Raw genomic sequence first — 288358 nt, forward strand, 5'->3', positions numbered from 1 at the left:
AAGGCGCTCATCCTCGACGCTATGAAAAAAGATGTGAGTGGTTCATTCAATTTCTTTATTTTTTTATTGTACAACTTACATTTTTATGACATCAGTGTGGGTAAAATTAAAGTTTTAAGACTTATTCATACTTATCGGTTTCGAAGCGTCAAATTCTTATTCATATATGAATTTTAATAAAATATCGTATATCAAGTTTACTGGCCCGATGCAAGAATCAATAATTTTAAAAAGAAAACTTTAATAATAAATATGTACATTTTGCCATGCTACGATTTGCTACGAAACTACGACAAGACTACGAGTGGCTACGGTCGCTACGATATTTAGTCGCTCACGAGACTTCTACGATATTCATCTACAACATTTTTTTTCTTTACAGCCGGCCAGACACTCGAAGTTAGAAAAGGCTGATATTCTAGAAATGACAGTAAAGCATCTCGAAGGTCTTCGTTCTGAGGCGGCTTCCCCAGATAGGTTCCGTGCTGGTTACCGTCAATGTGTGTCTGAAGTGGCCAAGTTCCCGGGCTTAGAAACCGGGTTGAGGAGGAGACTTGTGAGACATTTAGAGAGCTGTTCAGTCACCCCGGGAACTAGGCCGCTGGGAGCCCCGACGCCACCTTCAGACCCGGAAGATGCAGCTCCTACTCATTCTACTATACTCATATCAGGTATATGTTTACTCGATTTCTAGTTTAGTAACAAATATTTTTTTAAATCAACTTTAAGCTCTGTTACTTACCATACGCGCACATGCATATCCCGTCTTTATCCTTTATGGATTAGACACAGTAAATAGTCACGAGATTCGAAGGTCAAAATCATCTTGGAAGTGAGATTTAAAGATAACTACACTAATAGTAGTTTTTTTTTATTTTCGGGGTTAGAGTAGATAAAATTAGATAAAACTAATACTAACCTTTCTCCCACAGCGGGTCCCGGTTCAGGTGTGCGCGTGGTGCCAACGAGATTGTCCAACGGGGACATAGCACTAGTGTTGCCCGCCGGCGTTAGCGCAAGTACCCTAGGAAGCGTCCCCACTCTCGTGCCACTCTCCCCACGAGATGCCTCCTCATCCTCCTCTTCAGAACCCAGGTGTTTCTCCCCCGCCAGCTCCGGCTGGAGTACCCCCCCTCCTCCCACAGAAGAACCAGCCCCTTTAGCACTCGTCACCAGAAAACAACCCCCCGAAGACAAACCATGGAGACCGTGGTGACATCCCCCTCATTCCTTCACTCGATTCTGTGATATAGTCTTATTTCACTGTACATACTACAGAGTATTAAAGTTCCTAGTATAATACATAAACAATTAAATAGAAATATTTGTCGATTTTATAGAGTTACTGTGAGGTCAGTACGAGTGTGTGATACGTTAGTTTTGTTAATAACGAAAGTTCTGTTTTTAGAAGTTGATTTAAGTTATACTAAGTGTAGATTTTGTGGTTGACATCTGTGGCAGTATTTCATGTATGTAAAGGGGCACTGAACCCAAATTAAATTATTTACGTTACATAGAGATAAATTATTAGGACTTAGTGCCATGTACCTTTATAGTTTATTACAATAATTAAGACAGATTTAGTTACGTTTATCAGTACAGTATCAATAAAACGGCAGCATAGAATTCTACGTGCCTTACAGCAAAATCGTATAGTCTTCCATTATGTTTAAGTTGTTTCGATACTTCTTATGTAGCGAAAGGAAAGTATTCTTATTTTATATTTACTCGTCTAACATGTTGAACTAGAATATATGATTATATTTTCTATTTCCGCTATATATAGCTTAAATGTATAATTAAAAATATTCTAATTTTGTAATAAACGAGTGACATTAAGCCAGTTTATTTGCAGTCAATTTATTGTAAACATCTATTTTTATAGCGTTATACAGAAAGGGAGTATCGAATTAAGTTAGTGTATAATGATAGCAGTGTAAAAATCGTATTATTTAATAAAATAATAATGTGCTCAACAATATAATTTGTTACCGAATAAACCAGTAGTCGTATAGTCTTCCTCCGCCAGTTACCGCGCTCGGGCACTTATTAAACATTTATTATATATTATTTATAATAAAAACGCGGATTTTGTTCTATAAACTTGTGAAACAGGCTTTTAATTTTATAGAACGTATGATTTTATCGTATGGTAGGTTTTTATAATCGTTAATTTCTACGAACAACCTTAATTATAGACAATTTATTTTATTAATTTGATGCCTGTATCTATATTTTATATGGAAATAATAAAGTGATATTATTTAAGATGTGTAAATGTAAGCTGATGTACCTAAAAGAAAGTATACCTACGACATTAATGTAAAAATAAAATTATTCAGAAATAGCATCTTGTTAATTTTTTTTGTGTTTTAATCTAATTTTTATGTAGGGAAAAACATATTTAATAAGAAATCCTGAAGCTTTTTATAAGAATTGATTGGTTGACCCGGAAATAGCTGAGAATCATTTGGGGGAAAAAAACAAAAGACATTTAATCGCCTTAAAAGCTTGTTCATGACTTGTTTTAATGTTTAAACATGGACGATTCTACAGAAAGTATTACAATGCGCACAATTTTTTAAAATATATCTTTGTCTCCTATCTCGGGTCTGATGGAAGAGATTTCTTTTGAAATAGCAGAACCAATGTAATTGGTTTCTTTGTTTAATATTTTCGATGGTTTCTGTGAACATAAATTAGTAAATAAAATATAAAGATATAACTTACAAGTGCTCTGGGCAAGCATTAAGTATTGTTGGTATGATAAGTAGTGTAAAGTATGTATACGATCATTTGAAAAGGATTCCGGGCGCTTTATAGGATCATTTCATTTCTTTCCTATGGATGTCGTAAGGAAAAAATACAAACACCAAGTGCAGTTTTACCATGATCCAATATGGGTTAAGTTCCCCTGCATAGGATGCAGAGATCAGATGGTAGTCGCTTCGTGTAATAAACTATATATCATAGTCAGAAACTTGGTGCTCCTTTCTAGAGAGGTGACGATATAACCGGGGTTTACACCAGGAGGAAAAGTAGATATTAAATATACCCGGGGTCCGAAGCGAAGCCACCAAGATCGTAACACTATTTTAAATTAGGAACACGCTACCCTCATCCCTATCTTTCTATCAAACTTAATCACATTCTCTGAGATAAAGAGATGTGGTCTGGGCCTGCTGCTTCTCTTCCTATGTAGAGTGCAAAAGTCTATCAAGCGGAAGACTGTATGAACTTGGTATGAGGTATGGATGGCACGAGTTTGTTAGGTTGTTACCTGTCTTGGTATTCTACTAGAAGAGATGGGCTACCATACTGTTATTGATTCAATTACATAATTAATCCATGTAGCTAAACCTGACATTCTTCGCTTTGTCATACATTGATGTGTGTATGTATGAAAAATGCTGATTCGTTCATAATGTGTGAGATGGAACCGTAGGTGGTCGAACTACTCGTAACACAAGAAAATAATTTATAGTTAGACCTACACCTCAACGTTATATTTGTTTGCACATCCCGACATTGCCTAATAGCCAGTTATTGGTTGGTAATTATTATGCAGCTGCGATTGGCCACCATTGCTTTTTGCGACGCTTAATTATACTCTGAGATTTTTCAAACGAACGTGTATATTGAGACGTGAGAAGATTTCGAATGACTTTGAAATAAATTGTCTATCTCGTTTTAGAATTGCACTCGATTCAGATAAGTAGTTCTCAACATGGACAAATGTGAACAGGGTCGTTTATGTGAGTAAACCTTCTTATAATTGTGAAAAAAAGATTATGTGGCAAATCACATACCGGTATAATGGACGCAATTTGAATCAGTGTAAAATGAAGTTGATATAAACAAGTAACAGTGGGTTTACATTCCTGACTAGTCACGTATTCTATATGAACAAATTGACTCTCTTTACATAAATCCTTAATTTACCGGCCCCGTATTCTGGAATGTGAAGTAAATTACTATTTATCTGATACCGACGTCCAATCGAGATATGCTTGCAAATTTTTAATCGTTATTAACCTGAAACAAGACTCCGATGAAATCTGTTTATTTCTCGCATTGCGGGCTGCATTAAAATGCATGAGATGACGTCTCTTGTGCCGATATCAGACTCTAATGACCGAAAGTAATCGAAAAGTGATTTTTATTAATTTGGCCAGCATCTGCCGTGCCACCCAGGGCGCGCTCGGGACTAAGTAAACTACTGTTTTGCGAAAACTAAACTGTAATTTGCCATCTATGGCGGCTAATTTTTGGTTATTATTGAGCCCTCTGGCATACACGAGATTGAGAAATTTTGATTTGTTGTCTCAACACTGAAATAATGTTGCGACTAAGGTAAAACTAGGCAATACAAAGTTTGTTTTGCGTTTGTGTAAATTAATGCTTATAATAATTTATTATCAGATCATAGCACACGAGATATTTGTGTCTTGAAATAAATTACATCCAAACAAAGCGTCTTCTCCTCGCCTAGATGATGAAAACTGGACCGCATTTCCATATTTTGCTTCTTAGGCTGTACTATTTATAATATGCCTAATAGAAAAAGATAAGAGAAGGAAGACAAAATCATAATTTTTTAAAGCCGCTTGAATGCTTTATTAGTCATGAATACTTGTATTACGAGTATGTTACCATTGGCTTGCATATTAATTGATGTTCGATTCGTCCAATCTTCCATCTTATCATACATAGAGCGCGCTTAGATTGAATTCAATAAAACACCACGAGCAATTCAACAGTATTAAATATTGATTATTAATAATATTGATTGAAATAATAAGAATTGGAATTTAAGAGAAGATTTGAATTAGTTTGTTGTCATCCGCGCGAAAATCTGCAGATCAGAAAAACGTAGAATAGTAGAGTTTTACTGACATGAAGTTGTGCATGCTTACTTAGAAAAATCTATTTAAAAAAATATAAATAGACATTTCAGCAGAAGTTAATAAGAAGAAAACATGAATAGTAATATTTGTGTAATATGTAGGCTAAGTTGTTAATCACTGCCGCTGCATATTTATTACAGAGTGATTTTATTGTATACATGGCGTTGGTATCTTTTGACTTGCGCACTCTTAATGAAACAAGAGTCGGTTTATGCTAAGGATCCGTCCAATTCTGATTCTGAGTGACGGCCCCTCGTTACCGAAAGGTCGTTGCATGTACTCATGTTTTTACTCGTATTTTTTGGGTTCCTTGTAATGGAAATCTTTTGGGGTTATTGATTTATAAGATTATTTATATTCAAATGTTTAGTATGTAGTTAAGAGCTTTATTGTTTAAATTGCCTTGACGTCTAAGCTATTTTTTCTTGATCTTTTTGGAGCAAAGTCCGTATGTTCATTATGCAGAAGTTTTCAAAAATGAAACCATTGTTACTGCTTCTGACGAAGACTGTATATCTACTTATTTCTTGCACTTCAAAAGATACAGTTTATTTGTATAACTATAAATTAATAGGTTGATACCTACTTTAGTCTCGTACTTATTTTTCTTTTGTGCTTTAGAAGAGAAATATTATTATTTTGCAAGCAAATTTATACTATTATTCATACGGAACCAGTGAGAATTCTGGTAAAATGTAATAAATATCTTGCTAAGACTTTAGTTTTTTAGATGTATCAGTGTAATGCTGTCCAATTAATCAGTCATATGACATGACACGACGTAATGAGAGCCGGGTGAAGGGCGCTCGCGCATGCCAATATTTCCATGTTTTTAACTAGCTTTTGCCCGCGAATTTCCTACACTTGGAATTTCTTTTGTTAATATCTAAGGCTCAATATACCTAGCCTTGGTCATATTATATATTCAGTCTAGGTCAAATTTTTATAGTTACGGTGACCAAAGTAAGAAGAATTCAGGTGAATTAAGATAAGAGCTCCGGAGAAACAACACAAATTTTAGTTAACCGTAGATTTGTAAATTGACATCCTTGGTGTTAGATAAAAAACAAACTCAAATTCACATTTATAATATTAGTTAGGGTAAGGATTACATTTTTTGATAATACTTGAATTTTACATTTTTTTTTAATTTCCAGTCGTCGTACTATTTATAAAACCAATTACAAAGTGTGGGGAATTGGATTTACGCGATGAAAATAAATTAACAAATAATTTAACCACAATTCAGGAATCACATAATTTTTGTTTAAACTGATTTTTATGGATTATGTTTGGAGTACTACCTAATTTAATTAAGCAATCGAGGTGGTCCACTGGCCTGGGTATGGCAATTTAAACCAGACCAAAACGACCATCTTCTGGGCGTATAAGTACAGATAATTTTCTTGACAAACTCCATTATGAGTGCTTACTTAGCTCAACATGTTCATCAATGTTTTGGACCATATTATCATTACGTACTTATTGAAACTTTAGCAAGTACTGGCAGCAAAAATATGCGGATAAATTAATTTATAAAACGGTTTATGTAGCTTTTTTTTAATTTTGGTATAAAAAAATTTCTTAAGTACTTCCCGTATTTAAGAATATTTTTTAGGCAAGCCTGGTACCAATTAAGTACCTTTTAGGAGAAATTACATTTCCTTACGGTACTTAGGATGGTGTTGGGCGTAGAAATCGAACTAGGTACCTATATGATATATATATATGAATAGATTTTTTTACAGGATAATTTTATTTGGTCGTCTGCATGATTTGGACTGGTTGTGTGCTTAAAATGTAAACACATTGTAAAACTGGGGAGGGCTACTGGACTATTTTAGCTGAGTACGGCCCCTTCCTACCTCCATGTGAGAGCTATAGTATTGAAGTAACATTATTATTTTTAAAGTCGATTATTCGAAATTAGAACTCAGCGCCACAAAAATTATACGCATACATATCATGATACTCAAGAAGCGACTTTGTCACTTTCGATTTCATGATCAATTGCAGGCGGCTGCATCTATCATTTCTCAAAGCTAATGTACCGAGCGATTTGCGTGTCTGTTTTAGTACTCCATGGTGACTAAGAAAATAAATGGATGTTTATTTTACTCTGAAAAAATATGGTTGTAAACCACCCACGTTGGTGGCCTAAGCACGTGTGGTCACTGTGATTTGCAGATGCTTGGTGCCTCGCAAAACATCGGACTAATTCGAAACAGAAAAAAATGTGGCATTCACCATGACAACATAATTTAAGAAATTATGTTTCATCAAAATGTGTGATTGATTGTAAAGTATTATAGATCTGCCAAGGTATCTGTAAAATACTAACTTTAGATAATGCCCCCTTGCGTATGTGGATAAGCAGAAGAGGCTCTTTTAACAACTTTTATCTACTTACCCCAATCAATGTACTTATTTAAACATACTTACTCCTATAATAAAGATACATGCAGTAAACAGTTTTAGCAAATTACTTATAGCGATTAACAATGAATAATTAATTATAATTATTCGATAGGAAGATAAAGTTTAAATTGTCCATTGAAAAAGTACAGGAATCTTTAATTACATACACGCTTGTATGCTCAAAGCTCGCTTATATCGCTGTTATCTCGACTAACTGAGGTTAGTTTACCATTCGATTCATTTTGAACACGCCTTCATTATGTCTGATAGTTGTTTTGTTTTTTTAAGAAATGTATTACTTTTTATCGTAGTAAAGCAATGTGGTAAAAAAACGTAAAAAGCTTTGTTAAATACATATCTGTGTATATTCATAAATAAATATGTACGCGACATTGAGTTAGCCCAGAAGAAAGTTCGAAACTTGTGTTACGAGATTCTAACTCAACGATACTATAAATGTATTTTTGTATTGGTGCCGGGCACCACACGGCACACACTTATTTACCATAAATAGTTTTTATGCTTTTTAGTTTAACTAAAACTTAGATCTTTGATTGTTTTAGGATTTTATCGCACGAAACCGCACTAAACCATATTATTACACGAAACTGCCTCTTAAAGTATCCAATTACACCAGCGAAGAAGGTCGGTATCGCTTCAAATTAACTGAATTGATTAACCAATTGAGTTAAGCGTAATTCAGTTTTTGTTTGATTCGAGCCGCGCGACAACGATTACTACTCGTACGAGTATATTTTCGAAGACTTCACCAATGGCTAAATAAATTTATTCTGTTGTAAAATCCATGTACTGCGTGTCGGCATGTTTTAATCTCTTTGATCTTTTCTTTCGTATCCTTAATACATTTTAAACTAATTGAATGTGCAAGCATTAGTAAGTCACTTGTGTAAGCAAAAATATAAGGTAATGGCTTATGAATAAAAACAATATAATGAGTAAATTTACTTACAATACAAATTTGTGTTAAACGAATGAAGCGATCATCGGCAACAAAATCAAAAGTAGCAGTTGACATAAATATTCAAATTTTAGAAATGTGTATTTTAGAATTTGCCTTGTAAAAATCAAAATTATTTTTTATGGCACACATTTTATTGCGGTATCTAGTATCAATTTATCTATGAACTAAAAATCCGTTAAGACTCTACCCTTGGCATAAGACTTACTTTCTTTGTAAAATTAGATGTCAATTTTATTTTTCGATAAACTCAGGGATTGATAATTTCAGGACCCAGTTCGACATTTAAAAAAACACAATAAAAAGGAAGAGAGGTTCGCTTTAAACTTTGATCTCGACCTCGAAGACCACAACCTGAATTCGGTAATTACACGTTGTTTGTGCGTAGCTTTGTAATATATTGGTCGGTGTTCGCGTTAATCGCGTTCTGCCCAGGCCATTACTTAGGGCGACGCCTCACTGCGGATGGCGGCGACATTTCGATGCTTAATTACCATCGCTGTTAATGTGCGCCTTAAAATAAAACCGCCAGGAATTTTATCGTGCCGTCGAGTTCCATAGCCTTCAGGTATCTGTGCTGCTCAAACTTTATTCGGTTTCTTAAAGACTCTTATGTCTCGAACTTAGTCACCACCGCTCATCAGTCATCATTTCTCAAACTTCACAAGTCTTTCAGAATGTATTTACTTCAGCGTGTAAGGCGCTCTTTGTGTTCTCTCGTTTCATACGACTCAATCGTTTGTATGAAACGACTCGTACTTACGTGAGCGTACAAGCGTACTTGTGTTCAAGGCAAGCTCGCTTACTACTTTGTCTCGAGCAAGCGAAATCTTTGCCACTTTGTCTGCCTTTCCTCTTTCCCATTGATGATATTTTATTTGGATCTTGGTCTAAATTGATTGTTTTCTAATCCTTTTACTTCCCAAATTTCCATTCTGCGCTTTTGTAGGCTCACTTAGTTATATAAATTATATGAAAAAAAAACATGATCTGATTGAAGAATCACTAAAAATAAAAACATTTATTCTTTCAAAATTTTTTTTGTTTTATAGTTAATAAAATATCTACAGTTTATATAAATTATATGAAAAAAAAACATGATCTGATTGAAGAATCACTAAAAATAAAAACATTTATTCTTTCAAAAATTTTTTGTTTCATAGTTAATAAAATATCTACAGTTTGAGAATGAGGGCAGTCGTTTACGACAATATATAGACAAAAGCGAGTATACTTTGTAAGATTATTAATTGTAGCACTAAAATATAAAAATGTTGTAAATATAGATATTTCTCGCAAAATAAGCTTTAAAATAGAAACGATGTTTTGAAAGTAATGCAAGTTGTTAAGGTCAGTAGGATTGACTTTTATAGTAACGTAATGTTTAATAGCGATTTTACGAGTTAATAAAATTCTAAATTTATAACAGACCAATTATTGACAGGATACAACCAAATTGTTTGTTTATGTCTCATCGCATGAGATCCGCAGCGTTCATATTACTTACTTTGTTTTAATTAGCTGAAATTTATCTTATCCTTATCTTATAGGTACTTACAATTTGTAAGATAGTAATAAAGGAACACAAAATTCCTGGCAACTCGAAACTCATGTAAAAGCTTACATAAATTATAACAAACATATGACTTTACATTTGTTATCCATATACAATATCAATATAAAAAGAAAACAAATAATATAAAATATAATGTTATGGGGAATAATTAAGTAACTATGGCTATTACTTTAAACGCTATTTTCCAATTAGCGGTCATGGTAAAAGTAGTACGTGTTAAATCTACTTTTATCGCTTTTGGAAAGCTTTGTTTTTGGAAATAAGTTCTAAAGAGTAAATAACTTATTATGTGGTGAGCGGTAACTCTATGATTTCACAGTTTCATGCTTGCACTTCTTAACTACACAAAGTAACTAATTGAATATTTATAAATACCTCTATATACAGCTCTTATATTCTTTACTTTATTGGCTGACAGTTGTCTTGGGGATTTCAGTCCCTATTAAGTAATTTTGTCTTTTAGTCGCTAACGACTTGCGAAGGAAAAGACATATAGGTCGTGTTCTACTCTACTGAAAACCATATAGCTTTATACAGCTTGCAACAATATGTACGTCATGTAAAACATTCGTAAGTTACATTTTGACATGTAAATCGCTGCGATGGTTCATCAGTTTCTTTAAATTTTGAATAGTGGTTGTTCAAGTCCCATTTTCAAACGTAGCCTTTAAACTGATAATATTTTTAAGAAAAAAAAAAGCTGATAGCAACTTGCTATTAATTTATAGGTACGATCGCCTTAAACAAACTTGCATGTTACATTATCTCCCCAAAGATACGGTTTACGTGAGTGCCCTAAGCTATACCATACAATGTTACCAGCCGTCTGTTGGGACAGTTATTTTTAAATGTCTGGTTTTAATAACAGGGTATAAGACATGTTGACTTCCTCAATACTACCGTTCAGTATGACTCGAAGAAAAAATAGGTATACCATGGACATGTTTACCATTGATAGTTTGCGTTTTAGGTTTCAGTGCCTGAAAAGGAAACGGTCTATCCCACTAGTACCGTGGTGAGACGAGTGAGACAATATTGTCCCAGTCGTCCCATGGGACTGGTGACACTAACGAAACGTCTCAGTTCAGACCCTCAATTAGAGGGATACAAGGAATATTTTTTCTCCCAAAAGTTCCATTTTCACACGAACTTAATACCGTTGGTTGGTACTACTTATCAAGAAGAGGGAACAGAATAGAAATTAATGTAATACGTAGTAGTGCACTTTAATAAATAAAATTTTATATCCCAAGATGAGTCACGACGATACAAATCATTCTTCAATCATATAAAATGGCTGATCTGATCATTTATGACGATTCCTTTAGATTGCTAAGAGATTACATGCACGAACCGTCTGTTTAAGCCATTTTGCGGTCTATTTCAGACCAGTAGGCTGTAAATAAGTAGAGGTCGAGGCGGCGTAGGTGCTATTTAGCCCTCAAGGTGGTACGGGCCACTTCGTGACTTACCGCCGCGTGCGCCCGAACAAAAAGAACAAGATGGCGCGCGGCCGCCTTAAAAATGGTAAAATAAATAAAATGCACGCGTCTCGGCTTATCTGGGAGAGCGGTGAGGACAGCGAAGGCTGCTTGCTCAGTGGAAATAGCGAGGAATTACGGTAAAAAGTAAAGTCGAATTTCTTTAGCAACTCTTTAAAGTGCCCAATTATGATAGGAATTATAACATTTTTCCCAAAACGGGCGTACGGTAGACTAGACGAGGTATAGCCAACACAGCCATGGACAATAAATAACAAGGCGAAATTGCAATCCTTTTAGTCAGACAATTAGAAAATAACCCATAAGCTCAATCATTCATCATCTATTTAATAGGTATTATATATACAATCTATTACAAAATTTATAGTACAAGTAAATAAAAGTGTGAGTTTATCTAACGTGTGAAAATTTAGTAGGTACTTACTATGACAAATATACCAAACGTACATATGATATACTTGAATAACTCAGAATCATCACGCAGTCGAAAATCACACACATCAATCACAAAATCGGTTAAGTTTAATAATACTGATAAATTTAAAGTCAACCGGTGTAGTGCTCAGATTCAGATTCATTAGAAAGAACTCTTGAAAATTGCCTTCTATTTCTTCTGGCACGTACAACTACAACTATTAAACACGACAATTTATTGGACAGTGCCTTATTCTAAAAATACATTTTCTTACAAAGTGTAGCATTTTTACATTCATTGCAATAAGAAGTGAATAATTTTATTACAAACAAAAATCCTCAACAAACAAAATAATAAACAGTTTTCTATAAAATAATAAATGCAAAAAAGCCTTCAGTGCGGAGCATTCGTGGCGTGTGCCCCAGGCAGGTGCTCGACCGGTCTAAGCTGACTAGGGCTGTCACAGAATAATAAGTTCATATTACTCATTGATATCTCATTTCAAGTTATTTTACTGGCTAAATTTAGAGATAGTGACAAATTGCTACCCACCGCCAAAACAAGGACTTCCAAGTTTTTGAGCCTTTCTATCGATTGGCCTTTACATTCTGCACAGAAAGGGAAGTAGTATCTTTTCTCGTCCTTCTTGCAATTTGGACCGACGGCCTGGTGACGTCTGCGGGGAAACGTTATATGCAGGTTGTTTCCAATAGAGTGAGGTGGAACTCATTGCGGGAGGCCTACGTCCTACGGCTGATTTGATAATGATGACTATTTAGATACTTCAGATGACTCAGAGGTACCAACCCTAGTGTTCAGAATATTGCACACGGAGCAGTCTAGGAGTCCTGCGCAGCGCCGCCCTCGCCTGACAGTCGTAACCCGAAGCTCGCTTCAACTGAAATTATATGTCATAATTAAAATAATGGCTAGATAAAACCCATAACCCTGAGGTTACAGGAGGTCCTGTCATATTTACAGCAATTATTATTGATGTATGTAATAATTATATGGTTTTAACGAAATGTGTTTAATTTTACAAATTGTATGTAAGTTAATGACATATTATATCCTACTCGTAGATGAAAAATGATTTTTTTTATTTTCTTCAGAAACAATTTTGGTGTATAAACTAGTTGACGGAGGCTCCTTTTAAGCAATTTAAATGCCTGTGCCTCCGACTCCGTTCTCCTTAGCTCTAACAAACATTACATCGCGAAAATGCGACTTACAGTTAAATTTGATTTAAATAATTGTGTTATTCTTAAAAAAACTCACTCGCCGTTTGAATAGAAGTTCTATTTTATTACCGAAACGCATCTTTTTGTGTAGTACTCGTATAATTAAATTTTAAGATGACTAGAAAATGTCCAGTGGCAATCCTTTCACGTCCTTGTATTTTTGATATAAGCTGACTTGGAAACAGTGAAAAAAGTGTTGAATATACTTACTTGGGTCGACTATGCAATTGAGGACAAGATTTTCAAAAAAATCCTGTCTGATTTGACTCACTTATCATTGTTTTTACCTACTGGATGGATTTCCTTGAACAATTTCTTATAAAATATAGGATAAAATTCATTTTGGTAACTAGAACAACTGATGCAGTTATATAACATGATAGAATCTTTGCAAATTATCTGATAAATGAGTTAAGAGTTTAATTCGGATAAAAGACTTGAATCTAAACAATCCTTTCCTGACTTAATATGTCTGAGATATATGAGCTCGCTGTTGCCCGCAAATTCGTACCCGTGAATTTTATGAAAGTGCCGAAATAGATCGATAACTTCCATTTTTATACGTCAACATAGAAAATGCTTCTCACGCTAACTTTTGTTCCTTTAAGAAACATATTTCTGAGAGGAAACCTTAATACACCATTATTATACAGGACAAATACCTATCTATTATTATCTTCGAGTGACAGGTTCGCGTTTTTTTTTATCATAAAGGAACATAAAGTAATGCATGTGTACAATATATATTATATAATACCGATTCTTTTTGAGGACTTATAGACCGAGCTAAAAGTCCTCGAAAAGACTCGTAGGCCAAATTCAGTATAGTGCCACTGCGGCTGGCTAGTAAGTGGTATTCACAAATAATCTTTTTGAGGAAATAATCACACAAATAATCTGGCAAAATGGTTACCATGATCCGATGTGATGAAGATTCCCTGGTTCATCAAAATCAGAGTTTCAGATTGTCGCATCATCCCTTACGGGGTAGGCAGGCAGTCTCAATAAGACTGAAAGGCCACTTTCAGCTATATGGCTTAATGATATAATACTTTTTACGTTTCTGTATTGACTTTAATTCATCGTGTCAGCACAGGAATCCATTCGCGACTCATGACTGGCGTTTTGTGGTAATGCAGAAGGCAAATGCAGCGAATAAGAAGACAAGTACTCAACCGAACACAGATTACGTTATTTTAATAAGTTGTCAAGTGATGAAGATCCAATCCTATTTTATTTGTGCACAAAAAGTATTTTATGTAGGCCTGCTCAGGGCTTTGAATGACTGTAATCTAATGTACTTTTAGTTATAAATGCGTATGTATAAAATGTTCTTTTTAAAACCTATTGTCATAAATGTTATGTTTAAGAATTTTACTTCAGAATAATCTCTGTGATAAAATTTCAAGCATTTCATATAATATCATTTTAAGTCCTTATCGAACAAGATTAACCTTTTACATAAGTAATATTTTATGTTCAAATTTATATGTACATCAAGGAAAAAATACAACTAAAATTTGTATTGTATTGGTGCCGTGTGTTTCCCGGCACCAATATAAAAAGAGTAGTACAATTTCATCACTCCCATGGATGTCGTAAAAGACGACTAAGGAATAGGTTTATTAACTTGGGATTCTTCATTTAGGCAATGGGCTAGCAACCTACCACTATTTGAATCTCAATTCTACTATTTTATCAAACAGCTGAACGTGGCCTATTAGTATTTGCAAGACAGTTGGCTCTGACTACCCGCAAGGCATATAGACGTGATTATATGAATACGACTAGAACTAGGACTCAGAAGAAACATAGTGCAAGGCCACTACTTATTTCTAAAGAAATTTCTTCCAGTAGGCACATGAAAGGTAAATGTAAAAAAGGCAGTATTCTTATTAATATTTTATTCACAATTAACAGTCATCGAGAAAATAATAAATGGTAATTAAATTACGATTATTAGTGTCACTCTGTACGGGCTAATTAAAAATAAAAAGTGGCGTAAGCTAAGACGCCAGCGGAGGACGCTCGCTTGACTCCATAAATCCGGTTTTGCGAAACGTCGACCTTTCTACCGCTCCCCGTTTGTTTTTTCCTTCTCAAAACTGTCTTATTTAAGTTAATTAAGTGAAGTATAAGTTCGTGACTAGCACTGTGGGAGAGTCTGGCTGAGATCGAGAAACGTGACGTGAACTTGGCGCCCGCTGCTCTTTATGTCACACTTGCCACGATTTTTATACGAACATGTATTTATGGTTTGTGTTAATTGCTCTAATATTACCAACCATTTAGCAGCTGACTATATTTGCTTCATTATATTGGGCGGATACGAGCACTAGGTAAGAAGAAAATAGAGAAAAGCAATATGCATGCTTACTAAAGGGTTTTTTTTGCAACTTAAACAAGCACTTCTCCACTTTTTTAAACAAATGCGCCATTTATTCTTATTTCAAAATTTACAAAACTAAAAATCCAACTCAGTGACATGCAAATATACATCAGTCAAAGGAGTTTTTCCCAGAAGGGTACTACGTGGGCAGCGGGCACACCATTTTAATCTCTGCTGTTAATCCAGGGCCGTAATGAGGGCACAGTTTTACGGCGGGCCCAGTGACTTATGGCCATCGTAGTGTGTCTTATTACAGTTATTATCCGCCCGGGGCTTTTCGAATTATAGAATAACAGGTCTGAGAAATGTTTTTTATCGGCGCTCCAGCCCAAGGGGAGGCGCAAACGTGTAATACTGTACACGTTCGACATACTTAAAAAATTGTACAAAAGTGTACGATGCACATTGTCGATATCATTGTTATGACAAGCTGGCTGACCATTACGGGCCTGGCCTTTGTTGTATTCTTATAGGTACTATAATGAATCTAAAAATATCACAATATAGTTCCAGTCCGCTCGGTTTGAGATTTTTTGCAAAAAGTTATGACATTTTTAAGATTGATATATTATTGTTACGTTGAGAAAAATAACATCTCAATTAGTTTATATTCCTCTACTGTAGTAAAACTAGTATTTTTGTTCAATCAAAGAAATCTCACCAAAGAGTTGGTGAGTAGCTTTCGAAACTGGCTTTTCTATCCTTCATACGTAAAACAGCTGAACTTTTACAAGAACACATTAACTATATTATCTTAAAAACTTCTACTACTAATATTATCAATGCGAAAGTTTACACTGTAATTTTTTTTATTACTACTACTACAACATATATATATAATATATTTTTTATACATCAATGGCGCTAAATGTGCACTGTCATTGCAAATGGAACATTTTATTGCTACTATCAGCTTACTTGACATAAAGCCGCGTAGTTACCGCCTTGTCCTGATCCACTCACAATTTTTTTACGACAAATAAAATTGCTAAGGCCGGATTTATGAGTACTTACATTATCATTCTGTCATCTACGTTATTGAATATATTAAGTATTGTTCTGAGAATATAGACAGATCTCACTCTTCTCAAGATATATGTATACATATATAGTGTAGGTAGGATTTGAAACTGACCGTTATGCTTTTTAGTAAAACCTTTTTAGTTTTCACCACCGGCGCACATTAAAAGCAAGCTATGGAAGCTTGTACCAGATCAATACACTATTACCTTAATTGTCTTTTACGATGTCTATAGGAAAGTAATGAAGTGACCCTATATTCTAAAGTACTTACTGGATAGGTAATGGCACGGTACGAAATATAATATTCATTCGATGTTATAATGATAACTCTATTATTTAAACACTGTTAATAGCTTAAACCACGAATGAACCTTATACTCGTATGGCAGTCGTCGTCAGTCAGTCACGCTTCTCCGACCTTTCCTACCCTTTGGTCGCGCTCCCGAAACGAATCAATGTACGGGCATGATAGGCATAGGATTTTAATGAAATAAGGAAAGGTTTAATATTCAAAGAAATACGTCCATTTTGTGTGGAAGGATTTGCAATCGTAAAATGTCAGTCTTTGGAAAGACAGACCAGACGCCTTAGTCGCCTTTTACGATATCATAAAAAACAAATGTTATGTACAATATAGTATTTACAAACAAGAAAACAAACATAAAAGGAAATTATTAACTTTAGTTTTTTCGAATCGCTCCCACATTTCTCATACAATGAGATTCAATACAACAGCGTCACGGAAAATAACAAGGACCATGTCATTATATTGGATGAAGATAATTCTCATCTGGTCGCATGGCGCGCAATCAAACCGCTGCATAATCTGCGCATAATCAGCAGGTTCAGGCTTTGTTCCGATGTCCGTTGCATTTTCTGCATTTGCAACCGCAAACGCTACTGGAATTACCAGAGGATTTAATGGTAGAGTACCTCTTTGGAAATTGAACCTTTGTAAATGGATTTGATATTCTTACTTACCTATTATCTTAAAGCTATCAGCCAATGGTTTGAGATTAGAAAAGTTGATGGAAAACGCTTTCGATTATAAGAAGGTATTTATTAATTTTGGTTTCATGTTTCTGTGTGTGTATTTTTGTCTGTACCTAATTGAGAATTGAGAAGCTGTAGAAGCTTTCAATGAATGTCTGTAAGAGATGTTGATAACGTGATTATTATAAGATGTATTCTTGTAATATAAGTATATTTATGTCATATCAACGGGAGAGAGTCATATTTATTAACTAACATGGCGATGAAACACACCTACATACATTTAAAGTTATATAAAATCACACCCCTTTGGCTTTGGTTTTGCAGGTAGGGACATCATTCCACATGCCGTAATCCCTGCGTACTCCTACATTTCATCCAAATACATAATTCTTTTGATGAATCCTTGAACATAAAATTGTTATCTCTTTCACGAATAGCTGAATAGAGACGACTGATGTACCGACAAAAGCCAAGAAGCATACAAAAACAAATTTTAGTGAGCACAAACAAATCAATCAACGATGACGTACATGACTTAGACAATCTCCGTTTTATTTGCACTCCGTGACTGAAGACTCCTCACGCATCACACGTGTATTCAAAACGACCAGTTTATGTTAACCCATGACGCTGTAAGACTTGTCTCAAACCTCTGATTATGAGAAGGTCTATGCTGCGTGGTTGATCTTTGAATTGAGCCACGGTAAGATCTAATTCTCAGTTGGTTCAGTCTGTCACGACACGAAGCGGTCACAAATAGAAGGTATAGAGGTAAAACTTCACAATAGTAAGTATTGTATTGTTTTTCAGCTTCACCAAAATTTCAATTTTTTTTTAAATGCATACATAGCGAAAATAATCCTTTAACCTTAAGATGTATCTGTCTGTACCAAAACATAAGCTCTGCTGCAAAAGAGATGCCGATTGTTGATTTTTATTCTTATAATAATATTGTCGCGCCTGTATCTTCCGGTATTGTAGATAAGGAAAAGAAACTCAAAAATAAAATACAATAGCCGACTCATTCTAAAAAGCATGTTTTAAATATTTCTTTAAAATATATGTTCTTTTTCTTGGAATTAATGATGATTATAATTTGAATCACAGACAAGGGATAAGACGCTTTCACAAAATTGAAAAGCTACTTATCTTGCTGTTTTTGTAGCAAAGTAAGTTGTTGTGCAGATTCATGCTTCGGAATTTTGCAGAAAATCTTTTACGGTCTAGGTATAACGTCTGTGGAATGATATACCGCTCTTTATGCGCAAACCCTAAATAGCTTTACAAATCTTTACAAAACTTAATTTTCTTTCTTCATAACTTCTCGCTTATATCTCTCGGTCAGTGTACATCCTAGGTATTTTAATAGAATAGGCTATAAGTTATCTCAGCGCCACCTGCTAATCTTTTCTCTGGGTGAAGTTTTATACATCATTTAGGTTACCTGGAAGCGATCGCTTTTATTGATAAGGTCGCTATGTTTTTAATACATGATTATGAATTGGCTGTAATTTGCGGTACTGCCTAAATCAATTATTTGTTGCTACAAGACGTACATAAGTACAAACTTTATTACAACAATATAGACAAAAAAAATACGTATTAGGATTATTAGTTGCACGTCTGTTTACTGGTTCTTAGTGCTGTGTAGTTCCCGGCACTTTAGAAAAGGCCTCCTCTTTTTCTCATGGAGAGATAGGCTAATAAGCCAATTTATATAATACGTATAAAATTTCAATTCTTCTTTTAAACGATGGGTATTTGATTCTCAATTCTATCTATCCATCTGTGTCTGTGGTACGTCTGTACTCACATTATTCTGTGAGACGACCTGCGCGGTCTAGCCAGGAGACGGCGGTAGGCGCGGTAAACACGAGCGAGCGTAAATTATAATGACGCCTGTCGCCGCTTCAGAAACAGAAAGCAAATGATGGAACTACTTGAACGATGTTACGTGAACGGCTGTAGATAGTGTAGAATTATCCACTTTATACGGAAATGCTGAATTAGAATTTCACGATAAACAAACGTTCGAGCGTTCCTATGAGAACCACAACAGTGACGTAAATAGGTAGGTATATGGAGTAAAAGATCTCTCTCGTCTGAACATCTTGACACGTTGTAAAGGAACCTTACCAGTTTTTATTATGGTTAAAATTTCTGCGTCTGAATATGCATGCATGTTTTCTCTTATTCTTAGACCATCAATTATTGATAACTTAACGAAAGTTGTAATAGTAAGTTACATTAATGTGCTGTGTAAAAAAAAGGTTGACATTCCGTAACGAAAAGTAGTAAACTTTGTGTAAAGTGTGTTTAAATAAAACACAATACTTTGATAAAGTAAAACCAGGCCCAATAATTTTCATCTATTGTCACATGTTACAAAAGATCAAACGGACAATCTTTATTCACCTACGATCGTAAACCACGATGCTCTAACATTGCGAGGTCAAGCCAGAAAGCCTTCCGCCAGGTTGCGTACGCGGCGCGGTCGCGCGTTGGGCGCGGGCGGCGCGTGCCTGGGAACCGGCGGCGCGCGCGCATTCTCACGGCCCCGCTGACCCGACGCCTCGCCCCCCGTTCTCGGGCCCCTGACACAAAATAGCTAAATAACAAAGATAACTTCAAGAGATTCATGGTTGTGATATCCACTGCTTTATAAAATAGTCCACTTTGAACTTTCATATTGCTAGAAATTAATCAACGTAGGCCATAAGAAAGTAAGGCAGGTGCGCGTTGTAACCTGGATTGTCTGAAGGGTCAACAGATTAATTAAATGGAATCTTCAGGGCCTTACTTTACCTGTTTACTTTAAAGCCAGGTGTATAATTTAGAATTGACATATACTGAGAAAATGATTAGCGAATCTTCATCAAACCGTCTAAAATTTTTTAAAGAACTAGAATCGGCAGTATAAACCACATTACTGACGCTTCAAAAATAACACTAGAGGTAGAAACCTACCAAAAGGCTCGTTATGTATTAAATATCATAGGAAATATCTGTTTCTATTTCATTTGTATCCGTGTGCCGCATCGAAACCTCGCCTCGCGCCTCTCACGTCCGTATTGTTACACTCCTAATACTCCACCTCACAACAAGTAATTTAAAGAATAAAGTAATATTCTTTCTAATTGCCTAATGAATATAGTCATTAATTGGATGCAGGTGCAGCGTAATGATGGTAGTACAATTTGTGCTAATAACGTTCTTAATATTGGTGTGAACATCATAATATTCGAAGGGGTTTTGCATAAATATGCAACATTTAAACAATGTATCCCGTCTCTTTGTTATGGCCGTCATTACGGCTTAATGAGCGCCGCAGTTAAACAGTGATGGAACTTGAGAAATTCATACGCACTTCAACAAAGATACTTTCACATAATCAACCGCTATCAAGCGTACATGGCTTGCCCGTGTTCCTTAGTAATAACTCAGACATTTCATATTTTTTACACTTAAACACTGCAAGGCATCCTCCGCGGTCCAAAAAGAATTTGTACGAAGTCCGACGGTTTCCCACGAAGTTGCTCTTATATTACTCAGTTAATAACTACACGGCAATGCTGCTGATTTCAGCTTTTTGTAAGTCATTTCTATTGCAATTTTAAAGAAAAGGATCTCATGCTCATTAAATTTTAAATTGCTCAATAAGTGCAATAGTTTTAGCAGTAAACTAGTTTCTTTTTTTTAAAAGACTTATGGTGATTCTGTGAAGTATTTTTATTCTCTTTTTAGTGCAACATGAAAATAACAAAAACACAGCAAATTATTAATATGCTCTGAAATGATTTTTTCTAGGCAAATCTTAAATTTATTTGCCCAAAGTATATAATAATTGAGTAAATTTGTACTTTTTACGTGATGTAAAAATAAAAAGAAAACCCTTATCGTGCAGTTATTCGATGGAAAAGATAGGTTAGAAGAATAAAGCAAGCAAAGGAATATCTTCTATCTATTATAACTTCTATGCAATGCTCAGTAAACATACATACATACATAAAATCACGCCTCTTTTCCGGTAAAAGAGAAACAATGCCATTCATTTTAATTAATAAATAGTAGAACAGTACAAAACAATCGTATAGTGTGTTAGGTGATGTAAATAATTCTCCCTTGGCTTGCTAGAGTTGACCTCGGCTGCATCTTTATTTAAGTTGCATACACTTGCGCATGCGCACGTACCGCGGCCGCAAGACAAGATGCAATCTCTCTGCTTTATGCGCGAGCCGACGCAGTTTATTGCCAACCCTAATAGAATTATAAATATAAAGCCTTATCTCTGGATTCTCTTTGTTGTATAATTAGCTTGCACTTCGAATATTAAATTGACCTGAAAATGAATATTTTTTATGCGACCATATTACTCTTTTATTTATCCAACAGAACTTTTTTTATATTACAACTATTAGAACTTATTTTTAATAATTACGCTACGTATAGCTCAACTTGAGTAATAGTCCAATATTAAAGTTAAGCTCCCTTAAAAAAAGGGAAAGGAGGCTTTGATTTTTTTTAAATTGACATGGTCAGCAGACCATTAAATCCTAAAGAATTTCCTACAAAATACAAAAGGAGGCCTGCTATAAAATACATATTCACACGAAATCGAAATTAGCTGTCTTCGCGAATGGACAATCCAAGTCTTCGAGCACATTAAACGTTTCCATATTTGGCCCTGCCTTAACCATTACGGTTAAACGTCTGATCTTAAAAATGCTACATTAAGGACGATGCAGTCGACTGCATTTACATAAACAGCCGTCGTGACACCGCGAGACGTAGAAAACAATATCCAGACATCGAGGTCCTATTTACCATAGAGTGCACATTTGCCTTTAAGTCTTATAGCTAGAGGCGAGGTAAAGCTTTGGATTCGGTAAGTTTTGGAATGGATTGGATTAGTTACCTACTAATCCCAATAGCAGCAATAGGATCATGTTGGTAAGACGTAAATCGATAAGTGACTGACTTTCCCACAATTATAATTGCCCTGTATATGTATATACAATATATATTTATTAAATCATTGGCATAGTGTCACGAAGCGCCAGGTGAATGAAAGAAGCGTCACTCCAATTGATCATTCCTGACTACTGTATTCCACTAGGAAATGCGCACTCGCACAAAGACGGACGACCTAGCTCTGTGCAACACATACACTAGTGGCCAGTCGAGTCCGGGCACGTACCGAATCTCCATGTATATTGCACGGTACTGCATCTTGGTAAATTTAGCTGAACTGCGGTACCGCTGCACGAAAAAGTACACAAATACATAGATATTTATTTTTGATGGCAGACAATGTAAAGAAAAACATTAAAAAGAAAATTTATTAAAATTGCTTTATCTTACCGTATTTTATTTTATTTTTTTCTAAATTAGTTGACAATGGCTCTATTTGAGAATTTAGCACCGTTTTTTATTAAGCTCTAAATAAATAATACAGCATAACTTTTGTCAATGCACACGCATAGTTAGGAATTAGTTTAGTTAGCTTTTGCTTTGATAAATAACATAGAACACAGCTTTTAGTGCAGACTTAAAATATTCAACACACAAACAACGATAGTTATTTAAGACAAATGATAACAAATTATATTTATTAAAAAAAATAAACTTATGAGCTTTAAGCTGTACCACTACATTCTATCAAACACTCTTCATATCTCGCTTCACCTCGTACAGCCGTACAAAAGATCTCAACGATACATAAACAGTAAACAGCTTGTTATAGCGACCTCACGCATCCTGTAGGCCCCAGAGTCACGCGTGTCAGACTCGTGCGAGGTCATAATAACTCAGAAAATAAACAAAATAAAGCCGACACAAAATTAAGTGAGCGCTGTGGGCAAAAACACGCTACCTGCGACTGCGCATCGCGTCATTTTGGGACTGCAGCGTCATTGATCTATATTATTATTTAAGCTGGATAAAATGTGCATCACCTAATGAATATTGCTTTTGAATTACTAATTAGAATATTTATAACTGGTATTTTTTTTAAACATACATGTCCTTTAACGACTAACGAAAACATATCATAAGTATTTCTTACTACTTTTTCAATGAAATAAGTAATTTGAAACTAGACTCCTATATTCTCAACTCAAACAATATTTGGGCGGGACTCGGGAGAGCTTTTATCTTCTAATGTTCTATTGAAATTTAGTTCTAATGACTACTTGAAATAAAAAATATGATTAAGGTAAATTTAATAGGAAAATGTTTCCTGTGCTCACTTACTCTTATATTTTCTGACATAAAACATATAGATAAACTCATATTGCACCAAAGGAAAAAGAAATAGAAAAAAACACAGGTTATTAGGTACCAAGGCAGACTTATCGCTCAAACAATCTCTTCCCGTCCACCTTAGGGTTGGAGGAAACTACAAAATATAAAAGTGATTGGCATAAGTAAGCGAGTTGGGGTCTGCATAAGCGAAGAATAATCTTCAATGAATGCTCTAAAGTGATTTTAGTTTAACCACCTCATTATCTTTTCGAGTAAATTTTATTGTCTTGTCTATTTATAAATACTTGTCAGTAGCACACAATGTTAAGCTTTGCCGCCTACTTCGTCTAACCAAGAGCCGCCAAAGCGTCAACACGCCATGACAGAGATAAATTATACAGGCCTTGTGAGGAGAACAGAAAGGAAAAATCCCTTCTAAGCTAAGGGTTATGTCAAAGGCGGCTGGTAGCCCAAACAAGTTATTTAAATTCGGTGGTCGGGATCCTACGCCTACGTGCCTCCGACGCAATCTTCGAGTCTCATTTGATTTTTTGACTGAAAATAAACGGGTATTAGGTTGCACCTAATCGTTATAACTCGTTGCAACCGTGGCACATATTATATCAACTTAAAGTTCTTCCCATATGTTTAAACTGTTACTACAATATAGAATTTGAGCAAATGCAATTTTGAACGCATTGATCCGCGGCCACGGCTCTAGTGATCAATAAAGTAATCATCGGCAAAGAGTGACCAATTACGCGAGTGTCGACTCATTCGTGCGATCGAAAATTAAAATTTAATTGATGGCGCGCCGCGATCGTAACTCGCGGCCGGCGCGCGCCACCCGGTGGCATGCCATTTATGCAAAATAGATTGTAATTCAATTTGCGCCTTTGTAGTCCGTACTCGTATGAACTGAGGCAAAAAGCAATTCAGTTTTAGAAGGTTTTATTTCAGTCTGATGGATTTACCGCTCGCTTCGTATATTTCTCTTTTTGTTAAATGTTTTCTACAAGAGTTTGATTATCTTTCCTAGAATATGTCACCTTCTTAAAGTAAGCAAGTAATAAGTACTTATTTAGTTAAGTAATAGCTTTTGCGCGAAATTTCCAAAATAAAGTAGCCTTTGTTCATAAAATTTACCTGAATGTTTGGAGGAAGTATTCTAAATGTAAGTACAATGGAAGCAGTACCTTCAAAAGTACAGATCATAAAGATCAAATTTCTACATGCATTATTGAACATATACCAACTTATTAAATCCAGTCCAGCATTAAGTACCTTTGCAGACAGTAAGAGGCTTATTGACAGAGGCTCACATTGTTTACGCAGTCACTCGTAGCGCTGTACGTCGTGGCGCGGCAAGGGCACCCGTCGCGTCGCGGTTGTTTGTGGAACGCATAAAAGGTCTCCCATATAACGACACGCTAAGTGGCGGGAAACGTGCATCTCCTCTATATGGCTGCGTAAATGGATCTTTTCAAACGGACTGCTATACGACAATGATTGACTTTTAAATGGGCATAAACACCGGCAAATGGACGTTTACCTCGATGTTCTTTACCTTTGGCAGGCACGTACGCCTTTCCTCAATTAGTACTCATATGTCTTGAAAACTGAGCAGCTTTTTTGTCGAAAAGCGGTGGTCGGGCATGGGTTTCATTTCCACAAAGGATAGCGGGGAGCCTGGCGAAGGTAATTTGTTCGGGATTGTTTGGCGGCTCGCGTGAATGAATGGTCCAGTGACGCATGCACTTGCACAGCCTCTCTTGCATACGGATGAGATGAATACCGATTGTCCTTTGGTGCTTCAGATGTCTAAGCTGGGGATCCAATTATCTTATTCTTTTTGTTCAGGATTGAATTGACGTTTAATTCATTAATTGGCAATATTTCTGACATTTATGTAGACAACATAATATTATTACAAAAATAACAGAGATAGAAAATGTCAGTCTATAATACATTTTCACATAGGTAGGTAACCCTTGGTTAATTGCCTGAAATTAATGTTATTAAATAACAAATATCAATTTGTTCGTAGAATTATGTTCCATTTATCAATTTACCTTTAAAGGGGCAAACAATTATTCTCATTTTTACTGATTGCTATATTTAAAATTTTTAATCCATGTATGATCATATCATAAATTACATATTAAATCTTGAAAGTAATGATGTAAAAGTATGATTAAATTGTATGCAATTTACTCTCATTGCACGTGGTTATAATTTAATACCTACGGGCTTCTTGAGGTGAAAAATAAGAAGTGAATGGGCTTTTTCAAAAATCGATTAAGAGAGACATGATTAAAGAGCAAGTTTTTGTTCTCGTTCAGTGCTCCTACCAAATGCAGAGGCGTCCTGTTGAATGTTTGCATACCCAGTGCGCCAATAAAGAAATCCAACTGTAAATAATTATATTATGCAGTATCTTTTTGTGAACCGTGACGCTATAATCATTTCCATTCTGCTGTGTTGGCGAGTGGTGTGATACGACGAAATTTATCGATGCGATGCGCGGCTGTAGCTCCGGCGACAACACGCGGTGATATTAATGTATCGAATAATTTAAGTGTTAGGTAGTATACCTGCCTTTTATTGCTGCAAAACTTGAACATGCCATTTTGTATAACCCATTATACTTTAATGTTTATTTATACGACGGCGTATCATATTTGCCTTGGGCAAAACAAATTATTAAACTCTTTTCACAATTTTATTCGTTAAAATTGTTTAATAAAATACATTCTAGGCGTTTTAAAAATGTTGTCTTTCCAAGAATAAATGTGTTTGCACAAGTAGCATTGGAATGAATTATTGGTTCGATTAGTTTTAAAGCGATCTTATCTCGATCAACCTTTTCTGATCGCACGTGAGACGTCTTAATTGAAAGAATCGGCGAAATATTGCAGGAAACCAGACACGGACATAACTCAGGCAGTCGGTTGCATGGGCGCGCCCACCGACGCGATTTAATTACAAAATCAATAATCGGATTGCGCATTCGAGTTAATTGATTGTCTCTCGATACCACACCGTAATCGATGTGCGTGCATCTCTACCCTACCTTCGAATAAGCAGAGCAGAAACTTCAGACTTAAGAATAAACAGTTTATATCAAAGTTTACACAATAAATGAATGCAATGTTCGAATGTATAAATTTATAGGCATTAGCTATATATAATTATGGAAAATGTTGTAATCTCCTTTTGTGTTCTATAACGGGTGGATTGATTTATTTTTGATGCCTAAATAATTTCTTATAAGTAGAATCAATTTTACACAAAACACGAGCGTTGAATATCGCTTTAGCTATTAGCAATTTACATTTTTGTAATTTTTTACCCTACTTAGGTATATTCAGGTGATTTATTTCTTAAGAGTAGAGTACCATAGCAGCCTAAACTTGCTGCACGATATATAAACTCTGTATATGAAAAATTCATGTCCTAAAATTAAAATTTCTATTTGAGAGAAATTTGCTTATATATCAGGCTTTATTACAATTTATGTTTGAACGGATTCACGGCGCGATTACGAGCGCGTGCGCATCGTGCAATGTGTCCTGCGCTTTTTTGTTGTTATTTTTAAAGATGCGATGTGCGACGCCGATAGCTTTGTGCCTAGTGAATAAAAAATAACTCGATTGAAAATACTCGTATAAATATATAGATATTTTTGGAAATGTATTAAGTAAGCCTAGAAATTTACCAATTTGACCTGTCTTGTTCCCAATGTTCTCCTGATATAGAAATTCGATAGATAGATTTATGAGTTTTTTTCTAGTATTGCAAGAAATATGTAGTTTTCAATTGTCAAAATATGTTCCAAAATTATATTTTCTGTTATTTTTTAAAGTCTTTTCTCCTTAAACATACGTAATTAAGTTATGTAATAAAATACAACCTACCAAACAGAAACATTTTAAAAACAGTTTTTACTCTGTATAACTGTACAGGTTCTGGTAAGAAGTGGCCGTTGGAGCTCCGGGTCATTAAAATCACATCAACGGCAGATAAATTATTTTATTAAATGTCGATTCACACCTTTGGCCCTGGCCAGCGTGTCTAATCGTGGGCCTTGTATGCTTTATGACTTGGGCTATTTGGTTGCGGTAAAAAAAGATTAAGGTCCCGCAGACCAATACTGCCGCTTTGATATGGTGAGGATTAATTCGTAACCGACCACATACACTCTTTGACTAGGGATTTTTGGTACTTTCACGCATAATCTTACAATTTGTTTATATACCTATTGCGTGCAAAACATAACATTTTCAGATCGAAGTGTACACGTCTCATTTGCAGTAACAATTTTTTTGGATTTAAATACAGGCATATTACTTTGAGCTGCGACCTAGGTATACTCGTGTTTTACGACTGCTCAAAACTACGTAAGTACCTACTGGGTCTCTCTTTATTCAAACAAGTTCCTTAATTCGTGTTGTTTGGTTTCTTTATTGACTTACAAGCTTTTCAAGGACAAAATAAATTTATGTAACTCTTTAATTGAGAAAAATAGTACGATAAAGTTTAATTGACAACAGGATTTAGTAGACGTTTCATTTAAATTATACTAATTTGGCTGACGTACTTACTGTACTTAAGTTGGTAAATATCAAAGTCAAACTTTTATTTGCATCATCTGTAGGATGAGATTTGCTGTCTTATTCTATAACTTATTCTCCACTTTTCCAAGGTATTTAATTCATTGGCGACTAAGACATAGGCTTATAAACTAGGGATGCCTCTTGTAGGCGATGGGGTAGAAACTTGACACTATTTGAATCTCAATTTCATCATAAAGCCATACAGCTGAACCTGGCAGTTTTAATCTTTTCAAGACTGTTGGCTCTGTCTACCCCGCAAGGAATATAGACGTGACTATATGTATGTATTTTATTCAAAAAGGGAACCCGTTCTAAGTAATATAGGTAAGTTCTAATCCTGCTTCGGCCATGTAACGTTCGACGGGTTCTGTGATGCAGCGGTAGTGCGCTTGTCTGTGACACTGGAGGTCCCGGTTTCGAATCACGGACAGTGCATGATGTGAAACGAACTTTCTCTGATTGTCCTGGGTCTTGGATGTTTATTTGTATAAGTATTCATCATGAAATATAGAATCGTTGTTACTAATGTCGTACCACAAGCTACGAACTTACTTAGAAGCTTACTCAATATGTCCTGTATATAAAAAAGTACTAAAGTAGACGTAAATGGCAATAACGCCAGGAAAATAATAATGACTCAACAGTAAATGTCAATTTTCAAAATGTTTCCTATGTGTGCTTCGTCACGGACCTTATATTTAAGTTTATTTTTTGCAATCAAACCAATTGCATATTAAGACGGTGTAAACCTTATTATCGAATGCTGCATGATCGTATCGCCGTAACATGCACTCATTCTCGTAAATTTAGATTGCCTATCTTGTTAATTGAAAGCGTCATTCCATACGATAGGAATCTGGTATGAAGTCGATTTATTACTTTAATGATCCATAGATTTGCCTTGCCTCAGAAAAGTAGCAATTTTTTTGCAAGACAACACCTTCTTTTCTCTTCCTTCTTTGTTCTGCTCTAGCAGATATCTGGTGTTTATCCTTAAACTATTTTTTTAATTTTACAACAACATCTTTCTCAAGCTATTAGGGATGCACTCGAATGTATTAATCGGATAATTTTAGTCTAAGAGTCAAAAGGCATTTATTCATTTCCCGTTTGAAAGTCCAAAAGATAACATTTCTGCTTGAATTGACTTTAAGTACCTTCTTATGGTGACCGCCCACCGTCGGGTCCATGTTCGCAAGCTGATTACCGTTGTCTTGTTTTTTGTCCCTGCTGTTCACGGGAACGTAATTAGGTGCGAGGTGCCTGTCTTCCTGTAAATACATAATTATACTCAGCCATGACGAAATTTTAATGAGCGAAGACGTTTATTTCAAATTAATCTTGATCCATATCATATATATTGAATAGTGGCACATTCTGTGGCTTAAAAAATATTTTATAGTTACTAGTATTAGTTTTTATTCTAAGTTTGCCAATACATTAATAAAACAAGAACCATGTCTTACTTACATAACAATTTTTTCGTGAAAGCTAAGTGCTCACCTAGACCACATAAGAAATCTACTTGCCTAATTACAAGTCAGTCAATCAGTCAGCCAATGTCATCTTGAATAGGCATATTTAGATGCTTAAAAACGTATAAGTTCTTACTCAGTGATTTCTCACTAAACATTAAAAGTTACCTCATCAATAAATCAGTCATTTATTTGAAAAAAAAATAACTGGGAACTCTATTATCCCCCGTCGTAATAATATACATAACGGTGACTGTGTGGCCATCGCTTCTTAGACAGGGAGGTAGTAATGCAGTTTGAGGACTAGTTGGAAGATAAGACGATATTTGACACATAAGCTGATTAATGCCAGGATATATATCCTTCTATGAAAAATAATAATGAATACCCTTTCTCTTACATGGTATTTTTATTTATAATAACATAGCCATAGATACACCGTAGAAGTACTATCTATAGAGTTATGATTATGACTCACACTCCCGCTCAAAATGCGTCCAAATTACATGAAAACTACTTGAAGCATTTTTCTTGTAAGTTGTTTTATTTTAAAGTTACATTTGCGCATATTACGGGTTCTCATTTTTGTGATTAAAGACAATATAAGACATTATCGACCTTCTCGCTCGCCCCTTATTTGTCCTACGCAAGAAATTAATGGCGCCAAAGTGATTGAGTAACCAAAAGACTTTTGATCACATCAAGCTCTCAGACTAGCGAAATGAAAGTGCGAATGCGCTCGATACTTTATTACTCCATTTACGATGGGAGTAATTGCAAAGAGGAACCTACCTGTCTCATTTTGAAAGGCGAAGGCTTACGACACGTCTGATGACATGTTATTTTACACAAAATGCGCTTTGTACTCCGGTCCGCAATTTGCGTTATGACATTTTGTATTGAGTGGTGTTAGAACCTCGGTAATAATAACTAAATAACCCTATTATTTAGTTATTGAACTGTTTCTAAAAATAACTGTTTTGAAAATTTATCTTTTGAATAATAAGTGGGCTCGGATTTCAAGACGGTGTAATCCATCTACATATTGGCACTTGTGTGATTATCGCAACTTATTACTTACTTGGTAAAAAAAACTACTAAGGTAGTCAAGTTAGCTTGCACGTAACTCTATGGCGTTTGATAATAGAGGCTAGTTCACATTTATTTAAGGTAACTTGATATGCTATTGACTGTATAAAGAAAGAACTGTAACTAAAAAAGAATGAAAGACTAATGATATAATAAAATCAATGTTTTCTGTCTACTATTCATCATCAATTAAAAATGGATGTAATAATGTTCCTTTTTGTTAAATTGTTTTATAACAAACAAATAATTACTTCACATTACATCACTGTACTACATACTAATAACATCTTCATCGCTTACTATAATGGTTATAATTATTATTCTTCTCCACCATTATAATGGATGTATGAATAGTCTCAATAGTTAATTATGATGTTACCTTCGCGCAAATTAAGTTTTATCGTGAATGCAGTATAGGAACGGATAATTGTTGAAGTAATTAGTTTTGAAAATAATGTTATTAAGCTTAATGAATCGCCTATAGACGGCGCTTGAACACAATAACTATCTTGTAGTTTCAATTCACTGTCGATGATTACATTCTTAAGAATCTAACCTCTCTGGAGAGAACCCCGGGATGTGATAAGTTGGGTTTGAATACGAAGTGACTCCCGTTGGATCTTAACTTAACGAAAGAAACTTAATTGAAGAAAACTTATTGAATTATGGTTACACATTCAGCGTGCCTAAATGATTTTTCTCACGAAGTGTTATCCCTCGAGAATAAAACTTAACATACAGTGTTTCTTAACAGATGAATAAGTTTTTAGTGCTAAATTTTTACCCTTTCACCTCCCACAATTCGGATATTGTACTTACTCTAACAAACCACATAAATATACATCAAAATAGGCATCATCTTAACTTATATTTATAATTTACAACATAACTAAGTAATACAAATACTTAGTAAAAAGCGAACTAAAATTCTCAATTACAGAAGCGATGATCATATCAGCTCTCTTGGTAATAGTCCGTACTTGTTCTAAATTGATTTGATTGCTATCTCGAAATAGAAGCTGTTTGCATGAAATAGATAATCTGCGATAAAAGTACCAGTTGTTTTTCTCGCACTGCTGATCAAAGAGAATAAAAAAGGCTATAGACACATGATAGGATCATAAATTAAAATCACCTATTTGGTACATCTAGATATAACAGAAAGGGTTGATTTGTGTAGTTTTGTTTAGAGTACTTAGAACCATCCCAAATTTAACAAAATCATGGACATTTTATATCAAGTATAAGCTAAATTAGTAACAAATATTGTCGTATACACATACTTGCCTCATCCCGCAGTTTATATTAAGTATTATATAGTTTTATACTTACCTCGATCCTGCATTCTTTTTGTTAGCAAAATCGTCAATTGTTTTATGCAATTGGTTTATGGTTCGTTCGTCAACGTTTCAAACGTTAATTTTTTCAGTTGCTAATGATAATAAATCCTAATTTCTATTATGCGCGTAACATTGTTGGAAGTCGGGCACCGAATCGCAGTGCAATCTATCAGTGGCATCGATTCAATTAGCAGCGGCCGAACAATGGCTAATACCGATGGCCAACGCTTCGCTGGAAAAAAGATAAGCGTACAGAAGTAAGTACAATAAGGGGGCCATAGCAGAAATATAAACCTCTGTAGTTTGAGTAAGAGCCAGGGAGAGATGTTGTGAGTTCTTCTCACAATTTTCCCTGAATTGTTTGCCTAAAATCTGGGATGATATGGTATGATGGAATTCAAGTAACGTATGCTCGTAGGTATACTCTTCTTATCCGCAAGGGATTTGGTGATATGTTCTCCGTGGCACAACCTGAATTATTATTAAAATCTGTGATATTATAATATGGTGCAATGGAAATGTTTTCCTTGTTCAACCTTAAATTTCTGTTCAACTGAGCTTATTTTGATGATGATCACAACGTAAACTTCAACACAAAGTAAATTGTGCTTTTTCTGTGTGATCATGCTGTAGCTCCGTCGCTCACCCGTGACTTTCGAACAATGAACAAATGTGATCCAAACAATTTAATGTAGAACAATACACAAATTCAATAACGACCATGCCAATTACACCCTAACTGTAACCAGAAGCCACCTCAAACGAAACGGATTTTGTACGCGCATTGACCGCAGCATAATGTTCATTTGATTTACAATTTTAAGAAGATGATGACTCCTCAGGTAATTTTAAATTATTTACGTATCATTACCGGAATGTAAGTAATTTGCGATTACTAGGCTGTGTCATCGTACATAATTGCAGATAGAGACTACGAATAGGTCTGCATAACGATTAACTACAATATGAAAGTCTCAATCCCATTGATTTCTGGAAATAGTGTCTTTATAGCGTTTAGTTTCTAAGGCATTGCTGGAGCACGCCTATACCGCTGGACAAGTATGTAGGTATATCAAAATCAGACATTATCGAGGTTTAACTATCTTCAAAGCGGTCTTCTTTATACGTCGGGTATACCAGCGGCGCGGCGCAAGGTAAACAGAGCAATCCATAAAGGCGCGTCTGAATTTATCTCCGCCTCGGCAACTCGACGATTTAATCCTTGGATGAGGCAGCTGCGTCGGCGCGTGGGCGAAACACATTGACCTCTAATCTAAGTAGAGTACTAAACTTCATTTTCCTACATTAATGCCGTAGCTTTTCTTAGAATACTCGTATCCACCAGTATATATTTTTGTACCCTGAAGCAGTACTATGGCTAATGGGTTAGTGGCATCTTCAATTTCGGCTTCGGCCTAAATACATTTTATACAAGTAATTGCTGCGTTCCCTCTGACTAGAGAACTTGAGTCCAACAAAGCTTTATTTTTGCATAGACGTGTACAGTTTTTCTAGTTACATTATTTTAACTAATACATTTATCATCTACAAAATAACGTAGTCCGTGATCACCGCCTTTAAAGCGCGTATTAACTTATGTCAAGCACCGTCGCCTACATGCATCCATACTGATCGTTTTTCACAAAGATACAACCTTTTCACGGTTAACCAAGCCGGCGCAACTGAGTGGCTCTATATGACTTTGTCAGAACTCTGGCTTTGACAAAGTAATATCGGTCAGATTGTGTGAGGATTGAGATATTGTACTGTACAGGGTGCTATGCTAAGAATCTCATTGTGAAGCGTTTTTTACTTGATGCAAGGAATTGACGATGTTTCAAACAAATTTTGATGAATAAAGTAATAATATATGTTATAAATCAACTTGTTGCTTGAAGGATTTATATTTTAAATTAAATACAAGTTACTACCCAAGTAACAGTCCCTTCTAAGTTATGTATGTGCCGTGTGGTTCCCGGCAGTGCCATGTGGTTCCCGGCACCAATACAAAAAAGAATAGGACCACTCATATCTTTCCCATGGATTTCGTAAAAGGCGACTAAGGGATAGGCTTACAAACTTGGGATTCTTATTTAGGTGATGGGTTAGCAACCTGTCACTATTTGAATCTCTATAGGTACTATCTTATTGTGATTGCCAAATAGCTGAACGTGGCCATTCAGTCATTTCAAGACTGTTGGCTCTGTCTACCCAACAAGGGCCATAGACGTGACCATATGTATGTATCTAACTTATGTACTCATATACTATCGACAACTACAGAGAGGGTCATTATTTTAAGGTACCTTTGTATGACATCTGCTTGCGTAAATTATGCATCTCGGATTTCGAATGTGCCTTTTTTGTTTACCCCACCTTTAAATATAATTTGATTGATGATAAATGTTATTTTTTCCTCAATTATAAAATAATCAAGTTTTCTTTTGTTTGGCCTTATAAGGCCAAACGTTAAATAATGATTGCTTTATCGAAAGTCGGGTACATTTCAATTAAGTTAAGATTAAGAAATTAAGCGTAATGCGCCTGCAAACTGCATGCGTTGATTATGGTACGAATTGATTTATGATTCGAGGAGTGCAGTAATAGTGCATTTAGGCCAGGAACACACGTTGACTAGGCATAAGTCGTAAAACTTCCATTACGGGTCATTTGCATAGTAAACTTTATGTCTTGAATACTGTATTACCAATCCATAGATTTCACAATTTTTCCCAATTTTTCAGGGCTTATAGACCCGGCTGAATGCAAATATAAGTGCAATTGTTGGTTTATATCGCTCGGAGTACCTACTGAATACAATTCCGATTGAAAACTTGTTTGGAATGAATAAATTTTATTCCATTGTATATTTTAATTAAAATTCTATGGAAGCAAAAAGAGTATCAACCGTAAAATTTATCATGTGTTCGAAACGGGCAGCGTTCGGATCTCATTACATTGACACAAAGACGTTTACGGCAGCCGACAGGACCGCCAGTCCGGCACACGATGCCGTAATTGGAGAACCATATACAATTGACATTCGAAATAAAATGGTTATACATGCATCTAAAAATAAGCTACCTTACTGTGTACCCTCTTCATATTAATAAGAATATATCTGTAATAATAGCATACTGCAATATTTAATTATCCGCACTCTTGTATGTTCTTGTACCAATGGACCTGATTCATTCAATACAGGATCGTGCACAAAGGTGTACACCTCAGGAGCAGTAACTCAGAGCGGTGAGAGCGGAACCAAAATTGACGCCAGTAGAAAGATAACTTTTTATTCTTCTCTCATCAAATATATTATTGTGAAATGCTGACATGCCTTTAAAAAAACAATATTCATCATAATCTGACATTCAAATAACCATTCGACCGTTGGAGATTAAGAGAATGCTATTAATATCTCACTGTCTTAATAAGATGTGTATGTCTTCCAGTCAGGATAGCCCTGGCCTTACCATATCTAGATGACAGCTCGCTCGCGTTTCGAACAAAGAATGATACAAGAAATAATTACGCCCATTCATCGAGGCTCATTAAAATGGACCAATCGCGTTGTCGGATGCCCACAAAAGGAGAACGGGTAGGGCAATTTGCCGCGGCGCCGATGTTTGCCCTTTCTTAGGGATAGTCTACATTGGCTACGGGTTCTATGCGTTCTCTTGCTGTGTCATGTTCTAAATAATAAGCAGTTTGTCTTATCAATTATAAAAAGTTTATTATTTTCTTGCTGCTAGTATCTGTAATGTTTGCCTGTTTAGCCAACTCTCATCCATTGCTGAAAGCAGGCCTCCAGCAACGTATAGTTACTTATGTGTTATATACATAACATATATTATCACGTCTATATCTTTGGAGGGGAAGACATACTTATAAATGTAGACTTCAGTTTTCTAGTAATACAAATTAATAGCCTTCTATCTTTTTTATGATTTGCAGCTTAAGATGTTTCAGAAAAGTATCACGAAAGCCGTGCCATGTAAATTCACCCTATAAGAAATTGTTCAGGCAGCCGCTGAATTCAATTAGATGCAAGACCAAGTGATACCAATTATTTGCGATGGAACTATTGTAACAACATATTGCTTGTTAGTTGTTAGGCAGTGTAGTATTTATTTCAAACTAGCTTTTTCCCGATGGCGATTTTATCGGTGTTTCGTTCTTGGGGTTCGAATTGCATACTACCTTTCTGTCGTATTACCTTGATGCTGTCTTTTAAATCTTTCTTACTATATTCAAAGACAAAAAAAATATTTTTCAGTAGTAAAACTAAATGATTTTGGTAAGTGTTATACATACATACAAATAATCACGTCTATATCCCTTGCGTGGTAAACATAGCGAAACAGTCTCGAAGTCAGGCCATTTTCAGCTGTATGGCCACATATGGAATTGAGATTCAAATAGTGACAGGATGCTAGCCCGTCGCTTACAAGAGAAAATTTTGGTAAGTATTTTTGTCTTAGGTATAATGTCAACGTATACGAATATTGAAACAGGTGTGGATTATCAGCATCTAATAAATGAAATTGATGTGATTTTTACGAGTAATAAAATAACTTTGATCATCGTTAAAAGTTTTATTCTCATTCTTGCTGAATGTTTCTGTGTCGACAGTGGAATGCCAATAATCATTTAACTAATTAGCAAGCCGTTTTATTTCGATATATCTTTGAAAGAAAACGCATGTATATTTTATCCAAAAAGATTTAAGCATTCACCCAGAGGGATAGGTAGAGGCTTCATCTTTCTATAAGGCAAGCGCTCTGCACACTTATTTTGATCCAAATTGACTGAAGTTGTAGGTTCAAAATAATAAAAAAGACATAAACTAATATTAAATTTGGGCTTATAAGAGCAAGTCATTTTATGCATTTTATTAAAATTAGTTTAGTGGTTTGCCCATCATCGGTAAGATTGTCAGTTGTCAGTCCTAACCCCAATATCGCTTCGATCAATCAACTTTATGAGACTTGAAAACATTATCAGATGTATAAATTAAATTCTTCAAAGATTACTACTACTCCTTTTTTTTCCAAAGTTTACATTGAATTTCGTTGATTTTTTTAAATATAGAGAGATCACATACCTTACTTGGGTATATTGATTTATGTATTTAATTAATGAGTTACCACTTAGTTCAAACTTAGACTCGTTGATGTCTTTTCAAGGACATACATCACCCATTCGCTTTTTGTGCTTATTTTGTTGATTATTGTTGATAGAATAGTTTATTTCGAGTAAAGCAAAGGATTTATAAGTACAATTCAAACAGTTTGTGTTTGTTATAAACACAGTTTTGATTTTATCCTAACTTTGTGTTCCAATTAATTTTTTTTATTTATATCTATCACCATTTTTTCTTTTATCCAAACAAACAGTTCCTATTGAAGAGAGCAATTTCCAGTTCCTACCTTGAAGAGAGCAACCAACAGCAAGTACTTACATACCACGAAGTACTGCCGCAATATACCTACCATGGTTTAAATTAAGAACATTTTTGTTTTTCATGAGACAACAGGAACCGTCAAAGACAATGCCGGCGGCGGCTGTCACCCACTGAGAAAATTGACATTAACAACAGATGCAGCGATGTGCAGAAAATAAATAACTTAAATAACGTAACGAGGCGTACACCACCCTTTTTAGACAAATTTTAATTATCTTTCGAAATCGGCAGGTTTGAAAAATATAAAACCTGCATGGTTTGATCATTCTCTTATTCATCATCGTCCTGGTTGCGGTTTTACTATTTTGGAGAGTATAACCATAATCTATCAGGTTTTTTAGACGTGGCCTTTTAGACTTTTCAAGACTATTGACTCTGATTACCTCGCAAGGGATATAGGCGTGACTGTATGTGGATGTTATTAAAAAGCTCGTTAAAACTAAGTAAACTGCCGCTTCCAAAGCGTCAGTGCAGAAAAAGCGGTAACAAACTGCACTGCAGCATTTTCTTCAACAACGTCACACAACTATCCAAACTTAAAATAGAAATGTAGACGAGAGAAAACATTGTTCAAATTAATTGCCTTATATAAAGTTTAAATGCTTTAAAAAAAATTATGGATTGGCAATTTTAAATAGATGTATGTACAGAATGTACCTACTGGAGTTTGATTTAGGTTCAAATCAAACAAAATTTTTTACGAGGTTCCTGTGCCAAGCTCAAGCTATGTTTTTATCATTCAAGTAATTGTCAGTCCTATAATAAGCCTTCTCACAAAGTACATTCTCTACGTTTAAGTACCAAAAATGGAAAACAAGAAAAAATATGCATCAAATAATCCTTAATCAATCTTAACGATTAGGTAAGTTTTGTTTACAAACAAACCTAAATTTTATATAGTTTTAATTTAACTAGTTGTGCGTGCCTTGCATAAGTAGTATATAATATCATATTGCCTATTTAAAATATATATGTAGCGTGTCTTCATTTATGTAACATAGCTTGACAGCAGACATTATTTATCGACAGCATCATTTTAAGCGGCAGCCCCGTAATGGCCTCTTTCGTTATCCTTTTTATTACATATTTTGCCCATAATTTACCAACTGATCTGCGCTTAAACCGATAGCACGTTTTATACCTTACAACGTTTTCGGCTATAACACTAAACGATTTTTATAATGCACATACTCGTAAAGTACTAATTAGCAACATGCAGTAAATTACGCATTTAAAATGCCGTAATAGCTATAAATTTTGATAATATTTATAACGCTACTTAACGCATATAATATATTTTCTGTGCTTGTAATAATTCACGTCAAATAATTATGTAGTAAAGTGCAATCAACGAGTATCCTTGACTAAATGATCATAAAACTATCATTAGCTATATTACATACGTGAGTACACTATAATTATGATATCTTAAACAACTGTTAAGATTTGAAAGGGAATTTCTACACTCTTTGGGAGATTTTAGCTTCAAATATACCAATCGAAGGAGCAATTAAAAAGCATCACTTCGCCAATACAAAAACCGATCACGTCCTTGCAAAGAGCGAAGAAAAAGCGGCAATTTCGCTTGGTTGCACGTATAACATCGCCGACCAGTTTTTGTTTCCCGTATCAATGAAAAGCTGAATGACTGGGATCGGACAAAAAGCCGCCGCGTGTCGACATTAGTATGTGCGGTGGCGTTCGAATGTAAGCATTAATTTATTGATGATAACATATTGAATAATGCACGCTTTGGCATGCCGGCGTTTCGAGAGCACGCGCGCTCTTCCTGCGCGCACTCGCCGCTTGCGGTACACTGGAGGACATTGTAAATTAACGTGTTCAGTAATTTGCTCATTTTGTATATGGTATGGCAAACAGTGATCAGCTCGCAACTTTATTGATTATTAGTGAGTACGAGTACTATTCTACATGTAGCATTGATGGACGAATCAAAAAGATGCCCGATTAAAAATTTACCTCGCATCATACCTCGGCCATATGCCAAAAAGTAATAATTACTTATAATAAAATTAATAATAAAAGGAAGAACTGATGTGTATTAGTTTGAAAAGTAACCGGTGCTCTTACGGTGAGCGGAAACGTTGTTAGGAAGCCTGTAATACATTGAGGCAACTGGATGTGTCACAACGATTAGATTAGGCTCCCTTGCATAGGTTACAGGTTCAGATTTTACCTAACAAGCGTTTTATCTGTCATTCATGAAATTGAGATTCAGGAGCACTGTGTGCCATGTGGCTCCCGGCACCAATACAAAAAAGACTCCATCTCTTTCCCATGGATGTCGTAAAAGGCGACTAAGGGATAGGCTTACAAACTTGGGATTCTTTTTTAGGTGATAAGCTAGCAACCTGTCACTATTAGAATCTCAATTCTATCATTAAGCCAAAAAGGTAAACGTGGCCATTTAGTCTTTTCAAGACTGTTGACTCTGTCTACCCCGCAAGGGATATAGTCGTGATGATATGTATGTAAGTATGCGATTCAGGAGCACTAAAACAAATAGGTATATTTATGTCCACAATCTGTTAAAAGAATTTATTTTCTCGTATGAACCATTTTTTGCAACCCATAGGACTAATTTAGTAGTAATATAAAACGATAATAATAAAAGCCTTGAAAATGTACCTAACAACATAGATCGTGTTCGTTTTTCGCAAAGCATTAATTATATAAACTTACAGTACCTAACTATCATCAAAATTATTTGGGTAATGCATTCTCATACCGCAATCTATCCGGGGCACTTGTTAAAAGCAAGTAGCGATAATGTTTTCGATATTTATTTTTTTCCGAAATTAGTGTCCGTATCAGCATGTGTCTTCGCATACTGAGTGTACGCAATTTGGTGATGTGAATTAATTGCATTAAGGGTGTGTCACTTGTCAGTGTCCCGCAGTGTACTGATAAAGAAGCCTACATAATGTTATACGATTAATGAGAGTGAGGAGTATAAGTTTACTTTTACAGAAAAACCTGCACGGTAGGCATAGTAATTATATGTAGAGGTTCTTTTGAATATTTCGCTTTTGTTTGTTTATACTGATGATTATGAACTATTGATTAAGGACAAAGTATTTATTAAGCCTAGGCATATATTGCAGTTTAATAATAATAGAGTGGTAAGTTTACTTTATTTTATTTTTACTTGCATCTTTTCATAGATAATACAATTACCAAGATAACTCTGATTATTCCGAACTCGTAGTCTTGACTCGGCTGTTTAAACTAGTAACGACCAAAATATTCCAAACATTAACCTGTTAACAAATTACATATGTCAGATATCATTACAAAAAGAAATGGGATTCATAGGTACGAAGCTCAGAATACGAAAAGTCTATCAAAGAAACTAGTTAGCCAAGCCGTTTGCCTCCGCTGCTAGTATCGAATGTGATTCATCAAGTCTAACCATCGCATTAACATTACGACCATTCACAGTGACCAAATGAGACTATTCGATGGTAACAAACGGCGATCATCCAGCGAAACGACAATGATTTATGTTTTCATTCTGTTTTGTTCTCGAGTCGGTACTTTACGCGGTATGTTCTATAGAGGCGTGTTTGCGAGTGAAAAAAGATAGGGCGTAATGCCTTGTAGTCCTATAATAAACCGATTTCTTATTTTAAAAAAATAATCAAAACATCTGACTCAAAATATAGGTTAGTTGTTATGTAAAATACCAGGTACCGGAAAGCGCAATGTAGGACGGCCCTCCGCGAGATGGACCGATGATGAAGTACTTATAATAAAACATACTTAGTAGATAGTAATGAAAAACTATTTTGACCACGAGGCAATAGCGAAACCAACATGTAATTACCCATATAGGCGCTAGACCAAAAGGCGCACCCAGGGCTACAGAGTGAGGATATAATCGAAGTTAACGCAAGTAGAAAGAAAAAAGTAGTCAATAACGGTATCTTTTCGTAAATAAATGAATCAACTTTATTGCCAGTGATAAACGGACTATCGACATAGTTATCGATTATATAAGTATCGACTACGGCCGACTCGTATTCGTCCATCATTTGTATCTGTCTTAAACTTGTCTCCGTATATCGACTTTATCTGACCACTCATTATGAATGACTGTGCTGACTTTATAGAATTTTATATTATATTTCTTTTACTTAAATAAAGGTTAATTAAATCTTAATACATTTTTTGGACAATACATTCATAATATATAATAAAGATTAATTTAAATATAACAAAAGATTAATTTCTTAGAAGAAAAATCATATCAAAATAACAGATCAACTTATACTGATAACAAAATATATGAACTTACGTATGTAAATGTAAGTTTCAACAAAAGTATTATATTTTATTCAAGTAGTAGTACTTAAACAAATTTACCACATGTAGTTAACGGGTACCGTATCTACTCGAGATCCTAATAAAGACGTATACTATATACGGAAATCATTTATCACAGACAGCAGCTTGATAAATGATGATGTTTTGAAATTTTTGACTAACTCTTCACATTTTTATGTACTTACTTAAACATAAATCTAGTTTTTCCTATTAAGGGTGTTAGTCAAATTAATCGTTTATTATAATTCTCATATAAAAAAAAATATAATTGTTTTGGTTTAAGTACTTATGAAAATTCACAACAAATCCATGAACGGTAACAAATACACATGAATTTTAATTACTTTACGGATAATTATAGTTAAAAATAAACATCTCTTACACTTTTTCTATCAGACAATTACACACTGAAATGCCGCTTGCCCATATTGTTAAGGACAAAGCTGGACTCTCCGGAATCCGAGGCAGGCCTTTGCTATAGGGATGTAAGTAGGTACTACTATCGATGGTATTGTTGTCGCTATATACGTCTTTATAGATAACTAGCTTTTGCGCAGGGCTTCGCTTCAGTTGGAAATTCCAAAAAAATAGCCCATGTTACTCCCGACGGTCATTCTAATTTTAGTCCAGTAATTATTGAGTTTTTCGTTATAAACATACAAAAATACAAATCTTTTCTTTTTATTTTTGTATGTATATATATTATTTTTCTTTCTATTTTCTTATTATTTTCTTTATTATTAGTGTAGATGTGCTTAAACACAGAATTATGGATGATTTTTTGAGAGCTTTACTTCTGTCCTATGGTTAGTATATTTTCTCTGCATTTGCGATACCATGTCCAAAATGGTTTACCCAGACATCTATGAGCATCCACTGATAGAGTGAGATCCACTGTATCTCCTTCTTCAATTAGTTTAGAAAAGCGTCTGAGGAACAAATAAGAAATGCAACGAAAATTCCCAAGGTAACATTGTTTATCAAACTTCAAAGCCCAAACGTATGCACGTATGTATGTGGTTGATAATGCAACCGTCAATACGCTGTGACGAAGAGAGAAAGCATTCACAACATTGTTGTATCGATAATGGTATATCGATTATAAGGCGCATCACTACTTCGCAAAAACCTGCCGGCCCACCGCAACTGGCCAGTTATTTGTCAAAAATAAAATTATGTTCTGATTATTATTTCAAGGGGACGGCATCCGCCCGCCAGAGCGTTTTGAGATCGCTGATACAGGCGATAACGCGACAATAAAATATATAAATAATTCATACTACTTGAAGTGAGTATCGATTCGCAAGAACGTGTTTCAAATGTTATATCGACAACTGTTTTAATAAACGGGGGCAGATGTGATAGCGTCGTTTTTGCAACATGATTGCTTCGTTGGCAGGTTCAATTAATAAAAATCAAAGATATTGAAGAGACATTCTTCGTAGGTATATTTTTTTGATTCGCGCAAGATTGGTTGTGCTTAACGTACAGTTTACGAGTTTTGGCAAAACATTTAAATACTTTAATTTATTAACTTATTACCTTCATGCAAATAAATATGGTAACATAATGAACCAAAACATACATACCTATTATCACGTCTATATCCCTTGCGGGGTAGACAGAACCAACAGTCTTGTATAATGTAATGAACCAATATGGGTTGTTTGTTTGTCATATCTTTGAATAGAATTTTTACATTCTATATTATTAGGGAAATAGCTATGTAGAGTGGTCAATAAAAGAACCTCATCAAAAAAATAATTTTATCATTTTTTTATTATATAAGGAATTACTTTGGTAGGATGGGGTCCACAATATCTAAACGAATAAAATGTTTTCCAAAGTTCCCTCATGAACAAAAAATAAACAAAGAAAAGATCGATATACCTAGGTACCTTTAATGAGAAGTATAATGTGATCTGTTCAGTAATTTATTTTCAGAAAAATTACAGAAGTTACATTGCCCATAAGTTAAAAACAATCGGGCATACTTTTAAACAATCAGCTTTTTGCTTATTACTATTCGCATCTCTATAAATCATTCAACCAGCACATGAAAAGTCGTTCATGATCAATAATAACTTATTTTTCGTTCGTAAGAAACAGAAGTTCGTATCATTATTGATTCAGCATTGATCAAGTACCTACTACATACCACCAGATAACAATTACACCCACTTGGATGAAAAAATGTTGCGTTGTGTGTCTGTCAGCCAATGGAATGATGGAGACAAGGTCGGGATCGGAAGGCGGCGCTCGGTAGCTCAACTTGATCGTGTGGCGAAAAAAGTAGAAGTATCTATATTATTTATATTATTATTTTTCGAAGGCAATCTCCATCATTACAATCAATCAATTTCAAAAGAATTTTGGAGGCAATTGCAACTTTTAATTTGTTAAAATAAATATATACCTAGATTTCTTTTTTTTTAAGATACTTATGATAAGGCAAGAATGGTCCACTGGTTACGAAAATTTTATTAGTTTGGATTAAAACTAAAAGAAATAATAAATATTCGGGACAAATTATACAGATTGAGTTCGCCTTGAAGTAAGTTCGAAACTTGTGTTACGAGATACTAATTCAACAATACTTTATTTTATAACAAATTTTTATATAGATAAAAATACAAGACCCTGGACAATCAGAAAAAGTTCGTTTCTCATCATGCCAGGATTCGAACCCGACACTTACTGTGTCATAGACAAATGTTTTTATTTACACTGGAAGAATGACAAAGTTTGGGCATAAATAAATGTTGTGTGCACCAATTGATTAAAATATTTAAGTACGTTTAATTTTCCATATGTAGGTTAACAAAATAAAAATTTAATTAAAACCGAGTAATTTGTTATTTTAATAAAAGTGAGAACATTATATTCTTTTTGCGCTGATAACCTTGCGAAGCGGGCCAAGAAAAAGTTGCGCAAACCATAAAATAGTAGTCCAATTATTTTATTTGCGGAGTGTATGAGGCGTATATCAAAAATAATGTAATTGACATCAAAGAGGCCGCGGAATGAAGATTTGCTCCACAAAATGTCAACAAGGACTGGGGCCGACAAAGGGCCCGCGGCCGCCACGCTTGTTTCAGAGTAATCGGTTAATTGTACACCCTTAACGAGTCAGCTCGCCACAAAACATCTATCATTGCATTACCTTATTATAAAGGACTGAATTCTTTAATTTTTAAATTTTCTTTTAGGCCTTTGTTAATTAATGTTGACCTGCATATCAAATAAATACACCAAGTTTAACAACAAAAAAAATGAAATCGCTTAAATTAAAAACATGTTTTCATTGAACAAATTGAAACTTGATTGATTGGAAAAGTTAAAGACATCGTAAGACATCTCGTAACATCGTTTCGCATTCCAGTGATTCCCGATAACACAAACAGCCATCGGCTTTGAAACTTAAGGTTGTAAAAACAGTAGGAACACCAACAATGTAAATCATACTTTTCGCTATTATATTTCTCTCATTTTTCAGTGTTCCCAGTTGCACTCTCCGTCACTATGCTTCGGAGCCTGTCTCTTTCCACTTTGCCCGGTCTTATTTTTCAGTATGACATCATCTGTAAACAATTCTTAAAAATTATTTATTGTTTCTTACTTCGTTTAATTACTATATTTTATTACTGTTTTAATATTATTACTGTACCTAATTGTATATTTTCGAGGACTCTACAAGAAGTAGGTTGCTATAGTATTCTTATTTCCGTATTTAATTCAACTCTTAATTTAGGTAGGTACCTACTTATAACTCTGAATTAAATAATAAAATATAGTTAAGGTAGTTTCAAAAGATTTCGTTTTATTGGATTTGATCATAATTTACTTTAAAACTTTTCATCAAGACTTTTATAGAGTAAACACGGCATATAGCTGAGAGTCATTATTCCATAGATCTAGATATCAAGATACTTATTTCTTAGAGTTTATATTCAGTCGCTAATACACTAATGCACGATGAAATGAACATTCTGTATTTAGATATATTCTTATTACGTTATTAGTAACATTCTATAAAATCCAAACCACTCCTATGCAATGTAAAATTCAACTATAAATAAGGTAGCCTACTTGTTAAAATATTCAATGTAGTAATGCGATTTTCTCATAAACGCATATCTTGTGCACTCCCTGTTGATAAATATTAAAATTTGTGCTGATTTCCGTCAGACCACACACAGAGCGGCTTCTTATCTGCTTTAAGAGCGCTATATTTTAACAGCTTACTACACGAGCGACATGTGACGACGGCAGAATCCCCTTTATCTGTCCAACAAAGAATTCGATTAATTCCTGATTAAAATAATTAGCCATTCGCCACGGAGATCCGCAGAAACTACGGGTGGAGCTCACAGGGTGCGCATGCGCACAAGTCGTTGAGTCTTCACGGATATCAACAATTTGTCTTAGCAGTTTTTAACATTATATTTTTACATAATATTTTAAAGCCATAACATCGATTAAAAATTAATAAAAGTTTTGAGTAGGTAATACTTAGCAACAAATGTGTGATGAAATTATAAATTAAACAGACATTTGTATTCACCATTGCAAACTCTTAATGAAAATTATTGATAGGTATCAGAGGTGGAACATTTGGATAAAATCGAAAATTAAATATATCATACTACTTACCTACTGTGCCTATGTTTCTTAGTGAATAATTTGGACATTTCATTTCATTAAAACTTACTTTAAGTTTAAACGTTTCCCGCTTGCATACATAAATATTTAATGCTAATGCGACAATTAATTAATTATATTCGAAATGCGATCGAACTATATATGTCTAACTAAGTATACCTACGCTCATCGACATTCAACTACAAAATTTTAAAATATCATGCTTAGCTATATGTATCGCGCAGAAAATAAAATGCATATTTCAGATTACAACGATTTGTACAAGCTGCCTACTTCGGAATACCATTGAATTAAATTTAACAGCAATTTAAGATGAGCTGATAAAGGTTAAACACCACTAAAATTACATTTAAATGCTTGCAGTTAAAAATAAAGCATCATCCAGGGTACACTTTGCGCAGCATGATCGAGCGAATGACCAATTATTATTTTTTATTAGTATTTTTTTTTATATTTTGTAAATAAATACGCTTGACTCAGAATTACTACAATAACGGTTTTTAGTCGTATTGAATTTTATATTATCTTTGAAGAATTTTAAAATCTTGCCAGATAAGAGACCATAATGTAAAACACAAATAAACATCAACTATATTTACAAGTGCAGTAGTAAGAAGAGAAGCGAATTCATGTTTATTGTTAATAATTTCCCAATGCGATTGAATTTGTCAGTGTAGGTATCTTCGTTTTGTTGGTTCTTTTTATCAAAAGCACCATTCCTGAAATCTTCATAGTTACAAAACTAAATGGAAGAAAGTGGAAAAAATCTAATTGTGATTGTGACGGAAGGTTTGTAAGGTTACCTTTGACCACCAAAGCGGAGCAAACGGAGTTTCAACTTCTATAGGTAACAATATAGGTTAAAGTAAAATTTAAAATCAAGGTTTTATGACGGTAGCGTCCCGCAATAAAAATTAAGGTTTAAAAATTCAAACTAGGTATTAGGGTTACCTACTTATATGAGTAGGTATATAGATTGTGCGTATATTTACGATATTATCTACATATATTAATATTATAAAGCTGAAGAGTTTGTTTGTTTGTTTGAACGCGCTAATCTTAAGAACTACTGGTTCGAATTGAAAAAATATTTTTGCGTTGAATAGACTATTTATCGAGGAAGGCTTTAGGCTATATAACATCACCCTGCAACTATAAGAAGCAAAGAAATAATGAAATATATGAAAAAAAAACTGTGAATATTATTTATCCTTGAGGGCTTCAATGATGCCCAAAATAACTATCCCACGCGGACGAACTCGCGGGCACAGCTAGTGATAAAAAAAGTATATAAAAAATAAGAAACCGTTGTTTCCTCCCAGTCTGTTGAGGGAAGTCACATAGTCCAGAACTATAATATAGTTAGGTATATTGTATATTCAAAAGTAGGTAAATTCTTTTGTTTGGTATTCTCTAAAGTTTTTACTTCAGATTCCGTGAGAAAGCATCTTTAAATTTTTTTTAAGGATATTCATATCAATTGTAAGAATGCGAATCCGCAGGTGTAGGTATCGCAGGTTCTATTGTCGAAGGCTCGGGCGTGGTAGATTCCGTGGGAGAAAAAAAATAACTCTTTGCCGTGGGAATATTTACAAATACCCAAAAGGAGCTATAGAACCTTCTGAAACTATATATTTACACCATGACACTTTCTTTGAGGCTCTTCAGATTTATTCATTAAATTTTCAAATGATCCGCCCGGTTTTATTAATTTATTTAGGTAGATAGTATGTACTTTACTTGTAAGTACTTTTGAAAGCATTTTACTTATTATATTGGATTGGTAAAGTTGGATCAGAATTAATAAAATAATTGAAGGTCAACAAGCAAGCATACGGCCCACTTGATGAAAAGCGATTACAAAAATTTATTAGGCGCCTACAATACAACATCAAGACGGCAGGCGCGCTTTGCCCGAATTTAAAGATTCTATTCAAGCCATTTATAAGAATACTCGACTCGTGCCTCTTGATTAAACCATAATAACAGGATGATAATTCCATTGGGACAATTTTTTTTTTATACTTCAATCAGTACCCTCGAAGTAGCTATTGTATTGTGTCGTATTTTTTATAATCATAATCATTGTGCTCCTGCAATAACTTATTATTGCAGGAGCAAGCTACAAAAAGTCACTGGCATCATAGGTACCTAATTAATGGTAAACTCATGAATATGCAAAAAATATTAATACACGGGTGCCCTTCTTATTGTAGTTAACCCTTTCCTTTCTTGAATGAATTCTGAAATCGAGTTATTGTCTAATCCCCTATCGATAACTATTTCAACGGGTTATGAATATGCAAAAATAACAATTAGATAATCAATATTGCCAATATGTGCTTTGATCTTGATTTTATGATGAGTCATCATTCGATCATTATACCCGTTTATGGGACACATTGAGGAATCATTTTTCTTCGAGCACACCCTAGATATTCGAGGGTTAAAATAAATAGTATTGCACCTGGTAAGTAAACTGTTAATTTCGTCATGAGTTTGTTTGATCAATTTCAATGTATCCATTTTTTAGTACAATAGATATATACTATTGTACTAAAAAATGCCTCCCGTCGGAATTTCTAGAAATAAGCAGCCATTTTTGACCTTTCGCATTCATGATTGCACTTAAGTACTCAATCCAGTGTCCAGGATCATGGTCTAATCCAGGGTCACGGTCGAAAGGCGACTCCGATTTATTTCAAAAGAGGTTAGGAATCTTTAAATCTCAAAACTAAACTTGCTACCAGAACATACTAAATCTTGGTATGACCGTTTCCAAGGCTTTTCCTGTCCTGGCAAAAGCCGGGGCGAGAGTTCTTAAGCGGCAAGTTGCATGAAGGCAGTGATAATTGTGGATACTGGAAAGATATGGTCTTTGACGATCCTTTCGAAAAAGAGGCTTGATTTTGTATAGGTAGGTATAGGTATACCTACATGCATGTTTTACTAGAAAATTTCTTTAATGAGGTTCTAAATATCCCGTCCCTACAGCATATTCGTGACAGTTTGCAACAGAGAAAATATATTTTTTTAAATCCGTAATGAAATCAACGCATTTTCAATAAGCAACTATTTATTAATCAAAGATATTCTCCATACAATAATACTTTCATAGACAAACCACATATCATGCTATCAACATTTTTCTTATTATTATTCTTCTTTCTTATCACAATCAAATGGAAAGTTTCTTAGAATTTTTTGCAGTAAAAACAATGAAAATATTTGATATCTGCACTTATAAAAACACACACATTTTATTTTAAAATAAGAGTATTTCCGGAAGACCGGATTTAGAAATCGCTCTTTCAGTTTAAATTTTTAAATGAAACAACATCCAGAATGAAACGAAAATAGGGCAACACCATCTCGCCTGACTACAATCAAGAGCGTGAATATTGCACGGTTTATCCAAAATCCAGTCTTCATAAATGCATTAAAGTCTTGAGATCCAATCCTGCACAGACTTGATATTGGCCGGGTCGTCGTCGTCGCCTGTGGTGGCTGAACTCTCTGCGATATCGACGCGACAACTAAGATGAGAAAACTCGAAGTCTTTGCCTAGTTTCCCGAGATATGTGGAGTTGTTCGACTGCGCGGGGTCCACGGATTGAAGCTGGCTGGATTTCGTCACGCGTACAAGGTTCCTGTAAAAAAACTTCATTTATGTAAAAAAAAGATGTTTGCAATGAGCACATTTGATTAATTAAGTATTAGAATTTTATTTTACCCTACCAAGACTACTTTTATATCTAGAATTTCTAATTTAACGCGGGCGGTCATATTAATATTAATGTCACACTTACAGTTCTTTTTCAAGAAGGCTCTTTATAACTTGGCTGCCCTTAGCCAGCGGTTGATCTTGCTTATTACATAAGATCAGGACCGGAGGACAGTTACTCTGCACCACGGGGTCCACGAGAATCGTGTACAAGTACCTGAAAACAAGTTAAAGTGAATAATTACTTTGACCATATCATCATTTATTTTCTTTCATAAACTTAGTATATATTGGCAAATTAATGGGCCATTATATACTAACAACGCATTTATATGCCTCCTTAGATGCGTTTGTGATTAGAAGTGAAATATCTTAAATAAATGAAAGAGAAATAGGACATTCTCGTGAGCAAGGAATTCCCAGGCAGTTTGGTGGCAGCTGGAAAGAATAGTGAGTCCCAGCTACTCCTATTCCCATGCAGATTGTAAAAAGCAATCAAGGGAAAAACTTATAAAGTAAAGATTAATTTTTGACGATGCTGGAAGAAAATATTTAAAATAAAAGAATCCACCGACTTGAACCGCAGGTCCAGTTGATAGTGGTCCCAGATAAGGGATTATTTTTCAAGGCAAAGTGTCTGTCACTATTTTTAATATCAATTCTATCATTACGGCATCTAAGCTAAACATGGCCTATAAATCTCGTTAGTGTTGACTAGGGTAAGCCTATTAGGGAAAATATTTGTCATACTTACTCAGCAACATCTCGTATTTCCTTCTGAATGGTGACAGAGTCGATAACATAAACTATAGCTTTGGCGCCGTTCTTGTACTGATCAAAGAATTTGTTACGCAGCCTCTCCTGTCCAGGCAGATCAACTAGTTTTAGAGAGCTCTGGAACATTAAAATAAAAAATACCTTAGATTATACTCTTCTAGTGTTGTGTGGTTCCCAGCACTTTGGAATAGGACAACTCCATTTCTTTTCCATGGATGTGGTAAAATTGTGATTCTTTTTGTAGGCAATGGACTAGCAACATGTTAATATTTGAATCTCAATTCCAACATTAAGCCATCCAGCTGAACTGGCCTTTAAGTCTTTTCTAGACTATTTGCACTGCCCACCCTGGTATATGGACGTGACTATATGTATGTATAAATCTTTGAATAATATGAAACTCATAAGGAACAGAAAAATTAAGAAAGATCTAGAGGAGCACTTTGTGTCAGAATGACATGCTGATGGAGACTAATGTGTTTTTATTATAATAGTTGCAAATGTGTATTTGTAAAGCACCAATAAAGGCTTCCGAAATTTTAAAATATGTATACTCTCTTTACTATATGTTAATAAATTATAGGTAAATGTTAATTGTGCAATACTAGGTTAAAACAATTCTAGATAGATTTAAAATAATAATATATTACTAAGTAGGTACCTTTATGTATAAATTAGTATGTCTACTTATACATAATAAATGTTTGCAACATCCAAAAGGGTAAATACGAAGATCTATACATATAAATTTAAGACGTTGTACTCATGTTATGCAAATAAAAATTAGAATTATCTATTTTTTACTTAAAGAAAATTATTAGTTATCAAAAATGTAGTTCAGCAAAGTAGGTGTCCTAAGCCTGAAGAGTAAACAAACAAATAAACTTACTTTCACATTTATAATCTTAGTTGCAATTTCTTTTTCATATTACTATTTCTTACACTTACATTGCTTGTGATGTACTCTTCCACATTCTCTTTCATTGAGGTAAAGGTCTGTCTGTATTGAGAATAAGCCAGTTGCACAAACAGCAATGTCTTCCCGGAGTCCGACAGTCCGGTGAGCAACACTGATCGGCGGGCATGGCGCCGGCGGGTGAAGCACCACCAAAATACTGCAAATTCATATAAGAGGACATTAACAATGTGACTATGAAATAAAATCTTGCAGTCAATACAATTGACGCAATTTTTAAATTATTTTATAAGTATTCATTCATACTCTTCGGTCACAGTAAATGAGCTGCTTCTACTAAAAAGTACCCATTTTTTTTTCTGAGAAAGTTATCACATTGTTTAACTTTTGTAGATTTTTATACACGTATGAAGATTTAAAGAAATACTTTAAGGCACTCTTATTTATTCAAGGAGGTTATCATGAGGATGTAGCAAAAGGGATATGCAAGATTGTGGCAAATAAAAAGCTGTAGTCTCTTCATACCCCTCCACGAAAGAAGCGAGATTTTATGTATACATATGTAACTCCTAATGTTAGAACATATAGCACACAGGGCACAGCTAGTTCAATATAAGTAGGTTCACAGTATAACAGCTCTAATTCAAGCTTGTGTTGTGTAGGAATTTTCAAATTCTTCCAGTAAAATAAGAGACCGGATATTATGTACCTATAAACAATTATTGAATTATCAGCCATGAAAATTAAGACAAATAAATCTGTTAATACTGCCCTTTATAAATTAGTACTTTACATGCAACATTGTTCACTTTCTTTGAAACAAATACACTGGAATTGAATGATATTTAGAATATGGGACTGGGTTTTATAATAATTTATCCAGTTTTATTGCTGATTTCAGCACAAAATCTTATAAATAAGATAATATGATTTTTTTTCTTATAGTGAAAACAAAACATAAAGTGTGTGTAAGCTGCTTCTCTTCCCATTCAGATTGTAAAGGTCATTCAGGGGAGGGGCTGATAATGTTGGGATTTTTCTGAATGTGACCTTTCAGTCTTTTGTACACTGTATCTACGACATGATCATATGTTAGGTACATATGATCACATCCCTCCCTTACGAGGCAGAAAGAGCCAGCAGCATAGAAAAGACTGAATCTGTGTAAGTTATTATTATATTCCAAATATTTTTAATAAAAAAAATCAACTAAAAGAAATTAGGTAAATAATAATACATTTTAATAAGAAATCTCTTTCCCACGGATGTCGTAAAAGGCGACTAAGGGATAGGCTGATAAACTTGGTATTCTTTTTTAGGCGATGGGCTAGCAACCTGTCACTATTTGAATCTTAATTCTATCATTAAGCCAAATAGCAGAACGTGCCATTCAGTCTATTCGAGACTGTTGGCTCTGTCTACCCCGCAAGGGATATAGACGTGACCATATGTATGTATGTATGTATGTTTAATAAGGAAGAGAAAATTTTATATCATTGCATTACGTTAACTCTTAAGAATATAGTAAAGGTTTGTTAATATTTTATAAAAAAGAGAAATTTTGATCGACATCCAATGTAGGTAGGAAATTTTATGATTTATGCATGACAGCTAACTCGAATTATGTCGCTAAGAGAATGTAACCTTAAAAACTGGCAACCCGGAAGACCGAACTTGTACACTATCTACGACCCTAAGTGAATTAAAACATAACTTGAACTACCCATTGTTGGTTGTATAAAAGCGTCCAAAGTAGTATATGTTATTAGTAGATAAAACATTACCTACCTAAGGTAAATACTAGCACAATAACACTTAGCAAGGTTATGTATCGAGGGTCGTTCAACATTGGTTCTGTTTGTATTTTTTCTTTAACTACTTCAGAATCCATAATTAATCAGACTTGGTTCGATTTATAATTTCTATAATATACAGTTTACAAATTAACCTCAAACTCAAACCAAATCAGGACCTAATAAACAAAATCAGGGCCGATGACGTACTGAACTGTGGTGACTGACGTGGTGGTTTTGACTTTGATTGACATTTACAGATATGTACACAAAATGCCGCATTGTATGTCAATGTCATTATCACGTTTTCTTTGGAGACTTGTTTGAGACAATGAAATAATATTCTATGGAGGTGCCCTAATTGTTCAACTTGACTCAGAAATAAAAACTGATATATCTGTCTCTTTCTCACAACAGTGGTTTAACGGGAGAAAAAACGTTTACACTCTTTTATCAGCACCCTCTTCATTGGCTTCGATGTGTTTGTGCTGGAGCACCGCCATCTTAAGTAGCCCGCTTAGCTTACTCGTGGAAGTTATCACCGTGAGGATTTTACGTTTTTCCGAGGAAATCCCGTGTTTTTCTACTGTTTACCAAGTTGTGCTTAGATTAATCGATAATAAACAACAAATGAAGTGTTCAATAGCATATTGTGGCTTATGCCAAAGCAAAAATAGGCCGAATTTAACCTTTCACCGGTAAGTGGTTAATATTTGGTTGAATTATGGTCTATCATACAGTGTATTTAATGAAATGTGTTTAAAAACCTTATTACTTTTAATCTTCTTTGTTGTGAGCTTTAAAAAATTGTAATATTCTCAATATTTCATTCACATCGAAAACATAAACACGTGTGCTAGTGTTGAACATCATCGAACATAGAATCTTATCGATAAACTAGCTGTGCCCGCGACTTCGTCCGCCAACCTATTTATGGATAGTTTGACAGATTTGAAAGAGTCTGAAATTGGATTAAGGATGAATGAGTTACTCGTCAAATGTCTGCTCTATGCCGACGATCAGGTTATATTGGCGTCATCAGCGGAAGAATTACAGGAGATGGTAAACTGTATGCGTGAAGCTTTAAAAGAGAAAGGAATGAAAGTGAACGTAAGTAAAACTAAAACACTGGTTTTTGAAATGGAGAAAGAAATGACAGCATGTAATATTTTGATTGGAGGAGAATGGAGCTTTGCATGCCTTTATGAGCAGTCAGAAACTATCCAAAAAGGCTCGACTGGCCACAGCCAGTATAGGGGCGTGTTGGTCCCAACATTAATGTATGGGAGTGAAAGTTGGGTATGGCAAAAGAAGCACGAAAACAGAACAAATGCAGTGGAAAAGAGAGCGTTAAGGAGTATGATGGGTGTGAAATTGAGTGACCGGATAAGGAACATCGTGATAAGGAAATGTGATGTGAAAGAAGATGTAGTTACAGGAATAGAAAAGGGTATGTTGAGATGGTTCGGTCATGTGGAGAGGATGAATGAAAGCGGGATGACTAAGCAGATATACAAGGAGAGTGTGGAGGGAAAGGTCGGAGTGGGAAGACCTAGACGAACGTATCTTGATCAAATTAAGGACGTCCTGGTAAAGGGTCAGGTCAAAAGTACCCGAAACCGCCGAACTTGCATGAAGAGAGTTATGAATGTGGATGAAGCGAAAGAAGTACGCAGAGATCGTGGCAAGTGGAAAGAGGTAGTCTCTGCCTACCCCTCCGGAAAAGAGGCGTGATTTTATTTATGTATGTAATTATATTTGATTTCCAAACACTTTATCAGAATGACAGGTAATAGATACAATATTGTTGGACCTTAGATTATAGCCAAGATAGTAAGGATTCCCGATGTAAATTTTTTTTTTCAATAAATTTAATTCGGAAATAAACATCTTAACTCACTCGTCCATCGATAAAATATTATCGACTAAATGAACATCTCTAGTCCGCCATGTTTGTATCCGGGTTTGTTTATTTAGGTATGCAGGAAAAGTACATGCATAGGGCACTTCCATAGGATTGTTCTTCTGAGGTTTGAGACGAACTAAACATGACATTTAGTTTGACAGTCTTCATCATTCATTGATTCGATTTGGATTTTGGATTGATTGTTGTTGTGTTGTGATTCGGCACAGTCGTGATATAATAGGTATCTCTATCTATTTAGTTTGTGGTCGTGATGATAGCGGTTATAAAAACTTGATCCTGCGATTGAGATTTAATCTACAGCTTCATGATTGTGATTTGTGAGTATCTACCTATCAAGATTATTTTTGTAATTGTAAGTTCAGGATATAATTTTCACATATTATAAAAGACGGTATTTTGATAAAACTTGCTGATAACATTTATTTACCATATTTTGTACTTTCAGTTTGAGCAGACAGTAGATCCACCACCACTACACTTCATGCTTCACACGACCGACTGCACCTATATAAATTAGAACTCAGTGCTACGGCTAATCTTGTACTCCAGTTGCATGGGATCTAAACTTCTTTTTCGTTCCACAATCTCTTCGGCAACTCTGAATTTATCGAACAAAATGAGCATAGACATTGGAGGTAACTTACAATCTCTATAAGAGTTAAACAATTTTTGTGTTTTACAATAAATGATAAATCTTGTTTGTTTGTGTTTTACAATAAATGATAAATCTTGTTTGTGCTTTCAGGTATGAGAATAAAATACAAAGATAAAAAAGATACATTTTTAGAAAAACACTTGGTTTCTAAAGAGCCTTTTGGACAATTCAAAGCATGGTTTGATGAAGCTTGTTCTAGAAAAGAAATATTAGAACCAAATGCAATGTGTTTGGCGACAGTCTCAAAGTAAGATATCTATTAAGTACATTAAAAATAAGCTCAAGTAAATTATTTATAGGTAGGTACTAAGGTTGGCAAGTAAAAGAATTTAGTCTCTCTCTCCTCCAACCATTAAACCTATGTTTTCTCTGCATAACTTACACCATTTAAGGTTGGAGGTTTATTGTTGATCATGTTTGCCTACAACGACAATTTTTATATCTGATCTTTAACCAATTTTACATTATATGTATTTGGAAACCTTCATAGGCCTAAAATAGTGAGATAAGATAGAAGATGTACTTTATATTTGTATCATCATCAAATTTTTGTTTGTTTTGTGTTTTAATCTTATCTCAATAATTGTATATTTATTACAATGTTATATTTCATCATCATTTACTCTTCTTTATTTATTCTACTGTAGAAGCAACACTTGGCTTACACACTTTATATTAGCCTTGATTTGATAAAATGCATTTCTTTATTCATGTGCATATTCTGCTTAAATTAAGACTTATAGAATTTATTGAAGCTCAAGACAAGTAAAATAGCATAAAGCAACTTCTTAAATTATATTTCACAATTATTCTGAGCATTTAGAAAGTTCAAATTCAGTTAAGTAGAATAAAACCTTTATTTCCTTAGGTGTATGTAATAAAGCTGGAAATATTAATTTTGACCTTTTTGTTCTACAGAGATGGTTATCCATCTGCCAGATTTGTTCTATTGAAAGGTTATGGAAAGGATGGATACAAGTTCTTCACCAACTATGGAAGTAGGAAAGCCAAGGAAATGGTTTGTGAAATGAATTTGATTTTTTTCATACTCTGACATTCTTATTTCTCTGATAGTAAAGAAGTAGACCTATAAGTGTAGAAAAAGGAGCAGATGCAACTTGCTCTCACAAGGATTCTGAATTTATACCAACAATAAATACAAATAATTATCTGTCACTGAACAAGTAAAAAAATAAGAAGAGGTGGATGCCAACCCTTTAAGTATAGCATTTTTAAATAATTCATATCTGAGTTACAAATAATAAAAATAAACAAATAATTTTTAAAAATGCCAAAGACCATAAATATAGAAGTTATATCTGACCAATATGTTCATTCCAGACTGAAAACCAAAATGTAGCTGCAACATTTTACTGGGAGGTATTAAATCGGTCTGTGAGAATTGAAGGGCATGTGGAAAAACTCTCCGAGCAGGAATCCACTACATATTTCCATTCTCGCCCTGTTCCAAGTCAGATAGCAGCCTGTGCTAGTTTCCAGAGCACACCAATCGAGTCCAGAGATATATTATGTGAGAGGGAAAAAGTACTGGAGGAAGATTATTTGATTCCTGGGAAAGAAGTTCCTAAACCAGATTACTGGTAAGTTGAGCACTACTACTAAATAAGAAAACATCCTTATTTGTATGGTATGAAGTGCAAAATCACATTACAAAACACTCCTTTACTGTAGGATGTTTGAACTGACCCTTAGCTTCTGCAAAAATGATTTATGAAAGTTAATGGTATTTTCTTCACTCATTTGCACAACAAAATAAGCAATAAAAATTGTGATTTGTTTTTTACTGTTTTAAATGTAGCCTATTATATTGTAAGGAATGTAATGAGATTATGTGAAAATAACATTATTTTTTCTTATCTATTGATATTGACCACTTTTCTTCTTCACCACTCTGGAGAGGTGTCCGGGGTATGCCTTTGACCATGGATCCTGGATTAGGTGAGTCAGGTTTTTATATGAAGCAACTCCCGTCTGACCTTCGCAACCATTAGCACATGGCCAGGGTGGGATTCGAACCTGTGCCCTATTGCACCACGCGCATTTTAATCGGGCACCTTACCGATTCGACCACCGACGCTCTCTATACCTTTTTTAGTTTTAGTAAAAAAAAATTAAGCTATCCATTCAACTTCAACATTAAACAAACATAGCTTCTTGACGGCCTCTGTGGCGCAGCGGTAATACGCTTGTCTGTGACACCGGAGGTCCCGGGTGCGAATCCCGGCCAAGGCATGATGAGAAACTAACTTTCTCTGATTGGTCTGGGTCTTGGATGTTTATCAATCTAAGTATTTATTATAAAATATAGTATCGTTGAGTTAGTATCTCGTAACACAAGTTTCGAACTTACTTCAAGGCTAACTCAATCTGTGTAATTTTTTCCCGTTTATATTTATTTTTTTACCTACACTGAGTACAAAAGCAATAATTAAGAAATTTTGTCATTTAAAAAATGTGTATGATGGGAAGATACCCATTACACTGGCAGCATTCCCCTGCTGTATCGCAAGAGAGATGCCTTGCATCAGGTAGAATCAGCATGGTGAACAGCGCCGTTATTAATTAATTAAAAATAAATTTTAAACTAAAATTTATTGTGAAACTGCTTGCAATAACATTTTCTATATGCCAGGGGTGGCTACATTATTCGTCCCACGGCTGTGGAGTTTTGGCAAGGACAGAGGGACAGATTACATGATAGAATAAAGTTCAGAAAGCCAAAGGAAGGTGAGGTTGCAGATGGTAAGCTTCTTCACCAGGGGGAGGACGGCTGGGTGTTTCAAAGACTTTCTCCATAAGCGAAAATGTGTTTTCATTTAATATTCTGTTTCATTTAAGTGTTAATTTTTTAAAGTTTTTATTTTATTGTTGCATTTTTACAATCTTATTTTTAAGTGTTTGAATTGTAATGAATATGTCTTCCAATAAAATAATGAAATCACATAATTATGCAAATAAATGTTTATTGTTACAACCTGTGAGTTATTTTTAAGATCTCTCTTTGTATACCACCTGAACATGTCCAACAGATTTCACTTTGAAATGTCCCATTGTTCTTAAGTTTACTTTCAAATTGTCTCACTCCACCTCCCACTCCAAAGTAGCAAGTTTTTGCTGCCAAGTACACCGCCCCAGTTCTGCTTAGTCTTTTTATAAAAAGGTTAATAAGTTTGTCATAATTAGCAATATTGTAAATTGTCTCTGATGTAAGTATGACGTCATAAGATTCAGTTTCATCTATCTTGTTAAAAGATTCCCAGTCTCCAGAGTAAAATTTACACTTTCTTATGTTTTCTGACACATTATCCTCTTCATCAATATTCAGTAGAACATTGGGTATTGTAACATGTTCCAAAACTTCTTTATTCTAAAAAAACATTATTTGATTATAATATGGGATTAATTGTTAAGCAGGCACTAAATAAATTTAATGTTTAACCCTTTTAAAATGCCACAATTTAAAAGAATAAAGGACTACTTCATCCCTTTTCCATAGATGTCGTTAAAGGTGACTATGGGATAGACTTATAAACTTGAGATTCTTCTTTTAGGCAATGGGCTAGCAATCTGTCGCTATTTTAATGTCAATTTTATCATTAAGCAGCGATGGGCTAGCAATGTGTGCAATAATATTTAAATCCCAATTCTATCACAAAGCCTAACAGCTGAATGTGGCCTAATAGTTTTTCAATACTGCTGGCTCTGGCTACCTTGCCTGCAAAGTATATAGACATGATAATATGAATGAATTGACAAAGTCATGAATTAGTCTATTATATTTAATGTCTATAATATACTACTTACATAGTCTTGAAAAGTAACATGTGCTCCATTTATGAATGCATAAATTCCTAGAATACCAGCTCCACAGCCTAAATCTAAAACTTTGGCTGATTCTAATTTGATTGTGTCAGAATTGTTTTTAAGATACTCAACTAAATCATATGTACACTCCCATATCTTCAAACCACCTAAAACCATATTACTTATTACATCATTCATATAAAATTACAAAATCCTGTGTAGTTTTGGTTAGAACAAAAAAAGGAGCCTTACAATATGTAGCTGTTGAAGGTGGCAAATATAAAGCATAAGTAAGTGACTTATGCATTAAAAATATCCAAAGTAGCTCAATGAGGCAAGCAACCATTTGATATTTTATTATATTTACCAGTGTCAGATGCCTTTATAGTGAGAACCCAAGTTCATCAAGCAGTAGGTATGAACTTGGATGTTACTATCTTTAGACTTGTAGCAAATAATGATGGATTTTTTTCAGAATTGGAATTACGTTACTGGCTTATAGTCAATGTAAAATACCTTCATATTTAGCTGTTACAAGATCACTGTGACTTTTTTCAGCACAACCAGTGGCATTATTCATATCTGTGTCACTAAGAATATTAGCAAGAGCTTCACTGGTAACCACGTGTCCTATTTCAACTTCTCCACATGTAAACATTTTAGCATGTTTAGCAATTTCATTTAAATCCTTCATTTGTGTTTTAGGTACAACTTCTTCACTATCGAACCATTCGACGTGATCCCTTTTTGGTTCTAAAGCTAAAACATAAAAAGTCTTCCTAATCTAAAATTTTGTAGGACTTTCAAAAGCTATAGATATGGAATGAGCTTTTTACCTGGTTTATCGGCCTCTGATTCCCGAGAAAAATTGAACATAAACGACATTTTTATTGCAGGTAAAATGTGTAAAATTCATGAAAGTTAAAATAAAATTAACAATAATCTATCCTCCCAGTCATGACACTAGTAAATTAAATTGAACTAGCTAATTACAGAGTTAGTAATGACTTGTTACGCTATATCAATAATATTTATCTGTGAATAGAAAACGTACATAAAACAAACCACAGATAATAACATAAAAGACCAAAGTAAATAGAGATAGGTACGGAGGGGACATAAATTCACAAACTTAAAAGAGATAGGTACTAATTTTATCCTCTTCACAAAAGTCAAAGAATAGTTATAAACTTATAACTTTGCAAACTTAGTGTTGTCGCTCGATAGTCCACTGCCACTATCGATTGATTATCAATGTTATTGATACTATTTATAAAACTGAGCTATCGATACTATCGTATCGAGAGCCCTGTGGCGACATCTGCAAAACGCCACAAGCCAATCGCACAAGCAAAGATTTTATGGATTGTAGCATAAATACAACTTCCGACTCAACATTTCAACATCGTCATAGCCGTAGTTACCCAGGAATAACACCTGGTGGTGATCGAACCCGGATAGCTCCTGCCCGCTACGGGCTTATCTATATTAAAGATGACTAGTAAAACGAAGAATCCTGTTATCACCTATTATCGCGGGAATTTCGAAAATCGACTTCTCCTACTTACAATCTAAACGTTATTATTTCGTGATCAGTGAGTAAGTAATTTTCGCTTTTATGTCCCTTATAACTTTAACTCGATAATCGAGAAGGTGTCGTAAGATATATGGAAATTGTCGATACCTTGGCTCGATAGTACATATTTACATATTTATATATATTTACAAATTTGAAAATGATTTGACACAATTTTATTGAAAAATATTTTTTTTTTTTAGCAGAGAAGCTCAAGAAATAATAAGTTAGTTGTATTCACGAACGTTCACTAGCTGTACATGTGTTTGTAGCATGTATCTTCTTTTTTATCTCCTTAATTGAAAATTTAGATCCAAAGTCTCCGCCTACCCCAATGGGAAACAGGTGTGACTGTGATCATGGTATGTATTCTTTTTTTTGGTTTAAAATTTATGTAGCGAGCGCGTAGGTAGTTAGGAAGTAACAGCCGAGCGATACCTCGGCTCGCGCTCACGCGCGTCTCACAGAGTGCCTTAGCAGTTAGCACGACCTCCGCTGTTCACGCGCCGGCGGCGATCAGCCGAGATCGCGTTCGCTGCACGTATTTTTATGCATCCTATCATACGACCTTTGCACTTCTTAATAAAGAGAGAGTATGAATTTTTTATACGTACATGCATAAAATAATAAATTCTTAGTATACACGGGAGGTATGTGGACTAAAGAAATTGTACTTACTGAGGTGTGGACAAACTTTACGAAAAATCATATTCACATAAATTGTTACCAAAAAATAATCCCAGTCTTTATTTATAACCGTTATGTTTTGTTAATAAGAATACCGATCAATAGTTATTTGAAAATAATGGTGCCGATTGTACAACAATTTGCATATTATTATTGAATCAAATTTTTATTTTTTCTTCTGTACAATTATTATATACAAATAAAATAAACCCCAGAAAACTGGCAGCGTTGCCTCTCTGCACAGTGTTAGTCACGGAGACGCGTTAAAATTTCGGTCATTAAAGCTCTTTTAAAGTAAGATCGGCTGGAAGAGATCCCACTTAGGGATAAGCCCGCCGTTGTACTGTACTGTTTTATATTTGTAATGTACTCCTTTAGTGATCAATAAAGCATTTACTTACTTACTTTTATTTATGGCCCCCATGGACCCATTGTTTCAACAGTGAACGGCGCAAAAATATTGTCTTCTTTACAATAAGTTTTATGTTTTAAATAAATAATAGTAAAATAAAAAATCATTCGTGATTAAGTTATGGTTCATGAATCTTAACTTTAACATGCTCGCCGTCCTCATAAATATTATATTTTATATCGAGCTATTTTTTTTTACAGCTCTACCAACGTAACGAGGTCCCTGAACAAGGCTGATTTAAGCTTAAGATAAATTATAATGTAGGGTTGGTAAAGACAATAGTCCAGACAAAATTTCAAAAGTGTAAAAAATATCAATATTTGAATATTTCAATGTCAAACTTTAGTTGTCCGAATTATTAGAAAATAATAAAATAATGGATGTAACGAAAGTTGACGACGCGATGATGCTAAAGGCAAGTTTATTAAACGATATACATAAATATATGATACATTGAAAATTATAATTCGTGTTTTAGTTTTATAATAATCGATGTAAAATGTTGTATTGTACTTAACATTTTGAAATTATTTTTGATTGAGGCTGTATGTAATGTATTCATTCGCTCGCCTACTTCAGTATTCGTCATTCAACAATTCAAACAGGGATTCGCACGCGAGTCGAGTACATAGATACTCATAATTTGTTAGTTAAATTTAACAATATTCCGAAAATAATTTGGGATTTTAATATAACTCAATCCCAATAAAATCATGACAGACGTTGCGAAAAAGGTAGTGTGTCATTATTTTGTTTGTACTTCAGTAAAGTTTGACATGACGACTGTATTGTGATTAGTGTGCGTGACCATAGTATAAAATTCGATATTACCTTACGTTTACGGTTATAAAAAGTATTAACCGGGGGTTTTCTTTCTGCGAATATATTGTTTTCGTTGAACGGCGCGTTAGACTGCGATACCAAGGAAAAGTCAACATAACCTCAACAAATTGTGCGGCCATGGAAGTATGGCATATTGCTATAACATGAAACGACGGAAATTTTTGTAGTATAGCACTAATCGTATGTTTATTCCTTTTGACAGGTTCAAGAGTACAAAGATTCTCTCAAGCAGAAGGCAGAACATTTAATTATAAAGGGATTTCCAGAAAAAATAGTAAAGTTGAATGAACTATTAGAAACACCAAATTTCCAAAATCGAATTTTAACCGACGTCCACCAGGTAATGTACTGCAATTATTATTGTATTAAATGTGATCATTATCAGAAATTCAAGTGGTACATGACTGAGCAAAATTTCATCATAATAAGCACACCATATTACTTTGTGGTATTTGGGTACCTCTACAAAAAAGTCTAATTTGAATCTGAATGAACTTGGATAAAAGTCAAAAGCTAATGTGTTAATGAATCACACAATAGCACAAATTCATTTAGGCAGTTTCATTAATTTCACTCTGAAGGAAAAGTTAAATAACTTTTCCCCTCTTAACAAATTTATGTCTATTTTGAGTAATTTATTTCAAGCTTTAGTTTTAATAACTTTTTTGTTTTAAACTAATTTATTTCATTGCTTGTTTTAGGACTTAAACATTCCAGTGCCCCCTCCAGCAGTGGTTTCTAATGAGCCCAATGCAAAGCGGCCACGGCTTGACTCTTCAGATGTGTCAAGTAACTCCACTGTGGATGGCTCAAAAGTTTATGCTCTTCCTAATGGAACAGTACCATGCAACAAACCACTAAGTGACCTCATACACCTTGTCAAACCTCACATTAGAGAGCTGGTAGAGGATTCTAATCTGGTAAGCTTGTGTTCTGAATGATTCACACAATATATATATATATGCATATAAAAAAACTAATATAAACAGTTGCTTCTTTTCCCATGCAGATCGTAAAAGTCAATTATAAACTTGAGACATCTATAAGATGACAGGCTTACAACCTGTCACTATATAAAACTTAATTACATCATTGAGCCAGTGGATTGTGGCTATCTAGTCTTTTCCGAATTGTTTGTTTGTTTGTAATATCTTTATTGCATAGAAATTTACACAGTAACAAGAAAATAGTACATAGTTACAAAAGAAACAAATCACTTGCAATGGCGGACTTACTGTTGTTTTTTGCCTACCTTCTATGTATGTATAAATGAAACTACACTTTGACAAGACTGTATTACTTTTATTAAAACTATGTTAAGAATCTACTAATAAATATATAAAAATTGGAAATTCTTATCTTATATTACAAGGTCTGTTTTCAAACAGTTAAAGCAAGAATATTACTGGGAACATGCAAAGACAAAGGAAATAATGAAATTATTGGAATAGTCATTTTCTTGGGTTCATTCTGTTAAGGGTTTAATGACACAAGTTTCCTGTATTCCTTTTTGTCAGTTTTATTTTTTTTAATTTCAGCTGAAAATGTGGATCTCATTTATGATTCCCAAAATTGAAGATGGTAATAATTTTGGTGTATCAATACAAGAGGACACCCTTGCAGAGATTCAATCAGTGGAGTCTGAAGCGGCCGCATTCTTTGACCAGATTTCACGGTACTTCATATCCAGAGCAAAAATTGTCTCAAAAGTTGCAAAATATCCACACATTGATGACTACAGGAGAGCTGTTAAAGTGAGTTTTCTTTCAGTCTTATTTTTTTGTTTATGGTAATCATAATCATAATCATTTATTCCTTGAATATGGTTACAATGTTGGTCTTAGTATTTAGGTACAGCTTCTGTGAACACATATTCTACCTCTTAAGGCGTCGTGCGTTATTATATACATATATTTTAAATTAGTAGCATATAACACCATAATCAAAATCATAATCATTTATTCCTTGAATATGTTTACAATGTTGGTCTTAGTATTTAGGTACCACCTTTGTGATATCATACTTTGAATATAATGCATATAATGAATTTATAGGCAGTTGTAAAATTATACAGCCAGTTTCCATGTTGGCCAGGTATCAGCTTCTTCTCTTTCCATAGACTCTTCTTCTCTACTTTTAGATTGGTCAAGTCAATCAAGGAAGGGGGCTATAATTTAGTAACTTGTTCTCAGATTAATGGGCCTTTTGTCTTTTCAAGATTGTTGGCTCTGTCTACCTCCTAATGGATATAGGCATCATTATATGTATGTCAAATTATTACAACTGAAATATTTCACCTAGGCGAATAAGTAAAAATCCTTTCGAGTAGTGGAAAATCCTTATATTATTTTTCTGTATTAAGTGTTACAACAATATCAACATATGAAGGGGAACACCAACATAATCTTCAGAAAAGATTGACAAAGAAGAAAATCTAGAGTTAATAATATTTGTTGATAAGTGAGAAAACATGGTATATTGAAAATATTTTGTTTACAGGAATTGGACGAAAAAGAGTACCTTTCATTGTGGCTAGTGATGTGTGAGATCCGCAACCGCTACTGTTCCCTACACGACATTGTCATCAAAAACCTGGAGAAGATCAAGAAGCCTCGCTCATCCAACGCCGAGTCTTTATACTAGCTTATTTGTAATGGTCACATGAAATTGTAAATATAATTCATTGTGGCGAGCTCAATAGAGAATCTCATGTTTTATTCACTAGACCTGTGTATACTGCGACTTGACTGTGCCTGTCCTGTTTGCATTGCGACAATTCACCGCAGGATAATTATTTTTCCGTCCCCAAGGTCCTTTGATAAATAGCACAAGATGAACAGGAAAAAATTATAGTAATATGTTTTTATTTTGCAACTTATATAATTTTAAATACCCGAGACACTTGGGGGGTACTAATGGGTCTCAAAAATCTGTAATGGTATATAGAATATTACTATTCTATTCTTTTTTTTCTGCATGAAGTTTGGTGCTTGGTTTTTACTTGTAATACAAAAAAAATAACATAAATATCCAGTGGACACTGCTGCCCAGTAGTTTATCAGCGCAACGCAGAAATAGTCTCTTTTCGTTTTAAGTAAACAGTAACACACGAAAAGGGACGATCGGAAAGACTCACAGTGTTCATTCAATAGACCACAAGAAAAGATTTCCTTCAATATGTTCCTATGAAAAGTGGTAGTGCATTATGTTCATAATTATCCTTTGTAGACTCCATCGCGTTAATGCGGATAAATATTTTCATTTTTCACAGTATTATATTTAACGTGATTAAGTTCTTTATCAAAATTTCCAATTTTACGTCATGGTATTTACTCCGTTCGTATTCTATTTACTTAGTTATTTTCACGTTCTTATTAAACTATTTCGTGTCATATAGTTTTAACAATACACCTAAGCCTCAGAAGTTCTAGTGAATGAAATGTGGGAAACGTGTACCCACTGGTTTTTTTAACAAGCTGTGGTTTATTAATTAAGCTATATTTGTTTCTATTGTGTGTTGTCGAATAACTTAATTTTCAATATACCTATTTTTTTAGTATGTTTTGATTTTAATATGAAAAAGACATTAAGTACCTATTATATAGACAACAGTTTTAATGAAAACCATGGTTTTTATTATGAGACCAACTTCGAAATATATTTCTTCACAATAGTATATTCACTTTTTGATTAATTTCATATGAATTTGTTCGAAGTTAGCCTTGTATTAGAAGTTAGTATTAAAATGAATGGTTACTTCGTGGAATAATTCCTAATTTTGCATAAATATTACTGTTAATCTTTGTAAGGCATAGTTTCAAACCACATTACTGTTAATAAAATCAGTGTGGAACAAAATAATCTCGATTGACATCAGTGGTTAAATAGACATTAGATTGTACCTAATTTTAAGTGCGAAAACTTTATATTTACTGGTACAACATAATTCGTACTATTTAATACTTTACAGTTTTAAGTTGAAAGTAGTATTAATTTTACAGAAAAATTTGGTTACAAGTGCCTGTAAAGATTTTGAATGACGAATTACAAGAACCTTACTACACATAGTGATATGAATTGGCTGTTAGTCAACATTTAATTTAATATGTACCCAATACCCATTTAATTGTCTATAAATACATTTCTATGAATGTGTATATTCAGTGTTCTTATTTCTTTCAGTCCCGTAAGAACTAATCTTAGTATTCAAATGACTTAATTGAGACAACTAGAGATCAACTGATTCATTTACATTTATCACGTCTTAATCCTATCCTATCCTATAATAAAATTATGGGATAAACAGAGTCAACAGTATCGAATAGACTGAGGCCATGTTAAGTTGGATTGATCAATGATGGAACTTGAAATAGCGATTTATACCTGAAAATGTTACATACCTACCTACTTTTGTCACTTCATCCGTAGGATTCATGCTAGCTCGTTATTTAGGAATTATGTACTATGTTGTCTTATATTTTCTATAGTTCTTTAACCTTTTTAAACCGGCAAATGCCTAAAGGCAAAACGATTTTGGTACCGGTTGGGCCGTACCTGCTGAAGGCTATGACCTATTTTTAAGTGTAGGTACCTATTATAATACTGGCAAATGTTTTCTTGTGACGTTCACATTTCAAACTTATCGTTTTGACGTTACTTACATTGTGGTAAGATATTTTGGCAAACCTAAAGCTGATTTTTTATGTTTATTTAGCAATCATTGATTCAAGACATTTTATTTGTTTAGTTATGATTTATTTTTAAACCTGTATAATGGCGAGTGATTTTGAGAAGGGAAACTTTGGCGATAGTGTCCAAAATGATCACTTGATAGATTTGAATGCAAAGCAGTCAAATCACGTTTTTGATGGAGCTGGTGAGAATATACATTACCACAGTGACTCCGATTCTCAGGGGTCGCGAAAGAGTAAGACTCGTTATATAAACCCTGCCATATATATAGAAACAGTAGAAGCGTCCCGCTCGGTGACGTCACTACACACTGATGGATCGTGTATAGAAGTGACTCCTCACCCACATAGCACGTACCGCAGTAATTCTACCCCTTTTCTGAGCGGACGCAACTTGAGTTCGGAATCCTCTACTAGTATTCAGAGGAAGTCTTGCCGACTGCTTGAGAAAGATCACGGGTCTGGCGACGAAGAAGGCGAAGACACGCCACGTAATAATCGCACGTATCGTGAAGATGCACAAGACACCTTTAGATTGTCAGTTGCTTCGTTGTCTACTACAACCACAACTAAGGAAGAACGGGAACGCAACGAAAAGAGAAGACAGGAGGCGTTTAAGCAGTGGCTTGAACGGAAGGAACAAGAAGTATGTACTTTACCTTCGTACTTTAAAAGAAAATAATGACAATCCTCCTGACGTTTTCCATTAGTGCGTCCTCTATTTGGAAGAGCCCGATCTGTCAAATACACAATTTAGGCATATTTAAGTCCGGTGAATTATACGAAGCGTCTCTTGTCCATCATGCCTACCAGTCGAACCTTCGACTGGTAGGCATATAGGTAGATGGGTAAGGTTACTCAACATTCATCATGGTTGGTGCAATAGGTGAAAGTGCATTTTACACGCATAGTCACGTTACTCCTTATGACAACTTTCCAGAATGAAATTGAGTGGTCCATTTCTAGAGTCGGGTAATTTTCTTTCTATTTAATATTATCAGAGACGCGAAAAGCTTCGCCTCGAAAAGCTGAAAAACCAGCCTGTGCCTACTACGAGTCCGGAACAACGCGAGGAGTCGTACCGCCGGTGGCTCGAGCGAAAGCGGACGCAGAATGAGCGCCGGCGAGCGGAAGACATCATGAGACGTTACAGAGAGAACGAGCGATTAGAGCGGGAGCGCATCAAGCGGGAGCAGGACCGCTGCGAGAAACTTAACGAGTGGTTCCGTAAGAAAGAGGAGGACATCAAAGGTTCTTGAGTTTCATTTTCTAAGTTTCTCTTTATGAGGAATTTGTTTGACATCAGCATTGAGGCTTATAAGATCCTCGATTGCTAGCAGGTTCCAGCTTTAGGCAGATATCTGGTAAATATCTACTGTCTGACAACTCTCCCAGGAAAGAGACGTGATGTATTCTGTTTTACAGCAATGAAAACTCGCGAAGAGCGCAAGGCCGCTCGCGCTGCGCTGGAGGAAGAAAAACGGCGCGCCAATGGCGACCGCGCCTTCCGCGATTGGCTGCGCACGAGCAAGAACAAACCGCTGCCAGTCCCGCTCAACCAGGGAGAGCTCAGTAAGTGAATACTTTATAAAAAAAAAATCGAACAGATTGAGATATCCCCAAAGTTAGTGGTACTTGTAAGTACTTACTGACTATATGCTTGAGTCTTTACCGAAATGTAAAATAATATTTACAGGTTACTTTCCATGGTTTGAAGGTAATCATACCTTCAAATAATTTTCCAGCACGCAATTAGGTACTCTTAATAAAAATAACCTTAGTTATGTATTATATGCAAATTTACTCTCGCTCGCTCTGAATAGACTATGGTCAATGGTCATATTTTTTCTGTTTATAAGATATCGCATTCCTATGAAGAGATATCCATTCTTATTTTGTCGTTACAGGCATGCGCGGCTCTGTATCCCAAATGTACATCAACCCGATCCCTTGGCAGTCTCCAACATGACTGATGCTCAACTTGCCAAATACCTTCACTAAAGAACCTCGGCTAAATGTTTTAATCTTTAACTATTATGTAGTTTTGACGACATTTGTCATTAATGTGTACTATCAAAATCAAGAAGATTGTGTCTTATTAAAATTCTTTATGCTATTAATTAGTCGAATATATTTTAGAGTAAATTTTAATTTTTAGATTAACATTTTCACATGATTATTAATTCGTACCAGGCCGTTTCTCGTAAATGTACTTATTTTTATTAGTTGGACGAAATAAAAGAAGCTTGTACTTAAGTGTTTTTAATTTCTAATTAAAATCTCGAATAGGGTCCCATCAAATACAAATAATATGTACCATAGAAAATGACAATTAGCGAGTGAGTATTCACTCAATTTTGTATTAATAATCTAACATTTATATTTTATAAACTATGTATATTGCGATTACGAATAAGTGCGTTATAAGAAGCGTCTACGATATCAAATCCTATATCGAATCCAGACAGCCTGCTTACAAAAGATTAATGTAGGTACGAGCCACAGCCATTTTTAGACTAAATCTAAGTTTCTACAAAAAGTTCTACGTTTCCGTCTTGTTTTTAACCAAACTGAATGAAGTTTTTGCTTCAGTAGACTTCCTCTTCTTCTTTCAAACGCAATATGTCCGACTTGTTCATGAAGTAGTAGGAAGGCTGCCGGCCCTTTAGGTCTTTGAGGACTCGCTTGGCTCCGGCCCGGATCAGCAATCTGCTCAGTGACTCTATTTTCTCTACTCCCATCGCGTAATGCAAAGGCATGCGTTCCAGCTGTCAACATTGAACATAGAATAATGCCCTTTTGAAGAGAAAAATATGGTTGTTGGGGCAAATCATCATAAGAAGGCACCCTTAAGGCCTTCTTATGATGATTTGATAAATAATAAAACCTATTTCACATTGATGAACATAGCAGATTGCGGACGGTGGACTTCTATTACAGTACGGACACGAAGAATTGGCTCAAAATGGTTATCAGCTGTTCTAAACAAACTTTTTAAATTATTACCTAGGTCCCCAATAAAAACAGTCTAATTTGATCTAGGGCAGCTGAGGAAGGCAAGTCAGATCCTACAAATAAGGTAAATTACCGTCTTTGTCGTGTGGTTTCCTGCACTTAAGAATAGAATAACTCCATATCTTTCCCATGGATGTCGTAAACGGCGACAAAGGAATAGGTTTATAATCTTGGGATTCCACTTGTAGGCTAGCAACCTTTCACTATTTGAATATCAATTCTATAATTAAACCAAACAGCTGAACGAGGCCTATCAGTCTTTTCAAGCTGTACTGACTGACTTTTTGTATTTATGTATGTATGAACCGTCATTTCTTGGAACAGTTAATGCCAATTTTCATTTGTTATTGGCCATTGTCATTTATTACTGTGATAATAGGAAAAGTACCGCGGATTTAGAATAATCTATATCTAAATTACTGAATTCAAACCATGCTGCTTGTAACTTTTGTTGTTATTCTAACTGTCGCTATCAGGAGTAAGAATAGCTGATAGGGTCAACTGGAATAGCTGGCGCTAAAACAGTCTCATACATTATCTCCAATCCGTAACAGTTCAGGATAAGTTTGCGCCAAGTAGGCGACGATCTCCTCGTTTTGGGCCAGAACAGAGATGTGCAGGGCGGTTCTTCCAAATGTGTTCTGACTGCGGGCGAGCGTACGTCCTCCTTCAGCCGACAGTATTTCCTGGACAGCCAACAGGTCACCACGTCTGACAGCGCCGTGAAGAGCTTCTCGCGACTCCTAGTGATAAAATAAATAAAAAGTAAACTATATACACGCATACACATATCACGACCTTATCCTGACCTGACCTGACTGAGTAGTGAATGTTGAGTAAAATGAAAGGTTATTAAAGTAGTTTTGTTTGTATAAGCCACTCAAGTTTAATAATAATTAAGTAGTATTGGACAGGTAAATTAATATAAGTACGACTTTGGTATAATTAATAACGAGAATGTTTATTAATACCGCTTGTATGTTACTAGGTATATATAATTTTCTTTGAAACAAAAAGTACGTGATTTTCTGTTATAAATGATCAGCAGTTTCAAAAGCTACGACCATGTCGGCCATTTCACTTCCGGCAGGTTTTTTCAATTATTCACCTTAATTTCAGTTGGTCATGAATAAATTATACATCAACCTACTGTAACAACACAAAAGAACATACGTTATATATGCAGAACAATAAGTTCATTGCCATGTAGAGTACGTCTAAACTTAATTTGTAAAGCTACGAGTAACATAACGACCTCCAAGATGTATTGTTTTGTGAGGCAAGTTTGTTACTCCAGAACTCAGGTTCGATTTTCAGGTTATATTGTGTACTCGCAAAGATTTCTGTCAGCAGTTTTGGTTGCTCTTTGTGTTTGTGTACAATCTTATGAAACTAGTTTAAGAATTAAATAATTTTTTCAACCAACACGATTTAACCCAGAATAATAAACATACGTTGAAACTCGCAGCACAAATACAAATCAATGAGCGCAGCACATAAGAAAATTAGTTTAATTTTATCGTAAACGTTTTATTGACAATTAATATTGATGATATAGGTATTGATCAAAAGAAAAATAATTTTAGATATACAAGTAGTAGGTATAGTTAACATCTATAGCTTTTAGCTTAAAGCTATCCTTTATAACTAGGAATAGCCGTAGCATTTATAAATTTCAATACCATTGGCTTTGTCGGGGAAGACATTCATTATTACGAGATGAAGCCGTGATGAATGAATCCTTTGTACCTCAAACGCTGGAATGGAAGCGAGAAGGTTCCCCATTTCGCTGTCCCCTCGCTGGGTGATCACGTCGGTGATTGTCACGCCTTCTTCATCGACTACGTCTAGAATGTGATCGTAACCTTCTAGTAGTAACTCCATTATTTTTTCTGTATTCCCTGGAATGTTATTATAGTTGCTTAGTGTAAACAGTGCAGTAATATTGATTGCGTCGTTAGCACTTTTCAAGTAATTGAAATATATTTTTACAGTTTAGATTTCACACTAGTACATTTTGAATGGTCGGCTACTACCCTGGCATCAACTAGCTTTATATAGTGTTTTTGTACTTAACTCGCCTTACAAAAATAAGTTAAGTGAGAAGAGGCAACTTCATTATCTAATGCTCTTGATTAAAATTGCATGTAAGCTTTTTTAATCAACAAAGCCAAAATAAACCTATAAGCTTCAAATTCTATAAGTATGATTGTTCTTTTAGTTTTACACCCATTTAGAATTTCGGTGTAGTAGATTAAGTAGACGTAGTTTACAATTACCTCTCGCGGCCAAATGTAGCACCCATCTGTCGATCTCTGCCGTGTTCTCCAAGATGTTGGCCTGTATGGACACGTCCCGGGCTGTCCGGTACAGCTCGTCCCGGTATCCCAGACTGATGTCGGATTCCTGCAGGAGTTGGAACAGCGCGTTCCTGGTGTGGGTGCGAGCGGCCGCGAAGTGAAGCATGGATTGGCCGTGTTCGTCCTTTGAAGAAAAATAAAATGAAATGTAGAGCCCATCGCACAGATTGATGGAGCACTAAAAGTTTTCCATATTCTTTTATTGAGGAAAGGTCTTAAGACAGTGCAGAACTAAAAACATTATCTCTGCACTAAGAGGCAGTCAAATAAAAATATTTAAGGACGTTTTTTCAGTTGTTTAGAGTGTCAAAGTGATTTTAATGCATTCATCAATTACCATAACTATTATATTTTCCTGACATGTCTGCAATATTGAAAAACAAGTGTCTCACTCGACTGGCACTGCTGAAGGCTGTCTCCGGTCCATCGGGAGTCGTTTCGGGCTGCGGGTCTACCGTCACCACCTCTATGGGGCGGTGTTTGGTGGCGGTTTTGGAGGCGCTGCGGGCGACCTTAGCCGCCATCGCGGGCGCGGCGACGTCTGGTGGTGCCTGCATGTTCTCCACTTCTGCCGCCTGACGGGTCACCATCAGATTCTCCTGTTTTAAATGGTTCTGATATTTTTTATGCACCTAAAAAGGAAGGGCCTTCGTTGCGATGGACGGTACAGGCTTTGATAGTCTACTCTTACAATGAAGTAGGTGATTATCTTTTCCTTTTAAATATTTATTAAGAACGAAATGCCTAAATGCATGTTCAAAACACAAGGGTAAACACAAGAAAAACAAGAAGTTGTAAAGTTCCTGTGTATGTAAAAAACGTGCAAAGGTTTTCAAATAAATAACCACATGTGAAAGTGGCTTTCTAGTTTATAACGTTATTTACTGTGCGAAATCTATGATTACAAACTTCTCATCAAACGTAAAAAAAATATTCTTAGCTAACTAAAAAGAAAGTCGCGTAGTAACTACTACGAACCTACGTAGCGACTGCTACGAACTTACGTCGTAAGTCCATTCTACATTCTATATCCAGAATCCATATTAGAACTGTTTGAAGACCAAAAAATATCTAAACTATCTAAAAAGAATGTTAATAAATTAGTTTTATCTCACCTGCGTACCTAATTGAGGTTTCTCTTGATCAGGGAAATTGTGAAGAAAACTCGCCAGAAATGCAACCGGGTCCTTGGGTTTAACGTTAGCCACTTCGGTCAGACCTTTGATCAAAGGATCGCCGAGAGCTGCAAAAACGTCGTCCACATAAGTGTCTTTATCACTTTGCACCATTTCCATTGTAGAATTAACTTATAAATAAATAATATCGCGCTTACACTTTGCTAGGTATCTGCCTTCGTCGGTCTGAAAGATGGGAATGTCCATGTGGCCATTAGCAGCTCGGCTCGTACCTGAAACCGATCAATTATTCACCGTGACGAAGTTGACCTTCGCTTCGCTTGTGTGGGTTCGACACATGTGTTAGTAAACCACTGGTACATCTGCCGGGGGTGGGGTGGTGGCTACTGTGTGCCGGAGGTAGAAAAATGTACGATGCCACGATTAATGCGGTGGTCATAATTGATATGACCTACTCATATCGATCGTATGCCACGACAATACGGAACAGACTCTAATATTGATAAGTATTATTACACTTTAATAGTGTGCACTAATTTATTTCAGTTTATAAAAACGCGAGCCCATGATTAGACCATTTTCTGATTAAAGATAAAAATTGTTTTTTTTTTATTATTGGATGTTATTCTTATAATCCAAGCTAAATGTTTAATTCATATAATCATATTTCTAGATATCTTCTAAAATAGGTAGAATATTAAATTATATCTTCACTGGCAAGGTTTTTATGCTGATGTGATTAAGAAGGTTTAATCCATGTGCGACCAGCAATTTAAAATCAAATCTATAACGTAGAAAATGTCTTTGATCCTAATAGAATTAAGGTTTTAATAAAGACTAATTTACATCCTCGACGTAGTCTTGAGCTCAATATATTGATGCTACACACAGTGTTTAATGTAGGAAAGACAAGAATGGCTGGTGAAGAGCGTGCAGTAAAATGCTAAAGCAAACGTTGAAACTGCTTGGTGTAAAAGCGTTGCCATCACGTCACTCTGTAGCACACGGACACGCGAACTCACATTTTGCACGTAAACTTTAAATTTTATACGAACCTATTATAAATTCAGATGATAATAGAAATCTAGATCGATGATGCTCATCTTCAGCCATTTTTGTCAGCACCTACATACATCTTTCCAACATTCCATTTACTATGAAAAAGTGTAAAAATGATTAAAATTAAAACTAAAGGTTATTGTCTTCACTTGTTTAAAATTTTGGATGCTTTTCAGGGCTATCTAAATCGGCTAAGCTGCTCCTCTTTCTTCGGAAAATATTTGTTAGCATTGTCGCAATGTGAGCTGAATTTTGCATGGATAAATCTTTCTCCAAATGCAAAAGATTTGATGAAGCCGTCGCAAAGTCATTAAAACAGTTTGTTTCTGTAATGCTTAGGGATTGATAATTGCTTATTCTTGCTATATTTGCACTTAACGTTTCTCTGTATTGTAATCCTCTCATGGCACATAAATGTTTCATATTATCCGAATCTTTAGATAAGCCAGGAAAACTGACAATGAGGCTGAATCTTATACCAGCACCTAAATATGTAGGTCTGCTGCTCAAGTGTCCTAGTTTTTTATGCCAGACAAAATCAAGTCTTTCGTGAAGATACGACATGATAAAAGACATTTTACTAAATGGGAGACCTATCTCCCCTGGAGAATCTGTAGGTGTTGATACGAGCACTCGCAAGTGGTCATGTACATTTATCCAAACAGCTACTGTTTTATCTTCAGTGACAAAAACGCCTCGACCATAAGGCCAATGTCGACCATGTAAGCGAGTGCAGTCATCGATTTCTTCCCTGTCACATAATGCTATCAATAAACCACTAGACGCAAGAGATGCACAGATTTCAGACGGCTTTTCTAAAACTTCATTTAAAGTGTAATAAGTACCGCCTTTTTGATCAGATTCGGGATTTGAAGGTTCACTGAACTTTGTGAAATCATCTTGCATTAATATTGTTGTTATTATTCTTTCAATGGTTTCCAATTTTCCTACCTTTAAGTTCAATGGTAATTCAAAGCCGTCTAAATTTCTCGAACATTCAATAGCACCAGAAAGTACGAACTCATCGTTCGGATCGATATTTAATTCAACAAGGGGTTCAGCTGCCGAGGTCTTTGGCTGTATTTTTATAAAGTCGGATTTAGGGTGTAAAGGTAATTCTGAGTTTATGTTAATATTATGCAAATCTTTGATAAGTGGCATTAAAAATTCATGAAAAACTTCATACACATAATAATCGGGTGCAGTTATTCCTCCAGGAAAGTCTTCCTCAACGGTTTGGACAATATTTCTATTATCTGGTAGTTTCTTCACTGCCGGCCAAATAACATCAAAAAGGTCATGATCGAGTTTTGTTATTCTTTCTTTAATTACTTCAAAAACTGAACGTTTAAGGAATCTGCTTAGGACTAATGGTGGTGTAGCTTTATTAGACGATGCTGAAAGTGGGGTGCGGGTTGGTCTCGCTGATGCTAAAAGCCGATAGCAGCGCTCGAGGGTGTCCAATGACTCCGGAGTATCCAAGGCTCGTCGGGACGACACGTGATCTTCCGGAACTACACATATTTAATTTTAAATTCGATTACTAAGGTAGTTTTTTTTAAATTTGATTGATTTGATCTAAAACCTGTTTAATTATCTGGTTCTTATTTCCTAACGATTGACAGGTAAAGGATTTCACCTCTTTTTTAAATAAAAGGTACCTATATAATTTATTTTTATAGACCATATAAATTATACGCCACCTACCTTTATCTGATAACATTTCACGTGCGAATTCTTCAGTTATTCCATAATCTGACATCAATTGAGTAAACGGAAGCAAGTCCGGATTTTTTAAATAATCTTCAGCAGTTCGACCATTCTGAAAATAAATTAAAAAAATATTACACATTCTTTGTTTTTCAATATGTCGTATTAATACATTCAGTCAGAAAAGTATCGGGAATGGATTATTTATTTATGGTTCCAAAATCAAATTTTTGTTTTTTTTGTTGTTGTTAGATTGGCACAATTGTTTTCCATTTTGGCGCGGAGTTTGAGTTGCATCTGTTGTTTATATTAAATACAGTGCTATTACAGTGTTATATCATATCTAGTGTGTATTGCTAATTTCATAATGGATAAAAACATCGAACAAAGAGTTTGTCTTAAATTTTGCATTGCCAATGGAATATCGTATTCGGAGTCACTGAAAATGTTACAGAAGGCTTACGGTGAATCGACTTTATCAAAAACTCGTGCTTATGAGTGGTACAAAGCGTTCAAAAGCGGTCGAGATGTGATGGAAGATTTGCCTCGCTCTGGTAGGCCATCAACGTCTGCAACTGAAGTTAACATCGCAAAAGTGAAGGAAATAGTGACTGAAAATCCTCATTCAACTTTGAGAGAGACAGCCACCGAACTTTCTGTATCTCACGAGTCGATCCGTACCATTTTAACTAATAATTTGGGTATGAAACATGTTGCCGCTCGGCTAGTCCCAAAAGACCTGAATTTTTTTCAAAAACTCAATCGCATGAGAGTCGCTGAGGACATGCTAGAACGAGTCAATTCCGACCCAACATTCATGAAACGCATTGTTACTGGTGACGAGACGTGGGTTTACGAGTTTGACATGCAAACTAGTCAACAAGCTTCGGAGTGGCGCCTTCCAACTGAACCGAAACCGAAAAAACCACGCCAAAGTCGTTCAAAAGTCAAAGTCATGTTGACTGTTTTCTTTGGCTATCGCGGTGTTGTGCACTCGGAATTCTTGCCGGAAGGTCAAACGGTAAATAAGGAATATTATTTGAGTGTTATGCGGCGTTTAAGAGAGCAAATCCGACGAAAAAGGCCAGATTTGTGGAAAGAAAATTCTTGGATTTTGCACCATGATAATGCACCTTCGCACAAGGCCATCATTGTGAACGAATTTTTAACCAAACACTCAACAAATACCATCGAGCAACCACCATATTCACCAGATATGGCTCCAGCCGACTTTTTTCTTTTTCCTAAACTCAAATTACCACTTCGTGGCACCCGTTTTCAATCGGTAGAAGACATAAAAGAGAATTCGCGGCGAGAACTGACCTCAATTCCGGAAACAGCGTTTAAAAAATGTTTTGATGATTGGATTATTCGTTGGCGTAAGTGTATCGTTTCTAAAGGAGCATATTTTGAAGGTGATAAAATAAATTTGGATGAATAACAAACAGTTTGTGTATTATTGTGTATATATCTTTTCCTGCTACTTTCTTGACAGAGTAGTATTAAAGGTGCCATGAGATTTCCGGCATGGAAGTGGTATCAGGCGCCTAAGGCTTATAAACTTAGGATTCTTCGTTTAGGCGATATGCCAACAACCTGTCTGTTTTTGAATCTTAATTGCATCACAAGCCGTACAACTGAACTTAGCTTTTCAGTCTTTGCGAGACCGTTGGGTCTGTCTTTCTAGCAAGGGATATAGACGTTACTATGTGTGTATAATATGTGTCGTGTTTCCCTACCCAAAGAGCAAAATAGGACCCTATTCATATGGCTCCGCTATCACTCCATGTTGGTCGGTCAGTTTACGTCATGGCTCATAATGTAATTTTCTTACAAATTAAGTATTTCTGATGAAAATTAAAAAAGGCATGACACCCATGCCGGATGTTCTTTATTGTGGTGGTAGTATTGTGTTTGTTAACTATGAAGTTAACAAATTGCAAATTAAATAGTATTCTTACGTCATCTAAGTCTTTTGAATTAGAACCAAGCTGCTGTAATAAATTGTAATAATGTCCATTATCTGGCAACACAGCGGCATAGTGTAAAGCAGTTCTTCCTTCAAAGTCTACAGCAGATAGTGTTTCTGGAAACCTACAAAATACACACGAAAATAAGATGTTAGCTGTAAAGCCGTTAGAAGCAATTATTTTTAGGTTAAATCAATGAAAGTTTCACCTTCCGCCCAAATATTTCATGATGTTTGTTTTTCCGAATACTGTAGCCACATGTAGCGGAGTTGCACCGTTAGGTGATATCGGATCCCGTGCTATTGCAAACTTTCTTCTATCCAAAGCTGCTTGCAGTTCCCTTATATTTCCTTCTCTAGCTGCCAAGTGAACTCTGTTAATTTTTTGCTAAAATAAATAATCGACAAGTTGGTGTTTGGTATGCATATATCGCAAGAAAATACAAAAAAAATAATAAGTTGGTTGACTAAAGATTTATTTACCATATATGTAGGAACGTTGTCTAAGAAAGCTTGTAATTCAGAGTTTCCAGATCTTCTACCTACTAGTCTCGATCCTTCGCCATTTAAAACTAAAGTAGCTAACATTTCCATATTGGCACTATTTATTAATTCTGTGACTTCAGGGTCTATTTCGTGATCCTGTGGAATTAATGAAAAATATGTTAAGTGGTGCAGATGTCCTTGATTCCAATAGTGAAAGGCGTCGCGATCTAAATTGGTTAGAAACATATAACTAAGAAGCTGGCAAATCATTATGACACGGTGGTTTTACGAAGTGTCTGGGTGTGCACGAAGTGCTTCTACTTAGTCTAAAAACACCACAACTAACTATTTATTTTCCGCATTACCTTCAAATTCAGTTGTTGTGACATGCTGACGTAACATTTGTGAATTATACTTACAACAACAAGCAGGTCGCCATGAACGGATTCTTCTCTTTGAGTTATACTTGCATCCTGCGAATCCTGTTCAGCTTCGCCACTAACAATGCCAGATATAAGACTTTCTTGTGTATTTCGGCCGTTGGTGTCGTTTCCTTAATTAGCAAATAATCAAAAATATTGAACTTGTCAGGGACCCTCTTTTAAAACTGAAGAAGATTACTAAAATTATGTTTTGATTGTTGCGTGTAAAGTGCCAGAAGAGATACTAGTGTTACCTCTCTTGGTACTTTCTGTGTCAATTGATTCGTTTGCTATTTTATGCAATGTTTCGTTATTTTCTGTGTGTGTATCTCCTTGTACTTGAACATCATCATCGTCTTCGCTGTGGTCATTATTAAATTTACCTTCACTTCCTGTAACACCAGAATCTTCTTCTTTGATATTTTCGCTGCCTTCAACTTCATCATGACTTTTCACAGAAGTTGTTTCTTCTATTAAAACTGGTTCATTTTCTTGGTGATTGTTTTCATTTTGATCATTTTCGCTATCATCGACTTGTTTGTTGTCGTCATTATCATCATTTTGCTCAATAAAATTTTTGCTTATGTTATATTCAGATTCATCTTTGTCGAGTTTTTCATTTTTTTCATTACTCTGTTCTGCATTATTGTCACTACTATCAATATCTTCATTTTCCACATCACGCTTAGTTTCATCGTCATTTCTTTCTTCCAAAACTATCGGCTCCTTTATTTGATCGCTATTTTCATGTTCTTCACTTTCGTTATTTTTTTCATCATTGTTCGCTTTAAAAGTATGGTTGACTACATCTTCTTCATCTTCAGAATCATGTTTTTCTTCACCTTTTTCTTCATCAGACTTGTATTTTTCTTCATTATTTTCTTCATCTTTTTCTTCATCAGAATTGTAATTTTCTTCATCTTTTTCGTTTTCTAACCCTTCTTTTTCAGAATCCTTTTCATATTCAAAATCATGTTTTTCTGCCTCATCATCTTTATCTGAAGGTTCTTCTTCTTCTTTAGCATCTTTTTCAGTTTCATCAGTTTGATCATTTTGAACTACTTCATCAACCTAAAATGCACAAAATAAATATACATGCAAATGTTAACCAAGAAGCGAAGCAAAACAATTAGAAATACATTCCGTGAGCATGTTTCATGCAGTCTCACCTTTGTATGATATACTTTTTTATCGTCCAAGTCTGGTAAATTTTTTATGAACTCTCGTGTACTACTAGCTTTCATTGCATTTGTAGTGTGAGTTTCCGTGCTATCCGAAACTGTTTGAGTATTGTTTTTAGATGATAAATTTTCATTTGATGTTTTCGTATTCTTCCTCCTCGATTTTTTATTTAATTCTTGTATTACTTCAGTATCAAGTAGTTTCCAGTCCCATGATGATGGATATGCACTTGATGGAGTTCTGGGTGCCTCAGGTACAGATTTTAGATTAGACTTGTCTATTTCATGTGGTCTATTAATGTAGTAACCCGGGGTTTTATTTTTCTACAAAGGAGGTTTTTTTTATTAGTTATATATTACTTTTAGAACAGTCAGAATAAGTTTTCTACACAGTAAAAGTAGGCAAAGAAAAATATTATCTAAACAAGACTAATTTACAACTATCTCGTGTATAATGTCCTATCTCGTGGAGTGGCTCGGTTCTGATCTAGTCTTTGGGTTGTGGAGGTCATACAAATTCGGGACGACGATAATGGAACTTAAACTTTAACAAAAGTTCGGCAATCATGTTGGAAAAATATGGGGGAGGTCTTTGCCCACTAGTAGAACATGCGGAATCTATAAGCTTAATAAGGTTTAAAATATTTTACCAGCAAAGAACTACTTACGTTATCAGTAGCGGCCTCGTCTGCCCCCATACTGACCAGCATGTTATACGTGTGCTGTTCATCTCTGACCGTAGCTGCATAGTGGAGGGGGGTGCGACCGTCGTTGTCAATATCGTTGATGCCCTGAGGGTATCGCTCTGCGATGTACCGGAGTATACCCCCGTGGCCAAGGCCTGCAGCCTGAAATTTAGTTAAATAAACTAAGCCTAACTTTTTTTTTTTATACAATTTGGTTTGGTATATAAAATGGACGCTGAGAACCGGACAAAGAGGTAAGAGAAATGTCAGAAAGCGTGGAGTGCAACGGGGAACACGCATGGATGAGAGAAAGTAAAATAGTTGGACTACATAGCTTTTAGTATTAACTCCGCCATATTATTCTGGAGGTGAGCTAAGAAGTTAAATGTACATTTTAAATTACATTTAACTATGTCACAGATATTGACATCAATGGTTTTCAGATGGTGCCGAGACAACTGTATTTATTGGTCTGGAACCGCTCCCGGGCGTTCGCCCCGCACCAGCCTTTTTACTCGTTACAGGGAGGTAGGATGCCGCCAGCGTATCTGCGAAGTGGCGTCCCAGACCAGCGCGCGACCCATGAGAATTATTTGTCATAAAAGTACTGACCTTATGCATTACTGTCATGTTATGAGCGTCCCTGCTGGAGAGGGCTTGCGGAGGCACCGGGTCCCCGGAGTGCTTCATGAGGCCCTCCAGGTCATTCTGGACGACTGAGTTGTGGATTTCCCGAATCGTATTCTGAAACGCATAAATACAAAAATAGTTATTTAAATATTTAGCAGTAGCAGATGCAGAATTTCATGATTTTTGATATATTTTTTTACATCTAGAATTAAGTCAGAAAGTAAAAGTTGGAAGCGGTTTTTTACGTACCTACTGACATATTAAATGAATGAAATAATTTCCAAATTTCTTCAATTCAAATCAATTCATTATTTGTCTATACCTATTGTTTATATTTGTTTTACTACTATATACTAGATTAGTAGTAGTATCAGAACATCTTGGCGATGAGTTGAAGCGATTGTACAGGTTAAATCGAATTTTAAATTTGAGGCACAGTATACTGACCATAATATAAGGCACGGCTTCTAGAAACTTCTTGACTACGGGCTGGTTGGAGACCTCGCTGAGCAGCCTCGCGCCGTGGCCCTCCCACACGACGCGCTGCAGACGCGACATGTCGCAGTCGTGGCACCATATTCGTATGTTGTGGCGTTTTATCACCAAACCTATAACAATTTAAATTTTTTTAGCCTTGATATTGAAAAATGTTGATGAAGTTTGGCAACTGTATGATGATGAGGCTAAGGGTCGCCTGGCTGTGCGTAGGGGCGTGTTGGACCCAACATTAATGTATGGGAGTGAAAGTTGGGTGTGGCAAAAGAAGCACGAAAGCAGAATAAATACGGTGGAAATGAGAGCCTTAAGGAGTATGATCGGTGTCAAATTGAGTGACCGGATGAGGAACAGCGTAATAAGTGAATGTTGTGAAAGAAGATGTAGTAACAGGAATAGAAAAGAGTATGTAAAGATAGTTAGGTCATGTGGAGAGGATGAATGAGGACGATGAGTGTGTGGAGGGAAAGGTCGGGGTGGGAAGGCGACTAGACGAACGTATCATGATCAAATTAAGGACATCCTGGCAAAAGGTCAGGTCAAGAGTACCCGAAGCCGCTGAGCTTGTATGAAGAGAGTTAAGAATGTGGATGAAGCGAAGGAAGTATGCAGAGATCGTGGCAAGTGGAAAGATGTAGTGTCTGCCTACCCTTCCGGGAAAAAGGCGTGATTTTATGTATGTATTTATGATGATGATGAAGGCATTTGTTTGAAAAGGAAATAAGAAAATCATGATAGAGGTGAAGCTTAGTACAAAAGCTAGTTCAAAGTATATATAACAATTCATCCGTTTCATGTTTCGGATTAAAGTTCACATTAAGAGTGATACTACTTAACCTCTTAAGCTTTGAAACTTTGTTTACTCCGTGACTGGTAATAATTATTGACATTAAAGTAATTCACACATTGTAAAAAAAAAACTTTCATAAATAGACTCGTGTAGAATTACGCAGAAATGCAATCAGTGGAAAAGTTCAAGGCGGCCATTTATAAAGGGAAAAAGAATGGCATTCAAAGGTTGAATTATTTACGTGGTTGAGGTAACTGTGATTTCTTCACCCTATTTAACATTTCCTAACTGTTCTTGTTATCGTGAATCGGTGGAATCTATTTGGTTCTCCTTCAACTTGATAAAAGTTTTGATAAGTTTTCGAAATAAGGGAAAGTGTGGTCTTTGCAGCTATTCTACACGCACATAACACATTCTTTTGCTTTAAAGCAGTAGTTTCTATCATATTTTATAATCGTCAATAGAAGTATAACAAAGAGTTGTTTTTAATTTAATAATTAAAATTAAATAAAAAATAAATAAAATTATAATTTAAATTTTATTATATTCAAGGAATTTAATACAGTTACTATTATGATAGGATGGATAGGATTGGATCATGTTAAAATTTAAGTTCTTATTATCTGATATCAATGGAATTCGAAATGACATTTTTTTTTGGGCTAGAAAATATACGTTTTGGGTCTAAGTCCGGCATTGTGCACGTTTACTTTTCTAAGAACATGTTAAAATTTAAGTTCTTATTATCAGATATCAATGGAATTCGAAATTACATTTTTTTTTTGGGCTAGAAAATATACCTTTTGGGTTTAAGTCCGGCATTGTGCACGTTTACTTTTCTAAGAACTGGTATTATTGTTTGTAGTGAACAAAAAAGAATTTCGTAATAAACAAAATAATGTCGCAAGAGTTAGAAATACAATTGGAAAGATCTAGTAAATTATTCGAACAATTGACATCACAGGTGTGTGTATGTATGTGTGTTAAGTCTAATGGCTGGATCGGCTCGGTGCGTGCCGACGGACGTATTCGACACATTGATTTCTAACAATCGAATGGGGTTGAATGTGTCACCCATAATTGAATGGTGACTGTCCCCATTTCAAGAATCGTCAATATTAAGCTCTAGATAATAAATTTGTATAGGTTTATAGAGAAAGAAGACACTATTAGCAGTTATAATTTACTTATAGGTTGCATTATATTTTGTATACATTTGAGGCCATATATCATTTTAGTTATTAGGCTGACGTCACTCACTCGGTTTTAAAAAATTGATTTCAAAACGTAATACTTATTTTATAACAGCTATTGCTCTTATACGCGTTACTCACGCAGGTCAAACCCGTAAAATTTGGTCTAAACGCCTGAATTCACGTTTGACTCCACAAATTAAGCCGTTAAATATTTATAGTATATGCTTGCTAAAGCACTGGTAATATTTGCCCAAGCACATCAGTTCCTGGGCTAAAAACCTAAACCTAAAGGCTTCGAACCACACAAAAAGAAGCAGTGACGCACCTTCCTATAAATTTATGTAGAACGAATGATTGTGTGAATTTCTTACTCATCTTTGCGTGCCTATATACTTCAGGGCAACGGGGGAACGCTTTCACACATTTCACTCCTTTTTGTATGAATAAGAACTGTAAAACCGTCGGTTACCATCTTAAGTTACTTCTTAGAAATAATTCTTGAAAGGTCTATAATTGAAAAGTATAATATGTAAAGATTTTGAACTACTGTAGTTGCATTACATAAATGTTTCATTTTTGTAATGTAACTGCGTAGTTATAATAAATAAAGTTATCGCATTCAACACGTAATAAACAAACGCTTTCGTCTTTTATGCACGAAGGAAAAAATATAACATGCAACCACATTAAATTCATTTATGTGCATGTACCAATTATACTTTTCTGAATTCCGCACTCGTCACGTCTTTGCCGCTTACGGAGTAGACAGAGCCAACATTCTCGAAAAGGGTTGAATATCACTTTTAACTCGATGAGTTAAGTACGAGTACATCAATTTGGATGTAAATCGATACTCTTATGGTGAGATGGAATATTATCATATCAGGCAACTGAATGTGTGATTATGACCAAGCTTGATTAGGTTCGCGCTGTTAACAGAATAACGCAGATCAGACGAAAGTAGTTCGGTATACTGCCTTACCCACTCGGATCGTGGTCACCAGGATAAACGCTACAATAAGGATTTGTGATGATCAATAAGTTTGTTATTTGGTACGACTTCGTCTTGTGGGAGCAGCCTGCAGGCTTCTATTTGGGGAACATATGTCTGGCCATGTTGCCTCCGCCGGGCCTAAGAAAGGGAAACCGAAAATGGCTAAACGTCGCGAAAGATGATTTGTGAGCTATTTGAATCTAAAGACGCCAAAAAACGGACAAAGTGGTTAGAGAAATAGAGAAAATTTGAAGGCGGACCCTGGGCCATGAAGCTCTACAATGAAGAACCAGGAATACGCAAAGATAATAGATAAAGAGAAAAAAATAGGTATGTAACTCCATTTTCCTGTATATACATATATTCTTGTCCTATTTCCTTATAAAAGTCCAATTAACGTTATTTTAAAGTCGTTTTCAGAAATAACATAATTGAAAAACGCCTACTGAGTCAGCTGACGTGGCAGGGTTTGACAGGACAATAATGTACGGTCTCTTCGGCCTGGTGTCAAGGGCAGCCTACATTATTCAGGCACCTGAACAGACAGACAGCTTTTAATGTTTAATGACGAATCGATCGTACGCCAGCCAGCTCCACATGTCTTTATGTAGGACAACAATTCAACTTCAATTTTGTTTTTTGTGACTCATTAGAGGAGAAAATGTGTTCATATTGTAGAGTAAGTTATTTTAACGGCATTAAACAATAAAAACATAAAATTTTATTACTTCTTTCTCCTTTTACGTCAATGAAAAATACATACAAACTTTGTCAAAGTTTTGATTCGATGATATTTTTATAAATGTTATTTATTGTCTAACTCTTTTGCCATAAATTGAATTTTCAGCATGCACTGCAGGTGGAAAATGTAACATTATATCATAGTTCAAATGTAACTTTTTCGTGGCTGTATGCTGCAGCCCACATTTGAATATTTTTATTTATGTGTCTGCATTGACTAGATAGAAATAATAATTTTTGAATGCACGAATATCTGCAACATATTGTCCTTATTAATGTCAAAGACGTGATTATATGTATGTTTGAAAACACACAGTATACGACAGATAATCGGAGGAAATTCTGGAAATCCTCTTTTACTGCACCTCTTGACCCACAAAGAATTTCCATGTTAATAATTGCGAATGTACTACTAAACAACAGACCATCTAGGCCGTACAAATATGTGGATATGTGCAAAAATAAAAATGGGTAAAGAGCAGATATAAAAAGATATTGAACACTATACCAGGTAAGAACGCGATTTTTATGTTTAAATCGATCGTACAAATGTTCTTCTTTATCTTCTTCTTTAGTAAATGGCTTTTTAGTAAATTTCACTAAACTTATGTTGCTCAGTAAGCAATGGCAATCAAAAAATGGTGTCTCTGAACGTTGAGAACGTCATATCGTAGGATATGTACGACTTTTGTAAGAAGACAGTGTGGCAATAAATATTTGAAGCAACAAGTTTGCGTGTGCCAACCTTCAGAACAAGTTCCGAGATTAACATAATCGAAACTTTTCCGAACACTTACAAACACGACTCGTACGTTACGATAAACATCTGTATAGAATTTTTATAAGTGCCTTTGCTGATTGTATCGGTATTATGTAACTTTGCTTTACCTACAAACACCGAAATAAGTTACAACGTTTATAATATGTGATGTCTAACAAAAGGATCCAATTTATTTTTTATTTCTACAGTTTAGTGTTTTTTGTTCCCTGAGTGTTAATAAAATCAGCAAATGTTAGTAACATTATTGAAATACTTAATTGTAATTAAACTGGAAACCTCCTTGAATAAATAATTAATGTTTTGTATGAATAATGGACTTTCAGAGATTAGAATGACTTATTTCGAGGGTTACATAAAACGTAGGGTGGGCGTCAACTTTCAGAATAGTGCTTCCATAAAAATAAATATTCATGACCACGCAGAGGCCGCGCCTTAGGAAGCCAAGCCTTTATCTGCACGCTAATAAAATTAAAACTGAGGCGAAAGGAGTACTCGCTTCGATGAACGCACGTCATGTTAGATTTGTATTAGACAAATTCTCACACCATTTTGGTGACAGAAAGACGAATTGACCAAACTGGTGGTGAATTTATACTATGGCATAGGTAGGCGTAAATATAGTCGCGTCTATATCCCTTGCGGGGTAGACAGAGCCCACAGTTTTGAAAAAACTGAAATGCTAGGTTTAGCTGTATGGCCTTATAATGGAAATGAGATTCAAATCGTGACAGGGTTTCTAGCTCATCGCCTACAAAAGTGAAAAAACTTGGGATAAGTTTATAAGCCTATCCCTTAGTCGTTTTTAACAACATCCGCGGAAAAGATATGGAGTGGTTGTTTTCTAAAGTGCCAGAAACCACACTTTTATTAAAAGTTATTATTATATTCTGTAAGTTATGAATGGAAGTTACAGGGATTAAGGTAATCATCCTCTAGGCACTTGTTCTGCCTCGTCTTTGAAAAGCAGTCCGACGTATGTCTATTGCCACGATTATCTGATAAGATTTCAATCCTACCGTGTTCATATACCTACTATAACTACTCTTATCTGAGTTGCATTGTATAATTGCTAACCGATGCACCTACGGTAGGTGAAAACATCGGTAGGAAACCTGCAAATTTACATGTTTTCAAATGGAATTTTGGATGTGTAACTATGATTTATCATTAAGGCAACACAATGTGTAACCATAATTAAACATCATAGATAAGTTTTCCTTGGAAGATTGTAGACGTGAGCTGTGAGTCGATTAGAATAGAATAGATTAGATTTATTTTCAAAATTGGATACAAGGTATCACTTTTTGACGTAAATGTGACGTCAATAAGTGATATCCAATCCTTGTATCCAATTTTGTTAATTTTTGTTAAAACCTGTCTTAAACACTCCAGCTGCTCACAGGCGGTATGAGTTCCACTACACAGAAGGTAGGACGCAACTGGGACTAACGGCAGGAGTTTTTATACCTTCAGGTCCGAGTTAATAAAATTGGTTAAAATTCAATATAACAAGATTTCAAAAATATTAAAACAGTTATTTTAATCATTTAATTCCTACGTCATTATTCATCAGCAGTGCCTCTACCAGTACTTAAATTTTAGCTGTTAATGTGAAGTAGTTTTAGAGGTACCTATTCGGACATTTCCGATTAGATTAATCTCAAGAAGGGTCATTTATTACATTTTTTTACAAATGAGCTTTCATTCTAAAGAATATCTTTATGATCTTTTAAATTTTTTGTGCCTGTTTATGTCTACTAACACGCTGGGAAATATAACTTTACGATTACGACTATGAAATGGGGTCGTTAGGTCGTATACCAGCCATATGGTTATAACTATTCGAACTCCGAAACTGTATGAACTATTTAAAAAAAAATTAATTTAAAGGTTTCATGCCAAAAAAACAACTTTGAGAAATGTTGTTCTTGAATTTTGTTCAAAAAAAGAAGAAGACGAGGAAAACCCACAAACCTTACGGTTTCCTTATTATCTGATCATGTCTAAAGAGGTGAGCAGCGTGAGTTTTTGTTTTTTATCTTTTATTGTTTTGCATCTTTGTGTTTTTTACCAATGAAACTGTTTTCACGACTAACCTGGTGGGTTCCTCGTTTCCCTGGCCATGTCCGGCGAGCTGGGCAGCGCGAGCAGCGAGCGGGCCGGGCCGCGGTAGTGTGCGGGCGCTCTGCCGGCCGCGTCGCGCGCGCCCCGCGCCGCCCCCGCGCCCTCCAGCAGCGCCGCCGCGGCCGCCTCGTCGCGGCACACCGCGGCGTAGTGTAGGGGTGTCCGGCCTTCCTGTATGATGGTCATAGCTTCTCATATAATCCAACATACATACATATAGTCATGTCTATATCCCTTACGGGGTAGACAGAGCCTTTAGTCCCGAAAAGACTGAATGGCCACGTTTAGCTGCTCGGCTTTATGATGGAATTGAGATCCAAATAGTGACAGGTTGCTAGCCCATCGCCTAAAAAAGAATCCCAAGTTTGTAAGCCTATTCCTTAGTCGCCTTTTACGACATCCATGGGAAAGAGATGGAGTGGTCCTATTCTTTTTTGTATTGGTGCCGGAAACCACACGGCACCTCATATAAACATTGACAACAAATGGGTAAGGTTCTTCTGCAATAGTAACAGTTGTCAGACACCAGTCTGGGTGGCGCAAAGCTAGTAAAAGCTTCAGCAGAGTAGCTGTATTGCGGCAAATGTCGGCGGCAAAATAAAAAATCTATAACTTTTCCCGTCTCACCTCTTTCCCTGAGAGGTAGGCAGAGACACCTTTCCACTTGCCACAATCCCTACATACTTCTTTCGCTTTATCCACATCCATAACGCTCTTCATGTAAGGAGCTTTTACGCCAGAATATTCAATATTTCTTATCATAGAACTCACGGAATCCTTCTGATGCACCAGCATTGGGTTCTGCTTGACCAGCCACTCTGCTATGTCCATGTAGTCGTAGAATATGGCCTTGTGCAGCAGCCCCACTCCGGCCTCATCCCGGCACATGATGTACTTGCGACGGTTGTACTCAGAGTCTAGGAGTTCCTGGAATTGTATACTTTTTGGACATAGAGAAGATGAACTGGTTTGTAAAGGAGTTAGGGATATATGAGAAGAACGTAGGGTAACCCTATCCGTTAATCATCATTTAAAGTAACAGTACAGGGTCATTTTGGGTTTTGTTTTAATAAGTTACTACTATTTAATTTTAGTTCAAAAATCTTGAGTACCTCCTAATGAAGGATTGAAATTTTTTAAAAACGCGACATTAATTTTTTATACCAATTAATTGAAAAATCTGTTTTTTTTTTCATTTCACGTACATTATAAGTAAGCGTATTGTTGTAATAATCATATTAAAATTGAGATCTTTTAAACAAATGCTCTAATTAATATCGATCGTAGCACCTCTGTAGCACTTTCGTAGAGGTTGCGCAGCAACTCGTAGCTCTCGCTACGAGTTCATTCTATATATTAATTTGACAATGTTCACATTTAAAGTGGAAGTGAAGGGGAGTAAGGGGGAGAACGGAATTAACATCTTTCCGGCCCCAACAGTCAACCTCACCTGCTCGCGCGGACAAAATACTTTTCATCCGCGGCGGTTTTTCTCGGAAGACCGCGGTGCTCCCTGCTAGACAACCGACGAGGCAATGGCGACCGAGCAGTGGCGGTATAACCACACACCCAACCAATGGTTGGAAGAGGCTGCAGGAGCCTGCGGGATTAAATAACCCCAAAAGACTGGTGCAGAAGGCAAGGGGAAACCACTGCAACTATTTTCCCGAGAAAATTGTCATGGAAGTAAATACACAAGAGGTGCTTTTGCCATGCAACCCGCTTAGCAACCGGCGCCGTGCTGCGTCCGGGGCGCGCGGTGAGAAATGGACTACCGGCCTTGCAGAAGTAGGAAACCAGGCTTCTCATGGAAAATCTGTTACTGGAACATCAGTTAAGCTTCGTAAAATCCAAAAGATAGGAACCTGGAACGTTCGAGGCTTGCTACAACCAGGAAAATTGGACACTGTGAGACGAGAGGTGACCCGGTGTGGCTTGAGCATTTGCGGATTGAGCGAAACTCACTGGAAGAACAACGGTCACTTCGTTACTGGTACCCCCACACCGTCTACTGCTCTGGAAATGAAAGTGAGAGCCAAAATGGAGTTGCTTTGCTTATTCCAAAACATCTAAATAATTGCGTACTTGGTTACGAACCGGTAAGCGATCGCATAGTCTCTATGAAACTCAAAGCTCTTCCTGTCAACTTGAACATCGTGCAAATATATGCCCCTACTAGCCGATCTACAGAGCAAGATATTGAGAGGTTCTATACTCAGTTGCAGATTACCATTGAAAAAATACCCAACAGAGAGCTACTTATTATTTTGGGTGATTTTAATGCAAAAATTGGTACTAACGCCCGACAACACAGTGACTCAGTAGGGAATTTTGGACTTGGTATGAGAAATGAGAGAGGTGAGAGATTTATGCAGTTCGCAGATGAAAACAACCTGGTAGTGGCCAACAGTCTATTCCAGCACCATCCTCGTAGATTGTATACTTGGACATCGCCTACTGGACATCGCAATCAGATAGACTACATCCTTATCCAATCGCGTTGGCGCACATCCGTCCTCAATGCGCACACAATGCCCGGTGCCTGCTGCGGCTCGGATCATGAAGTTTTGATGATGAAAATGCGATTAAAACTCAAATCTGCCAGAACTCCTTGTAAACAAAAAAGGATTGAAGTCACAGATAAAGAGAAATTCACTTTCACCATCGAGAATAAGTGGACGGAATGGCTAGAAACAAAACGCGGTACGCCAAACCCAAACGTCATGTGGGAAAAGGCCAAACAGCTTATCCAGCAGGCAGCAACAGAGTCTAAAACGCAATCAAAGGCGCACAAGCGGCAACACTGGATGACCGAAGGTACTCTTGCTCTTGTTGAAGAGAGACGTCGGAAGAAAGCTCAGGGAGCAGACATGGGGACTATTAACAAACTGTCTGCTGAAGTCCAAGCAGCATGTAGACGAGACCACAACAACTACCTTCATGCCATCTGTCACGAAATCGAGTCTCATGCTGGAAGACACGAATCGAAAGACATGTACCACAAAATTCGGGTTATCACTAAAACCTTACCATCTAAAACCTGGGCTATAGAAAACAGCGATAATCGTGTGGTAACAGAACTGGTTGAAATCTCCGAAACATGGAAAGGCTACTGTCAGTCGTTATTCCAGGACCCGCACTGCCGCGATTTCCCGAGTACTGTCCCTAATACTGAGGATCTGGAACCGGACATTCTCCTGTCTGAGGTTAGAGCTGCAATAAAACATCTCAAAAACGGGAAAGCCACTGGAAGAGATGCCATTCCCATAGAAACCATAAAAGCTCTAGGAGAGTATGGTGATGAAATTTTTCACGCCATCTGTAATGAAGTATTTCGGACGGGAAATTGGCCCGATGAATGGACTCACACCATATTTACCCCCTTACACAAGAAAGGTTCCACAAAGAAATGTAACAACTACCGCCTTATTGCTTTGATACCACACGCCAGCAAAATTTTGTTACATATCCTTAACGAGCGTCTGAAAACATACCTATCTAAGGAGATAGCTCCAGAACAAGCCGGCTTTGTGAAAGGGAAGGGCACTCGGGAACAGATTTTGATTGTTCGCCAGATCATCGAAAAAGCGCGAGAATTCAACAAATCGGTGTATATTTGCTTTGTGGACTTCTCAAAAGCATTTGACTCGGTGAAATGGCCTGTGTTATGGGACACACTATTGCAAATGGGCACGCCTTTACATCTAGTCCACCTTTTAAGACGGCTATACGAGGATGGAACAGCCTCTGTGCGCACAGAAGACGTCTTGTCAGGAAACTTTCGCCCTAGTGCCGGAGTACGCCAGGGATGCATAATATCACCGCTCTTGTTCAATGTATACACTGAGTTAATAATGCGCATCACTCTAGAGGATTGGACAGACGGTGTGAAAATTGGTGGATACAAAATTGCCAATCTACGTTATGCTGATGACACCACTCTCTTTGCAACTAGTACCCAACACATGGAAGATCTACTTCAGAAAATGGAACGTGTTGGCCTCGAGTTCGGTCTGAAAATAAATCGCAGCAAGACGAAGATGATGGTTGTGGATCGCGCTAACAGTAATTCGCCAGAAGTAACTAGAATCGCGAACTGTGACGTGGTCCAATCGTACACTTACCTTGGCGCTCTGATTTCGAATAACGGTGGATGTATCGACGAGATAAAGCGACGAATGGCAATCACAAGATCGGCAATGGACAGAATGAGAAAAGTATGGAGGAATCGTAGCATCACTAAGACCACAAAGACCAGACTGGTGCGCACGCTTATTTTCCCCATATTTTTGTACGCTGCTGAAACGTGGACATTGCGAGAAGTGGAAAGAAAAAAGATAGACGCCCTAGAGATGTGGTGCTGGAGGAGAATGCTTGGTGTGTCTTGGACAGAGTTCCGCACTAACGTCTCGATACTCCAAGAGCTCGGTATTAAGCAGCGACTATTTCCCTTAGTACAATCTCGCATTTTGTCATTCTTTGGACACGTTACAAGGAGAGGCAACGGATCCATAGAACGGCTTGTTGTCCAGGGTAAAGTGGAAGGCTCTCGACCGCGCGGAAGGTCACCCATGCGATGGACCGACCAAATAAAGTCTGTGATTGGCGGTTCACTTAACGAGTGCAGCAGGATGACTTCCAGCAGGGAGAAATGGCGGGACATCGTAAGGCGCACATTGGCGCCCGCCTCCAACACTACATGATGACCACGACCACTCTGTCAAGAGTGACACGACTAAGAAGACATTTAAAGTTAAACTTATTAACTATGTAAAGAAAATTAACTTCTTTTCTTGGATTCCAGAGATAGAGGACAGCAGGAACTTGGCGACTATGGCATTTTGAAATTTATGCAATCCCTGTTCAGAGATCCTGCATAAATGGAGAGGGAAAGGATAGATGTAAAACTTTTGTTTACTTCTTAGAATCGGGCTACAATATGAGATACGCTTAAGCAGTCCTCATGCCTAAAGACAAACGATCATTACCAGTTGTACCTGGAGTTCTGAAAGGGATCCTCTCTCGACAGCCGCGTGGAGGGCGTCGCACTTGGCGACCAACGTCGGCAGATGATGCGAGAGGGGCAGAGCCTCGGCCTCGCTCAGCAGCCGGCGGCCCTGCCCCGCAAGCACTGCTCGCTCCAGTCTGGTTGAAATAGTATTGAAAAGTAGTATTTCAATAGGGAACTAATAAAAGTTATAGTACTGATTGAAGTAAAGCATAAGGTAAGTTTTTTTACGTAATAAACGAGAGCAATGGAAAATTTTAAATTGTTGATATTAATTTTCTTACAACTTTCTAATATCATCATCATAGATTCTCATTACATATGTTTTTTAATTGTCATTACCTGTTCGCGGCCCCGCCTCTAGCCCACTGGCGAAGTTGAGCGGCTGATATGTTACCAAGTACTGAAATATATTTCAAATTATTAATTTTAAAGTACATTGTTAGTTATTACAACAAATAATTTAACATTTATTCTAGGTGAGATTTTGTGCACAAATAAATATATAAACTAGCAAACTACGTTGCTACAACATAGTTTGCTTAGTTAACTGCGTTATGCGCTGTTATCAGTTCTCGTGTTTCAGCATATTAGTTCCTGCACACATTTTTTAATAACTTTCATCCCAAATCACAATATTATTTCGCATTGATTAAAATAATAAAGAAATTGTTATTTCTTATTTAAATAGGTCTGGTTTATTAAGTTAAAATTTAAATTTTACACTGAGTAACGCAATATTTTGAAGAAAATTGCATGAACAAAATGGTGAGTTACGCGAAAGAAAGACGACTGTGTGACTTTACGCCGCCAGATATCGCGGTCTCCGATCACACAACTTGATCTGCTGATTATATACAGAGTGTCTTGTATTTCCGAATCTTATTTGCCTTTAAATAAAAAAAAGGATTTCCGTTTTTTATATTAAGTATTCGTAGCTATTTATTAATCGTATGGTTTCTACTTCAGAGATCTACCGTTATGAAAAATCATATAGCGTCCTCATTGAAGTTTAAGAAATCCTCCCCTTGCCCGTGATACCTGGTTATTTCGTGGCTGTGATGTGATGATTATAATGATATTCGGTACTTTATTTTTGTGCGCTTTCATATTTAGAAATTAAATTGAGGAATACGTTAGTTTTAAGAGGTTAATTTCATTTCACAATCTAGTTTTTCCCATTTAATTATCTGCAGGAAATAAAATATATTTTTTTGCGTTGGGTTATGAAGGCCAATAAACATACTTTCCCATTCATAATATTAGAAGAATAAATAGTATATATAATAGAAACACTACAAACATTAGAACAACCTGTTAAATTTGCTTCAATGTCAATTTTAAAGCTCGAGATCCTAGATATCAGGCGTTAGGCGGCCTATTCACTGAAAGTCCAATTTCATGATTTCGTTCTGTAAATCACTAATCAAGAATCATTTCAACAGTGCTACATCGTACTGTAAAATCATTTATTCTGTTATTTAATCTCTCAATTTCAACAAGCTTGCAACCGCTACTTCGCCCATGTTATTCCACGGGACAGTACTTTTGCGGAATCTGGGCTAAACTTAACTAATCTAACTCAGAATGAATGTACATATATGTATTAAGTTCGTAGAAAATATTGTATTTTGAAAAATAAAGCGACCATAATATAGGTATGTAATTTTTGGTGAAGAGACAGAGACAATATTCCTCTTTTAGGAATTACTAACAGGAATAACGACTATATAGTAAAAATATTCTGCATTTCTTATGAGCCGCGGACTAGAGCTGATAAAAAGTTACAATTTATGCATATGTAGAATTCACAATTTACATAATGTCAACCAATATTTTACGTTTAGTTGCACATAATTATTTCGTTGGAGCATTTCCAATGCACACAGATTGCCAGTAAACTGACCATGAATATTTGCATATAATAAAAGCTTGACAATGTTTTGTGTTCAGCCATAATTGGTTGCAATAAATTGAGCCAAAAAGTCTCTCTCTCTTTCTTATGTTTGCATGTTCCCAGTTGCACTCTTCGCCACAATGCTTCGGGGCATGTGGTTCATTTATCCACACTTTTTCTTTGACAGGTTTGTAGCGTCTTCGGTTTAGTGTCGAAAGTATGTTTAAGGTTTAATATATTAATATTTTTTTTTGTTTTTTTCATTAAGTATATTTCACTGGTAAACTAAATTGCTGTTTCATTTAAACGACTAGGCATATTATGAAGCAGAATCTCATCTTTTTGCTTTGATTAAGATACTAAAATAAAACAATATTTTTACTAGATAATAATTATCGAACACTAAAAATTATTAAATTATTATAACATGCGAGAGGTAGTTTTGAATCGGGTTATATTGGTGAAACACATAGTGTAAACTATTAGTATTTTATTAAAGTAAGTACGAGTATATATTACATGAATGTAGCAGTTACAAAGTCTATGCTAGGCATTAATTTTTGATTTTCCATGTTTATTCTTATTATTTTAGCTTTGTACTATCACAAAAAGTTCTCCATGAAATGTCCGGCTGACTACGAAAAGTCTTTCCATAGCATGCTTTACAATAATTTGGTTATGATGGTGGTTCAGAAATAATATAATTGTTAGTATCCACTTGAAGTAGGAAACATAAACTGTTACTAAAATCTGATAAACGGGTTAAGTTATTATGTTAATTATACATTTGTAAAAATCCTTAATTTTAGGAAATGTCAACGTAATTTTGAAATTGGTAAAAACAAAAAAAAAATTAAGTTTAAACGAAGTTTTGTGTACTTTTGCAACATGGATATTGGAGAAATTCATATCTACATGAATTGAATATCATGTAGGTACCTTAAAATTTCAATTTAATGAATAGGAGATATGTTTTATTACTTCAAAGTTAATTTAATTACTTAGATATTTGTAACTTCTTCATATGAGTGGATTTGACTAAATATTGTCTTTTCATTGCACCATTAAGGCTAAATGACTATTATTATTAGGACTAAGTTTTGGAAAATGGCTAGTGAATAGTGATGATTTCATTTGATGATTCATTTTATTTGATATTACAATAACGCCGGCTGCCACTAATCGGATTCCCTATCATACTACGCATTAGTGCCTAAACGGCTGAAAGCATAAAATATTCAGGTTCTATACAGGCAAGGGAAATTAGGTCTTTAGCTTACAATACATGTGGATAATTGGTTGGGTGAACACCCGCTGGTCAGTGACCCCTCATCAATATTAGTGTCCTATGCACACCATATCGGCTGTCACGGATAACATATTGTTATAATAGGCTTCATAGGAAGAGGTGGTGCAGTGGGCGGTAGGTACTAATACTGTCATTAAAAAAAACTTTTGTAGTTACCTGTGTAATGTAAGAGCTTAGCTGTATTCTTAACTAGATTTTACCCGCAGCTTCGGCCGTGCCAATTTAGCGACACCTACAAAAGAATACAGGTGTTTCGCAAATCCCACGCGAAGTTTAGTTTTTACTTGGATTACATGTACACTTTGTCCTTCTCCAGACTTTTGAATATACGAAAAATTTTAAGAATATAACGCGTGTAAAGTTAACAAACAAACCTACTTTCGAATTTATTAGCTGGGCTTGCATTCTGATCTTCATCATCTGACTTCGATGCTTAATTAAAACATTATTGTAGTGACAACTAAGATCAATGAAATCGATTATTCATATGTGGTTTTTTTTCATCATTCAGCCTTTATATCAACCTTTTAGTTAGACATTTTTAACCTTTTCTCAAAACAAAAATAAAAGGTTGATATAAACTATGATAAAATATTAAATACTTATTAAAAAGTATTCACCATTGACATCAGACTAAAATTACGACTGTATTTTATATTATAATATTAAATTTTATGTTGTAATTGGATAGTAAAGTTACATAATGACGTAACTTAATTGGATCGATATATGACACATTTATGTTTTTTTGCGCATGAGGAAATGCTACGAATAGATAGTAAAACACCAGAAATTCACCTTCGTATGAATTCTAGTAGGAAGCCTGGGAAAACTTAGCTAGATATTCTTTCTACGGGTATTATGAGCGTAGATGGTTATGATATTATAGCCAAGAAAACTGCATGAATTTGTAAATGTTAATAACTGCAGAATTCGTGGAAATTTTAAGACTAAAAACGCTCAAGTTCCTCCCCTTTAGGTATTATCCGAAAAACACATTGCAATTTCAGTTTTCTACACCCCATAGCTCTGGGCTATGTAGGTATTTTGTTAGTCAATCACTCAATCATATCTCGGTAAAACCCTTATTCTGAAGTCCACAGCGGCTATGTTGCATGTACTATGTTTACCAACCAGTATACCAGCTATGTTTGTTACATAATTCTGTTCGACCGAGTTCTATAAATTACAGGTAGATTTCCAGCTTTTTGAGTGTTAAATACATAAAAAGTATCGCATATCCTATTAGTGGCGACTTACGGCTCGTTTATGCAAAACGATGGTATAGCACGCTAAGGTCGCTCCCGCGGTCCACTCGCCATTAAACGATATTTTTTTTTCTTTTGCTCATTATTTGTTCATGGCTAACCTTTGCCATTATTACTTTATAATTTAAAATTACTAAGTATACTCGTATCTGAGGAGGTCACTGCAAAATCAATACGAAAGTTATCATTGTCGATGTGAATTTTTATGTTGGTGTAATGATAGAGCTACTGAATTCACATAAATGTAAAAAAAAACTCTTAGAGTTAATAGCTTAAGAGAACTTAAAGAGACAAGCTAATGTATGTATATATATTTATAACATGTGAGTGTGATCGTAACGTATTTTTTTTTTATTTGAGATATAGGTATAGGCAGAAACGGGGCAAAATATAGACGTAGATATAATATTCATTCCTACAGTTTGTTCATTTTGAAGTTGTTTATTTTATTCCAAATATCGACAAGAATGAATTACTTAGCTTAATTATATGAATTATTTGGTACCGTGTACGCAACATATTATCATTTTAATACAACAAACGTAATCAGTATAAAAAAGTATAACATGTATACAAAAAAGCAAGTGCTTATCAAGTAAAAGTGTTGGATTGTGGACATATTTGAGCTTCGTCCTAACATAACAAATTGTTCCTAATTTCGCAGAATGCCTGTTAAGGAAATATTTCACGGAAAACACGCGATCCCGAACGGACGGTTGTTTGAACGGACTCTTTCCTTAGTTTAAATTCGTTCTAGTCTACCTCTTTATTAGGGTTCTGTTTCTCAAAAGCAAAAAAACACGAAGCAAACATACAACAATTTTACATAAGTGTTTATAAGTTTTTATTTTGTTGTAATTTTGTACATATTTTTAATTTATAAATTTTGAAACTATTGGCATGTTTGAGCAAAATTCTATTTTTGGGGAATGTAATAAAAAGGTCGAACTCATTTATAGGATCTCAAGTTATATTTTATTGTTTGATTTCCGATCAGTCTAGGTTCTACTTATCAAAGGCAGTAAAATAGTAAAACAGAAATATAATAACAATGTTTACAAAATTATTTCTTAAGTACCTACCTTGAGTATCAAATAAATATATGTTTTAACGATGTTTAATTTCCGCAGCATTCCGCACTTCTTTATTTTTCTAATCGATCTACGGTTAGAAAAATAAAGAAGTGCGGAACCCTTCCCACGCGAGTCATATTCGAGTTTGTCTGTTTTTTATTGCCATCACAATTTTCCTGTCTAGACTTAAGTACCGGCTGTGAAAATATGGCTTGTAAAGGGAAACAGTGCTACATTTACAATTATATAATTGAATAGGTGCGAGTATATTTGGCAAAAGATATTTCATTAATTATTTAATTTTTTACCGTATTTGTATGTACATACATTTATCACGCATCTGTTTTCGGAGGTAAATGTACCGCAAGTCTCTTTCTATATCTCCAAGCCACGATCCCTCCTCTTCTTCACTTCATTCATATTAGTCAATAACTCCATATTATAAAGTCCCTCTAGTCTGTATGTATGCGTTAATCTCAATTTAAATATTATTATTTTTTTACTTTTACTGGGGTGAAGAGTACTTGTCTACCTTCTCCAGACTCTTATTAATTTATAAGCAAAATTTCAAAAAGATTGGTTCAGTACATAACGCTTGAAGAGACAACAAATTAATAAATAAACTTACGTTAGCATTTAAGTATTAGTTGGGATATGTGATATTGTGATTATGAATCATATTTCACCAGAGCGAAGCCGGGTTTTAATCTAGTATCTATATAGATAAATCTCTTCAGATATTTGTTTCTAAGCATTATCCCGGCATAAGAGCATAGATGTTAAAGTTTACATGTTGAAAATAATCCAGAATTTGTTATTTATGATTACTTTATTAGTCACTGCCTACGAAATTAATAAGCATCCTATCCTAAAGGCGCAATACTGAGAATCATTAAAGATTGAAACTGACTTCAAAATAAAACTTCCTTACTTGCATGTGCTTCTATATATAAACCTTAAATAGTAAATAAGCCATACGTTTGGGCGGACTGTAGTGTACGTAGATACCGTTTTTCTTGCTGGATCGCTCCGAGAGCCATTTTTTCACACTCTCCATAACAAACTAAAGATTATTGGGACTTCACTTAATACCATTTTCTTAAATTCACTTCAATTCTTTCAATATTTCTGGTGTCATTTAACTGCAACAGTCAGAAAAATATGCTTTCATTAAATATTTCTCTTGTATAGTTTACCTAAGTAATTTATGATTAATATGTTATCGATTATATAATGCGTTGGAAGTAAGTATTCGAGGGCTGAAAATGTCTCTTAATAAAATATTAACTAATGGCCGACTAACATGGTAGCCTAGTATCGTCAGGAATGTTTTCATTACTAATATCGTACCTACGCACACAATGTTACGTCCACATAACATGAAGTTGGTAAGGTTGTTTGGTTCTTCTGTAGGAAAAATTAATCTATAATGGGTATTTAAATGTTAATCAAAACCGATTTCTAATGTAGTTAGGTAGTTTTTCCTACCATAAAATGATATGAATAAAATCACGCCTCATTCCCGGAAGGATCATCTTTTAATTTCATATTTTTTTCACTTTATCAAAATGCATTAGGTACAGGTAACATTCAATGAATAAAATAATTTCCTGCGCCTGTATTTTACTTGGTGTGAATTTTGGCTAAGATACACTTGGCTGACTGCGTCGGGAAAATATTATCATTTGATCGTAATTATAGGTGGACCCCGGGCTCTTATCCAAAAACGCGAGGAAGAAACCGAAATTAACGCCACAAGGATGGTTATAATAATTTGATCCACATACAAACGCCGCCCCAACTTCACAGATGGGGCATAGACAATTTTCTACTTGCCAAGATCCCTGCATTATTATGCCCATCTACATTCATCAAACTTCGTCAAAGTATAAAAATGAACAAGTTATACATTACCGTGTGACATAAATTTGTAATTAAATACTGACATGTATTATTTGATTAAATTAAAAACCGTATTTTAACGTAATCACCAACTTTTCCACTGTATGCAGCGCCGATACTGAAGGAGTATGTTATTTTATTTGAAGTATTATAAAGGTGGTATCGCAGTGGAAAGCCATGAGTACCAGCAGGTGTGCTCAGTCAACTGATACTTGGTACTTCACACGATTAAACTGCGTCCTACGACGTAGCAACAATAGGTACACCCTCCACAAGAGGTGTATACGTTATTTTTCATTAGGAGTTAAGAATTTATTATCTTTACTATCCTTCCTGCCAATCCTACTAATATTATATTTACGAATGATTGTAAGGATGTGTGGGTGGATTGATGTGTGTTTGTCACTCTTCACGCAAAAACTAATGAACGGATTTTGGCATTTAGTATTTGGGTAGAAAATGTTTTTTTATCCCGAAGTTCCCACAAGAGCGAGGCACCAGGAATAATTTCTATTTTTCATGTCAGACAGTCGAAATAATATAAGTCTTATCCCGATTTTAATGGTTCATATAAAAACTATCACTATTTGAATCTCAATTCTATCATTAAGTCAAACAGCTGAACGTGACCCGTCAGCCTTTCAAGACTGCTGGCTCTGTTTACCCCGCAAGAGATATAGACGTGACCATATGTATGTATGTATAAACAATGATAGGAACGTCCGTTTCGTAATATATAACAAAAAAATATATATTATAAACATCCATATCCCAAACATCATTTAAACTTTTTGCGCAAATTGTTCATGATTCAGCTAAGTTAAAAAAAAAGAATAGTTCCAATACAAAGCCGCACCGACATAGATAATTAATGATCTCACAGTCAGGTGCGACCTAAAGGCTTAACAACAAAAGCTGACATTCTCCCAAGAATTGAGGTTATCGCGTATAAGCTGAGCGAATTGGGTAGAAGAAGATCAATTTAACTTAAAAATAACGCCTCTCTTTCAATCATTAAATGAAAATTTTGGATATTTTATTTTGGAAATTTTTACAACAATTTTTTTGGGGACAAAATGTTGGAATACAAATAGCCATTTTTAGCAATAAATAAATAAAGATAGACAAAATAAGACAATACAAAAATTATTTATTGCCAACAAAAAATAAACTACACACATTTGTAAACTAACAAAATCATTGAATGCCAGTAAATGCATTGCATTTTGCATGCAATAAATGATTTAACAAAGACCAGAATTAGGTCCCCATCTGGCACGATTTTATAAAAACTTTCTGATTCTAGGTTTCGTTTCATAATAAATCTTAAATTATTAAGTAAGTATCCTTTACCAAAAGCCTAAAAGATAATTTAGCTACATATATTAAGCTACTCATATTAAGCTACATACCGTAGCTTAATATGGGTGATTTTTCCGGCCGAAAATTCATTAAAGTTTTAATACTTCAAAACAAAAGACTGTCAATGGTTTATATTTGATACAAGAAGAACAACATAGCTAACGATCGAATGCTGGGCCAGTACTGCCCGATTGCACCAGCTGCCCGTACAAACGCAGGCATGGAACCGCGCGTACAGGGAAATGCTGCGGGTCACGGGGAGCAGCGTCGCCATGGGACTGATGATGCAGCCGTCTTCCAAGTCCTGCAATGTTAGAAGCGTGTGGTCAAATAACGACTGTCATACCATCAGCCTAGGCTAGCAACCTGTCACTACCTGGGTCTATAAATACATCATTAAGCTACGACTGTTGTTTCTGTTAAGCTACCTTTCTACCCCTAACGGATAAAAGTATGTATAAAGCGTGTGGTTCCCGGCACCGATAGAAAAAGAATAGGACCACTCCGTCTCCTTTCCATAGACGTCGTAAAGGGCGACTAAGGGATAGGCTTATAAAGTTGGGATCCTTTTTTAAGGCGATAGGCTAGTATCCCGCCACTATTCGAATCTTAATTCTATCATTATGCCAAAAGCTAAACGTAGCTGTTCAGTCTTTTCAAGACTGTTGGCTCTATCTACCCCGCAAAGGGATATAGACGTGACTATGTGTTTGTATGTTTTAATGGTTTAATATCTATGCATTAGTTCTTTAAGCAATTTCGGCAAGCGCTGGGAGTACCAACATCCTGTTGATGTCTATTCACCATTGGTCCAAGTATCTGACTTCTAATACGACCATGGTTCCATAAGTCAAGGCTTAATAATTAGCTGAATAGAAATGAAATTCACCGATGGCGACATTTTCAGCTTCCTGGTGACTGAATGGCGACGATGACGGCGGATAATATGCGGATGGGAAATACACTCTCCTTTGAACACAGCTCTGGTTCCAGAAAGTCAGGGCTTAGTTAAATAGCAATGAAATTCACCGATAGCGTCATTTCCAGCTTGGCCATTCGTTTGCTGCCAAAGTGTTTACCGGTGACCGCACGGCGTCGATTACGGCAGGTGCGCTGGGAATACACCCCAGTAAGATCTACCCAACGCACCGAGCACCCTCCTGTAAACCTCCCGAATTGGGACTGTGGCTCGTCCGGCGTTTCTAAATAGTTGGGGCTGAAAGAAAGTGCATGTGAGTTGTTTCGAACAAAAGGACCTCGGCGTCTGTGTCAGTTTTGATTTGGTCTTATTATTTTCTTTTTGTTATTATTTTTTCTAATATTAGTTTTCTAGGGTAGTTAGGGTTACTACTTTCAAGAGAAACGAGTTAATTACATTCAAATAACAAACAAGTTCAGGTTAAAAATCTCAGAACAAATGTACCTTAAACGGTCCTACCGTGTAAGGATAGGTAAATGTGAGAGAAATGAAAAGTAGAGTGGCAAGTAGAGAGATTGTAGACTGTGTATACCCTTGAGAAAGGTTTTAATGAATGAAATATAAGCTACTTCTTACACGTCCAGGTATCGACAATATTTTCTGTAACTTGCTAACTGTCCTCTCGCCTTTGGATCTACTTTCACTAGAGGTATAAAGTCACCAGAAAAGGCGTCGGCACAGGCCGATGAAATTGGAATTCCTTGCTCATCTAGGCCACAAACGAAGCACTAAAAATATTTAATATTAGTGCAAAGTCATTATTGGAAAAAATAAGACTCTTAGTGAGTGACGATGAAAAAAAAAAAAATTAATCTTGTTTTGCTATTATTGATTTCTAAAACTAGGTGACCTTAGTTTTAGCTAAGGCACCCTCATTTACTTTACTTTTATATTTTAGTTATATGCATATTTTCGTTAATTTTATTTTAAAGCGATTTACCTTAGCAACAAGATGAGCATCGTCAAAGTTTATTGTTGAAACTGTAGATGTAGACGGAGTATCTGTTGTAGGAGAGTCAGTAGTAGTTATATTTGACTGCTGACGTAGTAAGTATTCAAAGGTTTCGTTAAATTTTTTCAACATATCAAATTTTGTTTCCAACCCACGTGCAACATATTTCGCCATGTCTACTAAACCTGGTATATCTAATTTTCTACTAAAATTGAAAGCGGGCGTCATCGGTTGTTCAACTTTGTCTTCATAACTCGTTACTGCGTGAGCCATGGTATCTGTGGGCTTAAAGTCTAAATTTGTTTTCTGTAAAGGCAGATAGAGATTTTGCCCTTTAAAAATATCTGTATCTATAGTCCAGTCGTTAATATCTATTGGTTTATAGTTTCTTAAAATCCATAGTTTTTTCTGCTCTTCAGGCAAGGCACTGACTGAATTATTAAAATGGATGTTTGTAATTTTTACATCGGTATTTAATTCTGTTGTCATGCTGTAAATCAGAGCCGTTCCTGCAAATTAGTACATGATGCATGAGACTTCTGCCTTTAAAATAAACTTACTCTTGCTTTCATTATATTTCATTAATCTTATATTTTTAGTTGTTAAGTTCAATACGTGAGGTCTGCTAAACAATATGCAACAAAAGTCCTATCCGATCCACGAACGTCTAAGGAAGCTCGTTTACTATTTATCGATATCTCGCAATAGATAGTAGAAAAAGATAATTTACTCTATTTAAAAATTATAAATGCTATTTAAGACAGTTACTTAAATGGCAACTCTTACATATAATGATTTTCTTTGGTCTATGGGCGGTTTTTGCCACCCCAGAGTTGTTGTTGTTTCTTTGAATTTGCAGAATTTGTGATATTATGGAAAATAGAGACTAATTATTAGTTACTACTTACTTGCTCTTTTTGGAACGGACTTTGTCAAGGAACTTTTTGTATAAAATATGTAATAAAGGGTTTACATGCTGTGAAAACATTGGTAAAGATGCATGGGAATTAAGATATCATTAATATTTTTTCTTATGATTCTATATGTTACAGAAGATGCTATTTGGTCATTCACCCATTGGTTTCTTTTCATGATCAAATGATGTCATTAATCAATTTTTTATATAAGATTGAAAAAATCATTACCGTGCAACTCTTGAACATCTTGAAAAGGAGTTATAGATTTTACATCATCTTCATTTCTTTGCACTCGCGTTTTTTGGTGAACCGTTACTGATTCGTATAATTCAGAGAAGTTGAAATCTGATAATGGATATAATTTGCGAAATTATAATGATCTCACAAATTGTAGTTTTATCTGTGAGTTTATCGGGCTTCGTTCACATGAGAGTTTAATAAAGTAAAAGTAGCCTTTGTAGCATACATACATACATACATAAAATCACGCCTCTTTCCCGGAGGGGTAGGCAGAGACTACCTCTTTCCACTTGCCACGATCTCTGCATACTTCTTTCGCTTCGTCCACATTCATAACTCTCTTCATACAAGCTCGGCGGTTTCGGGTACTTTTGACCTGACCCTTTACCAGGACGTCCTTAATTTGATCAAGATACGTTCGTCTAGGTCTTCCCACTCCGACCTTTCCCTCCACACTCTCCTTGTATATCTGCTTAGTCAACCTGCTTTCATTCATCCTCTCCACATGACCGAACCATCTTAACATACCCTTTTCTATTCCTGTAACTACATCTTCTTTCACATCACAACATTCCCTTATCACGCTGTTCCTTATCCTGTCACTCAATTTCACACCCATCATACTCCTTAACGCTCTCATTTCCACTGCATTTATTCTGCTTTCATGCTTCTTTTGCCATACCCAACTTTCACTCCCATACATTAATGTCGGGACCAACACGCCCCTGTGCACAGCCAGTCGAGCCTTTTTGGATAGTTTCTGACTGCTCATAAAGGCATGCAAAGCTCCATTCACCATGTTCCCCGCGTTCACTCTCCTTTCAATATCACTATCATACTTGCCATCTGATGTAAACTTTGATCCTAGATATACAAACTCTTTCACTTGCTCCACTTTTTCTCCTCCAATCAAAATATTACATGCTGTCATTTCTTTCTCCATTTCAAAAACCAGTGTTTTAGTTTTACTTACGTTCACTTTCATTCCTTTCTCTTTTAAAGCTTCATGCATACAGTTTACCATCTCCTGTAACTCCTCCGCTGATGACGCCAGTATAACCTGATCGTCGGCATAGAGCAGACATTTGACGAGTAACTCATTCATCCTTAATCCACTTTTAGACTCTTTCAAATCTGTCAAACAGCTATCCATAAATAGGTTGAACAGCCACGGTGACGCAACACATCCTTGCCTAACGCCTTTCTCAATCTTAAACCACTCAGTGTGCGCTCCGTTTATCCTGACACAAGCACTCGAATCCTCATATAAGGATTTCAGTGCTCGTATTAAGAGACTGCTCACCCCATGCATAGAAAGTGCTGACCACAATTCATTCCTCTCAACTCTGTCATAGGCCTTTTCCAGATCTACGAATGTGCAATAGACTTTTTGACTCTTGGCCAAAAACTTTTCGGCTATGCACCGCAAGGAAAAGACCTGATCAGTACATCCCATTCCCTTTCGAAATCCCGCTTGAGCATCCCATATTTTGTCATCAGTTTCATTCCTGACTCTATTAATCAATACCTTAGCATACAATTTGCCGACGACGCTAAGCAGGCTTATACCACGATAATTTTTGCAGTCCAGCTGTGACCCTTTTCCTTTGTAAAGTGGCACGATAACAGCCTTACACCAATCTTTTGGTACTCGGCCGCTTCTCCAACACAAATTGAAAAGGCAGTACAACTGACTAGCTACTACGCCTTTTCCTGCTTTAAGCATCTCGACCGACACTCTATCACACCCAGCAGCCTTTCCCGCTTTCATACTCTTAAGTGCTTCCACAATTTCGAACATTTCAATTTCGCCTTCCATCTCATTCTCTTTTTCTTCGCTATAGCAGAAATCTTTCTTATTTCCTTCCTTTTTTTCAAATAAACTTTCAAAATAGTCCTTCCATATCTTTAGTACACATTCTTCTCCTTTTACAACGCTACCATCCTGGCATCTGATCCTAGTCAGCTCTCTGGTTATAGTATTTCCTCGGGCTGACCTTACGGATTTCCAGAATACTTTCAGATTTGACTGAAAGTCTTCTGATAGCCTTTTATCAAAATCCTCTTTATACTCTTCTTTCTTTCTAATCACAGCTTTCTTAACCAAATCTTTCATTTTCTTATATTCCTTACGTGCTTCATTCACATCTTCATCTATAACCTCTTGCATTCTTAAGTTAGCTTTTGCTGCTAACAAATCCAGCCATGCTTTCTTCTTTAATCGCACAAGTTCTTGCACATCTTTACTCATCCACGCATTTTTGTGATTTTTTCCTTTCCTTCTTCTACTTACACCACACACTTCAACAGCTACTTTCACAATTCTTTCTTTAAATTCCTTCCATCCATCTTCAATATCGCTCATTTCCTCTAAATCTTCAAATTCATCCTTCAGTCTATTAATATACTTCTTACCTACATCCATATCTTGCAAATTTTCTACTTTTACTCTTTCCAAAACGCTGGTTTGCTCCCTTACCCTGTGCCGCCAGCGATTGAAGATACCCCTTATCCGGGATATCACCAGTAAATGGTCCGAGTCAATGCCAGCACCGCGATATGCACGGGTATCCAGCACTTTGTTCTTCAATCTTTCATCTACAATCACAAAGTCTATCATACTTTTTAAAATACCTTCCACTCTTGTGTAGGTGTGGATCTCTTTATGTTGAAACATTGAGTTCGACACAAAAAGATCCCACTCTAGACAAATTTCTAATACACTTCTTCCATTATCATTCACCTTTTCGTCACCAAACGCACCAAGCACCTTTTCATATCCATCACGCTTTACACCCACCCATCCATTAAAATCACCTAACATAATAATCTTCTCATTTGGCTTGGTAACTTTCAATACTTCTCTTACACTATTCCAGAACTCCTCGTTTTCGCTTTTTGCTGATGTTGTACCCCTCGAACCCACATCCCAAGGTGCATAAACACCTAGAACGAAGATCCGAGTGATTCCAACTTTCAGCCTAATCCATAGAAGACGAGGGCTGACACACTCATACTCATTTACGCACTCAGCCATTCGTGCAGAAAGAATTAGACCGACCCCTTGACAGCCTCGGCTGGTACTGGAAATTCCAGACCAATACGCCGTGTAAGGGCCGTGCTGCGTCGCGTCGCATCCTTTCCGCTTCGTTTCATTCACGCACAACACATCCAAACGTCTTTCATCCATCATTTGGCATACTTCCTCAATCTTATCTTTCATTCCTCCTCTTACATTCATCGTCGCAAAGCGGCTTTCAGCAGACCGCATACCGCTCCCGCCGGGAACGAGACGTGATGGGGTGCGGACACCATCGCCGCCATTTAGGTGCTCTTTCAAAAAATTTGCATCCATGCGATTCCCACGAGACGCCTTTGTAGCATTTACACTAAATGTGCATAATTTCATTAAAATCGGTTCCAGTCTTCTTTGTGTTTTGTTTTGTTGTGTTAAATTATTCTTTACCACTTAACATTGAATTTTGCTTATTAATGAATCAATTAAGATTTTTTAAAGATCAGTCGCCTAAAACTAATCTCATGGGATTAACTTGCTGTTGCTTCGTGGTCACTCGAACACATTGGGCGCATTCTCCATCGATTCCGATAAAAACTAGCTCTCACCACCTCATTCAAACAGGATAAAGTTATAGCCTTTTACAATTACTCAGTCCATGTTGGTGACCGGAATCGGTATTGGCAAATTTGATGAATTAATGTATAATGGAAACTGAGAACCCTTAAGGCACAGATAAACAGATATAAATAGTACACTTTACCTTCTCCGTAATCAACGAAATCAAGAATTGGATTGTAGTCTGTCTCTTCATCTATTGTAGCGTTGTTTGTGGGAAAGAAATAAACTAGAATCCACATCATGGACCACCTCATTGGGCCTGCTTTTATAGCTGTATTGTGTAACATTTAGCAACATAGGTTTCCTCGAGCGTTGCTCTAAAGTCTTGAAACGCTAGGGATAATTACATGTCTGTCTATTTAGGTCAAAAGACATACTTAAATTTTTTATCCTAAAAATTTCAACACAAGATTATTAAATTTGACATGGCTAATATGTCTCTCAGATTTTTTATTACTGTATGAGACTAGGGCGAGCGCATATTTCTCTCGAGAGCCAAGAAAATATTAAACCTTAATCATTTCATTTACTTTTTTTTTGTTTCTAAACATCCCTTAGAGCACACATTTCTAATTATGTCGATACTAGGTAAGGAGCACACGCTAGTTGAACATATGAATTTTTCCACGAGGAAAACGCGGTAGGTAATTATTATGAATCGATTACTAAAGGAAGCTTAGAGAGCTTAGTAGAGACCGTACTGCGATATTGCCGCCTTTTTTATTTTCCTAAATTGAGAACTGATTCAGTAACGAATTCAGACAAGTGTGGTAGCATTGAGCAACTTCCTAAATAAAAAATCGAACATTAGTAGTTATGTAGAAGACCCATCCTACCATCAGATATCTTGCCAAATTGATGGTTCATTTAGATATGTATAAGATCAAAGATAAAAACTCGAGACAGAAGAGCTTTCTAATCTTTAATCAATATTTTATCAGAATCAGGAAACATCCCATAGGCATAGGCTTTATAAATAGACAGTTAATAGTTTTTAACAAAAAAATAATAAATAAAAGTTATTATTTTGAATGTAAAAGGAAATACAGTTATGAATTTTATTGCTTCCGCTCATCAATTTTCTTTGTTTTATGGTTATTTAACTATCATTACACCGATCTGAACTATCTGAAAGTACGGTGTTGATATTAACATCTGCTTTAGTGGAAGGCTTTTCATTATTATTTTGAGATTGTTGTCTGTCGGCATTTGTATCAGCTGTAACAAAAAATAGGATAGGAAAATCAGATTACTTATCAAATTAGAGAAAAAAGGAAGTTGTGCTTAAAAGTATAAGATGATTTCCAAATACATTTTCATCTCATTATTGTACTCGTACCTGTTTTTGAACTACACAAATTAAGAGGAAAGAGATGTGATTACATATACGTATGTCGTTTCTTACCATTCTTTAATTGAACATTTAAGATGCGGTGATACAGTTCATTAAATTTCTTTTGACGTTTTACATTGGACGGCGTGCGGACGACTAACGTTGGTAGTAAGATGTAGTGCTCAAGATCAGGCTCGTCTTTACTTTGATACTTTCGTCTTGAAGCTTCCTTTTTGACTACCAAACGAGGATTCCTTGATTGATATTTGTTCGTTGAGATACTACTGGCACTTGTTAAATTGTTAATTATATTACCCCGAGTTGAGGTTGTAGGAGCTGTACCTCTATCAAGTTTAGTTGGACTAGAAGTGTGATAGCAACAGGTGGCTTCTCGATTGTTTGAAGTCCGATGAGCGGCGTAACTTGGCCCAGCAACACACTCTTCTTCTCTCATGTGCCTTCTTTGTCGTGTATCTTGAAACGTCAAGCGATCATGGCTTCTATGACTTTTACGCGTGTTTCCATTTTCACGATGCCTTTCTAAATTTGATGTGCCGCCAGTGTTGTAATCACTTAAGGCGGCTTCTTTGTTTTCTTCATGTCTATCTTTGTGGCTCGCAACTATAATATCACCAGTCTTACCAACAGGTCTGCAATTTTCATGACGATGGTTTAATTTCACAATTCTGTAATGTCGCCGTTTTCTTCTTTCGACATGTGCTACTCTTTCTCTTAACAAACTATCTATTAGCCTCTGCAATTCACATCTCATATTATAACGGTCTGTATGGGGTAGTCTACGACCTAAGCGAGCATTTGGCCAATGGGTTCGGCAAACATCTTCCCATATTATATCACTGAGAACTCCTTCTCTAGATGGTGTCAATTTAATGCCATCGTCACGTGGTGCGAATTCGCCTTGAGCTAAGTAATGAACAGTATCCATAAGTCTGTAATCTCGTACTGGATTAAGTTTGTGTCGAATTTTGTGTACTCTCTCGGCGGCCATTTTTGGTACATCTTCTCGTTTACATGGCACTGATGCGCACTGCCGTCGGCCTCTAGCAGTGATACCATCGTAAGTAGTAAAGTCCCTTCCGTATTGTTCTGAATTATGCTCTTTTTCTAAAGTGGCAGCTTTACTTGGAGATAATGGTGCTGTTTGTTGCTGGTTATATCTTTGGAATGCAGATGTTTCAGGAATATGACTATATTGTTGAATGTAGCTACAACCTGGGTGCGCCGTCCCAGATATATTTCTCATTGCGAAACCTTTCGATTCTTCATCTGACGAAGATAGATGCATATTAGGATCAATAGAACGAAAAACCCTTTCTTGCCTTAAAATTTTACGTTCTAAAGTTTCGATTCTTTTATGTAACATATTTAAGGTACTTTGGGAAGGCAAAGGTGATTGTTGAAGTGACGTATTTGAGAATATATATGTAGAAATATCAACTTTATCTGGCTTATTTTGTTCGTTAGTTGTTACATCAACGTTAAGAGAATTCATATTAGAGGTTGGATTGCGTGCATAATATCTTGCGAGGGGTTGACTAACTGCGTTTTGATATTTAGCAAGAAAACATTTCGAAGCGGTGGTTGACGTTTCTACCTGTTCAGAACTTGAAGAAACTTTTCTACATTCAATTTCACTTTTTTTCGTCTGCTTTTCAGGTATGCAGGCTACTGATTTCAAAAACTGATCGGAATCATCTTCGCTGTATCCTGAAAAATCAATTTTAGCCAAAAATAAGTCAGTTTTTTTGGTGAAAAGAATTACATTAGCTGAAATAATATCTTACGAGTCACAAAGGAAGAATGGTCTCCAATTGCTAGTCTTGAACCTGATCGTTTTGAACTCTGTGAAAAAAATAAACATTAGTGATATATTTATAAGGAATTGCAAATAAATATTCTCTAGACAGTAATATTAGTGCATAATACAACCTTCTTATTGTAATATCTACTCTTCTCTGCAATGTACAGGGTTTTGATGGCCGGCACTTGTCTTGGCTTGATCGAGACGAGAACTCTTTGTAAAGCTGGATGACGAGATTGACCCTTTTTTAGAATTTCTAAGTCTAAACAAAATAATAAGACAATTTAAAAAAATATGCTTTTTACTTTATTTGTCATAAAAATGTTAACATTCATCTATTAGTTTGCGCCTCACCTTTTTGGATAGAAGGGCACGCCTATAACTACGATCCTAGACGGAGAAAGTCAGGTCTTCACATGCAGCGACCACCGTCTGACAACCTTTGCTGCGGAACCTATCCCAGATTAGATTATGGTTAGACATCCATTGACTGAATGTGTAGGAACTTGCAATCTCTTGTCTTCCCACATCTTAAGACTTCGGTTAACTATCGAATACTAAGATATAGAATCTAAGAAAATACTCATTGGTACATGGCCGCGATAGGATTCTGCGTATTTGCGTATAAAAAATTGAATTTGAATTTATTCGGGTACCATGACCGTTCGACCACCTATGCTCTAATGAGAATATTACCCAGTAACAGCTCCTTCTTTGACAGACGAGGCGAAGCCCCGACGAGGCCGTCGTAATTCACTTCACGTATAAGTTTCTCTTCTCGGATGGATATCAATTTTTTCTTTGATGAAGTCTGTTTATTTTCCATCACATTTTATTTTCCTCTTGCCCGGCATAGTTATTAATACATGGGAAGTAGAAAAATTGTAGCTAACAAATAATTTTGAAGTATTTTTTTTGAAAAGAAAAAATTACATCATTATGACAAATGCTGAGAAGAAAACTCAGAATCTTGTGATCTTGGAAACGAAGTAGTTCAACAATGCCTCTTTATTGAGTCTATGTTCGTTAAAGGAACTAGAACTTTGAAATAAATATTAAAATTTAGGTATTTTATATTTCTGCGCCCTTTGAAAAACTGCTCAAGGGTTCTAGTGAACGTTTAAATCTTTGTTTTAATTAACTTTTATATATATACGTTTATACGGAACAGATTACCTAGATTTTGATGGATAATCTAGCAAAACCAATAAAAAATTATACAGGACGTTTTTACGGACCTTTAAACATTATTTCTCAGTATTATCATGTAGTCGGCTTGGTGGAAGAAGAAGAGTTAGTAAGAAAGATAAATAAAGTCTTTGATCGGGCTAGTTTATCAAATTATAGGGTGTCGCAAGGATAAAACCCGAATCTTGTTTTGCTACGTAAATTGAAAATTGATTACTATAATAACGACGATTTAAAACCTTTTTATATTAACAGTAGACTTTTTATTTCGAAAATAGAAGACATACGAAAACAAGAAAGTCGCGTGTCAAAATTTACAAAGAGTGACGTTTCACCCATTTGTAATAATTAAAAAAATAGCTGGGCAAAAATTTGGTGATAAATTTGTGTGGTTTTAGTGAAAAAGGACGAATGGATGCTTGAATGATAAAGAATGTCAGAACAGGAGAAAAAAAGTGGTGGTGGGAGCACGGCACCTCTTGTGGTGGTGGAGCAGACGACAGCGAGCAGACACAAGCCCATCCGCGCCGACCAGGAGGAAGCCACGGACCTCCATCGCAAGCATTCTAAAGTCCCCGTTGTTGGTAGTGAGTTCCCTTTACATACTTTACAAATGACAGCGATACATGACATTTTGACCATTAAGTTGAACTGCAAAAGCGACACCGGACTTAGTAGGCAGAGACAGGGACAGGGACAGGGATCATGCCAAGTGGATACGTGTAGTACTTGCCATGATCCCTGTATTCTCCTTTGTGAGTTTTAAATAAAATTCTATTGAAATTTTTCCCGAAAGTGGGTGGTTGTTTGTTAACATTTAATTGTTCATCATTATTGTTACATGATATGTATATTTGATAAGTTTTTAATAGTTACATTTGAATTGTTTAAAAGTGTTAATAAAGTAATGATGAAATATAGTACCCTTTCATTTATTTTCAGCAGTAGCTGAGGAATCGAAAGTGTCTTCTGCGCAAGATCCAGAATGCGACCACGGTAAGATCTTATTTCCATCTTCTTTCTTATCAGTACCGTATTGTCTATTGTTTTATTAAACTGTTATTTTTCGGAGGATTCATTAGGTGCATGTCATAAATGAATTGGAATTTTTTGAAAAAGATTTTACAGTTACTTTTTTAACACGAGTACCGAAATTTTTATTGTGCGGATTAAAAAGTTAATTGGTCTTTTTTATCCACATTCACGAAAAGATGACGTTGTATATTGTAAACGGGTACTTACAATTAAAAAGGTTTTATTGTTATCTTTTACTAAAAATAAATATTAAAAGCGACTTGTATTTACAGCAATGTCCACCGAAAAACAAAAGCAAAGCATGTCTAAAAAATTCAGTTCCGTCACCAGTAAGCGGGGCCCATCCATGGAAACTATCACCTTAGCACCCATGGAAATAGAAACGAAGGTACGACCAATGAAAACCGTTATTTCTATTATAATAATAACATTGGATGTGGAGGCAGTCCAGAAAAATAATAACTCCACGACTTAGTATAAAAGGTAAATATTGTAGTATGCAACCTCTTTGAAGAAACATAAATATTTTCTCCAATTGATGATAGAAACTCAAACGTCCAATATTATTTGAAACCAAACAAAGAAATATAAGTATTCATGCTAGGTGAATCATGTAGTTTCAACATAATTCAAAGCCCATTCGCATACCAAATTCTTTCACGGAACATTTAAACGACATGCAGCCAGCATTAGATATGATGATTATACATATTTTCCTAACTAGCTGTGCCCGTGACTTCGTCCGCCTGGAATAGTTATTTTGGGCATCATTGAAGCCCTCAAGGATGAATAATTTTCCCCGTTTCTTTTTCTAATTTCTTCGCTCCTAATAGTTGCAGCGTGATATTATATAAGCCTTAAGCCTTCCTCGATAAATGGTCTATTCAACAACTTAAAAGAATTTTTCAATTCGAACCAGAAGTTCCTGAGATTAGTGCGTTCAAACAAACAAGCAAACAAACTTTTCAGCTTTATAATATTAGTATAGATAATGAGTAATTCCAGAAAAAAATTAAACCGAATTCAAATCTCATAACTTTTGTTTTATCATTACATTCGCAAGTAAGTATTATTTGAGTTGGGATCAGAGAGAGAGAGAGTTTGATGATAAGTATCCTGCACTAGTCCCGAGTTGAGTTGTAGCTACTGGTAAAAAAGGCAATTAATGATGATAAATGAAGCAAAACTTCTTCTTCCTCCTGGCGTTAGTCCCAGATACATCCTCGCCTTTTGATCAACTCCAAAAAGTGAATAAGCAATGCCAACATTTAGGATTTCTTTATTTCTAATATCCTTTTAGCGAGATGCACCATCGTCGCATCAACAACCGATCCCGCCTAGTGTAGAAATAGTGGCTTCTCATTCTGACAATCAAGTGGAAGATAAACAAGAGACTCAGTTGGAGAAGAAGGCTGACACTGACAGCATAACGGATGAGATCAAAGAGTTGCGGACCCCGGATGCAACGAAGAAACATTCAGAATGGGTGAGCGTTTTCTGTATTTCTTGTTAATCTGACATGAGCTACGGTTATCCAGAGTATAATTGCATCATATCTGTTTCTTATTTATTTTGACACAAACACGTTTTAAACACGTTACTGTACAGGAGAGGTACAGTTCCAAAGTCCAAACAGTGTCAAGAAATAATAACAACGTACGTTTTAATTTAAAATAAAGACAATACTCTGAGGTTTTAATGCTCACATTAGATATAAGTACTTGGTTCCAGTTTCATTTTCACAATTCATCAGGGATAGGCTTATAAAGTTGGGTTTTATCTTTTAGGCGAATGGGTCGGGGACCTGTCACTATTTGAATCTCAATTCTATCATTTAGTCTAACAGCTGGACGTGGCCTATCAGTTTTTCAAGACTGCTAGCCGTATCCACCCCGCAAGGGATAAAGACGTGGCGTGTGATTAGGTTAATGAATGAATTTAAATTCATATGACAGATTACTTACAATACATCTACAAGGTAAAGAAGTTCGCAAATTTTCATTTCATCTCAAAAAATACTTACGCGACTCTGCCCGCGTACCTAATGTAATTTCTTCAATCATTTTGCCGGTACCCATCTAATGTTAAAAGAGATTATTCATAGCGAATACCTACTCTTTTCGAAATTATCGTTTGGTCATTACTGTCACGATAAACGTCTCATAAAAAAGCGCGGCAGCCCGTCCTTGGCTATTTTCATTACAATGTTACATTCAAGCCCATACCTTTTATCTAACGTCGATTTATTTGACGCAATAAAGTGATAATTTTGGATTTTTATAGTCTGACGATGAGGAAGCGGGCGGGCTGCCTCGCAGCGAGTCGCGGGCGTCGCGCATGTCCCGGGCGGTGCGGCAGCTGTTCTGTTGCGGCGTGCGGTACGAGGCGGCCTCCGAGGACGAGCTGTCCCCGCGCTCGGGCTACGCCACCGGGATATGATTGCCCAGATCTACCACCGCCCTGCTTGTGCACACATACTCACATGTTACCCTGGCTGGCCATTTCCGACCGCCGAGCCGCTACCTCAACCGCTACGTGTACATTTAAGCCGTAAATGATCATAACTCTGACGCCATTAAACCCCAGTATGTGTGGAACGCTACGTGTTGAGTCAAGGGCGCCGGCGGGTGGGAATGGCCAGCTAGACTATCGGGAACAGTGTCACGATTTCACGTATACTTAGCTCTGTATATAAAATTACTAATAGAAATCTTGAATGGCTTTGAAACATAATTTGTCAATAACCTGCTACTTCACCAAAAATATTTTTACGCTTTCAATGTTAATTTATTAGAATATTATGAAACTTATTATTAGCATATTCATACGTTGTAATAGTATTAGTAATGTATTATTACTAAGAATAACATACAGTTAATAATGTATGGTGAATGTAAATTAAAGTTCGTTTCTATTTACAATCCAACTGACTTTTCTATTTTTGATCAATTCTATTTTCGTGTGAATTATAGTGACAAAGTCAAGCCTCCTTCTTACCTCTTTAAACTTTATATGTACTTAATTAACTAGGTATTAGGGTAGAGCCACCAAAGAGTACGCACTTTTTAAACTTTTATTTCTAGAAAAATCAACTTTGATCATACACTTTGTACTTATTATTTATTTAAAACTTTGGTTAATTAGGAACATTCTTTGAAATCTTATTCTTGAGTAATATCATTAAAAAATACTTAAAAACGCTTAAACTTAGAACTCCTACCATGCGTACTCTTAGGGTAGTGCTTCGCAAAGAGTACGCGCTGAGTACCTTTCATAGAAGGTAAGAGTACGCATGAAAGCAGAATAAGATCATCAGCTCTAGCAGTCATCACACGTGAAGGATCCAAACCCGACATAGTCTGTGCACTCATCATGCCACCAGGCTTCATATTTATTACATTGGATCCAATCCTCTTGTGGCGGTTCAACGTTAGTTTCAAGACAAAGAGGGCATCTAATTACTTCTTAATAATAATAAAGGCGTAGGGACGTGACGACCCCATCGCCCTCTGTGGAAGGGTTTCCTTCCCAGTGCAGTCAGTTTCCGCGGGGCGGCTTGTGGCGGAACCGTTGGTGAGTGGCGACACCACGGACCCTACCTCCTGGGGAACATACAGACATGCGCTGCGCTATACACACAAATACACACAGTGAGACTATCCCTGCCTCTGGCTTGCCTTAACCGGCCCGCCAGAGTGGAGTCGCAAGAGCAGATCCTATGCTCCAGGATGGAAGTGTATAGCGTAATGGCGTAATAGCGGGGAAACCAGCACGGGGTCATACCCGCCGCATGGTGGCTTATTTAGGGTGCCCACAGGCTGCTGTATAGCCAATGAGCAGCGAGTCACCATCTGCCTAATCAAAATTACGTGAGAGATTTTCGAGGCAGATGTCCGTATCTCACTCCATAGCCCAGTAATCCAATCCACTTGCATCCCATCCGCATGACCAAGACTAACTAAATCCCTCTCTGGAAATAGTTTGGCAGCTGTGGAGGGCTGTCCGTTGGTGTATCCCAATCAAGGGATCTCCACAGCTGCAGCCATCTCACTTTTGAACGTAAGGTACCAAAGGGCTCTTCATGTTGGCTTCGGCCCCATGAACGCCTCCCAAATGACCTCCAAAATGACCCTATGGGCCCGTGCACATTTTACATGTACCAACATAATAATAATATTACTAATTTTCTGTTGGATTTTCTAATATATTTACCCATGATGATGCCAGGTCCTGTTAAATATTAAAAAAACCTGAACAAACCCAAGCAATATAAATTTTTGCGACACACAAGGTAAGAGTACGCGTGCGCACTCTTTGGGTGCGTACTCTTACGAAATAGGGGTATTTAATCTACGGTCATTATAATTTTTGAAAGCAAGTGTTGTAGCGACATAACCTATGAATAAAAACAAAATTTGGAACACATATTTAATGTAAAACAACATTTGATAGGTATAAATTTATAGCCAGTCTTATAAAACATATTTTAAATTGTTAAAAAATAAGATCAAACTAATCTAAAAACTATTTTTAGTTATAAAATTGTAAATAAATACCTCAATGAAGCGCATCCTTGTCCGATACTTTGATATTACATTTGCCACTGACAGATAAGCCAGTCTTTCCAGTACAAGAATAAAAAATACTTTTATGGGCATTGCGTACTCTTTGGTAGCGCGTACTCTTTGGTGGCTCTACCCTACTTAAAAATATTATTTATAAACTTAATTCTATTGGAATCTTCGCAGTGAGGCAGTATCTATACAATAAATGATCTACATTCACTGTCAAGATCATGAACCTATTTGAGTTTTAAATTAGTTGGCTTAATTAAAGAATAAAATAATTCCTGATGCCTCCATGGACTATTACAGGGGTCATGGGTAAAAAAGAAAGCAAGCAACAATAAAATAACTAACATTCATAATCGGTTTCTTTAGGCCAATGGAGACAATGAAAGGTATGATGAGAATTCTGCTGATATATCTTCATATGAGCATGCGACAAAAATAGGCGAAATGGTAAGATATTGGCCTTTTATATTATTTTATACTACCTATTGATTTAGTGGAAATCTTTTAAGGTGTAGTTGCAGTCATATAGGTAAATTAGTTGCTGGATACAGGATTCACCAAAGCAGACATTTAAATTAAATGATTATGAATAAGAACTAGAATAAAGCTGTAATATTTTAATTTTAGGCGGCGAGTTCAAGTGCAACAAAGAAAAAAGAAATATCATGGGAAGACGAGGAATATCTGAGAAAGGTTCATGTGAGGGTAAGTTAAGGTTAAACTTTATAATCAAAATTAAGAACGAAGACCAATATTATCAATCAGTTAATTTTAAAAGACTTTGAATTCTTCCGACCATCAAATATTACCAACCAGTACCCGTCATATTTTACATTTTGTATACATATCTAGAATTGCCACATCTCTGTGAAAGAACTAAGTACTTTTTGTCACGAAATATTAATACTTTTGTGACTTAATTTGAATAAAGAGGTTATGCTTACCTCTTTTCAGGATATGGGAGTGCGGAGTCAAGTTTGGATGTTGGAAGGTAAAGCTTCCATTGGGCCGTGCTTTCGAGAACTTGCCCCCAACGTCGGTCCATCGGGGATATTAATATGTGTACCAAAGGTAAGAAGGCATAAAGTGACAGGAATGCTTAAATTAATCGATTGTTCATCTTGAAAAGATCAATGAAAACAGGTCAAGTAAGCAAATATACAAGGCAAGCAAATGAAAACTTTGGACAGGGAAAGGTGAATCTTGATCGAACGGGAGACATTCTGGTGGAAGGCCGAACCAAAATCATAAGTCATTGTTTCACGTTTATCAACGAACCTTATATTTATTGATCCTGATAATAATTTGTTTTATTTTTGTGAATTTTAGAAGTACCCAAAACATAAGTGTGAGACTGCAGGATCCAACCCGATACCATCCGTAGTCAATATCAACGTTTTGAAAGTAAGTTTTCAACAAGTATTTTATTTAATTAACAATTAATTTATTTAATTGGTTTGCAAGCAAAGAATGTTTCGTACCTACATAGTGTTACAAACCGCTTTATTTCCAGTTCACAATTTAAAAGTGAATCAAGGGTAAGCTTTAGCTTTATATATAAAACTATATTATTTCGAAACAAATTTCTTGAAAATTCGCAATTTCACATTGTTTCAGAAGTATTTGCCAACAAAATCTAAAAGTCAAACAAATCATAATACGAAAGCAAAGAAGGCAATGGACATAAATGAAGGGCACAAGGTACATAGATAGGTTGAATACATCTTATAGGTATGTTCTACTAGCATTTGCCCGCAGCTTAAACTAAATCTATAAATGTCCTGTTTTTCTGTGTCCTGTCTAAATATTAGGATGATTAAATATGTTATTAAACAAAGACTCGTGGTCCGATCAATGGGACAAATCGTGGAACCACAAGAAATCTGAGTTCAACGGTAAAGCTATAAAAAAACTTACTTTCGCATTATAAGTTGGAAGTGTTGGAATATAAGTTGTAATTAGGATTTGATACTTTTACGGGTTCCATATAGTAGAAAAGACGCATTCTTGTTTTCTGGCCCAAACGAAGCTTAAATTAGACATGTATGAGATTGTATGTTAATTAGGTAGTTGGGAATTCAGATAACATCTTGCAATTCCCAGAGAACGGGAAATAAACATGATATTTAATGTTACACGTTTATTGTTAAGAAGAAAATTCAGTATCATTTATTTTTAGACAGAGGAGCACATACCATGTGGGACCTTTTTTGGCGAATTCCGATCGAAACTTGAAAATATTACGTGCAAGATTATTAATGTGTTCAACATTTGAAAGTGTCTGTTTAAGTCTTTGTGCCGTTGTGATTGTATTTTTATGATAGACTTATGATGTTGTTTATGTAAATAAAACTGTTTTTAATTTTTTACATTAAATGCATTTTATTATCACATATCGTTTATAAAACAGTAAAGAATATAAAAACGTTTACAAAACATTGACAGATAACGATCGGGCAAAACGATTGAATCGGATTGAAAAATCTAAAATATTAATATTGTAAGTAGATTTTTAAATGAAGTTCTTTCTAAAATTTGTTAAGTTTGACGTTATGGAAACTACTACATCCTGATTTAAGGGAATAGCGGATGTATCCCATGCTTATGTTTTTGCAGCAATTCAGCGCATCCGAATGCGGATGTATTTATTACGCTTAAAATTCGACTTACTTTGCTTTGATTAGTTACACCATTCTAATCTAATTCGTCACATGTAGTAGGTACGTTTGAAACTTAAGGGTCTAATTCGTTTGTTTTATGTAATGCAGTAAGAACAAATTTCAAAGAATTCTCTTAATTCAAATTTTGAAATTTGTTCTTATATAATTACAAATTAGAATTTACAAGGGTCCATGGCCTTCTCTCGTATTTGTTGCTCGATCTGTACACTCCTCGGTACCCGGCACACAGAGCAAGCGCAACTCTTCAAAGGCATCTGGTGCGTCAGGTTGGCAGCGCGGGCCGCGTCGTAGTCCACGTCGCGGGGGCGCCAGCACAGCTCTGTGCTGCCACACTGGCAAGTCATTTCACGGCAAATCTGCAAATATATAATTAAAAGGTTATACAGCATCAGAAGCATCAGATTTAAATCTTATAGCAATGAGGGAGGACAGTACCAGTGGTTTATTGTCGGCGTTGGGAAGCAAAAACGATCCCATCGCTTAAAGGTGGACAGTGACCTGTTTCCTTACAACCCAGCTTTTGACGAGGTCATGAGAGAAAAAAAGACTCGGAACTCTCTTTTATCCTTCACGAATAAGCACTACAGTTTTGTAGCATCGCAAGGCAATGGAGTAATTGTGTCAGTATTATGCAGCGCTTTTATTGCTGTTATCTCCAGGTCCCGGTAGGCCTTGTTCTTAAAGCAAAGCCTGCTTCAACAGTCTTCAAAATTATGAGAGCTGATCGAGCAGCGGAAGTGAGAGCCGTAGTTGAAACTTTGAACTCCCGTTCTCGCTTCCGCATTTGAAAGGCGTGCTCGTATTAAAAACGTTATTATCCAAAGTAGTTGTGTTGAAGAGAGCCCGGACCGCAACTACCGGCAGTAGCACGAAACATTGTTAAAGCAGCATTAGGTACACATATACTCACGGACGCGAGGTACTCATCGCGACACGCGTCCGGACAGTCACACGTCCAGTTGACGGGCGGCACGCACGGCAGCACCGGCGGGGAGTAGCACGTGCTGGGGTGCACGTAACAGTTGCTGCAGCAGCATTGGGTGCACATTGAATATACCTAAAATATAGATTGCAGATTTGAAAAGAGAAACTATTTGTTTGGGAAAAATGTTTATGTTTTATAATTACAATGGTCTGGTTGAATAGAGATTCGAATAACAATGAAATAAACATACCAAGCAAATAGAACGAGCTATTTCGTTTCTGACGTACGGCAAACAATTACACAGAAGACAGTTCTCAAACTTTGTCAACTCTGGTATTCCTTGATTCTTCTCGACACCAGAAGGCCCCAGTACCACCTGGAAAATAATAACAACATCTAAATAACTTTATTATAAGAAAAAAGTACTAAGAACTAGATTTTCACATCTTTATAATTCCAAGACGAGACGAAAATATTATAAATTTTCTAAGTATTAGAATTGCAAACGCTATGAAACTTCAAAGAAATTAGGTACGATCTTTATTATATAGCAAAGAACTACTCGTAGTTATTACTTACTTCACTGTTATTTCTGTATAATCCGGGGACCTTCAGTAATGCTTGGTCCTCACCATCGCGCTTTTTGGTTTCCTGTGGGAACGGGATAGTGCGACCGAGGAGAAACTAGGTGCCTCCACGCAAAAAGGGTCTCAAAACGGAGGCTTACGTGCGGACACAAGCCTCGTATACTTACTTCACTAGCGAAGAACTGGCAGTCAGGCGCGCAGGTACCCATACTATCAACGTACGCGCACTGAACCAGCTTTTTTCCTCCTTGCAGACCTTTAACCACGTTGATAGTGGTCCGGGCTACTGCGTACGCGCCGGCGAGACAAGCCGTCTCAGTACAACAGCCTTTGGCGGCGCAAACAGCATCGTTACCACTCATTATGCAGGAAGTCACGCATTCAATCTGAAATATCAGGACACAAAATCTAATCCAATGATCTAACCAGGGTCAGGTTCTTCAGCAAGTTGCGAAGGTTTGACAGGAGTAGATCTGTGTCAGGATTTTGGATGACCAAAACCTATGAAGGCGTACCTCTGACTTCCCCCGGGAAAGATACAATTAGAGCAAGTGTGTGGAAACACTTACTAGATTCTATGGGAATAAACAAAAATGCTACAATACACTGAGGTATTGGTGATTCATAACCACTTATTTCACAACTGGACTATAATTTTAGAACATCTTATTCCTTACTAGCTGTGCTCGCGACTTCGTCCGCGTGGAATAGTTATTTTGGGCATCATTGAAGCCCACAAGGAAGTAATTATTTTCCCCGTTTTTCATCACATTTACCATTATTTCTTTGCTCCTTATAGTTGTAGCGTGATTTTGTTTAGCCTAAAGCCTTCCTTGATAAATGGTCTATTCAACGCAAAATTATAGGAACTACTGGTAAAAAATTTTTCAATTCGAACCAGTAGTTCCTGAGAATAGCGCGTTCAAACAAACAAACCTTTCAGCTTTATAATATTAGTATAGATTAATGTTTTACCTGTTCCTGCGTCATAGTACAAGGATGAACAGCCGCGGACAGCACAGGTACCATGGTCTGCGGGGTCGCGCCTCCTATTACCGGCACCCTTACAGACTCCGGCGGTACCCTCAAGAAATCAGCCAAGACAGTGTTGGCTCGGACACAGTTTAACTCCACACAGCCCAACAACGACCGTGGATTGTATGCCCCACGTAACCTTTGGATTTCACCGACTAAAGGGACCATACTTTCCACTGGCTCTGTTGCCACTATGACGAAAGCCTGGATATATTAAAGAATATTTGAGATTTATTTCAAAATATTCTATGATGTGAAGTCGTGCTACGGCGTATCGGTTAGGTCTACGCCGGAGCGATTCATTGTAGCTTTGGCGTAGCAGCTTCGCACTAAGACGTATTTCGCGTAGTACGCAAAAATAAACAAAATAATAATGTTTAAATATTTCTTTCTGTTCTTTTGTGTAAAGTCTATAGTATATCTTTAATATGAAAAGCGAGTCAATTTTGTTCTTTTGAGAAAAGCAGAGTCTATCAGGTATGGAGTGCAATGCAACTAACAACTACGGAGTTAAGTACGTATTTTTTTTTTTTGGTCATACTTTATATTCTAAGAAGTACTCACGGTTGGGCACATATTACAAATCTGCAATGTGATTTCTGTGATGATAGGAGCACTGTTTTCAAAAGTGTCACTACAATTCCGTGCCACTATCACAACCACTTTAGCTCCCTGTAAAAAAAAAATTATAATTATTTTTGCGGATAACAAATATAATTTACTTTTTGATATTGTTTGATAAATAATAATTATTGGCAATACACGAGAACAAGACAAAAAGTGTCACTTCGTGAAGAAACGGAGCGGACAGACAAAATTTAATTGGAGTTAGACTCAAGCGGCTTCATTTGAATATTTAAATTGCGCATATAAATAATAATTCAGTAATAAATATTAAATTGTGAAAATACAATAGGCGATCTTTTCGCTTAGCATAACAGTAAAACACAATATCGGTCGAATGGTAATGGTATGTAATTCAACCAAGGTAAACCGGTTCGAATTCTTCCTTGTCCATGTAACAGTGACTCTTTTCTGAGTTACTCGTGAGTCATTTGCTATATCGTTAAAAGATGCTATTATGGTGAGGAAAAATTTCGTCACGGAAGAGAAGTGCGGTGCATATTCAAGCAACTGACAACTGACAAGACTTACTTATTCCAGTTCCCGTAGAATGGCACGCGCGATATCACGCAAAAACTATCCCTGTTCCATTTCATGTCTTATAAAAAAGCGAAACAGCGATAGCTTTTCGCGCGATACAAACTCGTCGCGCGTGTGTTGCTACGAGAGAAGGATCATAGTCAAAGGCAGACCTCCTTATGTAACCAGGACTTATGCAAATAAAATGCTGAACGGACGAAAGTAATACCTTGAGAGCATCACATAGCATATGTCGGCCCGAAAACGACGAGACTTTGCACTTCGTGTCCACGTGACTCAGCTCCATGCCATATCCGCATGTAGCGCACACGTCATACAGTGCTATTTCGTCTAGCAATGGACACTGTTTCAGCAACAGCGCTAGAGGTTGACCTACTATCATAATAAATTAATATATATCTCAAATCAGCTTTAAATATGAAAGAATTCAAAAGTCAAAGATAAAGAATTTAGCCATAAAGCTTAACACCCGTTCGGTCTTCTCAATACAGCTGGTTCTGTTTATCCCGTAACGGATAAAGATATATATATATATAATATTTATGTATTAACTTATTCGCAAATCTCGTTTTTCAAGGCTGACCTGTTGCTCCAGCAGCACCGCATATTGTGACCTTCATTCCCTGAGGACAGGTGCTGTATTTTTTCCTAGGCTTAGTCCATCTTGTAGGTATATAAGACGTGACCCCGACCAACTGTCGTCCCTGTGATCGATATATATTTAAAAGACTACGAAAAATTTTCATATTTTTTTTCAATATTTTTCAATTTTATATACACTTTCTAATTCATTATTTTGACAGAAATTTCTTTGAGGTTTTGAATAGACTGTCACGACAATATTGAGACGGATGTCTGCAATGAGTAATTGAAAAATAGTTAAGTATTTATTTCTAGCAATAAGAATATTTAATTAGAATGAATCTTATGAAATTTACAGTTACAGTACCCTTTGCTGATTTAGTAAAAGTACCTACATCTTATATGTAGCTAACTAGCGTGGTATAGTTGTTTTGGGCATCATTGAAGCTCTCAAGGATGAATAATTTTCCCCGTTTTTTTCACATATTCCATTATTTCTTTGCTCCTTACAGTTGCAGCGTGATGTTATTATGTCGCAGAGAAATGAGGATATCAGAGATTTCACGAAATCCCTAGGTATACCACGAAATCACGGAAGATGGTGAATATTCCTATTTAATACATCTTCTTACAAAAAAAAATTTAATGATATGACAAAATACTATTTCAATATAGTGATATATCATTTCACTCATCTAAATCTAGTGAAATAAAGAATGAAAAAGGTTCGTGCTAAGTCCTTTTAAAAGTATTTACATAATTATTAACCTAAACTAACCAATTTTTTTACGTGTGGAAAGACCTTCGTTTACCCGGCCGAGTACAGGAAGCCGGACGTGTTATGTGGGGCTTGAACCCACTAAAACCACACGGTGCCATCGCCTACCGCTTCGTTGCCAGAAGCATGACCTGCCCTCGCTTATATTCGTGACGCGGCGGCCGCTTCCACAGAGAGCTTCCTTCCGCTCCCACTTGTGTCCGTTTGGGTAGAGAAAGGGAGTGAGATACATTGGACGATTTTTACTCGGAGGTATCCGTTTTTCTGATATTTCACTAGATTTAATTTAGTGAAACGACATTTCACTGCCCATTTTAGTAAGAAGTCGTCGTAATTAAGAATATTCAACATATGCCGAGATTTCGTATTATCCCTAGGGATTTCGCGAAATCTCTGGTTACTTCATTTTCCTGCGACATATAGGTACATAGCTTAAAGCCTTCCTCGATAAATAGTCTATTCAACGCAAAAATAATTTTTCAATTAGAACCAGTAGTTCCTGAGATTAGCACGTTAAAACAAACAAACAAACTCTTCAGCTTTATAATATTAATATAGATTAGTGTTATTCTGTTTTTAGATATATATACATATGTATATTTAAGAGATAGCTTATATTGAAATATTTTCATATTATATTTTACATTTAAAATTTATAGAAAACTCTATAAATTTTAACTAATTATGTTATTCCAATGAAAATCTGTGCAATAGTTTTTGCGTGAGAGTACCTAACATTCGTTACTTATTAACACACATATTTACAAACTTTCGCATTTAATCTATATATATAAAACTCTTCCGTTACTGAGTGACTGACTGACAGACAACGCACAGTCGAAACTACTGGTCGTAGACAGCTGAAATTTGGAATGTAGGTTCCTTGGGATATGTAGGGGAGCACTAAGAAAGGATTTTTGGAAATTCAACCCCCAAGGGGGGGAAAAGGGGTAAAAACGTTTCTATGAAAAATCTTATTCCTTGGGTTTATAAACTTGAAACTTGGCATGAACACGTACATAGGCAAGTTAATATGTTTGACATTATAAGTTTTTTCAAACTACCCTCCAATCGTGATTTAGGGGGTGCGATTGGGTGACTGATTTATTAACGCACAGCCGAAACCGCTCGGTATAGGAGTCTGAGATTTTGAACAGAGGTTCCTTTAGTAACATAAGTGAGCACTAAGAAGGGATTTTTGAAATGTCAACCCCCAAGGGGGGGAAACGGGATAAACTGAGCCGGGGCTGCGGGAAAGTTCTAACGAGATACCGTGGCCCCGGAACGCAAAGGGCAACTGAAGGAACGAGGTGGGTTTTAGTCAGTAAAAGTCTGACACTCCCTTCCGTTCCACCCAGAGCGGGAGAGGTCATTTGATGATTTCCCATCCTTAAAAAAAAGACTTTGTATGACAACTTTCAGTCGTCTCTTTAACATACATAATAACATACATAATTATGTACATACATGCATAACATTAATAACATCACGCCTTTAAATCCCTATTTTGTGTTAACACTACCCATACAAACAGCTAAAAGGAAACAAGTGAAGAGACGAAATTTGTCCGCATCCATTTTCACCTAAATTCTTAACGTTAATGAGATTTACTTTTTTTATTATCAGGTCAACCTAATAGCCTCACATGTACGTATAACTTCGTAAGAATTTACTTTCAATTCCTAACCGTTGAGGAGTTGTACCTTCCATCATCAGCTCATTCACATGGGATGATGACTATCAGACGCAAATACTTAAACAGATCTATGAAATTGTCAAAAACGTAATTGCCTGTAAATTTGAGGTTTGCCCTTGATTTCCCTGGAATACCATCATCAGATCTATAAAAGCGAAAAACACTCATTTAGGAATCACGAAATCTCGAAATCTACTGAGCCAATAAAGATGAAATTTATCAGAAAGGTAGATTTTAATTAGGAGGGATGCACTAAGAAAGGATTTTTGGAAATTCTATTCCTAAGGGGGTGAAATAGGGGTTGCAAGTTTGTATGAAACTTCGTCATTTTTAGTATTGGACACCAGAAAATTGTGATTTAAATTTACGGTTAGATTAAAATAATAATTCATTAATTAGATTTTGTAAATTGCATTTCTAAGGGGGTGAAATAGAGGTGGTAAGTTTGTATGAAACTTTGTCATTTTTAATGTTGGACACAGGAAATGTTAGATTTGTTTAGTAAAAAATTCGAATACAGTAATAAGATTTTAAAAATTGCATTCCTATCCCGGTGAAATAAGGGTTGTAAATTTGTATGAAATTTCGTCAGTTTTAACGTTAGGCACATGAAATTTTAGAATTAAATTTTGGTTAGTAAGAAATAAATCATCAAAACATTGGATTTTGAAAACTGCATCTCAAGGACGAAAAATAAGGGTTGGAAGTTTGTATAAAACTTCGTTTTTTGATGGGTGTCGAAGTGCGAGAAGTCTTAAATATTGGTTAGTAAAAAATACGTATCAGTTGCGGAAAGCAGGATGGCACTAAATAGGATGGGATGGGACAGGATAGGACTGGACGGGGCAGGACGGGACACAACAGGTTGGGAGAACGAGAGGAGACGGAACAAGACGGGAGAAGCCATATGAATTTAAATCAAATATAAACTTCACAGTCCCGCACGATACGGGATTAAAAATGGGTGAAATTATATGGCGTATCCTTATAATCGAAAATACATTTGCGCGGGCGAAGCCGCGGGCAAAAGCTAGTTTATTTATAATAGAAGAAGTAGGATACTTAAGCTCATTACAATGGAGTATGGTCTTAAGGTGTGTGTTAAATCATGATTGATTGAAGTTATATAAATGTTTTTTTCGAAATTATAGGTTGATGGTAGAAACTTACGTACCGGTTCTCTAACTCGTTGTAGTGATAATGACCAACATTGAGGGGTATCAAAAACAATATTTTTGTGCTTTGAGACATATTAAGTACTGCTGATAGACATTTAATAGTATTGCTATTCGTTGTATCATGAAGTCGTTGAATAAATAACACACATAGATTATTATCAACGAGTAAAATACTCGCAGTTTTATAATCGTTCCACTCTCAGTAAGATAAATTAGTAACTATTCAGATATTATATTAATATTTTCATACGTAACGCTGTAGACGTGAAATGATCTGAATGAATTTCAGAACATTTCAAAATGGAGCTAGCTATCAAGCGACTTCATTTGAGTATTTGAATAGTGGATAGGTATAAATAGTAATTTAGAAATTAATATTAAATTGTGAAAGTACAATGGGCGGTATTTTCACTTTATTTACTGTAAAACACGTAAACAACGGTGAAGAACTCAAACGGTGGTCAAACGATTATGGTATGCGACTCAACCAAGGTAAACCTGTTTGATTTCTTGCAAGTCCCAGAACCAGTGAATCTCTTCTGAGTTACAATCATTTGTTTGATCGTTAAACGATTCTATTATGGTGAGGACACATTTCGTGAAGGAAGAGTAGCGGTGCATATTCAGGCAACTGGATGTGTAATCATAGTCCAAGTAGGTTTAGGTTGAGTGCAAGGTTGCAGAGGTTAGATGGAAGTCGCTCGCTGAAAAACTGAAAATCAAAATACTACATATAATAAAACGGTAAAAATATTTTGTCTGTACATTTAATATTTTGACTGAAATGGGTAGAGATTTTTTTTACATTTTTTGTCTGTCTGTATCTGACTGTATGATCAATATTCAAGTCGAAATTTACACGGACAAAGTCGCGGGCAACAGCTAGTATTAGTATAGATAGGTTTAGAAGGAAGTGGGATACTAAGGCTCATTACAGTGAATAATGGGTTTAAGGTTTAAGATAACATGATTGATTGAAGCTATATAAATGTTTTATTCGAAATTATAGGTTGATGGTAGAAAGTTACCGGTTCTCTAACTCATTATACTGATTATGACCAATATTGAGGGGTATCAAAAAACAATATTTTTGTGTTTAAGACTCATTACGAAACGAGAAACCACGTAAAGTACTGCTGATAGGCATTTAATAGTCTTGCCATTCGTTGCAACACGAACTCCTTGAATAAATAATACACATAGATTATTATCAACGAGTAATAGGTATACTCGCAGTATTATAATCGTTGCACTCTCAGGGAGTTACTAATTACCATTGAATATTACAATAATGTATTCATACGTAACGCTCTAGTCACAATGTTCACACGTGTGAAGAATAAGCTCTGTAAGAAAAAGGCCAATTACGACTTGAAGACGATCTTTATAATTGTGTATATTCCCTTAACCCTAATTGGTATATTTCCATATAGTGTAAAATTCACTTCAAAAGGCTGTAAAGCAATCAAAAAATCTATATTTTTCAATGCTATATGTGCCTTATCTCTCAATTTGATTATTGTTGCATTTCTTTTCTTTCATCTGCAAAATGTAATTTTAAATTTAGAATCCAATTCTTTCACCGACGCTATAACAACGCAAATGAATTACATTTTTGAACTGTTTATTTTAAATATTGTCGTGTTTGTGTCTTACATCTGTGCATACAGAAATGGATGTAAATATATTAAAATATTGAATTCTCTCGTTTCTACTTGGAATGAACTGCCGAGACATGAGGACCGTGTATTGGAGAAGTTGTACTGTCAAGTTCAATGTTGCGTTGCAATAGTCGCTTTCATATTCTGCGCAATGATATGCGTTAATTTCTCCAGGGCGGATACCATTTGGAAAATTGTATTAGTAACGTTCTCATTCAACCTACCCATGACAATACAGTACACAATATTAGCATTCTATAGTGCTCTTATTTTTATGGCTATTGCTTCGCTAGGTATCATTAATGAGAATTGTTTGAATTTGATAAAAGACCAAAAAAATCCCATGGGATATTTCATCAAAGTAGAGAATCGACCTGCAACTGTTACTTTGAGGAAATTGGAATTAATTTATGTCAAAGTCATTGAGACGAAAAGAGAAATAAATGCAGTGTTTGAAGCTCCGATCCTGTGCACGTTACTTCAGTGCTTTCATTCTATGGTGAGCGAGGCGTACATCATCTACCATGGTGTTGCCATCAAACAGAATTTTACGTTGCATGAGACATTTAATTGCTCCCTGTGGCTTATTTATCAAATATTGAAACTGTTTACTCTTTCGTACACTGGGAATAAGCTGAAATGTGAGGTTTGTACAACGCCATTAGATACATATCTCTAAATCCATCCACGAAACCGGCGCCGGTGTCGGTCTACTTTAGCCTAACTTTTCTGATCATCGATTAACCAGTATTATTTGTACTTTTACTAAGCCAATGGGGTGCCCAAAGACTTTTTTTTTGTGCAACGCGGCTGATCTGGGAACGAGTGAGCAATAAAGGCTCTCGGCTTTTGGAAAGACGATGGTCATGGCCACATTTAGCAAACTCATTTGCGTCTGTACCGGGAGCGATAGTTTGGGCTCGGCCGCCATAAAGGGAAGATCTACCGCCAGGCTAGGTGTTATGCCTGGGGAACCGTAGCTCCGACGATGTTGTGACAGAAGTTTGTATGTATGTTCAATCAGTAAAATCTTTGAATCTGATAGCGTCGGTGATTGGTTTTTGTGACTTGTAGCGTAGAGATGTCGCCACACTTCTCATAAAAATCTCTTCCCCTGGCCTAGGGCTCCAATTTGTGCGTCTAGGTCTACAAGGGGCGCAACGTGCTCAAAGGTGGATTTAACTACTGCGACCACGCGCTTTTGCTGCTATTAAAATGCTTGAATTTTAAAATGTAAATCTATTGTTATGATAAATTTTTATTTTATTTTATATTTGCATCATAATAAAAACAGTAAAAGATCGAGATATATCAAGTTATTTTAATCGTTCTAGCTATGTACCTATGTATTTGTTTTATTTTTAAGGTCACGAAGATAGGACAAAGTCTTCATAATATTCCTTTAGAAAAAATTGATCAAAGAATGTTGATGGAGGTGAGTTATTTATGATGCTATGCTGGGACTGTAAGATCTAAGGTATAATATTAAAGTCACGCAGATAAAGTTAGAGCCTAGAGAGTACTCGTGTTCTCGATATATACATATATAAAGGTCTAAATCACGCAAGCAAAGATTTCACGGATTGGAACATATATACACGAATTCGTCGGAGCCGCGGTTCCCCAGGTATTACACCTAGCCTGGCGGAAGATCTATATATATATATATGTATGTATATATAAATATATATATATAGTACTCGTGTTCTCGAAACTTCTTATGTATATATATGTCTAGTAGTACTTTTTTGTAGTTCTAAATTAATACAAAAAAAGGTTGTTTTAAAGAAATTCTATAAATTTAGTGTTGCTATTCCTTGTACTGAAATGAGTGCATTTTAAACTGCAATATTTAATGTAGGTATGTATTTCTTAGGGGAATTTAGTCACACACCAGAATGTATGTTATTTGTGATCAATTTGTTAATTTTCAGATACAACATTTTTCATCACTAATCTCGCATCAGAATGCAAACCTGACAGTTTATGGATTTTTTGAAATCGATGCAACGTTACTGTTTAATGTAAGTAGGTTTCATTATCCGATATTATTTATTTAGGACCAAAGAAATGGTATTTTCAAGTTTACTTAATATCTATACAAGTGTGTGTGAGTACAATATTTTTTAAGTATCAAATCAATTATCTTTTATTACAGGTAATGGCGTCAGCAGCAATGTATTTAATTATTCTCTTACAGTTTGATAAGTAAAATTAAAATCAATGAAATAGGTACTGAAAAGACTCATCAGACCTATTCCACAACTCCTGAAAGCTGAAAAAACAAGACGAAACGAGCAATGAAGCCATGTTAGATTTCTTAGTGTACGTACATTGTATTAGTGTATGACCGAATTAGAATAGAATACATAGTTAGGTATTATTTAGAACTAGAGGCCGCCCGCGACTTCGTCCGCATGGAAACCCTATCAATCCCGCAGGAACTCCGGGATAAAAAGTAGTTAGTATATGTTGGGTCTTCAGATACCTACATACCAAATTTCATCGTAATCGGTTCAGTAGTTTTTGCGTGAAAGAGTAACAAACATCCATACTGACATCCTCAACTTTCGCATTTATATAATAAAACAAATCTAACATTTCATGTGTCCAACATTAAAAATGACAAAGTTTCATACAAACTTACCACCCCTATTTCACCCCTGTAGGAATGCAATTTTCAAAATCCAATAAATGAATTAATATTTTAATCTAACCGTGAATTTAAATCTAATGTGTCCAACACTAAAAATGACGAAGTTTCATACAAACTTGCAACCCTTATTTCACTCCTTTAGAAATAGAATTTACAAAAATCCTTTCTCAGTGGATCCCTTCTAATTAAAATCTAACTACCTACCTGCCAAATTTCAACTTTATTGGCTCAGTAGATTTCGAGATTTCGTGATTCCTAAGTGAGTGTTTTTAGCTTTTATATATATAGAAGATTATTCCTCGTATGCTGACGCAACTCCAGAATTCGCTTCTTTTACTCCATGATCATAGAGAAACGTGCCAGTATCTGGTGAAAACAAAAATTAAATCTACTATTGAAAGTGAATCGTACACAGTGGTAGGAGTAGAACATATGTTCTTCTGTATACTGTTCTATGTATACGTAATGAGATTCAGTCGACCGTGAGATGTGATTCTAAAGTAAAGAAGCTTTCCGTTCGGCCACTTTCGAAACCAGTCGGTACATTCTTCACACATAATAATTGAGAAGGGAACAACAGTACGTGTGTTACATATGGTCATAGCTTTATTTAGAACACACACATTAAAGTCTAAGATTTAGAACTGAAAAATAATAATGGCTAGTGTTGCTAGATTTTTCTTTGACTGTTACTGTAATTAAAGGTTTTATTGAAATAAATTATTTATGTCAATGTAAATAATGCATTTAATCTAAATGAAGAAACATAGTATATTTTCTAGTAAAGTACCTAATATACATAATAAACATCTATGTTAAATGTATATAATAACATTCCTCTTTTTTTTATTTCCTTGCTTGCATTATTATACATTTTAATTATGCCACTTTTGAGAGATTAGACATAGGTATAGATAGTAAATCGTTCAAGCTATGTAGCGGGAGCGATGATTCGTTTCGACCGCCACCAAAGGGAAGATCTTCTGCCAGGCTAGGTGTAATACCTAGGGAACCGCGGCTCCGACGAATTCGTGTATATATTCCAATTCGTGAAATCTTTGCTTGCGTTATTTAGACTTTTCGCTGTGATTGACTGATAGCGTCGCGTGATTTTCTTTTTGTGACTTGTGGCGTATACATACAAGTATTAAATTTAAAGTTACAGGGGATAAAATTTTAGTGTAACCTGTGCTGTGTTGTAATTTTTGATAAGAAAATACTGGTAACACTTTTTGCCTAATGTGTCGTGGAAAGGCGAAATAGCCGGTGTGTGTGTAGTTCTTATTGGTTTTATTGAAATTTAATAATAAATAAAGGTAATTTGGGTGTTATTTAAAATTTGTCAGAAGTCATCACAATTGTTTCCAATTTTCCAGATAATCTTTTTATTTTTGGTTTTCTGTCTTGATTGCTGGTAAAATGGTAAGTTTTGTTTTGATGTATTTTATTTTTATAATATAATTTATTTATTGTGATGTTATCAAAAATTAAGAATGAAGTATGTCATTTATGGTATTTATAAATGAATTTATGGCTGTGAAATCTACCGGCATGGTGTCCAATTAGATAGTAGCCATCTTGAGATTTTGTAATGGCCGGTGCGGTGTCCGCCATGTCGTAGGATCACATGTTTTGATGATAAATATTATGAGACGAATGTTTAAATGTGACATCTTTTAGTTCCATTCTGAAACTATATTACATTACATACCTAGTACATAATCTAAGTGTACTGTTTAGATTGTAATTACCTACCAATCCATATATTTAAATAAAAATGAATCTACCTACTCCTTTCTTTTTATTTGGGTTCCCAGGAAAATATTATACCCAGAAAAGAAAAGCCTTACCTATATTGCCAGAATCTGTAGTGAGGTTATTACATTAGGTTTATTTACACCTTAAAATTTATAACAACTAATTCATTTTCCTGAATTTTTTTTGAGTTACCTACCCTTAGTGCCTTTTATTATCATTATACAGATGGATGGTGGCGTAGTACACCCACACCCTGGCCAAGTTCTTGGCGGGGTTCCTGGAGTGGTGCACGGGATGCCGGTGCATGGGGCGGGTCCAGACGGGGAGCATCCACCACACGGTCCTCGAAGGCGTTACCCAAACAGGACCAAACCTCCCAATAACTTGGAGCGACTGCCATTAGATGAAGCTGCAAAGAGGGTATGATACACACATTAAATCACATCTATGTCTCTTGTGGGATGATGGACCCAACAGTCCCACAAATACTGAAAGGCATTTAGCTCTGTGGCTAATGATGAAAGAGGGTAAAAATCTTAAGAATATCTGTTAACAAGTGCGAGAAGAATACTTCATCAAATGTATTTTTAGGTGCTGTATCACCTTGGATGGAAAAATTGAAAAATGTTTGACAATGCATGTGTAAATAAGTATCTACAATTCTAGACTTTAGTCTCCTTAAGTCCAGTCACTACTTTGATTATACTTCATACAGTTTGATTAATGTGTTTTATTCTGATATATACCAATGACAAAATCACATTTCCAGTCTAAGATAAACATATGATAAAATTATTTTGTGTATAGGAAATGGAGTCCCTTCCCATGAAGACACCGGTCTCCGTTCTGCAGGAGCTCTTGGCTCGCCGGGGAACTGTTCCTAAGTACGAGTTGGTGCAGATTGAGGGCATGATCCATGAGCCTACATTCCGCTACAGAGTTACCGTGGCTGATTTAGTGGGTAAGGGATTTATTTGTCACTTATGCATTAATGATGACATCAAAACATATCTGAATAGTAACATTGTAAACATGTTGAGAGGAAAATTCTGTGATAAGTTGATTCTTTGCTTTTATGCTAAAAGAGGTTTAAAGTCCCATCTTAATGTCAGTATGTTAAATTTAAATTCCATTTCTATTAATTTTAACTTTTCATTGGATTTTGATTATGTTTTTGATTGATGAAATACCTTTCTTTAATTACATAATAACATTGATTTTAATCATCAATCATAATTTTTTGATTTATCTGACATTTATTGCAATTGCCTTTTTAGACTTTTTAGACATAGCTACCTTCTCTGCAAGAATGTTATTGCAATTTATGTCAGTATTACACAATTTTATTGTTTATACATTATAATCAATAAATTTATTAAACAACACAAATATATAAATATTTTCAGCTATGGGCACTGGTCGTTCAAAGAAGGAAGCGAAGCACTCTGCCGCTAAAGCCTTGCTGGACAAGCTTACTGGCGCTGCCCCTGCAGATCCTGCTGCCAATGGGAATGTGCCTGAGACGTAAGTTTCTACTATTGACATTTGTCCTGATTTATTGACATTACTATGTTAAAAGGGGAAATTAAACGTGACATTCCTGGGAAAGAGATTGAGTAGAAAGTACATACATGAATTATGTCTTTCCTGGAGGGCTAGGCAAAAACTACATTTGTCCACTTGCTACAGGGAATGTAGTATGCATACTTTTTTAATTTCATCTGTATTCATAACTCCCTTTAGTGGCAGAATAGATATATCATTTATTTTTTATGAATATTTTTACTGTGGAAAGAAAATGTATCATTATATCAAATTATATCTTTCCTAGTGGTGCTGTGGTGGCATCCTTTGAAGACAAGTTGATGGGCAACCCTGTGGGTTGGCTGCAGGAGTTGTGCATGTCTCGGTTCTGGCCGCCACCCTCCTACCACGCCGAAAACGATGATAATGTCAACAGGCGTATGTATTGGTATTTTACGATAATAATATCCAAATAAATTTTTAGGGGTTAAAAACTTCACTTATGCAGTTTAGGGTCGTGGTCAAAGGCGCAGCCAGGGCTCCTGTCTAGAGAGGTGAGGATGACTTTACCAAGCAAGACTTACACTTGTACTGTGTTTTTCCCGAGACCAATAATAAAGAATAGGTTTTTGTGAGTAATGTATGCCATATTAATTACAATTTTCACAGTATATTCTCCTACTTGCTGTTTCTTAGACATTGAGACTATAAAGCCCAAAAAAAAATTATAAATTTGATTGATGAAAATTTGATAATAATGTTGGAATGAGAATTAACTTTTCACTTAAATTTATAATCAATTAATATGTATAATCTTAAAAAATATTTTGATTCCAGGTCTTCCACATGAGCGTCAGTTTACTATCATTTGCACGTTGCTCAAGCGCCGCGAAGTCGGAACTGGGAAGTCTAAGAAACTGGCCAAACGCCAGGCCGCTTACAAAATGTGGCAAGCTCTCCAGGACAACCCGCCTGATGTTTTCCAGCCTGAGGAAGAGGTAAACCTAGGATTTTTTACCTATTATTCATCACATGTACTTAACATCATTCCTATTTTTCCTATCTCATCATCAGTCAAGAATTAATACAAATAATGAGTTTATCCACAATAAAATGCACAATCAATTATGAATTCCCATAAATTAAAAATACCTACTTAAACCAAAATTTCTTTTTGTTTAACTTTACGTGGGTCATACACTGAATGGTTGAAGCTTGGTTTTTAGATTAATATATTAATTTGTACCCAAATCAAAATTATAGTCCTGCCTGTTTATGACCCATATTACTAAAAAAATCTATCCACAGAATACAAAAACGCATCAGCTGTATAAAACAGGTGCCTCATAATATTCCACTGATGAATGCGCTAGCACTTGGCCAGGTGTTTTACTATCTTTCTGTCGGATTTATGCCAAGGAGGGGTCTTCCACAAAGGAATCGATTGATATAATTCGTGTTGTGTTCTAGGGCGGAGTCGCGGCCCGTTATGCCGACTTGAAAGATAGTAAAATCTCCACTTTGACTACCAGTCACAGCCACAAGGTGTCGCAGTTTCACAAACACCTCAAACAGTCTGTCGGGCCCAACCTGGCCAAGTTGCAGGTACGCCACATTCAAATTATTTTGCATGAACCGTTTTTATTTATTGAATGAAACAATCTACCTACACACAAATTACTAAGCTTTGTTAAATGTCACTGTTTTTTATATTGCATGAATGAGTTTGTTCAGATCATTGTAGTTAGCTATTGTTTACAAAATAAAATATAGACTAACATTGCATTTTTACTGCAGGTCACTCCATTGAACAACAAGGATTTCAACTTCGTGCAATTTTTGCAAGAGATCGCTTCAGAGCAGTCGTTTGAAGTGACTTATGTTGACATTGACGAGAAATCTATGACGGGCCGCAACCAGTGTCTGGTACAGCTGTCTACTCTGCCGGTGGCGGTGTGCTACGGATCTGGACTTACCTCGAAAGATGCCCAGTCGTCTGCTGCCCAGAACGCCCTTGAGTATCTCAAAATTATGACCAAGAAGTGAAAGTCTCACAATCTCGCGACATCAAAACACGCTTAGTGCTCGACTATGCGTCTTATTTATAAAGCCCACTGATAAAGTAATAAATATAGGTACGCCAATATTGACACTTGCGAGCTTGTGCAATTGGTGTCGCTAGGTTTTGAGCCTAAAATATTCTTCATCACCACTTCCCATTTGAATAATGGCATATTGCCATGTGCCTAAAGCACTTCGGGCTATGCTTTATAACTGGCATATTTGCAGTATCTTACTTGTGATTCGTTTTTTTTAAGTAAGTTGAATGAAATAGTATTTTTTTTTAATTTTCTTCGCTTACCATAAGTATTCATGAATTTAATTTTTTTTTATTCATTTTACTTTCGATTTGTAAATAAAAGAAGAGATATATGGAAATCAATTTTTAATACAAACATCTTGGATCTTAATATTAGTTGCATAATCTTGACAATGTTATTAATTACACCTATTTATTTTTGTTTTTAAAATATAACAAGTGAGTTCTCACTTGTACTACTACTGCCAATGTGCGAGGATAAATTGCATAGCCCGTTAAACTTAAACAAAGTATGGAGTGGTCATATAAAAATACATACAAGCTATACTTTGCATAGAATTAGTGTAATTTTCCCAGCGTGGAAATTACTTAAGAAAAAATAAATAAAAAAAAACAAAAAAATCTATAAAATATATTAAAAAAAAAAAAAAAAAATGTGTGGACTATATTTCCAGTTTAATATTCAGCATAATAATTTAGGCATGTTTTTGCATTCATATTTAACTGATTATACCTACTACTTACCCAAAAGTCGGTCTTAGCTTTTAATGTATATTGTAAACATGGCATAGCCATTCCTCTTAATTTTCTTTTTCGTTTTTACAGGCGTCTACTTGTGTTTTATAAAATTAGTTAGTTTGGTGTGTTACGGAGTTATCTTAATGCTGAGCATTAAACGGAAAAAGTATTCTCAGCTTGTATATTGTCTTGTTGACGAACTGCCCAACCTTTGCTTTGTAACAAGATCCGAGAACACAGTCGACCCACTTGAACTTCTTACAAAGTGCAAGGGTTGGTACTAGCGAATGTTACGCGTGACATTTGTGTTAAGAGGCAGGATAAGATTGTTTTTATTTAAATTGAACCAGTGGCTGTCTAGGTTTTCTTTTATGTACATGTTGGAAAACTTTGCAGGGAAGCTGAGAACTATGTGTTTAGAGTGAATATATCACTGGAATTAGTGGTTGCGGAGTTAGGATCCCTTGCCTGTGAAAATGGGCATTATTTTAATGCAAAGTATAGAGGTTGTAACAATTTCTACCTGTACAGTGTCGTCGTCGATGCTTGATTTGCGGGCAATGACGAGGATCCTGCACGCACCAAGTTTCTTTTAAATTGAATGGTGTGAGTTCAACCTGCCCTTGATAAACATCGCACTGTTCAAGTTAGAAAAGACTAACTGGAGTAAAGGATTGGAGTTCTGTTCAACCAAGACCAACTAAATAAAATGCCCGGTCAATGGGACATATTTCATCGTATTATTTTATGTTTAGTGAGTCTTGGTTTTACTGTTCTTGAGATTAATCTCAAGAATATTAGTATTGTAGAAAATCATCACTATTTATTATGAACCTTTATCTCACTTCTTGCCTATTTGTATAATTGTAATAAATAAGAAAACTTTTTGTGAACGTAATTATGTAATAAATTTTTTGCTATGCATTATTTCTGCTCTTAACTTCAATAAAATTTCGTGTTGCTTGAATTTCAGTTTTATTTTGTCATTGCCTGTATGAATACAGTTTTAAAAGAAAACAACCAAGATAACACTAAACTGTAGTGGCCCACTACTACCCCCCACTAAAATAGTTATTGCGTTGGTATAACAACCTACTGATAGCCACTTTCACAGTACATGCCTAATACTCAAGAATAACGAAGCATACGTAGGTATTATAGAAATAAAACGGGCAAAGCACGCGAGCGAAGTCGATATGTATGATGATAAAATCATGGGCTAATTAGTAGCGAAGTCCTCCATCCTGGTCCGTCAACAATCGCTGTTGCTATGAAGTGAAAACACAAAAATGGTTTTCTTCAGGAGCAGTTACCGTGGTTAACAGCATCATCCATGGTTTGGTCAACCAGACCAGTCACTCTCGCCCGCTCTAATTTTCAGAACATAATTCATTATAAAAAAATAATGTAACTAATCTGTGGCTGTAGTTACAGATTGCTTTGATCTGAATGAGGTTTTCTGCGTGCGTGGCTGGACCAACTTAAAAATGGTAAAAGTAGGGTATAAAAACTTTATTGAGTTTCTGTTTACGACAAAGTCGTCGGCTACAATGTCATTAAATAAAAGTTGAGGTATCATTTTGGCCTTAAATTTAAGCATTACAAACTCCAATTAAATACTTCTACTACCTACTCTTTAATTTAAAACATTCTTACATGGATACTCATTAATTTAAATTTGTTAAATTTCGTACACTACCAGAAGAGTATATATATCCACGACGTGTATTTCTAAAAGCTGGTGAGGACGAAACTGTCCAAGGCATATCTTCATTTTCTAATAGCAATGTTTCAATACCATCCAATGAATTATCGGAAAAATTATTCTTTTGAAATTCTCTGTTATTATAGTTCATTTGGTCCTCTTCTATATTTTTATCATTGTCTAATTCAATTATATCGAAAACTGGGTCATCATGTGTATAATCTATTTCTGCTGGTTGAGATGGAGAATAAATTAAATCGCTGAATTCCGGTGGCGGCGGAATTATCTCCGGTCCATCCGTTATCAAACACTGCAGTATTGTTCTAGGATTGAACATTGAATCGTCTATTTTATAATCACAAATCGAAGGATCTATCGAAGTGACTGGAGAGAGTTTTGCTATTTGTTCTTCAGTCATTATTACATCATGAAGATTGATATGGGGAATATCAGGTACTGTATTTGGTAATTGCGATACTAATATCTCTTCTTTTCCTACATTATCATCTTTGCTTTGGATTGGGGTTGCACACAAAGAAGTATTAGCAATAAGCATGGCTGGCAATTTTTGATCTATTTTATCTATGTCAGTTATTTTAAAAGGCCGCTTAATGTGGACACTTTTTGAACTGTCACTGGCAGCTTGATCCGATTTGCTGCTTTCCAATATCACATCTTCTCTTCTACTTTTTCTGGAAAAAAAGTTTGATTTTTATCCGATATATTAAAAAGAAATTTCATCATTCTTTGAGGGATGAAACATTTAATTTAAATTTATCTAGGCAAGTAAACTATAGGTACATTGAAACATATCATTTATTTCTTAATATATCTTATCAAGTAGTTACCCGAAGACGTGGCTATATTTTTGTAAAATACTGCCAAGTCTATGTTTATTATTTGACGGATCTTTTATAATGTCTGGTATCGGCTCTTTAATATTCGTAGCCAACTTTTTCATGTCCGGATTAATATCTCCTTCATTCACAAGATAATCTGCATTTTCTTTGTCGTCTTTTACAAAACAATTTATTTTTCCTTCACCGGTTGATTTTTCTTTTTTTGTTTGACTTAGACACTTAACTTGTTGAGAAACTTGTATTTTTGTATTGCTTGAATTGTTTTCTTTTGAGCTAGCATTAGAGTTTTCATCAATACTTGGATTTTCTTTGTTATCATGTATATTTTTTAAGTTAGTTATTGGTTTCAATATTTCGGTGTTAGAATGCAACTTGTTTTGATATGTAGAAACTAATTGATCGGTAAATTTATAAGTTTTGCTGTCACATGCTTTTCGGAACTCATTGTTGTTTAAAGGCCCTGGTAATGATTGCCAAGATTTAAAATGTTCTTCTGATTTTGATGTTGGCGTAAGTGTTAAAGTATCATCGACATTTATCGTGGCCGTATTAATATTTGATTTTGAGTCATTATTTGTTACTATTTCAGTAACATCTACATCCAATTTAATTTTTTTTATTATATGAATATGGTGATCAGCTGAATGAGTAGAAGAAATATCAATATTCATTGCAGAATACGAAAAATTTCTTATGTAATTATGTTTGCACTTCTTTTTTTTATAATCATTATCATCGTTATCACAAACTGGCCTGGTAAACCCCTTAACTGTTGTCGTTAGTGCTCTGTCTTTGCTGTATAAAGATTTTTCACCTACTTTGCCAGAAAATACTAAATTGTTATTTTTAGACACTCCTTCAATCGAAAAGGGTTGCTTGGTATTGCAATTATTTAGATTTATCTTGAAATCATACTCTTCCGAATTGTATTTAAAATCTTTTGATGAGACATTTACATTTAGATTACTTAAACTGTTGATTTTCGAATTGCAAATTTCATTAAAATTAAAATTCCTGCCATATGTGACATTATTTAAATGTTTTTCACTATTGATTTCTTCGAATTTAGTCTTAGGATTATGAAGGAGAATAATAGATGTATCATAAGGTTTTGATGCTTGAGTAGATTTGACCTCTACATTATTTTGGGCGTTTTTGCAAACATATCCTCTGTTATGTTCATTGTTCACATTAGCCACAGATCTAGTTTCCTCTGAATCTATTGAGCATTTATAATGTTTTTTTGAATTGACATGTATATCATCCGCATTACTTTCTTTGTTTCTATTTTCTATTCCCAAGCTATTTTCATTGAGCAAATTCTCGACTAAAATATTATTAGTATTTGTAGTTGCTTGAGTTTGTTGCAAATATTTATCAATTTGCAATTTTACAGTATTGGAAAATCCAGTATCGGTGAGGGATTTACCATCGTCCTCTTCGTTAAAATCAACACCTTTGTCTAATAATTCTAGGAAACTGAAATTACTCTTTTTTGGTTTCTTAATAACTTTTGTTTGATGCACACCTGCTGGATGTTTAAAAGTATCTTTTGTCTGTATGAGGAATTTTTCATTGTTAAGTTTGCTATCGAAATATTCATAATTTTTTTCTCCCTTATTTATTTCATTCTCAATATCATTTAGTATGTCATTTATTTTTGTATCATCAATATAGTCATTATGTTCTTCAAGATCATTTATATAACGTGTGGTGACATTATTATTATGCTTAAATATTTCCGTTGGTTTTGAATTGTTTTTATCAATATCAAGAGCCACTTTATCGTTTAAATTTAAAACATCATGTGCTGTTTTATTAGATTTTTTGGCAGATTTTCTTGTTGCTTCCTTTGGCAGATTATCTTTAGTTGCTTTTCCAAATGATTCTTTCAATAATCTAATTTTCTCAGCAAGTGCGCTCTCACGTTTCTTTTTTTCTTTTGATTGGCATATTTCTGAATCACATTCATTTTTTCGTTTTCTTTCTTTATAGACATCTGCTATACAAGACTGTCTTGTTATATTGGTTGCTGCATCCTTATTGAAATAACAGTTATCTTCATCAATATTCATTGTTGCCGCTTCTAAATCTTTAAATACGTATTCACATTGTGCATCGATGCCAACTGTAAATAAGAAAAAAAATACGGAATTAAATTGTAACAAACAAGAAGTGTATCGTATTTTTTAAAGTCTCACCGAAATTGGAACTGATACAGTGCGCTATGATTTTGTGTTCAAAATTATATTTTCTTCTTATTTCGTGTGTGATTATTCCGTCGTACATTCCTATCAAATCCTTATCCCTGAAATACATATAACCCTTTTATATAAGTACAGTATAACTTGAGTACAAATATTATTCAAGGGTGCTGAACGCCTTTTCTGTCCTCCTATAAAACCATACATACATACATACATAAAATCACGCCTCTTTCCCGGAGGGGTAGGCAGAGACTACCTCTTTCCACTTGCCACGATCTCTGCATACTTCCTTCGCTTTATCTACATTCATAACTCTATAGTTATAAAACCATTTCTGATTTAATGCTTGATAAATGTCGAATATTCTCTTAATTCCCTTTATTTTACTAGAACTGTTGGGACTAATAAATTATTGTACGTGAGTATTATACAATATAAATTTTAAGAAGAGAATTAGCAAAAATTCTTACTGGAAAAATGACAGTAATAACAAGTGATTTTCAGAATCGCCGACGATGATGTAACTTTTGTGCCTCTCTCCTGCCGTTAGGTGCTCCATGTTTTCAGCCAGATAATTGTGGTTGAGCAGCAACAGCTGCATCTTTACAACGCTCTCGTCTACTGGTGTCATTGTTATTTGATACTTTGGTAACAAACTTATTTGTTTGCGTAGAACATTACCAGCGGGAGGACCTTTATTCATTATCTGTAACATTCAAGTATGAAACTACATTGCAAAAATTGCTTATTAAAAAGAATGCATAGCATACGTTGTTGTGAAAGAAAAAAAACCAAGCGACTATAAAAGTCATATCTGTCCAGCAAATAGGTAATAATTATGTTGTAAGGCATTGACAGGACTAAGTTAATGAAGAAAAATATTATATATCGTCCTTGTTTTTATGGTAGATCTATTACTTCGTTTTTCAATTGTGCATTAACGCATGGACATTTTCTTCTGTTGAAATGTAGAGTTCTTGAAAATATTTTATATTTACGGCACAGGACGTAGAAATTGCTTATAACTATCATACATATACATCCAGTATATAGTATCCAGATGCAACTTTTACATTATTGTTTAACTTATACCTCTTTAAAAAGTCTTCTGTTACTCACTCTTTCCAAATCTCTTGGGTGGCTTTCCTCCAAAAGCATGAAGTTAATTTTCCCGGCAGTGGCAAGTAGCGTGCTAAAAGTGGGCCCTATGCCTTTCAGTTGTTTGCTAACATACGGCGAATTCTCCCACAAATGTGCTGCTATACATTTTGAGAGAATCAGAGAGTTTAATATTGCCGAGAAGAAGTTTGGATGTCGGCACACAAGGTCGGGGCGAGTGACATATGCTACTAAACCTAAAATGAAGATAAAACTAATCAGAATTGTTGGTTTAAATGTTTTTACATGCACAGAACAGTAGTGTCGTAGATTTGAAAATTTACTTACCTACGTCATGTCCATTAGTTAGTCACAGTTATAGAAATTGGATTAATGATAGCACTATTGTTAATTATTACTATGTTTTTAATTGGTGATAAAAGATGCCTATGATTAAAATATCACCTACTCACATTTGCAAACTCTATCAGCAATCCTCATAATTTTCATTGCCTCCTGGTTTATAGATGGGTCAGAAATTGGAAGGCATCCTAACACGGCTTGTATCATGCTGTAAATAATAACATTTTCCATTTTTGGCTTACAAATACCTAAAAAGGAATCGATTTAATCAAATGTAATGGTTCATGGTTCATATTATTATAGCGTACTTAATTTATTTATAACAGTAACAGTAAAATTCTATAGTTTTTATAAGTACAAACTATAAAAACTATACAAAAATTAGTTCTAAAAAACTAATTTCAAGCCACTTATTTCGTAATGTAAAATCCAGCTGACTTTACAATCAAATACATACTTACTTACAGACCATTATGAAAGCTTGCACAAGATCAATGTGCGTCTATGCCCTTAGCCTTTTACGACATCCATGGGAAAGAAATATAGTGCCAGGAACCACATGTATATCTATGAAAATAATACCAATTGAGCTTCATCTGCCGTGTACTAATCTTGCCCTTCATGGGGAACCGTATAGTAGTGGCCGCGCTGTTTCTGTTCAGCGCGTTCAAACATCTCCGTTCGTCTACCCTCAAATGCATGTCAGCTAACTCGTGACTATCGCAAACTACCCACAGTACTTGCTCTAAAGTTTCCGAGCCTTCGATCTAGAATATAGTAAAAATAAAAATTCTTTATTAACCAAGATAACATGATTTACAAAAACATGTGCATACAGTTTTATTATATTTTTATTTATCTACTTTAAGTTAATACACGTGAAATGTGCAACCGATGGACAGAAGGCATTATATGCCAGTCGAACCTTTGGACCAAACTGTGATGGATTAGATATTGATTATAAGATATTAAAATATATAGACTTATTTGAATATTAGGACGTTATATTTTTGTTATTTATTATACTTGTATAGTATGGATGCTTTATAGTGAATTCACTGAAATTGCTCACAAAGATTTTGGACTAATTAAATTTCAAACCATACAGGATATACATATATAGGAAATAAAAATTGTTAATTTTACGTTGCACCTCCTATTTGGGAGCACTCTAGAATACTTTAGATATGTAATCCTTTAACTACTTAAGCAGATAAAAGTAATCCGCGATGACAGCTTTTTGCGATATGATTTAACAAATACTTAGAAATAGAAAAACAGGTATACGAGAGCCTATATACAGATATTGATATAGTTAATTAAAGACTGTTTTTTGTGTGCAAGTATCATGATGGATTCTAATACAATAATGGCATAGGACATAGTTTTGTAAGAAGAATTAACCAAATTCGTTTGCTAAAGTATGAAGCATACATACATAAACATTTTTTATTTTAGAAACACAAGTACCTTACTCAAAAAATTCCTATTCCCTGTCCATAAAATATAACAATAGTTAAAAAAAATATTTGTCCCTAAATGAATCGGCCAGGGATCCTGGTTATAACTACTTTTAATAAAATTTTAACTACAATTTATACATACATACATACATATGGTCACGTCTATATCTCTTGCGGGGTAGACAGAGCCAACAGTCTTGAAAACTGACTGAATGGCCATATTCAGCTATTTGGCTTAATGATAGAATTGAGATTCCAATAGTGACAGGTTGCTACCCCATCGCCAAAAAAGAATCCCAAGTTTGTTAGCCTATCCCTTAGTCGCCTTTAACGACATCCACGGGAAAGAGATGGAGTGGTCCTATTCTTTTTTGTATTGCCGGGAACCACACGGCACAATACAATCCGGCAAAAATACAATTTATTATTGAAGTAGTTAATATGGCTGAACGATACCTTCATGATATGCTTCATAGTTTCCAAGTCCAAGTAAAATATTGACATGAGCCGACCGGCCTCTGTGGACTCTATGCAACTGGTTTCATCCATAGTAATCAGCCCCGCGCTAGCCAACCCGTTCATAGCCCTCACACAAAGCTCTACAATAAAATTACGTAAATGTACTGACATAAAATAGTTAATATGTAAGATGCCTACATAAAACCTACCTGATTCGTGTTATATTCTCATAAAGTTTACTAAATTTTAGTTTTCGAAAACCAGCAGGATTTTTCACAAAATTACTTTACAAACCCATAGAAGTCAAATAATTAGGACTATTATTCCGATTCAAACAGAGAGACGATGAGTCTTGATGTTTTGTCACCGTTCGGGAATAACACCATATTTCTAAGTATACTATGTAATATATTATAAACGTCGCAGGTAAAAGATCAAACATTTCCAATTATTCCAAATTCACATATATAAACCCACTTAGTAGGTAGTTATCCAATCTATGCTTTTATCAGAAACTTAGTTTATTTATTAACAAGAGATAAATCTTTCGACAAACATATTACCTACATACATATAAGTATTAATTAATACGTTCATTGCGATTCAAAATTTCCTAATACGCATTAACATTATAACATATAACTACATATAAGGTTAAGATGCTCTTAAGCCAAGTAAATTCAATGAATAGATGACATTTTTTCTAACGCATAATATTTTAATGCTCATTCTTGTTATAAATAATCAATTAATGTAACTTGTTGACATAATTCAAGCTTTGTGTGGTCTTTGCGATATATAAACGATCGTATGAAAAAATAGATAAATCAGCAGATGATTAACATTTAATAGCTATTGTAACCTTAGGGAGGGACCGAGGATGAGTAATACCTATCATTATAGCATTCCTAAGAAGTGATATTTGCGAACATTTATTACAATTTAGCACAAACATAGACTCATTAGGTACTTCGACGACAAGCTGAATACCATCGTGGCTAAAGGGCAACCGGCGTCTAATCTATTTAGAGACGAGTGAGAAGCGGTTAGACAAGAAGATCTTTTGTCAGTTATCGAGAATATCTGGTAATCTTTTAAATTATCATTAATTTTTTTAAATAAAGCCACACACACATGACATATGTATGTTATCTTTGACGGGGAAATCCGATTTAGTGGTCCCAACGGCGTTAAGTCTGAGGTTATTGGTACGAGCTATAGGTAGGTACACTATGCCTTAAATCTGTTGAGATTTTCATCGCGCTATATAACCACTGATGAATATATTAATAAAATTGAATTCAAATATTGCAAAAGAAATATATTCGAGCATCGCAGTTTCCTATTGTGAGTTCGTCACTTGTACCATCGTTCGGAATCGCGTGCATAAAGCTAAGGATCAGCGTGCGACAGCAGACTCGTCCATCAATCACGATCCGGAACTGGCGGGTTAGCTGACGAAACTGTCATATTTACAGGTTAAAAGGGGAAATAACCGGTTGGCCCTCATGAGATGGCTTAATGGTAATGTTTAATAATGATAGGATCACCTTTTATTTCCTAAAAGAAGAATCCCAAGTTTAAGAGTTCTAACACCCACGAAACAGATATTTTTTGTCCGGTTGATATCAAGTCCTTAGTTTTCGATTTCCTTTATATGTGATGTCACAGTAAGTAAACACAGTGGAATACACTGAACAATATACAAGTGAGTAAGGAAGATGTAGGAAGTTTAACGAACGTTCGAAGAATTCAAATAATATATACCTACAATTATAGCAATCGGTTTCACAAAATATCGATTAGTTAATAGGAAAATATACGTGAAGAATCGTTTCGCAACGGTGTTGTTTTCCTGTGAAGACGAATATCATCTATACTAATATTATAAAGCTGAAGAGTTTGTTTGTTTGTTTTAACGCGCTCATCTCAGGAACTACTGATTCGAATTGAAAAACATATTTTTTTGCGTTAAATAGACCATTTATCGAGGAAGGCTTTAGGCTATAGAACATCACGCTGCAACTATAAGGAGCAAAGAAAAAATGGAATTTGTGAAAAAAACGGGGAGTATCCTTGAGGGCGTCAATGATGTCCAAAATAACTATTCCACGCGGACGAAGTCGCGGGCACAGCTAGTAATATATAAAAGGATTCTGACCGACCGATTTATTTACAAATCGAAGCAGCCTGTGAATTAAAATAGATATTTGAAAGTCATGTACATAGGTTCTAGTCTAGGGGTGCATTAGGAATAGGGAAAGGATTTACCGCCCGAAGGAAAAATAAGAATGGGCTAGCAATTTGACACTATTTCAATCTCAATGCAAATCCAAGCATCTGAACACGCACGGGCAGAAACGCGGACATTCTTAAGTAGCAAATAAATAGTACCTAGCACCTACCTTTGTTAATTATTAGAAACAATTTCTCTATAACAGTAATCAAGTCCATAATAGGTGTCAACTGATTGAGTACTTGGCAACATTTATAAGACACTAAACACCTGTATAATATCAGTAATTACATAGAAATCTTCGTTGAAATTGAGTCATTAACTCATTATTAGTTGAATTAAAAAAAGTAGGGGAAGAAGAAAATTGTTTGTGAAATAATACACAAAGTTTTTAATGGAAACAAAACTCAACTTCTTGGAGTTAATCCTCACCGATCCTTTTGATCATGATCCTGGATTAGTCAAGTTTTTACACGTAGCGACTCTCGCCTGATCTCCGTGTTTTGCAGGTAAACCTAGCTCATATTGGATCATGATCCAGGTTTAGTCAGTAAAAACTGCACAGATGAATGTGCCTATCTTTTTTTGTATGAGTAAATATTTCAATTAAATTACCTATGTTCGTTTCAAACTACAGTTTCACAAAACAGTAAGCAATTAATTTCGACTTTTAACCACGTCGAGATAAAATCCTAAAGTCATTACAGATAACGACCGCGATTATCCTGTCACGCTGAAAACAGAGGCTTCATTAATCAGCTAGTTAACGCTAAAATGCTCAAAAGTTCATGGTTTTCCTTGTTAAAATGCAATAGGCTAATATGTCTATCATAGTTTGAAGGTTTAATGAAGAAATGCTTATTTGTGTCAACAGATCATTTATTATTCATAGGCCACGGAAGTAAGTAGCTTAAAAAAATAAACTCAAAACAAAAAAATACCATATTGAAAAAGTACATCAAATGGCATTTTTATTCATTGCAATTTTTAGCAAAATGTCATGGTAAGTTCTTATATCAGCCTAAGTAAGGGTTTTTTTTACGGTAATTATACTTTCAGTACGTCGTCAACACAAACGATTAATAATTAAATTAACCAAAATGCATACCTACCTTCTATCTTCTTCGAGATTAAATGATATGGGGAATTGTTAGGTAGGCCCAAATATCTTCTCGGATCTTTAGCTGCTCTAACGTACAGGAAAGTAGACCTCAACCATTGTACACATTGAGCCACATCCCTGACCGTCCCTAAAGCTGCCTCGCTGTTTAGATTTTCCGGTAGGCGCTTATGGAGGTAGCTCTGAAGAGGTTCGCTGCCGCACACCAGAGCTTCATAACGGGGCTGTATAAAATGAAAAAAAAAAAACAACTGGCTGAAAATAAAGTCAAAATTCAAATCTCTTGTATTGTGACAACTATAATACCTTATGGCACACATATTGATATAACCATTTGACAACATTTACTTATTTTGCGCGTATTTATTTTTACTTAGTTTAATTTTAAGCATTTCTCATAATGTCGCCTGCATTAACAAAAGAGGAAAAGAAGGCAAAGAAAGAAGCCAAGCGGCTAGAAAAGCTAAAGGCCGAGGAAGAGCTCCGCAAAAAGTTAAAACGTGAAGCGCTGGAACGAGAAATAGCTGCACAGTCTCTGAAGCGAGAAGAAGTCGACAAAACTTGGCGTGAGCTTATGCTCAAGATCAAAGAACCGGTTTTTAAACAAGATATAGAGGTTATGTGGCACGTATTTGAAAGAGTTTACGATAAACAAGACCATTTAATAAACTATACTATTAAATTAATGAATGTAGCAGATGATCAATTTCAACGCACAGTTGCTAGTTTTTGCGATACGATTGATACAATGATTAACAAATTTTTATCAGATTTAGAAGCTTTATCTAAAGATAATGATATAAGAACGGCTGCTTTGCTGAAGATGGGAGAAGACGATTTCACACAAATAATGACAGACCACAATACGGCAGAAACACATTTACAGTTATTGATATATCACGGTCATTCAACAGCTGATTCCTTAGCTTGGACAACCCGAGGTGAAAATTTGGTAAAAGAAGATGAAGAACGCAGTAAATATTTGGATGAAAGAGAAAATCTGCGCTCGTTCCTTGAAGATAATTATAATGCTATGTGGGAAGAGTATAAGGCTGTGCTTAAAGCATATGTTGTCGATACTGCTGATAACCAAAAACGGGTGCGTAAATTACGTCGCAAAGAGAATTTAATGGCTGACATTATCGCTTCACAAGGCAAGAAAATAGCAAATAGCGATGGGTTGCTTAAACGTCTACGTGCCGAATTGGCTGCTTATGAATCTGGTACCAAACAAGCTGTATTTAGAGATAGGCGTAATAGACACCGGGCGGCTTGTTTTCGGCTCAAACAAGCCTTGATCGACGGAGTCGAGACTGATGTTAAACAACTAGCTGTGCTTGTAAAAGAATCCGATTCTACAACCGAGTGGCTCGAACAAGCCGCAAAAAAAGGGGAAAAAATTTTACGCATGGGGGCTCTTTGTCGAAAATTTGAAACTCGACGCGAAAAAGTTCTTCCTTATGGTTCTCGTATGACTCATTCGCCGACAAGCGAAAAAGTCGATATTCGCAAACAAATATCACTAGCCAGAATAGGCGAAGATTCCTTAGTCACTAATGCTATTGCTACTACAAGCGGACTGTCACGTCTATGGCAACGAGTAGCTAACGCGGAATTGGGTAAGAGAGCATTATTTCGCGAAAAAATGCTTTTGGAGCATGAAAACGCCATGATATTGCGCAAACTGCGTCATATGAAAGACAGTCCAATTGCAGTAGATACAAGGTGTATCTGTGGTGATATTCCTTCAAATAAATCAATAAACCCCCCTACAGCTGTTGACGGACCTAGAGAATTATTAAAATATAAGAAACATTGAAAATTCAATGAAATTAAAAACATGAAATTATATTGTTTTTATTTGAAGAAACTGGATGTTAGATATCATCCCTGTTTTATAGATGGACTCATTTCAAGTCTATATGATTTGATATTCCTTTATTTTTATTATTATTATTATTGATATTGAATACATTTATTTAAGCAAGTTAAGGTTAGTCTTCTTAAATCATGAATGCACGGGCGTCGCATGTCGCAATGACACAAAACGAGACCCGTGCAAGGCGCAAACGATGCTACTTTGACCTTACCCAGTTTTATGACTGTGGCACAAAGTACAAGCGAATAGCTAAATATGTTTTGAAAACTAACATATTAGAGCGATTTATAGCTATATTATAAATAAGGTAGGTTTTAAATAAAAAATCGTCCCGACTGGGTTCTGGACAAACGAATATTTGATTAATTATTTTGGAATTTTTAATTGAAGTTGTAGCTTTTGTTTATTAAAGCGCCTAAGAGCCGGCCTCCGCTAAATTATATTTTTTACTGGTATGTGGTTTTACTTAGATAAAACGTTATATACCCCGAGTAGTATGCAACCGGGACAATGAAGCAACAAAATTCTAACGGTGATAAACCTTACAAAGGCGAAACAATTTCCACATCTTGTGATACGTACCACGCACTAACCTAACCCATCAGCAGACGCAAATCCATAATACTATGATGCCTATTAAAATAAACGTATAGGACAGGCAAAATGTATTCTTATAATAATACAATTGAACAACAATAGTCTCTGATGTGTTGCAGCAACAACTTGCTCTTCATTAGTGTATTAACACATTAGTGAATAGATATAATCAGTTGAACTCTTATCTAGAAGACCAGTGTTTAGGGGTTTTGATATCATTTTCGCCAGTACCTAATGTGATACCTACAGCAGTAGTAGTTACCTATCTGTAGTATCATTTGGCAGATGTTTTTTGTAATTAAGTATAACCAATCCCTGTACTGTTAGGTCAAGGATATTGAATCAGAACATTTGTTTTATATTTCAGTAGTGAAGTTTCGGATACACTATTATATACGCCGATCAATTACTATTAATTGATCGGCGTATATTTAAATTATAAAGTAATGTAGTTTAAGGCAGAGTATGAAATGGGGTAGGTAGAAGAATTCAATCTCACAACATGATTATTAAGACAAAAGCACTAACCATCTGGTTAGTCACACATTTTCCTGATGCTAAGCTAAGATTTTTATTTTTAAAAGATCGATATTACATTATCATTAAGAATCACATTTATACCTTTCCAGCTCAGCCTTGTACTTATAAAATTGGTCTGAAACAATGAAATTACCATCGATTGAAATTATTGGACGGCGCGTGTTGCATTCGGCATCTCCTTATAATTTCATTCCGTGTGTTGACAACATAAAACATACATATGACACGACTTTATCTCTTATGGTATAGACAGATCCAATAGTATCGAAGGCGCTCAGCTCAAACAGCCAGGTTTAGCTAAATTGTGATTCATACAATCACAGGTTTCTAGCCCTCTTCTATCACAGGAATCGCAAATTTATAAACCATTTCCATGGTTGAATTTTGCCAGAAGCAGCTGGCACACACTATGTTGTTTCTTTGCTATCAAACCAACATAGAAAACAACAAAAAAATATTTTAAAAGAAATAAGTTAGGCATTAATAAGACATCTGCAATGTAGTGAGGCATGTTAAAAGAATACTTAATAATATTCTCGACAACCTTCTAATACGAGTATGTACTATCGGTGTTAGAATCTAATTAATTATCAACTCTAATTAAAAAATAAACATCTTAAACATATTAAGTTCATAGGATATTTATTTATCTTTTCCATCTTCTATAGAGATGGCCGGATATTATAATGTTATAATATCAATTAACAAAAGCTTTACATTGCCACTTTGTCAGTTAAGAAGCTATTTATTTTGGTACCATCTTTATCTCATCTTTATTATAAGGTCGCTATTATTATTTTAAATGGATTTTTTTTATATTCTCAAGGTCTAACTTAAAATTTAAAATAAGCGTTAATTTTTTTATATTAATGGCTTAAAATTTTCCGCAGTTTTGTACGAATAACAGGGTAGGGAAATCATTTGGTTTACTTGTAGAATGTTGTGTCATGTCATGAGAACCCTCCTTCAGTGGACAATTGTAGATAAAAACGATATAATTAATTTCCTCTCAGGGAAAACAAATTTGCGTTTTATCATATAATTGTAAAGATTTACGCCTACTTACCTACTGAATGCTCAGTCATAACTTAAGATTTGATTACGATTTTAGATGGACAGTTAAACATCGTCATTGAGATGGGTTACAACAGGAAATGGCCATTTAAGAAAGATCCTAACATAAAGGGATATGCTTGTAATTCTGTGTTATTAGAAGCAACTATCTGAATCATTTCCTCATCATGAACGGAGGTTGACGGATTGGCACACCGCTTTCACTGATATGCAAGGATAGCTACGAGGAAGAAGGGTTGTCCCACATAACATAATGAACTTTATTGTGATGTGAGCAGTACATCTGTGAAACTGGTCCAATCGTGTCATGTTAATGTTGTTAGATAGTGGAGCACAATACGGCAGTGCAATATGTAATGCAAATATTTATTCATTACGTAATTTTTTACCCAATTTATTAGCGTCTAATCCCGTTAACCCAGATCCAATAAAATCTTATATTATATTCTCTTAGTACTTCCAATAACAATATGTTATTTGAAAAACAAACAAATAGTTCTTGCTACTAAATTGCGACCTAAACTGTCCTGACCACAAATAGTGACATACCGATACTATGCACTAGGAACTATTAAAGAAAAGTTACAAAATAAAAGAATAATGTAAAGAATTAGGATTCATCAATTAGTCACCGAAAGTAATTTTTTAAAACATTGTTATTTATTGTTTTTTATACCAGTAATATCACTAGCGTTTAAAATATCCTATAATTGTTTTAATAGTGCCTTTACACGAGGATACACTATCCACGCATGAGCCTCCCAATAATTAAACAAAGGTTCATGGTCACTTAATTTGATTTTTAATTGGTTGATAACCGAGAAGGCAAACATAAAGCCGTTATGTTATGAAATAATTACCTACACAATTCATAAAACCTACCAATACATTACGAAAACTAACGTTTAGCGAAGTCTAATCACGCGATAGAATTAGCTTCATTGACTGCGGCTTTCATCGTATTTGTGTGAACTTCGGAATAAAGAGGCATATGGCGCAGTCAGTGCTATTGACGTATGTGATATTATCGAAGGTAAGATCTGCATGTGTGGAGGGACATCCATCTCGATAGGGCACGTTGCGGCATCTTCGCTACGCTGTTAAGCCGTGGGGTGCGTATATAAAGTATGGACGAGGTCGGGGCGCGCCACCAGTCGACTCCGCACGCTAAACGACTATTGTCACTAGTACCTATTGTAAGTGTTTTGTGTCGTGCAAATTGTGTTTATTGAATTATAAGGTAAGTTTTGTTTTGTGATTAGTTTCGTGTTATTTGACAAATAGTGCCTGAAGAAACATAAATAAAACTAATATTTTTTTGAATTGATAACTTCTTTTATTGGATTTTATTGGAAGAAACTTTTAGAGATTTTATATCATTAACATTTAATTTTCATAACTTTCAGCATATTTCCAATTTATAGCTATATCTACTCAAATATAAAAACTAGAATTTTACCCGGAGCTTCACTTCCCTCGCAATTTCGAGGAATAAAGGTATTCAACTACTGTATTTTACTATTGCAGGTCATCTTTGTGTTAAGATTTCATTCTTTGCAAACAAAATGCTAAAATTCAAATCTTAGTAACAACGATACCAGTATGAATAACTTCAGTTTTTAAAATTGTAGTTTTATATTAGTTTCTCCCAATAACAATTGCTGCGATAAAAAAAACCTCGTATATCACGATAAGAGAAAGAAAAGAAAAAAATCATGAGCCGGCTTAGATTTATACTCTTCAAAATCTATATATATAAAACTCTTCCGTTACTGAGTGACTGACTGACAGACAACGCACAGTCGAAACTACTGGTCGTAGACAGCTGAAATTTGGAATGTAGGTTCCTTGGGATATGTAGGGGAGCACTAAGAAAGGATTTTTGGAAATTCAACCCCCAAGGGGGGGAAAAGGGGTAAAAACGTTTCTATGAAAAATCTTATTCCTTGGGTTTATGAACTTGAAACTTGGCATGAACACGTACATAGGCAAGTAAATATGTTTGACATTATAAGTTTTTTCAAACTACCCTCCAATCGTGATTTAGGGGGTGCGATTGGGTGACTGATTTATTAACGCACAGCCGAAACCGCTCGGTATAGGAGTCTGAGATTTTGAACAGAGGTTCCTTTAGTAACATAAGTGAGCACTAAGAAGGGATTTTTGAAATGTCAACCCCCAAGGGGGGGAAACGGGATAAACTGAGCCGGGGCTGCGGGAAAGTTCTAACGAGATACCGTGGCCCCGGAACGCAAAGGGCAACTGAAGGAACGAGGTGGGTTTTAGTCAGTAAAAGTCTGACACTCCCTTCCGTTCCACCCAGAGCGGGAGAGGTCATTTGATGATTTCCCATCCTTAAAAAAAAGACTTTGTATGACAACTTTCAGTCGTCTCTTTAACATACATAATAACATACATAATTATGTACATACATGCATAACATTAATAACATCACGCCTTTAAATCCCTATTTTGTGTTAACACTACCCATACAAACAGCTAAAAGGAAACAAGTGAAGAGACGAAATTTGTCCGCATCCATTTTCACCTAAATTCTTAACGTTAATGAGATTTACTTTTTTTATTATCAGGTCAACCTAATAGCCTCACATGTACGTATAACTTCGTAAGAATTTACTTTCAATTCCTAACCGTTGAGGAGTTGTACCTTCCATCATCAGCTCATTCACATGGGATGATGACTATCAGACGCAAATACTTAAACAGATCTATGAAATTGTCAAAAACGTAATTGCCTGTAAATTTGAGGTTTGCCCTTGATTTCCCTGGAATACCATCATCAGATCCTGACTAGCTAACAACGGGACCAACTTGAAAGTATACTCTACCGAACAAAAATTATAAATCCATAGACACACCATGCCATGCAGACGACGCTACAAATTATCCGGTCGAATTCTTAAATTCACTTAAACCAGCTGGTCTTCCATACCATAGGCTTGCACTGCGAAAAGGTACACCGGTAATGTTGCTACGTAACCTGAAACCACCGAAATTGTGTAACGGCACCAGGTTGCAAGTCAAAGCCTTACATAAATATTTTGACAGGATGTGCCCGAGGAGAAACGGTATTCGTCCCGCGCATTCCTCTAATGCCCAATGACCTTCCATTTGAATTTAAGCGCCTTCAATTTCCCCTAAAAGTTTGCTTTGCGATGACGATAAATAAGTCTCAAGGGCAAACTTTTAAAGTCGCTGGTGTTGATTTAAGAGAAGATTATTTCTCTCATGGACAACTGTATGTTGCTTGCTCGCGTGTCAGCTCTCCCTCTAACCTGTTCATACTGGTAAATAATAAAAAAACTAAAAATATTGTTTACAAGGAAATCCTGTAAGGCCTCTTCGTCCTATAAATCCTGTTTTTTTTTCTTTTGAGACGATGATTTTGTCTCGCTTTACTTTTTCTATATAGATTTGTATGTATACTAATATTATAAAGAGGAACAATCTATTTTTTTATATGTTTGTTTGTTTACACATGTAATCGATAAACTCCGAAACTACTGAATCGATTTCAAACATTCACCATTAGAAAGCTACATCATCCCTGAGTAACACAGGCTATATTTAATTCCAGTTGTAACAAGATTTCAGCCTGTGGAAGAAAAAGCCCTGTCGAGATCATTAAAAAACGCTATATATAACCGAATTACACGTGGGCGAAGCCGCGGGCGGAAAGCTAGTATGTATATAATCTTATTGTCTTTAAATAAATCTTAAGTACAGTACAGAAACACATGAAACTTTACAGAATCTTCATCAGAAAACTTCATACATCCAGTTTCCTAGTGGCACATTGACTATGTACAGTCAACAACATAAATAAGTATACAGACTGGAAAATGCAACAAATTAATCGGAATCTAATCCCAACTAAGTATAATCTCAATCTCATTCCATTACAACATTATTATAAACGATTGTTACTTCTTCACAGTTATTTTTTTTCGTGTGTGTAAATTTATTACAAGTTACAACCTTAAATGTATATTTAATTACGTTTCTGGCTGTACACGCGCAATGAATGTTATCAACGCATAGATGTGAACCGATTGTTTACTACGGCGGATTAGAGAAAAACGTGTGAATTTATATCTGTATTACAATATTGATTTATTGCATACAATTATCGTAGGAAATAACTAATTAGCTAATTTTGTTACGAGATGCTTGCAGTAGTATTATAGAATAAAATTTAAAAATGTACAAGTACTAAAGTCTAATCTCAATTTTATCATTAATCAAACTATGTATGTATACTCTTGAATGCGGCCTTCGAGTTTTTCAAAACTATCGGTTTTGTGTACACCGTGCGGGATAAAGACGTGAGATATTTATGTAATCTCGGTGAACTTAATAAAAAAATTTTTTTAATAAACTCTATTTACATAACGTGTGGTACCCGGCACAAACAGAAAAAAGAATAGGACCACTCCATCTCTCTCCCATGGATGTCGTAAAAGGCGACTAAGGGGTAGGCTTATGAACTTGGGATTCTTCTTTTAGGCGATGGGCTAGCAACCTGTCACTATTTGAACCTAAATTCTATCATTAACCCAAATAGCTGAACGTGGCCTATCAGTCTTTTCAAGACTGTTGGCTCTGTCTACCCAGCAAGGGATATAGACGTGATTATATGTGATATGTGTGATTTACATAACGTTAAATATAATGACAAGTAGTATACACCTCAGTTTATTTCATTTCCATCTTTTCACCGTCGACATACGAGTAATGCTTAGTGGTATAAATTAGCGAGCAGTAATAAAAATATGCATTAAAAATTGATACAGTATAGGTACCTGAATTTTAAAGTTTCAACGCGAAACCATACCGAATGCAATTACGAAAACCAAAATGAAGAAACAATGTGCAAACGCGTTTCGTCGTGGGAACACTTAACTCCTATTACAACTAGGGGTATAATGTCAATGTCTTAATCAAACTGTATTATCTAACCACAGATTTAAAATAATTACCTATATCTAAATACATTAGTTTCGATTAATTCATCTCTAACGAAGAGGTTTAATAGGTCTGAGCACGCAATATCTAATAAAATATGAATGGCAAAAAATAATGAAAATTGTTGGAAATCTACAAAATAATACTTTCTCGTGCACTCGTTATATTATTTAGTTACAATGAAATGAAATAATTGAAAATTTGTTTATTTTTTATCATCTGATAATAACAAGCAGTCAATAAATTGTATTAAACATGGATGAAGCAAAAGATGTAGTCTCTGCCTTTCTTTGCTTCAAGACAAACAGTTAGTCAGTCAGTTAAGTGATTGTTAAATGGTTAAATATAGCTGTAAGCTTTCTGAAAAAATAAATACTTGGGCCGAATAAGAATAGAATCCAGCGCTTGATTGGGTGGCGGAAAGTAACTAAAAACGACTTCAAATATATAAAAAATAAAATTGAATATAATAAATCTTTACGCCATGAAGATCTGAACAGTTTTTGAAAAGACTGTTTTTATCGAACCTTTTTAACATCCTTATCTCATCAAATCTTCAGAAAATTATAAAAATACTACGTATACAATACTGGTAAACAATCAGGTCATTTAAGACAAACGCAACATTGTCTATATTCTCTAGTCCGGTTTTACGAGAGTAATAGTAATTGGATAGCATGTGAAGTAACATATTGTCTTTTGTTAAAGTTATGATTGTCTTAAGGGTGACGTGACGATACTAAGGTTACCAAAGTCAAGGAAGGCCGGTGAAATAATAATTATATAACATTATTTTAGTTTTGTTCAACTAAAATATTTATTACTCTCTTTGACGTAAGGGGTTCTAGCCAGTACTTGCTTAATTGATACACGTGTACTTTTCAACCAGTGTAACACAGCTAATTTACTCTAGAGAGTATTGCGAAAAATTGACACACAGCAATTTTATGAAACTTTTCATCGGTAAAAAGTATAGGATAAGTGCGCAATCACACGTCTCGACAAGACAAAGCAATGGGACCCAAGGAACCGAACACGCAAGGCCGGCAAATCTCAATTATTGGCATACCACCCGATGTTTTATGCAGCTAGCGGTTATCCACTATTCTCAGTTTTTTTTAATTATCAGCTACGAGAGCCGTGGTAGACGGTCGGTGACATTGAAACCGCTTAAGACTACTGAGCACGCAATTTCCAATAAAAAATATATATGGCAAGATTAGATGAAGATTAAATTGTGCAGAGAAATATAGTTCCGAAATAGTATTTCTTTTGTATATTAGATAACTATATAAAAGCATGCCAACGACTCCGCAAATCCTCGCGGAAAAATCTGAAAATTCTCTCTTACTGTATGTACTTTTAGACCAAAACTTACAGGCCAGTTTTCTAATATCTTCTCTTATACCTGGGTATAAGAGTAGAGATTAGAAAACTGGATGAAAAATTTGGTTTGTATGTTGATATGCCAGCCGTTCAGTCGGTGTCCTCTGTAAGTCATATAAACGTTAAATAATATAAGTTTAATGATCTTTTTTCATTTATAAAAGTTTAAAGATTAATTTGTAATTCAAGTCATAGCTCTAAACTGAATTGTTAGCATAATTACAAAGGGCAGATTACACGAGCAAAAAAGGAATTGCACCAATTAATCTTCAGTACCATCTTTAGCCAATTAAAGGTGTTTAGCTTTAGATGGACCACTGATATTCAAACCTATTTACATTATCGTTGAGTGCAGTAATTACTAGGACCTTGTTGCTTACACATGGTTCAATGCATGTAGTTGTTTTTTGTCCGATGAAGACGAACATTCCTACCTTAGATTGTCGTTTAATCACTCATTGTTTTCATCTAAAGAATATATAAGGTAACAACAACTATTTATCTTAGTAGATGATGGTCGCATAATCCCATCAACGAACATCGTAAATGTTAATTGAAATGGCTACATTAATAAACTTGTAGACAGTCGGGTCCATTGCGCTGGTTACTGTCTGACAGACAACACACTGCCAAAACTACCTGTCGTATGCAAGTAACTAAAATAAGGCGTATATAGGTATAATGTTTATGCAGCATAGGGCCTTTATATATGTATATTTACATGTACATAAGTACTAACGGTTAAATTAAAGCAATTCTATTTGTCATTTATTGCCAACAGGATGTTGTCGACAAAATGGATAGTATGCGCTCTCGTCGTCGTTTGCGTCAGTATACGACAATCTGCAGCAGCGCCTGCGCCGCAAGAAGAAGCGTCACCGCCTATGCCCGTAAGTTTATTAGTGTTTTTGAGAAGTTTTCGACATTAATATTTTCACGAGTTGTGTAGAAAAATATGAGCAGTTGATACACTTGGATTTCACGTTATATGTAGCAAAGTTTTAAAATGGTAGTTTCTTCGATTTTTTAAATAGTTCTAAATCGATGGGTACGACTAGGTTTTCAAATTAGCTTTCAATTCAATACTCCCTCTCTGGACTTAAGAGCTGAAATCCAACAAATCGGTTTTCACCAGACTCCGAAAGGACTGTTTAGTTTTTATACGTAGTCGTTATTGCCTGTACCTACATCCGAATTAAGAATAAATTCTTGGTTAACATTATATATATTTTTGGTAGGTGTATTCTAGACCACGAAAGAAAGATGTCAAAGTCTCTGCATGCTGACCGATTCATCTTTGCACCCTAGCCATAAATCTTTAGAGCCGGGGGTCCTATACATATTCATTGACAAAATATTTAATCGACAATTATAATGAGCGGTTCTAAAAGTTGTCTACCTTAACACTATAACCTGGGAGACGAGAGGATGCGCCATGCTAAGGCAATAACTTTAACAAAACGTGCATACCTTTGACCTACAACGAAGGCTTAAGTTCTCGAATAATGGCAGAATTACGCCATATGTAGTTAATATAAAATGACATCAAATTTAACTATGATCACATTCATTACTACCGCGGACGATTGCCTGAAACGATTTTCCAGTTATGGTACTGAGTGGGTCACAGTAATTCTATGATTGATTGTAGAATATTTTTATTCATTTGAATTGTAATAAATGGGTGATAGTTAAATATTATTACTCCTATCTTAACAGAAATGCAAATAATATCGTTGATGTCTTTTGTATGCCAAAAATGAAAAAATATTTTGCAATTTACATCATTATAAAATTACTTATTCATCTTCTGGTATTGAAATAATTTTCATTTAAAAAAAATTAACATAAAATTCGTACTTATTCTCGAATACATGTGAATTTAAAAAGTGCAACGTTCCTTTGTTTCAGGTAATAAGTATTATTATAATTTCTATTGTAAACACAAACACAATTTGATTTGATTAAACTCGTTTATCAATATATTATATAACCATACTCTTTAAAAATATCAATATTTATAAGAGTTCCTATTTTAAAACTGTTTCTGATAAAATTTATCGAAAAATGCATTTACTTTATTAAAAGAAATAGTGACGTGATAACTAAAAGTCTGAGGCAGGTAGTACCGTAGTACTTATCCCCTATCTAAATTAACTGTATAGGGGTAAGGTTATCTGCTTCTTACTGTACGTCATGACTTCCATTCGACCACTATCATTATTTAAATGGTGTGAAAAGAACATGAGAAGAACGACTAATGGGACTCAATTGCGCGTACCTGCTTTGTGTTAACTTATCTAACACTTATAGAATTAATTGTTCTCAAACACTATCTGTAGCCTATCTGTCGTATTGGTAAGATTAGATTGTTCTATCCCCGAACAAAGGGCCAATGTCAATCGTTTTTAAATTAACATTGATCTTGGATCTAAGTATAAATGTTACTTTCTCAAAAATCAAACTTAAAATTTATTTCAGAGCTCAGTCTGTGTAAATTGTCTGTAATAAATTGAAATCTGCTAGCTTTTTTAAAATCGTTTGTAAAGCTCACGGAAACACTAACGTTTCCGGGATAAAGAATATTATTGTTGCCTTAAGTTCTCAGTACTCCTACTTGGGTGCGTAATTTTATAAGGCCAGTGGATACGATACGAACATGATAGACTAACACATTTTTCATCTATATATATAAAACTCTTCCGTTACTGAGTGACTGACTGACAGACAACGCACAGTCGAAACTACTGGTCGTAGACAGCTGAAATTTGGAATGTAGGTTCCTTGGGATATGTAGGGGAGCACTAAGAAAGGATTTTTGGAAATTCAACCCCCAAGGGGGGGAAAAGGGGTAAAAACGTTTCTATGAAAAATCTTATTCCTTGGGTTTATAAACTTGAAACTTGGCATAAACGCGTACATAGGCAAGTAAATATGTTTGACATTATAAGTTTTTTCAAACTACTCTCCAATCGTGATTTAGGGGGTGCGATTGGGTGACTGATTTATTAACGCACAGCTGAAACCGCTCGGTATAGGAGTCTGAGATTTTGAACAGAGGTTCCTTTAGTAACATAAGTGAGCACTAAGAAGGGATTTTTGAAATGTCAACCCCCAAGGGGGGGAAACGGGATAAACTGAGCCGGGGCTGCGGGAAAGTTCTAACGAGATACCGTGGCCCCGGAACGCAAAGGGCAACTGAAGGAACGAGGTGGGTTTTAGTCAGTAAAAGTCTGACACTCCCTTCCGTTCCACCCAGAGCGGGAGAGGTCATTTGATGATTTCCCATCCTTAAAAAAAAAAGACTTTGTATGACAACTTTCAGTCGTCTCTTTAACATACATAATAACATACATAATTATGTACATACATGCATAACATTAATAACATCACGCCTTTAAATCCCTATTTTGTGTTAACACTACCCATACAAACAGCTAAAAGGAAACAAGTGAAGAGACGAAATTTGTCCGCATCCATTTTCACCTAAATTCTTAACGTTAATGAGATTTACTTTTTATTATCAGGTCAACCTAATAGCCTCACATGTACGTATAACTTCGTAAGAATTTTCTTTTAACTCCTAACCGTTGAGGAGTTGTACCTTCCATCATCAGCTCATTCACATGGGATGATGACTATCAGACGCAAATACTTAAACAGATCTATGAAATTGACAAAAACGTAATTGCCTGTAAATTTGAGGTTTGCCCTTGATTTCCCTGGAATACCATCATCAGATCCTGACTAGGTAACAACGGGACCAACTTGAAAGTATACTCTACCGAACAAAAAAAGAATCACGTAAATCGGTCCATAAATCTCGGCGTAATCGGTATGCATAAATAAAACACCCGAATTTTATTTTCTATTAACTATCACGAGTTGTCTCGATGCTCGATAGATGGCGTTGGCATCGAGATAGATCGCGCTATGGTTTAGTTACCGTCATTTAGCTAGGTAGCGTAAAATATTTTAATTTATCGTGTAATTTTAGCAGCGCCCCTAGCGGACATACGCGAAACTACATATTACACACTACAAATATTTTGATTTGAAATTATTATTCGTTTGATTCATTAACTTTTAACTTGACTTATTTAACTTATTTTACTCTCTATTTCAGTTAATTTTTGATTTGTTGATTAGATTTGATATTTTTGATAGTGATAGGTGTCGAAGTGTGAGAAGTCTTAAATATTGGTTAGTAAAAAATACGTATCAGTTGCGGAAAGCAGGATGGCACTAAATAGGATGGGATGGGACAGGATAGGACTGGACGGGGCAGGACGGGACACAACAGGTTGGGACGGGACGGAACAGAACGAGAAGAGACGGGACAAGACGGGAGAAGCCATATGAATTTAAACCAAATATAAACATAAAACAGCCCCGCACGATACGGGATAAAAAAATGGGTGAAATTTTATGGCGTATCCTTATAATATAAATACATTTGCGCGGGCGAAGCCGCGGGCAAAAGCTAGTTTATTATAAAAGAAATGAGAATTTGAAGTCGACAATTAAGAATGCAATGGAAAGTAACTAGTCTTGACCTAAATCTATAAAGTCAAAATTATTTTTTTATAAAAACATCTATCGCCACAATCATAAAATAAACACCAAAAATATTTTTATAAATAAAGAATTAAGACTTAAGATATTATTGAATATTTAAAAATAATTTGCATACAAAGCAAAATTAATTAAAATATTTTGGTAACACATTTGATGATTTATATTTTTATTAGTTTCCGCCGGTGCTTCGCTTGCTTGTGATTTTTATACAGATTTTGTGTTTTTCAGATGTTTAATAAGTATTATCTTTAAGTCAATGGTAGTAAATATTTACTTACTTTAAAAATATTTTGCATGAACAACAATACCTATTACTTTATTTTTTAAGTTCAATACCCATTACTTTATTTTTTAAGTTTTAAAGAAAAATTTCAATGAATTTCAAGGTAACGTACATACATACATATAATCACGTTTACCTATATCCCTTGCGGGGATATAGAGCAAACAGTTTTAAAAAGACTGATAGGCCACGTTCAGTTCTTTAGGTTAATGATGGTGGCAAGTTCAAGGTTACGCTCTTTAGATAAACTTGAAACAATCATTATTCATAGTTAGATCAATAGTAATAGAAGATATTTAGACAACTATTTAACTTGGTATTTGGAGATCACACATTTTACAGCATATTGTGATCTAACGAGAACTACGTAGGTATATCTTTTTTAATGCGGCGATGGTGTCCGCACCCCATCACGTCTCGTTCCCGGCGGGAGCGGTATGCGGTCTGCTGAAAGCCGCTTTGCGACGATGAATGTAAGAGGAGGAATGAAGGATAAGATTGAGGAAGTATGCCAGATGATGGATGAAAGACGTTTGGATGTGTTGTGCGTGAATGAAACGAAGCGGAAAGGATGCGACGCGACGCAGCACGGCCCTTACACGGCGTATTGGTCTGGAATTTCCAGTACCAGCCGAGGCTGTCAAGGGGTCGGTCTAATTCTTTCTGCACGAATGGCTGAGTGCGTGAATGAGTATGAGTGTGTCAGCCCTCGTCTTCTATGGATTAGGCTGAAAGTTGGAATCACTCGGATCTTCGTTCTAGGTGTTTATGCACCTTGGGATGTGGGTTCGAGGGGTACAACATCAGCAAAAAGCGAAAACGAGGAGTTCTGGAATAGTGTAAGAGAAGTATTGAAAGTTACCAAGCCAAATGAGAAGATTATTATGTTAGGTGATTTTAATGGATGGGTGGGTGTAAAGCGTGATGGATATGAAAAGGTGCTTGGTGCGTTTGGTGACGAAAAGGTGAATGATAATGGAAGAAGTGTATTAGAAATTTGTCTAGAGTGGGATCTTTTTGTGTCGAACTCAATGTTTCAACATAAAGAGATCCACACCTACACAAGAGTGGAAGGTATTTTAAAAAGTATGATAGACTTTGTGATTGTAGATGAAAGATTGAAGAACAAAGTGCTGGATACCCGTGCATATCGCGGTGCTGGCATTGACTCGGACCATTTACTGGTGATATCCCGGATAAGGGGTATCTTCAATCGCTGGCGGCACAGGGTAAGGGAGCAAACCAGCGCTTTGGAAAGAGTAAAAGTAGAAAATTTGCAAGATATGGATGTAGGTAAGAAGTATATTAATAGACTGAAGGATGAATTTGAAGATTTAGATGAAATGAGCGATATTGAAGATGGATGGAAGGAATTTAAAGAAAGAATTGTGAAAGTAGCTGTTGAAGTGTGTGGTGTAAGTAGAAGAAGGAAAGGAAAAAATCACAAAAATGCGTGGATGAGTAAAGATGTGCAAGAACTTGTGCGATTAAAGAAGAAAGCATGGCTGGATTTGTTAGCAGCAAAAGCTAACTTAAGAATGCAAGAGGTTATAGATGAAGATGTGAATGAAGCACGTAAGGAATATAAGAAAATGAAAGATTTGGTTAAGAAAGCTGTGATTAGAAAGAAAGAAGAGTATAAAGAGGATTTTGATAAAAGGCTATCAGAAGACTTTCAGTCAAATCTGAAAGTATTCTGGAAATCCGTAAGGTCAGCCCGAGGAAATACTATAACCAGAGAGCTGACTAGGATCAGATGCCAGGATGGTAGCGTTGTGAAAGGAGAAGAATGTGTACTAAAGATATGGAAGGACTATTTTGAAAGTTTATTTGAAAAAAAGGAAGGAAATAAGAAAGATTTCTGCTATAGCGAAGAAAAAGAGAATGAGATGGAAGGCGAAATTGAAATGTTCGAAATTGTGGAAGCACTTAAGAGTATGAAAGCGGGAAAGGCTGCTGGGTGTGATAGAGTGTCGGTCGAGATGCTTAAAGCAGGAAAAGGCGTAGTAGCTAGTCAGTTGTACTGCCTTTTCAATTTGTGTTGGAGAAGCGGCCGAGTACCAAAAGATTGGTGTAAGGCTGTTATCGTGCCACTTTACAAAGGAAAAGGGTCACAGCTGGACTGCAAAAATTATCGTGGTATAAGCCTGCTTAGCGTCGTCGGCAAATTGTATGCTAAGGTATTGATTAATAGAGTCAGGAATGAAACTGATGATAAAATATGGGATGCTCAAGCGGGATTTCGAAAGGGAATGGGATGTACTGATCAGGTCTTTTCCTTGCGGTGCATAGCCGAAAAGTTTTTGGCCAAGAGTCAAAAAGTCTATTGCACATTCGTAGATCTGGAAAAGGCCTATGACAGAGTTGAGAGGAATGAATTGTGGTCAGCACTTTCTATGCATGGGGTGAGCAGTCTCTTAATACGAGCACTGAAATCCTTATATGAGGATTCGAGTGCTTGTGTCAGGATAAACGGAGCGCACACTGAGTGGTTTAAGATTGAGAAAGGCGTTAGGCAAGGATGTGTTGCGTCACCGTGGCTGTTCAACCTATTTATGGATAGCTGTTTGACAGATTTGAAAGAGTCTAAAAGTGGATTAAGGATGAATGAGTTACTCGTCAAATGTCTGCTCTATGCCGACGATCAGGTTATACTGGCGTCATCAGCGGAGGAGTTACAGGAGATGGTAAACTGTATGCATGAAGCTTTAAAAGAGAAAGGAATGAAAGTGAACGTAAGTAAAACTAAAACACTGGTTTTTGAAATGGAGAAAGAAATGACAGCATGTAATATTTTGATTGGAGGAGAAAAAGTGGAGCAAGTGAAAGAGTTCGTATATCTAGGATCAAAGTTTACATCAGATGGCAAGTATGATAGTGATATTGAAAGGAGAGTGAACGCGGGGAACATGGTGAATGGAGCTTTGCATGCCTTTATGAGCAGTCAGAAACTATCCAAAAAGGCTCGACTGGCTGTGCACAGGGGCGTGTTGGTCCCGACATTAATGTATGGGAGTGAAAGTTGGGTATGGCAAAAGAAGCATGAAAGCAGAATAAATGCAGTGGAAATGAGAGCGTTAAGGAGTATGATGGGTGTGAAATTGAGTGACAGGATAAGGAACAGCGTGATAAGGGAATGTTGTGATGTGAAAGAAGATGTAGTTACAGGAATAGAAAAGGGTATGTTAAGATGGTTCGGTCATGTGGAGAGGATGAATGAAAGCAGGTTGACTAAGCAGATATACAAGGAGAGTGTGGAGGGAAAGGTCGGAGTGGGAAGACCTAGACGAACGTATCTTGATCAAATTAAGGACGTCCTGGTAAAGGGTCAGGTCAAAAGTACCCGAAACCGCCGAGCTTGTATGAAGAGAGTTATGAATGTGGACGAAGCGAAAGAAGTATGCAGAGATCGTGGCAAGTGGAAAGAGGTAGTCTCTGCCTACCCCTCCGGGAAAGAGGCGTGATGTTATGTATGTATGTATGTATGTATCTTTTTTAATTATTTACAAAAAGCTTAACCTGATTTTATCTCGTTTCAGTATGAATACAAATACGACGTGGAAGATCAAGAAAAAGCTTTATACTTTGGAGCCAACGAAGCAGGTGATGCTCAAGGCAAGGTCATTGGTGGTTACCGTGTTCTACTCCCAGACGGTCGCCTCATGACCGTGGAATACACGGTCGAGGGTGAAAGTGGTTTCGTCCCCAAAATCAGCTTTGAAGAAAACGCGAATCCGTTCGGCAAAGGAAACTAGGCTTAAGGTAGATAAGACTGCATAGCGGACAAATTCGTAGTTAAAATTGTGTACAAATTTTGATTAATAATACAAGTTTTGAATACAAATTGCTGATTTTGTACACTATGTTTGCATCAGTTCTTTCAGCAGTAACTATGCTACGTAATGTTTGAGTCATAATATTTAAAACTTCATAATCATATGAATATTCAAAAAAAATGAATAAAAGAATGATTTAAATTTCAACACCTAGGTTAATTTATTGATTTTAACTTTTTCTTCAATTTTTATTCGTAATATAAATATTTTATCTTAAACACCAACAAAAAATAACAAGACCGATTTTAATTCAGCATTCTGTATTCGAACGCCATGATCTCTATCAAATAATAAAATATTGGTTGTACCTACACATTAACCCAAAACGTTACCACTACTGTGATTCAATTAGAAAATATAAGTGAAAGCCATGTATAAAACTATGTTAGTAAATATATCTTATTGTATAACGTCATGAATATACATAGCGAGGATTATGCTCCTAGCTAGTAATAAATTTTGTATATTATAATACTCTATTTTTATTTACCCTGCTTAGAAATTACCTTTATGGATGACTGAGATTTATTGTAGTTTAAAAGAAGAAGACTTTTTATTTCAATTGTATTTTTTATTTAAAAGTCAAATGAAATATATCAATAAAATATAGGCATTATGCATTTTTGTGAAAAGCAAACACTACATACATATATCATGTCTTTATCCCTAACGGGGTAGACAGCGCTAACAGTCTCGATAAGACTGAAAGGCCACGTTCAGCTGGATTTGTAATTGATAAAATTGAGATACAAAAATGACAGGTTCCTAGGCCATAACTTCCAAAGAATAATCGCAAGCTTATTAGCTTATCACACACACAAACATAGCATAGTCACGTCTATATCCCATGCGGGATGGACAGAGCCAACAGTGTTGAAAAGACTATCCCTAGACGAAAAAGACTAACTTAAATATATTAGAAACTTACCTTATCATTGGCCCGAGTCATAATAACGGCAGTGGCTTCAGTATCAAACTGTGGTCTGCCGGCTCGGCCTACCATCTGTAGCACCGTGCTGATGCTGTATTCCTAAAATAAACGAGGATTTTGGTAAGGAAGAAGATTTGAACAGCGTTTGCAATTTATGGGTACAGTGAATAGCAAAAGTGGCCTGGGAAACTTAAGTATCTTGACGTTAAGCTTAAAAACTTAAGTTCGAAAACAATTGATGCATATTGTTTGATAGAAATACTAGATAAGAAAAACAATAATGGCGGACTCATCCCGTATTTAATAACTATATAAAAATGACACACAAATCCTTTCCACGATCCCTGCATATTTCTTTCGCTAAATCCACCTCATTTATAACTCCCTTCATGCAACCTCAGCGGTTTCGGTTGCAATACGTACCTATTTGATTGAATTTCTACCTTGAGAAAGAGGACGCTTATTTGAATTTATAACGAAATTGCTTCACAAATAAACAAATCTGCCGTGTGGTTCCCGGCACCAATAGAAAAAAGAATAAGACCACTCCATCTCTTTCCAATGGATGTCGTAAAAGGCGATTAAGGGATAGGCTTATCAACTTGGGATTCTTATTCTAGGCGACGGGCTAGCAACCTGTCACTTTATATGAATTCCAATTCTATCAGTAGGCCAAACAGTTGAACGATTGATACACACGTGATTATATGTATGTATATAAAAATAAAAATTATGATTTTTTTAAATTATAAATCAGGATGTGTGTATCATCTTCATCCTGGCTTTATTAGTTGACAGTAATATTTATGCATCGGCATAACATGTGGTGATTTCAGGACGCAAAAAGAGGAATTTTATCATCCATGTGACCCACCTGGGTGATCAATATATACCGTAAAATGTGTGATATCAATAAGTAACATTGAATGAATTCAAAATAACGCAAGTGAAGACATGTACAGAAGCTAAAAAAAGTATGATGAGCATTGTATCAATTACTCTAGAGTACCTACCTATTATTTTACAATTGCCAAAAGTCAGCCGTTTCCGTATTGCGACGGAATATACGTTATAATAGTTTAAATATACATTAAATGTAATTTAATAGTTAACATTACCACTACTATATAAATAGAAATAATTGCATAAATTACATATTATTTGTTTTTATTCATTCCCATTAGTAACAATTATAAAGTAATCACTGTACTATACACATAACCTTTTTTTGAACATTATGCTACGGATCATTAATCTTTATTATATTTTTATTAGATAATTGATAATGTCTTGATTCTTTATAATTTGAAGTTATCATCATCTCACGTATTCAATGGTTTTTGCAAGAATCTTGCATGTGATTAGATGTAGGTACCACAAAGTTTATACTTTTATTTGTATCCTGAATCTCTTTAAGGCACTATATTGGTTAAAGCACTGCTACAGCATTAGCACAATTTACCGACGATGTGAACAAAGCATTAAATGATCGAAAAGTAACGGTAGTCATTTATATTGACTTTAAAAAGGCATTTGACACCCTTGATCACGACGGCCTGTTGCGGTCTATGGAAGAATGTGGTATACGAGGCCCTATAAATAATTGGTTCAGGCAATATCTTGAGAATCGAAAGCTAAAGGTAAAAATCGCAAATACTGAAAGTAATTTGGGAGACATAAAATACGGTGTACCAACTGGGTCTATTTATGGCCCAGTTGGTTACATAATACATGTAAATAGTTTAAGTAATGTGATACAAAAATCAAATTGTTATATGTATGCCGATGACACGTGCCTATCGTATAGCGGGACAAATGTAGATATTGTTACTAAAGTGATACAAGAAGATTTTGAAAACATTATACGATGGGCACATGACAACGGGTTAATAATAAATCACTCTAAAACGAAATGCATGATCATACACTCCCCTCACAGTAATAAATATAAAGACGCACGTAGTATAATAACAGGCCACAGCTATGAATGCTTACATAACAATAAAAATAACTGCAATTGTAAACCATTGGAATGTGTTAGAACTTTTAAATATTTGGGACTAAATATAGATAGCTCGTTCACATGGAAACACCATGCCAGTGATGTATGTAAAAAACTTCGAAGTATATTGGGTAAATTAAATAACTTAAGCTATTTTGTAAGTAAAAAAATTATGTATATGTTGTATTACTCGTTAGTAGACGCAAATATTGGCTACGGGCTGGGTGCGTACGGACTTGCTGCAGAAACACACTTAAATAAAATTAAAAGTCTACAAATTAGAACGGTAAAATTATTAATTAATAAAACAGTAAAGAATTCTTTGAACGGTGACTATGAGAAATTATTTAAATTGTGCAATATCCTGCCGGTACAAGCAATGGTTAAAACGGCAATTCTTACAGAGCAATACGGCAATGAATTACATAAAATTAAGAAAGTCCACACATACCCAACCCGTGCAGCTAAAAGAGGAGGTAAGCTGCTCGTCCCCAAGGTCACAAACAAGTATGGCCGACGCACCAGGCGCTGGCTGGTACCTACATGGACTAACGAGCTGCCTACGGAATTAGTAGCAAAAGCGGCTTCCAAAAAACACATTAAAAACATACTCCGTAAGCACTATCTGTCTTTGTGTCCCTAATCTATACTAATATTATAAAAGCGAAAGTTGTGAGTATGTGTGTATGTTTGTTTCTCGATCGCGTCAGAACGACTGAAGGGATCGTATAAAGTTTGGAACGTAGATGGCTTATGGACTGGAATAATTTGATTAATCAATGATGTTATATCGTTAGCTGTATTTTTTATCTTGACCTTGTCTGACTTATTTTGATTTTTCTTGACTTTGTCCACATATGTATATTGGGGATAGCCCATGTTCATTCTCAAGGCTTGGTCCATGTCTGAATTATATATCTGTAAAATAGTGTTAGTGGTTTCAGCGTGATAACGTCATAGACGGACAGTCGGAGGTGCTTCTGTATTTATAATATGACGATATTTATTGAGTTAGCAGTTTAGTGAAGGATAGATTTAGGTAAAATAAAAAGTAAGAAAAATTGAAGATGTATTTAGCTGGTAAATATTAAGAGCGATATTAACTTACAAGTTATTTAAGATACAGGTTAATTAGTGGTGAAGGGTAGAAATAGGCAAAATAAATAAAAAATGTTATAATTAAAATTTGCCGTTAAACTGTTCAGCAGTTTGGCAATGGAAAAATACTGTAATTAGATATAAGTTTTTCTGAATAAATAAATAAAAAAAAAAAAAAAAAAAAAAAAAAATGTTAATTTTATTTCTCTTATTTCACACGTACAGCTAAAACCACATAATCGATAATTTAAATTTCCATAAATGTTATGAAAATTCCTACGGGTATAGCTACCTACCTAAGGATTGCGTGATATTTGTTACATGCATTAAATTTGTACTAAACTTAGAACAGCGACTTGTTTTAGAATAAGATATCAAAATAAATGAGAATTCAATTTGTTTAATTCACGAGTATCGAACCTATGATCATCCGTGTTTCCGTCACGGGAGTCGCTTCGTGTAAAAACTAGCGTTACACAAAGACGACATAATTCAGGATCGTGTTTTAAGGTGATCGCCGGGTTTCTCTCAAGATATGAGGATGCACCGGGAGCAAAATCATGAGGATGATCACTTCTTTAATATAATTTTCCAAGAAACACTTTGGAAATCGCTTTAATGTAACTGTCAGTTCAATTCTTAAGGTATTCACTCAAATCTACATATAGAGGCATTTAACAAAGGCAAAGGACTTGAGACACTGGAATTGACATTTCAAGCATGTTAGCCTCGTTAGTTATCTAACGTGATAGGTCGTTCAATGTGTCTAAATACTGAGATAAGACTACTGGTGTACTAAGAGTAGGTATACTTGAAGCTTTATGTATGTAAGCATGTAAGTACAGCCAACAGCTTAAAAATAACCTATTTTGGAATGGATTTCCGCCTTTTTTCCTCGTAGAGTTCATCCCGGTTACATCCTCACTCCTCTGAAGAGGTGCCTGAGGTTTCCCTGTAAACTGGGTTTGGGTGAGGTTTTTTTTTTCAGGAAGTCCGTCTCCGGTTTGTCCCCCCAACATTTACAGTGGAAGATAACTGATATTGTATCAAGGTTACACAATCAAGCAACTGGGCATGTAACCATGATGACGAGTCTTACAGTAATTCTTTCATTTTAGGAGCTTCATTTAGCTATCAAACCAATATACGTAGCTCAGAAAAGAGTAAATGGTGAATGTAATGGCCGCGGTAGAATTTAAACCTGAACGTGACGCCTTTTAGGGATCCAAATCTAAAAGTAAGAACGGGACCCTCTTACTAAGGTTCAACTAACTGTCCGTTCGTCTGTCACCAGACTATTTCTCTTAAACCGTGTTAACTAGAAAGCTGAATTTTTCACAAATTATGTATTTTCGTTGCCTCCATAACAACAAATACTAAAAATTAAAGGAAAGTTTGAGTTAAATCCATAGCTTTACTCACTTGGTAAGCTCCATTGACATATTGCTGGGTATTTTTTATAATAACTAAATGGGCTGGAAGATTAACCCCCATAGCTGCAATGAAAAAAAATATTATTGTAATGGATTATATTAAAACACCTAATATAATGATGTTAATATTATTATGACAATTCCTTATCAGGATTTAATCAATTTTTCCAAAAACAAAATTGAAACTAGACGCAATAAAAAAGATCACTTATTAAAATCAATTAACTAACCCAATGTTGTTGTTGTGATGAGGATAGGCAGATCCCTATTCCTGAAAGCTGTTTCTATGTTGAGCCTCTCTTCGAACAACAGACCAGCGTGGTGGCAACCCACGCCTGCCAGGACCAAGGACTGAAGAAATATTTAAATTTAATCACCATTACATTATTTAGCATGCCGTGTGGTTCCCGGCACCAACAGAAAAAATAATACGACCCCTCCATCTGTTTCCATGGTCCATCGCCTTAAAGAAGAAGTTTATAAGCCAAGCCAGCTCTTATAATTGTAACAGAGATATTATGTAAAATATTGGATAAAATATTGAAAGAAAAAGGTACTTACGCTTTCGCTCATAGTGGTATCTAGTTAAGCAAAAGGATTATTAAACCAACTTATAAAGTGCTAAATAATAAGTGAACAAGGCCACACAGTAACCAAATTACTAAAACAATTTTGTAATATAAATTACCATAAGTTAATTTACCTGCAATTTCTTGTTCTTAATTGTGGAAGCTAATGCCGTCAGCTTGGCGCGTTGCTCTGGATTGAAAATAATCGTGATCTCACGAGACAGCGCTTCTGCAGTTAGTGTCACACTTTTTCTTGTGTTGCAGAATATCTTGCATTTTGTGAAGTAGGTAAGATAGTAAACATAATGAAACAATTAAAAAAATTAAATAATGGAAAGTACAGACATAGTATCAAGTAGTACAAAGATAAAGTGTTCTAGTTAAATCTCAAAGATGCTTCACTTTACGGACAGAAGAAAGAAAATATGAGATAGTATTTTTACTGCCATCAAAAAAAGGTTTTTTTCAGTTTGACCTGTATGTATGCATGTTCATCCGCGATTATTTCGTGTTTCGCTGAACAGATTTTGATTCGGTTATCAGAAAAGTTTACACAAGTCTTCCTCAGTTATAAATCCATTAGCTCATTTATTGCCATAACTGCCTGCCATTACTACTTGGGTTCGACAGAGACCGTGTATAACAGTAGGGATAAAAATTTTATATATCTTTCCTTCTCATAAGCATATATCATTAAGAATATTTCTCACAATTTGTAACTTCTTACTTCTTACACAAAATATCTAGATTTAATAACTTACAAGCGTAGGTTTTCCATTGTGATATTTCTGTATAATTGGCCACAGTTTGTAGTTGAGAATTATGTCAAACTTAAATATACTGGTTCCGTCTGGACACGGATACCCTTCCACTACTTTTTTCAGTTTGACAGGACGACACTCATCACCAAACCTGTATACGTAAATATTTCACATAAAAGGGGTAATTCTGAAATAATATACGACTTTTCCAATTTACCGTACCTCAATACTCACAACTTTTCAAGGCAATCAAGAGCGAATTAATCATTAGATATTTCAGCTCCCATAGCCACCTTAGAACTCATTTTGCTTACCATTAGCTAGATTTTTTCTATTTACAATAAATTTACAATAAAAAAATACAATTTTTGGCCCTGTTTTATTTGGTCATAATACCCGCCCGCGATGGTACAGGAAAAGAGATATCGCGATCGATCACTTAATGAGTGGTCTGACAAGACAACCGCTTTTAATGGCGTCCCTAAACATACAAAGTCAAAATAAAAACTCTTCTCCACATACTTGTAATAAACCGCTGGTTTTTCATTATTCCCGAGCCAGGCAGCCACATCTTCAGGATTGCTGACTGTGGCAGACACGGCCACAAATCTTATCCTCGGGGGAGGATTGTTCACATTTGGTAAGTCGTTCTGACAACCCTGGTATTGCCTTTGAAGCAGTTCTATTCTATGCTCAGATTGGGTGGAAGACTATAAAAAAAGATTGTTTAAATTTGAGCTGTGTGACTATAAATTTCAGAACTTGATTGATAAGGTGGCTTATGATCCTTTGGCATCAAATATTTTGATCTCCGTAAGACAGAGCATATTTGATAGGATGATGAGGAAAACACTTAAAAAAAATATTTTTAAAATTATTTTCAGCATGAAAAGGTGTCCTATTTTTCTCTACTAGATACTATCTAAATTCTCAATTTCGACATTATGCCGAGTCTTTTCAAGACTTTCGGCTCTTAGGATAAAATGTGACAATGTATTGTTACAAAATAGTACCTCAATAGTTCTCATTCTACTGACGACTGCTTCAAGCACAGGACCTCGTGTTTCATCGTTCAGAATATGGACCTCATCGATTAGAAATAGTTTGATAAGCTCCACCAACCCGCGGTGGTCACGCCACCGACGCGTCATCATATCCCATTTCTCTGGCGTTGTTATTATCACTCTGTTTAAACAATTAAGAGGCTTTTGTCAAATCATATAAATCGAAATATCCTAAAAGAGTGCTCTTGCGGTAAAAGAAAATATTGTGAGGAAACCCTGCACATTCAGGCAACTAGATGTGTAACCATGAACAGTCCAATTCGGGTTAAGTTCCCTTGCGAAATACCATTTCAAATGGGAGTCGCGTCGTATAAAAACCCGACTCAATTAATCCAGAATCCATGGTCACAGGCATACTCTCCATAGTGGTTAGGATGCTACCGGGATTTAGGCCAGGAATAAGATCATACAAAATAGAAATGTCATACGATACTCGGCAAATATACCTAGAATTAATGCAGCGTCGTCTTTGTGGATATCCTATCGTTGTTAAATCTGTCGTATAAATTTCAGAATTGAGATGCAATGAGATAAGTATAAGTAAGATACATCAGTTGCGACGTCAGCTTAACCTACCACATCTATAGTCCTTTTATTATTCCGAATTCTATGGTAAATCCTTTTACTACACCCTAATTAAAAAATAATAATAAATTGATAAAGCTATTTAAAATGTACTGAATAGATTAATAGTTTCTATTATACATTCTAAAGTAACATTTCACTAATTGCAATCTCATCAACATTTATCTAATGGATGAATGTGTGTCAATTTCATATGATTTTCAATCGATGCAGTTTCACTAGAGTAAATCTTGTCTAGCAAGAAAATTGACATTAATCAAACGATACTAATTACTTCTTCCGTGCAATTGTCTTAACGCCTACGTGAAAACCCTTGTCTCCAATGAAATGAATTATAAGTACTATAACAGTTACGTACCAAAGTAGGTAACTCAATAGGTATCCTATTGTTTATGATAATTAAAATCACATTCAACTAATTGCGTAAAAGGTGTATTTCAAAGGTAACGTGCTTTTGAAGTGAACAAATGAAGGACTTAAGGACCACTCCATCTCTTTCCCATGTATGTCGTAAAAGCGGACAAATTATCTATTCTAACTTCTTTGCTTGTCTGGAGGAGGAAAAATATGGTGGAGTGTGCCAGGTGCTTCTTTTCCCGTGCATTATATAAGTGCACTAAGGGAAAAGCTGAACAACTTTGGATTAATTTGTCTTTAAGGATATGTGCTAGCAACCTGTCACTATTTTAATCTCAATCCCATCAATAAGTCATGCAACTGAACATGATCTTTCAGTCTTTTCGCGAATAATGGCTCTGTTTATCCCGTAAGAGAAAATGACGTGATTATATGTATGTGTGATACTTACTAAATCTTTTCGGTTGACTTCAGGTGGAGGCTTTATGATAAAATCAGTATAAAATATTTACAGTAACAATATCGTTCACCTGTAAGGCTTCAACTGGCTGAAGTCGACATCCGTATCCCCCGTTACTTCAATGCACAGCATGCCAAGTTTTGTGAACTTAGAATACCATTCCGTAAGCCTTTCAGTACATAGAGCTTTAACAGGAGCCACTGAAATTGGTAGTGTTAAAGAAGGAACACAAATTTGAAAATCATATAAAAATTAGTGTGAGAAAATAGTTTGAAATAAAAATGCTTTATGTACTTCCTTTATACCTTTGCTTTTATATGTAAAGAACATCTAAATTATTTATATTGTTGTTAATTAACATATAAATTATTGAAAGTACTTACTGTAAATAATTTTAAAATCTCTATCATATTGTTTATCCTCCATTTCCATAAGCAGTTGCACGATTGCCATTTCAAAAACGACCGTTTTGCCCGAGCCAGTAGGTGCACATACTACTATTGATTTATCTGGCGGAAAATAGCATAGATTTTTAGAACTAGTTATGGTATAGAATAAGCTTGAAAATATCTCGCTTATGTCTACGGTCGCATTCTGTTCATTCCGTCATAGTTTCCGCCCGCGCCATTGCTCGCGAGGAAATTGAAGCCTACGTGTCATTCTGGTGTACCCAATGTCAGGTAGGTATATCTTATTTCTTCTAAAATCTAAAACACTGACTGATTGACATAACAACTCCCAGCCCAAACCGCTGAGTCTTGAGATAAGATTGCAAAAGTGATTGAAATCTACATGTCTTACCACTACATTGCATACACGTACGCATAAAGGATGTGTCTTAGGGTTGAAGTAAGAACTAAGAGAGTTTTTTCAATTTCCACGGGACCAGAAACTAACATGACTTTGCATTTTACGCGGCCATTTTAATGGGCGTAGTCTACACTTATCTTAAAGGTTTAAGTACGTACTGCAAAGTTTAAATCAAGCCTGTCATAAGTTGCGTACAAACTTTCACGTTTGTAACTGCAGCCTTATAAAAGTATTGTAAAAAACTAACCTGAATATAAGGCGTCTTCTATCACCCTTGACTGCACTAAATTAAAGAATGGATACGTGAAAATTCCTCTGTATTTAGGATCTGAAAATAATAATACACCGAATATCTAAGATAAGCAAGTAGATCGTCGTTGGTGATCCTTCAGGTAGTGAACTTCTCGCTCTATTAAATATGTAGGTATGTAGGTAGAGACCTATAAGCGTAATGTGATACAAAAGTCGCGTAAGTACAAAGTGCAGCGTACCTACTAAAGTGAGATGTGGGCGTATAGTTACTTAGGTTTATACCTACATACCTACCATGGTGATGAGCAGTAGGTATGTATTATAGGACTACCATGAAATTTGGCAGCACGTATCTACTCATCCCGTGTGGTAAACAAATGTCTTTTTTTCTTGGTCGACAGTGTGCCTTTATACTTGCCACTACCTACAACGCAACTGAAAAGAAAAACTTGCCTATCTCTTCAATACTTCGAAACTCTCCATGCTGCCCTGTATATTTTGAAGGTCTATTGATTGGATTTATCATGCGTGGTACAGTATATTCCTGTGTTCGTTGGATGTTATGATCAGAAATAGAAGAAAGCGACATAGGTTGAGAATCGGGTATTTCTTCACCTAGAATGTCCGTAAAACCGGCACTGTAAACGAAGGAGGTAAAAAGGAATGTTTATTATAATGAGCATTCGTTTTAGTTGGTAGGTCTATCTAGGTACAACATTGTAGGTACATACCTATTTGCCTATTTACAAAATTACCAATTCGACTTACTTAAATTAGGTACTAACTTGAGATTCAAGAAGACGATCTATTAGCAACATAACAGTATCTGAGTCTTATTTCATCATTTGAATCATCCAACTCAACGTGGCCTTTGAGTCATTTGACTCTATCGACCCCGTAAGGTATAAGACGTGCTTAACTATAAAGTGTTTAGATAGGTATGTAAATTATTACGCAAGTCGATATTTATATCGTAGGTACCTATTTGGTTATCAGTTAATTGGAAAAAGAGGAATCATAAAATTAAGTTATAGGTACTAACAGATTGGTTTCCATCTCGTTTATGATATAATATAATTATCTGTGACAAATGAAAACTGACATTAAAAACAAATACCTATTTACACAGTTTTATTTTCATTAGTTTTACCGCCAAATTTTTACGTCACCACCTGAGCACCATTTTTTAAAACACATGAAACTAACAAGCGAAGATCTTGGCATACTTTGCCTTGCGGCTACGGTAAAAAAAATTTTACTGGTGAAAAGTCGGACTTTTTAAACCCAAGTGTTAAGAAAGAAGCTACGTAAAAGATTTAAATAATAATATTTTCAGCTACTTACTTTTTATACATATCCATCCATACATTAATAAAAAAAAATATTAATACCTAAATATGCGCTGGCCAAGCCTTCAATTATTTCTATCTACATTATAAGCTACAGCTAAAAATTCTTTTAGATGTCAATGTCAACTAAACTAAACGTCATTCATACCCTATCGGCTGTCTGTTGGTCTTGCGAAACGAAATGTCGTTTGGTTAGGTTTTAGTTTTGTACATTTTTTTCCTTATATTTTTGTGAAATATTATTTTTTTTGTTCTAACTGAAATTAAAATATTTATTTTAGTATGGTGTGCTGAAAATTATCTGTCTTATAACATTAGTGATACACTTAACTAATAAAAATGTAAGATATAACTTTATTGGCAGATTCAAGGCAGCTTCAGAATACGGAATAGATTACTTAATCTTTTTTTGTTATAGGGATTTCTTGAATTACGAAAATGCGGACACTCTTAGTATTGACACTCTGGCCCTAGAGGAAAGCCTAAAAGAAGAAAGAAATAGAGAGATAACTGGACTTCATTCTTTGAGCAAAAAAGTATCCAATTTACATACAAGTGTCCTATATTATCGAAATCCGAAAACAAAAACGGGGTCAGTATGCTACGAGGTCTGGAAAACATTAGTGAAAAAAGTGGGAGGCACTCCAAATGGTTGGAGAGATCTTGGAATTTCTTTAGGAATAAAACAAGAGGACTTGGATGTAAGTTTTTTTTTTTAAGAATTGACCTTATATTTTGAATGAAGTTATATGAACAGAAATGCTTGTAATACATGTGATGAAAGTTAGTTTTTATTTATTTAACATCTAAAAACTAATCTGAGAATGTTTACATACATACATACATACATAAAATCACGCCTCTTTCCCGGAGGGGTAGGCAGAGACTACCTACCTAATACTTGGATTTTCTTTGTTATCATGTATATTTTTTAAGTTAGTTATTGATTATTTCGTGTGTGATTATTCCGTCGTACATTCCTATCAAATCCTTATCCCTGAAATACATATAACCCTTTTATATAAGTACAGTATAACTTGAGTACAAATATTATTCAAGGGTGCTGAACGCCTTTTCTGTCCTCCTATAAAACCATACATACATACATACATAAAATCACGCCTCTTTCCCGGAGGGGTAGGCAGAGACTACCTCTTTCCACTTGCCACGATCTCTGCATACTTCTTTCGCTTCGTCCACATTCATAACTCTCTTCATACAAGCTCGGCGGTTTCGGGTACTTTTGACCTGACCCTTTACCAGGACGTCCTTAATTTGATCAAGATACGTTCGTCTAGGTCTTCCCACTCCGACCTTTCCCTCCACACTCTCCTTGTATATCTGCTTAGTCAACCTGCTTTCATTCATCCTCTCCACATGACCGAACCATCTTAACATACCCTTTTCTATTCCTGTAACTACATCTTCTTTCACATCACAACATTCCCTTATCACGCTGTTCCTTATCCTGTCACTCAATTTCACACCCATCATACTCCTTAACGCTCTCATTTCCACTGCATTTATTCTGCTTTCATGCTTCTTTTGCCATACCCAACTTTCACTCCCATACATTAATGTCGGGACCAACACGCCCCTGTGCACAGCCAGTCGAGCCTTTTTGGATAGTTTCTGACTGCTCATAAAGGCATGCAAAGCTCCATTCACCATGTTCCCCGCGTTCACTCTCCTTTCAATATCACTATCATACTTGCCATCTGATGTAAACTTTGATCCTAGATATACAAACTCTTTCACTTGCTCCACTTTTTCTCCTCCAATCAAAATATTACATGCTGTCATTTCTTTCTCCATTTCAAAAACCAGTGTTTTAGTTTTACTTACGTTCACTTTCATTCCTTTCTCTTTTAAAGCTTCATGCATACAGTTTACCATCTCCTGTAACTCCTCCGCTGATGACGCCAGTATAACCTGATCGTCGGCATAGAGCAGACATTTGACGAGTAACTCATTCATCCTTAATCCACTTTTAGACTCTTTCAAATCTGTCAAACAGCTATCCATAAATAGGTTGAACAGCCACGGTGACGCAACACATCCTTGCCTAACGCCTTTCTCAATCTTAAACCACTCAGTGTGCGCTCCGTTTATCCTGACACAAGCACTCGAATCCTCATATAAGGATTTCAGTGCTCGTATTAAGAGACTGCTCACCCCATGCATAGAAAGTGCTGACCACAATTCATTCCTCTCAACTCTGTCATAGGCCTTTTCCAGATCTACGAATGTGCAATAGACTTTTTGACTCTTGGCCAAAAACTTTTCGGCTATGCACCGCAAGGAAAAGACCTGATCAGTACATCCCATTCCCTTTCGAAATCCCGCTTGAGCATCCCATATTTTGTCATCAGTTTCATTCCTGACTCTATTAATCAATACCTTAGCATACAATTTGCCGACGACGCTAAGCAGGCTTATACCACGATAATTTTTGCAGTCCAGCTGTGACCCTTTTCCTTTGTAAAGTGGCACGATAACAGCCTTACACCAATCTTTTGGTACTCGGCCGCTTCTCCAACACAAATTGAAAAGGCAGTACAACTGACTAGCTACTACGCCTTTTCCTGCTTTAAGCATCTCGACCGACACTCTATCACACCCAGCAGCCTTTCCCGCTTTCATACTCTTAAGTGCTTCCACAATTTCGAACATTTCAACATCGCCTTCCATCTCATTCTCTTTTTCTTCGCTATAGCAGAAATCTTTCTTATTTCCTTCCTTTTTTTCAAATAAACTTTCAAAATAGTCCTTCCATATCTTTAGTACACATTCTCCTTTTACAACGCTACCATCCTGGCATCTGATCCTAGTCAGCTCTCTGGTTATAGTATTTCCTCGGGCTGACCTTACGGATTTCCAGAATACTTTCAGATTTGACTGAAAGTCTTCTGATAGCCTTTTATCAAAATCCTCTTTATACTCTTCTTTCTTTCTAATCACAGCTTTCTTAACCAAATCTTTCATTTTCTTATATTCCTTACGTGCTTCATTCACATCTTCATCTATAACCTCTTGCATTCTTAAGTTAGCTTTTGCTGCTAACAAATCCAGCCATGCTTTCTTCTTTAATCGCACAAGTTCTTGCACATCTTTACTCATCCACGCATTTTTGTGATTTTTTCCTTTCCTTCTTCTACTTACACCACACACTTCAACAGCTACTTTCACAATTCTTTCTTTAAATTCCTTCCATCCATCTTCAATATCGCTCATTTCCTCTAAATCTTCAAATTCATCCTTCAGTCTATTAATATACTTCTTACCTACATCCATATCTTGCAAATTTTCTACTTTTACTCTTTCCAAAGCGCTGGTTTGCTCCCTTACCCTGTGCCGCCAGCGATTGAAGATACCCCTTATCCGGGATATCACCAGTAAATGGTCCGAGTCAATGCCAGCACCGCGATATGCACGGGTATCCAGCACTTTGTTCTTCAATCTTTCATCTACAATCACAAAGTCTATCATACTTTTTAAAATACCTTCCACTCTTGTGTAGGTGTGGATCTCTTTATGTTGAAACATTGAGTTCGACACAAAAAGATCCCACTCTAGACAAATTTCTAATACACTTCTTCCATTATCATTCACCTTTTCGTCACCAAACGCACCAAGCACCTTTTCATATCCATCACGCTTTACACCCACCCATCCATTAAAATCACCTAACATAATAATCTTCTCATTTGGCTTGGTAACTTTCAATACTTCTCTTACACTATTCCAGAACTCCTCGTTTTCGCTTTTTGCTGATGTTGTACCCCTCGAACCCACATCCCAAGGTGCATAAACACCTAGAACGAAGATCCGAGTGATTCCAACTTTCAGCCTAATCCATAGAAGACGAGGGCTGACACACTCATACTCATTTACGCACTCAGCCATTCGTGCAGAAAGAATTAGACCGACCCCTTGACAGCCTCGGCTGGTACTGGAAATTCCAGACCAATACGCCGTGTAAGGGCCGTGCTGCGTCGCGTCGCATCCTTTCCGCTTCGTTTCATTCACGCACAACACATCCAAACGTCTTTCATCCATCATTTGGCATACTTCCTCAATCTTATCTTTCATTCCTCCTCTTACATTCATCGTCGCAAAGCGGCTTTCAGCAGACCGCATACCGCTCCCGCCGGGAACGAGACGTGATGGGGTGCGGACACCATCGCCGCCATTTAGGTGCTCTTTCAAAAAATTTGCATCCATGCGATTCCCACGAGACGCAAGGGAACAATTTTGTCCGCCCCAGCAGAGCCCCGCATGCCAGGGTAAGGCTAGCCATTACCTGGGGGTCGCCCAACCCCATGGCGGAAGTGGCACGCTCGAGACTAGGCTCGCCCCTAGCCATGCATCCATCGGCGCGGCAGACCTTAGATTGGCATTAGATTGAATGTTTACTCGGCAAATAAAGTGTGTAACATGTCAACCATAGATAATAGCAGTGTGAATAAATTTCTTAAAATATGTTAAATATATTCCAATTAGACAGACCTTACCTGTAAACTTGACAATATTAATTTTCATTTTGTTTTCAGTACATAATGAATTCAGTTCAAGAAGAGCCTGTGGACGTAATATTAAAACTTTATAGACTGAATGAAAAGGCTACATTAGATAAAATTGTAGATGCATTTGTCAAATTGAAAAGATATGATATCCTTAAAGCTTTGGAAGATCCTCTATGTAATTTGTCACATTGTTTCAACAACAAAGATGATAGTGGATATCATAGCAACAGTAAGAGTACAGATGGACAAATTGAGATAATTTCTTTAAAAAATGTCTCAGATGATCTGCCTCCTGTTTTCAACAAGAATTTTGTTGTTGCAAAGAATGACAGAAATAAGCCTCATTTTCCAAAACCTAAAATTGAAACTACCAATGAAGAATTTAAAAATGAAAAGCCAATTCTATTTTTAACTTTTACTGAAGATGGATTTCCAACTGCTCTTAACATTCAGGAGTATGTTGAAAATTGGACTGATTTTGATGAAGTGGCAGTTATAACACTGAATGACAAGAAAGAAGAAGTGTATCAAAATCCTGAAAAATTTATAAGGGAGTACTTTGAGAAGGTAAACATAAATATAATGATTCTGAGCACTTGATCTAATTCTTTATGCAAATAAGTTGATGTCAGTATTAATGTGATACTATTTTCACATATCCCTAAATTTTAAACTGACAGTTGACAATTCTTTTAATTCTAAATAAACTTCCGCTTTAAAGCAAACTTACTGATCTTTTTTAACCACTCTGTTAATATTTATTTTTCAGGCGGACTTCATAGTACCTATTATAACTCCAGGATATCTCCAAGAAATAAGGTCCAATAATCCCAACACACCCAGTACCACTGACAATCTGGATTTCAAATATGTGAACTTCATTTACTCTCTCATTGTAAACTATTACATCCATGCAACTGGATGTCTGAACAAAAAAGTTAGAACTGTTTTACCTCAAAATTTTGATAGAGAGGTGTTAACGCGAATCAGTATGTACCCTGATTTAATGCCATGGACATATGAGACTAAATTTGATGAGCAGTTCAAGGCATTTTTGAAGCTAAAATATTCATGAGAATAGTTTTTTTAAAGGTATAAAAATGCCTAGATTTTTGAAGTATGTATTACTTATAAGAAATAACAGAAATGCTCAATTTTACATTGTGTATTTTAAGCTAAACAAGTGACTAAATAACACAAATGTGAAGTTATATTCCTTGATCGGCAGTGTATCAAACCTGTCACACATAAAGATAATATAAATTTACAGTCTTATTATCAGAGATCGGAATAGGTACATTGATTTTATGTACTTGCATCATGACTTACCATAGAAAGCATAATATGCATAAGCCTCTTTTCCGGGATTCCATTTCAGTACTTACAGTAAACTACATTGTCCTCGGTTAACATAGGACTACTATTTACGTGAACGAAGTCGGGGGAAAACAGCTACCACTAATATATTCTTCATCCCACATGTAAAAATTCCGGAAAAAACCTTAATAATTTACAAATCCCGCAATCACGGACGGACGCATGTCCATATTAATATTTCAGTTCATTGACCCCAATTCAATCTACCTATTCCAATCTTTACTTATTATAAAATATATATTATGCATACCAAAAAGATGATGTTATAATATATATTTTGCTTTATTGAATGTTCTCCAATTATTATCTGAACATATTGCGAACGTCAAAAATATGTTTTGCTTTGCCATAATAAATTATAGGTTTAGTATATATTATAGTTGTGTATGGGAAAGAGTAATACACCTTGCTATATATATTATATTATACTAATGTGTGTGGCAGGTTAAAAGTTTTCACTTACAATTAACCGTAGATAATAATAGCCGCGTAATTATGTAAGCACACTGGTATATAGTAAAAAACAATTAAGTGTTCAACTTGCTACCACTTAAAGCTAAACAGCCTATGAGTATTAATTTGTCGCTTGTTTATATATTTCTTTATACTCAATACTTAAAATTAAGTATTGTCAGCTTTATTATAATGTTAATTTTTAACTGATTCTTTCTTTTGTAATAGAAAAATATTAAGACCAATTGTAGAAGTTAGCAGCTTGTGGCAGTTAAATAAAACAATGTCAATAAGTTTGTTATTTCATTTATTGCCTATAAAACTATGGTAGCAATGAAGTAGACATATTGTTAGCATTTAAAATAAACATAAGTTATTTAAGACAAGGAAAATTAAATGTAAGAACTCTTAGAATAAGTTTACCAAACAAATTACTTGAAATTACCTATTAACTTAAATATAAAATTAAGAAAATGAACCTTTGGTGAATTAACACACTACACATTTTAAACTTTTAAATATTGAAAGCTAAAGGTAAGGTATATATATTATAGTAACTAACATAGGATACTTTTAATAATCCTATAACACAAAAACACATTCCTTTAAATTGACACCACATTGCATCGCTTTCTCATTGCATTGTCAAGTAATTAATATTTATCATGTAATTATTGTCTTAGTTACTGTTAACTTCAATAATATTAACAGTTTAATCAGTCTAAAGTTAGTTTCTTTGAAATATTAAACATCAAAATTATTTTATAATTAAATTTCATTCATCTGCTGTAGTGTCTCCCTCGTTGGCAGTGTCATCAAGATTGCTTACATCATTCACATCAATACCAGTGTCGTCATTGGTGTTAGATAATTCTTCCTGGAACGAATAAGAAAATAATTCGTATTTTCGGAAGGGATATGTGAAACAGGGAATTTGTCTACTTTATGGACATCAACAATGTGTAAGTTTGTAAGTTATTAATTTACTGATGATTGAATTGGTTGATGAAAATTTTCTGATCTTTCATAAAAATAACATACCTACATACATAAATGGTCACGTCTATATCCCTTGCGTGGTAGACGGAGCCAACAGTCTTGAAAAGACTGAATTGCCATGTTCAGCTATTTTTTACAACATCCATAGGAAAGAGATGGTGGGTCCTATTATTTTTTGTATTGATGATATTGTGTACATTTTTTAGTACTTGCATTGCATTGCTTGCATACATTTCTAGTATCTAAATTTTGAGTTTTTTATGCACATTCAGTCAAACTAGAGAAGGGAGTATACATATTTCAATTTCATAAATATTAGTTCTGTCATAAAATTGGGCAAGCATTTTTCTTTAAAAACTAGTTTCGTCTTTTTAGGCCGCATTACTTAACTAATAAGAGTTCATATTAATTTGCAAGCCAAAGCATTCAGTAAAGGTTGGTCAAACTCACCTTCACAATTTCTATGAAAGAATTAGCTTCCTCCAGCATTTGTTTAGTCTGGAGGTTTTCTTTCTTCAGTTCAGCAATAAGTTTATGAAGTTTTTCATTCTCCTCTAAAGCCTCTTGTAAAGCAACCCTAGAAATAGTAATTAATTCTTATAAAATTACTGGTACATACATTATTTCCCTTTACAAAACTATTCAAAATGACAAGGAGTCAAGAAATAATCAAACCAAAATTTGTTGTACTGTAAAAATTAATTGTGCCCCAGCGATACCAGAAACAGAAAAAGAAGCTTTTATACAATTACTCATTTATTTAAACACTCCACATTCTTGTTTCATCAAACAATTTTGGGTAAAACAAATCTTAAATTAAGTCAAAATCTTACATTTAGACAAAGGAAAACAATAGGACAATGATAAAGTTACCTTCTTTTTTCAGCTAATATTTTCCAGTACTTCTCAGAAGCCTCCGGGTTGGTAAGATCCTCAACTGTAATGTTAGTGTCAAGGTTTGCTTGGGTTTCCTTAGTAGACAAATTCTTTCTTTTCACTTCAACATCACTGAAATTTATTGCAAAAGCGATTTATTTATAAAGTCTGTCAGATAAAAACAATCAGGTATTCAGTATACTGAATAAAACATACTTACGCTACATTTTCTTGACTAAGTTGGTGTTTCAAATTTTTTGTTGGTCTACCCACTAAGTTTTCACGATCACTAGCAGTATGTTGTAGTGTTTTGAGCGACATTCTAGTACTCTTTGTTGATTCCTGAAACAAATTACGGGTACGCGATTTATAAATTTACTTGTTAGGTAGCTATTGCTGTTTTCACGTCAAGCTGTACCTATGCTACCTTTATTATAACGTTTTACATAATGTCCACTTTAAAATAGACATCCTTTTTATAATAATCCCTAATAAAAAAAGCATATAAATAATAGTATAAAAGTAACCTGTAAATCTTGAGAGCTCATGATCAATCTCACTTTATAACGAGATTGAAAGATGAAAGTTGGTAAATATGTCCACTTTGGAATCACCACCTGTAAGAAAATGAAAAGTCGTACTGATTTACGTAAAGGCCAATAAATTAACTGCAAATTAAAGAACCTTGTCAACAAAACAAACCAACAAACAAAACCGACCGACAGTGGACCCGACGACAGTTAATTTTTTGACAGACATGGGAGGTTAGTTTTTCCCGCCAAACAAACAATTTTTTTTAGTCATATTTAGCCATGGATACTAGATCCTGCGCTCTCTTTTTCAAAACGGTTCAAGTAAGAGGTAAACGGTGATTTCTTTTTTAATTTATTTTATTTTTTTCTTTTGTAGTGATCACACGTTTAGTTATTAAATAAAGGATACCGTCATAGCGCCTTACTTGAGACAGTTTTGGAATTCAGGTGTTTATAAACTTTTACTGTGTCAACGAATAGTGACAGTATTCACATCTATAATATAGTCTGTACCTTTTTTATCCAAAAAATGCTTCCCCAAGCCCATAGGTACATCACAGATTTTTTATTTTTTTTATTTTTGCTGTCTCATGTTACCATCATGAAGTGCCATAATTGATACACCACACAAAACATATGAAAGTATCATGAATAGAATTTAAATGAATACTTGAGACAGTAAAAAAATTCAAAAACTACATGACCAACTGAAAATTTTTTTTTTGGGCAGCTGCACTAAATTTTAAGTACCAAAAATGAAACAAGTTCCGTATAGCTCAATTTTTATTAATATTCATTACAATCAGTTTAAATCAACGTTGTTCGCTTATTTGGCAATGCAGTGAAAACAAATAGAAATACTTTTCTAAAGTAAAATAAGGAGAAAATAATGAAACAAGAATTTAATCTTACATAACTCAAAAACTTATAACAATCATACTCCAATATTTTCATATATAGTGGGTACTATAGTAACTAAAAAAATAATACACGTTTTTGGTAGCTTTATAAGCTAATCATTACAATAATTAAACATTACAAAAATAATCAGATAAATCAGTTTCTAAAATGAGACGTTTCAAGTTGACTGCATGTATCAAATTGACAACACTTAAGTGAGTACTTGAACTTACAACTAATAAACAATATTCTTCAGTCTTAAAATTTCAATCAGTCTTCATTAATAATAAGATTTGGCTTTATATTACTTACATTTACATTGAAACTGTAACGACCTCTTTTCAACAATACTGGCTTAACAACTGATATAATTTTTTGAGAGTCAACAGTCATAATATCATCAACAGGGGGAAATACATAAATTCCTTTATTTGTGCTTTTTCTCAAAAACTTACAGGAATACTCATTCTCATTTAATATTTCAGTTATCTGAGCAAAGAACTCTTTTACCATTGGTTTATTTTTAAAGCCATCATATATTAAGTGAATTTTTACAAAGTCATACATTTTTACAGATACTTCAGAAGTAGGTTCGGTTTCTATATGTTCATTCTTGGTTTCACTTAAAATTTGTTTCAGTTTCATTTTAGCAGATTTGGAGGATGATGGTTGCTGTGTTGATTTAAATACTTTTGGCTGCGAAGTTATATCGTTTTGATCTTTAGGTTTGCGTTTTATATCAATAGATTTAGAGGTAGATGGTTGCTGTTCTGGTTCATATACTTTTGGTAGCGTAATAATGTCGTCTTGATTAGTGGAAGATAATGGTTCCTGTGGTGATGCAAATACTTCTGGCTGAGTAATTACATTATTTTGATCTTTTGTGGAAGAAGACAGTTTCTGTACTGATTTAGATATTTTTGATTGCGAAATTATGTCCTCTTCACCTTTTGATTTTTCTCGTGATTTAGAGACTCTTGGCTGGAAAAATATATTTTCTTGATCTTCAGAATCTAAATATACATGTTTTCTTTGTTGTTTTAATTTAATGTTAGGAATGATATTTGATTGGGTTGTGGTTTTTTCTATCAAATTATCGAAATCTTGTAATTCAGATATATTATCACTATCAGATGTATCATGTACAGAATAATTGCTAGAAACTGTAGTATCCGTGTCTTCTTCACGTGCTGTTTTCGGTTGCGTAAATAATGGATCTGAATCTATGTTTACTTCTAAATAATCTTCTTCTGCATCACAAATTCCCACGTCTACTTCTTCAATATTTTGAGTATTTGAAGGATTTGTAATATCGGAGACTGTAAGGCTTTGACCTGCCGAAGCTTGCAATTTTTTCTTTCTCACTTTAAGAGGAGCTGATGTATTAAGACGACTTTCTTTTAAAAAACTTTCGAATGCACTCGCCCATTCTTTAGATGTGCTGTTATTTTCTGGAGTTTCAACGGGAAGCTTGGCCAGAACTGTTTGTTTGTTGAGAGGGCAAATCCCAGCTGCACGAAACCCTGACTTTAAATTCTCTGAAGATGTCAACAGTTGATCTAACGATCGTTTTAAAAGTCGCGGAAACTGATCTTTGGGAATGCAGCCCCTGGTTTTCTGCTTCCATTCTAATAAGGTTTTTCGCCATATTGCTTTAAGTGGACGGAAGTAAGCGACATCAAGCGGTTGGGTTAAGTGTGAACTATTTGCAGGGAGAAATATGAAACGAATATCTGATTCCGCACATTTTTGTATAACCTTTACAGACAGATGACTTGCCAGGTTATCTCCTAGTATTGCTTTCGGACCTTCACCTACCGAACTGAAATAAGGTACAACCACTTTGAAAAACCAGTCTTCAAACGTTGTACTGTCAAACCAACCGCTTCTTGTTCGATTGTAGAATGTATTAGCTGGCCCTCCTCTCAACCAAGAATCGTAAAGGTGCTCAGCCTTATATACGACATATATTGGTAATAAAGCTCCTGATGCTGATCCTGCAAACATAACCGATGTGCTCGATTTCGAAGCGTCAATGATATTTTTTGGACTTTTGAAACCTCTTCTTACTAATACTTTTGTTTTTCCAGGGTCGTCGGTAAAGTTAGTTTCATCAAAATTCACAATTGCTTCTGGTTTTACTCCCTCCAAGCTAATCATTAGATTATCAAAATAATCAGATATCATTTCAGGATTAACAGCAGCTCTTGCTCTTTTAATGTTTTCACAAAACTTGTACGAAATTTCATGTTTGTTTCGGTCTAAAAATCCTTTCAACCAAAATCTTCCTGGCAAATTGTTCTTAAATCTAGGTTCTGTCTTTCCCTTCGTGTCAAGGTATTGCTTCACAATAAGCGTCAAGTCAAAGGCTGTTATAGGAAATCCCCATTTCCCGCAAAGAATTAAGGCTTCTACAATTATATTTTCATCTTCATTTGAAAAAACTGTGGGTCTTCCAACTTTATTCATATGCTTACAACGCACTTTTCTCTGTACAGTGGCTGGTGGAACATTATATTTTTCTGCAGCTTTTCTAATCGACATACCTTTTCGCACTGAAGCCACTGCATTTTCAACCGCTTCATTGGAGTAGTTACGGTATGGCCGTGACCCAATTTTCTTTCGATACCTTCCCATGTTCTGTCAAAAAATCGAAATGAAGATTTAGGTAAGCCCAAGATAATTGTCTTTCTTGGCAAATTTTCTTGTCAATTATTTTACCCTTCCATTGAAATCTTCAAAACCATAGTAGACATGAAAATTCATTACATACACCACAGATATAAAAACATTACATTAAATGTAATGTTATTATATCTGTGACATACATCAAAAGATAATTTTTATAGGATTGATTAATAAGAATAGAACATTTTACACCATTGTTATTTTTATGAAAAGATTATCCATTAATCGCAAAAAAAATCCTTTTCGTTCACATTCATATTATATTTAAAATACTTGACAACAAGTTTACATGAATCTATGGTTTCTATGATTTCATTGAAATATTAAATTTTTGACAGAAAAAAATGGCCGCAAAACGAGCTTTTAATTAAAAAGAAAGTTTTAACAATTATTAAGCCATTTTGAGACATAGTAAATAACTTGAGACAGTTGGTAACTTGAAACAGTAGGTAACATGAGACAGTAGATAACATGAAACAAATGTATCAAATTACAACCACTTCGAAATATTTTCATTTGGAGTGGCACACAAGCCGTCGTTTTAACTTAAAATTCACGAAACCTTTGATAGTTTGTAGCTAAATAGTAAGGTTAGGTTATGCAAAGACCAGATTTTGACAAAGATCAACACAGATCGAGTAACATGTGAAGTTTTATGAACCACAGAACTTAACAATTTATTGTGAAAACTTTCAACTCTAATTATTCATAAAATAGGCTTGAAAAGACTTACTTTAGTTATTATTTATCTTGCACACACTTTTCTCCTGTCGCCATGACACTTGCCAGCAGTAATGTTACCATGTGTAAAAAAATATGGGTGCGTTCGAAAAAACCAGTTATTTGTATCAAGTTAACCTGCAGTATCAAGTAAGGCACATTGACGGTATAATTAATTTGTGTTGTGTAATTTCCGGCAGCCGTTCCTGACATTATCTTTCCCGTGAATGGCGTAAAAGTTGACAAAAGGAATAAGAAAAAAATAAATCCAAGTTTGAAAATGAATCTTTTATTGTATGACATTTAAACGATATTAAAAATAGTTATAAAAATATCGCCATCTCCTTTTAACTTACGACTACAATAGTACAATAAGATAAAAATAGTTTCATCGGCATTCTAAAATACCAACCATGCTGTCGATTTGTCCATGTTTGGTTAAATAAAAAATTATTCGTCACAGTAAAAAATAATCAAAACATAGAGTCAATAGCATTGGCAACATATTCAAGTTATAGTTAACACATCGAAATAATTAAAACACATTTCACACACACGTTTGTATAAAGTAGGTATTTAAAGGAAATTTATTTTCTTATGATTTATTATATTTTTACATTGACAACAGAAATGGTTAAAATAATATACTTGGCTTATTTTGTTTTTTAACACAACCACCAAAAATAAAATAAAATACTTTTCGAAGAAAAACAGTTTAAATGTAAACAAACAGTGTAACATTTATTACTCTGCAGGTGTTAGTCCTTAACTTTCTAAAGAGGAGCTTGGGGTTGCGCTTTTGGTAATGATTCTGGATTGGGAAAGATAAGTTTTTACAAGAAACGATCCCGTTTTTAATCAACCCGTATTGGATCATAGTAATAGTTTCACTTGAGAAATGTGCCTATCCTCTTAGTCGCCTTTTACGACATCAATGATGTCGAGATGAAGTGGTAGTGTCAGCTGTCACCGCCGTCATTGTCAGTTATATTTTATCAACTTAAATCGTTCGGCTGTCTCGGCTCGGCATACATGTCTGTACTACAGCATATCAATCGTTTGCGTTTGTAAAATAAAAAATATCATGCCTTGCTTGCTTGAGTGAAAGATTTATATCTAAAACAATTAATAAATCAGTTCTTCAATTTATTATTTATAGGGTTTTGTTAGGTAAATGTTAGTGGTTTTCTAACTTAAATGGATTTTTGTAGAAAAATTATATCATTGTGTCCGTGAGTGAGTAGATCGTTTTGTGTATCTGAATTCTGAATTTTATCTTATCTTTACTTGGAAACCTATTTATTCGTCTTGGTATTCTGTTCGTTATCCTTCGCAGTATTTGGAGTTAGGTTATCTTTGAATATGGATAATTTACGGTAAGTATTTTCGTTAAATATTGTACTAATGCAATAAATCAGGCCACTTGAGAGGTTACTGAGCTATTTATTTGCAGAAAACACAATTGCACTTATTTGACTCGGTAACAAAGTCAAGGTCGTGAAGTATACCTGATCAAAAGATGGAGATATAAATAAATTCACGATATGTGAGTTCTACAGAAACCTATGATAAGGTTTTAGTTATTTTTTATTAGTAAGGAATTTAAATTTTACCTATACTATTGATTAATTATAGACTATTTACCAAGGATTGGTTTCTTTATCTACCTAAATTCATAACTATCTTCATGCAAACAAACATGTTTGTTTAGTTTACTCTTGACTTGATAATTTCTCACACAAATTAAACCAATTTTCAATAATATCCAATAGTTCATTTGGAATATTTGTACCATATTGAATAGTAGAATATGTAAGTTAAAATTTTTGGTGCTTAATAAGTAAAAGTGAATAAAAGTTTTTTCTCCTTACAATCCAACTTGCAGACAAATTTCTCTTCCATTAACATACTTTCACTAAGTAAATCTTTGTTTATATTATTTTGTTTGCAGTAGGTCAACACTTTCATGTTAATTTGAATGAATTATTTATGTGACTAGATCTAATCTTTAATTCTAATCTAATTTCTGTTAATTATTGTAAAAGTGATTTTGATAAGAAGAATTAGGTAAGTATTTATCTATATTTGCTTGTATTTAAGGAAATGTTTAACAATAAGAATAACCTTCTTTTCTGGGGTGGGTAGGTGGTACGATACATATTTCTTCTGTAGGAGAAATAAAAATCCCAAGCTGGCACTAAGTATTTCTGGCGTCCACCCAATCCTTACCTCCCTCCTACCAACCCTTACACCCATGCATTGATTTATAATTTTCAAATAAAATAAAATAAATATATTGTTTGTACAGATTTTATTTTGTGACATGGAATGTGGCAACAAAGAATCCTGGACAAGATCTCAATTCCTTGCTGGACTTCCCATCTCAGTTTAACAAAAATAAACCACTTCCAGATTTTTATGTTATAGGGTAAGTGAATTCACAAAAAAAATCCATGTAACAACAATAAAAAATTTCACTAGAATAAAAAGGCAAAACTTGATAAAGTACCTAAAATATTGCCTGCTTTTTAATGAAAACTGTATGAGAGTTCAATTGTAAGTAAAAAAAAAACATTCTTTTATAGGTTACAGGAAGTAAAGTCCCAACCACAGAATATGTTAATGGACACCCTGTTCACTGACCCATGGACATCTACATTCAATAAAATTTTGTGTCGTCAAGGCTATATCATAGCTAAGAGTACAAGGTTACAAGGCATCCTCCTGCTAGTTTATGCTCAGTTGAAGCATATCACACACCTTAGAGATATAGAAGCACAGTACACTAAGACTGGTTTAGGAGGAATGTGGGTAAGTAAATAAATCACAATTACTTTAAGCTCCTATTTTGTGTTGTGACTCAATAAAAAAAAATTTGACTATAATTTAAAAAAATAATTAGTATGTTATTTTATAAGGTAATTATTATTTTAAAAAATAATAAGTATTTAAAAAATAATAAATATACAGTCTCAACCTCCTATGCCTTTGTGTTACCTTGTTACGTTTATACCACTAATTCACACTTGTGGGTTGTAGATGTGCAGGGAATGACCAAAAAGTGTCTTTCTTCATCTTTTGCCATCTTTATTCTTCCAAATAAGGACCTACATGATTACCAGGACCAATTTCAAACCCCTAAAGTAATTAATTGTTGTTATTTCCATAAGAAGGTTATGGAAGTAATTTATATTGGATCTATATCACTTAATATGCATAATAATTCATAAATTGTTATTTGTCATAGGTTAATTAAAGGTGATATCATTGTGTTGCCAGGCATACAAAACTAATTATATGCGATTGGAAAATTGATATAATTAATGCTCTTCTGTTAACAAATTTTTGTAACTAGATATATTAAAACGTTAAGACCTTATTTCACTATGACCCAGGAATAGTTCTAGAAATTCTTATAATTCTCAATGGAGTTTTGTTGTTGCGAAAAATTTAAGTATTACTGTTTTTATGGGTAACTTCTAGGGATGTTTATATGTCCTAAAGTCCGTGCGTTCACCATGTCATGGCCAGGAATGACGCAATTTCGCAGAAATTGAATACTTTACCATGATGTTTCTGGTAGGTAATATTTTCTCATAAAAAAAATAATACACTACACACTATTATGATTTGCGATAAGCTTAGATGTATAAAAAAAACTTCGTCTTTATGCAAATATTACTTGTCGCAAGGATTTATTATTTATTTTTATATTACTATCAAAATAGGTCTCTGAAAATTATTAAATTATTAAAATGTTGTTAATTAAGTTTTAACTAAAATTGCGCCAATCATAGATGTTCGGTCGACGAACAATACAAGCTAGTTCTAACTAATCAATAATGAATTGCTTGGGTTTATTTATCCAAGGTCGAAATTAATTGACGGCCGAATTCTTAACGACCTGTATTGGTTTTATAAGTGTGTTAGAAGTTTTTATGTTCACATTTTTATCTTTAATATGTTTAATCATGATTAATTAATAAGATATCTAGTTAAAATGCGTGACTCGTATTTTTATAAAGGCTCAAATCCCACTTGGCCATGTACCAATGGCTATTTTTAGAGTTATGGATATTAGTACCGACCGATGCACTTATGGTGAGGGAAAACTTTGGTTGTAATATCCAGGATATGGGTTATTCCCTGGACTACCCAATTCAGGATTGTTGTCATAGGTGCAACCGGGTCTAACCAGGAATATAGAGTCCGGAGTACATTATAGAGGTCAGTATTAGTATTTAGTATATTACTATAAATTTTCTATTCAGGGTAACAAAGGTGCCGTGAGTGTAAGATTCAACATTTATGGTTGTTCAATATGTCTTGTCAACTGTCATCTCACTGCGCACGAGCATCTGCTGGCCGACCGCATCAATGATTACAACACGATAATCAAACAACACTATTATCACATTACTGAGACTTCAAACATTCTGTATCATGAGTGAGTACCTATTTCTGAATATAAAACAACTAGCTGTGCCCGCGACTTCGTCCGCGTGGAATAGTTATTTTGGGCATCATATTAGGGTTTTCTTTCACATTTTCTATTATTTCTTTGCTCTTTATAGTTGCAGCGTGTTGTTATATAGCCTAAAACCTTCCATGATAAATGGTCTATTCAACGCAAAAAGAATGTTTCAATTCGAGCCAGTGGTTCCTGAGATTAGCGCGTTCAAACAAACAAACCCTTCAGCTTTATAATTTAAGTATAGATAAAAATACTTTTGACAAAAAGTTACCAAAAATTTCAGGACCTAGGCCTCCTAAACAGTAAAAGTCGCGTTAAACCAGAATCCTTTAGCAACTTGAGATAGATAAGTTATTTTTTTAGGTGTAATTACGTACCTGATTTTCCCCCCCTCGGATCGTGGCCGCAGGTGGATCCAAGGTTTTCTTCATTATGATCTGATCTACAGAGACAAATCCTTAGAGTATTATGATTGGTACTATGGGAAATGAACTAAAATATTAGTTTTAATTAAACTCTTATATTTTAGAATAAATAAGTTTTCGTATCTTGGTAGGATGTTTTTATTTTATCACCACATATAATAAAGTCACGCAATTTTTCTGCCTGTATGTTTGCGCTAATTTTGGAAAGTTATGGACGCATTGTGTTCCTGTTTGAAATGTTGCAAAAAGGGTTTTTGAGGAGCGAAGACGGGGCACGTAGCGCGGTAGTTTATAACGAAGAAATTTTTGAATATTTCAATATATTAAATGAATGGGTTAGTTGGGTTTTACAACATGACAAGACTTTTTATATACCTTTAAATAAAGAAGTTTTTGAATATAATGTTGAATGAAAGATTATTTATATAAAGTCTTGTGTTTTCATTGAAAGATACAGATAAACAGAAAACACTTTGACGATAGCTTACTTTGATGAGTAATACTTGTGAAATAGACAAAGATTCTTTCGTGATAACAGACACAAAGGATATCGATACTTTATTTCGTAGCTATTTCAACCACACTTGTGTTAGGACAATAAAATTGCGATAAATTAAATCCAAGACAATGAAATTCATTGATTCTTATAATCCATGAAAGAATTTTGATGTACCTTATATCGGCTAGTATGATAAATGTTTCCTATTGTAGACTAATGCATTCTATTTTATTTATTGGCTCTTGTGAGAATTTTAAAAAATCCTTCTTTGGCGGACACATTCATTACTTGTTGCTTGCACATTCAGAACCATAAGATTGAAAAATATCTCATGTACCTACCTAAATCATTACTTAATATATCTCTTGAAATATTTCGTATTTTCATCAATATTCATGATATTTTATTGTAATATTGTCAAAGTTATCAACAAGACATTTAGGTAACCACTAGGTCTTCTTGCCAAATACCTAAAATATAAAGAGACATAAGCTCCTCAGTATGATATCTTATATCACGATTCCGCGTCGAAATAATATCATATTTTTTTTAATAAAACTAGGAAACTCTTAATTGTTAGAAGTGAGATCAAAACTTTAATGGAATCCACTCCTATTACAATTTTTTTTATACACGTTTGACTTTATTTGTGCTACTAACTTTTCCGTCTAGTAATAGTTTTTTATTTCACGACGAACGAAACAATGGAAATAATGTCAAAAGGCGCACCCCAGGGTTCCCTCAAGGAGAGGGGAATATGTAACTGGAACTTACACCAGGGGGAAGAAGTCTTTTTTCACGATGCACTATATTCAACTGAATACTCAGATTTATTTCTTTAACCTATTGTGTCTCTATCTTGATGAAGATATATTTTTTGAATAAGTATATTGCTTGTTTTCAGTTACGTATTCTGGATAGGAGATCTCAATTTCCGAACAGATCACCCCACCGGTGCCAGCCCTACATCCGAAGAGATTGTTGCATCCCTTTCTAAAATAGAGAAGGATAAGTACACATCGCTACTGAAACACGATCAGCTGTTAGCCGTCATGGAGAATGGAGACGCGTTCTCGGAGTTCGTTGAACCGGAGATTAGATTCCCACCGACTTACAAGTTCAATATAGGCACTGATGAGTATGATGTGAAGTAAGATGATTTGTTAATATTTATAACAAGAGAATTTAAAGATGTGTCGTGAGTTTTAGAAGCTTCCTATAACAGTCTTAAAGGCCCAGTTCAGCTGGATGGCTTAATGATGGAATTGAGATTCAGATGCGACAGGTTGCTACCCCATTGCCTTAAAGAAGAATCCCACGTCTCCAATCTCAAGAATCCAAGCCTTTTCCTTGATTGACTTTTGTTGCCTGCATGGAAAGAGAAGCAGCTGGCACACACTATATTTTTTCTTTATTACCAGACCAGCGTAGAAGCTTTTAATTTCTTGCAAACGCAGAAAAATAAGAAGCTTTTATTACATAATTAATCACGCCTCTTTCCCGGAATGGTAGGCAGAGACTACATCTACTATGAATTTTTATTCTACGGATATCTGCCTGCGGTTCTTGGTGCTCTGTTAAATCAGTTTTTAGTAGACTTTCAAAAGTTTCTTACTCTTTTTATGGCACTCCTTGTGTTGCGTTTTTACTCAAATAGTTTCATTAGCTTTAAGTGTCCTTCAGTCAACTAGAGATAATGTGATAGTGTCACTATCGAATTATCTTTGAACCTTGACGATTATTTAGTGATCGATAAAAACCGTATAGCCATCGCACATGAATACACACTAGGTGTGGGTACAGAATAAAGATAATTGAGGTACTGAATATGTATTAATTTATTTGTTTCTGTGAAGAAAAATTCATATATTAAATAAATCAAAAATATGCCGTGCGGTTCCTGGCACTTTAGAATAAGACCACTACATCTCTATCCCATGGATGTCGTTAACAGCAACTAAGAAATAGGCTAATAAACATACACTTCTTTTAGGCGATTGGCTAGCAACCTGTCACTTTTTGTATCTCATTGCTATCACTGAGAGATTATTGCCCCTGTCTATACCGAAGGGATAAAGACGTGATTAATTATAAAACAAAAGTTTAAAAAAGGAGGCTAATAAAAATTGTAGGTACATTGTAATAAGATATAATATACCTGCTAATAAAAGAATGTAATTACAGGAGGAAGCCATCATGGACCGACAGGATATTATACAAAGTAATAGCGAATAACTATGAGAACATAACCCTGAGGGCAGACCTCATATCCTATAACCACATACCACATTACACAGTCAGCGACCACAAGCCTGTAGTCGCCCAGTTTAATATAAAGGTCAGTATGTTGTAGTAATTGGTTGTGTAAATATTGTTTTGTATATGTAGGTAAAGATTAAAGCAGGTATAATATATAGTCCTGATATATAACTTGGTATTAGTACATAATACAGGTATTAAACACACACGTTACGTAGGTACCTTATTTTATCTCGGACGTTTCGACTTATGTTACGATCCGTGTTCACCGAGCGACTTAGTCGTTACGTATTATTCCATAAGATTATTCATATCACATATAACTAGGTCTCTGTGACATAAATGGTTTGTCTATTTCGCACCTACGTCTTTTTTATTGTTTCATCCTGTTGTCACAGAGATTTAAGTTATACATATTTTTAAGGACGATAGAGACTAATAGAAGGATATTGAGATGCATAACTTAAGGTAGTGGTGGCTTAAGTTAGTTGCTTAATGATAAGAAATAGCGCATTTTTTGATTATACAGCATGGGAAATTGATTTTCGTTATAGTAGTAATGCATTAGTATTTCAGTAATGTAGTTCATAGTTAATTTTACTATTAGTTGCGTGGTTATTACCGTGAATCCATGATACAAATCATGTGGCATATAAAACTTCATAATTTTTAAATAATGAAATGAGAGCGATTGAAACACACATGCTTCCTATTCATGGCCGAAATACAATGTTGCTAGTGTAAATATTGTTATTGCACACTTTGATTTTTCCGCAAAACCGTCCGCTTGGTATTGCCACTGCAATAATTCTAGTAGCACATTATGACTAGGTACAAATTTTTGCACCATGTGTGCTGCACGCAGCATTGAATTTGGAATAATGTATGGTATGACAATACTCATCGAATTTTAGTCAAAAGGTGCAATCCATGCTCAGAGGTTAGGTTAGAATTTAACCGGGTTTAACAGTAGGAAGAAGTTGGCATTACAAACATTCGTTGCGACGTAGCCTTTATACCAATACTAACCATATATAATATACTTCTTATATTATTCTGTATTCCGAAAGCCATTGGTTTGTAGTTGACCAGAGTTAAATAAATACATTAGCACATGTCTATTTCGGCATATTTTAAGCACGCAGCATGTATGTATGCACGTATTAACAAATACCCCGCACTAGGTCCGAGGCGGCTTCGCAATTCATTGCCTGAACACGCTCGCGGAGTCTCCAAGGGCGTCTAGGGCCGCTATAAGGATGAGATCGGCGGTCATGATGCCGCCAGATACTGAATCTAGTGTGGCCGTGCCTTTTGTGTCCATAGCAACAGATATGTCCGCTGATGGAGGGGAGGGCACTAGTGATGTGGCTACTCAGGTATTTATTTATACTTATTCAACGTTTGGGATCTCAACATCCATTACCTGAACACGCTCGCGAAGTCTCCAAGGGCGTCTAGGGGCGCTATAAGGATGAGATCGGCGGGCATGATTCTCCTTGATACTAAGTCAAGTGTGGTCGTGCCTTTTGTGTCCATCGCAACTCATGCCAATGATAGATATAGGTAATAGGTATATAGGTAAGAAAAAGTTTGAGAATACCACACAAAAAAAGTGAGTACTGTTGTTTTGCACGGAATATGCTTGTTAGTTGCATGCGTATTTTATGTAGGTTATAAAATCAAATAATTTTGACACAAAAATTTGGTGAATTTTAAGAAATTAAGATAATGACACTTTAAAATTGTTATACTAACAAAAAATATTATCACTTGACTTCCATCAGGATGGGTATTTTATTTTTATATAGTTTCAGAAAAAATATATGAATCATTAAATTGGTCCCGTAAACAACACACTTTTTAGGAGCTAACTAAAAAAATAATTCTCTTTTTCTACAGGCGTTCTCTAACTACACAGAGAAAATTGTGGAATTCGCACCGATCAGCAGGATCTGGTACATCGGCGACGCGGATTTTAGGACGCAATGCACACTCTCCCACGACGTAGAGGTTAATCCTAATGACTGGATTGGAATTTATGATGTGAGTATACAGTTTTATTGATGCTTTTGGCAGATAGTTATTTAATAGCAGTTGTATTAAGTAAAAAACTTATCTCAGATTTGGCACAATACGCCTTACATCTGACATCTGTGTCAATTTTAAACATGCTTGCTGCTTTAAATACCGACATTTCTTATGTAAACATAAAGATTGTAGTTTTATAAAGATGCAAGAAAATTTTAAGATTTTTTTAAATTCAATACGCCATTGGTATTGTTATTAATTAACCAACAAACAACTTTTAATTTTAACTATAAACTTTATTTGAAATTTCCGTCCACAGGCCAATTTTCACAGCTTGGACGACTACATAGCATACGAGTATTTGGCCAAAGTCAGTTTACCTCAGGCCCCACCGGCCGCAGGACAGCCCAGGGTAATAACCCTGAGTTTCCCGGTAGGCAGCGGCGTGAGAATACCGGGATTCTACAGGTTCATATACTTCAGCCAGCCGAATAACGACGTCAGGAGTGTTTTGGGTAAGAAAAAAATAAGTTTTATGATAAGTAGACCACAATTCCCTTGATGAATTTTAAGAAATATTGGATTTTATACTACAGGGATCATAATCAACATACAAACTGGCTGAAATTGAGAATGCAGTTAACAATACGCTATTATGAGAGGAGAAAGAGAGACGGCTTTATTAGAATATAGTTTTGTTCTGTATGTTTTAAATAGGTTACCATGAACAATAAATTTACACCGATACGTTGGACAAATGGTGACAAATAGCCGCAAGTAAAATAGCATAATGACACTGGCTTTTATACCAGTTGTGCTCCCTTCATCGTCAATTTGTTTTCATCCGTTTTATCTGTGTAACTTAGTCTGTGTTGCCACATTATATCCACATTTTCTACCAACAGGTATCTCCGAGCCTTTCGAAGTCAGCAGTAAGGACGACAAACTAGTATCCATAGATCCATGTGTGGAACCTTCAAGCAGTACTTCACCCGCTCGATCCAAGCCCACAACGGCTACCACCGACATCTTCACAGATTTCTCAGGTCTTGACGTGGCGAAACTTTCCCGCCATTTCTCAAACGATCTTAGCATCGACTGACTAAAGACCTATCTGCCTGGATCGCCGGCCAATAGGCGAAAAGACAAGTAAAATAAGTGTCTACGTATGTTTTTAGTAGTATATATAGTTTAGTTTTAAGTAGAGCCTAAATTGATTCAAATATTTATGTCACAAAAATGTATATCGTTCCCGCAGAGGCGGAGTCGTCAAACTATAACCGTACCCATGTAAACCATAGATACCTGTAAAATATAACGTGGTCTCTAGGTCACACGTCCAATGCATACATTTTATTGTCTGTCTTGCTCCCATAAATCTACGTCCTAGTTATCGTTCTATCTTGCTGTGAAAGAGATAATGATGTATTTAAAAAATAAGTGTGAGTTGCACTTCGACTTTGGATTTTACGGCTGGTTACAGTGGTGGTAAGTTACAAATTTTAATGTGTATGAATTTGACAACTGTCATGTTATTCAAGCTGCATAACAAAGTATAGCATATTGAAAAATATATCAGTGTTATTGAAGTAAAGTGCAATAAATTACATAATTTTATAACTTGCACATTGTATCCATTTGTACTTACTGCTTATATAGTTGGAAATATTTACTTTTTCCACTTTTACGGCCAATAAAATGCCTGTTGGACCAATTTTGGTTTTGAGTTATAGGTAAATAATAGCTGCATTATGAAATCCCAAATTTGTAGATTATCGAGGAAAAACTATGTAGTAAGATTGTAATGAAAAATTGGCCCTATTTAATATTCCTATTTTACTGTAGCATAACGATAACCAATATGTATTGAAAATTATTGATGTATGAGGAAATAATATTTAAACATTATGTTTTCGGCTGTATGCCATTTTTTTATTATTGTAAAGGTTATAATAATACCTTAAAAATAATAATTTATTATAATTTAGTACCACACCATTACATTATATATTTTATTTTCATATATTTTCGTTTTTCTATGTTAAAGTTTATGAAACAATTGATATCGTCAATATGACTTAAATATTTTTGTTGAGTGATTATTTTGGTACAATTTATTTTTATATGATTGTATAGAGCAATATTTTTTAGAGGTAGATGTGTATATAATAATATTGTGTAGGCTAAAATATACTGTTCGCTCATAGAGCGCCATATTGTTTAATAGAATTGTCTTGAAAATAACCTCAAAAGGTATTATTTTAAAAAATTGGCACTGTTCGGGCTATCTTTGATTATCTACACTTTAAATATAATATACATATGTGTTTATGTAATGAAAACATATAATTTCATATCTTGTGTACCTGGCTTAGCTAGTTGGCTTTAAGTCTTAATAAGTTGCTTACAATTACTTAGATATAAGTTTTTGGGGCTTGCCATGATAATAATACAGCTTTTACTAATTTATAAAACTATAGTGTCAATAAGGTAGAATTCGTTGAGTATGGATATACATACATTAATGAGGAGGATACACAGAGGTATTAGATGGAAGATGGATGTGTATTGCGCTAAGTATGGTGGACTTGGGTTAAAAGTTTCAGGTGAAAACTTTAGACTTTTCTCATACGAATCGTAATTGCTATAATGCACTTTACTTACTTTTTCAAGAATTTAGTGATACCATTACAAAAAATTAATGAAATACCTATATATTATACCTATATGAAATAACTATTATAGATTGCGAAATGAAGTGAGTAATTTCTGCAGTTTTTGATAATTGCCATTTTTATTTCTATACTTTAATAGAGTCTACGATTTTTTATACATAAAAGTTGTTCCTTTTCGTATGTAACTTAAAAGGCAAAATGCTCTCTTAGTATTTTTGGACTCAAATGTAAGCTCATTGTATATCGACAATAATATTTAGAAAGCGTTTTGTGGTTCTTAACTTGTAGATTTAAGGCGATACATCATAGATTTTGGGTCATTTTCACTTGGTTTTTTCTCATAAAATATAACTTGCATCGTTTCAATATTTTAGGATATGAAAGTAAATATATTCAATTATATTTGTGGAAGATAAAAACACGATTGGAATAAAAATCCTCGATCAAAAAAATTAAGGAACACAAGTCTAGATTTCGATTATTTATCTCAAACTATAAGGATTTAAAATTTGATATTTGTACCAAATTGAAGATCATTAAAAAATAATAACTTCTGGAAGATGAAATTTCGATTGGATGTTTTGTTTAGACGTCATTAAACTAAATAGATGAAAACAGGAATTAAAATTGTTGCGACAATAGTACTGGACAGTAGAGTGTTGACACTTTATCTCTGTCTCATTCCTACACGACCGGGTGGGATAAAGCGCTGTCCTTTGTAAGCGTGCCGTCACTCCGCGGATCACATTCTCGGACGCAGGACCTGTGCCAGTCGCTCCGAGCGTCGTTGAAAAATATTCTGCGAAGTATTTAATTTCCCACATTCATTTTGTTTGAATTTATTTCTGTACATAATTGTCAGCTCAGCTTAATGAATTGTGTCGTTGATCTCTGAATCTTACGCGTTGCTTTTCCGTCGGCCGGGGTGATATTACGTAGGTATTTAGGATCGTGGATTTTGATACTTTTTTTTTTTGGTATTTCTGAAATATATTATAGATAATTTAGGTTAGTTTTTAATACAGTTTATTTGTTTCGTTTAGTGTAAATAGGTGTATAATTTTACGTCATGTTAGCATGTTAAAAAAAAAAACTTAGAAGAGCTTCCCATATAGGACAATTTAGATGGTGGGTACTAATTACACTTACTAATAGATAGACATATAGATGCCTACTGAGATTTTCTCCGCAAACACTGAAGGTGAAAAATATTTCATTTGATACCGGCTTGTGGCGGGGCGGCAGTAGGTAGATAGATAGATAAAACAACAACAAACAACAGCTCCGCCGCCGTCGGTTATACTGTCACTAGTTGTTGCCCTGGTCTTTGCCTACGGAAACAGTACTTTTTACTGGATGATTGTTCTGTCTTTTTCTATAGGTACTTACTCCTAGGTAACTGTATTATTCAGGGTACCTCCTCAGCTGCAAGACGTCGCAGGGTTTACTTTTCTTCGCTTTCTTTATTTGGCACGATCACAATCATTATCCCATTATTTGATTGTTATTAATTTTTAGGAAAAATAAATTGTCTCCGATATCGTCGTTGACAATGTCCGAACAGAGAAGTGCGGATGGTGTGGAGTCGACAGTTGATATTATGGACTTAGATAGTCATGGCATTATTCCGACGCCGACATCAACGACAACCCAAGATAGAAAACCATAGGAACCCTAAAAATATATGATATACATTACTATGTAAATTACCTTTGATTGAACGAAATCGAATAAGTAATTACGAGTAGTTTTTTTAAAACCATTACAAACTTATTCATTTTATACAAAATTTTTGCATACATCCGCAACTATATCATTGCTTATAATGTAATTTAATATATGTATGTTTTTTTGTAAAATTATTTAATTGTATCAAAAACAATAAAATATTCTGATGCGGACTCCATTGCATTCGCAAACTTTATTCGGGTTACGTGAGGTCATGCGCCAGCGGCTACGGTGCGGCGGCGATCTAGCGGGGTAAGCTGGTCGGGGGTGAGCCCCGCGCGGGGTGAGCCTCTCGCCCGCATCGAGGTACATGTCATCTGAATGTAGCGCCTTAAAATGGGTAGTCTTTAAGGTCTAAACGCATCGAACGTCAGTCCGCGGCGCTAAATGATCAAGTTACTTTATATGAAAAAATAGTTTATACCTGCGAATTTGTACGTATAAAAGTAGTTTTTACCATTCTAGCCCTGATCTTCCTAAGATACATACATGCTGATTTGGTAGATAGACCAGTGTTCGTTGTATCACAATTAGAACGTTTTCAGTAATTTGATACACGGATGTTTTATATCGATATGTTGATATAAAAAAGTTAGTTGTCTTTTATAGTAGAACCGCCTAAATGAGTCCTCGCCCGCGGAGTACAGGGGCGCGGGGGTATGACGACGAAGGGGACCGAGAGAGGTGCGGGCGGCGGGCGCATTCTTGTAAAAACTCAGTTCGCTCGCTACGCGGTTAGCGATCACACGTGTTGACAGTTGCGGACGCCTTGTGAAAATTATACATGAGATTACATTCTCAAGATGAGTCGAAATATTTTCGGACATAGAATTAATAGTCAGTGCAAACAAATGGCGTTTAACGTATATGAATATTTTAGAAAAAAGAAACTCGACCCAAATTCTGATGAATATAAACAAGATATACCTTTAAATAAAACTGTAGCAGAAGTTACTGGACTATCAGAAAAGACTGTATCTAGAATTGTACAACAAGGGAAAGCATTAAATGACAACGAGAGATTTAAATCACCGAGAAAACCAAAACAGGTTCGTAGAAAAAGAGTGGAAATAGACGATTTCACAAAAGGAGTGGTAAGAAGAAAAGTCACTCAGTTTTACACAATTTTCAAAAAAATACCTACTCTGAAAACTTTGAACGCTGTACTTAGAGAAGAGAATATATTACACTGCGGCAGGGAATATTTAAGGCTATTATTACATGATCTAGGTTTTAAATTTAAGAAATGCGGATCTAAAAGGAAACTCCTTATCGAACAGCCAAATATCACATCGTGGAGGTGGAAATACCTAAATACTATTAAAAAATATCGTAGAGAAGGAAGACATATTTTATACCTTGACGAAACTTATGTAAACGCGTCTCATAACGTTTCAAAATGTTGGCAATCAAAGGATGAACTTGGCGTTCTATCTCATATTGGTAAAGGGGACCGTTTGATCATCGTACATTGTGGAGGTCAAATTGGATTTGTAGACGGAGCCCTTGTGATATTCAAATCCAAATGTAAAACAGGTGATTATCACGATTCTATGAATTTCGCAAATTTCAGTAAATGGATAAATGAAAAGCTCATGCCTAATATACCGCAAAATTCTGTCATAGTAATGGACAACGCAGCTTATCATTCGGTTCGAGAAGAGAAAAAGCCAACTATGGCTTCTACCAAGCCAACTATGCAAGAATGGCTACGACGACATAACGTGCCTTTTGATGAAAAACTTAGAAAGGATGACTTATATAAATTAATTAAAAGTAATTTCACAGAAGATATTTACAAAATTGACGAGGTATTGAAAAGAAACGGACACGAAGTATTGCGTTTGCCTCCATATCACCCAGACCTGAACCCAATTGAGTTGGTCTGGGGTGATATCAAAGGACAATTAGCACAAAAAAGTATCGACTCTAATTTGGACCAGAAAAAAGAAATATTAGAGAGATTATTTGCTGAATATCCCAAAGAGAAATGGGAGAATTGTGTTAAACACGTGATTAAAATCGAAGACGAATATTGCAAACATGATGGAGTCCTAGATGAAGTTGTTGATTTTATTATTAATGTGCAAGACGATTCTGATGATTCTGATGATGGCTGTTGTGAAAGTGAAGAATCAAGTTCCAGTGATAGTGATATTATGGACATAAGTGATTGATTTATAATTTTGATAAATTTTGCATAAATAAATATTACATACATAACTTTATTACCTTTTTTTTACCTACATATCATACCTATATATCATAAAATCACATTTTTATCGAATTGTTTTGTATGAAAAATAAAAATTTGAAAATAACAATAATCGAAAAATGCTTATGCTATTTAATTCATGTACGTGGTCTCGTTGATACCATGGAGTTATGGGATAACAAAAGGAACACGTTGTATAGTTTACAGTTGTTTCATTCAAATTTTGTATAGCCATTATTATTTTTTTAATAAAAATCTTCACCTGTTTGCCGCTAACCACTATGACGTCACATATCTCAAGAAATGTCCAGTAACATTTCGCCCCTTGTATTACACGCTACGCTCGACCGCCGCCCGCACCTCTTTCGTTCCCCTTCGTCGTCATACCCCCGCGCCCCTGTACTCCGCGGGCGAGGACTCATTTAGGCGGTTTTACTATAAATAATCACATATTATTAAATATACTTATTGTATTATATGTACTTGTACAATACAAGGGAACTTGTTTTTCATTATATCACAAAAATTGTACCACCGATTGTCTGATTTACCTTTAATGCCACAGACGGGTAAAATAAGTACAATTTCTAAAGTAAATAGTATATGAAAAAGTCTTTACCTGTTATGTTTGGGTTTAGAGAGCATATCAACATATTAATAATGTTTTTTCTATCTGACATGTAATTGTATGACAATTTTATCACTAGTTACCTTGTTATGTTTTTCCTTGTTGTCCTATACAATTTAACCACTTGCCAATTTTTATTGTTATTGTTAATTACATTTGAATAAATAGTTTTTTTTCTTAGATCCATTGATTTATGTCAGTCAAAAGTATTATAATTGGGTTGTTAACTGAATGCACTTAAAAAGATTTTTATAGTAAAACATCACAATTCTATGTTTACAATCTCAGTGTACTAATAACTACAATGCATTTTATATTGACTTATCGAGTGTAGTACAAATATGTTTATTTGTAGGTTGTAATAAAACCGTTGTAATTTATGTGAATACACTTTATTTAGTTGAAATATTAGTTTCATTCCGTGTCCCGTAATCCAATTATGTCCTCAGTCCACGTCCATAGTGTAATTTTTGTTCATATCTTACAAATCATAATGCGATAAGTGCTACGAAGCTCGATGTGATGTTATCTATGAGCGAGGCGCCGTTGATGTCGAATGCGTGCAGCCGAGTTCGTAGCTCGTAGCGTTATCGGGAAAACGCGGGAAAGCGATTTTCGCAGTCCACAGTACGCGGCTCAGTCGGCTCGCGCCTGCCGTGAGAGATGGTTGTCTCCTTGCGTTCGTTCGCGCTAGCACTCGCGGCGATCGCGATCGCGACCGCGCGCGCCCACTTGTCCTCCCACGATAACATACTCAGAATACAACTCTGGGACGCCGAAGGTCTCAGTAGAGACCCTATAACGACCCAAACTCCCACCACCAAAGTTTCTAAACATAAGTTGAAAGTAAACTTAGACTTGCTCAACAACGCGATGCTGGAAGAAGGATACGGAAGTTTCGGTAGATTCACCAGGCACAAAGTGCGGCACAAGCGGCGGAAACCCAGACAGAGTGGCACCGACCTTCCTTGGAGATTCCACTCCGGGGACGAGTTACTTAACGTGGCAGTGTACAACGATGACGTGCCCTGGAATGTAATAGAAGGGGACTCGAAGACCGTGAATATCAGTGATATAGTGAGTGCGAGTGCGAATTTGGGTGTGGAAGATAAGCGGGAAGTCTCCCCGCCGATGACTCTGCGTCAGGACGACGATGAGGTAATGAGCGAGGGTAAACAAGCCACACAACGCGCCTTTTCAACGTTATCGTCGCCCGAGGTGGTTAATAGCCTTTCACTGAACTGATAGCCTGCGGGGCCTGCCGCAGGGGTCCTATTCATTGCACCTTTTCAGAATAAACCCTCGAGCGACGATGCGTTGATAAAAGTGAATACCCTTCATTGTTTTTAAAATATATTCGCACCGGCTGCATGTAGATTGTATCGCCGGACGCTGACACGGGTCGAATGGAGTAAAATATTTTTTCATGGAGAGATTGGCTCTTTCGTAGTCCCTTATCACAGATATGCTGAGGATTATCGGCGTCGAGTCCGTCGTGTTTATTTAGCCGCGTGTTGATATTTTTACGATATTGAATGATATCATGGCTCTACCTTGAATTGTGACTGTTCGGAAGAGTGTGAATGGAATTCGTAAATACATGTACTTACCTACCTGTAAGTTTTTGTAACAGTGTGGACTGATTTAAGAGATTTTATTTTCATATTAGTGAAGCTTTAGATACATGAACCTAATTGTTTTGATTTTACCTAAAAAAAAATGTGAAGATTAATAAATGACCACATAAACTTAATTTTACTTAAACTTGCATAAAAATAAAAAGTAATTGTAGTTGCTATTTACCTACGTAAAAATACGATCGTACGGTCAATTAGCCGCATATTTTATTTCCGAAAGGAAAGTAAAACATTTATAGAAGGGAAATGGAACAACGGTAAATACTCGTAGGTACGTGTATTTTTATTTTAGTATTTTTATTAAAGGGTATTTATAAAAAATGTAAAATAACTTTATTATTTCATATAATTCTACTTTTTTTATTCATAATTAAAGGAAACATTCATAACCATGTATGTCATGTACATTGATAAAATTTTACACATAATAATTACTTCCTAGAATTTCACATGTACCTTACCCTATTTACGAGTATGTACAAAATTACCCACGGGAAAAAAGCGAACACTCTAATGATAGGTATAATAAAAATCTTTAGTTTTGCGATCACCTCACTTTTAACTAGGTTCTTTAGTCGTGAGATTTTCGGCATTGAACAAACATTAATTAATCCTTTTCGGTAGGAACAACAAACAAATTTATAAAAATATTAAAAATACTTTCCATTATGAAGGAAAATGTATAAAAAAACATGCTACTTTTAGCATCATCTGTTAACAGACCGTAAAACATACAGGGCCAATAATACAAAAAAATCTCGTAGTTATTACTCCCCACATTCGCAAATGTAATAGGTATTATGTAAATGTTCACAGATTTTTCGCATTACTCCCGAAAATTACAATGTATTTGCTTTTCACCCTCGATACGAAGTCGACATTTGAATAAATGTTCATACATGACCGAATTTCGGTGACCTTTTCACTCTGATTCCTAACCTTTCGGAAAACTACGTAGGGGGTCGGCCTAGTAAGTAAAGAGTATATTGACTAGGGTGCAATTATACTTACAATGTTAACACAATTTAAATCTTTCGCTTCACATTAACTTGATTTATTGATTTTCATATCTTAATTTTTTTCCTCTTTATTGTGTGTGCCTTTACAATGTTTTATGAACGTCTTATAGTTTTTTTTTATCTTTGCGTGTTTCCAGTTGCACCTTCAGCTCACCTAGTGTAATTCGGATCTCTGGGGATTGCCTCAAAAAATAACTTTGTCAATTAGCAATATTTATCTATTCCTAATAGGTATCGAAAAATTACCTGATAAATAGTCTTCAACTGCATAGTGTCTCTAGAGAATCCGACTTACTCAAACATAAATAACTTCCACTGAACCAACATAGTCATATGGAAATAAATCTTGGTGGAAATTAGATACTTATTGTCGTTACTATTTCTTGTTTGCTGGATTTATAATGGATACTATATAAATTTTAGTAAAGACGAAAGAGTTACAACATACTTACATACATTTAATCACGTTACTCACTTAACCCCTTAAGGAATAGACAGAGCTACCAGTCCCGCAAAGACGGACCATGTTCAGCTGTACGGCTTAATGATAAAATTTAGATTGAAATAATGACAGGTTGCTTATTGCTAGCCTAGTCTATCCCTAGTTGCCTTTTACGACATCCATGGGAAGGATAAGAAGTCGTCCTACTCTAAAATGTCGGAAACCACATGTCACCAGGAACGAGTAAAATATAAAAAATAAGTATTTTATAAAGTATAGTCATCCTTTTAATTATTATTTATGTACCTACTTATAATTAAACTCTGTAGATAGTAAATGAGTTTCTCAATTACCTAATCCTGCGTCACCTGCGCCTCCATAATGGCCGGACGATGGTCACCTTAATTATGGGTAAACTACCTCATCAAGCCATTGCTACTGGACCCCATGATAATCTAATACCTATAAAACTTAATCCTAATATCGACTTTAGTAATTTCCTGCCTTACAATAAACTTCCAGTGGCTGCCGATACAAAGTATTTATACTCTTAATCTATACATATAATAAAACAGTAAAAATATTTTGTCTGTACATTTAATATTTTGACTGAAACGGATAGAGAATTTAGAATTCTTTTTTTTTTCATTTTTTGTCTGTCTGTCTGTATGGTCAAGATTCAACTCGAAATTTACGCGGACGAAGTCGCGGGCAACAGCTAGTAAGTAATATAAAAGAGGACTTTGATCACCAGTTATATTTATTAATTTAAAAATTTGACAGGTTCCTTAAGAGAACACTAAGAAAGCTTTTCTGGAAATTTCGACGGAAACATAAATTTGAACGAAAGCTTTTCTATAAAGTACATTAAATGTAGATATGTAACAAGTTTTGTACCTACCCAGCTGTAAGTGCCTAGCGCAGATAAATCTTCCTTAAATTATAGGGTAAGCCTTTAAATTAGTATTTGTAATTTTGTTCAAATAAGTATGTTTACTCTTTATTGCATCATAAAACATACAAAGGTTAGAGAGTATGTGATCATCTTCCCTTATACTATTCCTAAGATTTATGTGCTAACTGAGCTTAACTCCCGTAGAATTGGATATAATTAGCCTAGGTCTGTCATTTCTGCATGTATATTGTTGCTTCGTAAATTTCTACTTATATCTCAAAAAGCTTTGTTTTGACTTTTTGCATATATTTATTTATTTAGTAAGGGTTTTACTAAATTAAACATACATACATATACACGTCTATAACCCTTGAGGGGTAGACAGAGCTTGCCTTGAAAAGACTGATAGGCCACTTAGCTCTTTGGCTTAATGAATCATTTATTAATGATGGAATTAAGATTCAAATACCGATTAGGTTGCTAGCCTATCGCCTAAAATTAAATTCGATTTTAGCGACTTCAAATAAGTATAGGTATTAAAAAAATAAAAAATCAAACTATTACTGTTTTTAAGTAGGTACGTCAATAATAGTTTAAAAACGATACGCAGGTTGACTTTTAAAAAGCGGTACACTTTGTGCTTCGGTTCACTGTACATTATAAACGTTATTTAAACAATATAATTTTTCTATATCATTCAAATGTTAGTAATCATCAATTTGAATCGAAAATCGTCCATGAGAAAATGAAACACTCGACAGAAATTAGAAAAAGTTATTTGAAAAAAAAAATAATGTACGTTTTTCGAGTAGTTTTGCGCTATTGAATCTGCGATGAGAGCCAATTAAAACTGGAAATAGCAGGTGAGGTGAATTTTCTTTGACCTGATTCATGTTAGTCTCGGAAAACCTATAACTGCTGATTTTAGTTTCAGAGGTTTACTTTGTACCTACTCGTAATATGACATTTATTTCTTTAATCGGCATTTAGTGTATTACCTGCATATAAATAGGGTGAAACAAATTATTATACTAAAACAACACTCAGCCTGTGTGTGTAGTATTTTGCTTAGAAAAGTTTCTATTATTGAATACCTGATACATATGTATATAGTAATTTATACTATTTTAAGCAGATAACAGAGCTTTGATAGTTGAAAAAATGTGATGTGGAGGTTCAAATCGCGGCCATGAAAGACTACTTTCTTGTTTTAATTACTTTAATGTTTTAGTTTGTTTGTGAATCGATGCTCTTAACAGATAATTGAATGTAATGATGACGTCATATATCTATATGACGCAACCTAAATCTTTAGGTAGTTTCCCAGAAAAAGAGTTGCGTGGTGTAAATATATGGCTTACCCCATCCTGCCCCTGTCATGTCACGCGCAACCCCGATTTTTATCACGCAAGAAACTCGCTGTCCCGTTTCAGGTCATAATTAAAAGTGAAAAAGCGATAGTTTTTCGCGCGATAAAAACGCGCGGCGTGACGCGTGCCATGCCACGGGAGCAAGATATAGATTTAAACTTCTTCGGTAGCCCGTCTGCTTTAAATTAATTTTTAAAACTTTAGGTATTGGACCTTTAAGGTACAGAATATATAAAATAATTCTCAAAGCATTTGTTACCGGACAATCTTCAAAAATTAAATTAGGTAAATCTTTTATAGCTTAAATATGCTATTTATTTAACCTGGTATAACTATCATTTTATTGTAAAACTTTAACTGGCCACAATAGCTTAACTAATTCAGGTACTACTTACTTCAAAGGTAGGAATCCCTGATTGCTTATTTATTCATAACAATTCTGACATTTTCACTTGGATATGAAAAGCTTTCCATAATAGAGTTGTTTTGTAACTGGAATTGTAGGTAATGTAAGAACGACATGAATAAATCGAATTCAATTGATGGTATATTTAAAAATATCTAATAGGTAATCTTTTAATTTCCTTATGCAATAAAACAAATAGGTAAGTGTTTAATAGAAATCTGATTTGGTTTTCATGCGAATACATAATTACATATCACCATAAAATCACACCTCTTTCTTGTAAGGCTAGGCAGAGACGACATCTTTCCACTTGCTACGATCCCTACATTCTTACCTTTTCTATAAAGTTTACCAAATCAAGCTGTTAAATCTCCGGTTAAGCTAAATTTGTGTTACGCAATCAAAACTTTTCATACTATGGCCACCGTTAAGGGTATTGCCCAAGTATGTAAGTATGGTATTATGTTAGTTGTTACCATAAAAATGTCAACCGCATGTCAACTTGCCTCACGGAACGGTAAAAGAGTCAAATTCGCAGGGAATTTGGGTTGTTTGACCGTACTATTACTAAGACTAAGGTGCAAATATTTTTTGGTTAACTATATGCCAGATTTCAGCGAAACCCATTGAGGTAAATAGCCGATGTTGTTATAATATAGCGGCAAAATATTAATCTGCGAAATTTCCATTGATTCAAATCCAATTAAGTTATAATAGGGATTTAGTACACAATATTCCCTTTGATTAATTTACCAGTTTCAGTCTTGAAGCCGTTCCGATTATTATTATTGAATTGATTACGTTTGATCAACAATCTGTCAACTGTAGAACAGCGTGATTCAAGCACGCATGTAGTCCACGGTCCTGCAAATGATGGATTTAGCAATTGTATTAATATCTAATAGATTTACGTCACTGGCAATGTCTAGATTTGGGTTGGGACATGTTCCGATTATTCCAAAGTTCTTTTAAAGTTCCATCTTTTTCTTCATCATCCATTGGGATGCGATGCGACGCTGCTGTTATTGTTTAAAGGTTACCTTGTTTTGTAATCTTTTTCCTAAGTAGGTAATAGAAAATATTATATTTTATTTATTCAAGATACAAGTTCACTCTTTAGCTTAGTGGGTGAGTTGACGAAGAGTGTTCACTATTTACATAGGTATAAGTTTAATTATATTTTTTTTCTCGGTCAATAATAATATAATCTAAATCGTTTTTACATCTTAAGTTTTTTTAAAATCTTATTATTGAATTGCGAATTTGGCGCAAATGTCGGTAAAGTGGATTAATATTAATTAAAACTATTATGGGATATTTCGAACTTCACATAATACTCATTTGTCATATTTGTCTTTTGGTTTCACAACGTTGGTTAAAAGATACCTACCTGTATTGAAAATAATGTCAAACCTTCAAACGTTTCAACATTCATGATAGTAGGACGTTCGACACATAAGTAGCAAGTAATCTAGTAACTAAATAAGAGTAGTTAATGGTGCTTAGTCGTCGATTCGAAAAATTTTCGATCTCGATGATTCGAATCAGTAAAATTAAACCGTTAATTTTACTAATTTACAAACATTCCTAATTTGTTCTTTTTTATTTTCCAGTCAAACGATATTTCTACCGCTGAAGTTTTAATTACTAGATAACTTGCTCGTATATGCCATGGTACATAGTGTAACACAAAGTTACTTAGTTAGTAGGTATACTTTCTAAAAAGGATATCTTCTATATAAGGAGAGGATATCCTATCCTAAGCACCCGTGGAAATAAATGTTATTTTTCGTTCATTTAGCTTGCAGTTGCATCATCTAGTTTATGAGAAAAAGTAAATACATGCCAGACAAACGTGAATTTTGATTGGCAATCATGTCAGTCAGACGTTCGGCACGTAGTGATCAGAGCCGATGACCGCGTCACGCCCGCTGCCCGCAAGTGCACCGACGGACGCCAATCAGACGGATATTAGACACAAATCAATAATTTCCGTGCGAGCAACATCACTACATCATGTTCATTAGGCAAATATTGATTAAGGACGTTTTCTATGAGAATAGGTACCTTTATTGTAATTAATTTATGTCGTAAAAATCTATAGAATTTAGAATAAATACTTGTTTGTAAAAGCGATGTTTGATTAGTTTGCTAGCTATGTACGGTCTACGTGTTCTGATATTGTTATTTATCTTCTTATCAGATGGATATTAGACACAAATCAATTATTTCCGGGCGAGCGTATCAGAATAGGCAACTTTATTTGTAAGTCGTTTTTGACATAAATAGGCACCTGTCTGCATAAACGTTTGGTATTTATATTTATGGTTCAGTAATTAATCGGTTGGATTAAATCAAAAATTTCCTTGCGAGTAACAGCATAATTCATGTTCTTTTTTAATTTATTTTGGATGTTAGCTAAACATAATATGTTGTTTATACATGCATGTTAGAGATAGTCGTCTTTTAATTATATTATAGTCACAAAATAACAATGATCCGATTGAGCACTATTGAGTTCGTTTGTTTATTTGTCCGTTTTTAAAGTTTTATATTCTTGATCAAAACTTCATAAAATAGCTCACAAAAAGCTTGTTTTAAGAAAGCGATTGCGAAAATATGGACTGGATATTATAGAATAAGTTATAAAATTAACGATATTAAATAATTTTACTATGCCGTAATTTTATGCAAAGTCTGAAAATAAAATTCTAATTAAAAAGCGCGTGTATTATTAATTCCAGGTAGCCATAAACATTACTTACTGGTTTTATGGGCATTATAACATAAAATTTCAATTTAAAGAGCATGGCAAGTAATTTCATCCTGTTTATAATTTCACTTGATATCTCCAACGGTGTTGTGAAAAAGCCAGCGGGAAATATTATTAGAATTTACGCTTTAAATCCTTTTATGTCAGAGATCCCTTCATATAATCCAAGATAAAACCTTTGTTACAATTATGTGTAAGTGAGCGTTTATCTAAGAAATTGGCCTAGGTATGCCAAATAATCAATAAAAAATCTGATATAAATAGTATTTACTAATATATCCATAAAATCTACGAATTTTATTGTTTCTAAAAACAATAAATTTTTAGATTTTTATTTTAGCGCGATGATATTGAATAAGCCTTTATATATGTGTATGAAAGTATTTTAAAAAGGAAAAGTGTTGGCAAAAGAGAAATATTGTTGTTAATAAAAAAAAAGAATCAACCTTTGAGTTGTTAAAGATTAATTTGGCGTTAAGATAATATAAAAATAAGTTACTGATAATGCATTTGTTATCTGCCGTTGGTTAATATAGCCATACACGTAAAAGTTTAAAATATTGATCATATTTTTAAACATTTAATTAAGCATTGCTGATATAATTACAGACTTCCATAGTCATGGTAAAAATCAAATTTTGCTCTTCCTACTAATAAATTCACCAAAATTATCGTTATTTTTCATGAAGAAGGAGCGTTGTCGTAATTTGTCTGTTATCAATCCCACATTATTACGTGAAATTATGGGTTAAAAATACAATTCGGTCGCGTGACATAAAACTTTACGATTGTTAGTCATGGAAATTTCAATTTGCGTTACCCAAAATGTCGATTAACTTAATTATGAGGTCTAAATTCGCTATTACTCGCGTAAAATCTTCATGAAAAGTAGACGATCGTAACTTGAGATAGTAAATAAAGAGCTCTTTTAAGATGAGACAGTAAAAGTGAACTCGAATCTGTTTTAAAATAATGGCAGAATCAAAACGATTCTGTTTCCGAGTCGTAATAATAAAAAGTCATGATGTTTCACAAAATTATGGGATTGTTGGCCTTATTACTGAGTCCTCACGTTATTTTATATTTGATGCTATATTGATTGGAAGATGTGTTTTATCTAATGAAGATTGAATGAGATTCTCTAATGAGGCGGATTATGTATTCGTTTTAAATATTTTTTTCGTGTAATGTGTATTGTAGTAACGGTATGTTCATTTAACCTGTTTTATGATTACTTTCTTGTGTAATCCTAAAACGATTTAAGTATTTTTATTTAGGTATATTAATTTTGTCTGTATTTTATGATAACATTATTTTTTTAAAAAGACTTAAGAACGTGGTCTGTCAGTCTTTTTAAGAATGTTTGCTCTGTCTACCCTGCAAGGGATAAAGGCGTGACTATATGTTTGTAATTTATACGTATTGATCGACCTTAAAAAAATAATCAAATATAGGTTTGATAATCACATGAAATAAAGCAAATATGAACTTAGTACTTACATAAATCAAATTATGTATTGCAACACATTACAATCTGCCAAAACATTTAAGATAATCTTTCGATGGTTTCTCAGAAAAAACGGTACAGTTATCGCTACAATATCGTAATTCAATTTATGTGTCATCTGAGACAATGGCACTTAACAGGAAATGTTTTACTTCCGCGGATCTAATCTGAATTGATATGTACCAAGTTTTATGTCAGAAATATATAAAAAGAGTTCGTGAAGGAAATTGCAACTATTTTGCTATTATTTCATATAGGTAAGTTTAATTTACATCTATTGATTGATACATACCTACATACATTTTATACAGGCGTTACTTTTCCCAAAAGGTATTTACCTTTGCAGATCTTACATCATTCACTTGCACTGATAAATTAATGATTTATGATTCAAATATTTAAAATCGCGACAAACATAAAGACCTTATCATTAAAGGTATTTTGTTTCCATGGCTGCTACCTACTAACATTTCTATTCATTATCAATGTATGAACAACCAACCGTATTGATATTCATGCCTTCATTTGTCTTAATTAGTGCCGCTTATTGGTTATAACATAAATCAATCCAATGAGGTTTATCGCTCAATAAATCCTTATTGAATGAATTAACTTTGTTTCTTGTTGTTGCAAAAGTAGGGAAAAGATGGACGTGTGTTCTGATTGCGATTTATTATATTTTAAGATCTTCGATAACAAATTTTATCTTCTTTTTCTTGATATGGCTCTAATATATTGAAATAAGTTAGTTATTATAAGAATAACCAACACAATATCATGGAGAAATTTAGTTTCTCTTCTTTTTAGAACAGTGTACTTAATTTATCTTTATATAGTCTTCTCAAAGTGATAGATGTAGAGAATGTACCGTATCTTCCCTTGCTTTTATGTTAGTGTTTCTATTTTTAGTGTATTTGTGTTGGTTAGTTACTAGTCAGACACCGCTATAGTTCTGTCATTTACTTCGTAGGTATAGTTCATACCAGCACCATATAAACAATAAAACTTTTTAAGACAGTGTAGCATAAAAATAGCACCAATATTATCTAATAACTTAAATGCCTGAGTCAATTTTTGGTCATTGAAAATGATGTTATTATTTTTAGATTATTCAAATAAAAATATCGCAACGAATTGAGAACCTCTTTTTTAAGCCTATAGACAACAAGATCCCCATAGGATCCCCTTATTTTGATGTCATCTATAGATATCTATACGATATCAGGTGACAGGCCCCCGAACATCTTCCCCCAAAATGCGCAAGCCTCGATTAAGTAGGAAGGCAGCTAATTTAGCACGTCAAAGGAAGCGAGAGACGAGATTTATGAAGTAGGACTAAGTGATTGGAGGTATCATGTGTATAGGTAGGTACTTGCTTTTGCAAGCGCCTTCGTTCCCGTAGGACCGTAGGAATAATTTCTGAGTTACTATTGTTAAAATGATGATTGTTTTTTGTTCCAGGCCTGCGTATCATGTAAAGATAAGATTATAAATACGAAAGTCTGTATGTTTTTTAAGCCACTGAACGGATTTTGATGAAAATAACATCAGTTTAATATAATTTATTGTAATTACACGGGAGTGAAGTCGAATAAATAATATATATTCATACCAATTCCATTGTAGTAAGTACTACCAACATACAACCTGTAGCAAATTTATATTTTTTCTCATGGACATAGAGTAAAACTAGGCAAAACAATGAACTTGCGACAAAACTGTGAACATCTTCGTTATTCCTTATTGTCATGTCTCTATCAGTTGACGTGGGTGTCCGTACGTTGTTCTCGTCCCATTGTTATTTATAGCATTGAATATCATTTGAATTTTAATGGCGTGTTTTGTACAAGATTCTTTCTGTCCTTATAATTGCTTGCACGGGACCCGACAATGTTGAATGATGAAAATAAAGAAGATCTGATCGATCGTGGGTCCCGGACTCTTGCTTAGTTTTTTATGGATTCAGTGTTAACTAGTAAGTAATTTAAAAATAATGTAGATAATACCGACAGCTTTACAATTTCAGTATCTGACACGCTGTTTTCTTTCAATTAATTTTTTGTCAAATGTGTGTCTTATTTGACAAAAAATTGTTTGATATTTAACTAAATATAGTCATAAATGTAATTATTATATTAGTCTTTTCTTAAATTGAGATAGGATTTAAGAAAGGTACTAAGTACTAAGGCAAAAAAAGTTCACATAGCACGCACACATGAAATTAAGACTCTTTTAAAGAAACATGCAAAAAAACCAAAATGAAGAATTGACATTTTTCTGACAATACCTCTTAAATCTCTCCTACTCAAAGTAAGTACCGTATCTACCTTTGTTTTTATCTAAGTGTTTCTATTGTTAGTGTAGTATAGAGGATCATATCGTCTTGATGTTATGCATCGATAAATTATCAGATACGCTATATAATTAATGAATAGTTTATCGATACTCCAAGTGCCTTTATATTGGAAAGCTGCGTTCATTTGAATGTACCTGTATCATGTAAATTGAAACTACTTGTTTATTAGAAATTCTGCACCTGACAAACAATATTCACAATTGAAATGTATTTATGGTCATATAATTCGGCTTTTTGCGGCTGTAATACTGAGAATGTGTCATGATTTTTAGAGCTTGTTTCATATGGTAAATTTTTGAAGTATAACATTATCGATACTAATGTTATAAAAGAGGATGATTTGTATTTTTGTCTGTTACAAATAAATTCCAAAAAGTACTTAACTGATTTAGACGAAATTTCACAAAGGTTAAGAATCTATAGGCGTAACATAAGCTTTTCAAGCATCTACAGTAAGATTACTTTATAAGTTTCCTTATTTGGAAGAAAAGCCCCTTCAGTTTAAGAACGTCACTTACAAATATGTTTTATAATCAAGTTCAATAAAAATTCAAGTAGCATTATTTGTTTATAAAACTTTTCAATTTTCAAGACTCGGGGCTAGTTAAACATAGCGCAACTGTATAGATTGTAAAATTAAATACTTATTTACGAACACTGTCAAACCAATCTTAATACTTGCACGAAAGCAGTAAAAACTACAGAAAATGATAACATTATAATGGTTATATTACTAAGGCAGGAACATCGGGAATACACCATTAAGATGCAAGATAAAATATGAAAAGAACCCGTCCAGAAATTAACTTCGTTTAACGCATTTAAGCTGTAATACCCGGCCTGGTGCTCTTAGTAACAACTTAATTATCTGGTTCGAAACATTCATTAGGAGTAAAAGATAAAACCAGAACGCTAGTGGATTCTACATCCGATATTTAAAATTTTATATTCCTTGTACAATTTTCAATTTTCTAGTCGATTCACGTAATTGCAGAGTTTACCTTGCTGACGTTAATTTTAGAAAGCGCTTTTATGTTATCTTTAATTAGAAATATATTTACATAGTCTGAATCTCTTACATACAATCATTAAATTATGCCTCTTTTCCAGAGGGGTAGGTATGGTTATTTTAGCTGTATCTTATAGCCATTAGCTAAAGGTGGCTTTTTGAGTGACTATTTGAATACAGATAAAAATATCTTCATATGCAAAGCTATGGACACTATGAAAGGTATCAACTAAATTTGATTGATTTACGTCAGTGTATGTAAAACGCCTTCTTAAAAAGTATAAAATATTCCGATATTAATCAATACGTACACTCGCCATAAAAAGTAAGGTCAGAGTGACTTATTTGGAGAACTGGCAATTATGGGAACAAGAGCCATTTCAATATGCACTTTAGTTAAAACAACATATCTTTTTTTCACATAAATGGCAGGTATGAGTACTACTTGTTGGAATTAAGACAGTATTCATTATTTACAATGTTGTCAATGCAACCTTTTGTCTGTGTTTTAGCCAACTGATCCGAAAGAGGATTGTGTTCTTTAAAAAAATAAGGAAATATAATAAATAACAAACAATATCGAAACACTTGTACCTACTAGCTTTCGACCGAAGATTCGGCTGCGTTAAACTAAAATTCATGTTCCCGTTGGATATCCCAGAAAACCTTTTCCAATGTTTAATATATTATAATGTAGTAAGTTTCATCAAAAATTGATTTAAAGGTGAAGAGATAACAAATGAAGAAAAATTATTTTGCATTTATGAATTGCGATGGGATGGGATGCATATATGTTCGATTAATTTAATTTTTAGACTAATGATACAAAATGTTTTAATGAAATCTCCCGTCAAATAAACAAAAACAATATTAATGGTTTCCCGAACAAATAACTTTCATTTAAACCTGGTACATTCATCTTTTAAAATATATTCGTTGGTGGTAAAAGCACAATCAGTAGAATTGTATGTCAGACAATAAATAACAACTCGGGCTAGTTGAAAAGTCGACTAATTAAGAGGCAGAACGTTCGACAACGCGTGGGCTGACTGATATGCCATCTTAACGATGCATCCAACATTTAGGGTTGCCAGGCGTCCTGATAAAACGCGTAGTGTGTTTTACCGGTTTTGTCTGGGTTTTATTGAGCTTTTTAATTTCGGAATTTACACAGTTTGAGATTCGCCCCAATGGTATCCCGTATAAAATGTTACAGATTTATTGTTTTATTCACAACGAAGTAGGGTCGAATTTGGCGGTTTGTCTGGTTATTAGGTATGGGGACTTGGGGTCGATTCCAGAACGTTAATAAGACATAAGTTTGCTTTATTTCCTGCAAAGAGAGTGAGAGAGTAAAGATAAGTCCACATTTACGAATAGTATGGTTGGCAACCCTACCAACATTTACAAAAACCAAAACTTTAAAAACAAATGAAAGAAGATTTAAAATGCAATGTTAGCTATACTATGGAATCAACAATATTTTGTGCTGGGTACTGATTTCAATAATTGTTAATGCTAATGAAAAGTCAGGTATGAAATATGTGTTTAAAACGTCGGATATATGCAAATGAAGATTTATCGGCTTAATTCTGTGGGCATGAATGACATTAAAATAATGAGAGTACAGAATTAAAATTTATACATTTCTTTTCTTGGGACAGTTTTTGGCATAACGTATAAATTATCGAGCTACCATATGATTTTAAGTCTAGTATTTGAAGCATTAGTTTCTAATTATTTGATATACGAGTAGTGTGTTTCAATGGTATATGCACTTTTTTTCTCTCAGTCAAAGACCTTTTTTTCTCTACCACTCTGTTTCCGCTCAGTACTAAGTATCTAACGCAGAGTTACAATTTCCTTCATTATCTTTACCTACAAGATCGCCGTTGACATCCACATAGAAAGAAAACATTAGTTTACTCTTTTGTACCGTGACTATTTTGTAACATAACTGTAGTCAGGAGATAGATCCGTATTTTAATGTATTTCGCATTAACTATGATAATTTGATGTTAATTCGGCTGGAGCTTAAATAAACTTTGCGTTTTGAGGTGCCGTGACGGATTAAGGTCGTGTTCAATATGTGACGAAATATGTAATCTCTTTCACAGATTCGATCAGATGATACGGAAAAACCTTGTTAAAGTTTATCTACATTCTACTCAGATGAAATGAAAAAATCTCGTTAATTTCCCTTCTTGCGGGAATTCCGGAAAAGTTCTTGTAGCGCGTTCCTAAATCGCTTAATGAAACCTAAATTGCATGCCTAATTTTATATCTTTAGACTCAGCGCTTTGGGCTGTACGTTGATATGTCAGTCAATCAATGAGTTAATTTACTCTTTTATGTATTAAGTTAGATGTACTTAGACATTTATATATTTTTCCGGTGTCATACATTGACATGTTCGCTTAAGTTTTGTATTTGAATTTTGTTGTTTATGTATGTAATTGTTTTTCTTCTACATTGAATTTAATTGAGATACATTATGTGACACATCCGTAATCAAATACGTGTGAATCGAAACCACTTTATTGTGGTAAATATTCAAATTAAAAATGTCGTTTTGTATTCACTATTGTTTCGAATAATACGTGTCTGTATTGTTCTCGTTCTACCTACGTAATCATGATTTATAGTGGACTTGTTTATCAATAAGTACTATCAATACTCTTCAATTATAATGACGAATAAAAAAGTAAGTGGGTTTAAGATTTTCAATACGAAGCTCATAAAGCTGATTGTTAAAGATATACACGAAAGATCAAATGGTATTCAGTGACTTTTCAAATTTAGTTATTTCTATTTTTGGAATTCAGTATCTTATTTGACTTAACGGTTAGGTGTATGGCATATATTTAACATATTCTGTAAAGAAGCTCTTGAGAAAACGAAAGTAGGTGAAATAATAGGGTGCTCTCATGAAATAAGGAGGGCACAGAAAGTTCAGACCATGTCATTTGTCTTCACCTCATCATATTTATTTGTATTTCATTTAACTAAGTAAACTTAGTTTTAAGTATTTTATTTAACGTCAACCAATGTTGTGAAACCCAATGATATGACAATTATTAAGTGATATGAAGTATCCCATAATAACGAATAAATTTTTGAACTTGATATTTGAATTTGATTTTTTAATTTTGGTTGTTCATATATTTTTTGGTGGCTTTAACTGTCCATCAACGTAATTTTTTGGTTTTGTCTGTATGAAATTATTAACAAAAATATGACCGCGTTGGTGATTAAATTATCATTTTAAATGTTTTTCGTGTTTAAGTAAGATATTATTATTTACTGCGTTACTTGTTTCTATCCTACGGCAGCGTATTTCGTTTTAATTCTTAGTTGTCGGTTTCAAAGCCCCTTGGATATACATATAAGCTAGTGTATGTCTAAACAAACATACAAACATTAAAAAATTGCTTTTAAATACTGTGGGACGTAAAGTTAATTTTAAAAGAATTTCTATTTTACTAATTGCACTTTTGAAACGACAGTCACATGAGTGAAGGAACGGCTTTAATTTATTCTGATGGAATAAATGGAGCATACATCGTGTCACATCTGAGTTTCGTTATTTTGTGTCCGGGGCGGGTTGTCGCGGTAAACTAACAATTTATGCATGGCCCGTAATGGCCGGCCCATCAGCTTTGTTTGCCAAGCTTTCTATGAAATTTTATTCGGTAACAGTCTGTAGGCTTCCCCTCGGTTTTCATGTCAATACTTGTTAAGTGATTTCCTTGGGAGTTTCAAGTTACTGTCATTTGATAAAGATAATTTTGTATGTTTAATATTAGTAGAGATTGGGACTTTGCTTTGGGGATGTAACATTATTGAATCTTGATAAACGAATAAGAACTATATTTACTACTGTCTACTTTTTAAACTTAGTTTCTTAGTTTTTTTTTAATTTACTTTAGGTATACAGAACAGGTTACAATCAATAAACTCGTCCAAATTAATATAAACTTAAGACTATGATCTAGTCAAGACCAGTTATGTGACCTATTTTTAAATTGTTTACTTACGAGTACATACCTTTTTTCGGACAGGCGATATACATATATATTTGTTATTGTAAATGGAACTCTTAACAGCACTTGAATGAACCAAACTACGATCGACTGATCTGGCATACTTTCAAATAACAAGCAAGCAATTTTTTAATATCATAACGTATAAAAGCATGAAGCATGCGTTGTCTACAGACTACAAAAGGTCCTCCGTTTGACTTGAGAACGGGAATGTGGTGAATAGAATTCTTTTATCGGTTTCAACCTTCAAGTATTGGCTAGGGCTGGTAAAATGACGATATTATTCAAAGATCCTATTAAATTTAGATTTTAAAATGTATTTGACCTGAAAAATGTCACACTGACTACTTTTTCGAAGGTTCAGAATACTGAGGCCACGTTTACGTTCAAAGGAACTTTGAAATTGCAGGTAAATAGTTAATACGAGTGGTTCTTGTTAAATATAATTAAAGATTTATTATTATTATTATAGTGACTGCAAATTTATAAATGCAAAAATAAAATTAAACTTTTAACTTGCGATAAAACTAACGTACCTACAATATCTGCAAGCGGTGATAAAACAGAATTTTATGAATATTAATTTGTCGAGTTGGAGTTAGTTTCATCATTATAAGATAAAATAACAAGTTTTTCGCTCTCCAACTAGAAAAAGTTAATTTTATTGTGTTTTTGCCTTAGTTTTCCAACGGAGTAGAATTGGATCTCTCTATTTCTTTTTATGAATATTGTATACGCTTACGTCTCATCTCATCATCGATGGACGCTAGTAAGACCCTAAAAACTACTTGACTGATTTTGATGCTGCACGAACTTAATCATTCTATTGACAGATCCTACGCACCTTTGAAATTGCATCTGATTTTGATGACCACCGGTTCGAAAGTTATCGCGTGTACACACAAACTTAGACACAAAAATGTGTTTTCTTCCCAAGTTGATTGGTATTGATTGACACTTGACACACAAGTCAATAATATACACAGTTACGACAGCCCTATGTAGGAAGATGTCGATGAGACGCAATATCGTGAATAGGAACGGCACGCGACTGCCTCACACTACAAGAGATGGAATTTCTTGTTTCATAGAGGTTTCATTACTTTGCATGAATTATTACTTTGTTTATGAAAATCTAGGGACGACCTAGTATAGTAGGTACAATCTACTAGTTTTATTTTGTGCGATGCTGAATTTTTTGAGTATTACAAAAAAAATCATTTTTTCTTGCTCGTTTCGTGAAATTTGTTTTGTAATAAGTATGGATTGTACATTCACCGATTTTAATATTTGCACTAGCTTAGACAGCGGCGTCGCTCAATTACAGTAATGTACTGTGAATCACAAACTGTAATTTTCACAGGGTCAAAAAGTTCCTTATATTACAGTACCTACTCTTCTTTAAATTAAAAAAAATGTAATTTGTTAAAACCCAATAAAAGGACTACAAGACTCGCTGTCACACTTATTATATTCGTTTAGATAGTCGGGCAGTAAAAGCAGGCTAGTTTGATAAAGTTTTCTGAAACTTTAAATAGGAAAGTACGAGTAACATGACGTCGGGAGGTAGCAAATGCCTTGTAGTCGTAAATCGAAAATTATTCAACCTGCTGTCGACGCTCGGCGTACAGTTTTGAGCAAGAAATATTGCAACTTGTTCAAGTAAGGTTATTCTTGGTTTTATTTTAAACTACCGTTCCGCCATTACATTGCTTTCAAACATGTAGGTAAAGGGAATTTTTTTTGGCACAAATCGAGGAATTCCTTTTTATGCATACGGAAAATTACACAGCCTAACTAAATCGTCAATTACAAAGTTCTCTTTGAATAATATAAATTACTAATACCAATGATGAATGCATGAATATAATCGTGCCAATTTTATTAGTAGATACAGTTTCTGTGGTATATATGTAAATCATGAAATAAAATAAAAAAAAAATGTTTCCTAGATGATAATATTGAAATAAATAACTTAGTAGGTAAATAGGTACATATAATGTAGCCCATTATTACTTAAACAGTTAACTTTAGTAGTCGACATCCAAAATTAATCAGTAGAGAATCTAAGTTTATAAACTGAAGCGGCCACTAGCGTGCTCCTGTCTAACCCTATATTGTCCCAGTGTTCCCGCGGGAATCTATTGTGTCGTGTCTGATAGGGGCCGTTCGATTAGCTCCCTCAATAGGATGTGTGTGGACTCGGTCTTATAGCTGATTGGAGGAAAATTGGACGAAGATTTGATAAAAGGAAATTTCACGTATGGCCCAACATGAATACATTTGTTACTATGTCGATCTGAATGGAATCCATTGTTTTACTGTTCTCCTTTGATAGAAATCTGTTTTTTATATTTTTATTTTTAAGAGAGGCATGATTAAAAAAATATGTATTCACTACTGATAGTTACCTTCACGTGTATTGAGATATCCGAAAGTTGTAGAAGGTACTGAATTATAATCCTTGACCAATCATACATTCTTCTTCCTCCTGACTTTTAGTCCCAGTTGCATCCTCACCACACTTGAAGATGAGCCCGGGGTATGCCTTTGACCATGGACCCTGGATTGGCTGAGTCAGGTTTTTACATAAAGCGACTCCTATATGACCAATAAAACATTATACATTTGTTATAGGTATTTAAAGGATTTATGTTTTAATTCTTACGATAGCCAATAAACCAGAGACTCGGGGGAAATAGTAAGAAAAATCATAAAAAAATTAAAAAGCCTCTAATTCTTTAAATTGAAATTAAGTACAATCAGAACAAAAGCAGAACATTTTTTTATCGGTTATTAATTTATTATGGAATGTAATAAATCTTATCGGCGTCAATGCATTTCTGATGATGTCATACCTAGTTACTAGATATGTATGTCGCTCAATTGTTCCGACTACTATCGCTCGCAATGAAACTGAGTGACTTATGAATAGTTTTTGACTAATTCAAATGATAACGAGAAATGTTATAAAGTCTGCATGGTAAAATTTTCTATCGGCATATTAATTTTCAAAGTATTAATCAGTTTAATTTAGTTTGTGCCATGCAGGACACTCTTAAAATACAATAAAATATTGTTAGCCCAAGACGAGTTGCTAGCCCATCGCGCTCAAGAATCTCAAGTTTATAAACCTATCCCTTAGTCGCCTTTTACGACATCCATGTGAACGAGATGGATTGGTAATATATTTTTTTAATTGGTGCCAAGAACCACACGGTTTCCCTTTTATAGCTGTTTTGGTTTTTAATATGACGTGACAGCGATACGTCCCTTATGCCGTACAACGGACGTACGGACTGGATTGTAGACGTGATCCTTGATTGGGAAAGTCAGGTTGAATCAAGATAGGGGGATCCCCTATGTCCTTCAAACTAAAAAACTTTTATTTATAGTACCTATACGTAGACAAATTACATTCATTTCTAAAAACATTTCAACCTGTTAATTACTTATCAAGTTTTGATAACGCGATTAGTGTCTGTGAATGTAAATTACCAAAAATATCGTCAAATAACACAACGTAATCGTATACGAAAACATGTCAACATTCCAAAATAAGCCATGTTTCCTTATTAAAATCACACACTGCGGCATTAGCGTTGCAGAAATATTTTCCTTATGAAAAAGGGAGGTTACCTTGTACAGTCAAAAACGTAGTGTACAGGGCTGTAGTATTTTGTTTACCGAAGCGAGAAGAAATACATACATACTATAAACATATAAAAAGCTAATGTCGAGGTTCACCAAAAGTTTATTATATGTATCCTGCTAACATTATAAATGCGAAAGTTTACATGTCAGGGTGTCAATATGGATGTTGACGTCAGTATGGCTGAAGATCCAGAATAGCATATAGGCTACTTTTTATCCCGGAGTTTCCGCATGATTGATAGGGTTTTCATGCGGACAAAGTCGCGGGCGGCCTCTAGTATATATACATTAATCACGTGTTAACCACTTACGGGGTAGATAGAGTCAATATTCTTAGAAATACTGGAAGGCCACGTTCAGCTGTATGGCTTAATAATAGAACTGAGCCCAAAAAGAAGGATCCTAAGTATATAAAATAGGCTTCACTGTAATGGTTATTCGTGTCCAATATGTAATTCTTTTATAACTTTCTGTTTACATCGATATTTATTTATATCGTGGACTGTACCTAACAAGAATAATCGTAACGGCATTAGGGACGTTATTTGCCTCCCAAATGTGTATTTTCGTGCCCGCCATAGATCAGAGAGGGAACGGCAACATTCGGTGTAAGACCTTATTAGCATTTCATGTCAAATCGTTTTGTATGCATTATCCTGTTGTTTTGCTATTTTGTGCAAAGGTACGACGATCTTTTCAGTTTTATTACAATTATTATGAATTTGCATGCTCTGAAACTGTGCAATGTGACATAAGATTCTTTCAAGAACCTCATTAGGACAAAAAATAATTAGTTTGATATGATGTGAAAGCGTAACTAAAATAACTTTGGTATTTTAGTTACGAGATTTATAGAAGCCACACGGCAGTGCGGTGGTTCCCGGCACCAATACTACTTAAAAGGCGACTAAGGGATAGGCTTATAAACTTAGGATTCTTTTTTTAGGCAAAGAGGTAGCAACCTGCCTTTTTTTTGATTATCAATTCTATCATTTATCCAAACAGCTGAACGTGGCTAATAGTCATTTCAAGACTGTTGGCTCTGTGTACCCCGGGATATACACATGACTATATGTTTGTATAAGATTAAGAGTTTTAGTTGAGAGTTATAGATTAGTTCGATTATTCAATTCAGAATTCAACCGCTAGTCAGTCGCGTGTAGGTAGACTTCACTACAACAGGTAAACCTATTCTGAAAGAAAGTACGGCACGGTAGCTCACGGCACTTGGGAATAAATAATGTAGTTTTATATCAGTAAAACCATTTGCAGAATTGTACCAGCACTTTTAGAGATTAGCAGACTGAATTATGTTACTTGTATATTTTATTTGCAAAATATTCAATAGTACATTCAAGGGCGAAATTTGAATATACATATTTATCATAGAATATGTGCGGTGTTGTCTTCGGTTATTTAGAATAGGATACAATTCATCTTTTTTCCGTATATATCGTAAGGTAGAATAAGCGTGACATGTTGCATTAAGTCTGATGCAAGTTGCATTTAGTTTCCCTGTTACTCGGAATATAAATATATACGGGACAAATTACACAGATCGAGTTAGCCTTGCAGTTTGTTTGAATCTTGTGTTACGAGATTCTAACTCAACGACACTTTACAATAAATTTTATATAGATAAACATTAAAAACCCAGGCCAATTAGAAAAAGTTTGTTTCCCATCATGCCCTGGTCGGGATTCGAACCCAGGAACTCCGGTGCCACCAAAAAGTGTACTACCGTCGGACCACCGAGGCCGTCAAACAGTGTCAAGTATAAACATTTCAGGTTTATATTCTTTAGGGATAGTAGCAACCTATAACTTTTTGAATTTATTCATTCCATCTCGCTGAACATAGTAGTCGAGTCTTTTGCAGACTATTGGCTCTGTTTGCCCCGTAAGAGTGACGTGATAATAAAATATGATGGAAGTTTCTTCGAGGTCATTACGAAGTCGCTGGGTACTGACTGACCTGACTTACCAATCGGGATCATGGTCACAGATGACCATCGAGCTTTACTTGCAAGTCAAGTAAAGCTCGATGATCATCTTTAACTTTAAAATATTGCATCACACATTACTGTAGTTATTTATTTATAACTACATTACACATGAGTTATTTACTTAAACAATCACAAATAAAATCCAATTTACTTTAGGGACACATAAATAAAAGCATAATAAGAACAGAGCATTATTTAGCAGGCAAATGTGTGGCGCGCTTATACATTATGGTACTAACAAAATACCAACATACATATTTACATACGCGTTTCTCTGCCTAAAATATTTTACCATCCGTTTATTCTTTCATCGTAATCCGGCCCTTCATAAACCTCTCTGGAGCTGTCAAGAAAGGTATTAGTGAGCACAGGTTGGCTGCATGAATATTTCATGATTAAATATTTTAATTACTTACTTACCTGATACTTATTCCTGCGGAGTTCATGGATCTGGCTTACATAAGTATATATTATTTTTTATTTAAAAAAAAAACGTAACTTATTTGAGAAATAAGAAGTATTTTCCGAGACAATATTTTCTTCTTTTAGTGAGTCACAAAAGTTTTATATAATTTAGTATTTAATAACGAAGACAACTGATAACAGTTTTATTAATTCATGCTAAATTATTAAGTTACATTTTCATGTAAGAATTCTCGAAGACCCGTGCATGGCAAATTTTTCAAATGCCAATCTACTATGGATTCCATCCCCCATTCATCCGGTTTCTCTGGATCTTCCGAATTCATCTTATAACGTTATATAATGCCAGTCACCTTTTTCTTATACATAATTTGTTTTTGTAAAATTCGTTACCTACCTAAATTTATTTTTAGTTTAAATAAACTCAAAGAAATATTGTTCCGCAAGCCTAGCACAAAATGGTAAAAGGTAAAAAAATACTTTTTCCTCATTATTATAGTCGGCATGGAGACTAAAGAATTGGCCGCCGAAAGGGAACAGAGGGCAAATTAAGGAAATTAACTTTTTATAATAAAAGTCCGTTTTCTCGCTTTTTGCAAATGACGTGCCATTAATTTGTGTGATGTAATTAAGACCGAGAGCAAATATCTTGGGAGTTTTGTTACTTCACTTAATTATTTATAAAAATTTTAAGCTTTAAGTATCGGTTTGACTGTGAATTCTGTGTCTTTTTTGAAACGGGAATTTTATATTAAGCAATATTGGATTACTTACAGCTGTGTTAGAATTTATTTGTAAACATAAATAACATATTATTTTTGTTTACAAATTAGTTAGTTAGTTAACATATTATTTAAGTTTAATAAATATCCAGTTCTTAGTTTAAAATAACCCTTAAAGTATTCAACCATAAACAATATAGATGTTACAATCTTTATTGACCGGCGATCTCGACAAACAACCCGGCCAACTAACGTTGTGCTTTAATTGCTATCATGATTCTCGATGTTTACTCTTGCTCGGTGTATTTTCCATTTATCGGTGTAATATGCATGTTGCATACAGTAATTCTGTCGTGTATTTTATTACAATTGTAAACTGACACTTTTATATTCTGATGTCTGCTCGTTATTGTTTCGGCTTTTTAATGTATTTGTTTAGATTTATATGTTTTATTATAGTATTGATCTAAATGTCCAGTGTTTTATTATTTCATTAAATATTCTCATACTCGTCATAAATCAGGCAACTCCGTTATAATAACATTAAAACTTAGGCCCAAACCAATGAACTAGACATTGTTAAACAGTAATTTTATTCAGTGGCTCTTGCAAACATTATTGTAAGGTAGTACATTATTTTAAGTTGTACATTATTGTAAGTTGATTGAAATCTAAACTGTCGTATGATATTCAGTTACGATTTGACCCTTCATCTTTACCGTTTTGAGTTTGAGCATTCGTTCTGTATGCATAACTCATAAGTACTTTATAATTTATTTTTATCTTGTTCGTTTCTATTCCATATAAAATAAAAGTCGAGAGTTTATGAAAAATATTAAATCCACATTCAGTCGACATGTTGGGATGGCTTAAATACTTAACGTCAAATTCCAGGGTTGTTTACACACAAATAAACCATCGACAATACAGTGTATAATGCTAGTACCATAATTCTCAGACTTAACCCTCCCACTAAGCGCACGGGTGCACAATTTATTGTCTGGTGACAGACCAGTACAAATAATACCATTTAGCGCACACTTTGAAAATCAAACTACAAATGAACTAAATTAACAAAGGGACGGCGATTCGTACATAAAAAGTGTCGTTTTTGTTATAATACTTTTATGTATAAATAAAAATAGATAAATTATGTAGTCTCGGTTGTGTGTTAATCAGTCAGATTTCCTAGTAATTCCATAAAAATAGATAGTAAGATTATTTTCCTTAAATTCCCTTATAATTCTAAGCTATTTTGTGCTCTTACATGGTCGTGGTGAAAAGTGCATGAATACACCCTTTTAATGATTTATAGGTTTTAAGTAATTTTTTAAAACAATATATTTATAAATTATTTTTATAACAATTATTAAGATTCGCTAAAAAAAAACAAAAATGACTTCATTACGTTGCAACCTTTTCAGCCTTTTGTATAAATAAGTGACGACGAGGTAATGTTCTGTTCGCTTTGAAGACACTTGTCATAAAAATCTACATCATGACAAATTATTATCATAATAGTTTCTTTACGTTACATAAAGGCACATACATTTGCTGTCAGTTACCACGTCACTTTCACTTTGCATGTTTCGGAAATATTGGATTCCGAGGAAAAAATCACTTTACCTGAAATGTTCAAAGGAAAGATGTCAAATTCGCGCAAAAATAGGCCGTGTCAAGTTAGAGCTAAGTCCCAGTCCCAATGCCCCACAGCGGTGACGATTATGTAACCAAAGTGTGCTTCACTTGCAGGGTTGGCAGCTAACAACCACTAATGGATTTCAATTTTAAATTGATAAATAAAATAGACAAATTATAATAAGATAGAATATTTTACTTTTTTGATAGTTTTGTGCTTTTTTGGAGATGAGCATCTTGCTAAATTCTAGCAGTGTTCTAAAGAGGTTAGATCTACGTAAGTAAACTAATATGGAATAGGTAGGTATATGGAATATTCTTTATTGTTAATCGTAACTGAATTTTTAATTTATGTAGGTCTGATAGCGGGTATAACTTTTACGTATACCTTTATCATTTCTGGTCGTATAAACGTGTAGTGTAGTGTTATAATACTCGTACATACATTCTTTATCCGCTTTTTATTATTGCCTTTAATCTTGGATTATCAGAGTAAATTTTCTCAATCTAATACGGAAGAAAAATTACAATAACAATGGATTATTTAGTATCACATTTGTTATGAAATGTGTCTCGCAATATTTGCTGTCGATAAAATTCTACGTTACAATAACATTAAGTGCCATTAGTATTATCGATAGAAATCATAATCTCGATGGTTGATTGCTTCGTAAATATTGACAAATACAATACATGCATATATTTTAACCTAGATACATATCAGTACCTGTTGTAACACGTCACAGGGTAAAATGAAGTGATGATGAAATTTAAATAAAAGTATTTTTAGAAAGACAACATTTAGCTAAAATTGTATCTAACTTAAAAAAGCATTCCAATTAAAACAGGTTTGAATCCTACCTCGACCATGTACTAATAACTCTTTTTTAAGTTCCGTTACATGATAAATTAGATTGTTACACGATGATCTAACGTTAAGGGAAAACTCTGTGAGAAACCTGCATATTCAGGCAATTCAGCCAACTATGATTGAATACGAGGTAGGTGGTAGAGATCAGACGTGACTCGCTTTGTGTTAAAACTTGTATTACTATACCCACTTCAGGATCATGGTTACTGGCGGACCTCGGGCTCCTCTCCAGAGAAGTGAGGACACCTTCGCGATTAATGCCAGGAGAATGATGATTATCGTTTATCTTTTATAGAAACGGCGGTTTTGCACGTAAAATGTGCGAAAATTAAAGAAATCGTTATTGTTCTGGACTACCAAAGTTTTTCAATACGTAACGCGTCATTATTAGCAGAAAAATCTTATAATCCTTATGAGTTAAAAGAAATGAATAAAATAACTTCATATTCGTTTTTCAAAAGAAATGTAAGTAAACATGTTATATTCCGCGCATTCCTAACATATTATGGTTGGTTTTGATTTATGTATTTTTGTATTGTGTGTTAACCCTGTCATAGACGGAATGGGATGAAAGCGCCAACGACCCTCGTCAAAAGGAGACGCGGCGTTCCATATTTTGTGCGAATGACCGGGACAACGTTATGCTGCGATTGTGAACGCGCCCTTATGATTGTTTTGTGTGCAGAACGACTGCGCTGTACAAATTTTGCGGTTAAAGCTTTCAATAAAAGAGTATTTTTTTTATAAATTAGAAGTCTCTGCCTGATTAGCTATTGATTTCAAGAAATTAAATATATACTTTACCATATTTTTAAATAATCTCATTTTTTATTATTATACATATAAGAACACATTTCATGTCGGTATCCTTCATAGTCTTTATTGTGGGGTAGGCAGAGTTAATAGTAATGTTTTTTGTGATTGTCTAATGATTCGGCTCGACCGCCACCAAAGGCAATCTTCCGCTACGCTAGGTGTTATGCCTGGGGAACCGCGGCTCCAACGATGTTGTGTCGGAGGTTTATATATAAGAATGCTCCAATCCGTGAAATCTTTGCTTGCGCGATTTAGGTTTTTTTCGCTGTTTTTGACAGATAGCGTCGCGTGATTTTATTTTTTATTATTCTGACCTGTGGCGTAGATGTCGCCACATTCAGAGATAGTGACACGCTGCCAGGTCGCTATCTCATTGCCTAAGCAAAGTATCTCTATATAAATTACCCTTTTTGCCTGACTTACCACAATCTGTTCAGGAAGAGTTGCAAATACTACTTACATCGCATACATTTTGAATGAAATTACAATTAGGTCTCCACTGAATATTATATCCGACATGTAACGCGTTCCAGTTCCAAGGAGCTCGCCTAACGCTGAACACGAATGTTCATATTTCATTAGATGATACCTCCCCTCATTGCTTTTTATGTGTTTTTCATATTAAAAGCCAAGTTTTCTCAGTTTTTCATGTGTGCATTTGAATAATAGATGCCAAATATGCTGCCTTTCGTCCGTGGGTTAAAAACCTTTTGCTTTTAAATAGATAGAGATTTTTAATCTTGAAGTAAATTTTTTATCAAAATTTTAAAGCACCTTAAAATACCCTAAAATTTTTATGTCATATGAAATTACAAAATAATACTTCTTCAATTGCTATGAAACATTTAAACGAAGAAAATAAACTAGTATAAGTAATTTTTCGCGATATTTTATAATTCCCACATACAATAAAACTCTTTCATAGCCACATATCATCTACTTCCACTTTAGTTTACAGTAACTACCTGAAGTTTTAAGTAGATTTTCTTAGTAACCGTTCGGACATATTTTAATTTTTATCTACGTAATATTTTTTCTGGAAAATGGAAATATAATGTATCATTTTCTAATTAAAAAGACCATTAGGTTTCAATTTTCAAATGTAAAACATGAAATCTCTGAAAAGTAACCGCTGATCATGATGAGTCAGGTTTTTGCACTAAGCGACTTCCATCTGACATTTTCAGGGGTTAACCCGTAATGGATCATGGTAACACATCCATGAATGTGCAGCGTTCTTCACGATGTAAAACTAATGTACAAATTACTAACCTAAGTTTATCAGAAATCAACTGTGACAGATTCTCAAGAGCCATTGTCCAGAACATTTGTTATCGCCTCGCAAACGCATTTGATTTATCGTAGGATCGCGCGTTCCCCGCATTCCCTCGAGCGATATTGGACAGTTGCAATACACTGTAACGTACGATAGTGCATTCCCATACCGTTTTATCTGCAAATAAGTTGCTATTAATCATATATGGCAGAAGCGAATTACTTTTGTCTTGGCAGGACCGATTGAACATTTCTAACTTGTTATCTGCTTACAGATACTGAGTATAATTAATTATATAACAAAAATATATTAGAACCTAAAAATAACGGTAGTGACGATGACTCATCATTAACATTACAATAACGTTGTGTTGCTTTTTTCTTAGTTAATAAAAAAGATCATTTACTTAATGAATACAGAGTTCACTGACACCTTTGATGATAAAAAAACAATTTGTTGTTTCCATGATAAAATTTCATAATTAACTATCACCTTATCACTTTCTTTTAACGTGCATACATGTCATTTTAACTAAGTGTCCAAAACATTTAATTTAACATTTTAACTTACCGTTGCTCCTGGTTTCTCATTTAGTCAGTAACCGTAAGGGCAATGTTAACGCACTAAAATAAGTGCATTTGTTGGACAAAACCACGATTAGAAGCTTACAATTATTTTTCTTCCTCTTGGCTTTTAGTCACGGTTGCATCCTCACCTATCTGGAGAGCAGCTCGGGGTATGCCTTTGACCGACACGAAGCGACTTCATCTAACGTTCTGTAGAATTAATGATTAATAAACATATAGAGTATAACAATGCCTCAGGAACTAAAAAACAAATATATTGTCCAGCGTCACTTGTATAGTATGTATTACAAATACATACATATTAAATCACGCCTCAATTCCGAAGGGGCAGGCAGAGACCACATCTTTGCACTTACATACTTCTTTTGCTCCATGCACATTCATAAGTCTCTTCATGCAAGTTCGTCAGTTTTGGGTACTCTTGACCTGACCTTACCGTATTACTACAAAAGAAACATTAATTCTGTTGATTACGTCCTCATTTCCATGGCTATTAACTGTTTACAACTTTATTGTGAATGGCCGTCATAAAGCAATATTGTGATGTAACTTCGGCATATGTAGTACCAAATTGTAATGTAAACTGCATGTTTGTAGTTAGACCTTGATTTTTTAATTGTTTAGTTCCTAATAGACAGAAAATGTTTTTATGTTTGATTTCCCGAGCGAGACCGAGTGAATGAGTGGAATTATGGTCAGCTTGGTGTCATAGTCAAATATTTATAATAAGGTAAATAAACACTAGTTATTTACACCAGCTATTATTGAAACAATAAAACAAACAAGATTTTTATTCTTTGTTTTGTTAATCAAACGTTACTGAGTGAGGATTTCCCGAAATTTCCTCGAAAATAAAAGCTTAAATTCCTAAGAATTTTTTATATTTTATAGACGCATTTTAGTTTTCTAAGAAGAATTAACTTATTCAGTTTAATGAAAAAATAAGATTAAAATAGTAATTTTTAAGTTATGAGTGACATGTGAAATTAGGGAATGTGTGTGGCAAAATAAATGCTCTTACTAACAAAGTAGCGAAGAAGAAAATATTGTATGTTGCTATTGCATTACCTTTTTCATTGTTCATTAATTTAAAAAGAAATATAAAAGGTTTGCATGTTTAATAGTTAACTTAAATTATGCGGTTTTTTGCCTTTAATACTAATAATAACTTTTGAAATTACGAGAATCACGTAACGAATCATGTGGTGAAGTACTTAACATATCAAGTTCATGTTACGGCGTAGGCGATGCATTATTTATTATGTATGTGTTGCTAAATATGCCTGCCTCTATACCGGAATATGAATAGAGAGGTGTCGGTGGTCGAATGGATAAGGTGCCCGAGTAAAATGCGTCGTGAACAGTGTAGCATTGGTTCCAATCCTACCTTGGACATGTGATTCTTTTCTGAGTTATGTGCATTAGTTAGAGTGTTAACCTAATGGTAAGGAGAAACATCGTGTGGTATATAAATATGAATAAAATCAATATATATAATTCTCGTGTCACAATTCACAATTTTTGTTCCCGTTCTCCTCCAAAACGGCTTGATCGTATCTCATGAAATTTTGTGAGCATATTGAGTAGGTCTGAAAATCGGCCAACATCTATTTTTCATACTCCATAGTGATAAGGGTTATCCACCCTTAACATTACTATTTTAACTAGAAATTACTTAAATATTATTTATATGGCAAAACAACGTTTGCCGGGACAGCTAGTATCTATATAATATCTTGTTGGGTATCGGTTTGTTACCTCAAAGTGTATTAACCCCATTGATGAGCAAGCAAAAAATCAAAACGGAACTCGTCTAATTTAATATGACGTCACGTCACTCTATGATATCATTTGCCTGCCTAATAGCGAATCTAAGAAATTAGTAATTGGACTTTATATCAACAAAATTAGAGTCCAATTTAAAAGTTAAGTTTAGTGCGAGTATAATGTTGTATATAGGAGCCAGGGTCTTGTAATGGCGGAACAAATGCGCCTCAAATAGTTCGCAGAATAACGATGACAGCTGACAAATTGGTTCGTTCCTCGTGTTACATATATGTATCTGCAAAGTATGATATCATTCAAAGAGTAGTGAGTAAACGATCGATAAAGAAAAAGGTAATGTAATCATCACGACAGATTATAAAGAAAATCAATTAAGAAATTTGGACTTAACCTACAAAAGAATACAGGTCTTTCAAAAATCCCACGGGAACCATTGTTTTTACCCGGATGAAAAGTACCCTATGTCCTCCTCCAGACTCTTAAATACATATACCCAAAATTTTAAAAAGATTGGTGCAGTAGGTAACTGGTGTAGAGACAGCAAACAAACAAACTTAGGCATTTAAAATATTTCATGGGATAAATACTAATGTACTTAATTATAAATAATTACAATTGCGTTTTCTTAATCAACTTGTTGCAATGAAGTCAGTCGATTTCCAAGTGAGTTGTATCTCCAATACAATTTTATTAACTTAGAGGCATAGCAGATTGCAACCATATAAACAATTTTCCTGGCCTAGATATAACACCAGCAGGTCAGGTAGAGATAATACATTCATAGACACGGCACATTTATTTTGCCTACAGCACGTGCCCATTCTGACGTGCGCAATTGATAATTCAGTTACAATATTAGAGACAAACCGCCAGGTGTAGAGTTATCGTGGACCTTTTGGAAGTGACCGACGTTTGTTTCAATTCAAATAATGCGTTGAAAGTTTTTTAAAAATAGAATATATACGTGAAATGAAAAATCCCGCTTATTTCCGTTCCCGCGAGAAATGCTCTCTTAGTGCATTCTAGACCACGTAAGGAACATATATGCCAAATTTTGAATGTCCAAAGCGATTGGTTTGGACTGTGCGTTGATATGTCAAGTCAACGAGTGTCTTCCTTTTTTATTTAGATTTCTTTTTACAACTAAAATCAATTTAGACCTTAAGTGTAACGAGATAAAGTCACAAAATTGATGTGCTCCTTGTGTTTGGTCTTTTTTTTCGAAGTGATACGCGGGAATGCTTTTAAAACCTTTCATTGATAGTTTTTTATTCAGTGAGTGTTTGTGATTTTATGTGTTCCTTGTAATTATGATCTTCACTGCAGGATTTTTGGTAATGTTTTCTTTTTCTTTTTTGTATCTATTAAGTTTAACTAATAATTTTATTACGAGAAAGTATTTGTATATAATGTTTGTTCCAAATAACCTCAAAAATTTGTTTTGGTGATCTTTGGTAGAGAGACAACAGACAGATAAACCTTCTGAGTAGCATGATAGGCTTCGTATTCCTAATAAGCAGGAGCTAAGCCTGAGTGGTACTGTACATATTTACCGTATCATAAAATCATCAATTAAAATTTATAAAGATTAAAGTTATACGAAATAAATATAACAAAATTACACAATTTAAGACAAATTACACACATTGAGTTAGTCTCGAAGTACGTTCGAGACTTGTGTTACCAGATACTAACCCAACGATACTATATTTTATAATAAATACTTAAATAGATAAACATAAGTGAATATATAACATCGAAAACCCAGGCCAATTACAAAAAGTTCGTTTCTCATCATGCCCTGGCCGGAATTCGAACTCAGGACCTACTGTGTCACAGACAAGCCAACTACCGCTGCGCCGCAGAGGTCATAAGTCAGCTAGTAATTTATATATAAATGAATATTCAGAACAGGAAAAGTATTCTGGACCACAATATTGGCGTATTTCCTTGAAGACATAACCGAGTACCCTTTTCTGCGAACGTGCCGACAGCACTTAGGCGATGTCAATCATTTCTAGGAAGAAGTGGCGAAGACAAATGACATTTAAACAGCGAATAGGAATCCGCTGTTATGATAAAAGAAATAAATAAAATCATTTTGTTAAGTGTGTGCCGTGTGGTTCTTGGACCTCTCTTTATATGTAATTCCATGGATGTTGTACTAGGCGACTTATGGAAAGGTGAATAAGCTTGCGTTTCTTGTAGGCAATGTTCTAGCGAAAATTAAAAACTAAGATTATTATAATTTTAAACATACTTTGAATATATGTATAATATACACATATTCAAAGAAGCTAACTAATTAAAATATTTAAGTTCAATAAGAAATAAAAGTTTCACACATAATTATTTACTAGAGGTAGAATTTTCCTGCCTGCGCATTTGAAAAATGATACGTCTCGTGGAAATATGGCAAAGGAACTGCAATTTTATTAGTAGAAAATATAACGTAAACATTTTTTATATTTAAATTTTATACAATTAATCCAATATTACGTGATTTATTCTGTATAGTTAAGACCATAAAACCATACTATTCATTTATATGTTATATGGTTTGAAGAGTGGGTAATATGGAAAAAAGTTATGATTATAAATAAAAAAAAACAGAATATTTATGCCGTTATTCCTTTAACTTCTCAATATGAAGACTGGTTTTTTGATGTACTAATGATTGCGATAAATTACGCCGCCTTTTTAAAATTTATGTTTTTTTCGTATGGCAAGAAAAGCTCCATAATAGGTGGTGTTGGAAAAATGACACGCCCCGGAAATATGTCTCTACTGTTGCTACTCTTACAGTGTTGGCGCTGAGATTTAGGCTGCAACGATATAATGTACCAGAACAAATTTATTGCACTCCTTTCTACAACATTGTTCTTTTTTACTTCTCCTTGAGAATCAGATCTTGTTTCAGGTTATTTTTTATTTACTTAGGTATCGGCTCTGCATGTGCGTTATAAACTATTCATTTGCGCGAGATGTTGTAATAGAAAATAGATTTCCCTAGTTTTACAATGGAGCTTTGTAGGACCAGGGGACCATAAAATTTGTATAATATCCCCAATCATATTATATTTAAGGAATAAATGATTATGATTAAATAAGTATCTCCAAAGCAGTTCTATTTACGATAAATGATAGCTAATTGTTGATTTTAATTTTGAAATAACAAACATTATTATTTTCACAATGATATTGTGTACAAAAATGTACCATCCACATATCTTTTCACCCTACTACCATTGATATATGGGAAGGAGCGGCACTCTGAGCGAATTGTTTGTTTTTACGTCGACAGAATATTTCCCAGTCTATTTTAAGCCGAAATATAACATGATAAGAGAGAGTTTTGTTTGAATTTGCGTAATCGCGCCCATCAATATACGTAGACTTTTAATCGCGCTTTTAATTGGTATTTTATAAAGATTTTTTGTAGTATTATACAATGTATGTCTGACTTGTTGGAATGAATTGCGTTACTTATTATAATCACGGAGTCAAAACAAGTGGAGAGACGTTGTTTCAGCTCCCCTCCGAAAATATTTATGAAGAATTTTGTTAGAAAAATTAAGTAAAAAGCCCTTCTACGCCAACATTTTCACTTTTATCTCAGAGACAAGAACTTATCACTTCGCCAAACCCCCATAAATATATAGATACATACATATTACAGAATTCGAATTAATTTCTTTAAAAAAAAATTATATATTTAGTATAACAAAGGGATAGGTTTATATAGTTGAGATTCTTCTTTTAGGCAATCAGGCTAGCAACCTGTCACTATTTGAATCTCAATTCTATCATGAAGGCAAATAGATAAACATAGCCTACCAGTCTTTTGAAGACTGATGGATCTGCCTTTTCCGCAAGGGATATAGACGTGTTTATATGGATATATGTGTAAATTTGTAAAATACCTAAACCAAATAATCCCACTCTTAACTCTTTGCGTAGTTATCAAGTCGTACTTAAGAAGATGTGTTTGTTTACTGTTAGGAGCTCAAAATTACGAGTGTTTAAGTAGCCAGCTTTGTAATTTTTGTTGACTGTACGGATGTAAGTGGCCGTGTTCAAATACACAATGATCTGTTTACTTAACCCAAGGCTCCCAAGTGTGAACTCACTTTGCTAACATGTTTGGTATGATATAATTCGTGTATTTTGTGTTTGTTAAGATTTTTTATAACTCAATGCTTTTTCTTTGTTATTTTTAATAATTTATTTAAGATGGAGTAAAAAATTACGTCTTCTTTTCATAATGATAACTTAGTTGTATTCGCAATAGAGTATAAAGTTGAACATACAGGCCGAAGATCATAAAGCCTTAAAATAGGCTTGTGAGACAAATTTAATAAAGCTCAAAGGGCGATACCTATAAACAAGATAACTGTAGCGTCTTACAAGACCTAGCGATGTTATTGGCAAAACAAAGAGAGTGCAATCTGAGCACAAACCATCAATTTTAATCGATACGCCACAGGCTATTCCTATGCTTTGAGACAAAGGATCTTCACCCGCTCTTATAAAACCTGTCCGTAGCAGACGCGGATACAATGCTATCTTAGTCCATACTATCTGGTCCGGAGGTACTCCTAGCTATCTCCAATAAACTCGAATAGATAAGAATCGACGAGTTAACATTGCTAATGTTATTTGGTCTGCGTTATCTGAAACCCATAACCTGATAACAAGAGCAATATTGTACGAAGGTTGTTAGGGTGTGGAGCGATCGATGGTTTGATCTATTTAACGACAAATATTATGGAATCTTTCTTATCGTAGGTGGGGATACAGGCACCTTAGGAGATACAGCCGTTAACTTCAAAGATTTAAAAGGTTTTAGCAAAATGAGAACATATATTTATGATAGACAAATAGAAAAACAAAAATCACTAGACTTACCAGAAAATCGGAATTGCGGGTAACAGCTAGAAAAACACAAAAAGTCGTCAAAAAGTAGAAAACATCAAAGTTAATAAAAATTTAACACAAAATTCGACCAATAATGAAATTATGAGTGCAAAGTGCTAAGACGGCAAAGAATACTGCGATAAAAGGCGAAAAGAGTACAAAAAATAATGATGGATTAGCCCAGCAGGGGTCTGCAAGGAATTATACAGTTTATAGGCATTTATTGGATTAAGAGTTTAATGTTCAATCTCCCGCGAAATTTTTTCGACGCCTCTTGCCGCCGACGACGTAATTAATTTTGTTATTTGGAATTTTTTGCGATCCGATGGGCAGCATTTTTATTTGAACGAACCTACTTACGTTACGCTATTTTATGCCAAAAGATTTATTTAAAGCTTTTCTTAATTCATGTTGTGACAAGACTCTAAAAGGTTTGTTTAGGTACATGTGAAGAAGAATATCGATATGATTTGAACAGACAAGAGAATGTTGTACGTATGATATTTATCTAACTTTATTTTTTACGTCACGGGACCTATTAATTAAACATTCCAGGATACTGACTAACACTGTTTTAAAGTTGCCGTAATAATCTAGACTGCACTGTATGGTTCAGACCTGACCTTCAGGGCTAAAAAAGAAATCTAGATTTTCTATTCACGTACCGCACTGTCGGGTACCGAATAATACGAGAGTTGTTTGTATTTTTTTAAATAAAGGTGAAGCAAAAATAAGGCAAACTTTTGCTCGAATATTATAGGATATGTTCCTATAATATTCGAGCAAAAGTTTGCCTTATTATATAAATTATTATATAAAACTTAATTACATTTGTTTCCTGTAAATTTGATAGACGTTATTTGAAACGTCTATTGAAATTAGATTTTTGCCGAAATTTCAATCTGTATTACAGAAATGATCAGCCTTAGTTTGATTGAAAATGATTTGCTTCCTAACTGATATTGAAGACTTTTAGAGGTATTTATGGCAACTTATTTTAGTAGTAACAAATATACCCCTTGCTATTTGAGAAAAAATCAATGAGCTGCGAGCTTTGCTTAACGATTTATTGCCACCTTCAGCAAATTTGTTCTCTTACAGCGGCCGTACTTGTTTTCTCATTTTCATGATAAATATTTTTTCAATTTCATGCCCTACCGCCTAAATCAATTATGGTTAATCTGCCCTCGAGCGTTACAAATAATTTTCTCTCGATCACATCATGTGTATGGTTAACTTTCGCTACATGACGTTGGATTTTCTGTTTTGGAGTTGTCAATATTTTGTTCAAATTTCTAAGACTTATATTTTTATGAATGTGAAATTAGTAGTAATACCTAGTTCTACCTTTTTATTTGAGCTCAATTTTAAGAATAGATATAATGGGTAAACTAATTTGAGAATCTTAAAACTGCATCGTCATCGAAAGAAGCACTATCCCACTTGCACTTGTATCAAAAACCATAAAATTGCTAATACTCCTAAGGCTCAGAATCGGTGGGTGGCTACCCTGCGGGTGCACAGATAACCATGCGTTACAGATTAAGCGCTCTCTCTGCCGCAAGCGGGCAGTTAATCTGTGCAATCAAATGTTATTCAATACCATGTCGGCGCGCCTTGAGGTAGGTCAAAGTTTAAGTGATACTTTGATAGAGGAAATTATATGCAGTGCAATCTGGTGGGTGGATCTTTGATTGTTGTGGTTATTGAACTAGCATGAAAATCTGGATCGGAATGGAAACTATTTGTAGAACGATTCGTATGAACAGGGAATGTAAACTACTTGTTTTAGAGACACAAGCAAATTAAAAAATTCTTTACTTTATTTTCATTGCATTTTCAAATAGCTTTAAAAACCACATATTGAAGTTTTATTTAGCTCCATGCTTTCAGAATAAAGTCCACTGGAACTGAAATTATATTTTGCAGCATAGTACTATGACATCCAGTTGAAAAAAAAATAAGTGTCTGTTCTTCCACTGGCAATAACATGATCCGTAATTGGCAATACTTTATCAAAATAAATTCCCATCTTAAAGAACAACATAATTTATCGACAGCCAAAAGGTTTCATCATACCTTTATCAAGGAAAGTGGATGTCAAATGCTTGTCAAAGGAAAGCAAGTGGCATATCTCAGGGCTACGCTTATTTATTTATTTACAGTGCCCGTTGGACGCGGCACGCTTATAAATAGACCTCGTTAGTTAGGGTTGCCATCATTTACTTAACCGATGCCCGAATCGAGAGGCAATTTCTTATGCTTTATCGATGTAATTCGATTTATAAATCGCGTGGAAATTTGTCTTATTGAAATGTATGGACGGTCGTATTACAGATTTTTTGCCCTTAAAGTTTATTAGGTGAACAAGTTTTCGGATAATAAATCCTAACGAATCATGTTGTTTTTTTTTTGTTGAAATGTATCACGTTCCAGTAGAGTGCTGACATTACTACGCTCAGACAAAAAAACACATGAAGGCCATAGTTTTTTTTGGAATTAAAATTGCTTTATTTAAAATGTACTTTTGCTGTTAATGAGTAACTGAAATAACAAAATTATTTTTTGTAATATTTCTTTGAATTTGTGATTCACCAAGTGGGGTTCAATCAAAGAACCTTATCTTGTGTTATTATATTAATTATATCAATAAATTAACGCTTTCTAAACATTAGGGTGATATGTATAATGTACAGGATTTCCTGTTCTTGATTGTTCAAAAAACCAACGATAACTTATCTCCATATTATCTTAGTATGCGAGAATCATTTGTATATCTTAATTACTGCTTAACTCCATCACAAAATGGAGATTTTTGAAATAATCTAGTATCAAGCGGTATCTTTTAAATTGAGTATTAAGAGTTGGAATCCCTAATTTATAATCTGCTTTGCGTGGGATGTTATCTGTAGCTGTCACCCGCAAGCTACCGTCGCGGGCGCATCGATACCTCGTCATGGCGAGATAAGCCAAGCGAGCTAATAAATACGCGTTTAATGGCCACCCTATCAAGGGCGTATTATACTATGAGTCACGTGATATGACAGCTCTCAATAACTTTCATGCCCATGGAATAGATAGAGACCATATAAGTACTTAGATGATATAATTATTCCCAATTTTTTGGATGAGATGAGACGGATGATCTAAATATGTTATAGGTACAAAGTGGTAAATGTAAAATGAGCATAATGGAAATAAAAAGATTTTATTTATTTATTTATCCAATACTAAATCTATCTTTTCATATTATATGCGGGTTTGGGAAATAAATTATTAAAAAAATTACGCATTAGTTCTGATTTCCGCGTTCTACCGTTATTAATATTGTATCATCTTGTGACAACAAAGGCGATATTTAATTTTGTAAATGCAAATATGTATGGAATTTAGCTGAAATTTGAACAAAGGAGTGAATTGTTCATAATCCGGGGTGAGGTATAATGGATCTCAACTATTTAACCGTTCGAAATAAATGATTATATAGATAAGGCGAAGTATTTATAACGTTTGTTGAGATGGAATTGACTTTCTGTGTTCGAGATCATATTCTATTATTCAGAATGCGACAGATTAAAGAAAATTTTCTTAACTCAATATTTTTTGATATCTAGAATGTAGTTTGTTTTTCTGTGTAATTTTTTTCATAAATTGTGTAACGTCAACAAGAAGAAGAAAAGAAATCTCCCATTTCCTTTTTTGTGTATATTGTTTCTAAAGGCTTAACCAATAATTATTTTAATAAAATGATAAATTATAATTTAACTTTGTACTTGTATAATATAGTACTTGTACAATATTATTTTGCCTGGAACATTATATGCAACAGGTAGTTAACCCAGTTACTCATGAAACAGTTTTACTGACAACACAATACAATTTACATGGAGGACATTGTGGAGACCTTGGGCTGAAAGTAAATAACTAATAAACCCAGATAACGCTCTCAGAGGATGCCACTTAAAGAGATTGCTCCGGGGCTCAGGGCAACATTCATTCTCCCAAGATAGAATTCAGTTAATATGAGCATTCTTCCCAAAAAAATACTGCCCCCAGTGTAGAAATAAATATTGTTAAGTACAAACTCAACGGCAATGTTCAGATTAGACGAATTAGAAAGTAGGGCGAGTGGAATATGGTTTTTAAACGTTTCATTAGTTTGAATAGGTATTTGATTGTCTGAAAGTATAAAATGGTTACAAATTTCCCTTTTTGAACTTTTATTCAACTTAAAGTTGTCTCTAAAACAACTCGCACCAATTAATGAATGCAAAGGGGACTTCCCACATGACTCACGCTAAATATTAAAACGAGAACGTAACAATTAGAAGCTTAGTTATATCTGTTAAAATAATCCTACTACTATTATAAAGGCGAAAGTTTGTATGGATGTATGGATGTTTGTTACTCTTTCACGCAAAAACTACTGAACCGATTACCATGAAATTTGGTATGTAGGTAGCTGAAGACCCAGAATAACACATAGGTTACTTTTTATCCCAGAGTTCCCGCGGGATTGATAGGGTTTCCATGCGGACAAAGTCGCGGGCGGCCTCTAGTATATTATAAATGCGAAAGTCACTACCTATGTCAGGATGTCAGTAAAGATGTTTGTTACTCTTTCACGTAAAAACTACTGAACCGATAACGATGACATTTAGTATGTGGGGTAGCTGAAGACCCAGAATAACATAAAGGCTACTTTTATCCCAGAATTCCCGCGGGATTGATGGGGTTTCCATGCGGACGAAGTCGCGGGCGGCCTCTAGTTATAAATATTTGATGGTTTAAAGCGACTTGTTGATGATGGATCAGATATCTACATTTTTAAAAGCGACTTTACGTGTAATCCTCCTTATGCCATAGTCGCAGTAACTTACTTAACACTGCGACTCGCCACTCTGCTCGCTCAGTGTAATTTTGCGTATGTCTACTGCAGGCGCGGCCAGTGATATATCAACGTTGAGAACAGATAATGTTGTCTGATGCTAATAAAAGAATCCTTTTGTTACTGCGATAAGGTTTGTTAGGTTCACATTGTGTGCGGAAATAAGGGACGATTTAATTTTTGGAGATAGCGGAGGTGGTATTGATAGGTTTTGTTCCACATTTTCTCAACATTTTTTGAGAAAAAATCTTTTAGTTAAGGAAAAAAAAGTCAAAAGACGTAAAAAAGTAAATCAGCGGCAGTATATTATTAATTTTTATTTCAGGTTGTAAAAATTATATATATATATAATTATATATTTATACACATACAATATATTTTGTGTATTTCATTTTCATACGTTGATTTTTAACGAAATATGTTAAATAATATGTCAATTGTATACAGTAGTTTCAAACACACAAACAAACAAAGATCAAGTAGATCATCGCCTGAAAGAAGAGTCCAAAGTTTATAAGCTTTTCTCCTGAATAACTGTTATAATATGCGAGAGAATAGCAGTCACACACTCCTAAATACTTAATATCTTCCCACTTCCATCACATAAATAAAATCTCGGATCAAAGAAAATATAATAACAGATAAATACTATTGCGGTATAAAAATACAAGACATATTTTCTCTCGTAAAAAAGTAACGATAAACTAAAGGTACATCCAGAATGTGTGTGTAGTTTTATCAGGCTCATGGCAGCTGAACGGTAAATGTTTGCTTTCTATTACCTGCCTTACTTTGGTAGAAGTGGACTCCAAATATTTTACCTACTGCAGTAATGACGTAAGCCTTAGTTCATTTTGTGCTAATATCCAGAACGGTTTTTTTACTTTTTAGTTCTATTATGTCCCTTCATAACTTACTAAAACCAAATCTTTTTTAGTGCACCCCTTGAATGCAGATGATGTGAAAGAAGTACTCGTATGAAGGGATCATGGCAAATGAGACAATCCCGACTCCCTTAATATTTATTTTTGACTTTGTAAATGGAAGAAATGATACTCGTATACACGTACCTAATATTTCTTCAATATTAGGTACGTGTATACGTTATTCAATATTAGGTATGTGTTTTTTTTAATTAGGTTCTATCATTGATTTTGTAATAGATAGATAGAATATCCTTTTATTGCACATAAAACTATAACAATAAATTTATGACCTTAGTTCAGGTAATGTACAAAAAGCAGTCTCAGTCTCTTCCAGGCAAAAAAGAACATTTCGTGAGAGAGAGAATTTTCTGCGGGGTAGTAAGAAAATATTTAGAGTGATACATTAGTTTTAGATCTTTTACTTATAAAAAATTCTTTCTCTAAACATTTTAAAATAATCTGTGAATCCAATCCATCCATGATATCCAATGATATGTACTATCATTGGATATCCATCACAGTTTGGTCCAAAGGCTCAACAGAGAATGCCTTGTGGCATTCAATCCACCTGTTGTACATTTTACGTGCATAAAGTTTAAATAAATAAAAAATAGTCCAACGGCATGTCAATAATGGAAATCTAATGTATGCTGAAAATGCAGCGAGATTTCACAAGCAGATGAAGCGAAAGGAAATTAATTCATGTTATCCGGAAATGAAATTCATTCTCTTTGCTCTGACGTTTGTGTTTAATATTATGCTTGGTATCGATCGACTTATAAATATTTTAAGATTAAAGGTTTGGCTCAATTTAAGTTATATCTTAATCGCAAACTGAGGATTTTGAAGAGTTAAACTGGAGAAATAATGTGAGAAAGCTGACACCAGTCTTCGAAAAATGACAGCATGGGACTGTAAAGTGATTACGCACAGATATTTATTATTTTATAATTATTTTTGCTGATCTTGCAATAGTCAGGCTGTTTGCGGAAAAATATATTGTAAATTTGAGTGCCTTTGACTCCTTAAATCCTTGATCTAAACGTTTCTTACAAAATTTTACAGTTTATTTTTATATACAAATTAAATAAGTTGATTAAGTATAAACACTCAGGTATTCTGTGTATAGCCAAAATAATTACCTAAAATAAATTGCAAATCGTTTAATAGTAAAGTAGTCTTTATGTACGCAATGAGAATTCCATTCAATAAATCTGTTATCGACATAACATTCAAATAACGTTATTCACGATTATTACTCACGTTTTGACCCGATACAACGTCAATAGGGAGAAGGAAAAGTTTCGGGTAGGCAAACATTTGCCTGGTTTCGTCGTGGGCGGATCCGGATGTCGTCACAGCCAACTTGACGGGGATTCCCGCAAACCTTATAAAACAAATTGTTTCGACATTTGCCAGTAACTTGCAGAGTTTGAATACGGGTCCGTATTTTTTCCTTTTCATCTTAATTTTTGTTTCGCTGTACTTTGCAGAGTTTTTGTTCAATGCTCTCTTGGTTGTGAGAGTTAATTTAAATAAAGTGTCAACCTTAGATAATTATAACATAAGATTTTTACTTGTTCGGGCAAGATGCAGAGTAGAAATGTGAGGTAATTGCAGTAATAAAAGTTTCGAGTTTAAAAGATAATAAATTATGTAGCAAATTACAATAATCAAGGAAAATTTTCTCTCTTGACATCAGAAACTATCATAGAGATTGACTTCTCGACAACAGCGTTGCGCGAAAGCTTTTTGTAGGAAGGTTGCCTACACTAGAACAAGACTTTACTATCGACTAAAAGCTACATTATTGATTTGTAGAACAAAGCGAAAACAGGTGGAACGTGAGAAGTAGTAAGGAGAACTTATTATTAATTTGCCGAGTCACTAAAGCAACGCCTTTAAATTTAAATTTTTTTCACGAAAAATTTATACATATATCATACTTATCAACGTAACTCGTAAACTTATGTCAATAATGAAGAATAATCAATAGTCAAACATACAAAATGTCGATCATTGGTAGGGAATACTAATAAATTCATTCGTCATTATTTACCTATCTTTATCACTAAAACGTTAGTGAAGTTGTGCACGCCTTAACTCATAAATAACTTTAACATCACGTCATTTTTTTATTGAATAGATTGCAATTATTTTATCAAATATTATTTTATTTGGAATTTTCGTAACTCAATACTTCGTATCGATAAAAACTGAATTTTATTATTACTTCCTGACAAAATGTTGATAATATTTCTGATTTAATGATTTAGATAAATGCAAAAGAGATACATGTACATATTGTCTTATCATTATAAATAAATACGATATAAAGATATCGTATTAAAATTCCCAAGAAGTGTTAATGTCAGAAATTTAATCGATCAAAAAACATTGCCATATCTATTGTATTAAAAAAAGAAATACATAATATAACTTTACGAAAGAAAGATATTATTACAACGAAGGTAATTATGCGCTTCAGAACGGGAATATGTTATTAAAAGAGAGAAAGAGTTATCAGTAGTTGAAAAGCGTTTCAGAGTTCTTTTCATCATCTCATCAAATGATCATTTCATTGGATCGCACATTTTAATTATCGGACTTGCTCTCTTTTGTACTGTACTCACAGGCAGACCTATTGCTTCTCTAAGGATAACGCGGCCGGGACAAACCTCAAGTACCTAGAATATTTATGACACAATATTACACAAAGGCAATTAAACAGGGTAGCGTATCCAGTTGTTAAAGTAGTCTTAGTTTAGGAGCTGTGGTTCTCTCGCTCAATTGATAGAGTAAACACTAAGTTAATCTGATACTGAGCCGTCCACGACCCACGACTAGTGTCGGGCCTGTTTCTACATCCGGGGCAAGACGGAATTAAATTCAGTAGTAACTCTAGTACGCCCTTGGTTCACATATTTTATTTTATTTATTTTAAAAATCTACAAAAGACTGACCTAGTAAGGCTTGTTCATACATCCGGAATTCTGTTTTAATAAATGGAACTGTTTTTGTTTTCATCTTTTATTCGGAAGCTTTATTAAAATGAAATGTTTTTTTGTATTTTATTTTTAATAAATAAAATATTGAGTGAATTATTTTTTATCTATTATATTTTAGCAGTATTTTTCCAAAAAATAACGAGAGACATTTTTTTAGTAAATTTTGACGCCTCTGAAAATCTGAATATCAGGTTTATACCTTCGACCTAATATAATTTTTAAAATTATTGAAATTGTATAAGTTATCTAGGTTACGTTTTGTAATTAAGTTATAAAAACAAATAAATGCAAATGTCATCGTAATTCCTAGTTTCATACCAACAGTAACTCTGACTCCTGTTGTACTATCGCAGTGAACAGATCTCTCCTTATTGTACCTTCGAGTGCCCGGCAAAGAGTCTTCTAAATTTATTTTATCGTGGCTCGTGTAAGCCTGCCCTAAATGAATGACAAATAAAGGGACGTGATCCCCCACTTACGTAACTTTTTCCCTTACGGTCAGAAGACTCTTTTATGTGTTAATTAGATTTTGGTTGGACGTACGTGAGTAAATATCATTTTGATTGTGCATGTTTGAACTTGTAATTGTACTGTTTGTTTGAAAAATCGTAGAGAAAGCAAAGATTTATTGAATTGAGAATCTTAAATATGATTTGTTAGTGCCTAAAGTCAGACTGAATAATGCAGAGAATTGTTCCATCATAGGAGATTTACGTAAACAGCGTAGTTTTTTGTTGAAATTTGATTTCATTGAATATTATTCAATCAGGTATTCTAAGAAATTTGAATATTTTTGGACATTATCAAACTCAAACGTTCAATACTTGTACTGACGTTTAGTCGGATCATGTATCATATTCAAAATGGATTTACTGATTAGAATGCTTTTATTTAATTTAAATGTTATTTCTTCGATATGTATATATCTAAACTATAAAAGTGGCCTGTCAGTCTCTTAACACTGCTAGCTCTGTCTATCTCGCAAGGGATATAGACGTGATTATATGGATGTATCCAAACAATGAGTATAAGGAGTGGAAGTTAGTCGTGATTAGCGGTACGAATTCATTATTTTTGTTAATGCAATATTTTAGTGTTTTAGTAATCTAACTTACTTTCACTAGTTGGACTTGATTGGTAATTGAATGACAATAAAATAAACATAGACCTTCATCCTAAGACACAAGTAATCCGGGTTTGAGCCACCAATCATGTCTATTGATAGAGCAAACAGTAAGTGGATACTCGCATCCAGCCACGGAGTATAATATCTTAGTGGAGAACCACATGGGACGCTTGTAAAAGGCACGCTTTGGTTTCTGTTCTTTTATACATACATACATACATACATATGATCACGTCTATATCCCTTGCGGGGTAGACAGAGCCAACAGTCTTGAAAAGACTGAATGGCCACGTTCAGCTATTTGGCTTAATGATAGAACCGAGATTCAAATAGTGACAGGTTGCTAGCCCATCGCCTAAAAGAGGAATCCTAAGTTTATAAGCCTATCCCTTAGTCGCCTTTTACGACATCCATGGGAAAGAGATGGAGTGGTCCTATTCTTTTTTGTAATAGTGCCGGGAACCTATATACATTTGACTTTTTTAACTAACAATTTAATTACTTTATATTATAAATATATACATTCATTCAATACAATATGTACTTATTATAAACAAAAAATTAAATAACAAAATCCCTGTACTTCTTTAATTTAACCGACTTTCCTAAAAACACTGGTACCTTGTTAGTGTGTAAATTTCTGTGCATTAAAGATATTACAAACAAACACTTGGTTTTATGATGCCGGAAATAAATATGTAGATTTTTTAAGAGAGTTAAGCTATGCTCTCCTCAGCTGATACTAGAACGTATACATTTTTTTAATGTGAACACTAGGTTCACTTTATATGTTATATGATAATTATAGTATAGTAAATTAATAAACGATAATTAATAAGCCACTGGCTGAACGTTGCGTTCAGCTCCTTGGACTATTAGCTCTATCTCGCGAGGGATAAAACTAATGCATGTTTGAAATATATTTTTATGTATATAATTGGTGGTTCTTTAGTACTGTCGACTTTGCATGCAACCTCCATTGGGTATTTCCTCCATGATTCCCGCTACCAGCCTGTAAATGAACAACAAATATCCGTACGTGATTACCCACTTATAGTTTGTTCCATAACCAGGCAGTACTGCGTATCTACTTTACATATCAAGTGTCAAAATTACGGGAACTTTAGGACAACTTTCTCCATTGAATATTGACATATAAGAAATTAATAGAAATAAATACAGATTTAAAAACCTTAATCATATTTAAACTTTATTACGATAAACTTAAAGGTCATTTAAAATATTTTCGATTAGGTATATATATTTATTTATTTAAACTTTATGCCCGTAAAATGTATAACAGCTGGAATTAATGCCACAAAGTATTCTCTGTCAGTCGAACCTTTGGAACCAAACAGAGATGGATGTACGGGTGGTGCGATAACTATAAAAGGAATAATAATATAAATATCAATAAAAGGTTACATAATACACTTACAAATAATAGTTTACATGCATAATATACATATATAGAGAGATCAAGTAGTAGATATCAAAAATTATTTTAAATAATACTGTAATTACAGTTTCAATAAACAATACAAAACCCGTTTGTATACAAATCGTGCGATCACGAAAAAATAATACCTAAATTAGTACAGAAAGCTCGCAAGTTGAAGAGAAAAAGTTTGTTCTATTTGCTATCACGGAATAATAAACGGTAATGTTTGTCCATTCTCCTATTGTTTCCTTAGCGCCGGAAACGGAAAGATGGCGAGGAGAAAGCGATTGTGTTAATTAGATTATCTAGTTGGTATACTTTTAGGTCAATTGACTTCCTAGTTAGGTATATAAATAATAAGGTTAATATAATGTTTGGTATTTATTGTATTATGGGCTTTATGGGTGATTTACGGTCGGGTATTGGTAAAAGAATACTATTAGGATAAGCTACAGACATACTGCATTGTTACTTGATTCATATGGGGTTATCGTAGAATGATTAGTTAAAATCCGTTGCATGGACTAACTAGCGTTAGGTAAGTTTGAAAACGCACAGAGGCGAAGGACGACTGTATATATGCGGCTATGTCTATAACAGGTCCATAATCCTTAATTGTGGTCGAAGGCGATCTCTTCGGAAGCAACAAAAAAAATGCCAGAAGCATGATATTATTAAAATAACATATCCCTTCATATCACCTACCTATCTTTCTTTCACATAATAGGCAATTTTCGCAATCAGCCTGCTTCCCATAGTCGTGGATCGTTTAGTATGCGCGCCTCCCGTGTCACCCCGGGTTCATTACGAGACGATCACGTCCTTAACAAGCGCGCACGTAGCACGTAACGCCTCCAATACGCGGATTTTACGCGTGACGCGTGTTACAATGTAACACGACCGATTTGGGATGTTATATGGATTATGTTTGTTTTTTTTGAAAAGAGATGATGTGAAAAGATGCATGTACCTTTTTAGGATAAAAAGATGCAGGAGATGGCTAGATATAATAAATCGTCTTATATCTATTATCGTTTGTAAAACTAGTGAAAAGTGTTTATAGAATTAACAACATTTTATAGATGAAATACGTAACTTAATAAAATGTTTAGCAATTAATTACCTATCCAACCGCTTTTAGTGACACAATAAGATATTCTTAAGTAAGTCTTTACAGTAAGAGTACTAGGTATTTCTTCACTTGAAATGCGTATGAGGTTAAACTTCTACGTAAGAAGTCACGCGTGTTGCGGGTGCCATTATCACCAAACTATTTTATAAATGTCGTACATTTTATTAATTTTGTTATTTGGATTTTCCAAAGAGCTTGGTTTGTTATCATTTAACAGTACTTTAGACTTTATCCTTTAGTAATTTAGCAAATTGCCTCTAACTTTTACATTGAAATCCCTGAAACCATGCTAAAAGTATATTCATTACTAAATATCATGTCAATCTCAAGAGACAAATGGCACTATTACCATATACGTGACCAATTCAAAATGGGCAACCTCCTTAAAATCTTCATGAAACCAAAGTTCAAATGCTTGTGATGAATTCTGATTAGTCGGCATACGGTCCGTCCAATTTATCATACTTTTAACTGACAACCATAATTATCTTGTCCTTACTGTGTACACAGACTTTTATGAAGCCACGACCCATTTAAACTGAAACAGCTTTGTTGGTGCACATCTGTCGGGCATGTGACAATATTCTTCTTCCTCCTGGCGTTAGTTCTTGTTAGATGTAATTATCTTAACACTTTGGAAAGAAGCCCGGGATGCACCTTTGAACCATTATTCTGAATAAACCTTTGCCATATTGAATCATCATTACACATCCTGTTGCATGGATGTGGAGGTTTACTTTCGATATTTTCCCTAACCGTAAGAGCATCAGTTAGCACTCAAACTAATGTACATACGTAACTGAGTGATATCGGTATATAGTCCAGATAAGATTTGAACCTGTATCTCCATGCGGATCACGCAAAATCGACACTCTAATAAATCTAAATGGAAACCATAATAATCTTGTCCTTACAGTGTATCTGTGTATACTTGACTTTTATAGGCCTCGACCCATTTTAAGTGAAGCCGTCTCTGCTGCAAATCTGACGGGGACACGACAATATTTGTCAATTAAACGCGAAATGAAGAGAGATGGGTAGTTGCTATATTTAGAGTCGAAGAATTAAATATTTTCTGAGCTAAAATTTTTGAACACAACTTGACTGTCAGTAAGGAACTCTAATAGATTTTAGAGCTGAAATGCTATTAAGTTTTTTTTTAAATTTCATCATTTAATCTGCTGTTGTTAATTTTGTGGTTTAAATAATAAACTGGAACTGTAAGACTTTAAATTATGAGTTTGGAGAAATCCGCCATTTTACCGTAAAAAATTAATATAATTTTAGTACTATATACTTACTCTATGATGTAGTTATAAAAAATGGTCAGAGCGTTATTTTTAAAAGCTTTTATTTAGTTTGACTTGTATGTTAACAAAGCTTTCTTTACATATTGTGAATTTGAAACAAGTACAGCCGCCACGATCCTTAAAAGTCATATTACACATGTTCTAAATTTGAAATATATTTCTTCTTCAACAGGAGGAGGGCCCAAAGCTGCCAGTGGTGCCAAAGTGCTGTGCAAGCGGTCAGAACCTGAGCATCACGCACGACCTGGAAGGAAATGTCAAGTCCGAGTGCGTCCGGACCACTCTCACCTTCCAGCCGATGTTTTATAAGAGCAATGACACACACATATGGAGCTATGATAGCAACCTCTATGAAACCATCGTTGGAAATCCTTGCATTTATGACAGGTAAGTTATTATGAAAAGGTCAAGTGAGAATGGAATGTTACTGACGTACTTTGATCAAATTAAGAACGCCCTGGCAAAAGGTTAAGTAACTGAAACCACCGAGCTTGGATGAAGAGTTATAAATTTGCATGAAGCGAAAGGAGTGTGCAGAGATATGGCAAGTCGAAAAGTGTAGTATCTGCCTACCACTCCAGGAAAATGACGTGATTTTATGTATGCATTCACGTCGTAAAAGGACGATGAACTTCTTCCAAAAGTGACCGGGACCTCAAACTTTGTTTGTACAAAAACTAGTCTTGTACACTCAGTATGAAGCTTAATATGAGTGGCTATTTAAATGTGAAAAGTCTAATATTAATGTAAAGGCACTACCAACCGTACATAATGTTAACGTTGACCTACAAACTACTTAATGATTTTTTTAGAAACATGGGAAAAATTTATATTACTTACCATCTTTTTTTTCACATGTCCTTTCACATAATCATTCAATTTTAAAGAAGGATACGCGTTTAAAACCGTGTACTTAAGCTAATTATAGGTAGGTATGTTTTTAATAACTACTAATTTTCCCGCATTACCACTTATTTTATATTAAAGATATAAGTACCGTTCCCACTTAATGTGCCATTAAATTTAGTAAAGAAACGAAATAGTTACAATGAAAATTTTAACGAAGATATCTATGAGGTTCTTTTACCACATTTATATTAATTTATTTGAAACTAGCTTTTGTTTGCAAGCAATATTTGCATATTTATTAATATACATACTACTCTGTCAAGAAAGTAGCAGGAAAAGATCAATAATACACAAACTGTTTGTTATTCATCCAAATTTATTTTATCACCTTCAAAATATGCTCCTTTAGAAACGATACACTTACGCCAACGAATAATCCAATCATCAAAACATTTTTTAAACGCTGTTTCCGGAATTGAGGTCAGTTCTCGCCGCGAATTCTCTTTTATGTCTTCTACCGATTGAAAACGGGTGCCACGAAGTGGTAATTTGAGTTTAGGAAAAAAAAAAAGTCGGCTGGAGCCATATCTGGTGAATATGGTGGTTGCTCGATGGTATTTGTTGAGTGTTTGGTTAAAAATTCGTTCACAATGATGGCCTTGTGCGAAGGTGCATTATCATGGTGCAAAATCCAAGAATTTTCTTTCCACAAATCTGGCCTTTTTCGTCGGATTTGCTCTTTTAAACGCCGCATAACACTCAAATAATATTCCTTATTTACCGTTTGACCTTCCGGCAAGAATTCCGAGCGCACAACACCGCGATAGTCAAAGAAAACAGTCAACATGACTTTGACTTTTGAACGACTTTGGCGTGGTTTTTTCGGTTTCGGTTCAGTTGGAAGGCGCCACTCCGAAGCTTGTTGACTAGTTTGCATGTCAAACTCGTAAACCCACGTCTCGTCACCAGTAACAATGCGTTTCATGAATGTTGGGTCGGAATTGACTCGTTCTAGCATGTCCTCAGAGACTCTCATGCGATTGAGTTTTTGAAAAAAATTCAGGTCTTTTGGGACTAGCCGAGCGGCAACATGTTTCATACCCAAATTATTAGTTAAAATGGTACGGATCGACTCGTGAGATACAGAAAGTTCGGTGGCTATCTCTCTCAAAGTTGAATGAGGATTTTCAGTCACTATTTCCTTCACTTTTGCGATGTTAACTTCAGTTGCAGACGTTGATGGCCTACCAGAGCGAGGCAAATCTTCCATCACATCTCGACCGCTTTTGAACGCTTTGTACCACTCATAAGCACGAGTTTTTGATAAAGTCGATTCACCGTAAGCCTTCTGTAACATTTTCAGTGACTCCGAACACGATATTCCATTGGCAATGCAAAATTTAAGACAAACTCTTTGTTCGATGTTTTTATCCATTATGAAATTAGCAATACACACTAGATATGATATAACTAAAAATAGCACTGTATTTAATGTAAACAACAGATGCAACTCAAACTCCGCGCCAAAATGGAAAACAGTTGTGCCAATCTAACAACAACAAAAAAAACAAAAATTTGAATTTGGACCCATAAATAAATAATCCATTCCCGATACTTTTCTGACTGAATGTATATGTAGATATATATTTGTACTCGCGTTCTCGAAAACCGCTTTAACGATTTCGTTGAAATTTGAAATACTAGTGCATAAAGGGGATGCAATCGTATTTTAAATTTTATCCCAAGTCTGCGAAAATTAGTTTTTTCTGTATTATAACCTTTTTTGGCCAAAATGATTTTCCTATACAAGATGATTGCTAGGCAACGATAATTGTGTTTTTTTTTCTGATTTCATTTGAGATCATTGACAAATTAGTCATTGACGTGAATAATTATTACTGAGTAGGTACTCCAAATTTGAAACAGTTAAAAAAATTAGAGTGATCGATTTTCATGCCGGAGGTGGGTAAGGTTCGATAGTTTTATTTTTTATTTTATAGTTTTTCTCACCAAGTACCGCTCGATCACCCAGGTACTTTAGGTCAGATTTTATACGGCAACAGGAAAATTCTTTTCCAGCGAAGTAACTTTTTCTAAGGTGTCATTTTCGCAATATTAATTTTATAGACAGAGTAGTTTTATAAGTTTACATAGATGTATGAACCAAAAAAATATTTTTTGTATAAATATTTTTATTTGTTTCAGATATCGATTAGAACCAGACCAAGACAGCAATGATGAGTTTTATCTCCTCGTCAATGGTTCCCTATTCGTTCCATACTCGACTCCCCCATTTTTGGGTACGAAAGACTTCTGTATGGAGACTTTTTGGAACGAGTCAAACCCGGCGGGGGTGACTTTACCCCTAGTTTGTTTTACAGCTTCTTCTGCAGATACTTCTACGTCAGCGACACTGATTGCTTATGCTATTGGTAAGTCTGATATTTTGGTATAACATTTTGGGTGAAAATATCACAATCAACATTCACAGGTATTAATGAATAAAATTCAGAACATTCAGAATTCAGAACAACCAGACATATATATAGGTGATCTGCAAAAAGCGTACTTATAGTGTAACGCAGTTACTTCCAGGCAATCTCTTGGAGATTGCGTTAGGGAATAAAAGAAGGTTTGAAGTGTTGGAATAGGTATTTATAATATAAAACTTTTTGTGAGACAGTCGGGTTATTTTAATCAGTAATATTTTATACTGGCGATCGTATTCATATAATTCCTAGCCTGGCGAAGTGAAGCTAGCATTTCTAAGGCCAGTTTTTCTTCGTGTGTCCCATGGAATGAGCAGTATTAAGAAAAGACAACATTTTAATAAATTGACAATCTTGAAAAGATTTACGTTCATACAAAAATTTTATGTAACTTTGTTCCAAAATTTAATCAATCCTTCCTTTCAGGTTTACTAATATCAGTGCCGTTTCTGCTATTCACGGCGTTCATCTACATTTACATCACTGAACTGAGAGACACTCACGGCAAATCGCTGGCATGCCATACAATTTGCCTGGCTATGGCGTTTTTGTGTTTGGCCGCCACTCAGCTGGCCGGACACGCGTTTCCAATTACCGTATGCTCGGTTATGGGTAAGTGGATTAATGTGTTTGTATAAATGTGATATTTGAATTGAACTTAATTGTACATTGAGTATTCAATTGAGTCTATAAATAGTAAATGGCGTACTGGTAAAAATTTTACCATACTGAACTGAGAGACACTCACGGCATATCGCTGGCTTGTCATATAAATATATTTTAACTGGGTAATTTTTCTTATAAATTAATTATATTTTTTTTTCAGCATACCTCATCCAATTCTCGTTTGTGTCATGCTTCTTCTGGCTTAACGTCATGTGTTTTGATACATTTTTAAATGTTAGGTAAGCTTTATTTAATTAAACTTTTTATTCATACGAGTACAATTCCTAATCAGATTATCATTCATCATAACGTGTTAACTGCGCTTAAATTTGTGTTCCGTTATCTTTGTGCTATGAATTAACAAGTCTCTTAGTAAGCCGTGACTATTGCCATATTCATTTCCGTAGAAAATACATACATACATATAGTCACGTCTATATCCCTTGCGGAAAAGACAGAGCCATCAGTCTTGAAAAAACTGAAAGGCCATGTTTAACTGTATGATGTCTGTAGTATTAGCCCTTATACGAAAGCGATTGTAAAAACTTTGGCAACGGCAGTATATAATGTCAAAATCGTTTATGAAAGCGGTATCCGGCTTTTGAACCATATCTGAATTAGGCTATGGTTACTACTTAAGACCTCTACTACGTTGTATTCATGCATGACTGATTGATAAAATAATGAACTTAAAACACTATGATGTGAGAAAAAAATGCTACCGTTATGAAATTTCTTTCGTTTTTATGATACAGATATTTTAACTATTTACCAATTTCCAGGCGATACATAGACGCTTCCCTTACGAGGCGGAGCATGAGAAGACGATTCGCGTGGTACTGCGCGTACGCAGTAGTGTTGCCAGTAGTTCTACTAATAGTCACTATCACTATGGACCTATCGCCGGCTGTTCCTAGCACTTATCTTAAACCTAACTTTGGAGTAAAAGGGTGCTGGTTCAAAAGTAAGCATTTTAGTATAAATTATGTTTGTTTTTTTATACCGTGATGTATTTTACATACATACATATAATCACGTTTATATCCCTTGTGGGTGTGGTGTAGACAGAGCCAACAGTCTTAAAAAGACTCAGCTGTTTGGCTTAATGATAGAATTGAGATTCTAATGGTGACAGGTTGCTAGCCTGTCGCCTAAAAGAAGAATCCCAAGTTTATAAGCCAATCCCTTAGCCGCCTTTTACGACATACATGGGAAAGAGATGTAGGGGTCCTATTCTTTTCTTCTGTTGGTGCCGGGAACCACACGATACTTACGTGTTTGTACACTCATGTATTTTACAATTCATATAATTACAATTTATTTATTCAAACATGCCATCTAGGCAAATATTGTAAGTAACATTTTCAGACGCCATTTTCATTTATCGAACACAATGACACGCATTGTATACTTTTATAGAATTTTAGAGGAGTACATTTTATTTTCATTCACATATATTCTGTACAACTTTAGCTGTACTTATTTAAATTTTGTTTTCAGCGGACCAAGCAGCTTTGCCTTATTTCTACGGACCAGTGGCTGTCATCCTTATCACCAATGTTATATTCTTTGTGTTGACATCGCGGGCTTTTGCAGTTCACTATGATAAACTAAAAGATGTCACGCGTGAGTATATATTTTTTTATAAATACGTTTTAGGAATTCCTATAACGGAAATCTTGTAGGAACCTAGTTGTGATCTAAATATAATATCTGTCATAGTAGGTACTTAAGCGACACAAATTTTAGATAAGTTGGTATTTTGTCGTCATTCCTTGTTAGGAATCTTGAAAATTTAAGATTTTATCTTTGTAAATAAAATAATGTTTTATGTGAGAATTGACGTAATTCTAATTAAGAAAACAATGATTACCTATTTTATTACATATTTAATTAACTTTAACATTTGTTTTAATATTACGACGTTGTTACGCTATAATATAAATAGACGCAATACTTAAAAGTATTTTAATTACAAACGTACAATGCAACACAAAAGTAAATCACAATGAAAAACCCTTTATATGAAATACAAGGATAGATATAATACCAGGATGTTAGATCATTAACAACTTGACGTCAACGTGCAAAAGATAAGTCAATTATTGTGCAAGACTGCATTCCTTCTTTTCAGCTACATTGTAACGTTCAATATACATAGGTAGGAAATAAACAAATTAAAATTTTTGAAATAGTACAGCATGCTTTTATTTTTAGGTAGGTACTACATAGTTACAAAAAGTTTTATTGCAAAAACATTGACTGAAATCTTTGTTTTTTTCATATTTAGCATTAGACTTGGCGCACTCAGACTTCAGTAACTCAGACGACTGGGTCCGGATGAGTACGGTGCTGGGGCAGCCGCTGCAGCCCAGGGAGAGGCCGGCGTCGCCTCCGCAGGACCCTCCAGTCAATTTTGGCCAGAGGTTAAAGAGATATAAGAAGATGTAAGTACAAACGTGCATATTGTGTGTGTGGCGACATCTCTACGCCACTCGTCACAACATCCAATCTCACAACAACTGTCAATCATCTCGAAGAAATTGACGCGCTCAACCAATAGCAGCGAAGAATCTAAGACGCGATTTCAAAGATTTCACGGATTGGAGCTATATATATAACCTCCGACACAACATCGTCGGAGCCGCGGTTCCCCAGGCATAACACCTAGCCTGGCGGAAGATCTTCCCTTTGGTGGTTGTCGAGCCGAATTATCGCTTCCGCTACATGTGGTTCATGGTACTTTAGAATAGGACAGTGATTTCCGTGATGACTAAGAGAATGGACAGTTTAATCTAGAACAGTAATAAAAATGCAAGTACGTTTAATAAACCTGATTTACCCTGTCTGGATTGTGGTCATAGGTGGATTATGGATTTCTGAGGGTGAAGTAATCGAGTTAAATGTCAGTACGATGATGTCAGTAGGACTAGAACATTTGTAACCGATAAAAAAATTAAAAAGTCGGGTTGTTATAACTTCTAATTAACCTTTAACACTACCAAAATTTTTCGAGTATTTTTTAGACTTTTCGCTCTGCCTACTCAATGAAAGTTATACATATATTGCTGCTGTTACATTTTTAACACTAGACGTTTATTATGTTGATGCAATTTTCTTTTTTATCAGATTCCGTAAGTGCTGCATCCTTTCCTTCATCATGGGGCTGTCCTGGGCCCTCGAGGTGGTGTCCTGGGCCGCCGGTGCTGGGTCTAGCACGGTGTCGGTGTGGTCGATGTTCGACCTCATCAACGCGTTGCAAGGAGTCGTCATATTTTGCATCTTCGTACTACAGCAACCTGTGCGACATATTGTTTTGGTAAGTTTTCGTTTTGTTGAAAAAATATATTATTTGGTAAATGCATCTAAACTACATAATAACTTAATAATAGAAAAAAAAGTAGTCTCGGTCGAACCTTGGTAAAAGCCACACGCTATTTAACTTAAAAATCAGTAGTCGTCAACATTTTTCAAGTCAAGTTCCAAAGTTATCAAAGGTAGTTTTTATAATCCATAGCCATGAATACATGCAGTAGATGCAATGAATCGTTCAACGATGGTGTGCAATGCTCTTCATGTAAAAAGTTTTATGACTTCGCTTGTGCCGGAATCACTGAAGCAGGGTACCGAAAACTTGGGCCAGACAGAAGAGCCGTTTGGAAATGCACTACTTGTAAGAGCACTGTCAGTGGTAGTGGTGCTTGTGAAGAACCGATGTCTCTCGACAAAATCTTCAAAGAGATCGTGGATCTAAAGAAACACCTTTCAAGTCTCGATACGCTGAGGGATGATGTAAAAACTATTAAGAATGATCTCCAAGATCTTCGAGCCTCATGTGAATTTAACAGCAGCAAATTAGATGAATGCAACGGCAGAGTCGATGCTGTTGAGGAAAAATTACAAGATGTGGATCTCCTTAGGAATGAACTAAAGTCCACTCAAGAGGATCTTGCTAGATGTAAGCAATCCCTCGCTGCTAAGGAGCAATGGTCTCGACTTAACAATGTGGAAATAAAGGGAGTACCCCTGAAAAAAGACGAAAATCTATTCGAAATAGTAGACTCAGTTGGGAAGCACATCAAGTGTCCAATTCCCAAGACATCTATAAACTATGTTGCTAGGGTACCACTGCATAATAGCAAAGATAAATCCATTGTGGTTAACTTCACCAATAGATACATGAAGGAAGATTTTGTGGCTGCGGCGCGATCTATCAAGCACCTGGCGGCCAGCGATATTGGTTTTCGGGACAGTGCGCAGCGCGTCTACGTGAATGATCATCTCACGTCGGACATGAAAAACTTGCTGACGAAGACTAAGCTCGCTCTCAAAGACAAGCTAGGATACCGATATGTGTGGGTAAAATACGGTAAAATACATGTTCGGCAAAATGATACCTCCAAAATCCACATAATTCAAACGGAAAATGATTTAAAAAGATTGTCTTAGACTGTTTCCTATTATATTTCATTGTAACCAATATTTTTTTATTATTGGAGCAATATTTCAGATACACAAAACTTTATTTACAGTGCATGTCACACATTTATTTTTATTGTATCATCTTTCTAACTCAACTGTTTAGCACCGCTGGCACACATTCCATAGCTAATGACTTCTTTTGTTCGCTCCCGAGCGTCTTTTGTATTGCTTATCGCGCTGCTATGCTTGTAGTACACACAGTCAATAATATACCCGTCTCACTTCTACTTGTTCATTTTAATTATCATCTTTATTTACCTATCCGCTCTATTCGCAGGCGAGTTTTTGCTATTAACTTGGCTAACTTATATTTATTTCCTTGCTACCGTACACTTTATATATTTTGTAACTATTCTATTTCTTATATTTATTCGTCCATTTATTTATGGATTACAGTTCATCGTTGAATATTTATTATCAAAATGTGAGGGGATTGCGAACTAAAACAGATATATTCAAACGAAATATATGCTCGGCTAATTATGACGTTGTAATTTTGACAGAAACTTGGTTGTTAGACGGGATCGCCGACAGCGAGATATTTGATGACCGCTATGTTGTTTGGCGTCGCGATCGCGATTATTCTTTCACAAAGCAGAAAAAGGGTGGCGGGGTTCTTATTGCAACTCGTAAAGATTTACGAGTTGACACGCAACCTACCTACAGCTCATCTGCCGAAGATCTCTGGTTAACATTAATATTTGATTCTGGTAAACAGTCTTGTATTAAATTAAACGTATGTGTCCTTTATTTGTGCACACAAAACTTAGGCAACTCATTCTCTCAACAATTATATAATTACTTTGATAAGCTTAATGACATTGTTTTTCAGAACCCTCTAGACAAATATTTAATAGTTGGCGATTTCAATATGAGTAAAATTAACTGGAACTTAAATAACGATTTGAGTTACAGTCCATCTGACTACCAATCGTTAACCGAATGTCTGCTTGTTGACGAATTGAACATGCATGGCTTTTCTCAATATAATGGTGTACTAAATACCCAGGGTCGAGTTTTAGACCTAGTAATTTCGAACGACATAGTAAAAGTGGTGGAGTGTCATGACCCCCTAGTGCAGATTGACCCCCTCCATAGTGCTTTATCAATTAACGTAGATTTTATCACTATCGATTATTTAAAACCGGCTACCACTACGAAGAGTCTATTTTATAAAGGTGACTATAATTCAATTAATTCGGAAATTCAGAGGGTTGATTGGTACACTGAGTTCTCTAATAAACCTATGGAATATTCTTTACAATACTTTTATAATTATATAAATAATCTTATCCATAAATACATTCCTTCTGTTAAGTCCACCAATAAAACATACCCTATCTGGTACTCTAAAGCTTTGATCAAAGTAATAAGAGAAAAGAACAAATTCCTACGTAAATTTAACATTTACGGCAACCGTGCCGATCTCGAGACATTCTTGCTACTACGAGACAGAGTAAGGCGCATGGAGGGGGAATGTCATCAAACATATCTTAATAACGTCGAAAAATCAATTATAAAAAACCCTAAGTATTTCTGGACATATATCAAATCAAAAAGCAACTCCAAATCTAGTACCATTCCCAGCAGTCTAAATTATAATGATGTTCAAGTATCGACTGGTAATGAAATATGTAACATGTTTTCATCTTACTTTCTTTCCAACTTCACTCAGGCAACGCCACCGTCTCAAAATAGCAATACTAATCCCAGTTCGCTGTCTGATCTCCCCGTCTCGTATATCTCGACCATTAGTATTGAATTGGATGAAGTGAAGAAAATTTTATTAGAGCTCGACACAGCTAAATCAGCCGGACCTGACTACTTACCAGCGCATTTCCTCAAAGCCACTGCTGAATCGATTTCAATCCCAATCACCTTACTATTTAGAAAGTCGCTGAATGAGGGAGTTGTTCCAGGTATCTGGAAATCGGCATTTATAACTCCAGTTCATAAAAAGGGACCAAAAACTGATGTATCTAATTATAGACAGATCTCCAAGCTTTGTATAATAGCTAAGGTTTTTGAGCGTATTATATACAATCAAGTATACTCTGCACTGAAAAGTTCTTTTGCTTCCTTTCAGCATGGGTTTCTTAGAGGAAGGTCTACCGTATCCAATTTAGTGCTTTTTAACGATTATCTTACACAAGCTATGGAGGCTGGAAAACAAGTTGATGTAGTGTATACCGACTACTCTAAATGTTTCGACCGCATTGATCATAAGGTGCTTATGGAGAGGCTTGCTTCGGTGGGAATCAATGGGGATCTCCTTAGGTGGTTTTCTTCATACATAGACCATAGGTCCCAGGCTGTAGTAGTCAAAAACTATATTTCTGGTTGGGTAGACATTCCAAGCGGTGTTCCACAGGGCTCTCTACTTGGGCCCCTCCTCTTTAATATTATGGTTAACGATATTCAGAAATGCCTACACACATCTCAACTACTTTGTTTTGCCGATGATATGAAGATATTCTGTACCATATCATCTCAGGATGATGCCAATGCGCTTCAAGCTGATATCTCCCGGCTTGAACAGTATTGCTGTCGCAATGGACTTGACCTAAATCCGTCGAAGTGTTGCGTAGTAACATTCACTAGAAAACTTAACGTAATATCCACATATTACATGCTCAAACAACAACCCCTACAGCGTTCATCAACTGTACGTGATCTTGGTGTACATCACGATTCGAAATTGTTATTTGACACACACATTGACAAGATAGTTTTGAAAGCATACAAAGCGCTTGGCTTCGTTCTGAGATGTGCATCGTCATTTCAGGACCTCAAAACAATAAAAGTACTGTTTTGTACCTACGTTCGTCCTCACCTGGAGTATGCCTCTCAAGTCTGGAATCCCAGATACAATCAATACATAGATCGCATTGAGAGTATCCAGAGGAAGTTTATTCGGTATCTATGCTTCCGCCAAAAAGTTATCTTTAACTCTGACAGCTATTTAGACATGTGTAAAAGGCATCATCTGATCCCGTTAAAGGTTCGGCGAGACGTCGCTGACTTAGTCTATTTACTTAAGATAGCTTCAGGTACCGTCGACTCATCTGAACTTCTAGCAAAGGTTCAACTTTTTGCTCCCTCGAGGTTATTCAGATCCAGTCCCCTCATATTTGTTCCCGTGGTATCTACCAAATATCGCAAAAATTCGTTTATCTTGCGTGTGGGTAATAACTTTAATAGTATCTCCAGAACAGTCGACATTGACTTGTTTACTACAAGCATAGTGTCTGCAAAGCGGTTGCTTTATGAACATATGCTCCAATAAATGCACTGTTTTTTATACTCTTTATTAATTTGTATGTAAAATGCTCTTATCTAACTACCATACCTTACTTAATAATAACTATCACTTGCAACTGTATTAATTAAGTTATAAATAGCGTGTATAAAATATGTTCGTCCTTTGTAATAACTAATCAAATTCTAACAGTAAGACCTGTAAATTGGCTTTTCGTTTTGTATAACTGTTAACTTGTTATTAATATTGTAAGCTGTTGGTCTTTAATAAATAAAAAAAAAAAAAAAAAAAAAAAAAAAAAAAACTAACCAATATACCACAAGCTTAATATAATTCAGTACATAATTGGAAAAAATACATCAGATCTCTTTAATGCTACAAAATTTGTATTAACTTTAAAATAGTTTCTTTAAGTATATATGTATCGCTATAATAATATTTTTTTTTGTAAACTCTAATCTTTATTTTAAAAGAATTGAATAAAATTACTAATACTATATATTTTTTAAATAGACCTCGAAGCTCTTCAAATCTTGCCGAAGGAAAAAGGACGGGTCGGAAGTATCAGTAGTGAGTGAAAGAAACAGTATTATTGGCCCTGGAAAAAGGGACTATGTGTAGTGATATACTGCGGAAAATCGAACTATGGGGTCGAGACTGATTGTAGTTATAACAGTATTATAAAGGACATATGGATATTTTTATATTTAACTTATTTTTATTTCTATCTAAATTTAATTATTTTCTCAATAATTTTGCTATTCATAAAAGTACGTTATAATGTTTTTTATTATGTTCGAGAAAATCTCTACATTTTCGATGCTCTGTATAGATGTTGGTTATATAAATTAAAAAAAAAAACATCCGCCATATATGAAACTGACAATGGATCAATATTTTATTACTTTATTATAAATAAGTATACCTACCTAAAACGAATTTTTTTTTAAAGTCACTTTATCAATTTATTTATCTAAAACATATTGTGTTTTAAAAAATTACAGAAGAACAGTTTCATTTTATTGTTAATATACTACCAACACCAAAAATCATTTGCATTTTAAAAAATTAAATTACTTAGATTAGAGAATATAATACTGGTATTATTTTTCTTTTGTTCCTATATTAATATCGTAAATATTTTTCTCGTCTATACTTACGTTACCGATTTAGAAGAAAGATAAATCTTGTAAAATATAAGGTAATATTTAATCATAACTATACGTTTCAAATAAATGAAATTTATTTAGTTTTAATATTTGCCTAATAAATATTTATTTTAGTTCAATATTTGTAATAGTATATAGATAAAGTTTAAGTGAGTTATTTTTGTAACGATTCATAAAAAAATGCACGACCAAGGTATTTATAAATTTAATAGTTTTAGATTTCTTTAGATAAATGTTTTTGGTTAGGTCGACGTTTTATTTAAACACATATTTACTTACAACACAAAATTTTTTCAACAATTTGTACTTTAATTTTTACGTTTAAGTAATCAATTAGCCACTGCACTAATTATTGGCTATAGGAATCAAATTGTGAAAATTAAGCCCAGTTTCAGCAAGATTATGCTTTTTCTTATGAGTGAGCCAAGAACAGTCAGTTTAGGTGTAAAATTAAAACAGTCTTTAAACCTAATAGCGATAAATAAAGAATATACATTTAAGTTGTTTATGAAACAGATAATTTATTCTTACTTAATAATAAGTACGTATATGTATTGTTTCATACATAAAATATATCTACGTACTTTTACAAAACATTCCTAAAGAACTTATATAAATGTGTTAAGTTTATGCTTACTACCTAAGTAAATTATAAATTGTAAAATAAATAGTGCCATAATTCAAAAGCAGATAGTGAAAAGTAGTTAATTTCTATTTTATGGAAAGCTAGTCATAATGAAATAAATTACTGTATTTAATTTATATAGTTTATAATTTATTTATTTTTAAAAACTAAATGTCATTTTCTGATTTTTTTAATTAAGACTTAAGTTTTGAACTGTTATTGAACTCCCTCTCTCTCACTCTTTTTTTAGTTATAAATTCATGTTGTTATAATAAAATTGCCAGCTATTGTCTGCCTCAGGCGTTACTTTGTTTAAAATATAGACATTGTATACAGATAATGTAACTTTCGAGGTTGTTTATAGTGTGTGGAGGGCGTAAACAGTGGAAGTGTGGTTAAAAATTTATGTTGACAGATCACACAACCATGGCTATATTGTTAAGCAGCAAAAGAAATATTTTTTTTTACTACCGTGTAGAGGCTTATCTTGATTGATTTATATACCTTCTAACGATTTCAGCCATGAAAATTATCAAGTTTACTTAGGAAGCGAACTGACTTAATAATTTTCACGATTAAAAATCAGCGTTAATTAATGATTAAAAATGTATTTTTAACGTCAGCACTCTGATGCGTGAGAACGAAAACAGTCGTTGAAAATAGGCATAAGATTGTAAATTGTGAAGTACAATGTACATAAGTTATTTTGTGTAATTTATGGTGAATAAATTCAATGTAAAATAAATGTGGATAAGACTGTCCTATATGGATAATGGAACGAATACGTAATAGAGTTATTAAAAGACCATTACGAAGATAAGGGGAAGCGGAACGCCGAAATATACCAAATTGTAAAAAAATAATAATTCGTGATAACATACCACAATAGCACTTTTACAAAGTTGAATTTTTATATGAATTCAGGTCACGTTTTACGTATATATTTTCATGATAATTTGTTATAAAAATTGAGAATCCACGACAATAATTAGATTAAATGTGACCTAATTAATTTCCAGTTATTATTATTTTTCGTTACACTCCATGTTTGTTCTTTTTATAAACTTATCTTCAATAAGAAAATAATGTATATTATTTAGTATTATATTGTACATCATAGGTTAGTATAGTAACTAAGCGTATAATTGTGTAACTATGTAATATAATATTGTTAAATGTTGATGCGGAATTTTTAAGTGAAACGACAATTTAAATGATGTATATTTGTCTATTTTGCAAAACATGACGTTAAATAAACAAGCTTTATATAAAACCTAAGAAGTTGTTTTCTTTTATCTATTATAAAGGAATCCTTTATCACGAGAAAATAAGTATTATAAGGTGTTAATACTATTAACTTGTTGGTCACCAATCTCAAGGTAGCTAGGATTACTATTCATTTATAAATCACGTCTATATCCCTTGCGGGATAGACAGAGCCAGCAGCTTGTAAGACTGATGGTGCCCTACGTTCAGCTGTAAAGCTTAGTGATAGAATTGACAGGTTGCTAGCCCATCGCCTAAATGAAGAAGCCCCAGTTTATAAGCCTATCCTTAAGTTGAATTTTACGACATCCATAGGAAAGAAATGGAGTGATCCTTGTTTTATACTGATCCCGGGAACCACACGGTACTGGTATTTGTGTAAATTATATTTTTAATTTAAGAAAAAAAATATCCATTTCGTTTCCAGCTAACTACAAAGCATGAAAAACATCTGCGGATCGTAAACATCTGCACAAACCGAAGAAGCATGATCCATATTATAATAACGGAGCGGTGCATAACTTGCGAATCGGGAATTAATGTTATGCCTACCCAGGCTTACTCCCGTTTCAATTGGCATTTCCAATAATAACAGTGGGGGAGTGGGGGGTGGAGTTTCCGTACGCAGACGTTAATCTTCCGGAATTCCGATGAACGATATCCAGATCGTCTCGCTGGTGGAATTGGGAATTTGTTTAGGGAAGGGAGCGAAACTATGGGCGCAGCGGGAGTGCTCGCGGAATTATATGTTTGACAGTCTCGAAAATATAATGAGAAAAATGCAAGTTCTGAAGGAGAGTATGATAGGGCTATAGGAAGAGCTCGTGGTACTAAAACGTGGTATTCAAACAACGTAAATAACTGAATCTGTCTTACAACCAATCGAATCTTAAGACACAATTCTCTTTTTGTCAAATAAGGTTTTTCCTTTTACTTTCTAAGCGGTTGACTTCAAAAGCTTGTGAAATGCATAATGAGCTATAAAATCTACCAGAGAGAGCCCGTGGCTCCGCCTTCGTAAAAAATCCCGTTATCTTTTGTTCTTGGGAATATCCAAAATCCTTTTTTAGCGGACGTCTTCTAGTTATTCCCGCCAAATCTCGTATCTATTGGCTCAGTAGTTTTTGAGGGCTTATATAATTAGCATGTGCCTGATTCTTACTTGGAATGATCAAAGACCTTACGGCCGGCTGCCTGCCCTAGGAAGCACCACGATAATAACATTTGTAGGATAAACTAAGAATCATTCGGGCGAATTAAGGACCTTTATACAAGCAAGTTGAATAGACAACATTAACTCATTTCCTATGATAAATTACCGCAACATTTTGACAGATGATCCATACGGAGTCTGTTTTATCAAATGTTTATTAAAACACCCTTTCGGAGCAAACAATGATCACCATCTTAGACAAGGCGTGAAATATTGCGTTGAGAATTTGGTGAAGGGCGAGAGGGTAACTTGTAAGGGCGATAACACACAGCCTGTAAAAGTTACGAATTTCTAGAGATTTATTATAATTTTCAGCTAATTCAAAGCATTGTGTTACATTTATTTTAGTTGGAAGTTATTGATAAAAACATGTACATATTTTTTATAAATAATTAATGTGTATTTTGAAATAAAATTCTCATACACTATTTATATAAATCATGAAACTAAATTAATTAATAAAGGAGGTCTGGTAGGCCTTGTAAATTCTGGTAAGACATAATGAAAGATGTTAGCGAGCCATTAATAAGATTTAAAAATTGAGGATATTGAAGACATAACGGAGCTAGCGATTAAGGTGCAACCAGGAACACGTAAAGATGTAAGAGAGAGAAAAGAAAAGTTCCTGTTTCAATGTTACAGTAAAATACTATCACATATAAATATTATGAGATTCTCCAAGGACGTCAAAGACAGTGTGAATCAAGCCTTAGCTGTTAACGCAAAGTGTGATTGATGTGCTCTTATCTGCTGAGGTGCAGGCTGAAATATGGCTCGACACGCTGCATATTTCGGGGATGGAGATAAAATATCGACGGTGCATTAGCCTGTATTGCTGGCTAGTTGTTTTTGGATCAGGGCCGCTATTTTGCAACTTCTGCAATAGAGCGATGATACGGGTAAGGGTGTTGAGTCTTTATTTTGTTAACTGTACTTTGGAAATTATATCTTCATCGATGCATCCATACAATCACGTGAATGTCCCTCGCATGGTAGACAGAACCGGCAATCTTGAAAGGCTGACAGTTTACGAAATTATATCTTGCTTAATATATCGGTGGATGAACTTTTTAAGACTCAAGATTAAGGATAGAAAGATTTATTCATTATGCACTCTGGTTACGGGATACCTCGACCTCTCTTAGAAAGAAAATTGAAAAGCTGATGAGCTGATGGAACCCATAGACCCAAAGTTCTCAACACCAAAAGGCTCAAAAATTTTTGCCTTTGGAGGATTTCAGCAGATGCTGAAAGATAGTTTGATTGTCATACTCGTATGATTTGAACTTTATATAAATTTTCTTAGCTCATTTTAGAAATTTTATTAGATACTCAACTCACCGTTTTAAAGTGAGGCGCGTTATTTGAAAATAAAAGCGGGATGATGTTTTCCGATATCGCCGATAGCACGAAATATGCCAGGCTTATTTGATCCAGCTAAAACTATTCTAAGCCAAGTTTCCGATGTCAGAATTTGTAGGTATAAGCTGAAAATGTCTGCAAATTTTTTCAATCTGCACAATATAAAGGAAAAAAAAAATTGATGGGGTCGCCAATCAATTTCTTTTTTTTTTACACTTTAATTTGAATATGACATGCATTTCCTTTTAGGTACTTATTTGGCTACGTCTCGTCTTGAACTTTACGTTGCTGTAAGCGAAATTCACTATTAGATTCTCAACTAAATTATATATTTTTTTTCAGTATTTGGGAATTATATTTCTTACCTTATATTGATTTGAAAATGACGATTGAGGAAGAAACATTATACAAGTAATGCTATTGTATACACACAGTATACGATAATAGCTGGAAACAATGTATAAACAGCAACGTACTACAACAGTGCGGTAGTTTCCCTAACGAGATGATATACTCTTCCTACAAGTTCAGGTTATGTTACACAAATTGCACCTTTTCAGAATATTCCGACTTGAGTTTCGCAAATATTTTCAGTAAAAATTCACGCGTAAAATGATCTGGGCATCTGAATAAAAATAAACAGTTTCACCTTTGGATTCCTTGATGCAGCAGCACTGATTCTGTACAATATTCATTTGACATTTTAGAATTTAGTCTCTCTCTTTTTTGCGTGTCCTCAGTTGAACTCTCCGTCACTACAGCATTCGCTCTGTAGCGATTTCAGTTTTAAGAGCATGGCCAGATATGTATTCCACAGATAATCTGCTAGTTTACTACAGCTAAATGTTTTAAATTTTCCACGTCAAGCTTTGAATGCTTTGTCGTCTAACGTTTGAAACCATACAATGATGAAACTTATACACTGTACACTTATAAACTTATAGCTACCAAAATATTTAACGAGATTATTATAAGCACATATTGATTCCCAGTAAATATAACCTCAACACACAACATAAAAAATGGAGGAAGAAAATTGGCAAAACCATTTGTTATGCCATTATTTCCAATATCACGCGTACTATTGATACTGATGGAAGGCCACTGAAGCAGTGTTGTCGTTCTATTGCCAACTATCGATAGCGTATCGATAGACTAACGATAGTTTAAAAAAAATAGTTGAAAGGTCTATTAAAATAAATGTAACTAACGATAGAGAAAAAAAAACAATCTATAGCACATACAATATTGCAAATCAATATTATTCGCAGAGCATACTATCGATAGTTTCAACACTATATTTGCTATTAAGTTATTACCGTTATCTAAAATATCGATACTATCGATAGGCCTATCGATATAACAGATGATTTCTAAGGTCTACCTTCGGCATTCAAAATATCGATAATTCGGCAACACTAATCCGAAAGATTAATAAATGATGTAGGGCGGTCAACTATCATGCGATCCCGTAATCGATAAAGACTGATTTGTTTCTCTTACTCCATTAGCAATATAAGCAATTATCTTGGGATTTTGCCGAATGATTTAAAAAGTGAAGTGTTTTAACGTGATAACGTTTTGATTGAAAGATTCACCATATTAACATTTATGACACTTAGAGAAATAAAAATGAAAATTTTATAAGCATGTAAACTTAAGTATGTATTAATAATTAGTCTTGATTGAGTAACTTTATTACACACTTATATTAACACTAGTATCTAATAGCTATAAAATTCTCGTCATTAATATTATAATAAGTTTAATTCTACTAGTCTATTTCTCTATTTGTCTAGAAATTTTTCTGTACTCGAACAAAATGTATTTCAAACTGCGCTAAGTTCGACTGTCATAATTATTTCTACTCATAATCCGATAAATTGAAATTGTATTTTCATCTTTATCTATTCCTGGACACGTCAACTTTTCTAGCAATAAATTGGAAAATTAGAGCCGGAACTGACATGCAAACTAGCTTTAGCAATTTGTCCATTTTAAAAATGCGTAGACTTTGCAGAAAATAGTCTGGAAATAGAATTATTGTTAATTTGTCAATTAAAATCATGTCGCTGCACTTAAAATATTAAAGTATTTTCATTTTCAGGTCCCTAATCGTACATTGGTACAGGATTTCATAAAAATAACCGTTAATATATGTGTATTTTGTCCCTTGGACAAAGGGTGGAATAAACGAGTACCTATAAAAAAATACAAATAAATGAAAATGATAATAGATATTGCTCTGACTGGGGTTAATATATAATTTACGACGATTGGAGGCTCGTTTGTAAGCACGATCCTGGAGTGAGTAAGTCAAGTTTTTACAAGAAGCGACTCCCGTTTGACCGGCGATCTTCGATTCTGAGTCCCAGTCTTGCATATTTTCTTAAATCGAATATGGTTATCCTCTCGGCTTTTGAACCAGTTGCGTACTTTATAGAGAAAATTTGTTTTCGATCTCTGACTCTTGTTTCTTCACCTTTAGCACTTCTCCATCAATGATGTTGGTACATATAGGTATATTTCATTCACAAACCTATTTACGTATGCAAATATTTCCAAAGTAAAACATACTCAAAGTCCAGAAAAACTAGATCGTAACCCGCTCGTAACTCGTCCCAAAGTCAACCCTTAGTAAGTTGTGTCGAACGTGACTTATATGTACTCCGCTACATCCATAGACGTAAATTTAATTAGACCCATACATAATATGTCCCAATATTTTTTTTAAGATTGTGCTGTATTGATGTTTATCTGTAATATCTATAAATCTTTTTTTCTAAATAAGTGATAAAGTATTTTTTGAATGAGCTTTGCCATTTAACGGTAAAATTTACATTATCAATTTTTAAACTTTCGCGTTGCATTTGGTTTATTCCGTCACAAAGTACACTGTGTCTTTATTCTTAACTAGAGGCCGCCCGCGACTTCGTCCGCATGGAAACCCTATCAATCCCGCGGGAACTCTGGGATAAAAAGTAGCCTATGTGTTATTCTGGGTCTTCAGCTACCTACATACCAAATTTCATGGTAATCGGTTCAGTAGTTTTTGCGTGAAAGAGTAACAAACATCCATACATCCATACAAACTTTCGCCTTTATAATAGTAGTAGGATGTTGTCAATAAGTCTGTTATTTTTTAGCAAAACATACTTTCCGTGCACCGCCATCCCCATTTTGTAATGGCGACACCGTGTCTCTATTTCGTATTAGGCTAATAATGTTGCATTATCTACATACATCCATGTCTATGGTTACATCGCTCGTCCGCATCGGTTCGTTCCACGCCGCTTCGTAAACGTGATCCAAGCCGGGAATTCTGCTAATATTCGGCAGAACTTTCCAGAAACAATGCTACTTCGGATGTTTATTACCAGTTCCGACTAGAAGATGCGCTCTGCTATTCGTGTACATGGTCTGTACCAATTATAAAGACAAACATTAATTGGATAGGACCGTATATTATTCCGAATTCAATAAGATTCTACTACACCCACATTCACAGAATATAGAAAGGGTATGTCACTGACTTTCCAACAATTGGATTGTGGTCACAGTCAGACCAAGAGCTCTGCTAATGAGATAATAAAACCCGATCCATGGGTTGCCAGGAGATGGTTTTTTTTTATTGCATTACCATTTCTTATTAAATCTATATTAAAAGACAATATCAAAACGGCGGAATTAAGAGTTCTTCTTCTTCTGTTAAGAGATTTGGCCCGGTCAAGCAATACAAAAAGGGAAAATGATGATGATTTGAATGAATGGATACAATGAGTTGGTTACTATTATGAATGTACTCATTATTGTCATGTTATTTATAAATACTGTGGAATTCAAAAATTATGTGGTCAGACAATAAAAATCAAAGAAGTTTATTTGTTAGTTTGTAAATACGTTTTATTCGTCCACGATTTAGATTTCAGAGATCTATATTTGTAAATTGATGTCCGGTTAAAATGCTGCAGTTCAGTTTGTTCCTTCTTTTACACAGGCGCTTTGGAAGCGGTAGTAGTTATAATTAAATTTAAGTGATAAGTTATCACTTATCACTTAAAGGTATCCCTTGTATCCAATTTGGAAAATAAATCTATTCTTTTTTATTCAATTCTAAAAATTTCATCCGAAAATACGCTGCGACCCCCGAAAATATTTTCATAATGAGTAAATACTCAAGGAATTTGATAACATATGAAATAGCTTCTTAAATTAATATGGGAAGTTTGTTGCAAAATTTATTTAATAACAGCCTCTGAAAAGGCAACTTGGGCCATACTTTATGAGCAGAAGTTTGTTTAATTATGTGTAAGTACATATAGTTCCCGATGAAAATGCTCACTTGGATGTACCTCAATATGTAAGTTTGTACGTATGTTAGCAATTTTCCAGCTTTATTGTTATTTGTAGAAACTGCAAACGCAAATGAATAGTGCTGTTAAACTTGGGATTGAAATTGTGATTTACGTCATTAATAATACGCTCGTTATTTGAAAGTTGTTTGTCTAATTTAAATGCATTACATGTTATGTAAAACAAAATATTGTTCTCGTTGAGTAGTAGATCTAAGTTTTTTTTTGTTTTTGTTATAAATATAAGTTATAATAATATATAAGACACATTTTTCAATTGTGCCCAAATACTATACAAAGTTCATATTTAATGTTTATCTAATTCAAGAATATTAAATTAGAAATTATTAAAAAATTTACCCGAATCACTAGTTTAGTCCGAATTGCTATTTTTCATTACTAACAAAATTATGTAGGTTTTCATAAATACCATTTTTTCGGTTCTTTATTTATAGTCTACAAAGTAAAATTGTTATACAATATTAAATATTTTTTTTTGTTACCAAATCCAAATTTTATACCTTAAAAATGTGCCCAAATAATAATACTTTATCAAAAGCAGTACATCGATAAAGAAAGCAGTAAACAGCGCGCGTCAAGCACCCAAGCCTCAAAGAAAAGATTAATGTTTCAGTTAACTTGCAGTACTTTTTGTTTCGCGCGATCCAATCATACCGCCGCCTTGCAGCTCTTCAGTGAGGCTGGCTTTGATAACTTATTGAAATAGATAGTTCATTTTATTAAGTCTATTTTGTGTCCCACTGCTAAGCATAGAGGACCTTTCTCCTAAGATTATTAATATTAAAAAAAAAAACTTATAATGTGCGTCTATTAACGTGACTTTATTATATAATTTGTAATTATTTTAGAATAGGACGGGATGCGCCGTCATTTGACATATGACCACGTAGGTTACAGATCAAACTATTTTCAAAGGCTAAAATCATGTTCCAAATACTAGTCGCATGGTCCCTTAGAATGACTATTGGTACTAATATTTTGGCCAAAGAACATACCAGCATTTTGGGCACAAGTACCGTGTGTTCCTATTTAGAGCTTAAACATTACCAAGACGAAATGATTTAATTTTTATTCATCAAGAAACACTTATTTAAGAAGGACACGTTATAATATAAGATAATAATCTTTCAATATAAGTTATCTGTGACAAAAATGGAGAGATTGATGGTTTGTCATCGCGAGATATGAAGGCGGGGAAAATATTATGGCACTCGTACCAAATCATTGCTGATATTAACTAAATACAGAAAATAACTCTTGCGACCTTTTTATTATATTTTTTCTTCCTAGAAACAGCTGAACGATTTTTTTAATACCTTTGTAGCCGCTATGGGATTTCCATGAAATTCCAAGAATAGTAACTTTAAAAAGTTTAAAGTACTTAGGTGAATAGAATACAGGACAAACAAAGAACAATTTGTTACAAGTTTTAGGGCACTATACATAATCCCGCGAAGATGGTGAAAGTCTATCAAGGGAAACGGTTTTTTTAAGGCGATGCTTTCACAACTCCTAGCCATTTAGTTAAACTTAAATTTTCGTCTCTGACTATCCCATAAGAGGAAAAACTTATATTACTCGTAGGTTGTTGGTTCTCCAAAAGAATAAGCGTAAAAAGTTACCTCTTGCGGAAGTAATTTTGCCACTATCGTACTAATTCGCAATCTAATCACGGTTATGACTTTCTAATTAAGGTCATTGCTAGGGTTCCCAACATAAAACCCTACGTAGGATGGATAAGGGAAAAATATACAGTAATTCATTCATTTTTCTATAATACTTTTAATTTTTATCGAAAAATGTGTTGTTTCAGTAGTGATTTAATGATTTTTGAAATAGTTTAGTTTACAAAATATATATTCTAGATTCAAAAGTTTTGTTAAGATATATAATCATTTAACTTTTGAATACAATAAAAGTATATATACTTAGATGAAAATGTGTTGCTATTCAATTTGGCTAGTAACCTCAACATTCCTCAAATAAATTGAAAACAATATTCTAAATCCAAATTCAATTTCGAAAAAGGAACGTGTTTGAAAATTATCAACATAAATAAAATGATTTCAACAACAACGAATGCGTCCAGTGTCGCTGGCGATTATGTACCGGATGTTGTTCGAGGGAGGGCGCTGACGTCAATTTCCGGGCGGGGCGTTCGCGTCGGATACGGCGAAAAACTTGTACGATTATAATGGCTTGGGCACGGGAAATTATGGAAATAATTAAAATTGAGATTTTGGCTCTAGCTGTAACAATTATTTGGTCGAAATTGATATAAGATTTTATAATTTTACTTCAGTATCTCCGTGACTCTGCCAGCGTTATATGGAAAATGTGGTTAATTTCCGTTACCGCGGCAATTTAGAAAATTCTTCTTTCAGGGCACTTGTAGACTTTCTAAGGAACCTACTTGCCAAATTTTAAATCTGG

General features: G+C 34.8%; 20 protein-coding genes across 34 annotated transcripts in view; 11 read left to right on the top strand and 9 right to left on the bottom strand.

Moving 5' to 3' along the window:
• LOC106132109 (protein hairy) overlaps positions 1-2347 on the top strand; it is a 12968-nt gene extending 10621 nt beyond the window's left edge. The window contains exons 2-4 of the mRNA XM_013331434.2: positions 1-33; positions 383-671; positions 933-2347. The exon at positions 1-33 is cut by the window's left edge and continues 63 nt beyond it. Of these exons, the coding sequence (XP_013186888.1) occupies positions 1-33; positions 383-671; positions 933-1216 (606 nt within the window). The 3' untranslated portion in view covers positions 1217-2347. The remainder of the gene's footprint in view (positions 34-382; positions 672-932) is intronic.
• A 47393-nt stretch (positions 2348-49740) lies between these two features.
• Positions 49741-54116, bottom strand: LOC106132074 (signal recognition particle receptor subunit beta). Its single transcript, XM_013331389.2, has 5 exons — positions 53888-54116; positions 52132-52298; positions 51161-51300; positions 50492-50623; positions 49741-50332 (listed from the first exon to the last, which is right to left on the bottom strand). The coding sequence occupies exons 1-5, from the start codon at positions 53988-53990 to the stop codon at positions 50122-50124; spliced, it is 753 nt and encodes a 250-aa protein (XP_013186843.1). The 5' UTR covers positions 53991-54116; the 3' UTR covers positions 49741-50121.
• A 1865-nt stretch (positions 54117-55981) lies between these two features.
• LOC106132114 (pyridoxine/pyridoxamine 5'-phosphate oxidase) lies at positions 55982-59469 on the top strand. Of its 2 annotated transcripts, none has more exons than XM_013331441.2 (6): positions 55982-56136; positions 56265-56454; positions 56565-56721; positions 57393-57492; positions 57816-58075; positions 59128-59469. In XM_013331441.2, the coding sequence occupies exons 2-6, from the start codon at positions 56373-56375 to the stop codon at positions 59291-59293; spliced, it is 765 nt and encodes a 254-aa protein (XP_013186895.1). In that variant the 5' UTR covers positions 55982-56136; positions 56265-56372; the 3' UTR covers positions 59294-59469. The 2 variants fall into 2 exon arrangements, with proteins under 2 accessions (XP_013186895.1, XP_013186896.1); XM_013331442.2 differs by having other exon boundaries at positions 55990-56171.
• Positions 59430-61554, bottom strand: LOC106132113 (histidine protein methyltransferase 1 homolog). 5 transcript variants are annotated; one of them, XM_013331439.2, is made up of 4 exons: positions 61136-61554; positions 60816-61052; positions 60300-60466; positions 59430-59862 (listed from the first exon to the last, which is right to left on the bottom strand). In XM_013331439.2, the coding sequence occupies exons 1-4, from the start codon at positions 61182-61184 to the stop codon at positions 59464-59466; spliced, it is 852 nt and encodes a 283-aa protein (XP_013186893.1). In that variant the 5' UTR covers positions 61185-61554; the 3' UTR covers positions 59430-59463. The 5 variants fall into 5 exon arrangements, with proteins under 5 accessions (XP_013186893.1, XP_060803323.1, XP_013186894.1 ...); XM_060947340.1 differs by having other exon boundaries at positions 59432-59862; positions 60816-61058; positions 61354-61547; XM_013331440.2 differs by having other exon boundaries at positions 59432-59862; positions 60816-61074; positions 61136-61547.
• A 1735-nt stretch (positions 61555-63289) lies between these two features.
• Positions 63290-67974, top strand: LOC106132115 (proteasome activator complex subunit 3). Of its 3 annotated transcripts, none has more exons than XM_060947477.1 (5): positions 63290-63389; positions 64020-64157; positions 64519-64737; positions 65356-65571; positions 66317-67974. In XM_060947477.1, the coding sequence occupies exons 1-5, from the start codon at positions 63351-63353 to the stop codon at positions 66458-66460; spliced, it is 756 nt and encodes a 251-aa protein (XP_060803460.1). In that variant the 5' UTR covers positions 63290-63350; the 3' UTR covers positions 66461-67974. The 3 variants fall into 3 exon arrangements, with proteins under 3 accessions (XP_060803460.1, XP_013186897.1, XP_013186898.1); XM_013331443.2 differs by lacking the exon at positions 63290-63389 and adding an exon at positions 63541-63708; XM_013331444.2 differs by lacking the exon at positions 63290-63389 and adding an exon at positions 63736-63940.
• Positions 67975-68527: 553 nt separating this feature from the next.
• Positions 68528-70666, top strand: LOC106132054 (coiled-coil domain-containing protein 34). The gene is made up of 4 exons (XM_013331367.2): positions 68528-69154; positions 69510-69759; positions 69934-70080; positions 70416-70666. The coding sequence occupies exons 1-4, from the start codon at positions 68591-68593 to the stop codon at positions 70475-70477; spliced, it is 1023 nt and encodes a 340-aa protein (XP_013186821.1). The 5' UTR covers positions 68528-68590; the 3' UTR covers positions 70478-70666.
• Positions 70667-71024: 358 nt separating this feature from the next.
• On the bottom strand, positions 71025-91171 carry LOC106132055 (uncharacterized). The gene is made up of 19 exons (XM_060947407.1): positions 91055-91171; positions 90256-90454; positions 83610-83770; positions 83145-83276; positions 82515-82694; positions 81835-82170; positions 80920-81736; positions 80663-80796; positions 80241-80399; positions 79967-80145; positions 79750-79882; positions 77782-77900; positions 75217-75284; positions 74999-75126; positions 74276-74482; positions 73803-74007; positions 73273-73424; positions 72057-72266; positions 71025-71276 (listed from the first exon to the last, which is right to left on the bottom strand). Exons 1-19 carry the CDS (start codon positions 91169-91171, stop codon positions 71097-71099), a joined length of 3816 nt encoding a protein of 1271 aa, XP_060803390.1. The 3' UTR covers positions 71025-71096.
• LOC132902409 (arginine kinase) lies at positions 76232-77600 on the bottom strand. The gene is made up of 2 exons (XM_060947375.1): positions 77597-77600; positions 76232-77508 (listed from the first exon to the last, which is right to left on the bottom strand). The coding sequence occupies exons 1-2, from the start codon at positions 77598-77600 to the stop codon at positions 76232-76234; spliced, it is 1281 nt and encodes a 426-aa protein (XP_060803358.1).
• A 4026-nt stretch (positions 91172-95197) lies between the features above and the next one.
• Positions 95198-114914, bottom strand: LOC106132056 (uncharacterized). Its single transcript, XM_013331370.2, has 13 exons — positions 114679-114914; positions 114111-114244; positions 113966-114023; positions 112233-113888; positions 111941-112045; positions 107179-107295; positions 106022-106542; positions 105658-105809; positions 105132-105318; positions 104313-104406; positions 95634-95694; positions 95281-95428; positions 95198-95215 (listed from the first exon to the last, which is right to left on the bottom strand). Exons 1-13 carry the CDS (start codon positions 114806-114808, stop codon positions 95198-95200), a joined length of 3381 nt encoding a protein of 1126 aa, XP_013186824.1. The 5' UTR covers positions 114809-114914.
• A 689-nt stretch (positions 114915-115603) lies between these two features.
• LOC106132057 (uncharacterized) lies at positions 115604-118644 on the top strand. Its single transcript, XM_060947408.1, has 5 exons — positions 115604-115757; positions 116116-116166; positions 116478-116593; positions 117506-117691; positions 118489-118644. The coding sequence occupies exons 1-5, from the start codon at positions 115604-115606 to the stop codon at positions 118642-118644; spliced, it is 663 nt and encodes a 220-aa protein (XP_060803391.1).
• A 3475-nt stretch (positions 118645-122119) lies between these two features.
• LOC106132058 (malate dehydrogenase, mitochondrial) lies at positions 122120-128008 on the bottom strand. The gene is made up of 8 exons (XM_013331372.2): positions 127755-128008; positions 127380-127543; positions 126572-126679; positions 125948-126211; positions 125140-125358; positions 124636-124761; positions 124371-124517; positions 122120-123816 (listed from the first exon to the last, which is right to left on the bottom strand). Exons 1-8 carry the CDS (start codon positions 127915-127917, stop codon positions 123613-123615), a joined length of 1395 nt encoding a protein of 464 aa, XP_013186826.2. The 5' UTR covers positions 127918-128008; the 3' UTR covers positions 122120-123612.
• An 8890-nt stretch (positions 128009-136898) lies between these two features.
• On the top strand, positions 136899-142810 carry LOC106129277 (interferon-inducible double-stranded RNA-dependent protein kinase activator A homolog). Of its 3 annotated transcripts, XM_013327790.2 has the most exons (9): positions 136899-136988; positions 137099-137144; positions 137706-137900; positions 138288-138441; positions 138887-139004; positions 139312-139442; positions 139842-140002; positions 140475-140609; positions 140802-142810. In XM_013327790.2, the coding sequence occupies exons 2-9, from the start codon at positions 137142-137144 to the stop codon at positions 141048-141050; spliced, it is 1146 nt and encodes a 381-aa protein (XP_013183244.1). In that variant the 5' UTR covers positions 136899-136988; positions 137099-137141; the 3' UTR covers positions 141051-142810. The 3 variants fall into 3 exon arrangements, with proteins under 3 accessions (XP_013183244.1, XP_013183246.1, XP_013183245.1); XM_013327791.2 differs by lacking the exon at positions 137099-137144 and having other exon boundaries at positions 136965-137038; XM_013327792.2 differs by lacking the exon at positions 140475-140609 and having other exon boundaries at positions 136943-137144.
• A 700-nt stretch (positions 142811-143510) lies between these two features.
• On the bottom strand, positions 143511-183891 carry LOC106129235 (uncharacterized). The gene is made up of 21 exons (XM_060947409.1): positions 183878-183891; positions 183289-183473; positions 182831-182911; positions 182157-182282; positions 181844-181973; positions 180321-180492; positions 179830-180017; positions 179308-179458; positions 178681-178815; positions 178208-178328; positions 177967-178040; positions 173442-173543; positions 153347-153578; positions 149996-150138; positions 148659-148843; positions 148187-148284; positions 147735-147970; positions 147086-147321; positions 146610-146716; positions 144397-146536; positions 143511-144240 (listed from the first exon to the last, which is right to left on the bottom strand). The coding sequence occupies exons 1-21, from the start codon at positions 183889-183891 to the stop codon at positions 143511-143513; spliced, it is 5586 nt and encodes a 1861-aa protein (XP_060803392.1).
• Positions 153755-155167, top strand: LOC106129237 (dynein regulatory complex subunit 2-like; the record flags this gene model as incomplete). Its single annotated transcript, XM_013327735.2, has 1 exon — positions 153755-155167. A coding segment is annotated over exon 1 (1413 nt), but the record flags the coding sequence as incomplete, so codon positions are not given.
• LOC106129236 (cuticle protein 10.9) lies at positions 158603-172606 on the top strand. 2 transcript variants are annotated; one of them, XM_013327734.2, is made up of 3 exons: positions 158603-158684; positions 164598-164706; positions 172217-172606. In XM_013327734.2, exons 2-3 carry the CDS (start codon positions 164599-164601, stop codon positions 172430-172432), a joined length of 324 nt encoding a protein of 107 aa, XP_013183188.1. In that variant the 5' UTR covers positions 158603-158684; position 164598; the 3' UTR covers positions 172433-172606. The 2 variants fall into 2 exon arrangements, with proteins under 2 accessions (XP_013183188.1, XP_060803525.1); XM_060947542.1 differs by having other exon boundaries at positions 158603-158640.
• A 450-nt stretch (positions 183892-184341) lies between the features above and the next one.
• Positions 184342-190833, top strand: LOC106129264 (uncharacterized). The gene is made up of 4 exons (XM_060947169.1): positions 184342-184525; positions 184603-184885; positions 188738-189277; positions 189480-190833. Coding segments are annotated over exons 1-4 (1131 nt in total). The 5' UTR covers positions 184342-184523; the 3' UTR covers positions 189786-190833.
• A 93-nt stretch (positions 190834-190926) lies between these two features.
• On the bottom strand, positions 190927-202248 carry LOC106129263 (geminin). 5 transcript variants are annotated; one of them, XM_060947172.1, is made up of 6 exons: positions 202108-202248; positions 192943-193032; positions 192636-192757; positions 192413-192547; positions 191990-192116; positions 190927-191417 (listed from the first exon to the last, which is right to left on the bottom strand). In XM_060947172.1, the coding sequence occupies exons 1-6, from the start codon at positions 202159-202161 to the stop codon at positions 191316-191318; spliced, it is 630 nt and encodes a 209-aa protein (XP_060803155.1). In that variant the 5' UTR covers positions 202162-202248; the 3' UTR covers positions 190927-191315. The 5 variants fall into 5 exon arrangements, with proteins under 5 accessions (XP_060803155.1, XP_060803156.1, XP_060803154.1 ...); XM_060947173.1 differs by lacking the exon at positions 202108-202248 and adding an exon at positions 199128-199176; XM_060947171.1 differs by lacking the exon at positions 202108-202248 and adding an exon at positions 193118-193198.
• Positions 193397-197418, bottom strand: LOC132902375 (uncharacterized). Its single transcript, XM_060947168.1, has 2 exons — positions 197270-197418; positions 193397-196488 (listed from the first exon to the last, which is right to left on the bottom strand). Exon 2 carries the CDS (start codon positions 196483-196485, stop codon positions 194119-194121), a length of 2367 nt encoding a protein of 788 aa, XP_060803151.1. The 5' UTR covers positions 196486-196488; positions 197270-197418; the 3' UTR covers positions 193397-194118.
• On the top strand, positions 198249-209908 carry LOC106129262 (inositol polyphosphate 5-phosphatase K). The gene is made up of 10 exons (XM_013327762.2): positions 198249-198632; positions 199565-199684; positions 199842-200067; positions 201528-201703; positions 203559-203804; positions 204839-204992; positions 206098-206292; positions 206816-206959; positions 207264-207459; positions 207850-209908. The coding sequence occupies exons 1-10, from the start codon at positions 198619-198621 to the stop codon at positions 208044-208046; spliced, it is 1668 nt and encodes a 555-aa protein (XP_013183216.1). The 5' UTR covers positions 198249-198618; the 3' UTR covers positions 208047-209908.
• Positions 209909-214754: 4846 nt separating this feature from the next.
• On the top strand, positions 214755-278986 carry LOC106129265 (G-protein coupled receptor Mth2). The gene is made up of 10 exons (XM_013327769.2): positions 214755-215348; positions 264345-264559; positions 267227-267453; positions 267937-268122; positions 268337-268415; positions 268959-269140; positions 269677-269802; positions 270467-270623; positions 271306-271495; positions 276431-278986. The coding sequence occupies exons 1-10, from the start codon at positions 214854-214856 to the stop codon at positions 276536-276538; spliced, it is 1965 nt and encodes a 654-aa protein (XP_013183223.1). The 5' UTR covers positions 214755-214853; the 3' UTR covers positions 276539-278986.
• Positions 278987-288358: the final 9372 nt, after the last annotated feature.

Source organism: Amyelois transitella, chromosome 13 (genome assembly GCF_032362555.1).
Source record: "Amyelois transitella isolate CPQ chromosome 13, ilAmyTran1.1, whole genome shotgun sequence".
NCBI lineage: Eukaryota > Metazoa > Arthropoda > Insecta > Lepidoptera > Pyralidae > Amyelois > Amyelois transitella.

Coding starts and splice junctions, on each gene's coding strand:
- LOC106132058 (XM_013331372.2), bottom strand. CDS start 127,917: ATGAAAATTTTTCGTAGTCTTTTAAATATATATCGATCACAGGGACGA. Junction 126,680..127,379: donor TGCTATGTGATGCTCTCAAG/GTATTACTTTCG, acceptor TTTTTTTTACAG/GGAGCTAAAGTGGTTGTGAT. Junction 123,817..124,370: donor GCGATGAGTACCTCGCGTCC/GTGAGTATATGT, acceptor ATATATTTGCAG/ATTTGCCGTGAAATGACTTG.
- LOC106132115 (XM_060947477.1), top strand. CDS start 63,351: ATGGATGTAACGAAAGTTGACGACGCGATGATGCTAAAG. Junction 64,738..65,355: donor TGGTAGAGGATTCTAATCTG/GTAAGCTTGTGT, acceptor TTTTAATTTCAG/CTGAAAATGTGGATCTCATT. Junction 65,572..66,316: donor ACTACAGGAGAGCTGTTAAA/GTGAGTTTTCTT, acceptor TTTTGTTTACAG/GAATTGGACGAAAAAGAGTA.
- LOC106132114 (XM_013331441.2), top strand. CDS start 56,373: ATGGGATCTAAACTTCTTTTTCGTTCCACAATCTCTTCGGCAACTCTG. Junction 56,722..57,392: donor TGTTTGGCGACAGTCTCAAA/GTAAGATATCTA, acceptor TTTGTTCTACAG/AGATGGTTATCCATCTGCCA. Junction 58,076..59,127: donor GTTCCTAAACCAGATTACTG/GTAAGTTGAGCA, acceptor TCTATATGCCAG/GGGTGGCTACATTATTCGTC.
- LOC106129265 (XM_013327769.2), top strand. CDS start 214,854: ATGGTTGTCTCCTTGCGTTCGTTCGCGCTAGCACTCGCGGCGATCGCG. Junction 270,624..271,305: donor TTAAAGAGATATAAGAAGAT/GTAAGTACAAAC, acceptor CTTTTTTATCAG/ATTCCGTAAGTGCTGCATCC. Junction 271,496..276,430: donor CTGTGCGACATATTGTTTTG/GTAAGTTTTCGT, acceptor TTTTTTAAATAG/ACCTCGAAGCTCTTCAAATC.
- LOC106129263 (XM_060947171.1), bottom strand. CDS start 193,174: ATGTCTGTCAAAAAATTAACTGTCGTCGGGTCCACTGTCGGTCGGTTT. Junction 192,548..192,635: donor CTTAGTCAAGAAAATGTAGC/GTAAGTATGTTT, acceptor AATAAATTTCAG/TGATGTTGAAGTGAAAAGAA. Junction 191,418..191,989: donor CTTTCATAGAAATTGTGAAG/GTGAGTTTGACC, acceptor TATTCGTTCCAG/GAAGAATTATCTAACACCAA.
- LOC106129264 (XM_060947169.1), top strand. Junction 184,886..188,737: donor TAAAACAAGAGGACTTGGAT/GTAAGTTTTTTT, acceptor TTTTGTTTTCAG/TACATAATGAATTCAGTTCA. Junction 189,278..189,479: donor TAAGGGAGTACTTTGAGAAG/GTAAACATAAAT, acceptor TTTATTTTTCAG/GCGGACTTCATAGTACCTAT.
- LOC106132074 (XM_013331389.2), bottom strand. CDS start 53,990: ATGGATTCTGAAGTAGTTAAAGAAAAAATACAAACAGAACCAATGTTG. Junction 52,299..53,887: donor TGTGCTAGTATTTACCTTAG/GTAGGTAATGTT, acceptor ATGAATTTGCAG/TATTTTGGTGGTGCTTCACC. Junction 50,624..51,160: donor GAAATACGAGATGTTGCTGA/GTAAGTATGACA, acceptor ACTTGTTTTCAG/GTACTTGTACACGATTCTCG.
- LOC106132055 (XM_060947407.1), bottom strand. CDS start 91,171: ATGTGCCGGGATGAGGCCGGAGTGGGGCTGCTGCACAAGGCCATATTC. Junction 80,400..80,662: donor ATGGCGACCTGCTTGTTGTT/GTAAGTATAATT, acceptor TTAATTCCACAG/GATCACGAAATAGACCCTGA. Junction 73,425..73,802: donor GCTACATTTGGCCGCGAGAG/GTAATTGTAAAC, acceptor ATAACATTCCAG/GGAATACAGAAAAAATAATG.
- LOC132902375 (XM_060947168.1), bottom strand. CDS start 196,485: ATGGGAAGGTATCGAAAGAAAATTGGGTCACGGCCATACCGTAACTAC.
- LOC106129277 (XM_013327790.2), top strand. Junction 138,442..138,886: donor TACCGTGGCTGATTTAGTGG/GTAAGGGATTTA, acceptor AAATATTTTCAG/CTATGGGCACTGGTCGTTCA. Junction 139,443..139,841: donor CGATGATAATGTCAACAGGC/GTATGTATTGGT, acceptor TTTTGATTCCAG/GTCTTCCACATGAGCGTCAG.
- LOC106129262 (XM_013327762.2), top strand. Junction 201,704..203,558: donor TCAAACATTCTGTATCATGA/GTGAGTACCTAT, acceptor GCTTGTTTTCAG/TTACGTATTCTGGATAGGAG. Junction 203,805..204,838: donor ACTGATGAGTATGATGTGAA/GTAAGATGATTT, acceptor ATGTAATTACAG/GAGGAAGCCATCATGGACCG.
- LOC106129236 (XM_013327734.2), top strand. CDS start 164,599: ATGTTGTCGACAAAATGGATAGTATGCGCTCTCGTCGTCGTTTGCGTC. Junction 164,707..172,216: donor AAGCGTCACCGCCTATGCCC/GTAAGTTTATTA, acceptor ATCTCGTTTCAG/TATGAATACAAATACGACGT.
- LOC106132056 (XM_013331370.2), bottom strand. CDS start 114,808: ATGGAAAATAAACAGACTTCATCAAAGAAAAAATTGATATCCATCCGA. Junction 113,889..113,965: donor CCATTCTTCCTTTGTGACTC/GTAAGATATTAT, acceptor TTGATTTTTCAG/GATACAGCGAAGATGATTCC. Junction 95,695..104,312: donor GCGGTTCCATGCCTGCGTTT/GTACGGGCAGCT, acceptor AATATATTTCAG/TACTTGGTAACATATCAGCC.
- LOC106132057 (XM_060947408.1), top strand. CDS start 115,604: ATGTCAGAACAGGAGAAAAAAAGTGGTGGTGGGAGCACGGCACCTCTT. Junction 115,758..116,115: donor TAAAGTCCCCGTTGTTGGTA/GTGAGTTCCCTT, acceptor TATTTTCAGCAG/TAGCTGAGGAATCGAAAGTG. Junction 117,692..118,488: donor CGAAGAAACATTCAGAATGG/GTGAGCGTTTTC, acceptor GGATTTTTATAG/TCTGACGATGAGGAAGCGGG.
- LOC106129235 (XM_060947409.1), bottom strand. Junction 182,912..183,288: donor TCGAAGTATTGAAGAGATAG/GCAAGTTTTTCT, acceptor TATTATTTTCAG/ATCCTAAATACAGAGGAATT. Junction 182,283..182,830: donor AGAAGACGCCTTATATTCAG/GTTAGTTTTTTA, acceptor ATTTTCCGCCAG/ATAAATCAATAGTAGTATGT.
- LOC106132113 (XM_013331437.2), bottom strand. CDS start 61,184: ATGTCGTTTATGTTCAATTTTTCTCGGGAATCAGAGGCCGATAAACCA. Junction 60,467..60,815: donor TGTAACAGCTAAATATGAAG/GTATTTTACATT, acceptor ATATGGTTTTAG/GTGGTTTGAAGATATGGGAG. Junction 59,863..60,299: donor ATGTTACTTTTCAAGACTAT/GTAAGTAGTATA, acceptor ATGTTTTTTTAG/AATAAAGAAGTTTTGGAACA.
- LOC106132054 (XM_013331367.2), top strand. CDS start 68,591: ATGGCGAGTGATTTTGAGAAGGGAAACTTTGGCGATAGTGTCCAAAAT. Junction 69,760..69,933: donor GAAAGAGGAGGACATCAAAG/GTTCTTGAGTTT, acceptor TCTGTTTTACAG/CAATGAAAACTCGCGAAGAG. Junction 70,081..70,415: donor GCTCAACCAGGGAGAGCTCA/GTAAGTGAATAC, acceptor TTGTCGTTACAG/GCATGCGCGGCTCTGTATCC.